The following is a 271,469-nucleotide window of genomic DNA, read 5'->3' on the forward strand; positions in this document are numbered from 1 at the left end:
ATGTCAGTCGGGGCGCGTGTTACTTTTGTGTTTTAAGTCAGAGTATCTACAGCTGTAAAGTACTAGTTAGTTAGCTACACATCTTTACATCGATTGCCCACATTGGTTATACTCTATATTACTTATCGCTAATGCGTGACACCGGAAGGGTCTGGGAGAAACTTTCTTTTTATTCTTGATAAGCAGTTACAAGAAGTCCTAGAATATTCTACATTCTTTCTCTTTTTGTGCTGTGTACTACTCCTGCAATAATAAGTTATCACGGTCTGTGGACTGATGTGAAGCTTCGGCTAGATCCTCAGCAATGGAAAGTTAGGGAAGGACATGGAGTCTTGCTTACGTTCAAGCAACAGAAAGTTCTGGAAAGAAGCACAACGTCTATATAAGGAGGGCAGCACACCAGCGCTTACGAGTGTAAGATTTTTATCCTTCAGTTTAGAATGCTCGTAGCAATAGTCTAGGTCAATGACATCAACCTTGTCTTAGACCCTTACAATAAAAAATGATGATAATATGAATGTGGGTGGTTAATCTTTCACATGGTGATGTCGTTCCCTCAGGCAGGGGCGTCAGCGTTGAATGCTGAGACCCAATACACCGTACGTCGTGTTCAATATAAGCAGACACCATTGCTGGACTCAAACTGATGGTGGCATGCCTGCTCTGTGAGTTGCCTGGGTACTCGGCTGGACGTGGGGTTGGCGGATTCAGCACGCACATTACTATGAGTTCCTGCCTCTGAGGACGCGCTGCGCTAGGCTGGGCATCTTTAACATCCCTAGCACAGGGCGCTATCCCATCGACTGCTGCATGACGTCGGTGTATCTGTCAGATAAGGCTATCCGAATATGGATATGTCAGGCACAACGATTGCATATCCAAGGTATGCATATAACACCTATATCTCCGAATATTCCGATGTCGGATTCCAGCGAGAACACACCGACTTTTCCTTCTTTTATCATCATCATCATTATCATCATGGATTGATCAATATACACGCTCATTCAATTATCCTCTATGTTGACTGCCTCATACACACTCTTGTGACAGTATCGATATGCGAAGAAAACTGGGTCTCCAGCCTATTCCGACCAGTCAAAAAATTCGAAAAGGGCGAATTGGGAGAAAATGCGGGTCATCTTGTACTGACATCATACAGCAGTTGATGGGATACACAGGCGAGTTGAGGGCGGCATGAGTATGTGCACTGTACCTTCTGATGGATGACTATGGCTGAAGTGGAAAAAAATCCCGAAGCTGATTATTCTGGTTTGGATATATGTAGAGTCTTTTCGCTTCGAGCGACCTTTTGTAGTGGGGTTGCGTATAAGCAAGATGATTGCAGTTTTGGCTGTTAGGCACTTTTGGGCTGCTACACCCCCATACCTTGGGCTGAGAGTCAGAAGTAAAGGTAGGTGGCTTTGCTACCTTCAAGAGCTATTTTAGGTGAAAAGCCAGTTCTGGCTTCTGCAGCTGATGTACTGTTTTCCATAGAGAAGTACCCCAGCCGTTTGGCAATGTGCCCCGTACGCGCCAAGACCGACTGGTCTGTGCTCAACTAAATTTTTAGACTTGCAAAACGGACACCGATTTTGCAAACCTCTGTAGCAAGGAGTCACAAAGTTGCTGCTTCCAATTTCGGTGACGGTGAATATCATTCAACATTATCGACTCGGTGTTCTGATTGCATGCAGAATTTCAGAGACACGATTTCCGCGTCCGTGTGGATCTGCTTCCGGCGAAGCAAATTCCATCGCCCGTTGTGATGGGGGGCCGGCCATTTTGGGTCCCGGGCTTTCCACTGTTCGCCAGACATGCATGACCACATGGTACTACAGGGGTTCCAGCGCTCACTCTTCCTATTGATTGACAACAAAGTATCTTGCAATATGCATTCTTTTCATGCCACGCGGCTCTTCTGGCAATGAGCCAAGCCGTTACCATCACTAGTTAAAGCCCTCGGGCCAGAAATCCTCGAGCCACTCATAAGGTTCTTCAGGCTCGTAAGCATTCAAGACCTCTCCATCATAATCCGTGATCGCGTCTCTGGTCTCATTATATAAGGCGTACTTGAGATCTGGACCATTGCCGATGGTGTAAGGAACTGTCTGGACATTGTTGGCAATTTCCTTGTCCACGATGACTTCCAGGTCTTGAAGCTGTGCATTCTTGAGACGGAACTCGTCGCCGTAGTTTGGATTGATCTTTGGTTTTGTTAGAAAAAAGCCTTCAAATGGCAATGACTCAGGAGTGCCACAGAATACGTACGATGCCCATCCTGATGCCATTCACGGCGACGACGTTTTGGATTGTCGCATTTCTCTTTGCTTGATTGAGACAGTTGCCACAGGACTGATAGAAAGTCTGACAAGAGGCATCATCAGTAAAGTCACGCTAGTATCATAGTCGATTTGCTCACCCCAAAATTCTCAGCGTAGAAGCCGGTGATGTTGTACTTGCCGCCCAGGGAGTTGTCTTTTGTTTGTTAGGTTAGGCTTGGCCCCTGGAACACGTTCGAAGCTGACTTGCCTTGGAAGATCTGGAAGAACAGTATGTCAGCAAACGGCCCGTATAATGTTTATCGAAGACAAAAAAGGCTTTCGAACAGCCCAAAGAGAATTTTTACCTTATCTGTTGCGTTCCGAGCTCCACCGCCGATGACTCGTAGTTGTGTGTTAAGGCCCTTGGATGTAAGTGCATCTTCGCAGACGTCTTCCCACCAAACTATAGGCAGGTCAGATGGATGCCATGCGCAGCATTTGGTGCCATACCATTCTCAACCCAAGCGTCACCCAGTGCATGGATGCCTTCAGCTTGATGCTTGCCGATGATGACGTTGCGAATGGTCGAGCCCGGCAGGAGGTTGAAGACAGCATCAGCATCCGTGCCCTCTGAAAGACCCAGTGTTCGTTAGCCTAGGGTTGACTCTTGTCAGGTGTTCATGTTGACTTGCCTGCTTGTTCGTTGCAGCTGCCCTCAACACGCTCATACCGTTTCATACCACCGTCAAAAACCTGACCGGGAAGAATGTACATTGTCTGTTCCAGGACAACGGTCTCCTTGGCTACAGGGAACTTGGTGACTGGGAATGGAAATCGCGGAGGAGGGCGTTCACCCAGGTCGCCTTGGGTGCTGTCGGCTGAGCCACCAGGTCCGTCCCCGGTTTGGCGTCGGTCAATGACCCCAGCCTGCACCAAAGCAGGCAAGAGTGAAAAGAGGGAGGTAGAAGCGATCTTCATTTCGAGGGTTCCTCAGTGTGGTGTGTGGGCTGGATGTAGACGCTGGTCAAAGAAACCACAGAAAGATGTTTGGGGTCAATTGGTACTTCTGAACAACATTAACAATGTCTCAGGCGGCTCCATGGCCATGGAAAGATTAAGCCTTTATATACTTGTAGATAGCATAAGTTGATCAGGCAAGCATCTGTGGGCATTGAGCTCGCGAAGCTATGTCATTTCTTGATTACGTAGCTAACGAAGCTCTCCAAATGGCGTCCAGGTCTTGACTGCTAGCTACACATGGCTAAATAGCTGTAAGCATGCAGCGGAAAATTGACTTTCTGGTTTCCGTGAATCAATGGTCGAGGATGAGCATGCAAGTCCCTTGGCAAGTGCTTGGCGCTGTCGCCCAAGGCCTAGCTCAAGCTGTTGGCCGAGTACACAACTTGCACATCTATCCCGACAGAGCGGCTCGACCCCAGGTTTTCACTGCATCGGCCGCGTTTGAAAAGATGAGAGAGGTGGAAATTTCCCCAGATGGCGAGAGCTTGGCTAGAGTAATGCCAAGGATTGTAGGATGGGGTTGGACAAATGAAGTGCTTTTTCCTATGGTGTTCTCCTCGAGTTATTTGACCTGAAAAGATTGTGACACTCAAAAATAGACAATGCGTGCGGGGAACAGAGAAAGCAGACATCGAACGCTGGGGATAGGGGAAGTTCAGGTCGTTCTGCTGTTCCTATGATGTTCTTTCGGTGTTACATTCCCCACACTATATCATCTTCAGGAAACGCAGCTCACATTGAGAATTGAAACACACTACCTGCAGTGTCTCAATACAAGCAAAGAATGTAAAAGTAATGATGCCCTTCGTCAAAATGGTGACCGAGTAACACAGCCGCTAGGATCTGTATTTAGGAGGATAGTATAGCCCTACCCGTGGGATTTGATCCCAGGTGAGATGATGTCCATCGATATCGTAGCGACCGTCGACTAGCTCCTCCATTCTAGCCATCCTACTTTCTGTAGCTCTTTTACCGCCAAGAGTAACGCGATCCAGTACTTGATTCAACCACTCCGCGACATCCGTATAGTCAGCAATAGTAGCCTCATCGGCGGCGGTGTGCCCAGCAGCGTTCTTTCTGGCAAGTAGAACAGTAGCCACCATGTAGTCAGGCACCCACAGAGGATCGACATCGGTTTCGAACTCGGGTAGATCGCGACCAATAGGGGCGTAGACTTCAGAGCCGGGCTTGTCAGGGACTTTGTCCCAGTCTATGACCTGCCAGAAGTGTTGCCAGGCCGCATTGATGATGTCAAGACGGCCCATGCGGGCTGCGACGTGGAAGATGGTATCTCCAGCCTTGTTGCGAAGGAAGAAGACGGCTCTGAAGCATGTCATGAACCAGCTGTTGCGACTCCATTCCCTCCCAAAGCTTTGTGCAGTGGCATCGAAGGCTTTGATATTTCCAACAGCGGCTGCGACGTGCATGGCGGTATCACCTGTGTCGGGATCGGTGACCCAGCGCATCTAGTCCTCGAAGTTGAAGTCGTGGGAAAGGTTATCAATGTAATAGGACGCGAGAGGAATATCCCGACCACTTTCCGTACGGAAAAGGTCAAGGAACTCACGCGAAGCGTCGGGATCAATTCCCTCTGCGGGAGGGGAAGTAAGAATACCATGTCCTCGCCTGGATTTGTCTCGATTGGTTCAGACATGGTTCTGGTTGTTCTAGTTATGATGCAGATGGGGAGGAATGACGAGAGAACAAAACGTCATTGAAAGGGCAGAATCGTATTGCAGTTTAAGGGAGCAGGTGTTTGTTTGAGGTTCACACTGTTACGCGAGAGGCAAAGGCGATCATGTGACTGATATACCGCGCAGAAATTAGGCATCAGTGACGGCTTATTGGCTAAAAGATACACGGGCTGAATGACAGCACCGAGGTATGTCAATTCTATATGTCATCCATGAATCACAGATGCTTCCTTTCCTGTGGCTCGTGGGAATACTAGATGATGCACTCCACGGCATTTGGAAGTCGGGAGGCTAAAATTTTGTTCATCAATTGAACTAAAGAAGAGATATATCTATAATTTCCAATAAGGCCTTGCGTCTATCGCAAGGCCGTTCCTGTGACTCAATGACCAGTCTTCCCCTTGACACTACTCCACTCTATACCCAAAGAAGGCACAACAGCAAAGCATGCTACCGCCAGCCCAACATAGAAGTAGTTTCTGAGCGCTGCGTTATATTCACCAAGGACAGCTTCCAGAATATCCGTGGGGATGATATCCCGCAAATGTGTGACACCCTGACCAGCAAGTCTGGAAACATCCAAGTCAGGAAACTGGCTGAGTCGAGAAGTTAATGACTCATTGAAGACAGCCTGACCAACGCACACCAGTACCGAGCCACCTAGTGACTGAGCAAAGAACATCAGCGAAACGCCTGTGGGCACGTCCTTCTGCTCCAGTGAGACCTGTGCCCCAAGACTTGCGAGTTGCATACCCTGGCCAATACCGAGACCAAGAATGATCTGGTATCCAATCCAGGTGTGCGTTGGTGTGTGAACACCAAATGTTGAGATTAGTCCTCCACCTACAGACATGAAGATGACCGAGGAGAAGAACACGGGGTTGAACCATCCAATTCCGTTGATCATAGCACCGGATACCATTGCCCCGAAGACGAGAGCAAGGACGAGAGGAAGGGTGTCGATGCCAGAGGTGACGGCGTCGGTGCCTCTGATGCCCTGGAACCAGATCGGCAAAGCGACCAAGAAAACAATGAGGACAGCTCCGAGGCAAAATGAGAAGACTGCTCCGAGCCAGATGTTGCGGATCGTGAAAAGACGAGGCGGCACTGTGGCATTCTCCCGCTGCCAGATCTGAACACTGACAAATATTATGAGGAGAACACCAGCAAGAACCAAGAGAGCGATGATGCGTCCGCTGTTCCAGGTGTATTTCTCTCCGCCCCATTGTAGTGCGAGAATCAAGCAAATGACGCCAGGCAGGAAGACAAGATTTCCAAGGGGATCAAGTTGTCTGATTTGTCGCTTGAGCGGAGCTGACTCTTTCGGAGAAAGTTTCGGGAAGAGAGCAAGGAGAGCAGTAACTGCGACGCCTCCAACAGGGAGACTGTCATGAAACTGTTAGCAGATTGACTTGATGTAATAGAGAGGGGTTACCATACTTAATAAGGAAGCACCACTTCCAAGTTACACGATCAGTGAAGGCACCTCCAGTGAGAGGTGCAATGACTGATGCAATGCCAAAAACACCGCCCATCATACCAACATACCCAGCTCGGCTGTGCAGAGGAGTGATACTCGTAATGAGAATAGTGCTTCCGGAGTAGATGCCTGCTGAGCCCGCACCAGCGATGGCACGGCCGATGATGAAGGCGACTGAGTTGGGGGCGACACCGCAGAGGAGCGAGCCCAGTTCGAAGAGAAAGATTGCGATGAGATAAATTGCTTTCGTTGAGTAGAAGGTGAAGATACGGCCCCAAAGGAGTTGCGTAGCGCAGCTAGTAATCAGATATGCGCTCGCATACCAGCTGACATCGTTCAGTGAATGGAAACCATCCGTAATGCGAGGAATCGCCGTGGTGATGATGGTTCGGTCCAAGGCAACAAGGAACATGGCTATCATGTTGGAAAGGATGATGACGGCTAGTTTCAGCCCTTGTGGGTATTGAGACTCGTCATTTCCTTCCTCATTCGCTTCAGATGGAGGTTCCATAGCAACCTTTTCGTCGGGGAGACCATTTCCCTCCTGGTCATGAATGTCCGACATGATGCGAGGTATCGAGCAGGGCTGTTAAGTATTAAGACAGCAGAAGATGTAGTAAATTCCTCTGTTTGTGCGTTGATGCGTTGAAATGCTTGATGGATGAATATTCTGAAAGAGGCACTTCAGGTGATTCTGTAGCATATTTATTCAAAGTCATCATACTTAACATGATTGAGGATTCTTGCAAAACGGTGCCGATGAAGACTTGACCGTCATCGCGGAACGGGACTCGGCGCCGGGCACGCAAGATTTCAGATGTGGGGCCGATAGAGCGGTCCCGCGCTGAAGGGACCGACACAGTCCTGCGTCCTTGAATTCTGGCTCGGAGGATGGAAACAACAAGCCACCGAGGGGCGCGGCACGCGTGCGCAATCTCCGCATGTGCTTGGACAGGCGCTACGCTAACCCTAGTTCAGAATTCCTTGGGTACCCGGGCTGTCATCCCGAGAAGAAAACGTAAGCGGCCGCGGACTTTGTGTTAGCTCGGGTACTAGTTCGGGACCGAAGCTCCTCTGTCGCCTCAATCACGCCGGCGTGCGGTCCCGCAAAGCACACCAACGGCACCACGCAGCATGCACTAATCGTTCGATCGACACCGTCCGCACTCCAACACTGATAAAATGTCTCGCTTGATCTTCGTACGCAATTCTGTGGCGCAGACGCAAAAGCCAACGGAAAGACCTTCGACGGGGATCCATATTTTACATCGACTTCTCGGCAAGCAAACGTATCCGGCGGAAAGAGAAGATCTGGCGAGCACCTGATTTCTTGAAAAGCATCCCTCTTTCATGTTTTCTGGGGCCGTCGTACTCACGCCGCCTTCGAATCATACGAGCTTTCTGCGAACCTCTCCCACCACGAAGCGGGCCGTCTTTCAAACCTCCGATATGGCCGAATTGAAGATCACCAGGGGGCACTCGTGCGTCCCATGCCAGAACCGCAAGATTAGATGCAATGGGCATACTCCATGCACATATTGTATTAAAACAGGCAAAGACTGCATCAAATCTTCTCGCGGAACCCAGAGCCGACCGAGACCAACATCTGGTGGTCCGTCCGGCAGCACCGGGCAAGTCGTTGCAAGCGGAGACGAGCGACGCTATGTTGAGGAGTGGGTTGACCGCAGTTATGATTTGTAGTGTATGGGCTGATGATTTTGTTCTAAAGCAACAAGCTGTGGACGAGCCTCGGCAGCGAGGTAAGCCAGTTTGAGTCCCCTTGGCGATGGTACTCGTTGCCCGACTAACGATGCATCATAGCTAGGGCCTAGAAGCGCAAGCTCAGAGGACGAGAGATCTTCAGCAAGACACTCGTCTCCACCCCAAATCAATCTCATTTTCGGCCACCAACAGATGCAGTCCCCAGAGCTACTACACCCATCGCCTATTCAGTCATTCAAGTTATGGCAGGTCTTCCTGAGCAACGTCCATCCTCTGACGAAGATCATCCATGGTCCGTCTATGCAGGAAGAGGTTCTTAGAATGCTCTCAAATCCCACAGCAACCGATCGCTCAACGGAAGCTCTCATATTCTCCATTTACCTTATCGCAGTTGTCTCTTTGACAGACGAAGAGTGTCGAAACCTTCTCGACGAGCCGAGAGAAAAGCACCTTGCGAGGTACCGGTATGCTACCGAGGCGGCATTGAGTAGAGTCGACTTCCTCAGGTCTACGAACCTCAGAGTGCTCCAAACATTCACAATTTACTTGGTAGGTCTGCGTTGAATTCCCTTTTCGATCTGTACACTTGACTGACCGGCTTGGTGAAGCTCGCTCTCCGGTATCTTTGCGACAACGATATACTCTGGCTCATGACTGGCCTAGCCACCCGGATGGGCCAGAGAATGGGCCTACACCGCGAAACGTCCCTAAAGGGTCTCTCCCCATTCGAAGCGGAGATGCGACGACGGGTTTGGTGGCAAATTATCATCCTGGATGGCCGAGCCGCTCAGGTGACTGGGGCTTCTATGAACCCGTCAGCCTACCTCCTTGGTGACACCAACAAGCCTGTGAACGTTAATGATGGAGATCTCGTGCCGTCTATGGGGCTGCCGCCCCCTCCATCGCCAATTACCACGGAGATGGCTTTCTGCTCCGTCCGAATTGAGATTGGAGCGTGGATGATACACCAAAAGACACTCCCTGGTTTCGGAACATCAAGTGACGGGAGAGCCAAGTTCCTGAAAGCTGTTGACGACCTTGAAAACACGATTGAGCACAGGTATCTGAGAAACATCGACAAAGGCATTCCCCTGAACCAACTAGCGCTGAGCATGGCTCGATCCGCTATATGCCAGCTCAGGATATCGACTTGCCATCCCATGCGGCGCCAGGACAAAGACACAGAATTGAGTCCAGACCAAATAGAGATGCTCCTGGAAAATAGCATGGAGGTCATTCAATACGACATTGTGGCCCATACAACACCTTCGCTTCAACACTTCTTATGGCACGTTTCCAACTTCTTTCCCTTCGAAACGTTTGTCTTACTGGTCGGAACCCTTCCCAGCTGCGCAAATGGTCAGCTCGCAGAGCGAGCATGGGATGTGATCAACCAAGTCTATGAGCACCACCCGTCATTCATTTCGAATCGAAATGAGCCTTTGTACCGAGCTCTTGGAAATCTCACATACAGGTCTTGGAAAAAGGCACAAGCCAATGGACAACAACGCGGCTTCCCACCGCTAGCAGAACCGCCCTTCATGTCAAGCCTCCGGAGGGAATCTAGTCCGGGTTTTCAAGAACAGAATCCCACATGCAATTCCACGACGGTGTCAGGTGACGGTGGCCCGCACACTCCGTACAGCCTCCCATCCAACGCTAGCATTGACGGCGACAACAACGCTGTGATGACCGATTGGCAGCAGCTACCACAAGATATCCATGATGGCTCATTTGCAATGGGACGTGAGAGTATGGATATGGATTGGGAGTTCTGGCAATATTTGCTAGTCGACAAGGTGCCAGGTGGGCAAGAACCATCGAAGGCAAATCCGTTATCGTTTATGGCCTATGATAATTGATGACCTCGACACTACCATTGGTAGATTTTGATCGAGGTGAAAGTCTATATACAAGAATCGGAAATGTGACGGCACTCGGCGTAGCATGTGCCTCGAAAGGACATCCAAATGATGACGCTTGTGATGACGTTGTCTCGCTGCGACCCCTGTATTCAGTAGTCGAAATGGAGAGGTCCGAATGGACTGATGTGATAAGTCCTAAGGGTTTGCTATCGAGCATTAGCTGGGCTGTAATGAGGCCTTCGAACATGTCCAGACGAAGCTTGCTTGACTGAGATCCCTAATATCGCCATGCTGACCACAGTCTAACGGGGGGTTGGCCGGCTTTTCTTTCCAGAGACATACTTGGCGGTCTGTTTGCGAGAGGTCCTAGGCTCCTTTTGAAACCGAGTTCATCATGCCACGGCCGACGGAGTTGACGCAGGAGGTTGTGGGAACAACACATATCAATTGATTGGATCGTGCCGTCGTCTTAGTACTCGGAGGAGTAGTAGGAGAAGTCGTCAAGGAATGTATCTAATCGGCTTCTGGTACCGTGATACGGCGGCGGAGAGTATGATGGATATGAAGGCAAGGAATATGGTGAATATGAAGGCGGAGAGTATGGCGACGGAGAGTACGGCGGCGGGGCATCAATGGTAATGACATCCGGGTTGGTTTGATAGCCAACCTCAGTCCGGCCGCACTCGACACAATGCCTGCGATGTCGTCGTGGGATTTTGCAGTTGAACAGAAAGAAGGCGGCGGTTTCGAAATCACTTTTGATACCTGCAATGGCATTACCGAGCACCGTTCGAAGGCCCATGTTGATAGAATAGGGCGTGTGGTATTTGCGATGGAGGCTGTGAGTGGTGACAATTGTATGCAACAGAGGACTGTGTGGGATAAATGGTCGGAAGAGAGAAAAGTGCATTTTCTCTTGAAGAGGAAAGAAATATATACCCAAGTCCCAATTAACACAATGGCTTGTAACAAGTTGTATCTTTTCTCCTTAACGTAGTTCAACGCACAAGGTGGACAAACTCTAGACAACCCTTCGTAGCCGCTTCCCTTTTCTGCTAACTTAAAATGTCCAAGCTAGTACCGTGATAGCCATTTACCAAAGCATCACGGAAATTTCTTCGTCCGACTACCATTAGAATTTCCTGACGCACAGCTTTCCGGATCAGCCTTAGAGCTTCGCAGAAGTCTCGCGTTTGACCAAAGCCCTCAAGTCCTTTCGCAGAATCTTGCCAGAAGGGCTTTTGGGGATAGCATCTATGAAAATGACCCCGCCCCGCAGCTTCTTGTAGCTGGCGACCTGTCCCTCGACCCATTTAGCAATATCCTCTGCTGAGATTTGCTTCTTGTCCGCCACCACATATGCCCTGAGGAAGCTGTTAGTAAGAATCTCTAAGCAGTCCAACCGCTACGCACCTTGGAAGCTCTGTCCCTTCCCCATCCACGCCAATGACTGCTGCGTCCTGGATCTTTGGGTGAGTCACTAGCAAGGCCTCTAGCTCCGCCGGAGCAACTTGGAATCCTTTGTACTTGATGAGTTCCTAAATTCACGTCGGTCAATTATCGATGACTGTGATATTTCTGGTATACTGTGTGAAGACGTACCTTCTTGCGATCAACAAAATAAAATTTGCCATCCTTGAAAGAGAGTCTGTCGCCAGTGCAGAACCAGCCGTCGACGAAGGCCTCCTTGTTCGCCTGCTCGTTCTTGTAATAGCCCTTCGTCACGATTGGTCCACGGCACCACATCTCGCCAGGTTCTCCAACCTCGACGTCTTTGCCTTCCTCGTCCACCAGCCGAGCCTCGCAGTTCGCGACAATCGGAGAAACGCTGCCGGTATCGTCAGTCATATGTCGAGGAAGAATAGTAAAGCCGCCTGTTGTTTCGCTGAGGCCCCAAGTTTGGCCGAGGATTCCCTTGCCCTTTCCAATCTTTTTCTGCGCTTCTATTTGCGTTTCCCTTCCGAGTGCTGCCGCTCCGGTGAGCGCAAATTCAACAGAATCAAATTGGTCTGTGACGAGAGGAGACTTGGCGATCATGAGGTAGATTGGGGGTACGCTGAAGAATGTTGTGACTTTGTACTTCTTCATGTAACCTAGAAACTCTGGAAAGTTGAACTTTTTCATCCAGTAGACGACGCCTCCCATGAATGTCTGGTTCACAATGTATGCCTGCAGGCCTGAGATATGGGCTGCCGGAAGATGAGCCAGGGTGATGTACTTCATTCCAGGACCGGGGCGTTTCTTGTAGTACTCGATCGTGGGCGTGGAGATGAACATTGTTTGGGCGATCATATTCGCGTGCGAAATCTTGACGGCCTTGGGGACGCCAGTGGTACCACTACTGTAGATGTAGCAACCGACAGTGTTCTCCAAGGGCGTCTGGTCCGTGACGCGTTCCCAATCCAACTCTTCCTTTGACAGTGGCACTTCCTTGTCCGTCTTAGCTTCAAAGAGCTTGAACTCGTGTGTGTCACCAATATAGAGAATGCGGTCTGCAGGCAGGCCGGCTGCCGTTCCTCCAGCGGCGGCTAGAGCTTTCAGATCAGGGCTGCAGATGACCATCTTGCTCTCGGTAAGATTGATCTGGCGGGCGACTTCAGGCGGAGACGAAGACGGAGTTGACGCTGCGACGGACCCGCCGGCGGCCATGATGCCGTAGAAGACGGCCGGAGCCATGTAGTGGCCGGTGAAGATGACTTGTACGACATCTCCTTTTTGAATGCCATATTTATGGCGCAGGGTGTGAGCAAGTTGTTTCAGGGTGGTCACCAAACGCCCCTTGGTGATAGACTTGCTGGGGTCTGCGGCCTCCGCGTGGAGGATGGTGTCGTCGTTGAGTCTCTCATTGGGATAATCTGAGGCCGCGTTAAGTATCAAAGGCTGAAATGTCTATAGTAAGGCACGTGGAGGCTGTGGATGGTTACACATACCAAACAAAAACGTTAGCAAATCGACTTTTGGGAGGTCAATTGTGTCGGGAGATCGGTAGATGGTCTGGCCACCCCGCTTCTCAACAATTGTTGCCATTGTGAAATATGCTGTGAATTTGTTTCCGTTTCTTGTTATTGTGGTCTCCACTATGAGCAAAGATGTATCATGTAAGCTGCGTTGCGTTCATGAACGAAGACTTGATGAGGAATCGTGGGGGGTGATGTTTTGACGAGGCCCAATCCGGCTGAATGGGAACAGTGGAAAGACAAAATAAAGTGAAGGCCCGCGCGGAACTGGCAATTGGCGGCGTTCGGAGAGGGGCCAGTGCACGCGGAATGAAGAGAGCTTGGGGATGTGACGTGAAGTAAGTTAAGTTGAAGGGGGTCTGACCGAGAAATGAGAGTGTTGGTGAATCGCAGCCTCCGACTCGCTTCCCCGCATTATTCTTATCAAGATTGGGGGCTGGCTGCGTTATGGGTCTCTTCACCCGCGAAGGCCGTGACAAGCCGGCGCCCTGCGCTCCCTTGCATCGACTCAGATCGTGTCTGCCGAGGTCATGGAGACGTGTCAGTGGTTACTTGTTGGGGTAACCCCTTCATTAGCGCGTTCCTATTTTGTGTTCCTTGGCTGCGGGGGAACTCCAGCATGTTGAGGGCCCGAGAACCCGAGCCAGCATTTTCGGCGGTGACTGGCCGGGGTGGATGTGCGGGGAAATTCCGTGGAGGTTAGGTACGATCCATGCTTGGGCGACAAATTCATGGTCCATTTCCTGCTCATTAGTGTTGGGAACGCAATGATCTGGTATCTAGCCGAAGGTTCAGAATTCTTTCAAGGGGTTCTGCTCGGGGCGACGAATGAGCCCAGGCTCGGCATTTTACAACTGACTTAAGTGAAGAGCCTACACTTGTCACAGTTGCCATAAGTACTGTCCTTCTAGGGGTCCACTTGCTGATCCCGGACGTTCTTGCTTATTCAGGAGAATGTGAATGATTGGGGGATATTCGGTGACTGAAGTCCCAATGCCCTTGCTGCGCCGCGTTCAAATTCGTGAGGATGGCTACTTGCTTAGTGGTCGGGTTTAATCGAATTAACCCCGGCTTGTTGCCGTCTTCAACTCATTCGCGCGTCAGCCTCTAGGCTTCTAAACTGACTGCCAGTCATCTTCACCCTCTCTCTCTTCTGCCTGCCTGTAGCCGAACCCCTCATGATTCGCACCGATAACGACGGGTAAAACAACTGTGGGCGTCGATCGGCTTATGCAGAGATGCAATTCCATTTCGTTGAAGCTGGAAATGATACCCGGAGCAGCCGAAAGGCTGCCAGAAGTCATGTTATGAAGGGGAAAAACGCCGGAAAAACTTTATCAAGACGTGTTCGAAAGAGCGTCCACGGCGCCAAGCAGACACAGAGATCGACAGTCGAACCTACGGGAGTGATAGGATCATTGCGACGCATGGTTGGAAACGACATCTCAAACTTCTCACCAGGGGCAGAATTACTACCACATACGCGGCTGTTGCTTCATCAGTGTACGTATGGACCGCGCTGGGACACGAAGCTTGGCTAATGGCATTATCACAGTCTTCAGTGTCGTCGGTGATGCTATCTATCCTCCAGAGATCTGCCACGCACCTGACCCCCTCAAGTCTGCATGGCTCCAATACATCATCAATGATAAAGCCTGTTCGTGCAATGAATTGCATTTTGAGACAAGTCTTCTGACACCAAATAGTTTTTCACGTTTCACTTGCTACGGTTGCAACATGCCTCGACTTCTTTCAACGGTCAGAGAAGGACTCAGAGCAAGCCATACTGCATACCAACCAAGCTTTCAACATGATCAACGAGAGGTTGTCTGGGGCTGAGGCTTTGTCGGACACAACCATAGGCCTTGCATGCATGTTTAGTGTCCAGGAATCTGTCAGGGGTGATCTCGAAAAGTACAACGTGCATCTCAGAGGGCTTTATCGAATGATTGAACTTCGTGGAGGTATCCGCGTTTTCGAAGACAATTTGGAGGTGTTGCAGAAGATATGCCGGTGAGTTGCGAACATGGCCAACGGCTGTGGAAAATTACTGACTTTGGTGTTAGGACTGATGTGCAATATGCTCTGCACACGAACTCCTGGCCGAGGTATCCCTACATGGAGATACCCAAACGCGTGGTGGAAGAATTGGCAACTACACAGGGGCGTATGCCCGGAACTCTATCTGTCATCTTTCAAGGTGTATCATCTGTGGTCTGTCAACTCGTCAGTGACATCGAAAGATGCTGTTTCATGTTCAACGATATCTGTGAGAAACGGAGACCGACACTTGCCTCGTATGACTTTCAGGGGACGCTGGTATCTCTCTGTCATCGACTGGTCCGAATACGGCTGGCAGATAATTCTACATTCAGCACGGTGCAGAAAGCATGTCTTTCAGGTTTGGCGTGTTACATCAGCAGCCTGATGCTTCAATTTGGTCGTCAACGGCACTTGCGCTGCGACCTGCTACGGGACGAACTCAAAGGTGTCATAGAAGAGATGCTAGGCGATGTCTCATGCTCCGGTCAAGTCAGACTTTGGCTTCTACTGCTCGGAAGCATATCTGTATTTGAACTGGAGGATGATTCGTGGCTCCTTCCTCTTCTGCATCTGGAAATCAAAATTTCGGGACTACAGGAATGGATGCAGATTGAAGCAGAGATGCGACGGTTTACTTGGATATGTTCTTTTCATTGCCCTCAAGGCAAAGCAATATGGACAAAGGTTCTGAATCTTCCAATTACCCGATCATAGAAATATTTAGGAATGCGGCTGAGCTTTCAGCAGCTGAATCAAACATTTGAAGATATCAACCGACCAGGTTCTTCGTACATCTTGGCTCGATCTTCTCTAGTCTGGTTGCCAATTGAGTCCAGACCATGTTCTGAAACTTTTGCCCGCTCTCATTCTTCACCCACTCGGGCACCCAATGGCTGTGTATGAGTTAGCTATATACCGATGGATGCTTCGTAGTCGATGGATGTAGACTTACTCTTTGATCTGGCAATCTGAGATATATTGCCCATGGCTTTCTGCCCCAGCAAACATGCTATGCAAGATTGTGCGGCTCCCCATCTCCGGGGTTCTTCCAATCGCCGCATTCATCATCCAAACCTGAAGCCGTAGGGCCATTCTGCCATATTTCGCCAGACCGGTGTTGCAAAGCCCGGGATTGAGGAGATTCAAGACGACACCGGTGCGAGATGCTGGTAGGATGGTCGCGAGTTGTCGGACGGCAAGTATCTGAACCAGCTTGGTGACGGAGTATCTGCAGTCATTTAGTCATCAAGCCGTTTGCATGGCACCTCTTATTTTGATGAGTGAAGAGTAGCTAGAAGAGTTGTGACATACCTTTTCTCCATGGGAGACTTTCCTTGGGTATTCAAGACATCAAAGACATCCTCGTCTCCGTATTTTAGGAAGTCCGGCTGCGTGAAACCAAGTCCAGATGTAACAACCACGATATGCGGTGGCGAGTCTGAAGTCTTGGCCGTCTTCATCAACTTTGGATGAAGAAGCAGTGCCAGCATGACTGTGCCGATGACGTTAACAGTGATGCTTGTCTCCATGCCTTCAGCTACTGTCCACTCATCCAGGGCTGCAGTGGCGTTCTCAACCAATCCGTCAAGACGGCTGAGCTCCGAAGAAGCTCTCTTCGCAAAAGCTCGGATGGAGTCATAAGATGACATGTCGAGCTGCCAAACCTCGGTGACATCCGGTCTGCCGGTGGAGGCATCGATGCGAGCCTTTGCATCTTGACCTCTCTCAATGGATCTGACGGCGATAATCACACGAGCTGATCCAAGGTTGACAAGGTGCTTGACAGCTTCGAAGCCAATGCCAGAGTTTGACCCTGTAATGATGAAGGTTTTGCCAGCACAGGTCTCCTTTGTTGGGACGATGGGAAGATTTTGTCGCTGAGCGCGAACGAAGCCTATGGTATCCATGGCGTCTTTGGAAAAGATTCAGGATAGATTTCAGGGCAGGAGTAATTGAAATGTAGGTTTGCAATGTCTGCCACTTTTACATCTCCAGCATCTCGAGCGAGTCTCATCCTTTTATGGCTGTTACTTGACTCTGGCAACCCTCCTCCGTCTCGGGGATACCATCATTTTCCTGTTTTTCGGACTCCGTACAGCATAATCTCCGGTGAATGCCTGGAACCTCAAGCTTCATGTGCACTCAAGTCTTTCACTTTTGGTACCAAGACGACGCATCTGACAGGAGGCTTCCAACACAATTCCCAACTTGACCAATCAGAGATTTGTTGCCTGATTGGGTATGGTGGCTGCGGAAGCCGTCCCACACCAGACGATCCACTGACGGCGATGAGCCGGCCGAGTTCACGCCGTGTCTCCGCTGTTCCTCGGGTGCGTGGTTTTCATAGCTTGTCCTTATCTCACTTCCGGATTAGGTCTCAAATGCTCTGTGCTCCCTTCGACATGGCCATGACACAAGAACCGCAGGCTTGTAGGTCGGCATCGATCGATGATCCGGCTATCATTGTCACTGAAAGAATTTGAGCGGCGCGCATTCGTTGGAATCGTAATAAACATGCGTTGTCTTCGACATGGTCCGATTAAATGAAGTTGGCATATCAATCATGAACTTTGGTCTTTCAGTTTTGGACGCAGCAATTGTCGGCGAAAAGCCGCCCGCGGGCTCAAATTGCATCCGTTCACCTGCCAGCTGGAGCCGGGTGGCTTCCTTTATTAACGGATGTTTGAAAACATGTGAGCAGTATCTCAAGATGCTTTCTCCCAAGATGGCCGCTCCAATTTGAGCCTTATCCCTGTCAGAAATTACGAAGACCACGTTCTCTGTAGATACTATCAAAAAGCAGTATGAGCCTTCGCGCAGGGGATGTGCATCGCGAAGGCCCCCATGTGCTTGGGGAGAGTACATGAGACTCATGCACATGGATGCAATTGTTGGTGCGGCTGGTGCGAGCTTATTCACCGCGAACATTCCAGAGCTATCGGGGACTAATTGACCCCCAAAAAGATCGCTGCAAACTCCGCAAGGATTTTGGTTTAGGCCTGAACAGGCTAATTTACCTCCGGCTCGGACTGCCATCGTACCCGAAAGGGCCGCAACCCGGCCAACAATGCCAAAATGCCCTGTAATTGGCAGGTCCAAGTAGTGGGCTTAGAAATCTTGCATTCCATTAGTCAGTGGGCCACCTGTGTCTTTTAGTGAAGTCCAGGGCAGAGTGGGAGGCCGAACCCCACGACGAAACCGCGCGCGTCCTCTTTGTTGGTTTGCAAGACGCCACAGGGTCAAGCCTGAACTGATCTGGATCCGCTGACGCATCTCGGAAGCAAATCCTCATACTAGCCATGGATTATCGATCTGTCAATGTCGACATTGAGATGGGGTTGAACTTGAAAGGCGTGATCGAATATTAAAGAGACCTCATTTCTTCCCCCCAAACCGGTTCACTACTCTGCATCAGTACTCAACAACATCAACATCCCCCTAAACCAACATACTTCAGCCGCCAAAGCTTAGCATTCCCTCACCCCAATCACCGCAAACGGACGAAGCAGTGTACTTAAATCCATCGCCTAACCGACGTCTTACATCAACCTCAACTATACAAACTATCAAACTTTTAGTCATTATAAAATGTCTGGACAACAGGGACGCAAGATCGCCATTGTCGGTGCCAGCGGCAACGTTGGCGGCGGCACCCTCAAGGCTCTCCTCGCCAAGGGCATCCACACTATTACCGCGGTCACCCGCACCGAATCAACTGCCACGTTCCCCGAGGGTGTGATCGTGAAGAAGGGAAGCTACGAAGACGAGTCCTTCCTCGTCTCCGCATTCCAAGGCCAGGATGTCGTCCAGCTCGCCCTCGGCTTCTCCAGCTACGCAACAGGCCAAGAGCCTCTGATTCGCGCCGCCGCCAAGGCCGGTGTGAAGTGGATCCTGCCCACCGAGTACGGCTCCGCCCCGGACCCTTCTAAGCTTCTTGATTCCAGCCCTATTCTCCAGGGCAAGATCCAGATCCGCAAGCTGATTGAGGAGCTCGGCTCCAGCTGGATCGCTATTGTCAACAACCCCTGGTACGATTGGTCCATGGTCGCAGGTTTCTGGGGCATCGACATTAAGAACCGCACCGCCAAGCTGTACGACGGTGGAAAGACCAAGTTTATCACGACCAACATTGGCGTCACCGGTAAGGGTACCGCTGGTGTTCTGAGCCTGCCCGACGCCGAGCTTGAGAAGTACCGCAACAAGCCTTTCTATCTTAAGTCTTTCTACATCAGCCAGCGCGACATGCTCGACAGCATTCAGCGTGCTACTGGTACCACGGACAAGGACTGGAAGATTGAGGAGCCTGACGCTGCCACTGTTGTTGCCCAGGCTGAGGAGGCTGCTAAGAAGGGTGACCACGTCGCTGGTCTGATTTCCTTCTATGTTAACCATATGAGAGCTGGCTGGGGAGGTGACTACAATGACAAGGTCACTGACCTGACCAAGATTGGTCTTGAAGCCGAGGATCTCGACGAGACCACCAAGAGAGTTGTCAAGGAGGTCGAGGGACAGTAGTTACATGTCAAACAAAAAGCTCCCGAAGGTTAAGAAATTTTAAAATTTTAATATAAATGTTGTTCACATATCGTCTCAGAATTTCAAGCGGACTACAACCCCCATGTATAAATATGATCACATAGTAGACGACGCTGTGAGGCTGTATTGTTGATAATGTATCTGAAGCCTAAATCACAAATAAAAAGTCTTCTTTAGCCTTTCTCATAACTTTGTTACTACATTAACCTCCCGCCCAGAATCAAAGGCCTAAGGGCTATAAGCCGTCGCGCAAAAATATCTTTCTGTTATGAAGAAACCACTTATAGTAGCAGCATCATCTGTGTGATTTCCCTCGGTTCATCTGCACTCCGTATGTTCTTACTTAGTTAATAGCAGCAGAAACAGCGGCTTATGATTCTTATTATCGGATTCAATATACATAACAACCTTGTAATAATGTGGGTATAAGAGTTTGCTAGAGTCTAGCGCATGGTATTGTGTTCTGCCTGTGCTATTTGTATTTCTCCTGGCTGGACAAGTTCCCAGACACCAAATATGCCCGTGTAGGTGTTCCTGGCGGCAGTCCTGTACATGGCCATGATCCCGGTGATTATACGGGCCAGAAACGTGAAGGTCCCGTAAACAGCCCCGGCCGAGCAGGCCGCATGATAATTACTGATGGGCATGCCTTAGATAAAAGATGTTAGCTCAGAATTAGGTTTGTGGTGAGAAATCCATGGCACTTGACCTTCGTTCGCTGCCAATTGCGCGAAGACGTATCCACCAAGCGTGTTGGAGCCGATGAGAAATATAGACCACATCTAAAACAGACTAAGCCGATGGTCATCGTATGTTTTCTTATCAGTAGTTCTTCTGAAATATTTCTTGTCCTACGGTTGACTAGAGCTCTATGTCTCATACGCGCCGAACCTGCGCTGTCGAACCGCCCCCAGGCATCAGAATGGACCGACTCTGCTCTGGATATGGACGCACCGTACTAATACAATACTAGTCGGAGCCCGCTCCTGAACCTTTAATTTGAGGACATGATTGAAGAAGCAGGAAACAAAATTTGGTTGTGGTACTGGCCGCGGAAGAATATCAAGAAAATAGACTTAGGGGTTATAATGACAAACGCTTTCTTGTGAGCGTCTACACACACCATTGAGTTGCCCTTGCTCTGTTTGCTGACTTCACGCAGCCAAACTTTCTTGGATTATCAAGAAACTGTTTCGAACTTTCGACACGCCAGCTGATCTTGGGGTCATTCGCTATCCGTTAGTTTGGAGATGGTCCACCGCTCAACTGCACCACATTCAAGTCGGTATACAAGCAAGGCGTCATCCGGGAACACTACTCGTGTCTTCCAAATACAAAGTCAGTCTCGTCAACATCTGCTAATGTTCCGAACCTCATGGACTTCGTGGTATTTGTTTCTGTGGCAGCGTTTCTTCTTCTGGGACTCTAATCTAGTTGATGGTTCCGACGGCACGCTCTTGGATAGGAAGGTACCCCGGACCTCGCAGCAAACACGCCTACACAGTCTCTTGATGTTGCAGTCCACATGTGCACGAAAGATGAAGGACTCAGTTTAAATAATTGAAACTCATTTGAACTATCACCGAGACTCCTGACCGAGAAACCATCGGTACCAATCCATGACATTGACTCATACATAGGATATCTTGTTACAACTGATGCCGCCTTCAACCACGATCTTGCAAATGTAAACCCGGTCATAGAATAAATCCCTCTCCTATCCGCCTCATTTGAACCTGACAGATACAACTATACTCATCGTCTAAAAGCGAGCAGTGGAGTTGGAGCTGCCGGCAGAGCCGCCAACGAGCTTGCTGTTGAAGGCATCAGCAGCAGCCTGGTCCTGAGTGGCCGCGGTAGCCGCAGTCTCAGCGGCCTTGCAGCTATCAATGGTAGCCTGGGGAGCCTTGCAGCTGTCCTGGAGACGCTGGCAGATGAAGCCGGCAATGATTCCAATCTTCTGGGCAGAGCCGTGGTTGAAGTCCTGCTGGTTGGTAGCGATGAAGCCAGGGCCCTGACGGTCCTTGAGGGCGTTGGAGAACTCGATGCTGGGGTCGCTGCAAGAGCCGAAGTCGGAGGCCTGGCGCATCCTGAGGGAGCGTCTGCGCTTGCCGATGGCAGCGTGGCACTGAGTGTTCTGGTCCTCACACTGCTGGACGCCACCGGTGAGCTTTCCGCTGTTGGCGGCGTTGGCGCAGGCGTTGTGCTGAACATCGCAAGAGCGGCCGAGAGCGGCGTTCTTACCGACGAAGGTGTCGCCGTTGACGGAGAAGGGACGAGTGCCGGAGGTCTGGATGACCGGGGGAGGGGCGGCGCCAAGAGAGCCGGTGAAGGTCTGGACGTTGGTGCCTCCGGCAGCGTTGCCAGTGTTGCCAGTGTTGCCAGTGTTGCCGTTGCCGGTAGAGTTGTTGGCAGAAGCCTGGGCATTACTGTTGGTGGAGCGAGCAGCGCAAGCAGCGGCGTTCTTGGCCTTGTTGTTGCCGGCGTTGTTGCTGGCCTTGTTGTTGCTGCCGCTGTTGCTGCTGCTTCCAGTTCCAGAGGTGGTGTTGGCAGCTCCGTTGGTAGCTCCAGTAGCAGTACCGCCGCCGGCAACCTTCAGGCCGTTGATGTCGATGTGGGTAGCCTTCAGCTCACCGGTGCCGCCGGTGATAGTGGACTTGATACCGGCAACAGCAGCGTTGATCTCGTCGGGAGTGGCGTCGAGGACAAGAGTCTTGGTAGTGAAGATGCATCCGGTGGGGTCGTTCTGGTCGTCGCAAGAGTTACCCTTGAAGGTCGTGTCGGTCTTCTGGCCAGGGGCGAAGGTACCGCTCTCGAGAGCAAGCATGGGGTCACCGCCGATGGAGGCGAGCTGCTTGGCGAGCTCCAGAGTGACGGCCTTGTTATCGGCAGCGGCGTTGTCGGTAGCGGGATCCTGGTGAGCCTTGATGGCAGCGATCTCAGGGTTGACGGCGGTGTCAGTGCAGGCGGCGGAAGCCACACCAATACCAGCGGTGTTGCGCTCGAGGGAAGCGTAGACAAGAGCGCCAGACATGCCACGGATATCCTTCTCAGCCTTGGCGTTGGTGAAGGCCTGGTCGGCAGTCTCCTGGTGTAGGCAGGCGAGGTTGGTAACCTGTCCAGCTCCGGCCTTGGCAGCGCCATCACCGAGAAGACCGAAGACGGGGTCGGCGATCGCCTTGGGGTTCTGCTTGTTGAGGAATTCGCGGGTGATGTTCAGGAAGATCTCGTGAGAGTGCTCCTGGGGAACCTCACGCTTGGCCATGCGGCGGACATGGTGGTGGCGGTGGTAAGACCCAGCCTCGGCGAGAGCCAGGAGGGAAGAAGCGGCGAATGCAACAGCTTGGTACTTCATATTGACCGAAATTGATGATTATCGACGTCGATTGAAGTTCGAACAGAAAAGACCGGCCTTCTGCCTACAGTTTTCGACTGAAGTAGTATTGAAAAAAGGGTGGTAAAGAGAATATGGTAAAACGTTAACGTAGAGCAATCAAAGCCGATGCAAAGAATGGAATGAGTTCTCAGAACTCGTGGTGAAAGAATGAATCGAAACGGCGAAGAGAATGTCGTACGAAGATGAGAAGCTATAGCCAAGAAGAACAGATCTGGTGCCGAGAAGGAGATCACTCAGGTTTATAAAGAAAAGATTGGATGGAAAAGATGATCAGAGCACATCCCTGGCACATCATCGAATTCAGACGGTCGAGAGCATGAGCCGCATCCTTGGCCAGCGTATGCCGGCAAAGCGGAGGGATGAGACTCAAGGAGGTCACTCAAATGGACCACCCCGGGGACGATATTGAAGGGTGTGATACGATACGAGACGAAGTGAGTCGGTTAGGACGGACCAGAAAAGATTGCCAGGTCCAGGAAGCTGTTGGGCCCGAAGCCTTGGTCTGGCATGTGCAGGGGAGGGTTACCTGGGGGTGGAGGAAGAGTGACAAGACGCAACAAACGTCAACGTCTGAGTGTCATGATGGCCAAGTCAACCGCGAATGAGGCAGCAGAGTGGGGATTTCACGACAAGGCCGCCATTGTGTCGACCGGGGACGAAACCGCTCACTGCAAAATTGGCTGTCGCTAAAGATACGCGTGTGTTGTTGTTGTGACCAGGCCGCTCAACTATTGTGACAAGGGTCGCGATATGGGCAGAGTTTTCGGATAGCGTTGCGACGGGTGGGAGGGGACAAACTGCAAGGCGGCAAAGAGTTCAGACTCAAGACAGCGATGTGTACGGCAAGATGAGGCGGAAGATCAGACAAACCGAGCCGCAGGATGTCATAGAGCGAGTTTCGACCGGGGTGTGGGCGGTAATGTTTTGGGTCGCTCGCTTCTCCCCCATGCGTCACATCGCTCGCCCACTGGGCCCCGCCCCCCACGGCAAAAATGCTTGATTCAGTCTTCCCGCCAATGATCGCGTCCCGCGAGGTCCGGATGGCGAAGTCGCCGGCGGTGGCTGGGGGGTAAGGGGTCTCTGCCGCAATCTGCTTAGGGCTTAGTGTAGGGGTCTGGTCCTCTCTGTTGAAGAAGCTGTGCCGTGCTTTCGTAGGCGAAATGCACCTCACCGTTGCCCTTTCTTGCTGAACTCGGTTGAAGTTCCTGGAGGCCGGTAAGCTGGCGGCTGACAAACCTGAAATGAAGACATCTAGACCCCTCGGGGGTGTGGACCGGGGCACCCTTTTCGGCATGTCGCACCGAACAAGATCTATGATTGAACGGGTCTTCTGGCCGGTTTACCTGGTCGGACGTGGCAACCAAAGAATTAACGTGGACGGTTAGATAGATTGCCCCCCATCAAAAATTGACGGGACGACTAAACTTCGTGGAGGCTAGCGCCTGAGCTTATTGAGGCTTGAACTGGGATGTTTACATCAGTCTTTGGAAACTAACGTTCACATTTGAGTGTCACGAAGTCAAAGTACCTACCATCCTTTGAGTTGATAGCACACCACCTCTCTCATTGAGGTTGTGTCCTCTCCTCAATGACAACCAACATCCGACATCCTTCGTCCATCAGCCCAGAACTCTGATCGAGTCTGCCGAGAAAGATGCTCGCCAGGCTCATGCGGCAGCGAAAGTGGGCCACGCTGCCGTCGACCGCCATAAGATCTACTGTTTCAGACGATCGCAGACTTCAGACGCATCAGTGCCAAGGGGCAATATCTCAGACGCTATCACCATGCGGCCCTAGCCACCCTCGTGCGTCATGTGCGACTGGCAGGCTGTCATCCCAGCCATCCATCCATCGTAGCGGGGTTGATTCACTTATTGACAGGCACTCGTCCGCCTCCATTCCTCTTCACTCGTGGTATGATCTGCCTCGCGCCTTCGGAATTCGGCCTGGGATGAATTATGATATGACTCGAGCTTTGTCATCCACCAGCGCGAACTATTCAATCGGACGAGCCGGCGACCAGACGATTCAGCGTCTGAACTCGGCCTCATAAGACGGTTGCGCGATTTGTTATGACCCTTAAGAGGTCCTGATAATCATCCTCAGTCTGAGATGAGATGCAGTTCATCACTTGTCATGCTGCACTGACTCGGCCAGACCATGCGCTCCAAGCACATTCTGGCGCGTGGGAACTGACCCTCATAATGTGGCTTCTTCCTTTCCCCAGAGCCACCGGCAGTACTGGGATGAAATCTCAGGGTAGAATCCAGAACCAGCTACTGATGGTGATCGCGGGCCGCGGGGTCAACGAGTGAGGTGTCCACTTTGGTCTGGGCTCATTCCACCTCCGCATTCATGATTGTTGCTTGAGAGATCACACACTCTGAGAAGCAGATCATCAGAGTTTGTCATCCGCCACATTACGATGCATGAGCAGCCCGTCTCATACTGACCCCATTTTTTCGAGTATTTCGTCTGCTTGAAAGCCTCCCACCGTTGACTGACAAAATGGCATTGGGTTCCGCCAAAATGTGCAACTTTGTTCCCCACTCATGAGAATGCCATCCTATTCGACGCCTTGTGAGCACACGAAACGCTGTTCTTCATCAACCGTGTGATGAACTGCCGTTCATGCCCCATGACGTGTATGATTCGTGAGAAACGCCAAGTGTTCGCCATCTGAAAATGGCAACTACTCCCTGCGCATTTCACTTCATATTAGCAACCTCTGACACTTGGCGGCACTGGGGATTCCCGCGTTCTCGAGTATGACCTGAATAGAAAGGTCTCGTGTACCAAGAAAGTCTAAAGTTGCTGGCTTCGTTCAACAAACGTGTGGGTATCATTGGTAAGCTACTACTACGATCAAGCCATATCTATACGAATATTGTAGTCGTCGCCTTCTTGTGCGACAACAGTTACGGTAACACCCCAATCCTCCACGGTGTATGCGCTCGCCCCGCCCCCATTAAAGGTCAACGGCGCGTTGTCAAGCTCGTCATTCGCGCAGCTAGCCGAGCCCCAGCCTTGGTTTCCATCCAGAACGCGAACCGGTCCCTCCCCCGTGGCAACGTCGGTCGCCACCGTGTATAACAACATGCCTGTAGCACAAGCGTTCTCGTCGTTGCCATTCTTCGACCGAACTTCGGCTACTAATGCTTCTCTTTCGTTCTGCTTAATGACGACAGCCTTCACGCCACCCTCGGTCTCCAGTGGAGACAGCTTATGGGTAGTCGACGCCGATGCATTCCCAGCGCTGCTCCCGGCCGCTGGGACTACGCACTCAATCTGGTCGTCTGCAAGCCAGCCCAACCTCCACTTGTTCCATGCGAAGTAATCCGGACTGTGACCACCAACATTGGCCATCATGTCCCAGTTTCCAGTGTACAGGCCAGTGTAGCCCGATGGTAGCGGGTATAGATCTGGAAGGCAGAAGGCGTGCCCCGTTTCATGGTTGAGAGCTTTGTAACCCCACACGTCGTAGGTGTCAAAGCCTATGGTGACAGCCTTCCTGGCGACGTAGTTGATATCGTAGGTATACACAGAAGAAGTAAGAGTGGCAGAGAAACTGATAGCCGTCGCGTTTCTCGTCGGGATGATGTAGAGCACATCCGTAATTGGGCCGTCGGTGCTGTTCACGCCTGGCACTGGTGTGTTGGTGATCTTCAGCCATTCGTCTAGGGCATCCTTGATGTAGACTTGGTGCATCTGCTGAGACAGGCCTCTCTCGAATTGGTAATCGGTCGCGTTTTTCGGCATGCGGTAGAATCGCGTCGTATCGGCGGTGACGTTCAATGACAGCTTGCCGTAAGAAGATTTTTCGAACCACTCTGCTGTCTGTGGGAAGAAGACATTGTAGGCTTCCTTGGGTGAGGCTTCGGATGCGGTCTGGTCGGGAAAGTCGATGAAGAGCATTAGTGCATTTAAAGTGCCTGTGCTAGGCGCGCAATCGTAGTTGTAGCCGAATCCCGAGCTAAAATACACGCTTTGGTTCGCTGCGAGTTTGCAGGATGAGCTGTCGGCCCTCCGGGCAATTGATGGCAGGCCCGCCGCGCATGCCGCGGCCGAGATGAGCGCTGCCCCGTAAAATGCAGATGCTATCGGGGTCTTCATGTTTTTGGTGGAACTCCGAACAGTCGTCTCGGACAAACAAAGGACAGTAGGAAGTTGGAAGCCGATTCCTTTGGTCTGGAGGACAACGCTTATTATTTATCCAAGATCTAACATCCTTTCAACGTCTATTCATGGCTTTGGGGCTGATCCGAGCCACAGTGCCAGGTTCTATGTATAGTGATTTAATCTCCCCATGTGGGAATACGAGATGAACTCTAGGCGTGGACCGGGATTCAACACGGGCTTGCCGACTCCACCTCGGGACCTTGGGATAAGCATAATGAGGATGCATCCACTCTAAGGATGTATTTTCAATCGCTGGGAAACATTTTCTAGGTCGAGTAAAATTTTGCGCCATGGATTTGAACATGAACTACCAGCTATTGCAAAGAAATGAGAATATTGCCCAGTGGTCAAGCGGCAGGCAATTCTCAGCATCATTCCGCACTCTCAGCAGGCTTTTGTCCACATACGATGTGCCTGAATACTTCTCGTCAGCTTTGGCATTTCATAGCTTTGTGAAGCCCACTTACACCTCGTAGTACGCATTGAAGCTGCGTTTGTCTTTCAGCTCCTTCCGGACCTCGGCGAGTTGCAGCATCGTTTCCTCCTTGGTAAACCCAAGTACGCCGCAAAATATTCTCAAGGTGAAGGCCTCCAGGCCGTCCAAGAGGTTTATCAAGTTCAAGAAACCCATTTCCTTGTAATAGGGGTCCTTTGGCCACACACCAAGCGGCACTTTGACCTTCTTGTAGGTTATGTTCTCAAATCCTGCATTCTCGACCCAACCTTTCAGCTTGGTACCGGGACGGCTATCACGACCTGTCGACGCAATGCCGTCGAAAAGAGTTTTGATCCACTTGTACGTGGCGTGGTCGTGGGTGAAGCTTCCGTCGTCTGAACTGTACTCCCCACCCATTTCGAGGAATTCTGCCCAGCCTCCTGGGTTCAAGTTCCTTCAGAAAGGATCAGTATGAGATGAGTCATTCACAAGGGGTTCTTTCATGAGACACGCACTTGTAACAGTTGCTGATCAGCTTTGGCCAATCTTGGATGGAACCCATCATCCAGTGGCAGTTGATGAAGTCATACGTCCTGTCAACCCAAGGGCTCTCGACGTCGTCAATCTCGAACTTGACATTGGGGGGAGCCCTGTTCGACAGTGTGACTCAACTTGCCAATTTCAATTTGAGAAGACCCACCATTCTGGCTGAATAGCGCTGAGATCAATACCGTGGACCTTGAACACCGGTTAGTCATAATTAAAACTGGCATCCTACACAAAATTTGTAATGAAAGGTGAAATATCAAAAGAAACTGGGAAAGTTCACCTCGGCGGCTGGGAAACGATCTGCAAAGTCGATTGCCCCTATCGAAGTTTAGCATCCTAGGCCCGTTTGAATCTAGAGGTGTTCTGGAAAAGAACTTACAGAGTCCAGTACCGGTACCAATGTCCAAAACTTGGTGGATGTTTTTCTCTTCGATGGGCGCAACATACAATTTGTCCCCGAGTATCTTCGTTGAGACAAGATGTGCGTAATCAAGTCGATCCATTTCGTTCTGTCAAAGTCAACATTTGAAGTCATAGAGTCAAACAAGAAACTCTCACTTGATCATTGGGCATGAAGTACGCTATGATGTGGCGTTAGCAGGGGACTTGAAATACAAAATTGCGCAAATAATGGTCAGAACATGACATACATCCCGCTCGATATGCGTGGTAGCGGCGACCATTCTCAATAGGGTAGTCAATGACGCTTGACATCAATGACGCAGTGTACGAGGAGCTGTTCAATTCGTCAGTGAAATGTTTCCCATCGTACACGGCATCCAAGGGGGCCTACAGCTGATCCTCATTTGCAGAATCATCGTCTGCGGGCTTTTGCTCATATTAGCAAAATCATCGTCTGCCGAATTTCGAAGAGGCAATGTTATACCACGGCCGCATCGTCGACTTCCAGAGGCGGTTGCTCGTCATGATCATTCCCATTCGGCGTAACCCGCGGGGGGCCTGTAGGCGGGGCTGTGGTCGTTCCAGCAGCGGAGGCAACGCTCGGTTGCAGCTCGGCTGTACCTCCGGTCAAGTCGGTCATGATATCAGACAATGCTATCTAGTTCGGACAGATGGTGATCAATCAAAGAGGAAGAAGGGTGTGAACAATTGATTGAGGACAAGTCTCTGAATTGTAGACATGAGGGGTTTATGGGTGTTTTGTCTGGAACGTCGGACCAGGCTGGCGTTGGTGCGAGGCGTTGGAAGAGGCCCAGCAATGCATGCAATCGACATGGATCTTGCTCTTTTCAACCAATGAGTACACACCGCGTGCCTATTCCCTGCTTCCGGCGTGGGAAAATCACATAAATCTCCACGTTGCCCAGAGATTCTTGCTGAGAAAGGCAAATGCTCCATGCTGTGGTCACATTTCTGCAGAAGGAGCACGGAGATCAACCCACTCTGATAGGAAGGAGTACGAAACAGACCTAAACCACCTGAACGATCTCTGGACACACACAAACGTGCCTTGGCGAATATGCGTCGAGTTTAACAACGCTGGCCAGCGTGATGAATGCATTTTCTTTCGCCCGGGCAATAGACTTTCCAACGCTGTTCGATTTGAATACCATCTCAATTGTGACAGAGATTCCCATCGAATAGTATCCAACGTGTTCGTTTCTGTGCTGCCAGATCCCATACAGACTTCGGCATCTCCGTCGCCGCATGAGTTGGACTTCGATGCGTCGATAACATGACAGATATCATTCTCAAACGGTGTCGCCGTGGGTGCCGCCCCTTTACACCCAACAGTAGCAGTCGCACTGTCCGTCAGATCGCCTATGGCCTAATTAGCCTCAGTCTACTGCGATTGAATCAGTGAACTTACACATATCCAATAGAGGCTACTGAAGGTTGTCTCTCGACGGGGCACTAATTAGTGTCAGTGAGCTCCAAAAGGCAACAACTGAGTTCGACCAACCTCCTTCTGACAGCGCGAGTAGCACGTCCAGTGATCGTCTTCAGAACAATTCGCAGGCTTGTTCACTGTTAGTTCAGCACATGAGTCTACTTTCGTGAAATACAACTCACTCCCCATTGGCTCAAAGGCGGCTTGTTGTTGCACAGCATTTGGGCGATCTTGGCTGAGGCAATGCCATGCAGCATGAATGTTGTGGCCACGAAAATCAGCTTCATTGTGGTGTCTTGCAATCGTATTCCAATGTTCCTGGGGCACGCATTATTCTATGAGTGTTCGAAATGGCCGGCCTTATATGTTCCAAAGTCGGGACCCCTTTCCTCATCTTGACCCGAGCTTTAGAATGACTCGAACCACGTAGCAGATTAATTCTCCTTGGCAAAATGAACTTTATACCCCATGGTTGAGGTCCTTGAGCTACCTTAACTCAACTCTCTCTAGTCTCGAGTGTCACCCAAACCGGTCATATTTCGAGTTATCTGGATAGATTGGAGTGAGACGATGCAAGTGGCATAACTCGGATTGAATTTGATGAGCCCATTTGAGTCTGATCTGCGGTGGGCCTCGTTAACACAACTGTACGTATGGCACTGCCTGTGCCCGACAGACGCTGTAGGCTTGACTCAAGAGTCAAGGTAGCTTCAACCGGCTACTGAAATTCTCTCAATAGTTCGGGAGCAGAGGCGAAGACAATCATAGTCAATGAGACCTACCTGCCGCCTCAAGCGCGATCCGAGCTATCGGTACTGATCGAGTTCTTCCTCAAGTGAGATGCATCCTGCTGGTTCATCCTGCGTGACTCGTCCGATACAAAAATTTCAAAGATGGTAATTAGGAAGAAAGATATTTGGAACAGGCATTCGCGATTCAGTTGTTAGAGGACTGACGTACCGCCATGGGTGTTTCGGGAGAGATTGAGTGCCGCGTGCGTGGGTAGTCAAATTAAGCTCGGCATCTGATTTCCAAAGGGAGGCTTTTATCGCCGAGGCAATGCATTTCTGAAGCGGCTGCTCGTGAAAGGTTTACTGGATGTAAGCTAGCGTCTTGTTCCAAGCAGGTCACAACTATAGTGCCAAGAACTTCAATCGAAAGCTTCAATGTTCAGATCTCACCGTCTCAACTTCTCTCTGAGGCATCCGCAGGCAGACCCACCCCAGTCAATCCGATGTGTTTTTACCGCCACGGGAGTTTATTGACGTTAAGTTACTGGTTGTAACTCGAGTCAAGCGTTGGGCATAGCGGCTCTATGCCGTGTCCAGACTCGCCTCCGGTACAGAAAATGCACCTATGACGCTCGGCTGTTTGTTAAGATGGGGTGGATGGTAGCGCGTCGTGTATAAAGACACATATCACCCAGACCATCTGACCTCAGTGAAAAAAAAAACGCTGAACTTCCATGACTGGATCGCCGCTTGACCAATTGGGGGGTGTCGCTTGAAGCTGCACATTCTGCAGTTCCATATCCAGCCTATCCGCGCATGAAGCATTTCTACACGCAAGCTCTGTCCGTTGATTTGGTCTTACCCTTCCATTTGAGACTTTCCTACGTTAACAAAACTTTTCTAGAGTCAATCAGACGGCTGAACAGAAATTACGAAGACAATATGTCTCCCCCCAGGTACATCGAAGGGCTGAACTGCTGCAATAGGGGCCCAGGGAAATCATTGCCCGGTTGCAAAGCATTATGGTATCCGGTATGATCATATACTTCTATCCATAATGTTTTAGCCTTTTACCAACTAATATCGATTGATCACTTATTCACAACGCGGACGCCTGCTTCTGTGCATCGATAACGTCAGTTTTTCGAGGCAAAAGAAGACACTCCAATCATCACATCAACACTCATACAGATCACACCCTTCACCGATAGACGACGCGGAGAACAATTATCGGGAATATCAGGCTCATTTCATTTGTCTATAATATTTGTATCTCACATAGATGTGCATTCCCAGCTTTCCAAACAATCATCACCCCTTTTTACAGAGGAAGCCCTCTCGAAATGAGGTCATTGCTCACGTACGGGAGCTCAAGGAGTAACGTGGAAACCAGCACAGGGTGTTCCGCTAGTGTTCTTGCAGGCCGAGTTGGCGCTGGCAATGGAGTAGGCGTTCGACCCAGTGCAAGAGAAGAAGGCCGAGCACTTGAAAGCCACGGAAAAGCCAGCAGCCCAATCCCCGTTGGACGCCTCCTCAGCGAAGTCAAGGAAGCAAGTGGATTCGAACTTCAAGGGGCCAGTGGCCGAGATCTCGCAGTTGCAGCCGACCACATTGGGCGTACCACCGCTTATTCCACCGATACGGGCAGTGCAGGTACCGGAGGGCTGGCCAGGGTTCTTGATAGGGTCGGTCCAGGTTCCGGAGATGTAGATCTCGCTGCCGACCTTGCCTCCAAGGGCGTAGTACTTGGCGTGGGCTTCCCATTTGCCAGCTGCACGCGCATCAAGTTCAGAACCTGCCGGGCTATATTCGCGTTTTTGATCAGAACTTGCTCATCAATCCTACTCAGTTGCAGACATACCTGCGTGGCTCCATGCTACCCATCTCAGTGGGAACGGCGCTCGCAAGAGCAGCCAGGAAAAGAATGTGAGTAGGGTTGAAGTGCATCTTTGCGGTCAAGTTGTGTGTTGGATCAAACGTAGAGCAGAGAGTGTGTCTTGTAGGAAGTGAACGAGTGTGGTGATTGAAGCGTGGAACTGCGGCTGAGGAGAGATTTCTTAGACGCCCAAATGAGGACGACAGTGCATGTTCTTATACGTCCCATGGTAGGCTATCTCTTGACCATGATCAGTGTGTCCTGGAGATCTTAGCATCGGCCGGATGTAGATAGTCTGCTGACCATCTTTTCTTCTGCCTAGGCAAATCTTGTTCACATCTCAATGTCGAGTCACTGTTTACTCAACTTCAAATGTCATTCTCATCTTCGGGTGCAGATAGTCTGCCAACTGGGGTTTCTTCTGCCTGGGCAAATCTCAGTGCTATGTCAACCTCGAGTCACGGTCTGCTGAACGTTCAGTGCTACTGTTCATGCCTCTCTGGCTTAAGCCCAATTGGTTTTGGAATGTCTGCCATGATTCACGGCGCTGCCGAACTTCCCAGCCACGTCGTTCGGAACTGATTACTGATGAAAACGTGCGCCGAAGACAAACATTATCGTCGCTTTCCAGAGCCGCTACTCTTCCATCAAGGTCGCACATAACAGCTCCAATGATTTTAAAACTAAAAGCTTCAAATATGTCAGATCATGCATCATGTCACCGTACGACTTTAACACTTTGAAAGTCAGTCAATTGTTCGGCCAACCATCATAACATCTGCATGACAATTGCCGTGTAGCTTATCCGTACAGTCGCGAACTTTGACTTGCGGGCTGAAAAATGAGCCAATCAAATAAACTTCTGATTTTTGACATGCAAACCGTCTAGGACAAATGGACGTTATGCCCCTGTTTGCTTGAATTGTCAGGTCTCCCATTTAGTGCGGAAAAAAGATGCGAATTCTAGATCAATCGATACTGCTGATAAGCATACATGCTCGCAAGCGGGTCGATCTTATTTCCAGGGCTTCTAGCGCCGGTTACAAGCTTTACGCTAGCGTCTACCCGCTGGTGCTCAGGGGATGTCCTCGGCCTTTGAGCGAGGCTGGCAACTTCAAAAGTGCCCTGGCGCCGAGCCGCCCGGCTGGGCTTGCTTGAGGGGATGATCCTGCCTTGCTGAAGGAATAGAGTTCCTGTCAGATTGACGCCTGTGTCTGGATGAACACTTCATCGCCCTCATCTTTATTCTGCCTCACTTCGGCAAAGCCGATTGATTTACTCTAGCCCCAGTGGAGATGCACAACAGGCGGCCGACTTTTGATGGCAAACTACGATCATTGATTCCTGGCATTGAGCGACTTGTTCGGAGCACCACCTGCTTAGCCGACCATAAGGGATCGCGCAGTGGACAGACGGCTACTGGCAACTCAGCTTGTCCCTACCGAGCGAGGATTCGTCAACGTCAACGATTACCGAAAGCGAGGCCGACATAGGCGAAGTCTAGAACGACAAAGACAGAAAGACGAAGCAGACACGAAATCAACTGGAGCGAATGAATCTATGCCTCGGTACGTGATAATGGAATTGGCGCCGTGTCAAGTTTTCGCGTGTAGCCCGGGCCTCTCAGGGCTTACTCCTCAGCCACCCCATGCTCCTCCGCCATGTACTCTTTACTTTCCCAAGCTCAGCCATGCGCTCTCGATGTTTCATGCCATGGACAACGATCTCTCTCATAAGGTGGTCAACTCCCGCTCCGGTCTTGGCTGAGCAGTCGACATAGCTGACTGCTCCAATCCTTTCTTGGATTTGAATTCCCTATTAAATAAGTGATTAGCTATCGAGGTGTAGATGAACACTTTGAATTGTCTTCACCTCTTGGTGATTACACGCCTGGTTCACTCCATGCGTTCCTCTGTTTGACCGACGATCCGTCTTCGTGCCTACCAGTATCATTGGTTTGTTTGGAAAGAGCGTCCAAAGTTGTGGTGCCCACTGCGAGAAGGTAGTCAACAAGGACGTTCATAATCAAGAGCTTCGTGACATGTGCGTGAGACAACAGCTCTCCGTCCATCTACTTACCATAGAGTCGATGTCTGAGACGAGATCGGGCTCGTCAACTGCAAAGCAAAGGACGACGCAATTTATACTGCCGGCTATGCTGTCGGCAATTTTGTGGATCGTGCCCGGAAACATTTCTTCGCTGATCGGTCCAGGACTATCCCATAGCACAAGCTCTACCGACACTGTTTTGGCTTCGAGCTCGATAGAACATGCTTTGGTTTGCGGGATAAGAGAACGAGTCAAGTCATTCTACGAAGTATAAGTCAGCTCACAGAAGCGAAACAAAAATGTACAATCTAGACACCTCGCAAGAGATGCAAAGAATATAGTTAATCATCTGCTTCTTACTATGTCGGCCAGAGTATCGCTACCAGATAAGTAACGACTTTAACAATTCTGTTAGCGACTTCCATGACAAAATAAATTTGGGTAGATCTGTCCAAATTTTCACGGCCAAGCAGACCATACGCACCTAATGAGAGAGGTCTTGCCGCTGTAAGTGCTCCCAACAAACATTGCTGTAACTCTTGGTGTCCATGCCGCTGATTGGTCTGTCCGGCTTAAACTGGAGCTTTCCCCAGAGCCATTGGCCAACTGAATATAGTCGCCCTTCAGGTTCGAACACGAGTTGCTTTTCAATCTCTGTGTTCCGGAACAATCCACAGCTGAACCCTCTTGGGGAGGCTCTACACGGAGTGTGATGCGCTCAGTGCTCTTTATTTGAGCTTCACTTATTGGCGTTGCATAATGCAAAGATGCCTCTGGGTTGGAAGCCTGCTGGCATATTAGTCTTAGAGTGCTGTCCTGAAGTCACCGTCAAGACTGACCGAACGATGGTGCGACTGGGTGAATTCTTCCCAAATCTTGAGGCGGGGGTGGTTCGGGGCTTCTAGTTGACTCGTGATGAAAGTATTCAAGTGGTCCGTTGAAGGGGTTATTTCTGAAGCTGCCAGGTAGGAATCCACATTTGTGTGATCGGACGGTACCGGACTTTTGGTTTGGGAGCAACGCTCATTTGAAGCGTTGATTACTGGATTCCGACTTGTGTGCATTATCCCACGTCCGGACTGTCCTTCTTCTTCTGCATTAGCAATCTTTCGATGCGACAGGAATCGCTTAGTCAGATTTTGAAAGAAGTCAGAAGGATTTGGATCCTCCGTTGTCGGTTCGGGAGAGGGACTAGAGTCACTTTGTATGCTTGTTCCTAACACAGTCTTGGACGAAGAGGACGAATCATCTACATCCAGCGACGGTGAAATGCTGGAGAGAAGAAGCCGATGCTCCTCTTCTCCATCGACATCGTCCTCGCGACAGCAGATTTCGATCATCATACTCAATGATTCCTTCAGTCCTTCGTGGCCTTTTGAACCAAGCTTTCGGTAGGCTTTGATGCAAGTCCTTGCGTGTAGACGAGCTTGTACCGGATCATCAAGCTTCATAAGCACATCGGCGAGAGCGAGCTTTTCCCTCAGAACCTCTGTTGAGTCGGCTGTTGCAGTCCTAGAGAGGAGCGCAAGCCTATCGATGATTGTGTCCTTGGTCTCTTCCCATCTTTCTTGTTCACGGTACAGGGTTACTAGATCCTCCAGTCCGTCTGCATGCGCAGAGAGATTCTGTCGCTGGCTTCTAGAGCTCCTTAGCCGTCGAACCCCTCTCTGGAGAAGTCGCTCAGCAGTCGCAAAGTTTCCCAACAGTAGCTCTTCACGTCCTCTCTTCATATGAAGGTTGACAATCTCGGCTTCTATCTCGTCGTCTGAGTCAGACTGATCTGCTGCTGAAACTGATATGATCGGAACAGAATGAATAGAAGGTGCTCGGATCAGGTTTATGTTTGACGTGCTGGTTACCCAGGCAAGTGTGCTGGGGTTAGGCTCCAGGGGCCAAATATCATGCAAATCCGAGGCTGCGACCGACTCGGAGGCATCTGTACAGAGAGACCATGAGGATGCGGTCGATGCGATTTTGTGTGAAGATTGCACACAATCTTTCATGTTATTGAGCGTCGACATTTCGCTTTCAATTTCACGAGAATCGGCGCGATTCTCCAGAGCCTTCATGCGCTCAGACACATCTTCTGCTAAGCGACGAATCGCCGTCGTAAGGTCCGAAAGACCGGGCAAGAACAGAGGCCCGCTGAAGACATTTTGATCTTTAGTCACGACCTGGTTCCATCTAAAAAACTAGTAAGAACATGCTCAACTTGGGGACAACTCGGTAAGTACTTACATCAGTACGACTTGAAGCGAGACAGATATCGTTTGCCGATAGGCTGATAGCTGGGTTTGAAAGACCGAGATATCTTCCCAAGATGACTTCAGTCTGAGAACCTTCCTCGTCGAATCCATGAAATCGACAGATTTATCAATTTTCTCCAACATGTCAGCAAATCCAGACATCATCTTCTCGCCATCTTGAATGCAAACTGATATGGTGTTCCAGTGGCTGGTCAAATCGCCCGTCGCATGGAGAGGAAGTGAGCGCACTTCTTTCGACTCCAGCATTCCCTTCATTGACTCTAGCATAGCCTTGAACATCTCCACGTCGCTGATCAGCATCTGCAATCGCCTATCAACACCCCGAGAAGAATCCACGACATCTTTCAGCGATGTTATGATCTTTGCGCTGGTGCCTATGAGGCTGATCACGCCAAGGGTGACGGAAAACGGATCCATCATGACGGCTTGATGGATCAGGCTGTGCTCTCCGCTGGCGCAAGCCGCATACTATCATGGGCGACGAAATAAGAACACGCTCACGGAAAGTGCTTGATTGTACTCCAATATCTAAGGCAAGGAGACATGTGCTTGAAGTTGCCAAACGGGAAGAGTGAGTGTGTCTGGGGATGTTTCGACAGTGGATGCAGTCGCCAACATAGCTGTGCATGCTCGGAAGAGGATGAGGGAAATATTTCCAAGCACACGTCAAGCTGGAAAGCATTGTGAGACAAAAGAGGCAACCAGAGGTCACGTTGGCTCAACTTTGTGGCGCGTCGCAGTTGCGGCAGGCTGGGCTGAAAAGTCTCACTAGTGGGTTGGTAGCTGCAGGCTATGAATGCCTTGAGGTCAGCCGCATGATCCTTCTAGGCCACGAAAGACGCCTAGCAATTGGTTCACTTGATAAGTTTCGCATTTGGTCGCCTACCTTTCTGCATGTACGGTTCTCGGTGTGCATCATCGGCATACTTCGGTTAACGAAATAGTGCAAAGTCCTTATCACTGGCCTCATCAACCCTAGTGGCTGAGTTCTGCTTACCCCACGCTAATGCTATAACGTAGAGACAAGCACATACAGTTGAAACATGTATTTGATGCATACGTTCCTCTGACACAGTAGTCAATTGCCATCAATGAGGTAAGGCATACTTGCTGCTTGGCAATGTTGGACTCGCTTTGGTGAAAAGTATTCATCCTTCAGCACTTATCGTCTCAGATAACCTATCTCGACCGCGCAGTTTAGTGCGATACGATGAGCACAACGTTGTACAAAAGTCCGATCGACAATTCTTCGTACCAAACAATAAATTCATCAAGATTTGTAAGATATCTCAACGCAAAATAAAGTCTATAATCTCTAACTTTGAACATCACCAAAAGCATCCACCAGCAACCTCTCCTCCTCCGCCTGATGCACCTTTTTCGACCCCGTCGCTGCCGCCGCCCCAGTTCCCCGCCCAGCGTACACGATCCGACTGAACTTGTGATTCTCCGACTCCGATGCCACCGTCTCCAGCCTATCGCGCATGTACTGCCAAGCACCCCCATTGTACGGTTCCTCCTGACACCACACGATCGTCTGCGCGTTCGGGTACGAGTCGAGGTTCTCCTTTACCTCAGCCCACGGGAAGGGATGCAGCTCCTCGATGCGCGTGATGGCTGTGTTCTTGATGCCCTTTGCGTCGCGGTGTTTGTGGAGCGAGGCGTAGACCTGGCCGCTGCAGAGGATCACACGATTGATTTCCTCTCGGGATAAGATACTGTTGCCGTGCTCTGGGTCGGAGAGGACTGGCTGGAAAGTTGATGTACCAGTAAGGTCGTGTACAGACGAGCGTGCTAGAGGGTGGCGCAGAAGGGACTTCGAGAAGAAAATTATCAGAGCTAGGTATGTTAGCACGCAGTATCCCCTAGAAAGTCTTGCAGTATCAACTTACGCTTCTTGTGAGGCGAGTAAACCTGCCGTCTCAACGCATGAAACAGATTCGCCGGCGTCGTCATGTACACAATCCTCTCATTACACTCCCTCCTCGCCCTCTCCAGATCCTCAGGCCACGCCCTAGGATCCTCACTCCCCAGCTCCAGAAACCTGCCCAGCCTCGCCGACGAATGTTCCGGTCCCTGCCCATCATACCCATGCGGCAACGACATCACAAGCCCGCTCTTCAACAACCACTTCGCCTCGCCCGAAGCGATGAACTGGTCAATCACAACCTGCGCATTATTCGCAAAGTCGCCAAACTGCGCCTCCCACATGACCAGCGAATCCCGCGCCGCGAGGGAATACCCGTAGTCGAAGCCGAGCACGCCGAACTCGCTCAGCGGCGAGTTGACGGCGGTGTACCGCGCGGGCTGGGGGTCTTGGAGATGGTTGAGCGGCGTGTACTTGGCGTGCGTGGTTTGGTCGTGCAGGACCGAGTGGCGCTGGGAGAAGGTCCCGCGCTCGACGTCTTGGCCGCTGATGCGCACTGGCTTGCCTTCCAGGACGAGGGAGCCGAAGGCCAGGGCTTCTGCGGTGGACCAGTCGACGGTTCCGGCGTCGAAGGCTTGCTTTTTGGCGGCGAGGATGCGTTGGAGGTTGCGGTGGAGGTTGAAGCCTTCTGGCACGCTGGTGATTGCCTCGGCGATGGTTGACAAAGCTGCCTCGCTCACTGCCGTCGATGTTGACGAAAGCTCAGAGGTGAGTTTATCTCCCGTCTTTAGATCTTCAACAGGCAGCTTGCTCCTCGCCAGCTTCTCCTCCAACTGCTCCCAAACCCACCTCTTCTGCTCCTCCACCACCTCCGCCTGCATTGTCCCCTCGCCAACCAGCTTCTCAATGTACTTTTCCAGCACCGCCGGCTGCTCTGCAATCCTCTTGTATATTTCCGGCTGCGTGAAGCTCGCCTGGTCGATCTCGTTGTGCCCGAAGCGCCGGTAGCCGTTGACGTCGATGACGATGTCGGACCGGAACTCGGCCCGCCAGTCGGCGGCAAGCTTGCACAGGAACACGACCGCCTCCGGGTCATCGGCGTTGACGTGGAAGATCGGCGCCTCGATGTACTTGGCCAGGTCGGAGCAGTACGGCGTCGATCGGGAGTCGGGAGAATCTGTGGTGAAGCCGATCTGGTTGTTCACCATGAGCCGCACCGTCCCGCCGACCTCGTACCCCTTTAAACCAGAGAGATTCAGCGTCTCGTACACCGGTCCCTGCCCGGAGAACGCCGCGTCCCCGTGTAGTGCCATGAACATGAGCTGGGACTGATTCACGTCCCCCTTGATCTCCTGCACGGCCTTCGCCTTGCCCTGCGCAACGGGATCAACGGCCTCGAGATGCGACGGGTTAGGCAGCATCTCTACCCCGACCACACCCCCACCCGCCGTCGTCCTCTCGCCCTCCATGCCGAAATGATACTTCACATCACCGGTCTGCCCGCCCTCTGTATCAAACTTCTCCGTCCCCGCAAATTGCCTGAACAGTGTCTCAAAGTCCTTGCCGTAGACAGTGCTCATCACGTTCATCCGCCCACGGTGGCAGCTCCCGATGACGATGTCCCGCACGCCGTGGACGTCGGCGCAGCGGTCTATCAGCGCCGCGAGGCCCGGGGCAAGACCCTCCGCGCCGTCGAGGCCGAAACGCTTCTCGTTGGGAAACTTGGTCGCGAGGAAGCGCTCGAGGGAGGTCGCCCAGATGAGGGTGTCGAGGATGCGCTGCTTCTCGGCAGGGGAGGGAGTGGAGGCGTGGTATGTCTCGACTCGTTGGCGGATCCAGTCGCGTTTAGCGGGGTCAGAGATGTGATGGTACTCAACGCCAAAGGAGCCACAGTAGAGCTTCTCGCAGGTGGCGATGATGTCGCGGAGAGGCATGGTTTTGGCGGTGCTGGCGAGGTGGGGGAAGAGGTCTGGTCCGAGAGGGATCTCGCGGTCGAGGTCTGCTGTGGTGAAGCCGTACTTGCTGAGGTTCGAGGAGCTGGGGAGGTCGGGGTGAGGGTGGATTGTGGAGTTGCCGACGTCTTCCAGGGGGTTGATCTTTGCTTTGGTGTGGCCGTATTCCTGGAACGCGCGTACGATGTTTTGGGCTTTGAGGTAGTTCACCGCATCGCTTGTTTCTGCTACGCTGATGACCGGCGCGTCTTCCGTGTACCGACTTGACATCAAGCCTGGCGGGGGTCTGAACGCTTGTGTGGACGGCACCGTGGGGTCCTCCATGTTGCGGAAGTAAGTCTGCCAGGAGACGTGGACATCTTTGGGGTTGGCCTTCCATGCTAGATACATCTCGTCGACGTAGTTTGCCGCCCCGCCTTGTAAGAAGGAGTCGATGGGACTCTAACAGACAGACTCTTGTCAACAAAGCCGGACGATACAATGAGATCAGGGTAAGATCTTACAGGAGGCGCTCTAAGATCAACCGCTTCCGCTGCCGTGGCATATGACCTGCCCTTTACAGGCGAAAAGGCTCTCGCTCCGCTGGAAAAGCATGCGTGCTGTAACTTGGGGACGAGGCTTATCTGCGACGGGTGATGGCGCCTCGCGCGGGCTGAGGTTGTACTTTGAGTCGCTGCGAGCGCCTTGACGGCCTCGCATCGCGAGGCCGCTCTGATTGACCGGAGCATGGTGACAGATGCTCAAAATGTGTAAGTTAGGAGACACGATGAGGTCCCCTGAGAATTTTGGGGTTTTCTTTCTCGTAATTCCAAGGAGGAATCATGGATCGATTTCCAAATCAACCAGGTAGCAAGAGCACGACAATTCCATAGATGAATATGAAAGCGTTCGAAAGCTTCAGTGGCGAGATTGGTAGACGCTGCTACTCGCCGGGAAAGATCTAGCTCCCAGGAATTGCCAGTGACATTTCGCAGGACGGACCGTAAGCAGACCGAGGTCGGCTACTTGAAATGTTAGTGACCGAGACTGAATGCGAATCTGCTAAGTTCCCCAATACTCTCCGGCTTTCATACTTACCCATACATTGATCGCTAGGCGTTATCTGATGTTGGTATAAGATGTGGTCCCCGGATGTTGTAGCCGAGAGTTGAGGTCCACCGGGACCAGTTGCCGCCACACCAGGACGATGCCCGGCGTCGAGGCGGAGGGGGCACGTCAATTTGAGGCGCAAAGCCTCCCCGCATTGAAGAATGACCCCAATCTTTATTTGGCATACATGTGGGGGTTTTGGAGTGGACAACAAATTCTTGAACAGCAGGTGCATGCGGATGGTGAAGTTTAGAAATCGAACTTTTACAACAGTTCAACGGTGCCAGTGTCTTCGGGAAACAGGGGGGGAAATGGGCTTGAACCAGGACAACGCTGGGCATTGGATTCTTCCAATTATCTACGACCAGACCTTCTATGATGCAGCAGTGTACGCCTCTCCGATGCCAATGCCAGGCAATGCTATCCCGCCCAGGTACAAAGAAAAGTTTACAAATATAACACGGACGCACAGCCTGGCTCTTACAGGCTGTTGTGCCATGTACCTAGTCCCCTCACTCTCTAAGCAGCAGCAGATCAGGCCAGGAGAAGTCTGGCGGGGTCCTCAATGTAGCTCTTGACGACGTTCAAGAAGGTGACGGCCTCGCGGCCGTCGATGAGGCGGTGGTCGTAGGTGACGGTGATGTACATCATGGGGCGGATCTCGAGCTTGCCGTTGACGACGACGGGGCGCTCCTTGATTCCGTTCATGTTAAAGACGGCGGCCTGGGGGTAGTTGATGACGGGGGTGCCGAAGAGGGAGCCGAAGATGCCGGGGTTGGAGATGGAGAAGTTTCCGCCCTCGAGGTCGGGCATGGTGAGCTTGCCGTCACGAGCCTGTAATCATGGTGTTAGCACCTTGTCATATTAATGAGTGTGAGTGCAGGGGGCTTACCTTGGCAGCGAGCTCAGCAACGCCGCGCTCAATGCCGATAATGTCGAGGCTCTCGACGTTGCGCAGCACGGGAGTGATCAGACCCTTGGGGGCAGACACGGCGATGCTGATGTCGACGTAGTCACGGTAGGTGATGACCTCCTTATCAGTGTCGATGGAGGCGTTGAGCTGGGGGACCTGCTGGGCAGCCAGGCAGGTGGCCTTGGTGAAGGCACCCATGTATCCCAGCCTGACGCCGTGGCGCTTCATGACGTCCTCCTTGTTGCGCGCACGCCACTCCATCAGGGCGGACATGTCGACCTCGTTGATGGTGGTAAGGGAGGCGGTCATGTTCTGGGACTGCTTGAGCTTGGCGGCGATGGTCTTGCGCATGCGCGTCATCTTCTCGACACGCTCGCCGCGGGAGAAGAGGCCAGCGGCGCCGAAGGGGGCAGCCTGGAGCGCGGGAGCAGACTCGGCGGGCTTCTTCTCCTGCTTGGGAGCGGGGGCAGGCTTGCTCTCCTCCTTCTTAGGAGCCTCGGGCTCCTTCTTCTGCTCCTGGGTGGGAGCGGCAGCGGCCTCGGAGGACTCGGCAGGCTTGCTGGCCTCGGGCTTGGGCTCCTCCTTCTTGGGCGCGGGCTTCTCGCCCTCAGGGGCGGCGCCGGTCTCGACGCGCGCGAGCTTCTGTCCAACCTCGACGGTGTCGCCCTCAGCGACGAAAAGCTCAACGATGGTTCCCTCCTCGGAGGCGTTGACAGCCACATCGATCTTGTCGGTCTCGATGCTAGCGACCTCCTCATCGACCTCGACACGGTCGCCGACCTGCTTCGACAGAGAGGCAATGGTGCCCTCTGTGATGGACTCGGCCATGGGAGGGACGACGATGGTCATCTCACCATGCTGGATGCGGGTGGAGGAGAAGGAGCGGTATTGCGACGAGGTCAGAGCAGGGTAGGAAGCTCGGGGTATCGTTCTCGTGGCGATGGATCGGAGGGCGGTCGTTTTTGAGGCGACGTTGGGGGAGATGTGAAGGCGGGCTGCGCCGGCGATTCTGGACGTCGTGGAGGGCCTGGCCAGGCGGCCGGCGGTCTGGAGCTGGGAGCGCATCATCTTGGAGGTTGAAGGTTGAATGAGCGACTCCTCAAGATCAGGGGTGCATCGAAGGGCGGGTTGGGAGAGGTGTTGAACGTGTTGGTGACTGTGTTGCGAACGAGAGGGTCCGGAAACGAAGCAAAATTGGCGAGGCAAAATTGGGCAAAGAGCTCTGCCGTGACGGGTGACAGAATGCGCCGCCGCTTTACTGGGGGTAGCTCCTTCCTACCTGAACTGTTTTGGGACCTTGTGACCCTGCTAAACATAGCAGTGCCAAGCTTAGAAGGTCCTTGTGATCACAAATGCAGCCTCTATCAATTCATGAACCAACTCTACATTTTCTACACCATTAAATACCATCATCCATAGATACCATTCCCATCTTTTACTCCTATTCTCTCTCTGTCTACTTCAAGAATGTCGATTTCCTTAAAGCAGCCCGCCGTTGTGGGAAGAAATCGGAAGCTCCGTGGCGCCGGCTGATCCCTGCTTTCAAAAGACGTTGCATCATTGGCCAATCGCCCTTTCGCTTCCGAGATTTTGACAGCGGCCGGAGGCAGGGTACGTACCGCCCCGTCTTCAAGCCCGCCGACCTGCAGGGGTTTTCGGCTTCTCTTACTCATCCCTTACCCGGCCAGACGGCTTCTTACCCTCCGACCCCTAAGCTGATCGCCCCTGTTGTTGTTTATCTTCGGTAAATCGTTTGTACGCGGTGGAGTTTTTGCATCTTAGTCATCAATCATCAGCGGGGCCTCAGCACGTTCTTGGTCAAAAATGGGTTTCGGCCGCAACATCCGACGCTTACTTTTTCGTGCCTGCATCGGATGGATCCGATTCGACGACTTGTTGTGATCAACACACTTGACCGCGACGCTGAAGATGTTCGTCACGTCTGCGCCAAGGCGTCATTGTTGTCCAGCCTGCAATTCGGATACATAAGGTAGTATCACTTGTTGAGTTCCCTTCATATAAAGCGTCAATAGCATATGTCCTGCCGCCTTGTCGATCAAATAAAACGCGAGAACATGCCTCCGCCGAGAACCACATTTAACAAAATTTGGAAAACACCAAAAGACTAGGAAAATAGCTTGATACAAAAGCTTGTATTTGTAAACGTCTCGCGGAATCATTGCTAGTCAGTCCCTCCCATAGAGAAACTGTCTTAACATGGGGTCGCCATATTCTTGCTCAAGGGTGCCTCAAGGAGTTTACAGGTTGTACCTGAACGCCTTGTCCTGCACGTCTGTCAAGTCCGAATCAACAGCGACGCCCATCTGCACCGCCTGTTCGCCTCCATCATGTCCGCCAACCATGTACTCATAACGGCCCTCACCCGCAAGTCTATCTCTCTTGGCATTCTCCTTCTTGATCGCGAACCCGTACACCGCATACGTCACGATTAACGCGACCCAGCTGGCGATACTGAGGATACAGCCCTTGGTGTACCTTGGCGCGTCGGACTCGGTCCACGCCTGCGGGGAGACGATGCATCCGATGCAGTACACGATGAAGAAGCCCGCACTAACCACGCTCTTCTTGGTGTTGCCCTTGACGTTCGACGCCATCATAGCCGCCGATGAGCTGAGGAGCGAGCTGCAGCAGGCGGCGAGCCAAGTGCTCGCCACGATGCCCCATTCGTAGCCTTTCGCCGGAAGCGCGAGCAGCATCGTAGAACCTAGCAAAGGGACCAGACACAGACCCATCGAGGTGTAGACTCGGGTGCCGGGAAAGAACCTTGGCACAAGAGCGGCCACCCAGATCGTGACGAAGCTGATGGCACCGCCAGGGAGGCCAACCAGCATGGTCTGGAAGGGCGAGTATCCAAATCCGTTGACGACAAGCGATGAGAACTAGACAAGTCAGCCCCAAGTCTTCCTGCAGATTTCACAAAGCGTACCTTCAAGATCGGCGTCGTCAACGTGATGCAAAGCGCCATCATAAAATACATCCACACCATCGGTTGCTTCAGCGCCTCCGTCATCTGTTTCGAATTAAACTCCGCCCGATCCCTCGTCCCACGATCCACCGCCAACCGCAACGTCGCCACCTTCCTCTCCCTCTCATTCAAAAACCACGCTGTCGTCGTATCCCTCGGCATCATCACGCAAAACACCACACCACACGCCGCCGTCAGCCCTCCACTAAGCAAAAACATCGCCCGCCACTTCTCAATAACCATCTCCTTCGCGCCGCCGATGCCGTACATCATCAGCGCGCCGAGGATCTGGCTCACGCCCGACATGGACACCCACGTCGCCACGCGGATCGGGTGCTCGCGGCGGCGGTACCAGTTGGACGTGATGATGATGAAGGCCGGGGAGACGGCGCCCTCCGCGAACCCGAGGAAGAAGCGCGCGGCGGCGAGGGTGTGGAAGTCGCGGGTTGCGCCGAGCGTCATTTCGACGCCGCCCCAGATGATGATTGTTACCCCGACGAATAGGGTGATGGGCAGCCGGGACATGAGGTAGGCGGCGGGGTACTCGGAGCAGAGCTGGCCGAAGTAGAAGAGGGAAATGACCCAGGAGAAATCTTGCCCTGTGAGGCGGAGGTCTTTGCGGAGGCCGAAGACAGAGGCGTAGTTGATGGATTGTTTGTCGAGGTCTGGTTTGAGTTGGGGTTAGCACATTTGATGCAGCAGGTGGTTGAAGATAGGGTTTGTACATTGGAAGAAATAGACGAAAGCCATGAGAGGCATCAGAACTCTATCGAGTTTGCGCACGAGAGCGCGTTCTTCCTCGGGGCTGATTTGCTTAAACGCAACGTGCTCTTCATCTTGTTTCTTCGTCATCTCGAGCTCCTCGGCCGTTGCGGCGAGCTGTGCATCGTCCAACTTGGCTGTCATAATTTGTTGGAGTTGAAGGTTTCAAGTTGTGTCGTTCTAAAACGTTGGTGGATTTGGATGGATACTCGGAACTTCAGGGTGCGCGGCTTCGGGAACTTATTAGCGACGTCCTCACCAACGAAACCTGGGAGATGTGACGACCAAAGCTTTGACGTTGAAAGAGCTGGACCTGTTATATACCTAATGGAGTTGTCGAGCGGGCCATAGACAAAACGGCAACTTGGTATGCTCAGAGACCCCTAAACCCCGGATCTGTACAACGCGCGGGGTTGCCCCAGGTCTCTCCGCACATCCGGGGAAGTAGCCGCGCCCACGGAACTAGCCAAGAGTTGCCATGAGTCTCAGTTGCTTGCTCATTCTGGGGTAAATGAGTAGGACGGTCTCAGAAGTGCGTCGCTTGCTGAAGCCGAAGCTAATCCCTGGCATGTGGTTGTTTTCGGTGATAACATCCGAGGGGGCAAGAGGTAAGCCAACAAGCCATGACTATTGGGAACAGAATGGTACCCCATAATTCATATTCTGTCTTCTGCAGAAATGAGAAAGAAAAATGGTAAAGAGCAACTCTCATTCATACTAACTGTTCAACGACTTGTTACAACCTTTGGTCTTGGCGAACGTCCTTTGGTGCGGGTTTGACTGGCCTTTCTCAAGTCCGCACGAATTTCGCAGTTCGTTGAAACACATTATGGACTCCTTGTGGAAGGTGAGAGCGTTTCAATGGATGAAATTTCACATCATAAATGTTTTGCGGTGTAGCTCGGAAGAAATGTGCGGGAAATCTCTATTAACAACATCAAATTAAAATCAGGTCGAAAGTGTCCTCATCTGCTCTCAATGTAGCAGAGACCGGAAAAACAACAGACCGTACCGCCAGATTATTTGGCGATTAGATTGCGTGTGGGATAAGAAGACCAACTGCCGCCACGGCCAATAGGGACCCCTGGTGAGTCGCCAGCCTCATTTCGTGTCAGACGTAAGATCAGGCTGCAAGCCAAGATAACCCCTCTCGCAAAACGTAGACTATCACAGAACATCTTCTTTCTCCCGTTCTCAACGCGTTTATCCGTCGAATCCACCGCGAAAGGCTTTCTACCGTGACGAGCTTGTGATTCATCATGGCTACGCCACCACGAGGTCTCAGACGTGAGGATTTCCAGATCGCAATCTTCTGCGCCGTCGGCTGCGAGTATGATGCCGTCACCTATGTCTTTGATGAGATTTGGGAAGGGGCTGAAGTCCAGCTTGGAAATGCGCCCGGGGACTTCAACAAGTACAAGGTCGGCCGAATCGCAAACCGAAACACTGTTCTGCTTCTTCTTGCTGGTATGGGGAAAGTCAATGCAGCAAGCGCAGCGGCGAGCCTCCGGTCGAGCTTCACTGAGATTAAGTTGGCTGTATTGGCTGGTATCTGTGGAGGAGTACCAGGAGTCGGAACCGACCAAGAGCTCATGCTTGGGGATGTGGTAATAAGTAAATGCATCGTGCAGTACGACCTGGGACGACGGTATGCGGACAGGTTCGCCATGAAAGACACCATCGAAGACAGTCTAGGAAGGCCCCACGAGAGTGTTCGATCACTCACAGTCATCTTCGACACAAATACTGAACGCGAGACTTTGCAGCAACGAACGAGCGAAATACTACAAAGTATCCAGCAGAGGGCGAGAAACGAAACGGAAATAGAAACATATCAGCGTCCTCCCATGACGGATGACTATTTATTCGAGCCAGATTATCTCCACAGGCACTATGATTCTCAACATTGTGAATGCAGTGATCTTGGAGCGTGCGAGGCAGCACGGCAGGCTTCATGCGACGAACTTCGGTGCGATTTCTCGCGTCTCGTATCGAGAGGTCGCCTTAAAAAGCGGAAATTTCAGGATATGGAATGCGACACCATGACGGCGCATGAACTTCGCGTTCTAGTTGGCCGTTTAGGGTCTGGCGATACGGTAATGAAGTCCGGCCTGGATCGCGACCGCATTGCTGAAGAGCACGACCTCATTGCTTTTGAGATGGAGGGAGCTGGCATATGGGATCAATTCCCGTGCATAGTTGTCAAGGCTGTGTGTGACTACGCAGACAGCCATAAGAACAAGAAATACCAGGCTTTCGCCGCGGCGAGAGCCGCCTCCGCAACCAAGGCAATTTTGGGAACCTTCCCATGCACAGAAATCTCAACTCAGTGTAAGTTTTTTTTATTTCAAGGATGTGGCACTTCCTGACTGGTTTTAGTTCAAGCTGAGCATGCTGAAAATTCGGACGGTTTACGACAACCTAGATTAACTAGGCCGATCATTCAACCGGTGACGACATATGCCCGAGAACATGACGATAATGACAGAAGATTGCTCCATTTGTTTGCTGTAGACCATGAAGCACACAAGAATTTCAACACCAAGAGAGTCCTTGGAACTTGCGAGTGGTTTCTCGGGGACAAAAGATATCGCCAATGGCTTGAGAGTACCACCTCAAACATCATTTGGGTGTCCGCCGGGCCTGGTTGTGGGAAATCTGTGCTGACGCGAGCGCTGATTGACGATGGAAAACTTTCGACAGGCTCTGTAGCCACCACGGTCTGCTACTTCTTTTTCAAAGAGGGTGACGAGCGTCGAATCAATAGCTATGACGCCTTGTCTGCTATCTTGCATCAGTTGTTCACCCAAAATGAAGCGCGGTGTCTGATTAACTATGCGAATACTGCTTTCAAAAATTACGGCGAAAAGCTGCGGAGTAGCTTTCACCAGCTTTGGAAGATCCTCGTAGATTGTGCTAGGAACACTGAAGCGGGGGAAATTGTGTGTGTGCTCGATGCTCTAGACGAGTGCAGTAAAGAAGGGCGTCACGACATTTTGCAAGCGCTCGAAACATTCTACTTCAGCGATGAGGCGCATGCCTCTTCATCAAAACTCAAGTTTCTCATCACAAGCCGGCCATATGACGACCCGGAGGTATCATTCAAAAGAATGGCGACTAATGAGTCTTATATTCGACTCGATGGCGATGAGAAGTCTGAAGAGATCCGTCACGAGATCGACCTTGTCATTGACCACAGGGTGAAAGACTTCGGAAAAGACTTCCGAAAGAGCACCGTGATGCCATTTCCGAACGACTGAAAACCATGGAGAATCGCACCTACCTTTGGCTTCATCTTACTTTCAGTCTTATTGACGAAAGAAGAAGCGCATACCATAAGCCCTCGACCGTACAGGCACTGCTTTCTAGTTTCCCTGCTTCTGTCTTTGATGCTTATGAGAAAATCCTGAGTCGCAGCCAAGATCAAGAGCAGGCAAGGAATCTTCTCAGCATTGTCCTCACTGCTACTGAGCCTATGACGCTAGACCAAGTCAACTACGCTCTGACATTACAAACGAGGAGCTATAAGACCCATGATGAAGTTGGCGATGACTTGTGGCCTCGCGAAAGCTTCCAAAGTACGGCAAGAAATCTTTGCGGCTTTTTCATCAGTCTTTGACGGGAAGGTTTTCTTCATCCATCAGACAGCCCGGGAGTTTCTGACTGCGAAACCTGATCCGTCAAATACATGGAAGGGGAGTTTTGACATGTGTTCCGCACACAGAAATAATACTCTCTCTTGTATTCGTGTCCTGTCATTACCGGATGTGGAAATGATCTTGGAGGGCGAGTTTCGTTGGAAGGAGGCACATTTCATGGCGTATGCGGCTTGCAACTGGACTGTACACTACAACTCCCAGGATTCCGCCGCCAGAGCCGAACTTTGTCAAGCTGCCCGCGACATCTGTCGCACAGCATGTGGACGAGGGCCTGCATGGGCTATACACTTCGAATCGCGGGATTTTCGTACTGATCATGAGTATGCTTCGCACTGTTCGGATTTGACGCTTGCAAGCTATTTCGGCCTACTCGACGTGGCTGAGCATATCATCAGGGAAGAAAATGTCGATGTCAACTCCGAAGGGGGTTATTTCGGCACAGCTATCAAGGCTGCAGCTGCGGGGGGTCAGCTCAGTCTCGTTCAAGCCCTGACTCAACATGATGCTGATTTTGAAACCGGAGGCGGCTGCTTTCCAACAGCTCTTGTAGCTGCTTTTGCTCAAGGACATTTAAATGTGGCGCAATACCTAATTGGCAGAGGGCACCGAATTACGCAAGAGGTTGTAGAGGCTGCTGTGAGTGAAGAAAATGACGTGCAACAAATCGCTCACCTGATAGAAAACTTCAAAGAGCATGTCACTATCACGGAGGAAGTCACCGAAGCTGCAGCTGCCAATCCCATTTGGGGGGCTGACATTTTGGCCTTTCTTTTGGATAGGTGCGGTGATCAAGTTGGAATTACACAGGAGATACTGAAAACTGCTACTGCGAATGAGGGCTGTGGTGACGAGATCATGTCTCTACTCATAGACACACGTGGGGATGCACTCGATATTACAGAGGAAACACTGAAGAGCGCAGCTGGTAATAGTGATTGTGGGGCAGAGATTATGCGCCTACTCATAGAAGAATACGGGGATGTGTTGGACATTACGTCGGCAGTTTTTCAGACGGCAGCAGGTACTATCGACGGCTTTGCGACGATGAAATTACTTATGCAGGAGGGTTGCACCAATTTTGAGATCACTCAAGAAGTGATCCTGGCTGCGGCCAAGCGCGGGTCGGAGGACATGATGAAGTTCTGTTTGGACGAATCTAGGGATATGTTCCAACTGACGCCTGAACTTATCCTAGCTGTAGCCGGAAATAGCTTTTATGGAGGGAAGATGATGACGTTGCTGTTGCAAACGTTTGGGAACAGGGTCATCATTACACAAGATGTCATCATGACTGCAGCGCAAGCATCGTATGGGGATGAAACTTTGGCAGTATTACTTAACCATCGTGGAAGCGACCTCAAGATCACGAACGAGATCGTTATAGCTGCAGCTATGAATACAGATGGAGAAGGCCCGATGGCCTATTTATTGGAGCAGCACCGTATGGAGGTTGAGATTACGCAGGAGCTTATTTCAGCTGTACAAGGAAATAGGATGCTGGGGAAAAGGATGATGGCCCTCCTCCGAGACAAGCGTGGGGATGAAGTCAAGCTGTATGAACGCGAACAGGTATGATGGCGGATATTCAATTGGACAATAATAAGATGATCTACTTGACTCATCGAGAAAAGTAACTAGACGACGGAAAATTGCAAACACCTGTACGTGTTGTGTCTGTATCACTTTGGAAGATACCACATGGCCCGGGGGGCCTTCAAGCACTGTTAGCAGGTTGAGCAATCGCTTCCACCTGTCCACGGGTTTTCTTTGCAATTGAAAGTCTTCAACCACAGGCACGTAATATTGGAAGAAAATATGGCAGCAACAAAGCATTTTCTGGCGAATCCCGCGACGCGTTTCGGTTTCTACAATATTTGACACGTCTTGGGAAGGTAGAACTTACTGTCAAGTTTGCTTGCCAGGTAATGGCTGGATATATGACGCTGAGGTCCTTAATACATGGGTCTACCCTACATGAAGATGTCTATTTTACCTTTCTCATTGTTGGTTCCCCCATGGAATCTGGTTTTCTAATGCCTCCCAATCCGTCTGCTCAACCCCTGTAAACGAGAATCCAGGTGTATGATAGATCCAGTATAAGCTGTTCTCCCCTTCCAACGGAATGCTGGCCAAGTCCGCGCCGCCGAATTCAAAGCTCTGCTGATCATCCTCACCACAGGCCTCCACCCCGCCCACATCTCTGGATCGCGACCGAGGCCTCTCCACGGCATTGAGTGAAGCTGTGGCCTGCTCCACGACCCCATAGCCGCTCTCAAATGAGAAAGGCTTTGCCAACATGTCCGCCAATGACTGCTGGGGTGTTTGCCCAGTCCCTTGCTGCACAGGTAACGCTAGGTGCACACACATTTGGTCCAGCTCAGCAAGCCGGTTCGCCGCTGCGCGGTTCCCCAGACCCACTAGGTATCTGAGGATAGATCTGGATCCGTCAATGCCTTTGAAACCTAGATTCTTTCCAGGGTTGATAGCCTCGACCAGCACAAAGATGTATCCCACTGAGAAGGTGGCATCCAGATCGTGGAAGGCGTTCTTTGCTAAAATTTCTTTCTTTCGGAGTTCCTGGAGGATGACGAGAGTCTTACTGGCTGTCTCGACACATATCTCAGCGAGTCGTATTAAAGCCGGACTGACTTCGTTTCGAGCGTCTTCGCGTTCTGGATCCCGGCTATTGCGGGCCATGTACAGCAGAATGGGTCTGACGGTATGTATGACAGCCTCGAAAAGTCAGTAAGGTAGATCGGAGATACATGTGACAAGGGTTCTTACCATGTAAACAGCTATGTACAGACTTGAACTAGTTCTTGAGGTCGTTGGCGTTGCATCCATGAAAGGACGCCCGGCGACAAGAATACCTGATGGTTTAATCTCCATGAAGTACTCCGATGGCATCGTCTTCTCGACTTCGTAGAGGGAGTGAAGAATATTCTGGACATTGTTGATAAATGTAGTCTCGTGGTCGTCCTTTTGGGAGTAGATAGCTGTCGGCTAATTAGCACTGAGGCCCCGATCCCTGCCTGGCTTTGGAGGCAAATACTTGATGTGATTTTTCCTGTCAGTCTCGCTGTCTTCACGTTGACACCCAACGCTGTTGCCGATGGAAAGCCGAGGACTTCATGCGGCGGAGCTGTGGCGATGGCGTAATCTTCAATGGACATGGGATATCCGCCAGCCGCACATAGTCTCCTGGGGCATTCTCAGTAACCAATACACTCGACTTACACATGGGACGTACCTTTCCTGCATATAGATAGACCACCAAAGCCTATTGCGGTGCACGCTATCCGACCGCCTTAAATTTGGCGTTGAATTTGCCCTGTGCATGCCATGGCTAATAGCGAGTCTCAGGGCCGTGTTAGACTGTGTAGACTAACCGTTAGTGATCGCATTCATGGAGCCCAAGAATCCATCAACTCACATGTAAATAAGCATCATCTTTTCGATCGACGATCTGAAGGTAGAGAGCGGTCAAAGCCATCACTTCAACGCCAACGATGCCATGCTTCCTCAAATCACTCAATAAAGGAGTCCGCTTGACTGCCTCTTGAAAGAACCTTGTCCCTGGAAGATCGCCATTCTCATCATCCTTGCTTTGGAGTAGCCTACCCACAGCAAATACCAAGAGAGCTTCCACGATCCAGATCTCAGTAAGTCTCACATTCGCGCTGGTCTCTTGATACAGCACGGAGAGGTTATCCGAGAACGCCCGGACATCAAATAACTGCTGCGAAATGCCGACGTTGAAGACCACAGTGTCCAACATAGCATGCGCGTCCTCTTCTGTGGGCCAAGGACCAATAGCCTCGAGTAGACCCCGGCGGTCAATGTGCGGAAGTGGAGTCACACCGGTGTTCGTCGACGGACTCGCAGTGGAGCCGGGGTTCGAGCGAGAAACAAGAAGCGTCTTGATTTCGGAGCCGAATGTCTCGGACGAGGACAGCGCTGATTCCGGAGCAATGGCTGTCGGAGTCAGTATCCGAGGGCAGACGAGCTGTGGAAAAGGATCATTGTGATGGGCCCACTTACCCCTTGCAGTTCGCACTGGTGAGGACGTAGACACGGGCAAGACCTCCACGGCGCGTATCCTCTCAAACGTGGGGGAGAACGTGGGCTGAGACATTGGAGGGCGGAGATCTTCTGGAGAAAGCAGGCTCACTGAGATGCAAGACTCGTCTTGCGGACCCCCACGCGGCACATGAGGCGTTTCCGCCGCTTCGTCTGGAGGCATATGCCACCCAGGCGATGCTGGCTGTGGTGATGCCGTTCCCGGGGCGGACTTTTCTCGGGTTTGTCGTTCATAGAAGGCGACTTTGTCTTCAAGCTCCCTGACTTGTCTAATTCATCCAAGTTTCAACTCAGCCAAGTTTCTTATCGAAGCGCCTCATATTTGGTCGGGTATGGGAGTAGGAGAAAGGGACCTACGAGACGGAATACAGCTTCCTCTTCTCCGACGCCGCAAACACACAATTCAGTCCGCGCTTGGCACAATACTTGCATGGCCGTTGCCCCGAGCACTTGACCTTCTTGTCGCGGCAAATTTGGCACGCATTGGACGTGCGAGCAGCCTCGGCTTGAGAAGCCGAACGAAAGCGTCTCGCGGCCGGGGCACTGGCGGGCGGGCTGGACGGTTTGCGGGTTCCTCGTCGGGGCGTCGGTTCCGAGTCGACGTCCATGTTTGGTAGGCTTTCTCAAGCTCCGCCGCGCCAAGGAGCGATTGCAGTTCAGATCAGTCTGGGGAAGCGGGTGTTGTGGTTTGGTTTTGTGTGAAAGGGAGACTCATCCGTGGGACTGTTGTCGATGGGACGATGTCGGAAAGTCGTGAGCGGTGGGGCGGAAGGCTTAGAGGCGCTAAAAATTGGGGCTGGTAGGGGCTACGAGCTTTGGGAAATTCCCCCTCTGGGAAGATGCGCGACGTCATGAGCCTTCGCTAGAGAGACTCACACAGCAAAGGATGCATATTTGCCATGAATCTCTAAGTTCTATTTTTTTTTGTTTTTCAAATCTGGTAACGCAAATAAGGAGCAATTGCGGACCACTCAAACTAATACTCCTACTCCGTATGCCAAATGTGGAGTGTTCATCCATCATTTCATCGTTCATTTTATCAACATCCAAGGAGTCGTCAAGCTTTGTGACTTCCGAAATAGTTGCTCGGATGCTTGTCTCGAGTCTCTCCAGGTCTATCACCTCAGTGTCGTATTCGAAATTTGTCCTGGTCATTCTGCCGACGTTCTTGATCTCTCTTCATTTTAGCCGCGATAACTCATTCCTCAAAGCAAAGCCCTCAATCATGGCCCTCTTTTGTTATTGTTCTGCTCCTTCTTCCTAAGGTGTACTGTCCTTGTTGTCTTGCTCATTTGTGTGCGGTTTCATCGGTCGATGCGCGTATCGCTTACATTCACTGTCGTTGCCTCGACTTTATCTGATGCTTATTGAGTCCATGGACATCCATCAGAATGCGCCCGTCGACATTGCGCTTCACCTCGTCCATGTCAGCAATCGCGTTGCCTTTGCATGTGCAGCACTCCACGCCGAGGCCCAGCCCCTTTTTGGCCCTCTCCAGCAAACGTCGGCGCACATTTTCGGGTCGTGGTGAAACTCGGTTGGATAGCATTCCAGTCCACGAATTGGCTTGTTCCCGGAGAACTCATGGATGGAAATCTCGTGGACCATCCAGACGAAGGACTCTCCATCGAATCTGAGCGCTTCACCGTAGATGACAAGGTCTGTGCCAGATTCCGACTTCTTGTACGAAGTACTCACAACCCTGAAGACCATTTTGGTGTTGCAGTCGCTGCTGCGTACCATGGTCCCGTTGGGGAAATAGGTCCATGCGAGATCGAAGTTGACTAGCCCTCTGGCTTTGAGTTGGTGTGATTGCTTCCTCGTCTCTCCTAGTATGTCGTTAAGCGTAGTAAGTAGGTTTTCCAGATACACCTTCAACGAGTCATCATTCGTACTTTCGCACAGCCCAACTATCTCCTCGTAGCAGAAGTACAATGAGCGGAAGGGTCAATAAAAAACAATAGGGCCATTGTCGTCAAGATGGAAGCCTTCGTTCTCCAGTATCAGTCCCAAGATCTCTATCAAGGCGGGATGCTGTATTGTAATCTTCTGACAAGTAAATGGAGCTTTTCCGTTAATCGCTGCCTTGTCTTTATCCTCGACCATTAAAACATCGACGGCGGGCTGAAATTTGCCTTGATCCCACCTCTTGCCCATTTTTATCGGAGTATGGCCGGCCAATGAATAGACGGTAGAGACATGACGATCCTCCGCATACTTGGTAGTCTTGACGATTGTATGAGCGGGATATCTCTGTGGTACGTCACTCGGAGGGTCGACATATCTATGCGTGGCCTTCGTTTCTGGAATGCTGCGGCGCCTCTCGTTCTTGGGCCTGATCTTGCGGATCAGCATCAGCGTCTTTATCGTTGCGAGTAAAACCATCTTTCCAAAAGACGACAGTGAGTTGGCGAGAAATACTCTGCGGCGCGAATACTATGCGGGTGAGCACAAATGATCCGATGGTATTTTGATGACGAGGAATGGATGGAGGGGGACGGACATCAGAAGTGGTTTTGTACGTAAGTGTAAGGTAGACAGACCTATAGAGGTTCTCACACCCTGCAAAAAGAATCAAAACTAAACCTTGAAACCTGCGGATGACCAAAGAGGTTCCTCCTGTAGGGTTAGGGCTGCAAACTGGTGTTCGTGAAATCTCGGTAGGACCAGGTAAGAGGCGGGCGATGGTCAATTGGAGACGCATTGGCATCTATTGCTATCGACTCGATCAGACTACGAGGGATAGCCATCGACATGTAGGTTGGAACACTTCCTTCAAGACAGAATTCAAATGGTGTACCGGAAACCTTTGTCCTGAACATCCGTCAAGTCGGAGTTCACGTCCACTCCAGCTTGGTCATTATTCCACGAAATATTCGCTGAATACTCAGACTGCCCTGCATCAGCCTTGGCATCTCGACTCTTGTTCTTCGCTCTCACAATGACAACGTATCCGGCAAACGACAAGATGAGACACACCATCGCCGCAGTGCTCAAAATACAACCCTTCCGGTATCGTGGCGCATCATCCTGCGTCCATGCTTGTGGGCTCACGATACAGCCCACACAGTACGGCACGAAAAATGCTGTTGACACAATGCTTTTCTTGGTATTCCCTTTGACGTTGCTTGCGATGATGCTGGCTCCAGTACTCAGCAGGGCTGAACTGCAACCACCAAGCCAAGTTGAGACGACAATGCCCCACTCAGCACCTTCGGCTGGCAGAGTCATCAGGAGAATTGCACCGAGCAAGGGCACGATGCACGACCCAATCCCAGTATATACCCTCATTCCTGGAAGCCAGCGTGGAATGAGGGCACTAGCCCACACTGTTGTGGCGTTTACTGCCCCCGCAGGCATGCCCACCAACATGGTCTGAAATTTCGAGTAGCCGAAGCCGTTAATGACCGTAGCATTGAACTAAGAAGAAACCTTTTGGTCAGTACGTGTCCTTGAATAGGCTTTGTTGGGGTGGCAAAAGGTCGTTCACACCTTGATGATTGGGGTTGTCAATGTGATGCATAGGGCAATCAAGCAGTAAATCCAAGTCATCGGCGACATGAGTGCCTCTCGAACTTGAGCTTTGTTGAATTCAGCGCGATCTCGTGTGGCTCTATCGATAGCCAGTCTCTGTGTTGCGATTTCTCGTTCGCGAGGGCTGAGAAACCACGCTGTCGTGGTGTCTCGAGGCATCATGAAGATGAAGAGGAGCCCCACAGCGGATGTCAGAGCACCGCAAATGAGAAAGAGAGCGCGCCAAGCAGCGAGATGTAGGTTCCCATGTCCAATACCATACATCAGGAGCGCGCCAACAATCTGCGAGACTCCTTTCATAGAGACCCAGGTCGCGACTCTAATGGGGTGCTCATTCCGCTTGTACCAGATGCTGGTGATTAACATGAAAGCTGGCGAAACAGTGCCTGCAACATGTCAGATGGATGTTGTCAAAGGCCGAAAAAATTATTATCTCACCTTCAGTGAAGCCCAAGAATAATCTTGTAGCTGCAAGCCCGGCGAAGTCGTGCACAGCTGCGAGGCACATGTTTACTCCACCCCAAATAACGATGGTGATGCCAACATAGAGAGCGATTGTCAGCCTTGATAGTAAGAAAGCTGCAGGATACTCCGAACACAGCTGGCCGAGATAGAACAGTGATACGGCCCAAGAAAACTGCTCTCCTGTGAGGCGGAGATCCTCCCGAAGCCCGAAAATGGCAGCCTGGTTGATCGACTGCTTATCGAGATCTGTCTGAAGAGATTAGTATCTGCTAAAGCGATTCAAGGACGATGGACTTTTTACACTGAAAGAAGTACACGACGGCCATCAGGGGCATGATGACGGCGTCGAGCTTTCGGACAACCTTTTTCTCTTCATCTGGGCCAATGCTGAAGATTTGTGGTCGGTTTTCAACCTCTTCAGCTCCGGGGTCAATTTCGTTTCCCATCTTTTCCAATGCCACATTGGAGGATCTTCTTGACATGGCGAAATCTGAAATGGTGAAGGCTGAGTTGTAAAGATCAATTAGAGAAACTGTTGATCGACCAGTATGGCAGCTATGGAGATAAGATATGCCTGGGGCTATTTAAATACCCTAACCTGCTGTCGCTCATGGCTTCAAGGCTTGGCTGCCAGTCTGTGAATTCAATACAATTGCCTGACCTCACACCCGTCCTGCACCCGGGGAAAAGGAAATATGGAATCGAAAGCCGAGATATTCAATATCCACGGGTCTCCTATGCGGCGGCTTTAGATGGGAATAATCATTTTCGGCTCTACATCCCGCTCTTTCGCAGGAGTATTCAAGCTCTGTGAGATTGCCGATAGTGCAATGATCTGCTTGTTGTGACGGTTACCGAATGGAGACTCCAATTGTGCGTAAGCTGAGAGGTCGTTGCCCGCGTATGTTGTCGTTGGGGAAATCAAACCCAATTCTTGGCTTGCATGTCAGTCCCGGATGAAAGATCCGTTGCAGCGGTTTCCCAAACCGAGCCTGAGGGGTTGGTTGGTTATCATGAGGTTCTGCCGAGTGTCCCCCGCATCACTCCGCAATTGACCCGGTCAGCCTCCGCATTCCGGCACCCTGACCCGTCCTAACAGCACTCCTTAAATGGACGACTACCAACAGAGTGAATACACCTGCTATCGCAAACAAATAACGCCGTTGAATTAATGCTGCAACTTAAGGGCCATGTCCTTGCTCAGGTCTTGCGTTCGACCCATCCCAAGACGGGCCCCGTACAACGGGTTCCTGACTACAAGGTTACTGAGTAACAATCCCTTCAGATTCAAACCCCATAAGACGGAGAGATCTAGCAGCGCGAACCATGACAACCGTGGCACAAGCTGGTTGAACCCAGCGTCTCTCTTGTTAGCCACAGCCACAGCGACTCTGGGATACGCGCTCGCGAACAGTGTCAACAAGTCACCAACATCAAACGCGATTTTACACGACGACAGGTTGCCTGCGGTTAACTATGCAACGTTCAACGACATGGACAAAGTAAGTATTTGTCCCTGAGTATCGTAGTACAGTCATACCTGACCCATACAAGGCCATTGATGAAATCCGACGGGAGCTGAGTGACACAGAAGACGTCATCTCAACTGATTCTGAAGACCTCCTCCCTCATTGTTAACTCAGAGTGTTCTTCTGTCAACCTCGACACTCTTCCAGTTGCTGTGGCTTACCCACGAAGCACGGAGCAAGTCAGTGCTATTGCTCGCATCTGCCACAAATGGCGGGTGCCCATCATCCCCTTCAGCGGTGGCAGCAGCGTCGAGGGTCATATCACAGCGCCCTTTGGCGGCGTAAGCATTGATTTTGCACACATGGACAAGATCGTGAAGTTCAACAAGGATGACATGGACATCGTAGTGCAACCGAGCGTTTGTTGGACGGACCTCAATCAACAGCTTGCCCAGCAACACAGCGGCCTGTTCTTCCCCATCGACCCCGGTAAGAGTCCATTCTCCAGGTAACGGTAACATCAATGGCGGCAATGCGACTGACACCTTGACTTTCCTCAGCCCCAAGTGCCAAGATCGGAGGCATGATAGGCACAAACTGCTCTGGCGCAAACGCTGTACGCTACGGCACGATGCGAGACTGGGTCATCAACCTGACGGTCGTCCTTGTAGATGGATCCGTCATCAAGACTCGGCGCCGCCCGAGAAAGTGCTCTGCGGGGTACAATCTTAATGGCATCTTCGTTGGCTCAGAGGTCACCCTTGGGATCGTCACGGAGGCAACTCTAAAGCTTGCCGTTGTCCCACACCACTTCTCCGTCGCAGTCGTTCCCTTCCCGACCATCAGACAGGCCGTCTCAGCTGCAGCAGACGTCATACGCGCCGGGGTGCCAGTCGCGGCTCTGGAGCTTATGGATGAAGCTCAGATGCGCATCGTCAACCAAGGCGGTGCCACGAGGCCACGGGTCTGGCAAGAAAAGCCAACCCTATTCTTCAAATTCTCCGGTACACAAACTTCCGTTAATGACAACATCAGCAGCGTTCAGCGAATCGTGGAGCCTTACAGCCCTGACGTCTTCGAGTTTGCCAAAGATGAGCGTGAGCAGAAGCTTCTGTGGTCGGCCAGGAAGGAGTCGCTCTACTCTCTGCTAGCTATGCGAAAGGAGGGTGAGGAGATGTGTAAGTGCCTCCCCCTGGCCCCCTTTCCGTGCTGCCCAAAACTTACTCCGCACACTCCACTTGCCATAATTGCACAGCATCAAAATCATCCAGAAACAAAAACTGTCGTGCATGCCGGTGGGGGCTAATAGCTGCCGCTCATGCTGCGTTGGCTGACACGAGAACAACATTGCAGGGAACACTGATGTTGCCGTCCCTCTCAGCCGGCTGGCCGACATCGTCGAGGCCAGCAAGGACGAAGCGCAAAAACTTGGCCTCAACGCCTGTATCAAAGGTCACATTGGCGACAGCAGTTTCCACGAAAATATCACCTACAACAAGACCATACCTGAAGAAGCCGCCAAGGCCAAACTCGCGGTCAAAAACATGGTCGCGCGCGCGTTGGAGATGGACGGCACCTCGACGGGCGAGCATGGAATAGGTTTGGGCAAGAAGGACGCCCTAATGTCCGAAGTAGGAAATGATACGATTACCGTGATGGTGTGTTGGACCCTGAAGGCGGGGGTTGCTGGGGACATCCCTCTCGGCGATCGGGCTGACCTTTGCTTTTCCCGCCATGCAGAAGCTGATCAAGGGCACCCTGGACCCCAACTGGATCTTGTAAGTGGCTAACCCGCACGAGTCGGCACAGATCCTGAGAGTGTGCCATGCGCTAACAGCGATTCATGTCCCAAGGAATCCAGGAAAGATATTCGACCGGTAGGTTTACGGGAGAAACCAGCAATGACGAAACCACGTTTTGTATGTCGCAAGCCCAAGCTTAAAGTCTCACAAAGCAATTCGGCTGGTGGTTCCACATCCAGCTCTGCATCAGAAGAGCCGTTGCAATTGATATGACCCCCCGAGTCAGAATGCGTAACACATGTTTTGTTTGTTGTACCAAGTGCGACTGCCAGCCTCACTGGGTAACGGTGGACAAGGGGCCTCGATGTTCCCCGTTCGTCAGGTCCGAACGGGCCCTGAATTTGTTCCCATTAATTTTTTTTCTGCCCTGCTTTCTTTTGTTATTCCGACCGCCGTTCCACCACGTTCCTTGTTTGGCTTTGTCCAAAAACCCGGATTCTTGAGGGGGGAAACATGAGATTTCCAAGGCCCAGGGTAGCACCCGGGCTGGATCACACCCCTCTCCGTTTGTAACGGTCGCTAGCCTTTCCCTCCCCCTTTGTACTCTGACAACCGGCGGGTTCCCGCGTTGTTGGGCACAAACGGCGGCAGTGCAATTGGGCGGCTTGAGACCAACAGGTATAACGCATAGTCTAAGACACAATACATCTCGTCCCAATCATCATGGTCCCCATTTTCCAAAGTTAGAAAGGGTCAGATTCCCGACAATGGACTAGTCATGTCATCGGGTCATCACGTTGTGATCTGCGGTCCCCTTTATGCCTCCTGCCGCAGAGGCAACATCCTGGCCCGCACGCCGCATTGCGCGACTGTCTGCGCGACGGCCATATTTACCCAACCGCGTGCGCCCCCAAGCCGGACGGCCCTCCGACGGGCAGAATTGAGACTTTAGGACGAACCTCAGATGAGATACGATATCTGGCGGTTCGGCTGCATCTAATACGCCTTGCTTGCTGATCTCGCTGATCACCTTGTCTCTTTTCTCCTCGGAAGCCCATCAACACTATCAAACCCTCAGACGACAGGTTCATCATGTCTACCTGCACTATGGTGCTTACCGAGCCCCTCACGGGGCTCATCTCTTCACCAACCATCTACCTTGACGATAAGGGCGATCTAAGGCTGCATGTCGGCAGCGAGATCGACGAGAGCCCTCAAGATTTTGTTGTATGCTCAAGGGCGCTCGGTCGGAGTTCCCCGGTTTTGAAGACAATGTTATTCGGTGGATTCATGGAGTCGCGCCCTGAAGAGAATGGTGGAGAATGGCGCGTTGAGCTTCCCGAAGATGCGACGGAAGCCATGGAAATTGTTCTGAACATCGTCCATGGCCGATTTAACCTGGTTCCTGAGAAGCTTACCCTAATGCGACTCTACGACGTCCTGACCATCACCGAGAAGTACGACATGACCGTGATCACGCGACCATGGGCACGTTCTTGGATGCAGGGTGTAAAGCACCAGAAAGATAATGCGCACCTGCTGTGTGTTGCATGGGAACTCGGCGACATGGAGACCTTCGAGGAGATGTACAAGAAGATCACCTTTGAGTCTATCGTTGACTTGAAGGGTCGGTTGGTCTTCGGACACTCTGGCCGGATTTGGAAGCAAGGAACGGAAGGCTACAACTTTCCTCTCGAGAGGATCGTGTATCTCAGGCCTCCTGAAGTCTTTGGTAAGTTACCATTGGATACCACAACTAATTAAATAACAAGGGCTAATTCATATCTGTTTGCAGAAAACATCATCAAGCACCGCCAGGCCTTGATTTCCGCCAACCTCGAACCGTTCGTCATCTTGTACAGATGCCTCAAGGAAGGCTGCCGATACATGAAGGGGTACTATCACAGTTCACCGGACGCCGAAGAGTGCAATAGCATGCTTCTGGGTTCTCTGGTGAGATGTCTCGCAAAGGGCAAGGTAGACATCACCGTGCCAGGCCCTTGCGAGGCCTACAGGGGGAATATTGAAGCGCTGGAGCGGGCAACGAGCACTGTCAAGCTGTTGACAGTCCACCGCCCCTCTCCGGCAAATCAGTGTCTGAAGCGCATAGAAGAGGAGTTGGCAAAGGGCGCGACGGCGGCGGCTATTGCGAAAACAGAGTTGGTGGTTCTTCAGCCGGAGCAACGAGAATACCTTCAAAAGCAAGCTTGCAAAACTGGAGTTGTCATGTCCGGGTAGAGTTTCTGGCGATCGGCATGGGAAAATCTTGGTTTCGTTCATTGCGTTTCGGGGTGCATCTGGAGTTTGGAGAGAAAAAGGCATACCAATGGAAAGCTTGTACGGAGTAATCATGAAGGTTAGATTGGCATGGTGGTTCGATTAATGGCTCGAGTAAGGATAATCAGATGAAAGAGATCAGTCAAAGCCTATCGTGCGTCTGAATGACGAAACGTGTTTCAACGGGATGCGATCTATCAGCCTATGGGAAGGGACGGTGACGTCTGTGTGGCAGGCATGCATGTCAGTCATAGCTCGTGGGTTAATCGTGCTCGAGCATCCCACTTCAATGCGAACGCGATCTGAACGACATAATCAAGATCCGACAACCGGATGAAAGCAAAATCTCATGATACGTAACGCTATATAGATACAAATAACTTTTTTTACCCCAAAACCCTTAGTCGTGAAGCTCCCACGCATGGCAAGATCTTATCCGCCTCGTTGCCCGCTGGCCCAGATGAGGAGAAGATCTTCAACGTTCAGTTGAAGCCAAGGTTGCCGATGGTGACGGACTTGATGTTTTGGTATTCGGCAAGCCCGTACTTGCTGCCCTCCCGGCCCAAACCGCTCTCCTTCACGCCACCGAAGGGGGCCTCAGCGGCGCTGATGAGGCCGGTGTTGACGCCCAGCATACCGCACTCCAGACGTCTGGCAACACGCATCACGCGGGAGATGTCCTTGCTGAAGAAGTATCCGGCAAGACCGTACTCCGTTGCGTTGGCCAGCTCAACAGCCTCAGCTTCCGTCTTGAAAGAGAAGATCGCTGCCAGGGGGCCGAAGGTCTCGTCGTGTGCAACTTCCATATCGGTTGTGACGTTGCTGATGACGGTGGGTTCGTAGAAGTAGCCCTTCAGGCCCTCGGGAGCCTTGCCACCCGTGTGAAGCTTGGCACCCTTCTTGAGAGCATCCTGAACGTGGGCATCGACCTTCTTTACAGCAGCAGCGTTCACGAGAGGACCTTGCGTGGTGCCGTCGTCGATGCCACGGCCGAGCTTGAATTGCTGCACTCTGGCAACGAGCTTGTTGATGAACTCCTCTTGAACTTTCTCATGGACAAGCAGTCTGTTGGCGCACTATGCCATTCAATTAGCATTGCCATGCGAGGATGAACCACTCAGAATGTCTTACCACGCAGGTCTGGCCCGAGCAACGGAACTTGCAAATCAAAGCACCCTCGACGGCCTGATCAATGTCTGCATCGTCAAAGACGATAAAGGGAGCGTTGCCTCCCAACTCCATGCTAACACGCTTCATGGTTCCCGCAGCAGCCTTGGTAAGCATCTTTCCGACTCCGGTAGAGCCGGTAAAGCTGAGCTTCTTCACGATGGGGTTGTTTGCAAGCTCCATCGAAGCCTCTCGGTCCTTCGTCGGGACCACGTGGAGGCAGTCTGACGGGATGCCAGCAGCCAGTGCCAGCTTGGCAAGCGCCAGGGCGCTGAAGGGCGTCTCACTTGGCGGCTTGATGATCACGGAGCATCCTGCTGCAAATGCAGGTGCAATCTTCCTGGTGATCATAGCGGCGGGGAAGTTCCACGGTGTGATGATGCCACAGACGCCGACGGGCTCCTTGAATGTCAGGACGGTAGTGTTGGCGTAGGAGGAGGGGATAGTATCGCCGTAAGACCGAGTCGCCTCCTCGGCAAACCAGGAGATGAAAGACGCGGCGTAGACAACCTCGCCTCTAGCCTCGGCAAAGGTCTTTCCGTTCTCAAGAGACAGGATCAAGGCCACTGAAGACAAGTCAGTCTCGCTTCATAGGCAGTGTCGACGACAACTTGCAGAAGCACTTACAGTCATCGGCATTGGCCATCACAAGATCGTACCATTTTCGCAGAAGGGCACCGCGCTCCTTTGCCGTGGTTGACTCGTAGAACTTCGCCGTTCCCGTCTTGGCGCTCTCAATGGCGTCAACAAAGTCTTGTCTGCCGAGGTTGGCGATCTCTTGAAGGACTGTCGCGCTGGATGGCTCGTAAACTGGGAAAGTCTTTCCATCCTGGCCGTTCTTCCAGTCACCGGCCACGAGACCAGATGAGATCAGGAGGGACTTCTCCTGAAGCTTAGCGAAGACGTCGGCCATCTTATTGAGTTGTTGTGGGGCTGTTTGGCTTTTGGATGTGGGGTATCAAGATGCGATGCAAGCAGGCTCAGCAAGTGTTCAAGTCTGACGACCACGATGTGCGAAGACTGCTCTCTTAAATATTGCTTCTAGACCTTTCGTCGTCTCCCGCATTTTCTCACAAAGTGACTACGTTGCGTTCAATTTCGCATCACCCGATTCTTGCAGGGACCTCAGCCGAGGCCCGGGGAAATGCGGGGACTAAGATCACCGGCAGCCGGGTGGCCCGGATCGTGAAACTTCTTGCCCGATTTGACATCTAAGCGAACGTAATAAGTAGGGTGACAACCCGCTCAAAAGGGTAGAAAATCAGGACACATTCAATTCTCTTTGGATATCCCACGGACCGACCCGATCTCTAGGAGGACGTGAGAAGCTGATTGGCCCCAAGCGGGATCCATAGGAACCTCGAGCTCAGCCAATATGGAGATCTAAACAATGATTGGTGAGTGTAACCACATCGTGCATGGCTTCCGTGACGAGTTGCGGGAATTTTCACGACTTTTCCCGGCCCGGCCTGCTATGATCACCCGGGCCGGTGTACAAAGTGGGGTTGCCGGACCGGACCCACCCGGCAGTCGGCCGGTGACTTTGATGCTCTGGCCCTCGGGGATTGAGCTCAGAGGTTCCGCTGGACCGCAATTCAAGTTCTGACAAATAAACCGAGCAAATATAAACTTCAAACAACATCAGAGAATTCAGCTGGACGCTTCTTCGCATGCATGGCGACCTCAAATGGATGTGTTCACGCAAGATGGCTGCGTATTTCCGATCACTGCGCATAGAGGATGAAGAACAGTCCCGCTGATATTAAAACTATTCCATGCTCAATATCTTCCAACGCTACTCTCAGTAAGAGAACTCCTGATGAACAAGCTTCTCGCTCAACTTCCACAGCTTGTCAGCCTCTACCTTGCTGGTAGCCCAAGGGTAGACTTCTTCCTTGTACGGATCAGCAATGCGACAATCGGTCAGATAGGCCCCGTTCTTAGCCGGTGCGCAGATAGTCGTGTTGAATGCGGCTAAGACATGGGTCGAAACTCCTTGGTCCAGATCCTTCCTTCTGACGCCGTCGAATCCCCACATAGTCTTGTTTCCATAGATTCTGTGGGCTTCCATGAGATCGCCGATGAACGCCGCCAGGTTGTCAGCTTCGTGACTTGCAAGGTTGGTGGTGATTTGGCCGGGGCAGAGAGAGAAAGCCAGAAGTCCTTTATGACCAAGTCTGTCTGCAAGGCCGAGGGCCATTAGAGCATTTGCCGTCTTGGACTGCCCGTATGCAAACCACTTGTTGTAGTTCTTTCCTTCGTTGAAGTTGTAGTCTGTCCAGCGAATGTGGCCAACACTGTGGCCCATACTACTGACACATATCACCCTGGGAGCACCCGAAGGCGAGGCCAAAAGCTTGTCCATGATGAGATTGGTGAAGAGGAAGTGGCTCAGGTGGTTGGTCTGGAATTGGCTTTCAAACCCGTCGTCGGTCAAGGCATAGGGGACCGCCATGATGCCGGCGTTGTTGACTAGTATGTCGATATGCGGGACATCGTCCCACGACTTGACGTTCTCGGCCGCTTTGCGAACGTCGGCGAACGAGAGAAGATTCAACGGAAGGGTTTTAACCTTGACTTCCGGATGAGAAGATTTGAGCTCATCTATCAAGTCTTGCATCTTGGCAACGGATCTCCCAGCCAGAATGAACATGGCCGGCTTTCCGGCTGCAACCTGACGAACGAAGCTGTCACCAAGGCTGCCGGGAGACGGGCCGGTAACGAGAATGGTTTTCCCAGCAACCTCTGAAGCATAATGTCGGACTAGGTCGCTGGCTCTGGTAGTGTTGTCGAGAGTGGGCTTCATGTTGGCTTCGAATGTAGTGCTGAACGCTAGCCGCAAAAGAAAGATAGATGCTTGATAGATGAGAGTTGAGGGCTTTCATGTCATGAACGTGGAACAAGGCGGGTTCAAATACTTCTTGCTCCCGAGCACATAGGTTCATAGCCCACATGCGCCATATTCCCATACTGCACATGGAACTTCTAGGGGTAAAGGTACCAAAATTTCCTTTATGGTCTCAGTGCATCAAAGCTGTAACGGATGTTGCGGATGATGAAGATGTACGGTGTACGATTACAATCCGTACTATCAACGAGGGTAGAATTGGCGCATTTCGCGCAGACGGACGGATTGATAACCGTTAAATCCGGGAAGCCTGATCTGTGATCGAAGTTCTAGATCAGAACATCAATCGTAGGCCTTTAAGCTTTTGCTATTCGCAAATAGCCGATTGCTCAGTAATCCAGAAAGTTGGTCCAGGCCTTAGCATAGCTCCAGCGAACTACGTAATATTGCGGACTGACTCAGGAAACCGAGGCGGACTTGCGAAGATCAACAACTCTTTAAAACCCTGTAGAATCCTGCCAATCACGGGGATAAAGGGTTCCTGCATTAACTCCGCTAATCCACCAAGACTGTAGGTGATGTCCATGATCGATTTTTCTCTATATTACTTCTCTCTACACGCCAGTAAGCAGACACGCCGCACTCACTGACTGAGAGGCAGATCGTATTGTTGTTGTCCTACATTCGACGACTAGTAAACAAACGAACTTGCTTTACGTTCCCACTATCTCATTCTCAAGCCATCATACATCTAACAGCACCTTAGCTCTAATCACTTGTGCAGAGGTTATGGAAGGCTGCAGCGCGCACAGCAAGCTCGCCTTGCTCCAGGTTTTGGCTGAAAGCAACCAATCAAGGGTAGCTAGCATATTGTACAATTATTGCCATGCTCCCTTGCCTCTAAAGTGAGATGAACAGCACAAAGCGGTACGTCTTGTCCAGGCAAAAGGTTTGCGTATGTGCGCTGGGGCACTCTATTACGAGGGACAGTTCCCACGTAGAATATTTCAGTCTATGATCTGACTATTTCATTTCTCCGCTAAGATGCCACAAAACGTCGTTCGTCTTCGCACATTAGCCGTGGCACCAGCAGTCGCAGCTGCCCTCAGGGTTGGCCATGGAAATGGAATTTGCTGTTTGACACTATGCATTGTTAGCGAGCAATGCAGACACGAATGACTTCTATCACTCACCGTTCCCTCGCAACGACTACTGCAAGCCGTTCTATCAGCTTCACCACAGTTGCTCTCCCACTGGTCCAACATTAGTTCCATTTCTTCTGGTAGGGAATCAGGGTCTTGTGTTCTTACTTCAGCTGGGTGTGACTTGAAGCAATGGACATCTCTGACAGCTGCAGCTGCCGTTGAGATGTGGATCGCAGCAACGATCCAAGCAAGGCTGCTTAACTTCATGATGAAAGAAATAATAGTTGTAGGTTGAGTCTGCAGAGGAAGCAAATGCTGTTTCCATCATGGATGAATTCGCGGCCTTTAATAACGAAGTGGCTGCGCGTGTTGCTCGGGTAGCTCGCTTACACCATGACTCGCCTGAAGCTGTTCATCGCCATTGAAGGATCTATTTCGGGGAAGACTCTCGCGGTCGTCCCACGACTTTGGCAGAGGGACATGCCGCTCTTTACAGTAACCCCGGGAAATGAGTCTTGGCGGGTTCGTCTCAACGTTAAAGACTGTGTTTCATGAGTCGGATTTCATCTAGATACAGTCACTAACAAAACCTTATTCCCTCGCCCATGATAATCGCACTTCCCCCACAACCGCGTGACCTTTACCTCAGTCTTGGCTTCAGCGTTACGTCAATCTTAGTTCACATCATCACTAGGACCACTGTTTCTCTATAGACGCAGAAATTTTCATCACCTTCACCGGGACGTGTGATTCTAAACACCACGAGTTGCTTGGCAACTTATCCTTTAATGGCATACAATCTATATTGGTATAACCGCCCTCATCCAGCAACTATTCAGGGGCGAAAAGTAAAGCCTTCCGTGACGTCTAGCACAAGAATTGACTTAGTATCCTTCGGGCAAGAGCTTGTTGAGACGTGCACCTCATGCTCACCCGCCTCTACTTCCCACAGTCTCCCAGCCTCGGACCAGAACGCAGCACCATCTCGTTTGAAACTCAATTGAATATCTTTCTGTGCACCTGGATTCAAATGAATCTTGTCGAACGCCACAAGAGCCTTCGGAGGTCTCTCGACTCCGGTCCGTGATTTCGGGGGCAACACGTAGACTTGCACCACCTCAGACCCTGCGACGTCGCTGGTGTTATGGACTGTGACAGCGACATTAATCTTGGCATTCTCATCATTTGCGTCCAGGGTGCCCGATAGCGCGCAGGCCGAGTGCTCAAATGTGGAGTAGCTCAGGCCATAACCGAATGGGAACAGGACTTCTTGCCCTGTGCCATACTGAGAATCGAAGTGCCTGTAGCCAACGTTGACACCTTCGACATACTCCACCTCTCTGCTGTCCCAACTGTCGAGGCCAAAGTGGCCGTAGCACGCTGTGTGTTCATTCTTTTTGGGCCAAGACATGGGAAGCCTCCCGCTCGGATTGACCTCGCCAAGAAGCACATCAAGGATTGAGTTTCCAGTCTCTTGCCCACCATACCAAGCCTGGACGACAGCTGCGACGTTGTCAAGCCATGGCAGCTCTACTGGCACTCCCGTGGTAATAACCACTATGGTGTTGGGGTTGACTTTGGCGACCTCAGCGATCAGCTTGTCTTGGGAGCCATCAGCTGGGAGGGTCATAGTGGCCATGTCCTGGCCTTCGGTTTCCCATTGCGGGGTGTTTCCGACAAAGATGAGGGCAACATCAGCGTCTGTTGCGAAGCTCACCGCTTCAGACAGTAGATCGGCTTCCATCTCCTGTTGACTGACGAATCCGAGATGCACCGCGATCTGGTCATCCGCAAGATACAGCTCTGCGTTCGGAACTGGCGAAATTGTTGATTCGATGACAATGCTGTACGTCTTTCCGACCACGAAGTCATACTGGAGATGTTGCTCCTCCTGCACGCCTAGAAGGAAGGACATTGCTTCTGCGGTTTCTTTGATCTCGCCTTGAAACTCGCCATTGATGAAAAGTCGGGCAGGCCCCATACCCGAGAAGCTGAGGTAGTGCTTTCCGCTTACGTCTGGACTGTACTCGGTGCTAAGTCTCGCGGACTTTGCGCTGACAACATTGTCATTCATGAGAGTCATGAAGCTTCCTCTAGGGTACTCCTCGGTACAAAACGGCTCTCCAGTGAGATCCAAATTCTCGTAGAAGTCCGCAGCAAAGCCAGGATTGCCCAATCGGTTTCGTGTTCCGGCAACGAAATCAGGGTATGCACGAAAGACGTGGGCTCCTACAGCAAAAATATTGATCAGCACTGTCCCGAGCATGAGCGTCAAATTAGCAACATACCCTTGGAGTATGACAGTTTACTATCATGGAGGCGTGACTTGATAGCATCAAAGGGGCTGATCTTGTAATGACAGTTCAATGATGCACTACCGCCTCCGTGGGCAGCTGCATGTTTTGCAAGAGGCCCAAGCACGGCGATATTTTCGAGATGAGATGGCTTAAGAGGGAGAGCGCCGTGAGAGTTCTTCAGCAGAACTACGCATTCTCCTCCAGCTTCACGAATAAGCTTCTCATGCTCCGGACGACTGATGGCGCGCTCCGGGACCGGTTCCCTTCTGTCGGTAAACTTGCCTGTCTGGCGTAGAAGCTTAAGAAGAGGTAGCACACGCTCGTCAATGTCTTTGACGTCAACCTTTCCATCCTCAATGAGCTTGTGTACCACAGCAGGCTGCCTCCGGTGCGGTGGTCCCGGCATTTCAAGATCGAGACTCGAGCATGTTAGTCGGGGGGGATGTAGATTTCGCAAGTTGCTACTCACCCATTTCGAATACCATTCGCTATAGCAGCCGACGCGGCACCCCAGTCGGTCATGACCAGCCCTTTGAATTTCCACTCATCGCGGAGGATGTCTTTCAGAAACGTGGTCTGGTCGTCGACGTAGGCACCGTTGACCTTGGGGTAGCTCGTCATGATACACCATGGATCAGCTTTTTTGATAACGATCTCAAAGGGGCGGAGATAAATCTCCCTGGTCTCAAGATTAGCCGTGGCAGTTCCACCGAGGCAGGAAAAAAGATATTTCACCTCATCGCTCGCTCTGATACCGTCTCGTTGACAGTGAATCGCCGAGTGTCTTGCTCATTGATGGCGAAGTGCTTCACAGTCGCCCCAATACGCTGACTTTGCAGCCCCAACACATACTCAGAGGCGAGTTCTCCAGTGAGAAACGGATCCTCGGAGAACGATTCGAAGTTGCGACCCCCTAAGGGTGACCGATGAGGGCAGACTGTCGGGCCAAGAAGGACATATGCGCCTTTGGTTTGGGTTTCCTGTCCTAGAGCGACGCCGATCTGTCTAGCAAGGCTACGGTTGAATGTAGCTGCCAAAGAGACACAAGCTGGGAAGCATGCTGCGGTGGTACCGTCCGTAAATTGGGCTCCTCTCGCGCCATTCGGGCCATCTGAAACCTGATAAATATTAGTACCAGGAAGTTGACGGTGCTGGTAGACTGTAACTTTGGATGATTACCTTAAGTGAAGGAACATGAAGACGCTCAATTTCAGGAGTCTCCCAGGTATTTTTTCCTGAAAGAAGTAACACTTTCTCCGCTGTTGTGAATTGGGACAGAAGAGCTAGGAGCTCCTTGTCGGAAGGTGCAGCAGTCATGATAGTGAATGTAAATCAAACCGATAATGACGAGTGAGGGAGAGGTCAGTGCATCGCCCTAGACTCAGATTTCAGGTGAGGATGGCAACCATATGTTCCTCATATCGCGGAACCCGGACGTGACAGTGGTTAAGATTGCCATTCGAAGGGTAAATCTTCGGCTCATCTATGGGCTTATGACGCCGAATTCATGCAAGTGGTCACAAAATCGAGTTCTATGCCTGTCATGCGGGGTCGGATTCACCAATCGGGCGTTGGAGTCGGCGTAATCCTCCGCTGCAGAACGCACACTATCATGCTCTTGGCTAGTCGCCGAGCTGCCCAGACAATAGAAGTATTGGAAGGATGAGACCACAACCCATCCCACTGGAGTCCTTAAGCCGAGGCTCTGCCGTGGTGGCTATGGCGATCCCATTTACGCCAGTTCGTGATCACGCTGAGACCCAGACGCGGCCATGGCCCGGGGGTGGGAGCATGCCGGAAAACCGGATCCGCGTTTTCGGGGTTACGGCGGTACCCCCTTCCCCATGGGGTTTCAAGATGGCATGGTGCAATGACTCGATCCTGGTAAATGGGAACGCCAAGGACTTCAACATGGCCATTATTGAGAACTATTGCAAGTTCAGACTACGAGACGGAAAATCATATCCCAAGATACGGGCATAGAAATGGAATCCGAAGTGACTGACGGGTTTACTTCGGCAGGAAGCTGATCGAGCAATAACTACACCAGTGTAGCTGAAAAGTAGGGCTCCGGCCGCTTTGTGTAAGACAAACTTCATGTCAGGATTTATGCTGGCATCCAGCTGTTGTGGTTGCACAGCTCAGTTTTAACAGCAAGCACTTTCAGCGTCGATTACTGTGCCAAGATAGTTTCCTACCTCGATTACACGTCACTTTCAAGATGTCAGAGGAGAAGGAGACCACCGCAACCCATGTCGAAGACGGGGCCGAAAATGAGCCGGCCGTTCTCGCAACTTCGTCATTGGCGGCTCGCTTCGAGCATCGGCAACATACGCTGACCAGGATAGAATCCATCAAAGAAAACATACGGCCACTTGTGTGGTGTAAGTTCCTGTGTGGAAGCGCCCCTTAAGCAACGTTTTTGTACTGAATGAGCAGGTCTTTACATGTTCTTCCTTTGCATCACATGGGGCTTCGACGGTCTAGCAGGCGGCATCGTTGTGTCGATCACCGAGTTCCGCAAAGACTTTGGCACGCCATACGGGGATGACTACGTTGTCAGCGCTACCTGGCAACTTGGCTTCCAAGCAGCCACTATCTTTGGTGAGGCACAGTGCCCTTCTAGATTTTGCCGATCTCAAACTTACAATATGTGTCATTAAGCCATGACACTTGGTGCATTCGTGGCTGGTTTTGCTATCAATCGGTACGGCCGCCAACCTGTTGTTCTTGCAGCATTCGTTCTCTCAATTGCGGGTACCTTTCTACAGTTCTTCAGCAAGAACCTTGCCGAATTTGTAGGAGGAAAGATCTTGACTGGTCTCGTATGTGTATTCTCGTCGTCCCTCGACTTCAAAAAGCTGACTTTACTGTTTGCGTAGCCTTTGGGAGTTTTTACGACAGCAGCTCCACCATATGCCTCTGAAATGGCACCCCTCACCATTCGTGGATCAGTTGCTGCGGGCATGAACTTCTCCATCGTTCTCGGTCAACTCATTGGCTACGGTGTCATGCGGGAAGCAAGTCATTATGGTGATGCACGAGCATACAAAGTGCTATTTGCAACACAATGGGGTTTTGCCGCGGTGGCTCTCGTCTTCCTGCCCTTTTTTCCAGAGTCTCCCTACTGGCTAGTTGCACACGGCCGAGCTGAAAAGGCGAGGAAGAATTTGGAGCGACTCCACAATTCTACGTACGATTATGATGGACATATGGCTGAGATTCAAGAGTCTCTCGCTCGACAAAACCAAGACAATGACTCTCAGGGGTCGTATTTGGAATGCTTTTCAAAGACTGCCCGAAAAAGAACCCTGGTCGCAATTGGCATGTTCTTCATTCAAAATGCCAGCGGCCCTGGATGGGTCGTGGGTTACATGAGCTGTAAGTTGTGGATGCCCCTCTTGGGGATTCTCTTCTAAATTGTTTCTGTGTACAGACTACTTCCAATTAGCTGGTATGGCGCCAGCTGCATCCTTCGATACTACGGTTGGCTTAGCCGGCTTGATGGCAATCGGTAACATTGTCGGATGGTTCTTTGTGGACTATTTCGGCCGCCGAGGAACAGCTCTCTATGGATCCATCATCCTCACCATTACGCTGTTTCTTATCGGTGCATCCTCGTTGGTTAAGACGCAAGGAGCGGTCTGGGCGCAGGTTGTGTTCATGGCCATTTGGTCTTTCTGTGAGTGATTCCGTCAGATGGAGTCGGCGAGCATGCAATCACAGTTCACTGATCAAAGTCAAGCCTATCAAGGAACACTCGGCGCTGTCGCATGGCCCATCGCTACCGAGGCAGCAACAAGCCGATTGAGAGCTCCAACTCAAGCCCTTGCAATCACTGCTAATGGGTTGTCAAGCTCAATTTGGACATTGAGTCTGCCCTATGCCATTAATCCCGATCAAGGTAATATCTTTTCCTTGTCCTCGACGATGAGCATTCGGATTAAAGTGAAACAGGTAATCTCGGTGGAAAGGTGGCGTTCATATTCGGTGCCACTCTAGCCGTATGCTGCGTCTTCATTTTCTTCATGGTTCCTGAGACCAAAGACCGCACTTACATCGAGATCGACGAGCTCTGGACGCGGAAGGTTCCTCCGCGAAAATTCAAGAGTACTAACCTTGTTACGCTTCCAAATGACAAATAGTTGTCAAATTGGGATGAAATTACAAACTTCTGTATAGTTGGAATCTATGAAGTTACTTCTTTGACTGCACTTTTGAGCTACCAAGGCATTGAAAATATCACATGCCCAACACGTGGGGAATTCCATTTGACCAAATTCTTGGCCTAGACTTCATGCGTGACAAACAGAGAATGAACAATATCGACTTCATGTATCAATTGGCCCATCTGGACCCATAAGCTTGACCTCGCGAAGCTTCATGAACTCCACTTCATTGCATCCTATTGAGAAGCCAATTATATCATGACAGCTCAGATTCCCGTCGTCGTTCTTCAAGGTTTTGTCTACCCATGATTGTCGATCAGTCTTCGGGTCAAAAGCATGGTCACATCGAACGACCTACTCAGATTTACAGTCGGCTCTGACCACTGCTTTGGATATTCTCCGTGGTGACACAAGCATGTCAATTCCGTCGTCAAGTCATTATACTCGCATCTCTGGCAGCTTTTGCGGAAGGCACCACTTGAGACACGAGACCGTTAGCTTGAGCTTGAGTTGAGACACCCTTTTGGTATGTAATATTTTCCTGTGGAGAGAGGGCCTTGCGACGAACGGATGCGGCAGATGGATGAAACGGCTTGAACTTACTGACTTCGAGCCACAAGTTGGCCATCGATGTTGGAATAGCACATTGTCAATGGCAGCCATGTGCAATAGTCATCGCCGTCACTGCTTGTGCACCTCGCGACCAGGTATGGCGAGGTTTTGTATTTGTTTCCCCAGATAGAATCTGGGTCCCAGAAACGAATCTCAGCGCAGGTGTCGATGAAGCCCCCGAGTGTGTGCGCTGTCTGTATTATGCAAATAAGAGACAAGATACAGGTGCTCAACGCCATGGTCCAACTACCCATTCCAAGGCACTGATTCGATGCAGAGAGGGCCGCGGGCGGTCTCTAGTCCAAATTGAAATAGCTCGAGTACTGGGCACAGAAACAAATCAATCAAAATTTGGAAAGAAGCCACCTGAGAGATTTTAGATGATATAGCAGTCGGTGCAGCTCCCGCCTCGTCGACAGTCTCGTGCGACATGAAATGGCAACAAGCCATCCAACTGCAAAGATGCAAACGGATGCTGCAACATTGTACGTGGCAAGCCCTGGCATACCCTAATTCCCTTTGGTGTCGCCCGAACCTCTTTTACGGTTTCTTACGCGATCTGATTGCGTTACCCTTTTCCTTTCCGAGTTTCTGTTTGCAGAATACCAATGCAACGGATGTTCAACAATGGTGGCATTTCTGCCCGAGGTATCGAATTGGGTGACAGACAGGCGGGATAAGATCTCACACGTGCTGACAATTAGTCGAGGTCCTGATCCCTCCTGGGATTGAAGTGGTCATCCCCAGAGCATGTAACTTGACTGCTTTATTGCAATCTCCCTAAGGTGCAGTTGTGGTAACTGAACCTCATTCGCCATAGTTCCTCATCAGTTAAGAACCTAAATGCGCTTGCGACGCGAGCCCGCATTTCATGCCGACGAGATCTTGAATCCACGTTGAGGACAATAAATCTAGATTGATCGCAAAAGTTGACCCGCGTCCGTAGTCTGCTTTGGGAAAAACGACAAGAAAGGAAAGTGGAAAGAAACACCCTGTGATTTCCCGATTGGTCCTGCCTGCAGCTTATGGCCAAGGATCAGTTGGAGATTAGCAGCCAATGATCCCCAGTACAGCCTGATTCTGCCTTGTCGCCGAGGTGGTTTCGTGCTGGACCAAGCATGCCGACTTGTTGGAAAGAGATCTGATGGGGAACACTCTGTCGCCTGCTGCGCTTCTACCTCCTCATTTCTTCGTTTGTTTCCCTCGGCGGCAGACATCGCGAGTCGCGACATACGATGCACCGAACTTCCGAACTCGCACTCACCCACGCCTCTGAACCTAAGCTTTGTTGAACTTGGTCAAGGCGACTGGCTTTCCGGGGTCAAATTGCCGGTGCTTCCTAAACGATCTCCGGCATGACTTGCAGGCGATCCCCTCCCGAGGATTTCTCTCGCGACCCCAAGCGGCAAAAGACATTTCAACATGTCCCTGGCATCGGCCACGAACCACCACGCAATGTGTCTCTCAGACCTCACGAGAAGTACACCGTTGCCTGGATCTGTGCGCTTCACATCGAGATGACAGCTGCACAGGCCATGCTGGATGAGATTCACGATACTCTCCCCACACACGTTGACGATGATGATACATACACCCTCGGACGCATCCACAAGCATGACGTCGTCATTTCATGTCTCCCGACGGGTTGTTATGGAACAATAAATGCCGCAATCGTGATATCGAACCTCAAGCGGTCCTTTCCGTCTATTCGTGCTGGTCTGATGGTCGGTATCGGCGGTGGCGTGCCCAGCAAGGCGGATTTGCGTCTCGGCGATGTTGTTGTCGGGACAAGGGTGATGCAATATGATATGGGGAAGATAGTCGAGGATGGACAACTTCAGCGCACGGCGATTGCCAGGATTCCACGCCAGCTCCTTTGTACGGCCGTGTCCGCATTACGCGCAAAACAGGAGCGTGACGGTACCTCCATCACGTCGATTGTGGCGCATAAATTGCCTGGACACTCTGGGTATCATCGCCCCGATCTTTCAGATGATCTATTCCCTCCAACGTACGATCATAAGCGCTCGGATTTGGACTGCAATCAATGCGATCGCACAAAGCTTGTACCGCGAAGACAACGAAATGAGCCAGCCGTCCATTACGGCGCTATTGCTTCCGGGAACCAAGTTATGAGGAGCGCTCTTCAGCGCGATATCATTGGCCAAGAGCTAGATGTTATCTGTTTCGAAATGGAAGCTGCCGGCTTGATGGATATCATGTCCTGCTTGCCAATCAGGGGAATCTGCGATTATTCTGACTCGCACAAAAACAAGTCGTGGCAGAGGTATGCGGCAGCCACGGCAGCGGCGTTCGCAACCGAGCTTCTTGCGGTACTGCCCACAAGTGAAAGTCGTGAAAGTCCGGCCTTACCTTCTCGTACTGGTAAGAACAACCCAATGATCAATTTTTTACCGCATGCTAAAACGATGCGAAGAATCAGCACCACCGGAAGATCGTTGCCAACAATTACTCGAGTTACTCAACTTCGAACAGAAAGACTCTCGCCAGTCTTCCATCAAAACTGCCCACGCAAAGACGTGCCGATGGCTTTTGACGCACGCCGACTATGAAACATGGTTGAATCCAGAGAGACTTATACAGCACCTCTGGATTCGCGGCAAGCCCGGCGCCGGCAAATCAACAATCATGAAATTCGTGTATGGAAACATGCGCAGAGCCCGTCGTAGGCATGGCATGACTGCAGCTTTCTTCTTCAACGCCAGAGGAGATTATATCGAAAGATCTGTTCCAGGGATGTACCGCTCACTACTTTTCCAACTACTCCAAGGTGTTCCAGAAGTTCAATGGATTGTGGACAATACCGATTTCGAGTACCAGGATCTGAACGAGTGTCTTCAATTGGACCATCTCAAGGAACTTTTCTGGGGTGCTGTGCTGGCGCTTGGGCAGCAACCTTTCACTTGTTTCATTGACGCACTTGACGAATGCGACGAACAACAGGTGATGGACATGGTCCGGTTCTTTGAAGACCTCGCAATACAAACAACGGAGAAAAACGTCAAGTTCAGAATTTGCTTTTCAAGCAGACACTACCCGTACATCTTCGTACCGGAGAGCATCAATCTTGTACTCGAACACCAACAGGGCCATGCTGAAGATTTGGCCGCGTTTGTAGACAGCCGTCTCAGAATAGACTCTGCTCTCCGTTCGCAGCTACAGCCAGACATCCTGCAGAAGGCCTCAGGCGTTTTCCTTTGGGTCTCGCTGGTCGTCGACATTCTCAATGACCAATATGCTCGGGGCGGAATGGATTTGAGAAAGCGGCTGAGAGAAATCCCGGAAGACCTACATGATCTGTTCAAGGACATGCTGCGCCGCGACGAACGCAACAAAGAAAGTCTTCTGTTGTGTGTCCTTTGGATACTCTGCGCCAAGAGACCATTGAATCCATTAGAATTCAGCCACGCGCTGTGGTCCGGGCTCTTGATGAAAGGTCAGGCCGATGACGAGCCTCCGAACCTGACAAGGGCGGATGGCTCCAGTACGGCAGACAGATTTGTGATCGGATCTTCCAAAGGGCTTGCAGAGGTGGCCAAGACCAAAGAGCCCAGGGTTCAATTCATTCATGAGTCTGTGCGAGATTTTCTGCTCAAATCTGGTGGCCTAAGAGAATTGTGGCCTGAACTTGGATATGACTGGCAGATTCAAGCTCATGAAAGGTTGAAAGAATGCTGCTCTTGCTATTTGGGTTATCATCCGGTGCAGACACTCGCAAGCCAATTGCTGGATAATCCCAATGTTATATCGAAAGACAACGCGCGAGAACTATATCCTTTCTTAGATTACGCAAGCCAGAATGTGCTATACCATGCTGACGTTGCTGAGGAAGCAATCTCGCAGAAAGGATTTCTCTCCAGATTTCCCATCCAGCCGTGGATTGCCATCTTGAATCACTATCAGAAACACGATACCCGACGTTTTAGAACGAATGCTAAATTTCTCTACATCCTTGCAGATAAAGGCTTTCCAAACCTGATTCGTCGATGGCTGAAAGACAATCCTCAGACAGACGTATTCGGGGAGAAAGAACGATTCCGATATCCACTCTTTGCGGCTTTGGCGAATGGCAATAAATCTTCAGTTGCTGCCCTTCTCGGCACTATAACTACAAAGAATGACGGTGTCGACATTACAGACGGCCTTGGCCATATCAAGGACTTGGTCGGGTTTGCAGGGAGGACTCCTTTATCTTGGGCTTGTCAGGAGGGCCGTATCGGCATAGCCAAGTTGCTTCTTGAAAACGGAGCAAGCGATTTAGAAGCGGACGGACACGAGGAAATAGGCTATTCGAGGGCATTGATGAATGGTCAAGAGGAGGTTTTGAAGCTTCTGGAGGCCTATCATGGAGCATTAAGTGAGTTGGATCAAAATGAGGTTCTTAACGTTATGAAGAAGTTCTGCGAGACGGGCAGTGACAGAATCATCGAATACTTGAGTGCCCATGGAGCAGACGTCAACGCCAGAATGGTTGACACCTACCAAAGCCCAATCTTCTGGGCTTCTAATGAGGCAACGGTGCGATGCCTTCTCAAGCATGGAGCAAATGCCATGGTCCGCGATAATGTGGGGACTACACCTCTCGGAGAAATGGCCAAGCAAGGGAATTTTGCGGCAATAAAAGCTCTGATCGAGAGTATCCCGGAAATTGACTGCAATGCTGTCAACGACAAGGGATTGACCCCGCTCGTATATGCCATGATGAGCCGTCATGAAAGAGTCGTGTACCTTCTCGTTGAAAACGGCGCGGATGTCAGGATCGGCCGGTTACCCACAGGAAACAACGTCTTGCACCTTGCTGTGCAGTATAAATTTCCCGATCTTGTAAAGTTTTTCGTACAGTTGGGTGTCAAGGGTGATGTTCCGAACGATGAGGGGCTGACGGCATTAGAAATAGCTCGTCGTCAAGGTGGACTGTCGATGGAGATGTTCCATACAATGGGGGGTTGACGGCATTGGAAATAGCCCGTCGTCAAGGTGGACTGTCGACGTTTGGGCGCCTGGCTCTGCATCTGAAAAAGTCTTCCGGATGACCTACAAGGCTTAATGAAAACACGAGGACGTAGAGGCTGAATAAGACGGACTCGTTGTCAATTCATTCTTGTTTTCGTTGCGGGTTCTATCAGAACAAACGAGTAGGTGAAACAACTTTGTGGTGGACTCGGCACGTTGGAAAATCAAGATTCACCGGCGGGGAAGCTGTCGAATTCTCTTTCCGTGCATGCGCGAATGATTTGCCTCCGATCTACTCTTTGCGTCTGGTCCATCATGATAATAGAGTTAGTGAAGATCAAAATATGCTGAGGAGACTCTACCATCTCATAGTTGTATTTCTTAGATATATAAGCAACCCTCATCTTGAGTAGGGTTAGAGGAACCCTAAGTGATGGAGATAGGGTCATCCCAAATGTCGACGCAAGAACGGTTGTGATGATATTTCCAGATTACAGCAACATTCGAAGTCCACTTCGGAGATGCCCTTGCATCCAGCCTCTCCTAGCAGCACTTTACAAGCCATTCACGTTGAACATCAACGTACTCCTAAGTTGACACCTTCTAGATGTCGTATAGCCTAATCTAGGATCTCCTCATACCTGTATGCTTGCTTCGCTGCACGAGCATCTGCTTCCGCCTTCCTCAGCTGTTCTTGCATAAAGGCGGTCGAAACCAACTCGAGAATCGCCTTCAAAAGCACACTGACATGGTATGAACTCATCTGTAATTGGCCCGTGCTGCTTACTGGGTCCGTTCAACATTCAAAATTTTCCAGAGCGGAAGACGAATCGCTCTCCTCGGAGCTCTGCTCGCTCTTTATCAAAACCGGTCAGGTTCCAGCAGGATTCGAGTCTCCGTCAATCAATAGAACCACGGTTGAAATCGGCCGCGAATCAGATATCCTGCGGGCTTATCACACTGGCACGACGTTTAGCTTTCGTCCTCTATTATCCTCATCAGAGGATCTAGATATGCCGTCTTTAGAGTGTGACCTTTAGATAGTGGGACCATGTACTAATACCGCAGATCGAGACCTTTGTTACTGATCCAGACATCTTCTTAGACCCAAGAATAACCAGCCATAAGAACCGGAAACATTTGGATATGTTTAAGCAGGTTTCAAAGCTTCCTCATTAGGCATCAGTTTTCCAGCTTCGTCATCTCGTACATCAATGCGGGCCCTTGGTAGACGCGTCTTCTCATTCCAATCTATAGGCTTCGAACCTGACAGGTTTGACGCTTCTCTTCACTGTTTTCAGTCCTCTTGCTTCCTCAACTTGACCTTCATCTTCATGTCATGCCTTGGTCTGGCCTCCATTCCAACCATCTGGAAGGCCAAATCACCAACTTTCTTGTCCAGATCCATGTACATAACTCTCTCGGACGTGCCGTTCACCAAAGTTTCAAAGTCGAACCAACGGACGGTCAAAAGAAGCATGATGCGCAGTTCGTCCATGGCCAGGTCCTGTGCGATGCACGCACGGGGTCCACGCTCGAAAGGTCTCCAGGCAAAGCGATGCATGTCCTTCGCGTCCTCGCCGAGGAACCGGTCTGGGTTGAAGCTCTTGGAGTCCTCGCCCCACACCTTGGGGTCCATGTGGGTAGAGTGAGCGCAGGGGATGACCATGAGGTTCTTGACGGGCCAGCGGCGGCCGTTCCAGTCGAGGTGGGTGACGCCCTTCGGTGCTTGGCGAATAGTGAAGCCGATAGGGAAGAAGCGGAGGGTTTCCTTGATGACAGCGTTGGTGAACTCCATATCGTTGGTCTTGGTCGGGTTGGCGACGAGCATCTCGACGGTCTTGTCCAAGTCGGGGTCGAAGTGCTGGTTGTGCTCATTGCGAAGGCGCTCGACGACGTCGGGGTAGATGGAGAGGAACATGGTAACCCAGGTGAAAGTGTCGGTTGTCGTGCCGTGACCGCCGAGGAGGAGGGCCTTGAGGCTGTGTGGCGTTAGTATCAATGTCTATTATACTGAAAATTGCATGTGATCATAGATATGAATGAGGGGGAACTCACTTAGTAACAGCGGTATCGATGAACGGGTCGTCAAGAGTAGCACCAGGGCCACTCTGAATTCTGTCGAGCACGATGCGGTCCAAGACGGACTTGACCTGTCGTCTGCTGGGCAATTCCTTCTCATCTTGTAGAATCCTGAGACGCTCGTGCATCTCATCGGCAAGAACCTTCCTGACGCGATCCTTGAGCTTTTGCAGACCCTGCTCGGCCTTGCGCTTCTTCCACGGGTTCTTCGTGCTGATGAAGGTTGTCGCGGGGTTGATGGATGCTCTGAGATCCTCCAGAAGTGGGGATCCAGTCCGTTGCGCCTCCAGAGAGAAACCGAAAACGACCTTTCCAATAACGTCGAAAATGGTCTTGGCGGCTTCCTCTTCCATGTTGAAAGACTCGTCCTTCTCGGCGAATGCGCGAAGGCGCTCGTGGAAGATCAGAACCTGCTCGGCGATCATGCCGGCCATCGGCTTCACGTAGGTCGGGGTAAAGCCGGAGCCGACCATGCGGTGGTTGTACTTCCACCTCTCTCCGTTGGAGGCGGCGATACTGTCGACGCCGGTGAAGGGGCGAAGGAACTTCTCAATTGATGGGTGCTTGGGGTACGGGGTGGTCGTCAGGACGAGCTGCGCGGCATCGGGATCGGTGATGACGACCTGCGAGTCGAAGAAGGGCCACATGTCGATGTAGAAGATGCCACCCAGGTTGTACTTTTGCGCCATGTAGGTGTAGACATGTTGAGGATGCGTGAACAGAGGCAATCTGACGTTTCTTAGCATTTGCAATGCGCGACAGAGGTGAAAGTACTCACTTTCCAGCTACCTCCTCCCAGATGGGGGTGTGCGCCCAGATCCATGAGTGCTTCGGCGGTTGAGGCTTGAGAGGGAGCGTGAGTTAGAGTCTGACGATGCCAAAACACCAGAGCCAATGACTGAGCACTTACGAGACCTCGGAACCTAAGGCGCATGTAGCAAGCCTTGAAGATCCAGTAGACGGCCGTGGCCAGAGCCACTGTGGCCGCGATGAGCCAGTTCGACACGCCAAACATGGTGAATCAGTTGCCTACGCAGTCCGACCGTACTGAACAACGACAAAGGAAAGGAGCAGAAAATGGAAAATTTCCGCCCTTGAGCAGAAGAAAACGACATGGTGCCAGAAAAGCATGGCGGGGTATTAGGGTAAGCAGAGGCACTGGATCGATCTACACACCTTCCCAAAACCAAAAGCTACGTAATGTCGCAATCGGCGTGAAGCGTGGGCGTGAAAAAAATACCTCTCAATTTTTTAGCCCTCCAGCCAGACAGGGTGGTATGTAAAGTTTTTCCAATGAAGAACGCGGTTTAAGCCGTGTGAGTGACAAGCGGGACATGGATGCGATCAAAGTCCCTCCGGCGAGCGTCATGCTAGCTGGGATCTTGGGGCGTGTGTAAGACGCTATGAACAGAACGGTGGGGTCTCGAGGGATCAGATTAGATGGGATTAGATGATCAGATAAGATGATTCTTGAGATCAGCGACCTCGGATTGGACGGAGTGATCCAGGGGGGGGCGTGGGAGATGAGTAACGGCATGTGCCAGTTCCCGGATTCATCCTGATGAAAGGGGTGGTCAGAAGCGCGCCAGCCCCTCCGGACGCGGCGTAGTGCAGCGCCGCCGGCGACAATGCGCCTCTTGAAGACGTCTTTAACGGTCCGGTCCGCCCACCGGTACTTGAAGTTCCCCGCCAAAGTGGGATGTCCCGGTTCTGAAGAGTTTTCTTGCTACCTCGTTGTTCGCACTTTTTTGGTGCTGACCATGGCGTTTGGGGTGCGGGGAGTTAGGACGGGATGTGGGTGGATGCTGGTCGGCCTGTGACCGAGGGGCGAGTGCGAGAAGACGGCATCATCATCCGGAAGCTCGTGAGGGGTTGCAGTGATTTATTCAAGAAGCGCGCTGTAGAACGCACCTGTTTCAGCAACTCAAAATGTCCGCGGAACTCTTGTTTTTCGCATGGTGCGGTGGTGCTTGACGGAATCCTCCGTCCTGAAGATGCGAAGCCGGAGCTTGTCTGCCCACTACACGGTCAGACGGGGGTGGATCGTGTTCTCGAAGTCGGGCATTTGGCGATCCCAATTCCACTTCACGGTCCACCTATCAGACCAGCTGCAATGCAGTACGTACGTAGCGTTGTAGTTAACAGGTTCGTGGGAGGCCTAACTGATGGGACCTCGGCGGTAGAGACTTCTTCGACCAGCAGCGCCTAGCAGCAGTGGACAGAGAAGAATACGAACAAAGTCGCGGGGAAAGTCGGCGATCGTTCGACCGAACATTGAAAACCGACAAAGTCTGGCGACATCCGTCGGCCAAACATACCTATTCGGATAAGTGGTGAAGGCAGGAGGATCGGAGTGCAGTCAACCATCAGATGAACCCCTGTTTCTTCAGTACGAACCAAGCTTTTCTGACCACAATCGACAGCTTGGCGGCAGGATTGGCAGCTCCAACGGCGGTACCGATCGGCTTAAGCTTATTACTGTGTGGCGACGCCTCCAACACGCAAAATTTGTAGCAAATTCACGGAAGAAATCGTGCGACTTGTTATGTTTCTAGGATGCTCTGTGAGCGGCTGATGTGTGTAGGTGACGAAGGTGCGACATATATATTGACGGCGCAAAAATAGCAAAAAGGAGGGCATCACGAATCCTTTTCTCCTCCCAACTTTTCATTTATGCTTCCGTATGGTAGGTCACCGCATGTGGGCACACATTCTTACCTAATGCAGAGAACCCTCTGTTACCTTTAGAGCACACAGTAACTACTAAAGCGTATCAGGCGGTAACCTGCTGTACGAGAGCAGAAAGAAAGTAAGAAGGGCAAAAGGATACTCAATTGTTCCGAAACCGAGAATCGAACTCGGGGCTATGCCTAACCTCGCAAGTTAATGAGAGGGCATCATGTTGGCCACTACACCATATCGGATTGAACTGTTGAAGGACGACGTAGATTTCTGGACCAGTACCCATTGTGCGTTTGCAGTGGATACCAGATTCTGGGCTGGCCCTCGGCGGCTAAGTGGAAACGGGACGGAGGTGACCCAAGACAGCGGCCTGGACGGTTTTGGTGGCCGTTGACAAAGTGATTGGCTCCGTGCCGGTGGGATGCTGCAGCTTCTCAAATTTTAGCTCGTAAGAATGGATGCAATATGCAGCCGGCCTGTTGAAGGCTGAGAATGCGGCATGCAGTCCAGCTGGCGAGTGCCGATCACCGATCGTAAATGCAGAAAGTCGGTCGGACTACGGACTCCGGCTGACAAAAGTCGGCGACTCGGCGCGCCGCTGTGGATATTTTACGAGATTTGCATTCACATTCAACGATGCGGGACTGCCAAGTCGTAAGAACAGGGAGAAGCCGGAGTTGTGCATCTCCGGTGGTGAAAGCTGGAAACCGTTGTCGCGAGTCTGCCCACCGGCCAGAATCTACTATCCTCAATTTCAATCAGCCGAGGTCTTGAATTTCACAATCAGGGTACTCAAATTGATCACAGAGTTTGGTGTCTAAACAGACATGTGCCCATCTGCGCATCAAGACACTATTTGCAGCAGCCGGTGAGATTATTCGTCTGCTTTCACGACCTTGTAGTTGGCGAAGCAGCGACTCAGACAAGCTGCAAAGAATAGAAGAAACTCAGTCTCGATTATTTACGACTGGGTTTATGGGTTTTTGTGTCTGTATATGTACATGTTTGATATAACTAGATACAGAAAGAAAGAGCCTTCTCTGTTTACTTTTGGCCAAGGACTCAAATGGCCGATCAAAGTCCAAAATAGAAACAGTACTGTCGTGAGGGTATCCAATGCCTTATACGCTGGGAATGCAGAGTGAAACAAGTGGCTCGAAGTACAGATGACGCGGCTGATAGTCGACAAGTGGCTTAGGATTTCCGCGCCACCGCAGACCGACGGACAGGAGCAGGGGGCTCCTCTGTCTCGTCGACTGTCAGTTGCAGTGCGAGGGAATCCGCGCCGTTGTAGGAACCCTTCTGCTTCCAGAAGTATTCTGCCCCGGCTTTCGTCTTAGCCCGAAACGTCGCCACGACGTCAACGTTCATCTTGAAGTTGGTATAAAAGGACGTGCCGACACAGTATTTGCCACCGGGGCACTTGAGATGGACGGTGGATGACTTGGTGATGGTTTCAGATTCTAGATCTTCTTCATTCTATAACGCGACATATCGTTAGATGACTTGGGTGCTAGGTTTAAGAAGGAGTGAACTTACGCTGGTACCGCCTACTTGCCAGTTGAACTCGGTCGAAACCTTGGACTTTCCGATGAAGGGAATTCCTGCCTCGGCCTCAAGGCCAACCTTGCCGCCTACGTACCATGTCTTGCCGACGTTGATAGAGTGAGACTTGGTGACAGCATCGGTTGTCATGAGAGTCGTCCACTGCTCAGTGCTCGAGTTGCGGGCATCGAGAATCTGGGAACCGACGGAAATTGTCTCTCCTTTACCGGCCGGCATAATATTATTCGTGAACCCGTTGAACTCGATCTTGGTGATGGAAACAGATTCGATGTCGTTGATAAAATCGACGCCCAAGCGGCCCACCATGCCGTTTTCACAGTAGTAGACGCGGATGCGGGCGAGGATTCCGGAGCCGACGGGGACATTCAGCCACGGCGGGTACATGCTCGGGTCGGAGGCTGCGTAGTTCGTGTCGTACTGGGTCCTGCCAGTATCCGTGACGATCTTAAAGCCGGCATAGAGGCCTTCACCTCTGTCTTGGAAGGCAAACTCTGTGACGCGCTCATTATTCCCGAAGACGACAGCATCCTTGCCGCGGAAGGCCCTCCAGTGATCACTGGTGTCTGTGCCAGACTAAAATAACTCAGTCAGTTTCGCCAATTTCTAGGTTAAACCCTTTGCAGTCATTGCTGAGTAGACGTACGTTGTGAAGCAAAGTGCGGTTTCCGCCAGCGGAAGTCAAGTTCATGACCCGAGCACCCTCAAACCCTGTCTGATACGACTGAATGCTCCCAAAAGGACCTTCAATCGTAATGAGTTCGCACGTAGAGTTCGTTAAGGTGATGTCGCCATAGTCGCCGGATGAAAAGGCGTCTGTCGTGTCGGTGACGAATCTGTTTGGAATAGGGTCGTCTTGTCTCTTGAGGTTTGATAGAGTGAGCGGTGTGGAGAGAGCGACGGCCGGCAGGAGGGCCAACCCGGAGAGCAAGCGTGTTAGGGAGATCGCGGAAACCATGGTATAAAGCTGAAAAGACTGACGAAACGAAACGCAAACAGGCTATCTCAAAGAGAATGGCTGGCTGGAACAAGTGAGTGTGGTGCTATGCAACTTCGGTACAAGCATTGGTGATGTTCTCCTCCAACAGATCTTATATGTAGATACGATCACGACTTACAGGACTCATATCAAGTGATTCGACTTCCACCTTCCTTAGTTGAGATAAAATAAATTACTTACATGCCAAGGCAGTCTCTGATAAATACATTCGACCGCGTGGTTCATGCTGCGGTCCCCCGTTGGTCCATTCGCTAGGAGGCCGTGGAGAACAGATGAACGGCTGGCAGGGATAGGGTAATCTGTAGTTGGATAAGCCAATCTCTACCCCATACGAGGCTGGGTAGGCTGCTACCCACAGTTCGCTCATGTTCAAGGTTCCAGTGAAGAGTTGTGGCGCTCGAAAGGGGCGCTGGGGTTCCCATTGGTCAACTGCCGCGGATGTGCGACAGGCGAGCCTATCATCGGAGTGACTGTCCGCCCGGCGATAGCCCGAATTCGCCGTTCTCCTTACCAGCTCAAGCCAGGATAGTTGCTTTACTCGCTCCAATATAGACTCCCTAAACAGGGCATTTGATTACCGACTCGTGACCTTGCAGCTAGGCACCTCCTTGAGAGGAAGAGAGGCAACCATTGTCTTCAAGGGTGATCCAGTGATAGTGGCTGTCATGGTGACCACAAGATGGCCAAAGCAGTGTTTATCATGAGCTTGAAATATCCCGAGGAATTGAAACGATACAAGCTCGGCCAGAGACATCTGCCGCTTACCTCTTTTCCCATCTTGAACGATCTTCATGAAGCAGAAGTAACTTCAAGCCCAGCGAACTGAATACATCTCGCCAAGGCACTAAGCTACTCAGTATACTCAGCACTCAAGTGAGGAGGCCCAGTAGAGTAGATACGCCCTGGTCATCGCACCTTGATGGAGGAGAAGCCTCATATTCAGCTGACAGCACTAAATCATCGCATGGGTGTCTGTCATCCAATGGATGAGGCAGGTGTAATCACGACTCGTCCATAGCCGATCAGCCAAGAGAAAGTGGTGCCGTCGATGCGTCCTTGCTTCTGTCTTAGCGAGTGAAATGGCCTCGTTCTCGTTCACGTACAACTCTAAAATAGAGCACAGCCCACTCTGGGCCCATGTTGCTCCCGGGACTGTCCAAAGGGACCACCGCCATGTGACAGACTGACGTGTGGCGATTCCCTGTCCGCCATAGGGCGCGCGGGGAGCTAGCGGAGCGTGGAATGCAGGGCATCCTTCTCGAAGGAACTCCCGTCCAGATAGCGGGATAGGGCTGTAAGCGGCTAAGGTACTGTCCCGCACGAATTGAGCCGACGAGAAGTGTATCACGATTATATTTCAGATCCATCAGCGTACTTCAAATCGTTTCCCAGCTCAGGTTTCTGCGCTCACGTTGTGCTCGTATCCGATCATTGTACAACTACGTTGGCGGTGCACATTTTGAAGCACAGATCAAATAGTTGTCTGGCTCTGAGCTTACCGCATGATTCCTGAATTCTAAAAGCTCCTTGGTATCCCACCGCATTTTGACCCGATGGGACGTTTAAGATTAACCAAGCCTAAGGTCTTGGACAATGTGCTGACCCAGGATTTGAGCCTAGAGGGGCAGGCAGGGTCATGTCGCGAGTCGTGTGGGGTTACAGGCAAGCCGAAGCATTCGTACAGCCGAAAGTGTTTCCCTCATAGGCTTAATCAGGAATCTTCAGCACGCGATGGGCGCTATTCTTGGCGTGCGAGTCAGGCGTCGCGTGCGTACAGCCAGCTAAAACCCAGCACTCCACGTTAAGTGCAGGTACTGGGGTTTTATTTAGAATGCCTCCTATTGCTCATGGCACAATAAGATAAGCCTAGACGCGTTCCTGTTTCGCGCCTTGGTGACTGTCGCTTACATCTGCTGAATACGGCACGCAAGTCTGCGATTGAGGCCTGCCGAGCCGGCATCTTCCACCGCCTGCCCAGAGCACATTACTCGCTGCTGGATAGCGATAGGGGATGAATTGGCGTGGGCAGAATAGTTAATGTGAAATACTACTTATCGTGTCACGTTCCCACTTGGCCAAGGCATCTGCGTTAGCGACTGACCCTGTACTTAATTGATCACCAAAAAGGACATCTTTCGCCGGGACAAAAGGATTTTATGACAAGAACGAGATTCGAACTCGCGCGTGTTTCCACACCAGCAGGACAGATCCAAACCTGAAGCTGGCGCCTTAGACCGCTCGGCCATCTTGCCGTGATGCTGAAGCCCTAGACGTTCCGGTGTTCGTGAGCGCTCCTGGGGCTCAGCGGGGTCAAGATCCGCCAGACCATCCGTTCGGCGGAGCCGAGTCCGTCGCCGAAAGACGGCGAGATACCGAGCGTATGTTGAACCGAGAACAGTTGCGTTGTCATGTCTTTGTGTCTTTGCGCCTTTCGCTGAAATAGAAATGCTCTGGTATTATGCTATTAAACTGTTCCGTTTCAGCCCATAACGCGATTGTGCTATCGTCCCTGGAAAGTCAAATCGCAGTCCCCTGCGTTCAGCCAGTTAATCCCATGCGCGTCATTCCCAGCACCCCTCCGAAGCTTGGTACCCTCCCTACCACCAAACACGTTCGTCTGATGATGCAAATGTTTAAGCCGTCTTCTTTCCAGCCGCAACCTGTCTTCCGTGTGTCGTGTACCTGGTGTAAGCGTAGCCGCCGCCCACGATGATGCCGATGATGACAATGTTGCCTGCAGAAATGATTGTGGTTAGCTTCAGGCGTATGTAGAGGCGCTATGTCGCTAACGGCGCCCCGGCGATCAGCGGGTAACCTACCCAAGACGAACTTGCCCACTCCGCCGACCACATCCACCACTCCGGAGAAGACGTCGGCGGTCAAGTTAACGATGCCGGTGAAGAAGTTGATGATCGCGTTGAGGAAGGCTTGGAGGATGTGGTAGAATGTCGAGAAGATGGAGGCGATGAGCTCGTAGAAGCTCTTGAAGAGGTCCTCGAAAGCTTTGGTGAACGACATTTTAGCGTGCTTACAGGGGCGTAGCGAACTAGACTGCTGATGTTTGTTTTTGGGTTGTTGCTTTTCGAGGGATTGACACCGCGACCGGGGAATTGTGATTTCGAGAGCTTTTGAGGTTGCTTCAACTTGAGAACCCCTCGGTCTTCCTTTTGGTTTTATGTGCACGCGGGCCAAAAGGCAGGTGACGCGATTGCCTGAGACCTGGCTAACCCAAGCGGCTGTTAGCTGTGAGAGCTGTACGGCTTGGACCGCCCGTGACGTCTTCATCGTGACGTCACTAGCCACACAAACGTGGTTCCAGCCACGCGCCCGCAGAGGTGCAAAAGAGATTTGGAGGGCCTGGATTGGATCGTTTAGGCGGGAGGATGTTGGGCTTGGGGTCGGAAGGGAGGATCTATCCCGATTGAGACATGATCATTGGAGCTTTCAAGCCACCGTTGGACACGTGCCTGTGTCTCGGAGCTTTTGTCCCTAAGCCAGACTGGGGGTAGCACAAGGGAGCTTGTTGATGAGGCAATCATGAGAAAAGTCGAGGCAGAAAGAGATGCCCTTATCATTTTGTCTATTTCCCTTGCCTTTATTCTAAGATAAACCAAACACCGAAAAAGTTCCATATGTGCAACATGGCAATTTGCTGCCTTTCACCACTTACTGGATTCCCATAAAGAGCCAAATATTGGGCTAGATCATCAGAATGCCGTTTTCATCGACGATTTCCTCCATGATTGATATTTCTTCTGTTGTCGACGTCCAATACCCACCAGGAGAGTAAGGAGGAGGAGCCGGTGCTCTGGGTAGGGGAGATGGCGAACTCGGTTCAGAGGAAGTCTCTCTTCTCAAATGCGCCCTGACAGCTACACGTCGCGTACGTCGCGGGGAGCGCTGAGGGCGCATGGGAGCGCCGGGAGGGGTGGATGGGTATGCATAGTAGGCGAGAGGTCTGATGGCTCCAGTGTCTATTATTTCAGTCAGGCTCACCTGCGAGCCGTCTGAATCTGATGTTGGGCTTGGGGGCTGCGCTTCTGGGTTCTGAGCAACAGGGCCAGGGTCGTTACTGGCTGGGGAGTTGGAGGTGATGACTACCTGACCATCCGCGTTCCGAAGAACTTCAATCGAGCCATCGGAAAGGAGCATTTCATAGTTGCTAACTCTGATGATTGCTGGCTTACTCTGAGCCCAAGAGTTTTCCTGGGAGTTGCCGACCGTCAATGTAAGAGAAAGACAGCCCGACGAACTGGACCATGATTGAAACACATCGGAAGAAATGGACGGCGGCCGGGCTGAAGACGCTGGCTGACTCCGGGGTGGTGGAACACCCGGAGCGGTTCGTCTAGGTGGTGGCATTATGAGTGGCATCTGTAGCAGATTGTTGAACTTCGCCCGGAAGTGTCTGAAGATATTCGTGAATGTGAACTTGGAAGGAGCTTGTGATGATTCGCGGCCCTTACGACGCATGCGAAGACTGAGCAAAGATGGACCAAGCGATGAAAACTGAACTCATCATATAGCCTCTGACACTAACCCAGCTGTTTCTAGACTATGCACAAAGTGTATTCACTGTAGCTTCGCGGTGAATTGTGTAGGTACACGACCTCTGAAGCATCGTCTGAGTCCATCCAAACGTATTTGTCTTTGGCTTTAGAACAGGAACAATGTCTGGATAAATCTGGTCGTTTGAGAGAACCCCTTTGAACATGAGGTTTCAAGGCGATCCATTTCGTTGTTACCATACATCACCCTTTCTTTATGCGCCTCTCAACGACTTGTCTTTGTGAACCATGTTCTCTGTCCAGTGCGATCGTGAACCTGCGGATCTTGAGCGGCATGGTGAACCCGTGTCAACAACTCGAAAGCGGGTCGGTTAGCTCAGTTGGTTAGAGCGTGGTACTAATACATCACCTGATGTGTTCAGTAATGCCAAGGCCGGGAGTTCAAGCCTCCCACTGATCATAGTCTTTTGCTCTTTAGCAGGATTAATCTTGTTCTCGTCCTCGATGTAGTAAATATGGGGAGCGAAGGCATTTTTGCTTCTGTCCTATGGTGGGATCAACACTTTTTGGGTTATGCATTCAGTAAAGGGTCTTGAGTGGGCCCCGAGGCCTCCGCCTGGATGCGAATAAGAAAGATTTCTCTTGAAGCCGAGCGATTATTATTGACGACAGCACGTATTTTCTGGCCAACAACAGTGGTTTGAATCTGAATAATGCTAGAGCGCAGACGCGAGACGTCTTCAGCATGTCACTTTGAGCAGACATCACCAGTCTCACTCTTCCACGATCTACGGCCGGTAGGAAGAGCGAGAAAAAAAGAAAACAAGACTGAAGAGGCCCACTCCTATCGGCCGAACACCCACATCCGGCAGCTGGTACATCGCAGCTAGTCTCCGTGGCCTCGAAGGCAGTGGTGTGCAACCTCCTCGGCGTCCCGGCAGCAAGTCTCGGCCAGCTACTGCAGTGCTACGTCGACGGCGTAGACAACAAGAGTTGTTTAGGCTAAAACCATCTTGCGGCCATTGGAGCATGTGTTGGAACCTGGAAGTCTGACAGATACCCAATACCGCGGAGCCCTGGCGTCTGGGTGCCGATACATTAAAACTCATTAAACCCAGCACCCCAAAAATCTAAAATGCAGTGCTCTAGCGCTGTGTTGACGGGTGGAAATACGCGCGACCCTGAGTCTCGGGTTTGCAACGTTCAAACAGACACGCGATGACGCGCCACCATCCTCAGTGTAACTTTCTTCTTCCTCTGCCTCCCTCGCACTCAAATCAAACTGCTTGCTAATGGCGCAAGCTTCGCAGATGGCGCGGGTCTTACCCACCGTGCCTGACGCGCTAATCCAGGCACAGAAATTCTCGGAAGACGCTCCGCGCGCCAAGTCAATTGGGGCCAGACTTGGCCACGGCGCGCGACGCTGTTTCTCCGCATGATCCCTGAGTTGCGAAGACTCGGGCAAGAGACACATGCAGAGATCTGGTGATGGCGCGTACCATGAAGCGGATCACCAAGCCGGATGAATGGGTAAAATAGCACTAGCGCAGATCTAGCCTGCAGAAGCGAAGCTGTCACGACAATCGTCCAGTGTGTCTTTGACTGACGGGAACTGATTCCACCGGCCCGTCGACGCATTCCCACGTGGGAGATTTGGAGATCTAGCTGACCAACCGGCTGGAGTGCTCATGGAAGCCGTCGAAAATGCGACCCTTCCCCCGCCTTTCTGAAAGGCTGCTCTTGGTGATGATCGTCTATAAGTTGAACTGCTTTCGCATGTGCCATTATCATCCCGGAACGATGCTGCAGCCAACAGCTCACCAGGCCGTCTTCTCTTGATCTCGACAACAGGCACAGTTGACATGTATGCCAAGACTCTTCTCGTGCTGGTGCTGGGCTCCGGCCTTGCCTCTGCTCAGCTGAACACTCTGGCTGTGAGAGCGGGCCTAAAGTATTTCGGAACGGCGGTCAACGAGCAACGAGTTACGGATACGACGTATATGGCCATCGTGAACAACACGGCTGAGTTCGGCTCCGTGGTACCCGAGAATGGACAGAAGTGGGCATACACCGAGCCTAGCCAGAACACATTCTCGTACACGTCGGGCGACATCGTGAGTTGAACAGGACTGCTGGGAAGACCAAAGAACCATTTCGCCTGACCCAAACGTCTTGACAGGTCCCGAATATTGCCAAGGCCAATGGCCAAATCCTGAGATGTCACACCCTTACTTGGTACGGTTCCCGAGCTATGTATGGCGTTGGTTGCTACTAACAACAGCTTTAGGCACTCTCAGCTCCCCAATTGGGTGTCAAGCGGATCATGGACGGCCGCAACTCTCACAGCAGTTATCCAGACGCACATCTCTAACGTCATGAAGCACTACCTGGGACAGTGCTACGCCTGGGATGTCGTCAACGAGGCAGCTGCAGATGATGGCACGTGGCGTGAGAGCGTCTTCTACAACACTCTGGGTACCGACTACCTCCCGATCTCTTTCAGAGCTGCCCGGGCTGCCGACCCCAACACCAAGTTGTGAGTACTTGTCTTGAGTGATGCGACATGTGAAGCCCTTCTGACCCGCAACAGGTACTTGAACGACTACAACCTCGAGTACAACGGCGCCAAGACGGACCGCGTCTACGAGGCGGCCACCATCGTCCAGAACGCCGGAGGTCCTATTGATGGCGTCGGATTCCAAGGTCATCTCATCGTCGGCAGCACTCCCGGCCGCTCCGCCCTCGCGACCGCGCTCCGCCGATTCACCGCCCTTGGCCTTGAGGTCGCATACACCGAGCTCGACATCCGCCACTCCAGCCTGCCGGCCTCCAGCGCCGCCCTCGTGACCCAGGGCAACGACTTTGCAAACGTTGTCGGCTCTTGCGTCGATGTCGATGGCTGTGTCGGAGTCACGATCTGGGGCTTCACGGACAAGTACAGCTGGATTCCCGACACCTTCAGCGGCCAGGGCGACGCTCTCCTTTGGGACGCCAACTACGCCAAGAAGCCCGCGTACACGTCCGTCTCTTCGGTCCTCGCTGCTGCTGCTACCGGCGGTGCCGGCACGACTGTGCCCCCGACCACGACGACCCGTACCTCGACCTTGGTCACCTCGACGACATCATCTCGCGCGACCACGACAACTGCGGCATCAGGCTCGGAGCAAGTCCGCTGGGGGCAGTGCGGAGGTAGCGGATGGACTGGGCCTACCAAGTGTGCCAGCCCCTATGTTTGCACCTTTGTGAACGACTGGTACTCTCAGTGCTTGTAAAATGATGACGGATGATGGATGAATACGGGCATCTGTTTAACCCAAATGGCAGGCCTGCTGGTCTCAATGGACAGGATGTTGCGGTCCCCAAAATTGTACATATCTAACCTTCTTGCACATAGCTTTCGTCCCGCTGGTAAATACTCCGGTCGGTGTTTCTCGACGTCGCAAAGTCTTCAATTGACTAAAAACTGCCGAGACGTGACGTCGTGGTTCCTGACAAATAGTCCGTTAGCTTCCAGCGGTTTGCCGATCAAGCGGTGATGGCACCGGAGCAAACTCCGTCAATGCTTCGCCGGACGGAGACGGTCCACGGCATTGGCGTTCTAGACCGCGATTCCCCGGACTCCAGTTCACCCAGTATTTGAGTCTCCAAGGAGACGAACCAAACAAAGGAGCGGATCCTCAGTCCGTCTGATAATTGTCATCAGGCGGAGCGGAGTTTTTGATTGTTTTTTATCTGAGTGCCTCGGCTGCGAGACGCAGATTTGCGAAGCCTATCTCCGGGGCCGCCAAGCCGTTTTGGGTGGGATAGTGCCAGGAGACAGAAGACTTTGGAATTTCTAGAGCGGTACCTGGCTCACCGCTGATTGAATGCGGATCAACAAAGTCATGCGGTCATATCCCCGAAGTCAGCCTTCGGCTTCGCCTATCGCCGATGCAAAAGAAGATTACTAACAATCACCGAAGCGAGGTAAGACAGTGAGGGGTTGGTTTCCTTTCGAAATGCTAAATGTGGCGATGAGATCGAATGACAAGTCGCGCCGTCACACGGGACGATCGGCAATAAGCACCTTACATGGACGCAACGAAGCCAGAAGCCCATCAGAAACATCGTCTTCCATGTCAGCAAGTCGCAGCAAGAGGCGCTGCAGCTCTCCCTCTACGTCCGTCTGCGCCGTATTCTTGCAGCTCGTCCCGCAGTAGCCAGCATGCCAGCTGAGTTATTCCAAGAAAAAAAAAAGCCGAACCTTATCTGACTCGTGCATACTGCAAGCTGGGGGAATGTTAAGCGGACTTTTGGAGCTAGGCCGGGGAAACAACAAGGGAGAAGCTTCCAATGGCAGCGCTGATAACAGCCCACACTCAATCTCTTTCTCCTTTGCGTCATCATATCCAATGAACGAAGCTAGCGGCGTCGCTGGCTCGGCGGGCCCCTAGCTTGAAGCTTGGATCATGATACTTTTCCCACCAGAACCGCGCACCAGAGTCAAGCTCGAACCCAACCTGCGGCATTGACGGCCGCCCCATGCGGCGGCAGTGTCCCCCGTAACCGTGCCGGCGCTGAAGCTGTGTCGAAGAGGCATAGTGCCGTCTTAAGTCCAGCTAGCAGCAATCCTAACTCCGGCCTTGCTGCCGTCTTGATGACATTATGAACAAAAATGGGGCACTGGCTCGCGGAAGCCGTGAAGATGCCGTCATTGAACCCAATTCCGGCCGAGAGCTCGAACTGTATATAGCTTGTCCCATGCTCGCTCCATTCGCTGTCTTGAATTCTTAATCCCAATCGCATCTACGAACCCACAAGCTCACAATACAGCATACGTCTCGAGCAAGAAGACAGCTTCACTACGCCAACTCCGCGAGTCAGAACAACCAGAGACAACAATCAACATGTCCGACATCAAGTTTGAGGGATGGCTGGGCCACAGCCCCGACAGCGTGAACGGAAAGATGGAATGGGGTGCTTTCGAGCCCAAGAAGTGGACTGAGGACGATGTCGATATCGAGATTTCCCACTGCGGTATCTGCGGTTCCGACCTTCACATGCTGCGCTCGGGCTGGGCCGAGACCCCTTATCGTGAGTTTCTCGTCGTGTTTTACCCCGCCTGCTCAAACCCCTCTCTCGAGAAAATGCCGCGTACTAACCTTGTCGCCAAACAGCCTGCTGTGTCGGCCACGAGATCGTCGGCAAGGCTGTCCGCGTCGGCAAGAATGTCAAGGACATCTCTATCGGCGACCGCGTCGGTGTCGGTGCCCAGGCTCGCTCCTGCATGAAGTCCGACTGTCCCGAGTGCTCGATTGGACGCGAGAACTACTGTGGTCGTGCCAACGTTAGCACCTACGGCTCCGTGTACCCCGACGGCGAGGGCAAGTCCTACGGAGGCTATGCTGACTACAACCGAACGAACGGTCACTTTGTGATCAAGATCCCTGAGGGATTGCCCTCTGAGGATGCCGCGCCTATGCTGTGCGGTGGTATCACCGTCTTTTCCCCGCTGAAGAACAATGGTTGCGGACCTGGCAAGACGGTTGGTATTGTCGGTGTTGGTGGCCTGGGTCACTTCGGTGTTCTCTTCGCCAAGGCTTTGGGTGCGGACAAGGTTGTTGGCATCTCCAGAAAGGCGTCTAAGAAGGACGAGGTCCTCAAGCTTGGCGCCGATGAGTACATTGCCACCGACGATGGCGCCGACTGGTCGAAGAAGTACGCCCGCAGCCTCGACCTGATTGTCTGCACGGTTTCCAGCGACAAGATGCCCCTCCAGCAGTACTTGAGACTGCTCAAGGTTTACGGCACCTTCATCCAGGTTGGGTAAGTGACGCATGTTTGCGCCCCCCATGTCGGACGAATGCTAATTGCCGTCTTAGCGCCCCTGATGGAGGCAATCTTCCCGCTATCAACGCTTTCACCCTGCTTGCCAGCGGTATCAAGGTTGGTGGCAGCGGTATCGGATCGCCTTCCGATATCCGTGAGATGTTGGATCTCGCCGTCGAGAAGAAGGTCAAGCCCTGGGTCCAGAAGCGCCAGCTCAAGGACGCAAACCAGGCTATTGTTGATATGGAGGCTGGTCACGCTCGTTACAGATACGTTCTCGTCAACGAGAAGCACGCCAAGTTGTAAAGTACTATGTACAAGAAGATTGATGAAGTAGACGATGAAAAGCGAATGATGAATATGTTTTGAACATACTTGGCTGCGTTTGTCCCTTAATCTAATGCAAACAGGCACTTTTATTTGCCGTCCTTTTTCGAGCCGCAAATGGTGCTGTTCCATCTCACCTCACCCCACCAACCCAACTGGCAATATTTGATGGATTCCGATGGGGTTGGCACACGTTGACATTGGATATTGACGATGCTTGACACAAACCCAATCAAGATGGGGTAATTCCCACTATATGGGGTATATACAGCGCTACAAGCGGCAATTGGACTTTGATGACGGTTCCGCCTCGTGTTTTCTGTCACAAACCTCCACTATCCATGAGTTCAATTCAAACACTGCGCCAGGTGGCTGGTAATGGATTTTCGACGATGACTTTAGATAACTGAATGCTTGCTTGTTTCACAAACGCATCTCATTTCTTTGTTCTCAATTGATTTGATTGCAACATCTTGAGTCTGCATGTCGTTTGTGATCAAGTTTGTACTCTCACTTTGATAAGGGCACCGTGATAGACAGGGGTGGACAGACAAACTGTTGGTCAGTGATTGCAGCCTACTAATGCATGACAGACTCCCATCTCAACTGCAAGATTGTTGGCTAAAGTCCGTGCGAGTCTGTAATATCGCGCCCCTTGTGTCGGTCCTGATACGAGCAGTCCACTCCCTGAAGCCCAGAGAACAAGACCAGGAAGTGGTCGAATGATCTGCTGTGCATCATCTTCAAAGACCAACGGGGTGAAATGGAATCTCGCGCCGAGCCGAAATATGGTGCACATGACCTGAATCTCCTGATTTGTTTCTAAGACACAATGCCGCCTCGACGAAGATTGACTGCAGCGCTATGCTTGGTTTCCGATTTGAACAAGTATCAGGCAGGCTCTTTGCCCGTCACGTGCAGCCGTGCTTACCAGATGCCGGCCGTAAGGACGCATCGCGTATTGATCTGGAAAGTGGACAAACCATGGCGTCAACAAAATTGCAATTGAGCAGTCGAAATGTAGCTGCACGTCCCCATAGAGCTCAACTGTGATGTTGTTGGTTTGGCTTCATTTGTTTGTCGCCATCGTATTTCGATGGACCTGTGCTACCACACAAACCCGTCGGCCGGTTACTCGTGATGGAATGTTTGTTTCTCCACAATGTTGCCCTTCCCCATCGTATCTGCAGTCTGGTCATGGTCTGACAGTTCATGGCAACGGAACGGCTGCTTCCAAGAAACTTCCTGATAGTGGACTCGACAATCAGGCAGAGATCGGGTAATGAACTCAAGCACGTGGCGCGCTTGAGATGGACTGCCCCTGCTCACGATCAGGTGTCAACGAACTGTTTCTTGGATACACAATGAAATATAAATGAGAAGCCTCTCCTCCATCTACTCTATGACCTTCACATCTTCATCTTCATCTTCATCAGAGTCTAACATTCTTTCTACCACACTGAAAGTACTGAAATCGCTTCGCACAATCAATTCACTTTCAACATGCGCATTGCCAACTTCATCGCTCTTTCCGCCCCCTTGGCGTTCATGGTAGGAATACCTGTGTGTGCGGCGTGTGAATCCAAACTGATCATTCACAGGCTCAAGCCCTCAAGGCTCCCATTGAAGGATACAATGTCTGGGAGCCTGAATGGGAAATTGATGGCGAACACTTCAATGGCTCCGTCCAAGAAGTTGTTCGCCAGCTTGAGGCCATGAGGCCTGAGATGGTGCACGCTTTGCACCTTGAGGCAAACTATTCCTCCGTGCTAGCCAACGATCCGACGGATCCGTTGCCTTTGGGAGACTTCGACGTCCAGTGTCAGAAACTCAAAGAAGGAAGTGTCTCAGCATGGTGGGATGGCATCAAGTACTTGCGCAGGGTCCCCGGCAAACCTGTGGGAGGTCAAGGCCCTGGAAGCTGGTAAGTCTGTCTCATCTAAGACGGCGTTCAACGTTACTAACTCCTATTGATAGTGGCCGTGTCAGTTGCTCCTGGGTAAGTAATGATTGTGACCGTTAAGGATGTTCGTGCACTAAAGCCTTCTTAGAACATGGGTATCTGGTTCTGCAACGATGATGTAAGAATCAAAAATACCCCCTCGGTCTGATGTTATAGGTAGAAGCCCTAACACCTGTGCCACAGACAAAGCAGAAGATTCTTGACACCTATCGCCACATTGCCGATGGCGCGGAAGCTGCCTACAGGAAGTGTACTGGGCCGCCGTACTTCGAATACTTGGCCAGTGGGCAAGCCTTTCACAAAACCGACAACTGGAATGTTATGGTCCAAGCTGTCGACTACAGGGATGACAGTCAACGGTGCTGAGCGCTAACACGGGCGTTTTCAACTCTGATTTGTCCTGTGTCGGCGATCGAGGAGGCTTGGTTGGAATAGACGACCAGGAATTGCGGTGAGCGATGACCGCACTATGAAACGCTGATAGGTGGCTTTAATTTCCCAGCCCCTTGTTCTCCGCCTTCGGTCTGAGCAACAAGGCATCTTTTTAACGTATCTTTGTGTTGAGAAATGTATTTAGATTGCATAAAACTTACAAATAAGCTGGTTTCGAAATGGGGTCCTGCGATGAGTCCGGCGATACTCATCAATTTGAATAGACTGTAGACACGACACTAATACAATGACTGCTTATATCCTTGGTGTGTTCTGGCAGCCTAGGATTTCAGGTATACGGTGGTAGCTTCATCGAGACTAGTAAATAATGCGGCACCTAACTGCAAGATTTTATCATTGAAACATGATTTATTCTTACCACTATTTCCGTCTTTGTTGCTTGATGCTCCTAACAAAGTCTCAGAACCATTAAATGGAGTCAAAAACATACAAGTGCCAGAGTCAAAGAGTTTTAGCCAGGTTTGAGGCTGTTGAGAATTAGATAATTAAGAATACAAGTGGCAAGTCGGCGCTCCATCATTATTTGTGGTATCAGTCCGTCTCTCCGTCTCACTCCCGCATCGTGAAACCACAGGTATCAGCTCTGAATCAGCAGTGACACTGCGTGCATCTTCTGAAAATCAGAGTACGTTTCCTGAGAGCTTAGCACCAGGGTACTGATCCTTGATGCCATCCTCGAAGCTCTTTCCACCAACCATCATGTCCTTGAAAGCGGGGCAGGCAAGGTTCAACACTGCCGCACCAACAGCGTCCGTCACAAGCTTGAGGGGAGCTTCGATGATAGAGAACAGAGTAGACAGGGAGTTGGGCGATGCGGTCTTGAGAATTTCGAAGACGAAACACAGGAGGTTGTTGTTCTCCAGGAGCTTCGTGAGGTTGAGCACTCCGCCTGTCAGGTCTCCAAGGTTGACTCCAGCAAAGCTGTTGACTTCACCCATGTTGCCGCCGATGCTGTAGTACTCACGTTAGCAGATGACTTCAAGACATGTGTGTACGTCTGTCAAGTTTGTATACCTTCCGAGCTCGGGGTACTTCAGAACCCAAGAAACGAGGTCAAGGTTAAGTTGAACCAGACCGTAGTCAACAGGCGTACGATACCAGTTATCGGGAATTCTCTCCCAGCCCTTGTTGTACGTCAGGTTGCCCTCTTCGCCCTGAACAGCGAAGAAGCTCTTCAGAGTTTCCTTGTCTGAACAACATCAGCATTGTTGGATTGTATACTTCGTGAACTCCCGCGTTACTTACTCAACAAACCAGTGGGGTTCTCAGCTGAATGGTTGGCAAACATGCGGCATGCAAAGAGATAACCGGCATTACGTGCAATCATGCCGGTAAAAGGGCCGTAGTAGAAGTTCGGGTTGGTCGCAATAGTCTCGTTGAAGCGAGCAGCAGCACGAGCACCGAAGACGTCGAAGTTGTAGTCGCCCTCGCCTGAAGACATATCGTAGAAAGTCTGGAACTGGTCCATGACCATTGTCGTGGCATCGCCAGTCATGTACAAGTCGCCTCTGGTAAGAGACGAGTCTCCCTCGATGATGTTGTGAGAGCCGTTGAGACCTCTGGGCGTGCCGAGAAGTCCAAGAACGTTGCCCAGAATGTTTTGAGAACCACTAGACTCGTATCCGATGGAGAAGCCCGGGTTCAGGGACAGAGGGTTTCCAACAAAGACAGTGCCCATCACTGCCAAGATGGAGGCGATATCGATACCCATACCGAAAATTGTGTTGATCCCCGCGGTAACCTCCACCAAACTCGTAACACCATTGCGTGCGATGTAGCCGTGGTTCGCCAAGGCGTTCAGACCCGGACACGGTCCTCGTTGGTCGCCATTCTCGAAATCGGGAGCAATGAACTCGTGGTCGCCAGTAACGTCGATCGGAGCTGTCAAAGGGTCGAACAATAATCTCTTCTTGTGAACTTCGTGGAATGCGCCGGCCAACTTGTCGGATAGCCTGGAAGCAACGGCATCTGAGATGGGCCCGTTCATGTAAGCCGGGAAAGCTTGGACGCCGCTGCTAAGGCAGGGCAAAAGAGAAAGGAAGTAATGCGACTTCATGGTGTCGTGGCTATGAAAGGAACGTGAGAAGCGAAAGTGTTGGTTTGTTAACGAGTGACGTATGATAATGATGGCATCCGCAAGATGTCATAACCCTCCGGAAAGGTAAAAAGATTGGAAATCGAAACAATCTTCTTGGTCGTTCCTTTTAGAAACGGCATCGACGGCTCAGGTGCCGAGGTTCCCGGTAAGTGCAGAATCTGTGAACCTAGGTTTCTCCTAGGATAGGAAAAGAGCGACACACAGTGACGAGGAATGAGGCCGTGTTTCCCACTCTCATTCTCGTGGGAAGTAAAGATCGCCAGCACAAGAGATCCTCAAATCGCAGGCCTCTTGATTGGTCATTTCCAAGCCCATGGCACAAGTCATTGTTCAGTCTGTGCAAAAGATGCACTAGGCCTGTTGCTCAGACGGACCCCGGTACAAAACCCCAGGACCCTAGAGAGCTGTCAGCCTGTCAACGTAACCTTGCAATAACCTAACGAACCTCCTTTTTCCTATCGGGCAATGCCAATGTCACAATCTTGGCTCAGCGTCGATCTGCAATCAAATTCCCCGATGACCCCATTTTCGAACTCTGTAGCCCCCAAAGTTCGACGGTGTCACCGGTGGTGCAGTCAGAAAGTTTCGCAAGCCGTTGTGAAAGGATAAAAGCAAGTTCGTTATGAAGCTGTCGATCAACCTGCAGAAGCGCTGATCCAAGGGCGGAAGCGGCGTCTTCCTCCCGGCCGTCCTGGTCGTTCCCCAAAACAGGGCACATGCCTGCAGCCCCTGCAGGATGCAGCCTCTCCAACCAACCTGGTCCCAGTACCATGGCACGGAACACGAAAAGCTCGAGCAAACAACATGGAATGGTTCATGAACTGTGAACATCGGGGCTGAAACTTCCGCATGGCGAATAACCTTTGGGTTTGATAAAAAGGCTCGGAGTTTATGCGACTTAATTTCTGTCAACGTTCAATTAATACGGCGTGTTATTTCTTTCAACCCTGAGACCGCCGTACGCGACAGTCGCCCAAGAAAAGCGGCGATTCGTTCGGCAAGGGGTATTCAGATGAGGTGGGTCTCGACGACATCCACAGCTCTGGGGCTCGCGACATCGCCCATTTTCATTGAGCACAACCCACAATCCGGACAGCCCTCTGTGGACTTTTTCGACTCTTTGAGATACGAGGCTCCTGACCAGTTGCCGGCTCCAGTACCCAAAGCGGGCACGTGGCTAGGCGGCAGGGCTCCGAAACACTACCTGGTCAATCTGACTGATGATGAGCTCGCTAGTCTGGTGCCCCTTGGCTGCTCATGTTGCAATGCTGTTCGATTTGGGAAACTTGCTCTCATGGAATACAATTCTGGCGAGATCCATTCCTTCTTTTGAAATTCGTTCGAGATTTCCAAAGAGTTGCATTCTCAGAAAACCCACTAGGGCGCATATAGGCGACTTACAGGGAGTTGCATGGATAAGACAGGCCGGAATTGTGATTTTCGACAGAGAATCGCAGAGGGGCCGATTCCACCGCCTTTTCCGCCCACTGAGGAGGCCTGCCGAACCAACGATTTGGATGAACATGCAATTGCCTTGATCAAACCCTGTTCCCTACCAACGTACTGGAACCAGCCTGGGCCAATCTTCGTCGAAACGGGAAGCCTTTGGGGGCTAGGATGGCTTGGCCTTACGCCTCTCGCCTCGTCGGCAGATAGAAAGGATGCCCCGGATGGGGATTTCCTTCCGGGAAGAGCGAAGTTGAATAAACAACTGACATCGCCTGGTATCCAACACATGGTTTTTTGATCACCATTCCCTCCTTTCATTTTCTTCTTGTTCTTCGTATTCTTGTCTGTTCTTATCTTTTGGTGAAGAAGTGAAGATGAGGTTCCTCACATTTGCTGCGTTGGTTTCATTCGGCGTCCAGGTGGTAGTGGGGGCGACCACCACCACCACCTCGGCTGCAGCGTCCACGGAGACACCTCCCTTATGCGGTGTATGTTTCCTTCGCGAAAGATGTCGATCGTGCGCTGACTGATATGCCTTAGCTGAAATGCATCCAACAAGAAACACTGCAGTCGACTTGCTCACTCACAAATGCTACCTGTATCTGTACCAACGTTGAGTTGAATGCGAAGATCTCGCTCTGCGTGCATGAGAGCTGTACGGTACGAGAGGCACTGCGTAAGTCATTTTTCCAGTCTTTTTTATCAAGATCATTCATCACTAACATCTTTCAGTTGTGCAAAGTTACTCAAAACACACATGTAATGCGCCATCAAGAGACCGAACGAAAGAAGTATGGGTCATTGGTGTCGTGTTCCTCGTACTCGGGCTTTTGGGTTTCGGTTTGAGAGTGATGGCCAGACTATGCCTCGGTGCCCAGACATGGGGACCTGATGACTGGGTCATGTTGATTGCTGTGGGCATGATGATACCCCTCAACGCATTGTCCATTCCCAGTAAGTCGCGAACAGCAAACAGCCGCGGTTGAAGCAAACACTAACAGCCACTTAGTTTCACAAGTCGCTCTTGGAAAAGACATGTGGAATGTCAGTCCTGATGACGTCACGAAGTTCCTCTACGTGAGTATCTCTCCTGTTTGGTTTGCAATCTTATGACTGACATGGAATTCAGCTGTTTTACTGGGACGAGTTGCTTTACCTGGGAGCATTGCCAGTCACCAAGATCTCGATCTTGCTATTCTATCTCAAGATCTTTCCCCGCAGGGAGATCAGAATTGCGACATACGTTATGATCGGTCTCAATGTGGCGTACTTTATTGTCTTCGAGCTGATTTCGATCTTCCAATGCCGGCCTATCGATGGCGCGTGGAGGGCATGGGACGGAGAGTACCAGGCCAAGTGCAACAACATCAACATCCAGGGATGGGCAGCGGCAGTCTTCAACATCCTCCTTGATCTCGGCACCATGATCCTTCCTCTGGGCGAACTTTACAAGCTCTCCATGTCGATGAAGAAGAAAATCCAGATCATGCTCATGTTCAGCGTTGGCTTCTTGTAAGTTCTTTCTCTCATAACTTCGCCTTTTCCAGGCCTAACATTCAGCAGTGTCACCATTGTCAGTGTTGTCAGACTCCAATCTCTGGCCAGCTATGCCACCACCAGCAACGTCACCCAGGATTATGTGGAGGTCGGGTACTGGAGTACCATCGAGGTCCCAGTCGGCATCATCTGCGCATGCATGCCCGCCATTCGCTCGTTGTTCAGTCTGGTCTTCCCCAAGGTGTTCGGTACTACGCAGCAAAAGTCCAACTACGCCAATCTCTCGGGTTCAAACCAGAAGCCTCTGTCAAGTTCGAACAAACTTTCTTCGAAAGCCTCCTCTCTCAAGGCGATCCGAGTCAAGAAGGAGTTCACCATCAGGTCAAAACGTGGAGACGACGCGTCATTCATCGAGCTCAACCACACGCCATTCACGAACGAACACTCATCATCACGCCCATCATCTGACAGAAAGTTGGCCACACCACATGAATCTGTGTAGATGGTTCGATTCTTATTCATCTGTTTTTTGGCCACATATCATTACGGCTCCAGGCTGGAAGGAGAGAGCCCACGAAAAAAAAAGTACTTCCGTTAATGTAATTATAGACATCATGAGCGTTCTTTTGAGATACCACATAGTAGACTAGTAATCAGTCGTTATCGACATCATCCACGCTTCCAGTGCAGTACATTATCGGAGCCTCCCCCGTCACCGAATCCGTACCCCTTGCTCTCTCTTGCAAGCCAAACCTGTCTAGATCGGTATCCCACATCGTCATCTGCAGGTCCGATGAGGCCCGCGGACGCCAGGTTCCTCAAAGAGATGCAAGGCAGGTAACATCCGACAGGATCGGGTTCTTCGAGATTTGATGTCGTCCAGTGAGGCCTCGTTGGAAGGATGCCCACCAAGTGGGGACCTGTCAACTGAGCCAGCGGGGGAAAAGCCGTTGCATCAGCCTAGCAAGGATGCTGTCAGGGGTCTCCTCAACAAGTGCCGATCTTAACTGTCTTAGAAGCTTGGGCTCTCAGACTCTTCACCACTTTTTATCAACCCTGGCCAAAGCTGAGTGAGACCCTCTATCTCTTACCTTTTGCAGCGTTGCGATTATTTCTCGAAGGTTCAACTGGCCTGTCGTGGGGGCCACGTCCAGTGCTACTACATCTTTCAAGCCCTGTCTGTGTCATTTTCTCTGTCATTACGATCGGCTCCAACGCCATCCGCTCGCATGCAGACTGGAGTGAAGTTCTGCCCAAGTCGGCATGAGTCAACCTCCCTGTATCGTCGAGCAAGCGGCACTTCGCAGCCCCTGATGGATGTGAATGGACTGACTTATGCCGATTATCGTGAGACAAAGTCCTTAGATAATCGGCTTGGCTTCAGTTTTCGGGCTAAACGGGTTGTTGGACGCGTCCGAAAGTCAGTATCAGACCACGCTGTTGGCTGTCAAAGGTTAGCGCATAATATTATCCGATGATAACTCATAATACAGCAACTGGGGTGCCGAACAGAATTGTTTCTCAGGATCCCGTCTGTTTTAGCGCAAGCCGCTTTCGTCGGCGACGACGAAACGCTCATCTCGCCTTTCACAAACCCCTGTGTCATTATGAAAGGGTCCACCAAAATGAGGGAAGGGGGGAGGCGGCCTCGTGGCGAGACGCAATCTCGACCTCAGAGAATGCCGCAATCCCGCAGACCAGAGATGGCGGTGGAGAACCCTGTCCACGCAACAGCCGCAACTCAGGAAAGATCGACTTGCACTCCTGGCAGGAAAAATGGAACTCGCGGCCACTACCCCTTTTGAATTGTCGTATCGGCCTGTTGCAACGACCACCAACACGCCTAGCGCAACAGGACATCTTAGGGGCAAGGCTGAAGGGACCTCGGCATGCCGCTTGGCAGATTCCTTTAAGCTTCGAGGAGTTTGCTTCGTTTTCTCTTCGGATCGTCTCGAAGCAGTCTTGAAGTAGCTGTCGGTCTAGTTTCCTCGAGTCATCGATCGTCAGTCAAGCTGCAGATGACTTGTTGAGAGTCATTCATTCTTTTTCCAAGGCCCACCTATTGTCACTCATTTATACCCGCAACTCACGATGCGCGCCACACTCGCTCTCACATTCGTTTCATTACTGGCCGATTCGGCCTCTGCTTTGTAAGGCAGTGCTATACTGGCGTTGATGATATTTCATAGCTGACTTCTTGTGACGCAGTGCGGTTCCTTGGAGGGCACCCAAGAACCAGGCTCGCCATGATCCCTTCATCGGTAGGCGTGCTGACAACGGCACTCTCGGTGACTACGACTATGTCGTCGTTGGATCTGGCCCTGGTGGTGGCCCGGTGGCTGCTAACCTCGCCATTGCTGGCTACAAGGTGCTCTTGATCGATGCCGGTGGTGACTCTGGCGATAGCTGGACGGAGAAGGTCCCAGCCATGCATCTCATGTCGACCGAATTTGAGGACACCAGGTGGAACTACTTCGTCAACCACTACCCCGATCTCGAGCAGCAGAAGCGCGATTCGAAGATGACGTATCAGATGCCTGATGGCAGCTTCTACGTTGGTCTCGAGCCCCCCGCTGAGGCTGACCCTCTCGGTGTCTGGTATCCTCGCACAGGAACCTTGGGCGGGTAAGTTGAAAGGAGATCTTTGAGAGGGAAAACGAAAACGGCTAACGAGCTCCAGCTGCTCTCGTCACAACGCTCTCATCAGTATCGCAGCCCACGACTCTGACTGGGACAACATCGCTACTCTCACCGGTGACGATTCCTGGAGCGCAACGAACATGAGAGAGCACTTCAAGAAGATCGAGAATGCTCAGTACCTGCCTAACAGCGTTGTCGGCCACGGCTTCTCTGGCTGGCTCGGTCTTTCTCTGACCTCGCTGTCCCTTGTCGTTGAGGATCAGAAGCTCTTGTCCTTGATTATTGCCGCCGGAACCGCCATGGGCAAGTCCATCCTCACCGCTCTCGTCAGCACCGTTGTTGGACTTGGTCAGGTGTTGCTTCGTGATATCAACGCTCCCGGCCAGGCTAGCCAGACTGGTCTCTACCAAGTTCCTCTGGCCATGACCGACTCTATTCGTGGCGGTCCTCGCGATCTTATCCTGAACACTGCCAACGCCGTGAACTCTGATGGTTCTCGCAAGTATCATCTTGACGTCAAGCTCAACACCCTGGTTAGTAACTTGCCATGACCGGGCCTCTGCTTGGGCCATACTAAAAATCGATTAGGTTACCAAGATCAACTTCGACCAGAGTGGCAACAAGCCCCGCGCTACTGGTGTTGACTTCATGGAGGGCGCGAGCCTGTACCGTGCTGACCCCCGTTCCGGATCGGCCACCTCAACTGGTACCGGTAGTGTCAGTGCTAAGAAGGAGGTCATCATCTCTGCGGGGGCCTTTAACACCCCTCAGCTTCTGAAGCTCAGCGGTGTTGGTCCCAAGAAGGAGCTTGAGTCTTTCAACATCACCACTATCGTCGACCTTCCCGGTGTCGGAACCAACATGCAGGATCGCTATGAGGCTACCGTGATCGGCAAGACCACCAGCGACTTCGTCATCACTTCTAAGTGCACCTTTGGAGAGACCTCTCCTGATCCTTGCCTCGAGCAGTACCAGAAGGGTCTCGAGCCCATCAGCAAGGGAGTCTACGCCACCAACGGTATCGCCATCGCCATCATTCTCAAGTCTTCCGTCGCCGAGGATGAGCCCGATCTGCTCGTGTCTGGTGCCCCCGCGAAGTTCAAGGGCTACTTCCCCGGCTATGCCTCCGATTCTCTCGCCGACGCCCAGCACTGGGCTTGGATCGTCTTGAAGGCCCACAGCCGCAACAACGCCGGAACCGTCACTCTCAAGTCGACTGATCCCCGTGACATGCCCCTCATCAACTTCAACTACTACGACTCGGGAGTCAACAGCGCTGGTGAGGCCGACAAGGATCTTCAGGCCACCTATGAGGGCTTCGAATTCGGTCGCCGCGCGTTCTCTGACTTGATTCCCCTTGATGGAAGCTTTCCTGAGGTCTGGCCCGGAACCAACGTCACCAGCGAGGATGCCACCAAGCAGTTCCTCAAGGATGAGACATGGGGACACCACGCTTCGTGCACCTGCCCCATCGGACCCGACAGTGATCCCAACGCCGTTCTTGACTCCGAGTTCAAGGTTCGCGGCACTGAGGGACTTAGGGTTGTCGATGCCAGTGTCTTCCCCAAGATCCCTGGTTTCTACATTGCCTTGCCCCTGTACATCGTCTCTGAGAAGGCCAGCGAGGTCATCATCAAGGCCGCTCAGAGCTCCGCCTGAAGGGCCACCACATAGTCCAGTCCAGCGATCCAGCGTGTTTGTACTCGAGCGTTTACATAGTAATATTTTGCCGAAAGTGCATATTAATTCATGTCAAATATTTAAGGTCTTCGACCTTAGCCAATATTTTCTGATGACAATGAGGTCAACACCAGCCGTGAAACACTTTTTGCTTCAATATTGTATTGAAGGGTCGTTCAGTTTCTTCGTAGATAAATTGAAGGATTCGGAATATTGGGCCGCGTTGTTCTTTGCTATTGATATTTCGAGAGACACGTTCTTCAACGTTCAAAGTGTGTGTATCAAGACCTCTATCATTGCGGTCTTGATATCATTTAGAATCAAAAAGTAGATTACGTTAGCAGAATGTTTACTCTTCGTTCACACGCAAACGATCGATCAGTTTTAATGTAGAGCTATTGAATCAACAACGTAGCACTCCAACCAGCCGCCCCTGGTTCTGATACCCTGAACAAGCAATCCCGGCTCCCTTTGATCACACATGGAGTGTGAAATCTCGCCAATCTGGTTCAATATGACAGTACTTCACCTACTTAGTCATGGGTTGTTGTCGACAGGAAGTGGTCCTTCGGATATTCTGCACAGGTCCCCAACTTCTATGAGTCGGGGGGTCCCCGCGAACGTGACACTCAGGAATCACGTGTGAGGACAACAATTACAAAGGCCCTAAAGCAAAGGCATTGCCATTACAATAAGACAATTGCTAATGACATATGTCTGACGCCGTCAGGCTATTCGTTGATTTGTGGCCAGATGATCAGACATGCACCCGCTATGCAGCTAAACACGGGAACCTACAGGACACGATGTTAATTGGCTCTCCTTACCATCTTTGCAGATCCAGATCCTAGAGATCTGAGATCGCACCGTTCGTCAGACCAATGACAAGAAGAATCAATGTTTCAATGGCCAACCAAGTATATGGACCTGTGTTGAATGCTAGATGGATGTTGGCTATTATGTCTGAGACACGTCAAGCTTAAAAAGCGGAGTTGATCGAATCTGCACTCCTACTGTAACGATGGGAAACTGTCTGTGCTGTGCATCGAGCCCCAATCATCAGATCGGAATACAACCGTACAGTTTCCTCAGAGATCCGAATCAACCACTCCAGTTCGAATGAACCATGCTAGATCCAATTCAAAAAAGAACATTTGCGACAACAGAAAGCTGAACGTGTGAGAGCATCCATTCCATGGTAATAAGCCAGACTCTATTGCCGAGGTTGTAACCGGCATCGCGATGTGGGGGAAACATCCAGGGCTAGCGTCTGGTACGAAAATTGCGCAACATTGAGCAAGGCGAGAATGAAGTCCGAATGAAGAACTGTTTTTGATCGTTTGGCTCGATATCTGGGGAATCAACTAGTACATCATAGCACTATGCATCATGAATGTAGTACTTGATGATAATCCCAAGGCAACTTGAAGCGCAACTTCGACGTCTGCACCTCACCTGCCATGCCGCCGAGTTTAGGCCGGCTGAAAAGCGGGAAGTCATGATCAAACCGGGAAAGCAATCAGGCTTGAATTGTCGGGCCTATTCCAAAGTCCGGGAATAAACAGACGATTGATCACGAACAGCTTAGAGAGCCGTTGTGGTGGAAATGGCAAATCCACAATTCCATCATGCGACCAGCGCCCAATACCCGAGGTTAACAGGCCCCGGCCGAATTTTCACAGCGCCGAAAACTTCCATTTCCACAACGTGAGCCCTCACCTCATGTTTTGCTCACGAGCTCAAGAAAAACTTCAAAGGGCTGACAAACCCTCTCCGCTAAAAAGAAAATGGGGTTCTCCAAGGCTCTCCAATTGTTGCATGGGTCAACTCCACAAAACTCAACTACTTCCCCATGGGAGTGGTCTGCTTGAACTGCTCGATGGGGGCCTAATAACCCACAAATTCCTCTTTACGGTTCTAATTGCCGGTATTCTCTCCGCGTGGTATTAACATGACGTATCCTCGTCACGAGACCTGCCACACCGCGAAAGCATTACCCTTCTCAACCTGTCCCCGTCACGCGTTCCCCGATTTCCCGATTCCTGGAAACAGGCAAGGAGGGAGGGACAAGAGCACCCAAGGCCGCTCCCTGCGCCAATCGGACGATCCGTTGCCCAAAGTGCCGGTGTTCTGCCGCCGGCAGGCTGTTTGTAGGCGCAGTCCAGCTTTTCCATTACATATCAGATGCGGAAATGCACTCCGCAGGTCATAAACATTGGGGTAGTAGCATGACGGGTGGCCCAAGGACGACAGAACAGGGCCGATTACATGTGCGGGGAAAACTGGGGAGGGCATATTGTTTTCCTCCGGTTTGGGTCGACCAGTTCCACGGCTTTGGCCCCGGACACCGTCTTGTTCCCCAAAACATGCTACTCCAACCGCCATCACGAGAAATTTTCTGTGAAGAGTCCTGCACTCCGGTCCTGCTAGTGCCGGCGCAATGTCGGACCTCCACACGAAGCCTTGCCCACTTCAATTTTCTTCGACGGCGGGGGCGGGGAGGGGAGGCTGGGTTTAAGGTCGGGACCCGGTCGATGGCCACACGCACGAAAAACAAGCTTGCTGAATTCTCCAGGTTTCCAAGCTGTCACCCGATCCGCCTTCCCCACAGCAACGGCTCGTCTTCCTTGTCACTCGCAGCGGCAGTTCTCCGGAATTTTCAACTTCTAGTGCTGCGACGGAAGCCCCGACATGACAGCGCCAAGCACCGATACGGTCTTTGCTACTACTCGGACAACATGTCAAACCACTGCGACTGCGCGGGTTTAGGCGTGGAACGCAGTTCTGAAGCCCGATTGTTGGCCACAGCCTCGAGCGGTGCATGCCTAGTAAAGCCCTCTTGAGCAGATCTCTTTCTAGAAGGACCAATGACTCAACATTGTCTCGTTACGGCTGAGGCTACGCCTTGATCACTAGTCATGGCCGGTATTGGATCTCCACACCCCATATGACGATGTGTGGTCACCAGCATCGAGAACCAGGGGCTCGGCAGCATTCCGCCTCCCCCACGTGTGGGAAGGCTGGCCGGTCTGTTCCGTTTCTCTGGCTACTGGGTAATCTACGGGTAGTAACACTCTCCGAACTTCATCTAGAATCCCACCTTGGCCCTTAGGGTGACGACCGGTGTGGGGCCGACTTCCGTGCCATGACGACTTGGATTACCAATGAGGCCTCGATCACGCTGCTTTCACCGACCTTTGCAGTCCCCCGCGCGGGGCCCGGTGATGTGGGAAGGAAGGTCCATGTCGTCGGCCTTGTCCTCGGAGGGGCCATATTCAACTCGGATGATGGATAGTGCGAGGGCAGGCAAAAGTAGGGTGGTATGGTTCGGATCCCTGCCCCCCGCGGGTCGCGGGTCTGATGGAAAATTGGGAAATCACGATGAACTGACGTTGGGAGCCGTGGGAGCAGACGAGGATGTATAAAGAGAGTCATGTAACCCCGTGAGATGAGGCTCTTGGATCTTCAGCACAAGCGCCAGACCTCAACTCAAAGGGTTCTCAAGATGACCGCCGCTCTGTCTCTCATCCTTTCCGGCCTTCTGTTGGCTCCGGCCGTCAATGGCCAGGCCTACGACGCCGGCGAACGCGGCGAAGACGCCTTCGAATACGTTCAGCCTCTTAACACCACCATTCTCGGTCCCTATGGCCACTCTCCGGCCGTATACCCCTCTCGTGAGTATCTCTCAGACTCTCATCGCAAGAGCGTCTGCTAACATAATGTTTAGCCAACACCACCGGTAACGGTTGGGAGGATGCTTTGGCCAAGGCCAAGGCTTTCGTCAACGAGTTGACCATCGAGGAGAAGGCCGACATGGTCACCGGTCAGCCTGGACCTTGCGTCGGTAACATCGTCGCTGTCCCCCGCCTCGGCTTCAACGGTCTCTGCCTTCAGGATGGACCCCTTTCCATCCGTGTAGCCGACTACGCCAGTGTCTTCTCCGCAGGTGTCTCTGCCGCAGCCACCTGGGACAAGGACATTCTCTACGAGAGAGGTTACGCCATGGGCAAGGAGTTCAAGGCCAAGGGTGCTCACGTCGCCCTTTCCCCCGTCGCCGGACCTCTCGGCCGCTCCGCCTACTCTGGCAGAAACTGGGAGGGCTTCTCCCCCGACCCTTACCTCACCGGTATCGCCATGTACCAGACCATCACTGGTCACCAGGACGCCGGAGTCCAGGCTACTGCTAAGCACTGGATCGGAAACGAGCAGGAGACCATGAGAAACCCCACCTTCGACCCCAACGGCACCGACACCGACATCACCGTCCAGGCTCTGTCTTCCAACATTGACGACCGCACCATCCACGAGCTCTACATGTGGCCCTTTGCTAACGCCGTCAAGGCCAAGGCTGCCTCCTTCATGTGCTCTTACCAGCGCATCAACGGCTCCTACGGCTGCCAGAACTCCAAGTCCCTGAACGGTCTCCTGAAGACCGAGCTCGGCTTCGAGGGATACGTCATGAGTGATTGGGGTGCTACCCACACTGGTGTTGCTGCCATTGAGGCCGGTTTGGACATGGACATGCCCGGTGGTCTCGGATCTTACGGCCAGGCCTGGGCTTCCGGCTCTTTCTTCGGCGGAAATGTTACCCTCGCTGTCAACAACGGCACCCTTGACGTTGCCCGCGTCGACGACATGATCCTTCGTATCATGACCCCCTACTTCTGGCTCGGCCAGGACAAGGACTTCCCCTCCATCGACCCCTCCAGCGGTGACCTCAACACCTTCTCGCCCAAGTCCACCTGGGTCCGCGAGTTCAACCTGACCGGCGAGCGCAGCCGTGACGTCCGTGACAACCACGGCGAGATCATCCGCAAGCACGGTGCCGCCGCCTCCATTCTTCTCAAGAACGAGAACAAGGCCCTCCCCCTCAAGGCTCCCAAGTCCATTGCCGTCTTCGGAAACGACGCCGGTGAGGACACCCAGGGTTTCTACAACCAGAAGGACTTCGAGTACGGCACCCTCGTCGCCGGCGGTGGTTCCGGAACCGGTCGTCTTACCTACCTCGTCTCCCCTCTCGAGGCCATTAAGGCTCGCGCGGCTCAGGATGGTGCTCTCGTCCAGCAGTGGCTCAACAACACCCTCATCATCAACTCCAACATGAGCGATCTCTGGATCCCCAAGACCCCCGAGGTCTGCCTTGTCTTCCTCAAGACCTGGGCTGAGGAGGCTGCCGACCGCCAGCACCTTGACGTTGACTGGAACGGTAACGACGTCGTTGAGGCTGTCGCTAAGGACTGCAACAACACCATTGTCATCACCCACTCTTCCGGTATCAACACCCTTCCCTGGGCCGACCACCCCAACGTCACTGCTATCCTCGCCAACCACTACCCCGGCCAGGAGAGCGGCAACTCTCTCATCGATGTTCTCTACGGCGACGTCAACCCCTCTGGTCGTCTTCCTTACACCATCGCCCTGAAAGGCACCGACTACAACGCGCCCCCCACCACTGCCATCAACACCACCGGCGAGTACGACTGGCAGAGCTGGTACGACGAGAAGCTCGAGATCGACTACCGCTACTTCGACGCCAAGAACATCACCGTCCGCTACGAGTTCGGCTTCGGTCTCAGCTACACCACCTTCGAGCTCGCCGACTTCGCCGCCGAGGCCGTCGCCGACAACATCACCTCCGCCCCCGAGGAGCGTCCAGTCGAGCCCGGTGGCAACCCCGCCCTCTGGGACACCATCTTCAACGCCACCGTCACTGTCTCCAACTCCGGCGACGTCGAGGGCGCCGCTGTGCCCCAGCTCTACGTCAGCTTCCCCGCCGATACCACCCCCGCCGGCACTCCTCCCAAGCAGCTCCGCGGCTTCGAGAAGGTGCCCCTTGCCGTCGGCGCGAGCAAGACCATCGGCTTCGAGCTGATGCGCCGTGACCTCAGCTACTGGGACGTCGTCTCCCAGCAGTGGGTCATCCCCGCTGGCGAGTTCACCCTCAGCGTTGGCTGGAGCAGCAGAAACCTGAAGGCTTCCACCACCATCACTCCTGTGCAAGCGTAAGAATTCCGTAATGTATTGTGTGGAGGGAATCACGACGCATGATTTACGACTCTGAATAGTATTAGTAATGTCTGGATAGCAGTGAAATAAACACCTTTTCAGTTACAGTGTTCTCTGATGATGATGACTATATGGCTCGTGCGAGCGGGCCGGTTGTGGTTGAGTTGATGTAGTCTGAGAGACGGGGAGCGCCGGGTGCGCCGGCCGGCACTCATGGGCAGAAATTATCCATGACCGAGACAACTGGCATTTGGGGCTCCGTTGAATCTTATGTGCGGTAGCTTGCCGAATATCAATAGAGATATTGTCTATCACAGTTCAAGCTAGACAGTCCCAAAGTCTAGACCATGCAAGCAAATATGATGTCGTCCGTAATACTTGGGTTGGGCCTTCCAATCAGTCATGACCTCTCGGAAGTTCGAAAGAGGTAACCAAAAAGTGCCTTTCTATCATTCGCAAGCTCAGCACGAAGAAGAAGGCCGGTAATCTAGACTTTCCCTTAGGGTTTCGGGTCCGCTCCAGATGACCGGCTGAGAACCAAAGTCCGTCCTCCACATTCCGCTTTTGAACTCCGAACGATGCGGCTCAGTAAGCTTGAAAGTTCAGACGATGTCGTCACAACTTCCATATCAGTCTCTTTGGCCGATGTCGTTCATAGCTTCAATGCGGACTTCCCCAAACCCTCGGTAGGAAGGCTTAAATCATAAATACTCATAATGCGACCCGGGCCACACATCGAAGTGTCGGTAAACGCTGTGAAATCGATGCAACTTGACTGACCATCTTCCTCTTTGCGCATTCTTGTTGATTTCAGTCAATATGTCGACTAAGGAGGATCGTGCGCTGCTGGAAAAGCCGTTGGACCAGTCTGTGCCAATGTCAGAATCGTCGGATTCATCCACGTGCGGGTGTCGGGTAAGATCCTTCCCGTGAATGAACTAGCGGCTGGAACTAACGCTATGAAGGGCCGACGCGCAGGATTCCATCTGAAAACACTATACCTATTCACCAGAAGCGATATCAAAACTGTTTTAGTACCTCAAATCATCTTTCTCGTGGCCGCAGTCCTCGGCCATGAAACACTCACGACGGTTCAAAGGCCGACTGCCTATGAGGCGTTACAGAGGTTGCCCCTCTCGGTGTTCTGGATATGGGTGAACCTCATCGTCTGCGGCGTCTCGAACCAGCGCCTCCCGGAATCCGTCCTCGAGGACGAACTCAACAAACCATGGCGGCCCATCGCGGCGAAGAGACTGACGCCGGACCAAGCACAGAAGCTGCTGCTTACCATCATCCCCTTGGTGATGGGTATGAGTCTGTTCATCGGTGGCTTCGCGCCCTCGGTGACAATGATGGCCTTATTATGGACGTACAACGACCTTGACGGCAGTAGTATCAACATTTGGTCGCGAAACTTGATCAACACTGGAGGAATCATGTGCTTCAGCGCGGGATCGTTGGAGGTTATCTCGGGTGGCCAACTCCTACCCAAGGCTTGGATTTGGATTGGGTTGACAGGAGCCGCCATCGCAACCACGGTACAGGCGCTCGACTTTCCTGACATGCAAGGCGACTGGGCTAGAGGACGACAGACCATCCCACTAGTCTACGGGGAGAAGGCGTCCCGCACAGGACTGGCCGTTGCGGTGCTGATGTGGTCGGCGGTGTCTCCGTACTTTTGGAATCTCAGTCTGGTTGGATGGGCGGTGCCGATGGGGTTTGGGTCTGTCATGGCGGTTCTGACGGTCGCGAGAAGAGACGAGAAGTGTGACAAGATTGTGGCGAAGTTGTGGTGTTTGTGGATGTCTACGTTGTATGTCCTACCTCTTTTTGTTGCATGAAGCGGGAATATCTCATGGTTTGGAGCAAGCGTTGCATGGGGGTTCGAGACCGACTTTGAAGGCCTCAAGTGCGGCATACAGGAAGCACATGGGCTTGCGTTCGTTTATGGTTTGATGTCGGGTATACCCAATAGATTTCTCGTTCTTTCTCTCGATCGAAATGTTAGCATTACAGTGAGGCGCGAGCAGGCAACACCTTTGAGGATTTAGCAGATGGATAAATTTCATGCAGTTCTTGCGGCTCTTAGGCTTGAAACGTTTGTCATCTAAGGTACAGGACCTCATCGTCAGTGTGATGGTCATCAGTTTCGTCATCAACGTCTGCTCAGAGTTTACCACTGATCGAGTATGAGGACCATCGTGCGGCATACGCCAACCAGATATTAAGAATTGAATCCGGACGTCAGTTTCTAAAATGAGTGCGAATTGAATTCGTCATGTTTTGCGTTCTTTCGAGCCGTCGTGATAGTCAAACTTTTCGCGGTAGCTGATTGCAGGTAAGCTCGACTGTGCCGTTCTGCCGCGGCGATGTCCAAAGAGGAAGGTCAAACAGGCTCGCCGAATCATGGCTCAGGGCCGCCCGTTATCTCCCCGCAATTTGCTCGTTCTCGGAATCCTTCAGGACGTGTGCGAAACGCGTCACATCATACGTACCAGGAAGCCATACATACCTTCATAAAGTCTGACCAAGAAACACCATTGGGACCTGTTACCCATCACCTCGGCCATCTTGGCATTCAATCGCTCAATCGGCGGACATGATTCCCGCCTCATTATTGCTCGGTGGCATTATCGGCCTTGCCGGGGCCCAATTCCCACCGAAGCCGGAGGGTGTCACCGTGCTGAAGTCTAAATTTCACGAAAATGTGACCATCTCGTACAAGGAGGTAAGATAAGTTGTTCCGAATCGATTGCCCCGACGCCCTAGGGATGAGCGGGATTGACGTTGCGCCCATAGCCAGGAATCTGCGAGACGACACCTGGCGTCCGAAGCTACGCGGGCTACGTCCACCTGCCGCCCAGAACTCTGGACGATGTGAACGGAGAGGCGCAGGACTACCCAATCAACACGTGAGTTTCCCGCGCATTGCGATCAGACGATGGGGGGCTTACCACCAACGCGCAGGTTCTTCTGGTTCTTCGAGGCCCGAAAGGCGCCCGAGAATGCGCCGCTGGCCATCTGGCTGAATGGTGGGCCCGGCGCGTCGTCCATCATGGGACTGCTTGAGGAGAACGGCCCATGCTTCGTCAACGAGGACTCCAAGACGACGCGACTCAACCCGTTGAGCTGGAATAATGAGGTGAACCTTCTTTACATCGATCAGCCGAACCAAGTGGGCTTCTCTTACGATGTTCTCACCAATCTCACCGCGCATATGAACGAAGAGGGGTACATGGAGTCGTTCCCTGCTGACTTCAGCGACGGGATCCCGGAGTCTGGCAACTGGACTTATCGATACGGTACTGCGTCGAGCCAGAACATATCTCAAACTGCCCACACCACGGCGCATGCTGCTCATTCGCTGTGGCACTTTGCCCAGACGTGGTTCTTTGAGTTCCCGTTCTACAAGCCCATCGATGACAAAGTGAGTCTCTGGGCTGAGTCGTATGGCGGGCACTATGGGCCTGGTATCCTGAAGCACTTCCAAAATCAGAATGAGCTGATCCAGAACGGAAGCTCGCCCGAGAAGGATGCTCACTACATCCATCTCGATACTCTGGGTATCGTCAACGGCCTCATTGACTTTGTCATCCAGGCTGAGACATGGATCACGTTCCCATACAATAATGTGAGTGAAGTTTGCCGCGGGATCGTGCGTCTTAAGATTGAGTGAATGCTAAGTGGTGAGCCGAAAGACATACGACATCCAAGTCTTCAACCAGTCCATCTACGATGAGCTGATATACAACTGGACCCGCCCCAACGGTTGCCGTCAACAGATGGCCGATTGCCAAGACGCCCTGAAAGAGCACGGCCCGTTGCTCGCAAGCGGCAAGAAGAATTACACAGAGATTTGTGGCGGTTTTACCAGCGAATGCGAAAATAAAGCTGTTGGACTTTACCAGTCAATCGGTAACGGGTGGTACGACATCGGCCATCCCAAGCACGACCCCTTCCCGGCCCCGCATCTGTACGGATACCTCATCGACGAAGAGGTGCTTTCTTCTCTCGGAGTTCCGGTGAACTACTCGGAATCTTCAAGCGCCGTGGGCAGGGCTTTCAATGAGAACTTTGGTGTGCAGCCTCACCTTCCACCCTGAGGTGGCCACTTTGGATGAACGTAGAGCTGATACAATGTGTAGACATCATCCTGGGCGGATTCAGCGAGTCGATTGGGTATCTCCTCGACAGCGGAGTCAAGGTTCACATGATGTGTGAGTTACCGTCCCACTCCCGGGGCGCATTAGTGTACGACATACGAATGGGTCTCTGACATATTTGTAGACGGTGATCGCGATTATGCATGCAACTGGGTTGGCGGGGAGAGGGTGAGCCTGACGATCCCCTACAAGCGCTCCGAGGACTTCGCCAAGGCCGGGTACGCCCCGCTCGTGACGCCGGACGGCATCACGGGCATGACGCGGCAGTTCGGCAACTACAGTTTCTCGCGGGTGTTCCAGGCCGGCCACGAGGTGCCGTCATACCAGCCCGTGACGGCGTACGAGATCTTCATGCGGGCGACCTTCAACCGCGACATTGCAACCGGGCTGATCCCGGTGACTGATGAGCTGGCGACCGTTGGCCCTCTGGACATTTGGCACATCAAGAACGTGCCGCCTGCACAGCCAGACCCCGCCTGCTATGTGCTGAAGCCTGACACTTGCGCGCCCGAGGTGTGGGAGATGGTGAAGAACGGTACTGCGTTGGTGAGAGATTACTACGTTGTTGGGACCATCGAAGAAGATGGCGATGAACAAGTTACGCAGACGATTCAGGGTCCGGAGAAGGGCGAACAGCAGGTTGCCGAGGAGCTGTAAGCGCGAACCCTCCTGAGAAGGCTAGTGTTTAGTCGCTGCACGCTGCCACGGTGATTCCTAGCTCCAGCAGCCGGGAGAGCAAGATCAAGCCCGTCGGCCAAGTGTGTTTCAGTGATTGGACGCATGAGGGGGAAACCGTCAGAAAACATGCAGCGCTGGTCGCAGCCCTATGCCCTAGCGCCGGCGTGTTGGAATGGTTTGGTATAGCAGCGGACCGCGCGTTTTTTAAGCTTAGCTAGGGCTATGAAAAGAAACATTCAGTGCGGTGCCATTTTCATTCCAAGTTGTCTCGATTAAATGGGGTGGACGGGAAACAAAAGGGACGGAAAATGTGTGCTAAAAGAAGCGACCCCCAGCCGGATATGGTGCCGTGTGGCTCGCAGACCCAAGAAACAAACCGGGCCCGGTATGCGAATCAATGAATCATCCGAAGGCGCTGGCCAACCGGGGATCGTCGGCGAGACTCACGATGCCGCTTGGCGGTGCATTTCATCCGATCCGATGACCTGGACTGCCCTGGCGGGAGGATATTGCGCCGGCGGCAAGCCGTCACGCAACAGCAGCAGCAACTCTCATCTCGTTCGACCCCTCCACCCCGGGAGGCGCAGCAGTCCGCGCCCGGGTGGTGGCCCAGCCGGCGTTTCTTGGTGAGCTGGGAGCTGAACAAGCCAACAGCGGCTACAGCAGGTTGCAGGGGGCAAGCCTTGAGGCCGCGTTTTCAGACGGAGTCGAGTCTTGTCTGGCGTCGTGTCCAGAGTCTCTTGTGTCATTGGGTGGTCAACGCTTCTTCGCAGCGCGATATTGGGAGCGGGTTGCGACCGGTGCTTTTCTGAAGGGCGACCCTTAGCATGCACTGCAGCAACAGACAGCAGACATGTACCACGACGCGCGCTGTGCTGTTGTCGTGCGTCTTTCACATGCCAGCTGATGAGACAGGGGAATGATATCAGGACGCAGCAACCCAGCCCATCTCTTGCACTTCAAGAATGATTAGGGTCCCCTTTTTGCAGTCCCATCTATTTGGCGTGTTTACTATCGAACTCTCATAGCTACTACTGTCCAGCCGAGGTCACAAAGGTGCAACAGCCCATTTATATATCCGTACTGCTGCTGGAGCACGATTCATCTCCACTGATTTGCAGAACAATTGCGTTTTGGACGACGCCCAGTTGCTGGCTGAAACAGAGCTGAAACCCCAGTCACAGGCCGCACGACAGCTCCCTGGAAGAGGGCGTTTGACCCTTATTTCTTGCTACTGTTATCAACACAGCTTATCATCAGATTGACCAACCTGCGACTCTATTCGGGAAGAGGACATCACTTTATAGAACACGAATCTTGGATGGAATCTTGATTGGGAAGAAGAATACGGATACGACAACTTCAATCGGTCAGAGACACAAGTCACAATCATGGATACGAAGTCATTTTCGTCTCGCATCAGCGACCTCGTCAAGGTAAGCTACTCAGCGACCGCAATCGCTGACGGGTCTCCCAGCGGGGCCTGGCCTGAATGATTAAAGCATCGCCGCTGACATTTCCACCACAGTTCCTCTCATCAGTACAGGGCGATCTCTCCAATGTCACCGCACCGCCGTCTTTCCTGGCGCCCTCGTCAGTTGTCGAGGTCGGCCACTGCTGGTCGCAGAGGCCAGGCGTCTTCGTCGCCCCGGCCCTCGAACAGGACCCGGAGAAGCGTTCGTTGAAGGTGCTGCGCATGATCCTCATCGCGATGCGCAGCCAATTCTACGTCGCCGGCGCCCCCAACGTCAGCATCAAGAAGCCTCTTAATGCATTTCTTGGCGAGCTTTTCCTGGCGTCCTGGAACGAGGGCAAGGCGTCGACGAAGCTGGTGGCTGAGCAGGTCAGCCACCACCCGCCCATCACGGCGATGCACATCGCCAGCAAGGAGCACGGCATCAGGGCGGATGGGTACGCGCGCGTCGAGATGACTTTCTCGAGCAGCGTCAACATTCGCCAGATCGGGCATGCGGTGGTGCACATTGACAGGTACGACGAGGACTATTTGGTGCCGCTTCCCGATGTAAAGGTTCGGGGTTTCCTGAACGCTTGCTTGTACCCCGAGGTGATTGGCACATACTACATCGTCTCGAGCACGGGGTACGTATCGGAGATCAAATTCTCGGGGACGGGTGTGTTCAGCGGAAAGAAGAACTTCTTCCAGGCGAGGATTTACCACAAGAACGACAAGAAGGCGACAATTTACTCATTGGAGGGTGTCTGGAGCGAGGGCTGGACTGTGAAGGACGGCAGGACAGGCGACATTATCGAGAAGTACGAGGTCGATGCGTTGGAGAACTTGCCTGCGCCGATGGAGATCGAGCCGATTGCCAGTCAAGATCCTTGGGAGTCGCGCAAGGCGTGGGCTGGCGTCATCGAAGGCCTTGGGAAGAACGACTTCCGGCAGACGGTGAACGCGAAGAGCGAGGTAGAGCAGGCGCAAAGACGCATGAGAGCGGAAGAGAAGAAGAAGGGAGAGACCTGGGAGCCGTTATTTTTCAAGAGCATTCCTGGGTCGGAACACGACATTTTCCACCAGCTGGCCAAGCCTGTCAACTGGCAGCTTCATGATAAACATACTAAGGGTGTTTGGAAGGTTGATGAGGACAAGCGGGATACGGTTCAAAGACCATTTAGGGGGGAACTGACGCCTTTGGGATAGGCGCGGCAGTGCTCACCTACTAGATTTCCTGTATCATGTTCACGACTGGCGTTTGGATTACAGAATGGGAATGGTATAGGCGCTTCGGAATTGGCTTAGGACTATAGGATGTCAATACACTATTTACTACTTATTTACGCTATAAGATTCTGTATCCCAGTATCAACCACAAAGAGTTGAAGCGATACTTCGTTCACAACCACTTGACAGTCCAGCATGTGTCTTCCTATCTCACATCGCAGCGCCATCGTCGCCACCAACTGCGATAACCAGCTTTCCAGCTGCTTTTCCGCTCTTGATCCTCGCATAAGCCTCGCCAGCATCCTCTAAGCCAAAGACATCCTCGATCACTGGCTTGAGTTTGCCTTCCTCAATCCATCTGGCAACTTGTAGGGAGTGCTCCGGGTTTGCGAATACTGAATGGAATTTGAACCTTCTCTTTCCGCCGCCAAAGAGCCTTGGGAGCAAATGAATCGAAATCAAAGTCTTGAATGTATGGGCTGTCAAAGGCAAACCAATCGCCACGTAGGTCCCGTTGGGAACGAGATAATGGCGACTTTGCCAATACAGCTCCGTATTCAGAAACACCGTATCCAGTATGTAATCAAACTGTTCCCCTCGTTTCCTGAGCGTGTCTACCACATCTCCCTTCCTGTAGTCATTCACATCATCAGCTCCAAGACTCCGACAAAAGTCGGCATTCCGCCCCGAACAGACGGCAACAACTCGGGCGCAGCCTAGAGCCTTAGCAACTTGAATAGCGAACATCCCGGTGCCACCGCTGCCTGCGTTGATCAAGACCGTGTCTCCCTCTTTCACGAAGGGAGCAAGTGCTTGTAGCGCCGTGACACCACATATACCGACACACGCCGCATCCTTCAACGATACGTCGGCGGGGACCGGTACGATGCCTGATTTTCCTACCACAACGTACTCGGCCAGCGTGCCACACTTGTGCATCTCTGTCCTCCCAAAGACACGCTGGTCAGGTTGCAGCGTGGTGAGAGTTGTTACGACAACGGTGCCCGAGTAGTCCACTCCGGGGATCGCTGGGTTGGGGAAGATGCGGTTGACGAGGGGAAATTCGGCGAGCTTGTAGTCGTGGTTGATGGAGGCGTAGGCCACTTTCACGAGCGTGCAGCCCTTGGGAAGTGAAGAGGCAGTTTTGGGGAGTGGTGCGTTGGTGACGAGCTTGAGGCTTTTCTCGATACTGCCGGTGGTGGTGCGCCATTGCGCTGCGCGCATCGTCGCAGGAATCTGGGTAGACGATGGCATGGTGGTGTTTTCTATAGAATACCAGAAAGATTCCGATTTCGAGATAACGTCCATACACTCATTGGAATTTTGAACACTGTCAGATGCAGCATAATGATTCGAGGTCGTTGTATGATCATCTTGAAACTGAAAGTGGCGCGACAAAGCGGACGTAAGGATCAAGTACCAAAGCCGCCGGAGCGCTGGAATTCACCGCGCTGACGACATGTCTGATGGCTAGTGCGATAGCTCAGGAAGCTTCCTGTAGTTGGCGGTGGCCTGAGGGTGAGAAACCAATCATATTGTTGGGCGTTGACGCTGTGCCGCGATTGAGCTTCCCACGGCGCCGATATTGGAGTGATTTATCTCTGGATTGAAGCATCAGGAGACTTCATATTATTGGCTCATGGTGTCGTCAAATAATCCTTCAAACAATCGGAACTTCTGCCACAAATAGAGCCATCGGAATGTTCACGAGCATCACCTATGGCAGTCTCGGAATTGAATCACTCCACATTCGGGTTCAGTGTCCTCCATGCGTCCGGCCTGCTCCGGGCTTGCGTGACCCCACGTTCGCCGAACAGCGGTGCAATGCCCGATGGGCAGAAAGCATTTGTAGTCCGCTAAGGTATCTAGCTGTGGGTTTTTGCATGACTTGTTTTCACCTACAACAGCCATTGGCCACCCATGACAAATTCTCCGGTCGTACCACATCAGCCACTCGGCGACTAATACTGCGGCAAAGCCGTTCATCATTCACCTTCGCTTCATTTCCCTATCCTAGAGATCAGCCGTTTGGTATGTCACTACGTGACAACGTATCCTAGTTTGTGACAGCTGAGCTGAATCGGAAGGATGCATATCCAAGCCAGTCTAGTTCGTAGAGGGCCATCATTGCCTCATTGAACTTGGATGTCCCATCGATTGTAACACAGCGCATGCATTGAAGGTAACGAGCCAATCTGCAAGCTACCATCGAGGACATCTGCAGGGAAACATTTGTCATCTATTTGTCGGCACCAATACGATTCAAGAAGGCTCCTGGCGGATCTGAGCTTGACTTCAATTATTGCTGCCAAAGTAGGGCAAGATCTGCCTTTGCAGTAAAGCGCATGGAGGAATGAATCCCTGATATTGAGGCCCTGTCTTCAGCTCCTAACCTCTTTATGTAGAGGAAGTTTCGAGCCCACCCAGGAGGGGTTTTCACAGTAGACTTCAACCTCTTTATATCTCAATCCTACAAGCATCATTTGGCATCAGTCGAGTAACCTACCACTTTTCATCGTCGGTTATGCCGGTCACGGTTCCTCCATATTCACTACTCAATAGTCTCAAAGCTTTGCGTATCACCTAGACTATGTGCGACCGAATGTGGCAGCTCATGACCGATATTTCAAAATCGATGGTCCATTTTCTTGACTCTATATGGAGAAACAATTACGCCCCGATTCAAAGGTTTCTGAATGAGCGAGACTCCAGTCTACGCAACCAGCTGACGATCGCCTGGAGAGACTACACGCTTTCGCAATTGAACGTAACTCTGATCACAGTAACTTCCTCCAATATTTTGCGCTCCAATTAGACACTAAGGAGATACAGGCAGCCCTGATAAGCAGTGTCACTTCAAGCTCCTTGACTTGGAATCAGTTCACGAACCCAGCTGCCGAAACGTCTGCTGTAAAGGTAGCCAGGGTTCTCTGGTACAGTGCACTTTTCGTGTCATTGTGCTCGGTTGGAGCATCCTCACAACAACTGGTTGGTTTGCATCGGCTGAGCACCTACGCCGACGGGCCATTCAAGCTACGACAACTCCTGAGTCAAATGTCAGATCCTGATGGGCATCTCGAGCGTTGCAAGACCAACGAAAACCCAATAACTCTGGGTCTCGTGCAAGCTTACATATGGCATATTCCTCCATTTCTTCTGCTGGGCAGTTTATACCTCTTGGCTATTGGCCTATGTGTTCTTGTATACGATTACATTGGCTCTTCGTTTGGAACTCCTCATTTTGGCCCCTTTGTAAGTCAACCACTGCCCTGAGGTTGCGGTGTGACCGGATAACTAACATTTTCTTAGCTTGCTCTATATACCGTGATTTTTGTGCTGTCGATCAGCAACTTTTTGCTTGGTTATGTGGTCTTGTATCATTACATGGACGATCAAAAGTCAAGGGAGACATCGATCTAGGTATTCTTCTACACATCCCGTCGCTAGAAAGACTTTGGAAAAGAGGGGCCGAATTTCCACACAATGTAGACTCCAATGAGGTCATACGCATCTGTTGTGATGACTTTTTAACAAGCCTCCACGTAGCTCATCGAGGGTTTCCTAAGAGTTTCCTGGCCGTAGTCATTTTAAGCCAGACATGGAGCTCAGCAAGACTAGTTAGATCCTTTTCTGTCCCCATGCCATTAGTCTAATCAAGCCTCGGTCCTTTGTATCTCCTATTCGCATAACCAAACCAGTTACCGATGGCGAAAAGTCCCATCACTCCGATGACGACACTTGCGTAGTCTTCTCAAATCAGTTAAAAGCATTGAGAAGCTGGCTCGCAACGTACTTACTCATATTTGAAGCAGTAACGGGCATTACCACGGGGAAATCGTAGAATATCAATGCAATGAGACCCAGCGCGATTGTCAAAACATTGGCAACAACTCCGACAGGCTGTGGCAGTTGGAACTTGCACCTTGGTAGAACCCTCTCAAATGCTGCGGCCCCTTTGAATCTGTGATAGAGAGCCAAAGCCGCTGGGAAACTGAAACTGACTTGTTGAAGAATCAGACCTGTGGCAACCAGCGCATTGAAGGCTGTCGAGGAACCAAGGAAAACGCAGCCCAGGATGAAGATAAGAGCCGAATTGACCACGAGTGCGTTGACAGGCACGCCGAATCGAGGGCTAATTTTGCCGAGAAATGATGAAAACACTATCGCATCGTCTCGAGCGAAGGACCATGTAAGTCGGCTGGCTGTTTGTAAAGCACCCGTACAAGCGAAGCAGCCGCATACGGCAATAGTCACCACGAAGGTTGTGGCCGCAGCAGACGACCCTGTGGCTTGCGACCAAATCTCTAATATCGGATACCTGTGTTCATGGCAGATATTGTTATCACACATGCCATCCAAATTTCAGACGATCCGAATTCGATGCATCACTTACGGAGACTGGAGAACAGGTTCAATGTCGCGGAAGCTGTACAACACCGCGACGCTGAACACGAAACTTGACACAAATCCAATTGTGACAGTAGAAATCAGAGCTTTGGGGATGCTGGAGGCTGCATGATTGCATTCTTCGGCCAAGTGAATGGCTCCATCCAAACCGGAATAGATGAAGTTAGGGTTGAGCAAGCCGGTGAAGAAGACAACGCCTTTTGAGGACCACCCGCTGTCATTGATAAATGTTGTCCACACAAAAGTGCTGTCTTGCTTAGGAGTCGAACGTGCCAAGCAAGTGACAGTAATGACAAAGAAGGCTGTTAGCGAGATGAAAACTACGAAGCAGATCAGGCTAAGACCGAGTCAAGTGTGGTGGATGTTCGCAAGGAAGCTTACACCCCAAATCATGAATCCAGGCTGTGCGTTTCATTAAGAAAATGTTGTAGACGGTGAATGTAAAGTTGAAGGCCTGGAAAAGAAGGAAGATATGCCACGTTTCTGGGACGTATCGAGGATCGAGGTAAGACGCCAGTGAAAGTACCATGACCGGCATCTGTATGACGAAGCCTGCTCCGTTGGCGATCCAGCCCAGGAAGTTGACTGATCCACAGCAGTAACTCTTTGGCATCCACCGTCAGCATTGCTGTCGCGATTATGGACGTACGCATGGACCTTACTAGTACACGACTAGAACGTTCTGGTGCGAGAATGCTGGTCCAGTGATACTGGCCTCCGGCTGTCGGATAGACGGAGGCAATCTCAGCCATACTAAGAGCACAGGCACCCCCAAGAACGAAGATGAGAATGATGCCGTACAACAAAGTGACCGGACCGCCCGACGCAATTGAGATTGATAGCGTAACTGCAATAGCTGACCAGCTATTGCAGATGTTCCATCCGAGGCCAATAATCTCAAGAAGTCCAATGTCCCGCTTTGGAGGAGATTGGAGACCGAGGCGTTTCAAGTCGGCATCTTCGTCGCTGCTCACTCCAACCGACTCATCTGAAGACTCTAGCATCAGCCCATGATGCCAGGATAAATTCTTGCGGTGTGGGTGACGTACAACTTTCGGTCATTGCCGCATCTTGGGCGTACGATGAGGGCTTACCCCGGCTATCCGCGGCGTCGAACACCATACCTGTGATGAGAAAGAGAGGACAAATGCGACAGCGTAGATAATGAGCCTTTCAGAGGATTTTCGATTGAATTTAAGCATAACAAAATGCATGCTCAGCATTACATTCTGCATTTCAAGATCAGACCACTCGGGCGACGGAATCTGCATGCCTGCATCGCTGATCTGTACCGAGCTGCAGTCATCCGCAGGGTAACGCTGCGATGTGCCAATTGCGAGCCCTCATTCGTGGCCAAAAATCGAAGTTTCACCATGAGAAGCAATCTTCATCTTAGTACGATGCAACGTATGCAGACTCATCGCGTACAATACCTAACCTTTGGGCAAAAGTCAGCTTGAAGGCAAGGTTCCGGCTAACCGAGATGCTCGTTTATGCAGGGAGGTGCCATCGCTTCGCTTTTGCGGTACAAAGTGTTCCTCTTCTGCTTGGCTACATAAGCATCCAGGATCGCTTCTATCAGAACCGAATGTCTTACCGGTGTGCAAAATGTCCAATACCAGCCCTCTCCACCTAACTGGCAGCACAGTCATGAAGTGACTCTTACAGGCCACCCTCGAAGGCGTTGCACGTAAAGGCCAGAAAATCATCTGTCTTGCGCCGGATTAACATGTTCTGACAGCAAAGCGATGGAAAACACGTACGCAAGAGCTTAATTGAATCGACAGCATAAGTGCCCTCTAAGCTTTGATCCCTACACACAATACAACAAAGATTCATCTACGCCATTGAGCGCCTGGTATTTGAAATGAAAGACAGGGAAAAAAGCATAAACATAAGAAGTTTCAAAACACAGAAGAGATCCCCAATGAAATGCCTAATCCCAGAGCCATCGTAGAGACGGACCATTCGAGAGTTCCTGCCATGTTGGGCCTATCACCAAAGCCGTCGGGCTCACGACTCCCCTGCACGACGTTGTTTGCTCGGACGCATCGAAAAACTTGATAGTCCGTCTGGTTTTCGCCGTCGTCATAGTTAAACGACAAAACGACAGGCCAGACTCTGGTCAGTGCTTCGTCGTAGGAGTCGTTGGTTTCCTTTTCATCAGAAGCGTTGAAAATTCCAGCCACCCATGAGTACAGGCTGTAAATCGGACCGGTGTCGCTGTTTGCTGTTGCCTCTGTCTGGTTCGTCAAGTTCCCTGCACTTGGTGTTAGATAGTAGCTCATACGAGAACAGGGCAACTGTCTTACTTATGAGGTATGATAGGGGGTCTATCTTCTTGCCACAGCTATCCGGTTTGTGGATCAGGTCACCGCTGGTTGAGTTGCATCGCGCTGTTCTGGCTGCTTGCTTCAAATCCTCAATGCACATATTCGAGATCCAGCCGTTGCAAGAGCCATCCGTGTCTTCGTCCAGTGTCTCCAAGTCTTTCTTAGTATACGGGTCGCTGATTCCATTCCAGACATACGAGCAAAAGGAGTAGTTGCTGCTGACGTTGCCTGCTTCGAATGCGTTCTCGGGCCCTTCGAGGTCGATGGTAACAGGGTTGATGTTCCACACGGCGTTTCTCTCGGGTTCCTCTTTGGGAGTATCGCCATTGGTTCTATTGGTTGCAACTTTTACCTCGATGCTCCAACCATTACCTCGGCCATATAGAGTCGAGTCCGGTGGATTCACTAATGGTTTGGAAAGGTCAATGCCGACGATTGGCCAGCTTCCGGTTGCATTTGGTTCCTTTACGGCATTTGGGATAATGGTGGAGTCGTTCCATATATCTCGATGGTAGAGTGCTCCACGGTTCGCGAGCGGGTACAATTCTGCGTTGGAGGCATAAACTCCTGAGGTGGAGCTAAGCCCTACTAACAAGCCGGTAGTCCGCCACAATATACCCATGTCTACGTTCAAAGTGAAGTAAAATAATGTGATAGTATGGGGAGACCCGGAAAATACGAGTCAGAAGTGACGCCGAGGCTGGGAATCTGCTGGTGAATGCTTCGGTAATATCAGACTTATGCTGTGAGTGAACAGCTGAGTGACTACTGAGTTGCTGGTGTGCTTTTATCATGTCTATTCAGGAGAATTTGATCTATCCCTTCTGCCTGATGCGTAGAGATATGACGTGGAGGCCTTACCATAGCTAGGTAAGATTGCTTAAAAATAAGCTTGCTTTCCCTGCAGGATTCGCGATCGGCATGGCACAGAGGGCTGGTTGAGGTACTTTGGTATGTGCTGACAGGGAGCTAAGGTGACAGCTGCGCTACCGCTCTTCACTATTTGAGCTTGCCAAGACGCGATTTCAGTCATGTTTCAATTGAAGGAACGCCTTTTGTGTCGCATCGTACGTCATTCTTGAGGCGATGCGAGATGGCGGAGACGCTTCTTACGACACCAAGGTTGAATACAAGGCGAATTGCAAATGGATATTTCATTATCTTTTTATCTCTGCGGATATACTTAATCCTTTCATTCTCGTGACCTAGTGTCTAGCATCAGGTGCTGGTGGGCAAGCGGCGGTATTTGGCAACACATTCGTCGCGCCGCTTCCATCGAAGTAGCAGGTGCCCAAACTATTTTCACACGGCGAGTCAGGACCAGGACAGCACCATCCATACGATTTCCACTCGTAGTTCTGCATCGATTGAGTTAGCTCTTGCGTTTAATATGAGGGCTCGGTGTAGGATACTCACATAACAAGGCACGGGGGCAGCAACGGTGGTTGTCGATGCGGCAGGCTCGGTAACCACCTCAACGATTGACGTCGTTGTCGTTGGCTCGAAAGTGATGACCACCAACGGCGACGAGGTTGTATCAATCGCTGCAACTGTGCTAGATGGCTCCTGGCTGGACGAAGGGGAAGCCGACGTAGGAGGGGCGCTTGAGGGAGCAGCTGAAGGCTCATTGAGAGGGGTGCTGGAAGGTAAGTTTGAGGTGGTCGTGGTATCGTCGGCTCCTCCCCCTCCGGCTCCGCCACCTCCGCCCCCACCTCCTCCACCAACGGGAGGCACAACGGCGCCGCCCCCTGCGGCCGGGACTGCTACAGGAACGACAGGCTCATACTGGTTGCCGTTGGCATCTGTCATGGGTGGCGCTGTGCTGTAGGAGATGGAGTAGGAGACGCCAGAAGAGAACGTGATCGAGAAAGAGGTCTGAGTCGATCTACGAATGCTCCGCGTGCTACTCTCGGCTTCACTAGTTTGTGACGGGGCGGAGGTAGTAGCTGATCTCGATGGTGTATTGCTGGACGATGGCTGGGCGGAACTGCTTGCCGAAGGGGTGCTCGAACTCGTCGAGGACGCCGAAGCTGACGTCGATGAAGGGGAGGACGACGATGACGAATAGGTGGAGGAAAAGTGGGTGGAGCTTGAGGGTGATGATGATGATGCGGTAGAACTGCTGAAGCTGGATGTTGTCGTCGTGGTACTCGCAGTGCTGCTGCTAGACGAAAATGAGGATGAAGATGAAGACGAGCGAGTACTCGAAGACTTGCTCGAAGAGCTTTTCTTGCTTGAGGTACGCGAGCTTGAGGACGTGGACGACCTGGACGTAGTAGTGTTTCGGTGTGTTGTCGTATTAGTGAAAATATGCGTGGAAAACGTCGTCGGTATCCCCGTCGAGTTGAACGTCGGGGGCGGCGTGATAGTGGGCGTGACTGGACCAGCTGCCTGGCGGTTCACGACATTGTAGTGAGCTGCTTGATGCTCGTAATGCTCAGCTCTCTGAAGCAAGTGATTGGCCTGTTCATCACGATGTTGGAGCCCCTGAGTTACCCCTGCTACCGCAGTGAGGGCTACCAAAACAGCTGAAAGGTGCATTCTTGAAAAGAATGGACTCGGCAGAAAGAGTGGCTGCCTGTGTGGATTGAAAGAGTGACTGGAATTTGGGCATCGAAGAGCACACCGCAAACTTGCAACATAGGAGAAACATGATCACATTTTGTACGGACGACCCCTCTGGCGCACCACTTCGTCGCTTCCTGTCTTGCACCGCCGAGAGCCCCATCACCAAGGCCGCTTGGCGAGCTAATGCATCTTGACTATCGCATTAGGAAGTTGGTATCCATTTGAATGCCACGCGAAGTCTCGGCACCGATGGGATGTTGTTGGCGTGCTTGAGCGGAGTCGGCAAGGTCGGCAGAGCCCCTTAGGACCCGACGTGCCCCATCGGCGAAGGGGACTCGGCCGCAAAGTCCGTCCGAATCCGGACCCCCGGGAGCGCGGGTAGGGAGTACCACGCCTCAAAAGCAGGATGCTATGCCAGTCGACGCAGGCTAACGAGACGAACGGTGGAGAAGAGATGCCCATTTGGTTGGCTGTGAGAGCTGCGTAGGGCTGGTGCCCGAGTCAGTTGTTGATGCTCCTGAAACTTCGTGTTAATCTGCTGGCTGGAAAATAGAGTGAAGACCCATCAACCCCTGTCTGGCAGAGAGCTCGGCGGAGGTCATGGCGTCGATGGGCGCGTTCACGATAACCACGAGGCATCAAGCGGTGCGGTGCCAACAACATCACCGGATTGCTCGGTGTAGGGCTGAGGTGAAGCGCGTGGCATTGCTGTACTAAGTGGGCAAATTGTGGGATCTAAAGAGATAGTCTGGTCATGCAATCACGGCAATGAGGAAGGAGGACGGCAGGATTATTGATCAGGTTTAAAATGAAATCGCAGAGGAGATCCATCCTGCTGCTGTCTTCATGCACGTCAATAGATCTCCACTATTTCCATTCATAGAACCAAAATTGGGGCTTCTCAGTTTGGCAGGTCTGATTTCAGTCGGCGAAAGTCCGTTTTTCTGCTTCGGGAGAATATTACTCAGAAAGGCAAACGGAATTATATGGGAAACATGGAGAGCAGGGGCGATAATGGCGATGGAGGGCATTTCTCGGCCCAAACATTAAATCCCCGAGGTTCGGGATATGTGACTATTCTACTACCTCAACCAGTGAGGTATCAGCTGGTAAGGGTAAACTTCTATCTACATTCATCAAAAGGCAAAAGTTCGCTTTATCGACCAAGATATCCAGGTGCTTGTAACCATCTCCAAACTTCTGCCCTGCTATCCTCACCGTCTCCATTAAGATATCAATAGGCCCAACATCCATGACTGACGTGATAATAGTGGGTGGGTTCAAAGATAAAAGATCTGCCAATGAACATCCGACATCAAACACCTTTTCCAAGATGCCGACACCATTGGCTTCAAATGCTGTGGTGGGCAAGAGCCTGGAGACGAGCACGGTATCTCGTGCGATGGTAGTCGGATAGCTGAGCGACATGCTGTCCTCACTATCGGTCCCCGATAGCAGTGTCCTCGACACACAGAGCTTCCATACAATGACCTTTAGCCATTCACGTGTGATGAGAAGATCAGCCTGCTGCATCGGAGAAAAGTTAGACACGTTGGCGAGTGCATTTGATAGAGTGTTTTGCAGCCGCGCCAGCTGTTCAGGCTCTGCCGATTTTGATGTTGACGATGGCGTAGATGAGTTCCACGTGGCGATGAAATCCGTGTCAAAAGGCCGGAATAGAGAAATGAGCTCCAGGAAGCCGGGCAGAATTTTGGCATCGGGGCTGAGCGGGTCGATCTGGGGAAGATCCAGCATAGGCTGCAGCGTCAATGGTCGGTGCCGTTGCATTGCATATGCTCGCTCTGTGATGAACAGCACCCAAAAGATGCGCCGTGCGTATTTTTTGGTGGAAGCGTCGGAGATTTCGTTGTATGTTGCTTCTTCATGATATCGTAGCGTCTGCAGAATGGTCATGGCTTCACGGATGTAAAACCATGCTGCATTGTCGTTGTTGAGACAGAAGTAAATGCAGTAAAGGAAGAATGAGGTTTGGACTTGTGCAAGTGACTGGGTATCGGCGACATTGTGGTATCTTCTTGATCGCAGAGCTTCTGAGAGGAAGAAGTCAACCGGGGGAAGATTGATCCCAGCCGGACTGCATTGTTGCAGGTTGGATAAATCCGCCGGGGTTGATAGTATGTCGGGATCCAAAGCGATATTGGCACAACACGACATGAGAAGTCCATAACTTTCGGGACATCTTGGATATACGCGCACGCATTCTTCCATGCGTTGCTGGTCCAGCATTGGTGTGATGGGGTATTTGTGTTTGAAATAAGCGTCGAGACATCGTCTGAACATATCAGCCGATACTTGAGGCGACGGTTGGAAGCCGTTATCTACCCCAAATGCACTCCGAGGCAAGACCGGCGCCGTCGGTTTTGCTCGTGAAGCGTGCCCCGTCTCATTGCATCCAACTCCAGGTTCTGGATGACCCGGTTGAGGAACTGGAGCCGGTGCCGCCTGTCGTCGATAGTCTGGTCTTCGCCCATATCTTGGTCCCTTTGGTCCGGTCTTCTTCGGGATTGCGCAGTACGTGCAGTCGACCTTGGCGATGCGACAGTTCATGCACGGACGCCGCCCATCGCACCGGATCTTGCGCGTGTGGCATGTATCGCACGCTTGTCGGACCTTGGCCGCCGCCTTTCTCATGCCCAAGAACGCGGTTTCTGGCGACATTTTCCCTCGAGCACACACAAACAGAAGATATCAAGAAGACGTTGAAGGAGACTGCGAATACGAGTGACGCGCAAAGAATAATCTGGGGTTGGTGGGCTCGGTCCCCCTTTAAAGTCTAGACCGTCTTGGGTCTAGATTTAGACTTGGCGCATCGGTTTCCGATTGGAGAGAGGTTACCCCACGAGTCAAATTTGGATTCAATATTCAGCGAAAATGAGGGCGAGTTCTGCCCATCGACAATGAGGATCAAAAGCTTCCCATTAACATGTGGCTACCAATAATACCAGACCTAACCCGAGAGCGATGTTTCGGAGCACACTCCGCCGTATGCTGCACCGTGGCGGCTTCATACACACACTCAAGCACGTGCCTTCTCAAGAAGAACACCGTCCGCGACGACGTAATTCGCGAACTTTCGGGGAGGAACGCGATTCGCGTAGAGGAAGTCGATGTCCTGGTAGGTTCTGTTCTTCGTCTCTGGCTGGAACCAGAACAGCAAGGCGAGGATGAATACTTCGGCGCCGACGAAGAGGAACATGACTTTGCCGCCCCAGTTGAGCTGATCCGGGTTGATAAAGAAGGGAAAGACCGAAGATAGCAAGAGGGCTGTGAGCTGTTGGCATACGAGCGTGAAGGCGATCGTCTTGGGCCTCGTCGCTTGAGACGCAGTCTCTTGAGCGACTGCCCAACCGAAGCATCCGACTGTCGCAGTGTAGAGCATGGACCATGTAATCATGAAAGCGAGCAGAGCCATGTTTGCTGCCTTGTTGGCCGTCCCAGCGAGGGAAGTGCCACCGATGATGATCGACCAGCAGCATAGCAGTGCGCCACCACCAACGAGGGATTTTCGACGAGGAAGGACATCGGAGACAGAGACGGCGAAACAATTAGAAAGGAATTGCAGTGTCGAAGAGATCGCAGTTAGTCCGAAGGGGTCTGATTGGCCGATGAGTTCGAAGTAGTACGTCTGGTATGTGTTCTGCACCCAGTTAGCCTCATCACCACCACATCACCACATCGCCACCACAACTTCAAAAACCCATGAAATAGAGGAGTTAAACTTGCCGCGAAGTACCCGCCAGATAGGTTTTGACTTTGCAAACCGAGCACAGCAACGAGAGTTCTGTATCGATGTTCCTTCGTGAAGATAGCTTTCCAGCTGGTTTGGCTGGCGGCGGTGTTTTCGCCCGCTTCGGTCTCCAACTCGGACTTGATAAAGTGGAGCCGCTCTTCTACGTCGATATTCTTGCCGTAAAGCTTTATAATTGCCTTTCTGGCGTCGTCGTCCTTGCCCTTCTTGACGTACCACACTGGCGACTCTGGTAGGAACGGCAATCCGATGGCGAATAATGTGGGGACGAGGAAAGTCATAACGAACGCCAGGCGATAACTCCAGGGTCCGTCAATCTTCGACGAGCCCCACCCAGTTATGGAAGACAGAAAAAACCCAAGAACAATGACTACGTTGGTCAGTGAACTGAGTGTACTTCGGAGGGCGGCTGGGGCGTTTTCGGTAACGTATAGGGGCGGCGTGGCTGTCGACAAGCCGACGGACAGTCCCAAGAGGAGCTTCGAGACGAAAAGGATAGGGAGACTAGGGGCGAAGACGAGGGCGAAGGACGCCGCCCAGGATAGGATAACGGCGGTCCAGAGGACGGCCTTTCGGCCGGTATAGTCGGCGAACTGACCGGTGAGGAAGGCGCCAAGCACTTGACCGATCGTACTTGCCGCGTTCCAGAGCGACTGCCAAAGGGCAGGAATGACGAACTGGTCTCCTGCCGCATAGTAGTTGCCATAGGCCTCGCGGAACTCAGGGAAGGCGATAGCTACGCCTGACAGACCAGAATCATACCCCCATCCGAAGACGAGGGACATGATGTACAAAGCCCAGAACACATAACGCTTATCTTTATTGAGGTTGGCCCAGAGACGTTGGTACTGTTGCTTGGGTGTGAGGTCTGGTTGATCGGCAGTGACCTTGAGTGCCTCGTCAACTTCGGCACCAGACTTTTCGACGTGGTTGGCAGAAGGAGACTTGGCTATCGCCAACTCAGTTGATTTGGTGGCCATGAAGGGCTACTTAAAGCTGGAGGGTATAAGGAATAATTAGGGTTTGTTGAGATGTTTCGGGCGCATGAAGAGGGTGTCATTGAAAAGAGACGAGAAATGGCGACGATTTATATCAACTCCATTGAGCCTCTTACACAGACACTGCCTCTGGGTGCTCGGCCTCCGATCCACCTCCGGAGACACGAGGTATGGTGCCAGTCCCCACGGGGAACAGGAGATTTCGTGGAGAGACATCGCTAGCGTCTCCAAGAATTCGGGACTTCTCGCAATGGAAAGAGAAAAAGGTTGGTTTTCTCTGTGGAAAGAAGATATATCGTCCGTGTAAGTCGGCGATGCTGTACCCATAGCATACCCATAGCATTCCCGATGGAGTGGCTTCGGCTGGAATGGTTGAATTTCGATTGGTTGAGATCCCTGCAAAGTGGCTGCGGAAGAAATTGGTGAATTATAATTGGCTAAAATAATCGCTGAATTGCTGAGCACGGCTGAACTGTCATTGGCTGCTTCACATTTAGAAGCACTTCTACATTCTCGAAAACTCTCCCATTGTGACATGATCGAAGGAGTGCTCCGACGAGATGCGTAGAAGCGAGGCCCTAGAATGGTTCATCTGATTTCATTCTTCTTCAAATACTTGCCCCCGGCTTTTGCGGTGGGAAAATAAGCAGTCGCAACAGTTACGCAGTTTCATCAAGGAATAAGTGCATATTGAGTGCGAGATATATGAATTCTGAACAGCTTCTGATATTCGCACGTGGTTGTATACTCTTTGTAACTTGATGGCCCATCTTGCCTTTACTTCGCTATTATTCTTGTTGTTGCCCCTCTTGCTGTCGTCCCTGTCGTCCCTGTCGTCCCTGTCGTCCCTGTCGTCCCTGTCGTCCCTGTCGTCCCTGTCGTCGCCGTCGTCGCCGTCGTCGTCGTCGTCGTCGTCCTTGTCTTCACAGCCGCTCTTGTCTTTGTCGTCGTCCTTGTCGTTATCGCTGTCATCGTTCTCATCGTTTTCATTATCGTCCTTGTAATCGTGGTTTCGGTGATATGAATTCAGAATTAAGAGATAAGGGCAATAGAAATCAGTGTTGGCCTAGAAGCCATATAAGTGCCCGTTCAGACGAGAATCATGGTCACTTGCTAACAACGCCCTGCATGAGTTCTCCACGGGTGTTATACCAGAGAAACCATCAGCAACGATCATCAACCAAAGGACAGCTTTATCATGGAGCATGATAACTTTGCGCTTTGTGACTTTTCCGCTGATACCTTCGAATTGATTCCCAAGTGTCGACCATGAAAGTTGACTGTCGATCATGGTCATGCGAAAATGTTGAGACAACTCTAATCTATGAAGAATGTTCGTCTCAAAGAGGCTATCGGCGATGCCCCGAACGCCACACTTTCTCAGGTGACAACTTAGTGATCTGCATCTTGGCCTCTGTGAGCGAATATTTCAGCGAGGGGCTTTTGGAGTCTGAGTGGAGGAATTTGGATGTGCACTATTGCGGATATTCCAACGAATGATCGATCTCCGTAATCACGTAAGTCGAAATTCACCCACGGCTGAACTGTTTGGCGTTGTTTCTGGAGAAATTCGTGATCATGTTAAAGGCCATGGCGCTAGTCTTCGCGAAGTGGCGTTGCCCAACGAATCATAATTCACCCTTCTGAGCCTCAAAATTTCACCCGAGCAACCCCCATCGTCCGTGTCTACCCCGCCGGGATCCGGACCGCATGTTGGTACCTAGGTATTAGACGTCCCGGCTAAGAGCCTCAATGTGAACATAAGAGCCGTTGCTACGTCCACTTATTCCCGTATTCCATGGTTCGAATCCCAGTTCCTCAACTTCTTCCTTCTTTCTTTTTGCCATCGCAGCAGTCATGCCGGCAACGCACAGTCCCCCTGATCGCGAGTGGTGGAAGGAGGCTGTCGTTTATCAGATATACCCAGCCAGCTTCCTGGACTCTGATGGAGATGGTCTAGGTGATCTCCCTGGCATTATCTCGAAGCTGGACTACATCAAGTCGGTCGGGGCCGACACCATTTGGCTTTCACCCATCTTCAAGAGCCCTCAGAATGACATGGGCTACGATATCTCAGATTACAGGGAAATTCACCAACCCTATGGCTCGATCAAAGATGCGGAGACATTGATCCAAGGTTGCCACGAGAGGGGTATTAAAGTTCTCCTCGACTTGGTTGTCAACCACACCAGTGGCGAGCACGAATGGTTCCGCGAATCTAGATCATCTCGAACATCCCCCAAGAGAGACTACTACTTCTGGAGAGATCCTAAGTTCGACTCGGATGGAAATCGGAAACCACCCAACAACTGGGCCTCCCTGTTCGGCGGCAGTGCCTGGACCTGGGACGAGCACACAGGGCAATACTACCTTTCGCTCTTCCTGCCCTCCCAGCCGGACCTCAACTGGGCTAACGAGGACATGCGCCGCGCCACGTACGCAGACATGGAGTTTTGGCTGGAGAAGGGCGCCGATGGTTTCCGAATCGACTCCATGAACCTCATGTCGAAACATCCCGACCTCCCCGACGCCCCAGTCGCGTTCCCGGACAGGGAGTACCAGCCCGGAGCGCTGTACTATGCCAGCGGCCCGCGCATGCACGAGTACATCCGCGAGATGCGGGAGAAGGTGTTCGACAAGTATAACTGCATGACGGTCGGGGAGCTGGGCTTCACCAAGGACGAAGCCAGCGTGGCCTCGTACGTAGCTAGGGACAGGCACGAGCTGAACATGCTGTTTACAGGCGACATCGTCGACATGGACTTTGGGCCGAACCACAAGTACGAGCGCGACGACTTCCGTCTTTCGAAGCTCAAGCATATTGTTGGTATGTGGCAAAAGGCGATGATTAGGTGTGATGGGTGGAACGCGATTTATATGGACAACCACGACTCTGGCCGCTCGCTTTCACGGTACGCGTCCGACTTGCCCCAACACAGAAAGACTGCGGCGAAGATGCTGGCGACGCACCTCGGCACTTTGTGCGGCACGCTGTTCCTTCTCCAGGGGCAGGAGATCGGCATGGCGAACGCGCCCGAGTCGTGGACCGTCGACGACTACATCGATGTCGAGGGGAAGAACTACTACGACAGTGTGCGACAGAAGCGCGGCCTAGACGCGGATATGAGCGACGTAATGAGGGAGATGAGGCTAAAGGCGAGAGACCACGGAAGACTGCCCATGCAGTGGACGGCAGAGAAGCATGGTGGGTTTACCAAGGGCTCCAAGCCGTGGATGCGCGTCAACGACGACTTCGACGAGTGGAATGTTGAGCAACAAGAACATGACGAGGACAGTGTATTGGCATACTGGAGACAGTTGCTGGACATGCGGCGTCAGGAGAAGGATGTGTTTGTTTACGGTCGGTTCGACACGGTTGATCAGTTTGACGACAGCGAGGATGTATACGTATATACCATGACGAGCTATGATGGGAGGACAGCGGTGGTCTTGCTCAACTTTTCCAATCGAGAGCAGGTGTTGAAGTTGGGACCTGGCTTTGATGGATGGAAAAGGTTGCTTGGGAGCACCTCGAAGAGCATCAACAGAGATGGTGTCAGTCTAAGACCATACGAGGGTACAGTTTATGCCAACTGGTAGGCAAAGGACTTGTTTGATCACTGCCGCTGTTTCATGAACGCTCTAGAAAAGAATCACAAAGGAAGAGTGCCCAAGTTATCAATGGCAGGGAACATGGCAGTGTTGATTCCATGTTTATTCCAGTTCATATGTCAGCTTGTAATTCTTTAACAGCATGTCTTTAAGACATGCCAGTGTTGCTATGTTTTGTCATAATTACTGTGCCGGCAAAGGAAGCACACGTGAACCCTGCCTCTGGCAGGCGTCGATGATTTTCCAAAATGCGACAATCCGGGTTTCGCTTGGCGATCTAAGTCCATCAGCTCATCCAGTCGTAATTTTCATTATTCAAGGCAAATCTTCTGCATGATATGAAGCGATTCCTCGGGTCCTCAGCCAAATATGCTGCCCTCTACGGCACGTCTCTGGAAAGCGGAAGCCTGTTTTTCGTATCTTCGTCTCACACTGCCAGCCAAATGAGGTATGATCAGTTCTTTTCCAAATTGCACCTGCCACTCGTCTTCCATTGGGGAATTGCCAGTCCCGTAGTCGATCCAAGCTCGGCATATCAGTCTGCCTGGCTCCACCAGGATGCTGTAGTCCGTCAGGCAGATATGACACTGACCTTGGAACTCCTGTCCCGGTTCTTCAAAAGCTTTGTCGATCGTTTCCATCAAATCGGTGCCTTGGGAATCCGGCGAGCGAGTTTCAACCCGGTGACACAAACGGCCGTTGATGTATGTTACGTGCCTCCTCAAATCGACGTTGTCCACAAGCTGCTCAAAATATTTGTTATCGGCACTCAAACCGAAGAGAAGTGGTTTCTTTCCATAGTGGCTAGCCTCACTAGGATTCGTTCTCACTTGAGTACAGTATGGAATCTGGCAAGCATCTGTTTCCAGGTGAGCACAGAATGGATAATGGCACTGGAGAATGTCTGTCAGTGCCGATGCTTCCTGACGACTGTTCCACACGAAGTTGAACTCGACGAAGAGGAGAAACCTGCCATCCACAACCTTCGGCACCGCCTTCAGAAGCGGTTCAAGTTCGAGGCGAGGCGACCGGATTTGGGGCAACGACCAGGGCTTCAGCAGGGCTTCCGGCCGGAGCTCACTGGCGAGCAGGTGCTGGAGTCGAACAGCCTTCGTCGCCAGCTGAATGTGGGCATGGGTCATATGTCCTTTTCTCTGCTTATTTAGGCAGCGCAGCTCGGGATGGAAATTTTCTTCAATGTCTCTGAAGTCCCGGGCAGTGTGGCGGCTCAAACAAACCGTGCACAACCAGCGGTTCGGCTGGGTAGAGGTGAGATCTGCCAAGAACTCCACCTGCATCTCTTGCGAAAACTTGGCATATGTTGCGTTCCAGTCTTTATGTGTGAGATACCGAAGGTCTCTGCAAGTTTGAGACAAAGCGAAGCGACCATACAGACGGAGGTCTCCGAGTATCTGAAGGAGAATCTCCATTGGTAGGTTTGCAAAGAGGGAATTTTGGAGACCATTAGATTTGACAGAATCTCGAGCCTTGGCCATGTCGTCCCAGTGTTTGATGGGTGCGTCCATGGTTGAAATGATCGAAGTTCCTGTTGATCCACCGTTCACCACCGTAGGTCGAATGACTGGGTCGATCGTGCTAAAAACGATGCTGATCAATGAGCTAATCGGAGTACACTCGTAGACCTTTAAAAGTAAGATATTACCGAGATCCGTCTGAGATGCAACAAGGGTGATGTTCAGGTGGTGGTTGTCAAGATATGCTGCTTCTTGTGGATGGAATTGTAATATAGATTGTAAGCATGGACTGGAATGAGAGTTGACGGGGGTGACGGATTTTGATATTAAGAAAAAGAACCCTCTTTCTCCGGATCACCTTTGTGTGACGGTTTCTCAAGGTACAGGTCCAAACTCAATGTTATGGGTATATCATAACGCAAACGCTACTTATCATGACCGTCCGGGTTTTCGACTCAAAGTGCCTTGTCGAGGGTACCCTTCTTCACAAAATCCTTGCCCGCGAATTCCCTCTCGCCTCCCGTGGCGATGTTCTTGTTCTTGGCCTGCCCAGCCGTGTCGCCAGCTGCAGTGTCAACCGCTGAGTTGAACTTGCCCCTCAGCACCTCGCCAACGCCCTGTCTGCAGTTAGCAACACAAGTCTCGACAATTTGCCACAGATTACTGACATGTCCTTGGGCGAGTGCGCCCTTGATTTGTCCTCCGATACCCCCGGAACGCGTCGTCGGGGCATCTCCGCCGCCAACTGTCGCGTGGGTGCCAGCGTGCGTCGCGGGGTTGCCGGCAACGTGGTTTCCGCTGCCTACCGCGCTTCCGACGCCGGTTCCAGTGGTTACGGTCGTCTTGGTGTAGGCTGCATCATTTGTCTGGGGAACCGTAGGGCTCTGGTAGGCGTTCTCGGCATCGAGAGTCGCGGTGTTGGTGTTGGCGGCCATGTTGAGTGATGTTTCGGGTATACTTTGATTCTACAGAGGGGTCAAAGGAGACGTATTTGTGTTTCAAATGTCTTTTCAATCAATATGTGAGAAATATAAATATTTGGCAAGACGCACATTTGATGCGATGTCATCGCTCCTAAACCTGGTCCGGTGATGCGCCAAGGGGTGACGTCACGATAGCGCAAACCCGCCTCGTGGAGGACGATCTGTGGACCATCTGCCGCGTTCCGGATTGCCGAGTTGATGTCAGACGATCAGCCTCAAATTTGAGCCTTATTTCCGTTGTGTGAGGTCAATTCGACTTTTGTGTCTGTAAGTCTCTTTCTACCTTACTTCATGGTCGTTTCCCAAAAATTTACTTGCTGAGCCACTGACAGACTGTCACAGTGCATTCTCGACTAGCACATCCTAACTCACCAAAATAGTTCTACTCTTTTTACACGATGTTCACTGGAAAGAGCACCTTATTGCTATCAGGGCTCAAAACCGTGCTTCTGACTTCATGATGGTCCTTCCGTGGTAGCCGGAGGCAATCGCATCAACGACATGGACCTAATGCGAGGTAGCTTGTGTCTGGCACTCAAGTGTTCACAATTCTGACAGTTCGGCTTATATCTGTATGAAATTGCTGACTCTATGAATGCTACAAATGAGACGACGTCGATTGACAATGACTTTGCTTTGAAAACAAAAGAAACGATACCGTTCAGGCTGACCAGCGAACGTCTATGTGTTACTCCCGCCTTCCAAGACCAAGTCATAGTCTCCTTCACCCCTAAAATGCAACTATTCAGACATCACGAATCCTCAACTCCTCACCAGAACCCCAAAGCAACAACACCAACAACCAGCGCATAAACCCACTTGTCAACCGTCAAATTCGCTCCAGCACCATAATAACACCCATTACTATTACACCGCCCGCCGCTCCCACTGCCCCATCCGCTGCCGCTGCCAAACCCCCACGCCGCGCTGCACTCCCCCGCGAACTCGACCAGATCCGTCCTCCCCAGCGGCGAGCACGTCGTCGTCGTCGTCGTGTCCCTGCTGTCAAGCGTGCCCTCGTCGGCGCTGCACGACAGCGCTGCGGTCCACTTGCCGGCCGTGCAGCGCTGGAACTTGTCGGCGAGGCAGTTCCACTGGCCCTCGTAGCCGACGCAGGTGGCGTCGGCGGACTGGTAGAGCGCGGAGATGTCGAGGGTTGTGTTGAGGGGGGATGGGTCTGGGGCGGCGGCGGTGAGGCGTAGGAGGAGGGTGAAGAAGAGGAGCAGGGTTAGGAGGGCGCTTTTGCGGCCGCAGTGCGGCTGGGGGGACATTTTTGTAAGAGTCAGGTGTGGTGTACACTCCTTTGCGTTTTGGTGGGTGTGATTGTTGAGATGAACCACGAAGTCGGGTCTCCAGGACTCGGTGCGAGAAAAGAGGAAGGGTGGGTGGTTCGTCTCATGCTGCGGACCAGCCCTACGAAACCTTTACAAGTCCTATATATTTTCCCGACGAGCTGCTTAGCTTGGCAGACCAGCTTCCGAACCAACGGGACCAGGCAAGACTATGATGGCATGATAGCTGAGACATGACATGAGTCTGCCATGTGCATGCGCCGTCCTCACTTAGACATGTGCTTTTCAAAAGTTTGCAGCTCATCAGTATTTCCTCGCGCCTGCCTCGATAAACCTCTCTTGGGATGAAGTTGTTCGGACGGGATATCCCAGCTGCTGCGCTGTCAGCTGTTACATATTGTCATGAACGTGTAGCCTTGTCATTGGGTCGTGAGGCGTAGCTCGCTCACCGAGGAGAGAGCGAATTCTGCAGCCGCGTGTGGCTAAGGTGGCAGGCGCAGGAAACACCATGCACGAGAGAAAATAAGCCGTAGTCGATTGCTAATAGCCTAGGTGCTTGTCCGACTTTGCGGTGTTAGCGGGTAGCCTAGCTTACAGAGACTGTTGTGAAAAAGCTATTCCTTGTGGCACGGATGGTCGGCACCATGGACTGAAGATTGCAGAACTCCATGATCCTGCAGGAACCCGACTAAGAGCACGATTGTGGATGGAAAGTGAATGAAACCTGGCAAGCAAATTGTTTTCTTTTGGTCATTTCAGGATGAACACATGTCAAGTCCCCCACGAACCGGTTCGTGAGTTGCGTGAGTTGGTTGAGTCGCCCAAGTCTCTAGCTGCGTTAGCCTCAACGCTACCAGCCCCCTTCGAACCTATCACAACTCCAATATCGCGAGTTGCAACAAGTAGACTTGACAACAAACAATTTATGCATATTCAAGGCTTGTCGAAAGAAATGAGCCTAAAGACTTGGCCGGATATATACGGAAGCAAATCCCTCGCGATCCACCGTCATCCCCCATTTTTCAGGCAAACACCGCGATATCCCCAACTTGCTACCAACCATGACATCAAGCTCGTGATTCCCAGCACCGCAACGCGTTCCCATGTGCCTGAGCCAGCGATATCGGGGACGTCCCTACTGGCTGAGTTGTCAGTCTGACCCCCTTCACATGCCTACCAAGACTCACCATCACACAGCACCCCCAAACTGCCCCCTCGCCGTCCTATCCACGCCATGTACCTGTTGGCGGGTCCACCCCGGCGGGGTTTTCGGCGTCTGCGGAGCGCGGCGCCGCTGCAGCCAGCGGGAGAGGAAGTAGCACCCGAAGCCGAAGAGGACGAAGGCGGCACAGATGGCGAGGGAGCCGGCGACGACGCCGGGCGGCGGGTCGGGCTTGGTGTTGGTGTTGGTGGTGGTGGTGGTGGTGGTGGGAGATGTGAGGTTGTCGTCGCGGCTGTGGGAGCTGTGTGGAAGGTTGTTGGTGTTGTCGTTGGGTTCCATGTCTGAAGGTGCGGTGTTGCTCGATGTGTGGAAGGATGAGGACGGCCCAGATGATTGAGACGGTACTGGTGGGCGGTGTTCTGGAAGAAGGACGTGACGGGAGACAAGGCTTTTATGGGCTTCCGTCGCTCGTGAGGTGCACGTTTTGGCCATGTGTTGGATGGCAGCCACTGTCGCGGGTTCGGGATGAGATTGCTTTGACGGGGATGAGTTGCCGTCTGGGTGAATCTCGCTTACATGTCGCGGGAGCGAAAGAGTGGTCTTTCATAGCGGGATGTTTTCAATGTCTCAATTCCATGGACTCGGAGGCGATAGCTCACTGACAGGCCTGAGTGAACAAATTGACGATCTGGGGAGGCGACTACATGCGGCGCACACTGGTATCGGGAAAGCGAGGTGTAAGTAATGATTTGTGATGTTTTATTTACATTCTATGTGATTAAACATTAGGAAACCCAATGATGACGGCGCGTTCCCAGCTCTTGGTCGGTGCTGATAAATTCCCTTTCATCACAGCACACGCATAGAAGGCGGCTTCGCCCTGGATATAACCATCATTTCTCAGGTCTCGTTAGTAGGTACGTGTGTCCCATAAAGACGTGTAATCTTTTCTCCATTTCGCGTCAAAATCAGTTACGCCGTGGCGCATGCATGCAGAAACATGGGGGCCGTCTGATGACCAGTCGTCGTCTATAATAAAAAAGGAAAATGGGGAAGAGGGCTTCATGATTGAAGCGCGGGAGTCGGTGTGGGCTCTCCGTCGGGGTACTTGCTGGTTGACCAGTAGCCGTCGTCGTAGCTGTGAGTCCAGTACCCGTCGTTGTAGGTGGTGGTGGATGCTGGGACGGGAGAAGGGGAGGTGGTTACGCTGACGATGCTGGTGAGCAAGGTTGACGGGAGGAGAGGCGTGGTCGTCTCTTGGGCCCAGGTGGTTGGGGCAGCAGTGTCATCGGGCTGGGTAGTAGTTACGATGCTCGTGCTGGTGGACGGGCTGGGTGTCCACGCAGGGGAGGATGAGGTGGTAGATGTTGATTCTGATGATGTCGAGTTGATGGACGGTGTTGGAGCAGGGGGTGGGATTTCCGCTGCCGATGTCGCGGGGGCTGACGTTGGGACGACCTGGGTCTCTGTCCACGGGGGAGGGGCAACAACGACGGGCGTGGAAGATGCAACTGGCGACGAAGAAACCTCGAGAGCGCTGCTGCTGGGGATGCTCGGTTGAGCGAAGGACGTCGTGGGTGAAGACGACGCAGGGGCCTCAGATGTGTAAGTGGACGGTGCAGCGGGAGGCGTAGAAGAGTCGACGGATGTAATCGGTGCCGGACTAGAGCTTGGTTCCACGGTGCTCGACAGTTCATAAGTTGTCGAGAAAGATGACGGTGATGGCTCAGGGGTGCTTGAGGTCGGCACGGATGGCTGGGGCGTACTTGTCGCCAAGTAAGATGACTGAGAGACCTCCGATGTTTGCGAGGGCGAGGGCTGAGAAGTGCTCGGCAAGACAGACGACGGCTGAGGGGTCTCTGATGAAAACGAGGGCTCGGCAGACGGCGAGGGAGCAGGTTCAGGAGTGCTGGATGAAGCTGACGATGGCTGAGGAGCTTCTGATGAAGGCAAAGGCTGGGAATCGTCTGATGACGAGACTGGTGGCTCGGAGGCAGCGGTGCTTGACGGGGGAGCAGCTGGTGGTGGTGTTGTTGGTGGTATTGATGTTGGCTCAGGGGCAGGCTTCTGGGTCGGGGTGATGGTCACAGTCGTCGGGGCGTCTGTCCCATCAACATTGACCACGATGATGGACGTGGTCGTTGTCGTCTGTACTGCAGACGAGATCTGAGTGGCGGGATCGCTGACACGCTCGGTGACGGTCACCTGGGCCGGTTCCCTGGTGACGGTGACCACATCAGGAGAGCCGGTACTGGGACTTCCCTCGACGTTGACGACGGAATATGACTTTGCTGGCTTATCTCGGGGATGAAGCAGGAAGTCGAGGACGGGGAAGGCGTTTGCTGTCGTGGATAGGGACAGGAGTAGGGTGAGGGAGGCAGGAGGATGCATCTTGATGAGGGATCAAGAGGCAGCAAACAGCCACTGCTGCTGCTGATCGCTGTTTGGAGTGCTGCTGCTGCTGCTCTGCTGGTTGAAGCTCTCAATTGGCAGATGCAGACAGACGGGAGGACGGGAACAGACAGATAGACAGGACGCACGGTGGATGGAGAAGCGGCTGCCGATCGATCACGGAAGAGGATCTGGCGTCAATGTATGACAGAAAACTGGAGAAGCAGAAGGGAAGGGGACAGGGCGGGAGAAGAAGCAAACATGGGAGCGGGAGCCATTGTGGTTTTACTGCGGTGCACTAGCAAACGCAGATGGCTGGAGACACTTGTCGGATGGTTGCTCACAGGGCCAGGGGCAAGAAAAAGGGACCACAAGCCAGGCGGGAAAAAAAAAGCTGGCGATGGAAATGTTGGTGGTTGGGAAGCAACTTTGGTGGTGGTGGTGGTGGTGGTGGTTTCTTGTTCCAAGGCGGTTTGGAGCGAATCCAGGGTCACCAGGGGTCATTCCACCAGTGCTGCTGGTTGGCCAGGGGTCTTTGTCCACTGTAGGCGGGGGTGGCCCGTGAAGCCACGCGCTGGCTGGGACGGAAGGTGGGAAGAGAGGCGCCACAGAGCCAGGCACAGGCTTGAGAAGATGGCGGCCACGGGGGGACATACAGGGGGCGAGCACGCAAGACAGCGCTGGCTGGATCGGTTAGTCTGCCGAGGCGGATGCGGGCTGGCCAATGAGAGGCGGCGGGAGACGGTTTCCCAGCCACCGCGTTCTCGAGGGATGCTGCTGCTCGGCTGAACAGGAGCGTCTAGGCCTTGGAAGAAGGCGGAATAACGTCCCACAAGTCAGGGGACGGCGTACGCAAGAGTGAAACGCGAACCTAGTGACGGCAGATGTGTAGTTGCAGTGGACTGGACTGACATTGCGAGCCTTGACATTTGAGAATGAAATTGGTGGATTCTCGAGGTGTTCCTGGATGATGACATAAACATCTCGATGTGGAGTGGGTGACATAAGCAGGACTTTGATTACATAAAGTATTGGTTTTAACTCGGGAATGACTCTCCTCCGACATTCAGGAACCGGCGGCGATGACCGGTGGCTGTGCTCAGAGCACCGCCGCAGCCAGCTGTGGCTTGCCCGTGCCCAGCGTCGCTTTCCAAACGAACATGTCGCCTCTCTGCTCTCTCATTCTCCTCGCTGCAATATTCTGGCCCACTCTCAGAACATCTGCAAGAAATCCTCCGTGCATTGACTGGCCCAAGCTTGCATCAGCGCATCGTTGAACGGTTCGTTGATCGTGCCTGACTTGCAACGTCGGTGCAGCACCTCGCAAGGCAGATTCAGCAACGGATGTGTTTGTCTTCTTCAGTCCTCCTCTAGTCTGTTCGCACCTGAAGATCGCCAAATAGCACAGCGCATCGCATCACTGCCATGATGATTCAACAACCATGCCTCACAGAGTCACAAACACGCGTATTCCACCACCAAAAACCAACCCGAAAGAAACGACAACGTTCTGGCTGTGCAACGCCTCTCCGCCAGATTACGCACGTCTGTGGCGCTTCAGCAGCTCGGCAGGGTTCGACAAGGGCGGGGTGGCTCGTGCGAGGAAACAATTGGTGATGTTTGTGGAGCGGGAGCTGCAGCCCAAGGCCGCGCCGAGAGCTCGGTTTGGTTTTCTCAATGACGTTGGGCCCTTTCACTGCTTTTTTGTTAGGCGCGTGCCTACTAAGCCACCCTCCACCACCACTGGGCGCTACCAAGCTACCTCGTCATCCATGTCTCTCTCTAAAATGGCCCAATAATGCTGCCTGATGAAGCTTACTCGACGGACCCTCACCTCATCGTCTAATCCCCGTAAGGCGCTGCTTCCTTTCGAGCCGTTTCCTTCCTCGTCGAGTTTTGATTCAGGGCCGGACCAACAGGAGAGAGCGGACCCCGTCTCGTGGAAGGAGTGGAAGCGGGAAGGAAGCCTTTCCAAGTCCCAACATCCCAACACGCAATTACTATTACCATTTAGGCACGGGTAGCTTACCTGACCATACCTTACTTTACCTTATTCACAGCCACGCCGGGTCCGTCGCCTTCGCCTTCGCCTCGCATCCTGCAGACGGACGGCCCAAGACCTTAAATAAAGCCGCCCAGCATCCCAAGAGCTTGCCAAAGCCGTGTTTCCGATTCCTTTACACACCTCACATATCCTCCGCCTACGAACACTCGCAGCTTTTCTGTGCCCCGCAGTCATCACCACTACCCCGCCCTACGTGACGCAACTTTCCCGCATTCCAGCAGCATTCCACCTGCCGATTCTCCCGACATCGCCAATTCGGCTCTCGTGAACTCTACGCGTCGCATCGAAATATCCATGTCCTATCCAGGCCAGCACGGCTACGGCGCCCGTAAGTTCCATCCTTCCGCCATTTTCCTCAGCGATTGCCTAACCACCAGACCAGAGCCGCACGGCGGGGGCTACGGCCAGTACCCTCCCCAGGGAGGTTACGGCGGCTACCCTCCTCAGGGCGGCCAATATCCTCCCCCTCAGCAGGGCGGCTACTACCAACAACCACCTCCCGGCCAATATCCTCCTCAAGGTGGCCACTACCCCCCTCAGGGCCCTCCGCCGGGCCAGTATCCTCCACAGGGCGGATACCCGCCTCAAGGCGGCGGCTACGGCGCACCGCCCCCGATCCCCCCGTCACCCTACGGCGCACCCCCCGGCCCGCCCCCGAACCAGTCCTACGGCGCTCCCCCGCCTCAGAACTACGGGCCCCCGACGCCCGCCTCCATCGGCTACGGCCCGCCGCAGATCATCAACTGGGACGCTACGCCCGACGCGACGGCCGCCCGCAACGCCATGAAGGGCTTCGGCACCGACGAGAAGACGCTCATCCGCTGCCTCGCCACCAAGGACCCCCTGCAGATCCTGGCCATCAGGGACGCCTTCCAGCGGAACTTCCGGCGCGACCTCGAGACGGACATCAAGAAGGAGACGAGCAGCTGGTTCCAGAAGGGCATGGTGTCCGTCGCGCGCGGCCCGCTGCGCTCCGACGTCTACAACCTGTTCGAGGCCATGGACGGGCTCGGCACCAAGGAGAGCGTGCTCAACGACGTGCTGCTCGGCCGCTCAAACGCCGACATGCAGGCCATCAAGAGCGCGTACCAGCAGACCTTCAAGCGCCGCCTCGAGGACGACGTCAAGGGCGACCTGAGCATGAAGACGGAGAGGCATTTCCTCATTGTACTCGGTGCCAACCGCGCGGAGGACTCTGCGCCGGTGATTCCCCAGCAGGTCGACCAGGACGTCATGGACCTGTACCGCGCCACCGAGGGCAAGATCGGCACGGACGAGATGCTGGTGTGCAGCATCCTCAGCACGCGCAACGATAACCAGATCCGCGCCATCAACCAGGCGTACGAGCAAAAGTTCAGGAGGAAACTGGAGGACGTCATCAAGAAGGTAAGTCCACACAACCCCCACCCCAGTTTGTGTTTTTTATCAGCGAAATCCTAATGCTGACCAGGACGAACAGGAGTTTTCGGGCCATATGGAGGACGCGCTCCTCTTCCAGCTCCGCCACGCCGTCGACAAGTACATGCACGCGGCCAAGCTCCTCGAGGACTCGATGGCCGGCCTCGGCACCAAGGACCACCTGCTCGTCGCGCGCGTCGTCCGTTTTCACTGGGACAAGAACTTCCTGGCCAATGTCAAGGGGGCGTACCAGGCCAAGTACAACCGCAGCCTGGCGAGCAGGATCAAGGGCGAGACGAGCGGCGACTACCAGCGCCTCATGCTGGCGTGTATTGGCGAGCAGATCTAAGTGCGTGCGTGGCGTGTGTGACGACTGGATACGGCTGATACCCCCGGGAATGTATGGATGAAATGACCTGGCATGAGACTGGGATTGGATAGGATTATTAGGGAACGCCTGTACAGACGGTCGTTTGATGAATGGGCTTGGTTTATGGCTTTACGGGACGTCTGGGTATGGCCAGTATGTTTACAATAGCTATTTCCGTAATGACGATGCTGGACTTGGTCCAGAACAATTCTTCGCATTTACTGTGAGCCATGAACTTCTGTTTCTCCGGTGCAGCGACAAGATCCCAAAGACAGGAGGGTCAATGTGAAAGCAGTGCTAAGCAGCCAGGTCACTGACGCGCAACCGGAGAAGGCTAATTTTGCCTGGATGGCATGTACGACACTTCGAATAGCACACCAAATTGTGGTCTTTATTAAGCTCTGCGAATATACGTCTAAAAATACAGACTTTGAAGGCGTGACCATTTCTGGAGACATTGACGTGGGAAACCATTTTGATTGGGTGCATTGCTCGCTTCTTCCACAGGTCTCCCTGCACTTCTCCAATAGAGCCATCTGTGGATTACATAAATGATAAAAGGTTTATATATGCAGGCCCGTGCAGCCTTAGGCCCGCGCCTGCCGACTTGCTTATAGCGCCTGCCCTTTGCTGGACGCTCTATAACGCCCCGCTTTTCTATAACATTTGACGCTAATAAGTTTTTTCTAATTAGCAAGAGCCCCCCCCCTCTTGTAGCGCTCCTAACTTGGCCTTCTTCACCACTTCGACTGGACCCCCCCCTTCCTTGCCCGCGCCACCCACTCAACGCGACGTGCTTCTCACGACGATCTTCTTCGCAGTGGCAGACGTTGATTGATACCGCGTACAACGTCAATTGCGACGCGTCAACTCGTGATAATTCTTTTGCTGCGTCTGCACAATCAAGTGCAATCAGTCCTCGACCTGTGATCATCCCGCAGCGAGTACTTCAGTTCGGACATCAAACGCACCTCGATCTCGTGTCAGTCACGTGGTACCACCACCAGGACCTACATCACCAGCTTCACCTCCAACTCAGAAGACAACCAGCCTTGGCCAGTCCACCGCCAATGGCCTCGACCATGGCGCAGAGCCCGCAGCTCACCGCCGGGGGGCAGCTGCCTCAATACGCCCCGCAACAGAACGGCTCTCGTCCTGGGAGCGCAGCATCACACACCCAGAACCGTGCCGGCGCATCCTCAAATTCACCACCCGCCTTCCCGTATGCGCCGCAGCAGCAGCCGTCTGCTCCAACACCACCGCCGCCTGCGCCAAAGCAAACGCCGGTCCCTGTCCCGGTGCCTGGACAGCCGGCGGTGAATGGGACTCCGGCGGCGGCTGGAGAGCCGCCCAAGATCTCGTCTGACGTGCCCAAACCTGTGCCGGCGTCGGCCTCTCCTGCCTTGAGCAACGGCCAGACGCCATCCTCGGAGGAGATTGCAAAGTCGCAGAAGTTCTCGGAGGACTACACGAAGCTGTGCACGCTGATTGCCGAGTGTGACGAAGATGCAGTCCGCCGAGCGGTTAGAGACAACTTTGAGAAGTGTCTCCTGGGCTCCCACTACCACATGGCATTCATCGTATGTATACCATCGATCCTTCGATCCCTTCTACTTTTTTGGCAACATGCTGACAATACCCAGATGAACGTCGCCATGCACCGTGCAGACGGTGGCATCTTGAAAAGAGCAATCAGAGACTTCGGCCAACGCATAGTCTCAGAAGGAAAGGCCGACCTGGTCGGCTGGTTGAAGCCGGCAGATTTGGACGAGCTGGCGGACAACATCCTCAGCAAGGCCAGCGACCAGTTCCTCGACAAGGCCCTCGTTACGCGGCTGCCCAAGATCGAAGCCCGGCGCCTCGTTAATGCCCTGGCCCGGGCGAATCGCCTGGGGTACGACGCCAACGACATTGTCGAGAACGAGCACGTTATCCCTACCGCTGCTGCCCAGAGCTCGATGCAAAGACCACCCGCACCAGGCCCGCCTCTGCCTCCACCGCCGGCGGCGGCAGCGGCTCGGCCGGTTGGTTTCCATCAGCCCATGACGCCGGCATCCATTCAAGCGGAGGCACCACCCCCACACAGGCTGAATCCCATGAATGTGGTTGTACCCAAGGCGCCCCAGAATATGGACAGGCCGGAGTGTACCTTCTGCCATCGCATCTTTGGCAACGTTGAATCATGGACTCATGTACGTTCCCTGCTCAGTTGATATCCCAGAGCATCGCTAACTGTCTACAGCATGTCAAGAAGAGGCTGTGTCTGAGACCACTTGTTGCCCTCGGCAACAGCGACCACCTTCTCCTCTGCCCTCATTGCGGCCAGTCGTTCAACGGACACGCTGGATTGCAGTATCATATGATGAACAAGGTCTGCGGCGACTTTGGCCCGGTGTCCAAGGAGATGGTCCAGAATGTCAAGACCATCCCTGGAGCTGCTGCCTCGTCCTACTCCGCTCCCGGGGCTCCAGGAATGGTCTCGAAGAAGCGCCCACGTGTTGAATACTACACCGCCTCCCAAAGTCAAAGTCCAGCACCTAGTCAAGTTCCCCAGGTGCAGGTGCAGACTCCCCAGCACCAGTCCATGTCCCAAGTCCCGACACCGACGCCCCAGTCATCGTTCCCCAACAACAACCAACCGGCTCCTCTCGGGACCCCCCGTGCGAAAGATATGGCCCATCTCACGGGGCCCCAGATCGAAGCTCTTCTCTCGGAGCTGAGGCGAGCTGAAGAGGACTTCAAGTTCAAGATCGCCGATGCGAAGAAGCTCGGCCTGACGGAGGAGGACACCACCAAGAAGCTCACAAGCTTGCGCAACTCCTTCGCTTGCAAGCAGAGCACCATCCGCAAGAAGTACGGCATCAAGCTTCGGGAGCGTCGCGGCCGCGCCGAGATGGAAGCCGAGCGGGACATGATGGGGTACGGCTCAACTCCCCGCATGGGAACCCCGGCATCCTCCGACAAACACGCGGACAAGCGCGCGCGCGTCAACGGCGCTGGAGACGCGAGCGTCACACAGTCGCAGGAGCCGCCCTCGCAGAGCACGCCGATCAAGCAGGTTGCCGTGGCCGATATAGGCGGCGGGCTGACGGGCTCGAACGCGACGGCGGCGACAGAGGATCCGACGATGGCGTCGCAGCCGCCGCGGTCATCGCAGCCGACGTCGTCGTTCCAGCAGGGGGGTTATCGCGTGCAGACGTACGAGCCCGCCAAGAAGACATCGCCGACGAAGGTACCAGGCGGGTCTATGACGGCGCAGGAGCTCCTGCGGCAGATGAACGGTCCTATTGAGATCGATAGCAGCAGCAGTAGCTCTAAGAGTGAGTCATCAGATTCGGACTCGGACTCTGGCACGGAAGAGGATGGGGACGGCCCGGGGCTCAAGGCTGAGCAGCGATGATTTGATTCCAAGCACGGCGTGCGGTGATGCGAGGGGTTGGGTTATTCACATGATGGAGCAGGGGCGTTTTTATTTTTCCAACCGAGCTGTTGGCGTCGGGATGCATCTGTTTTCTTGCCGGGTTGGCGGCGGCGTTTATGCATTCGACAAAGCATTGAGCATTGGGAGGATCAGTTATCAGGGGTTTCTTTTTCGATTTTTTATTATCATCCATCATCCATCTTGCAGGTTTGCAGGTTTGCACTTTTTACCCGGACGTCCCCAACAGAAGGAGGTCCCTGCGAGTTGCGCGGCGGTGGTCTGGACCCTTAGCATAGCGATATACTTTTTGCAGAGCAGGACAAAAACAAGATTAGAAGAGGCCTATTGTTTGCGCATGCGAGGGTGATGTGTGATCGTCAGTGATGCAGGGTCGGCATGTTTATGGGGGTGGGTTGGAGTTGCATGAGCTCTGATCGCCCCTCCTTCGCCGGACGTCGGAGGTAGCCTTGCGTTTGACATGCCGAAATGATGGGAGTTGACATGTGGTTCTTTTTATCCTCCGATGATCCAGAGCCGATTGGAAGCTGTTTTGAGGGAATGGAATTTATCTTTCTGGAATCATCGTCGGCGAGCGTTGGGAAATTGGAATCCTTGAGCCTAAATCTGAGCCTAAGATCGGAGAATTCTTTTTGATTTGATCTGATGGACGGAGCAATGACACATACAGCAGAGAGAGAGAGAGCGGGAGGCACGGATAAGGAATAACACAAAAGCACGGATAGAGAGAGGAGTAAGATGGTTTGGATGTGTAAATGTCAGTTAGCTGGGTCTGCGCACGATCGGACGGTGCTGAGCAGGGGTGGTTTCAGTGTCAGTTCAACCGCGCGGAGGGTGGTGGTGGCTTGTGCCCGGCCAGCAAAGCCTGTGTGCTATTTGCATTGTCTAGTCCGGCGGATAGGAGGGAGGGAGATTTGATATGTGGCACTGGCATTGGCAGTGGCACTGGCGGGTGACAGAGGTGCATTAACTTGAGTGGACGGACGTTGAAGTTGAGAGCATGAGTGAACGGTGATGTTTTCATGTCGGAGGGGATCAATGGCCGTAAGTTCCAGGCTTTGGAATGTATGGAACGGGGGGGTTTTGGCAGGCAGAATGTAGGACAATCAAGAACGATGCCGTGGATCAGGGAGCTTGGGGAGATTTTGTGCAGAGGGGGAGGTGATGTGATGTGATGCTTATGTGAACCCCGCGCCAGAGGGAACATCCCGGGGAGGGTGTCCCGCGTGCCGTGCGTGCGTGCTTGACGGGGGGTCTGAGTGGTTGGTGCCCCTGGCGGGGAGCGAGCCGTGCATTTTGGGCACCTAATACTCTCTGGCGGCAGCAGGCAGAGCTTGGTCGTGTGGCTTGATCTGATGGAAAGGTAAAATATGGCGAGGGGGTCTGATCATGAGGGAATAACTCAATGGGACTGGTTGGTTGTGGTGGATGTGACATTGAGAAAGGAGATAATAGGACCGGGAAAAGAAGAAGAAGAAGAAGCTTTCGAGCAGAAGAGTTGGTGGCGTTTTGGCGTTTAGTGTTCTGGCGGGAGCAGTCAATGTGAAACGGAGGAACCGGTCCCTGGGTCATTTTACATCGCACTGCTTTCGATGCCGTGATGGCGGGATTAGAGGGGCTGAGGACGGTTCGAGGTTTGTTGAAAATTTGTGGAGAGCCGGCGGTGTTGAGATGGTTGGGTGTCCTGGCTCGTGGAACGATGAAACATATTTGGGCATATTCATTTCATTCAGTAGTTTTGAGTGGTGGAACATGAGATGTGTATTCTCACAGGAGCTGTTTGTTTGGCCATGAATGACTTTTGAGCAGTGAAGCGAGAGGGAGAAACGCCGCAGAGAACAAGATTGACTGGATGAGAGTGAGAGAGAGGCGCACAGAGGGGCCTAGGTCCCGGGTGTCTAGACCCAACGTCCGCCGGAGCGGTCGTGGGCCAATGAAGCATCCGGGTGGAGTGGCGTCGCGTCCGGGCTACGGGCGGGAGATTTGCAATGGTACGGTACCTTACCTACCGTTCCTTGGAGCTGCGTGTGTGCGTGTGTGTGTGTCTTGACCCTGCAGGTTGCAGGTTTGAATGTATGCTGTCTGTCTGTCACCTGGACTTGTTTGCTGCAGTTCAGTTCGCACTCTCTTAGGGCCTGGCCTGTTGTTGGTGCAGTGTGACTGGTGAATTGTTTGACTGCGGCATGCAGTATGCAGTCCAGTCTGCAGCGCGTAGGCAGGACAAGTTAGGTAGCTTCCCTCCTGCAGGTCCGTAGATGCCAAGAACAGGGCATCATGTTCAAGGGGCGGGCGGGCTGTCAATGAAGCGATGGCGTCGTCTGAAGCTGAGACCTCACTCACTCACTCGCTCGCCCATTCTGAAGTATCTGTCTCTCTCTCGCTCTTCCGCCCCCACGGACCCTATCATCCTGCCCTCCTGCAGTGGGCAGCCGTCTTGCCCTGTGTCTCGACTGTCAACAGGACCGCGGATGTTGCAGCAGGAACCACGGCAGGACGCGAACCCATTGGCTGCGGAGGAAATGTGGGAGGAGAGGTAAAATCCTGATGCAGCGGTACCCAGAACCCGCCACCCCTTCCCCTCTCGTCTCCGGGGGGCGGGCGGGCGGTAGTTTCCATGGTTTTTGTTCCTGGTGATCTCGGCCGTCGATGTTTAGTGTTGCAGACGAAGGGCACATGTGGATATTGGATTGCACCCTTAGCACCGATCTAATAAGCCTGTGGTGTTGCTTTTGCTGGCGCCCCCCCTCTCCCCTTCGAGTCTGAGAGCCCTTGAGGAATTTTGTTTCTTTTTTTTTTCCTGTTTCTTCTTGTTCTTTTGAAGAAGTGTTCTCTTTTTGGGGGGGAAGTTTGTCTTCCTTCATTCTCTTCTTTGGTGGTGTTGCTCGTTTTCCGACATCGCGAGCCTTTGGGGATCTTGTAAGTCGCAGCCAGCCTGTGCTTATCCACCCGTCCATCCACGAAACACACACGCGAACCGAACCTGTGACGTATTACACGGTTCAAAAAAGACACGACGTCCCGATATAGAGCCAGCCTCAGAATATCGGTTATATTTCTTCAAAGCATATCATCACACCGAGGGTTGGCAAGGTTATCATACCTTGTGTGATCCATACGCCGGACGGCACCCAACCGTCGCCGAACGCGAACACGACCGCATATCTATATCCCACGAAGACGGAAAGCCAGAGACTGTGGCGGATCAGTCGATATAGCATCAAGCTTTTTCGACATTTCCGAAATCGACAGACAAGCGCGCATGTCAGGCAAGGGTCTTCCCGTCGAGCCAACTATCACAATCCCCCGAACCGAGAATCCGCGCCCAACCGGCGTCCGTCACGAGGCACGGCGGTCCTTCAGTCGAGAGGGAAAAGAACACGCGACAAGTTGCGACGAAACGGACCCCGTAAGACGAATCTCGACAGATTCATGCACGCGCGTGTGGAGTCCTTTGTCTACTCACAAGAGGGAAAGAAGAATACGGAAGGCATCGGGGGCCGCTAGAACACACGTGCGAAGGGCGATAAGCATATCCCGTCTTCCAACCAACCAACCCAACCCCGCCCAGGGAGATCCCCCTCGGGAGAAGATCCGAAACATCAGACTGAACAACTTGTAACCGCGTTTCTCAAGCAAAAAAAAGAGGCGCGCCCAAACAGCAGAGCAGACAAAGCTGGTACGGGCAGGGCCCCCCGAAGGCGTGTCAGAGGCGAAGAAGGGACGAGCGGACGGCGGGCTGTCATTTGATTTTGAAGTGTGCCGTGGCCCGAGGGTAGGTGTTTCCCGTGTGTCTGAGGGTCTTTTCTGGCTTCTTTGATCTGATGTTTGCTCTGTGAGGGATAGGGAAGGCATTTATTTAGTTCGGCCTGCGCCGGTGCTTTTTTGCTTTGTGTGTTTCTTTCGAAGACGACTCGGGGAGGGTTGGTCGACATCCCGTCACGACAATCACGACAACGATCCAACGCGACGCAACGCAACGCAAGGAGTCGCATTCATCAAAGCCACGCCACATCCCCTTCGTTATCGGCCTCGGAAGCGCAAATCAGCGAGAAAAGAGACAGGCAGAGAGTCAGTTGGCTAATTACCGGGACGGTGATATCGGGCAGGGAAATTAAGAGGTGGTTTTAGCGAGACGGAGCAGGCAAATCATCTGCCTGATCGACGGGTCGCTTGTCGAGGGTTCCGGGTGCTTGTTGCTGTTCAGGCACTATAGAGTACCTGAGAGGTGGGCAATGTGGGACCGTTATCCGGCGAGGCCAGCAACGGTCGGGGTTGGCGGTGGTGTTGGCGCCACGGGACAGGGGTCCAGGGGCGCGCGGTCAGGTCACAGTGGAGGGGCGGCGGCGACGGGGGCGGGGCAGGGTGCTATAACGGGCCTGCAATTAGTGGAAGGAGCTGCGATGGGGCCTGGGACGAGTTCGGGTTCGACACCTTCCATGAGCAGCCGCCGCAACACGGGGACCACCACCACCACCAGCCATGGATACGGACCAGGGAGTGGAAGGCCTGGCTCGTCTTCTCAAAAGAAGTTGACGCCGCCGCCGCAGTTGCACGAGAGGGTTCTGCTCAAAGGACAGCACTACCGCCAGTCCCAGCTGCAACCTCAGCTTCAGCCTCAATCACTGTCTGGTGATCGTGTAGCATCATCGTCACTGCCTTCGTCTCGAGAGGCACAAGCACACGCTGCGCCACACCACGACAGCAACCTGCAGCAGCACCTCAATAATCAACGCCACCAACCGCAACAGACGCAGCATCTCCGGGTGCATCTGCGAGGGGGACAGGAAGGACAAGGCGGCGTCAGCACCGAAAGAGGAGGCGCCGGAGGAAATAGAGGAGGACCTCGAGGAGCTCCGCCGAGGAACTTTCCCTACAACAACTCGAACCGCGACCCGGCCCTTGGTGGCTTCAACTCGTCGACGAACCAGCAAAAGTTCTGGCCCGAAGACCTGCGCAACCCCCGAGGCGGACTAGGCATCGACCACAACCTGCCCTCGCCGCCGACTCCCAAGTTCGAGGTGAAGCGTGGATTTGGACAGAGGACCGACACCCCATCTGGAGAGTGAGTGCTTTTTCTTTTCTGCGATTTGTGTTGCGTGTCGTGATGTTGTAGGAGTATGAAATCCATGGTGGTGAAAGAGTGTCCAAGAGGAGAAATCGAGACGCGACGTCAAGCAACACGCGAAATGCAAAAGAGGAAGCAGCAACGGCAACCACATCGACCGGGTCGCTCCTTCTCGATTGCAAGACAGAGGTCCCCACCTTCCACGTCTTCGCCCAAGTTCAAGCTCAAGCTCCAAACCCGGAAGCATTCACCAGACAGCAACAGAGTATCGGCCTCTGCAGCTTCCGGCGCGTCACGTCTCCAATCTCCAACGCGAAAACGACGGCGACGACGAGAATGGCGACCGCAACCTCGTCGTCGCGTCTCCTTCTCGCCCATCGCGACTTCTCCCGCAATCTCGACACCATTTCCTCTTCCTTCTCCTGCGGCAGCTTCTCCTCTCTACAAGCAGCACTGGCTAACGTTCCTCGCTCCCGCAGCAATCTCGACGAACTGCTTCCTCCCCCGAGTCTCGCTCGCATCGAAAACGACGGCAGCGACCCCTCCGGCTCCTGGCGACCTGCTTCATCCATCTACTCGCTCAACCGCGACTCCTACGCCTCCCCCGTCACGCCCAACTTCGCAAACGTGGCTGCCCGTAATACCTATTCCTCCGCCGTCGCGGACATTTCTCCCCCGAGCTCTCCTGACTTGGACGCTCGTGGTGACGAGTGAGTCTAATCTTCGTCCGACACAATCCTTGACTCTAGCTTTTCTTGTTTCTCCCCCACGTGGGTTTTGGATAGTGAATCAGCACCAGCCCGGGACTAACCATGTGTCTCTACTTCAGAACCTCCGCCCAGGACCGAAGTGTCTCTCCCATAGATGACTCGCCCAACATGTCGCAACTCGCTCTCGAAGACCAGCATACGGGCCAGCAGCCCACGCCCCCAAAGAGCAACATCCCCATGATGCGTCGCGAGCGCAGAAAGAACCAGGACGCCGCAGCCCACACCCTGCGGGAGACCAAATCCCAGCAGCGCCTGCGGATCCAGCGCGAGACCAAGTGGGATGACATGACGGGCGAACCCACGTACCTCGACACGGGCCGTGCGGGCCAGGTCAGACCACAGGAGTACGCCCAGGGACTCACCCATCCGACGCCCTTTGGCAAGTCACCCGCCGCCATGAGGGCCATGCAGAATGCCCCCCAGGCACAGCAGACCTTCACCGATCGCCTGCGCAGGCTGCGGCCCGTCGGCGCCGGGAACCCAAAGGACCATCCAAAGGACCAGCAGCAGCAGCAGCAGCAGCAGCAGCAGCAGCCAGACGAACGTCCATCTGCTACTGCAACTGCGCCCGTGTCCATCGACGAGCGTCCGCCCTGGCGCGGCGCTCATCAAAGCGGACGAACTGCAATCGTCAACCCAGTTCGCGACACGGAGCCCAAGGAGCCTCTCAGCATCCCGCGCAGGAGCAGCAGGCGCATCGCCGTTGGGCCTCGGCTGCCCATCGCCGGCGTCTCTTCACCACTCTCCCCTGTCAGCCCCTCTGGATCTGAAACGTCGCCGCGGTCGAGGACGCCCACCGTCAGAACTGTGCTCAACGCCCCCCGCCAGCTTACTGCAGGCACCAACGCGCCCTCCCCCTCGGCCACTCGAACCCCTCCGCCCGCTCAGTCCTCCTATCCCAGCCCGCCCAACTCGGCCAGTGCTGGCGTCCAGTCACCCGTACTTGCGACGCCCGAAGCCACTAGCAGTCCGCCTGTCACGACCCGAAAGCCTGCACCCCTGCCGGGCCTGCCCGCTGCCCCTAATGCACATCTCGGCCAAGACAAGGCCATTCGACGGAAGCCTCCTCCTGCCAACTCGCAAGCGCTTCACGCACCGCAGCCGTCATACTCCTCGAGCGTCTACTCTGAGGCCACCACCGTCCCGCCCGTCAGCACCCACGAGCGATCGCCGCCTCGCGCACCGAGATCACCCGGTGAAGCCCTCAAGGCCAACGAGCCTTGGGACCAGCCCCCGTCGCGGTTCAGCGTCACCACCTATGCCACTTCCGCGGCGGACCAAACCCCTCGTCAGTCGACAGATACCGCGCCTCCGCCGGTCCCCGCGCTCCCTTCGCCCCAGCAGCAGAACGGTGTCATGAACCGCAAGCGTCCGGCTGTTCTTGGATCCACGAGCAACGCCATCAACGCCGACAAGCCTTTCGTTATTTCCATGTCCTCGCCTTACATGTCCAGCGCCTTCCCCGATAACGACCTGCCCGCTCCTGCACGATCAGAACTCCCCAGCCAGAAGCAGCCGATACCGCGCGCTAGCAACGCAAGTATGTACAGCACGTCCAGTCGACCCGACTCGGTTTGGTCCACGAGCAAGGCCCTTCCGCCGCCGCCAACCGAGACCTCCATGGTCAACGATCGTGTAGGCTACCTCAACGCCCGTCTCGAGTCACTCGGCAACCGCCGCATCAACATCAACCAAGCCATCAAGCAGATGACGGAGCTGATGCCGACCGACAGCATCCTGGCCAGCGAAGCCGTGCTACGCAAGCGCGAGGCGGAGAAGCGCAAGGTCGAGGCCCTCAAGGTTGAGCTGGCAGAGGTCCAGCGTGAGGAGTACGAAATAGGCCTCAAGCTTCATCGCGCCTACAAGAGGATGGATCGTAATGCGGAGTACGAGCCGACGACGCTCTGGGTGAGGAGGGTTACTGGCTGATCCTAGCCCGTCAGGGTGCGCTGCGATTTGGGCAGTGTTGCTGTCATCATAATGGCCGTTCGGATGAGGAGAGGGACTTGTTGCGGTTCGGGTTGCGAAAGCAGACGCGGAAGCGTTTCAGAGAAGTTTGCGCCGGCGACAGCTGGTTATTTGGCTTGAGCACGGAGTTTACGGACCCCTACCCTGAGCTTTTTACTCTGGGCAGGTTGAGATGAGTCAAGGTTGGTATGAATTGGGTTTGCGCGAACCCCTTTTTCTGAGGGCGTGTGCTTTTTTTGCTTGTTGCTGTGTTTGATACCTAACTTTTCTTTTTTCCACGTCTTTTGCCTTGCTACCGACAAGACTCACACTTGTAGAAACAGAAATTCTAGAAGAATTTTATTCCCAGTGATTTGTTGGTCCTTTTCAGTGAGGATTCCTTCCCCGGTTTTTTATAATGGCCCGATGTTTTGAAACAGTGACATGTCCCGGGTAGCGTGTTCCGCATGAAGCTTGCCGAGGAAAAAAAACATTGGGGCTCAAAGAGGTTGGGATGCTATTTTGGTGCCAAGGTGTTTTGCCGCGTGGGGTTTGGGGGAGTGAGGCTGGGATGAACTACGGAGATGGGCAGGCTTTGGAGAGTCAAAGATTGTTTATGATGACGAGAGTTTGTGGTTTACTTTTTGAGGCTGAGGGTAGGTTGCATTCGGCTGGTGACGTGACCTCGCGGCGCTGTGGGAATTGTGCATGAATGAGTAACCGGTGAGATGAATTGGAGATGAATGGGAAGGGTTTTCTGGGTACAGAGGATTACTATGGTGCATGGCTTCCGAGGTCTCGGTGAGGGAGACATCGTACGACTCGGGTACTGAACCCAACCGTCTGGAGTTAAGTAGAATTGAGGCATAGGCAATTGGTCCTTGTAGACCACCTTTTGCCGCCTAAGTAAGACGCCTTGGAATGTTAGTGTTCCCACCGGCAAAACCTAAGAGGAGAGGACGTCGACATTTAGATTTGTGGCGGGGGCAACGTGACTTGACAAGCTGGTTTGAGATATTAGGCAAATGGCTGGGATGCCAACATGATGGCCACAAGAGCAGGTGTTGTATTGCCAAACTGTAATTCATTTGGTATTATACAGAGAAAAGGGAAGCAATTTGGCGGACTGTTTTATTACAGAAACATATGAATTTGGCGAGAAAGCCTGAGTTGTTGTTGGCCATCAAGGTGAACCCGCCGTGCCTTCAACAGATTCTAAGTGGTCGTGGAAACGCCACGATGTGAACGATCCATGAACTTAAACCCGGCTGGTCTTAAAAGGGATGAACCTCATTTCTTTACTAGAGTTGAAAAGTCTAACTCTTGTTTCCCTGGGTCGACAACCACTTTGCGAATACTTTACAGCATTTCAAAGTCAGAATGAATCAACTTCACGATATTCACACAGAACCAGCCATGGCAGATGTCCAACTCCCCGACACGGAACCCACATGCCTCATGAGCCTCCCTCCCGAGATGCTCAACGAGATCGCGGACCACATGGAGCTGCACGATCGCTACCTCTTCTCCGAAACCTGCAGACGCGCTCGGTGGCTGTTCGGAATGGACAAGGCCGCCTGGGCCCGCGTCTTTCACGCGCCAGACCTGCGCGATAGACCTCGGATCGAGGCCTTCCTCGCCGGCGTCGCCTTCGTGCGGCCGCACCACTGGCTCTGCATAGGCTGCGGCCGGCTGCACCGCGTGGCCGGAGATCCGCCGCCGCGCCGGAGGACCCGGCGCTGCGACCGGTCCGTGCCGCTCTACCCGCGCCGGCCGGGGCTGGGGTTGAAGATTTCGCACGTCGAGAGCGCGCTGAAGATGGCGCGGATGCTACAGGTTGGAGCGGCGGGCGCGGACGAGGTGGGCGAGCGCCTGGGCAACCTTTTGACGGGCGTCGAGGAGAAGCCTGTAGTGGACAGTACGAAGGAGCTGCAGTACCGCAAGGTCGGGGTGGAGTCGACGCCCAAGATCGTGTCGGGGATGTTCATTCTGCACACCAGGATGGAGTTCATAGGGCCTCGGGGTCGGGGGGCAGCGAAGTTGGCACACTTTAAACCCTTCCGGCTCTGCGAGCACCTGTGCAGTATTAGCAACGGCGGGAATGACTTGGCCACTGGCCTCAAGAACGCGTTCGGGAGGAGACGCACCGAGAAGACGGGCAGCTGCGGCCGCTGCGGGATCGATTATGCGATCATTGCGAACCACGGGGGCTTTGTGGTTCAGTCGTGGCAGAATCTGGGACGCTATGACTGTCCGGACGATGCGGTGCCCAAATCTTTTTTTGAATTTCCACTATACGTAGCTGTGAACGACCGGATTTGGAACTCTCCGATGAAGGGCGTCGGGCTCCAGGCAGGCCAGCGGCAATATATTCACGTGGCTGGTGACGTACGGGAGGCGTATAAGACAGGGTAGAGAGGAGATTGTTGAGGGGTTGCTTCTCTTGTAACCGTAGGCCCCCTAGTGTCGAGGGAGTAGAGATTCTGTAATGTGACTGACTCTTTGTCAAGACCTGCACAGCCTGTGGTTGGCTTTCACTGTCCCTTCAGGCCCTGTTGCATGGAATTCTCGCTTGAATGGGAGTCCCTGGCGATGGGGTCTAGTGTCTAGGTTGCTGTCGTAGCAGAACCTCAGATAATCATACAGAGTGATATGCGCAAAGGTCCTAATCTATCAAAAGAGACCTAACGGGTTCTATGGCCTGGAGGGATGTCTTGATCTCTGATCGAGCGTTCTTTTGTATCGTCAGTTGAGGTGCAACAGAGTTATATCTCATGATCAAACATCAGGCATGGTCAGTCGGCAGACTTTTAGACGTATATAGCCTGACGTATCTAGCCTTTATGAATTCGAGAACTGTTACGTCTGACTCTCTTGAAGTCGTTCGGTTAATTCCTCATCATTGATGCCCCCCTCACTTGGTCTCCAGACTCAAAAATAACTTCTAAAATTGTTGTCTACAATGAAGCTATGACAGCTAACTCACGCGCGAAAGCCCCAAGACGACCTCACGAAACTCAGAAACAACGTTAGCTATGGATCGTGTATCGATCAAGAATTCACGGCACATATTTCCCAAATCATTTGTATAGGTATGCACTGCGCTTGACTCTTGCTGCAGAACCATGTCTACAAAGCTTTAATTGTTCCGAGTTATAGTTGCCGGTGGCCGGACACTCAACATCACAGGGACTTTGACTTAGCGGTTGAAATGTGATCACCCACTTATGACGCGCAGAATCATGAGGTGGCTTGGTGACCTGGAGAAGTTTGGAGCTGAAAATAGTGAAGGCCTGAAGGAGACGTAAATGATAGAAATCAGTAAGCTAATGTATCATTTGTATTCCAGCTTGAGGCATTGCGGCCTCGGTTTCGGTACATGGGATTCACTGTGTAAAAAGGCGAGAATCATGCAACATGTCTATCCACCCTTATTTGAAGCGCCGGCAACTCACTAGCTTTGGGCTACGCGCGACTTTACCTGTATAAGTAAAATCAAATATGGGCACGACGTGCGACCTGTAGTCTGCCTCTGAATGTCGGACTGATCACTGCCGAATGCTCGTGAATTTCATCATTGCACGACTACAGACAGCAACTTGATTGAGACATTTGGAATCGGCCGCTGTTGGGCAGTCTCGCGTCAGGCTAGAACCAAAGGACCCTTGGGTGGGCCCCCATGCGGTCAAAACCAGATTCGGTCAAAGATTGCGAAAGTGAGGCGAGCGGAAATGCATACATGCGGCTGTTTCTGGTAAGTAATCAGTTTTACTTGGTATTGCAGCTGCAGTACCATATTGTATTGATATCAAATCCCAATCACGTCGGAAAGCATGGTGTCAAACGTTTCCCAGGCGACACCGGGCTCATGCGCGCTGCTCTTGGCAACTTCAATATTGCGCCATCACCTGCAGCGTGACATCGCAACTAGGTCGTGAGTAACACAGCAGTTCAGCTTCTGCACAAGGATGCGGGCCAGAATACGTAAATCAGTTTTCCAACGAGGAAAGAGTCACGGAAAAGTGGTTTGTCCAAAGCGAGTAGTTTCCGACCCCATGGCTTGACAGGTCTTGCCCCCCTCCCCCCCAAAAAGTTCCCAACTTATCTTCACCAAGCATTACTCTCTTTGCCACCCAACATCGACCTTTAACCCATTTTCCCTTCAAATTTGACTTCAATACGATCACTATTACGTCCAAAATGAGCCTGGGAATCGATGCTGATATCGAGCTATCTTCCCAGACGAATCTGCTGGCCGTCGACAAATCTGACTCGGAGAAGCCTTCCTCCTCCGATGATTCTTCTGACGCTGAAGAGAGCGTATATGGTACGCTAGATGTTGAAGAGTCGCCATTGGGACGACTTTACTCGGAAATTGCAGGCGGTCAAGGCCCCGCTAGCGAGACCAACCTTACCAAACTCCACGAATTGCTTCTCAAGCACAGCTCGGGAGTTCACACTCGATATACCAATTGTGAAACGGCCCTCCACATTGCAGCTCGTTACGGATTTCACGATGCCGCGCAGAACCTTATCAAGGATGGGGCGAACGTCTCGGCGAAAGATAAAGACAAGCGACAGCCTTTACACAGAGCCTGTCTCGAGGGGCATACCGAAGTAGTAGAAACGCTCATAGAGCACGGAGCAGACATTGAGGCCAAGCAGCAGTCCAAGGCTACCCCTCTCGATGAAGCTTGCTGGCAAGGCCATTTCAATATCGTAAACATACTTCTCAGCAAAAGCGCCAATCCCCTAGTCACTGACAAGGACGGATGGTCTCCTCTGTACTCGGCAAGCCGGTACGGCCACTGGGAGATAGTAGACCGCCTTCTCCGCGAGGACAAGTCAAACGTAGATGGTTTGAGAGCGATGGTGGACGGACTGCGCTGCATGCAGCCATCGGACATGAACACGCAGAGGTTGTTTCCATCCTGATCAAGCATGGAGCGAACCTTGACATCAAGGACAAGAACGGACGCACCCCTCTCCATTTGGCAAGCATAGACGGTTTCTCAGAGGGTGCGAAGCGGCTGATTGCTGGGGGTGCAGACTGCAACATTCAAACGGACAACTCCAAATCGACAGCTCTCAGAGCTGCTAGTAATTGGGGTCATCAAGAAATAGTCCAAGCTCTCCTTGATCCCAAAAACCCCAATGGCCAGGCAGACGTCAACATTCAAGATAAGGACGATTCAACTCCTTTGCATGCAGCTATTCTTGGAAAACACCTCAACGTTGTCAAGTTGCTGCTGAAGGCGAACGCGAAGGTATACCTGGAAGACAGTGATAAACAAACGGCTTTGCACTTAGCCAGCGAAAGGGGTGCCGAGAGCGTTGTCAGATTGCTGCTGGAGACGAAGCATAATGTGGATGCGAAAGACGATGGAAGAACGGCTTTGCTCCTCGCCAGCGAACAGGGCAACGAGAGCGTTGACAGGTTGCTGCTGAAGACGAAGGCGTATGTGGATTTGAAAGACAGTAATGGACGAACGGCGTTGCATCTCGCCAGCGAACAGGGTGACAAGAACATTGCCGAGTTGCTGCTGGATAAGAAGGCGAGTGTTGATCCGGAAGATGAGGAAAAGCAAACGCCTTTGCATCTTGCCAGTGGCGCCCCAGACCCAGATCGATCAGAACCTAGTGATGCGACCCCCAACGACGATTTCGGCGAAGAGTCCCAGTCTGGCCAGTATTGTGCCGTCATTGAACATCTGCTGAGCAACGGGGCCAATCCAGGGGCCCGAAACAAAAAGGGGGAGACGGCCGTACATCTTGCTGCAGCATACGGCAAACCCGACAGGCTTGAATCACTCTTGAAAGGGTGTAAGGAGGGGGATCTGTTGGTCCGAAACAACGAGGGCCAAACGGCCCTCTACTCAGCCTTCAAAGGAGAGCAGCCGGAGACTGCCATGGCAATACTTCTGAAATCGGCCAAGCTAAAGACTGTTGTGTTTAAAGATGAGGCGACGAAAGATGAGGGGACGAAAGATGAAGCGCTCGTTTGGGCTGCTGTAAATTCGAAAAATCACGACATTGCGAAGTGGCTTCTCCAGAAAGGATCGAAAAGAAAGGGGGCGATACCTACGGTTGCGTCCAAAAAATGGGGTGCAATCGGCTGGGCGGCATATGAACAGCATCCACGAGCGCTCTCGCTGCTTATCTCCAAAGCTGCCAGGACCGACGAAACCAAGATCGAGCTTGAATCAGCCCTGAAATCCACGTTGGAGGATCTGGCCCCAAACCTAAAAGAGGGGGCAGCGTGCGAAAAGCTTCAGCAAGTGCTTTGGTTGCTCATTACCGCCTCCCAGTCGACTGAACCGATTGTTTACGCGATGAAATCGGCATTGAACTCAGTACAGCAACTTCAGAACCAGCCGACAAGTTTACTACAGCCACAGAAACAACCAAATCTGGGTACGTCGAATGCTGCCCTCAATGAACGTCAAGGGCGGGACAGCAACAAGAAGAAAGGCGGCAGCGACTTCCAGATCAGCCATATTGCGAACCAAAACGAACCGAGCCATAAAGACGTAAAAGGTCTTCAATCGAAACACTTGGAAGCTATTGAAGACATACTCAGTCAGCCCCCCTTTGGCGTAGCGCTATTCAGCGATAGCACAGAGTACCAAGCATATGATCCGCCCGAGGAAGACAGCGAGATCGGAAAAGTACTACCAAACTTCGAGGCCACTATTGTTCAATTCTACAAGAGCAAGGGGGTTTCTGCAACAGTCCAACTGCGCCATCCACTACAAAAGGTGATTTACAAACCAGGACCTACAGAACTTATGCAAACGGCCACGAAGATGCAAAATGCTATCGCCAGTCTAAGCAGCAGCGTTTGTGAAACGGGGCCTGCTTTCACGTGGATTCATCTGCCCTCAACCAACGTCAGTAACACACTTGTGTACGCTAAGATGATGTTGCTGACTTCGGCCAGATGGACTGGATGAATGTGAGCTTCTCAGCATCGACCCTTAGTGTCGAAAAATACAGAGAAGTCAGACAATAGAATTTCATGCTGACTAGCATCGCAGATTCTCTTGACGAAGATTATGAAGGATGCCGATTGCAAGACCCCCAGGTATAACCAATTGCGGTCCTTTTTCCGGGACAGCTGGACAGAGGTACCTGACAGAGAAACTCCATCAAGGATCATGAGGCCACGAACTGTTTTTATGAAGCAGGAGAGTGGAACTGGCGAAAGTTTTGACAAAGAGGGGAAAGCTCAAGAGAAAAGGGCCAGGAAATTTGACAAAAATGCGAATAAGAAAGAGGAGAGAGATATTGGGGAAAAGGATAACAAGCCAGATTCCGGGAAACCTCGATCCAAGACAATCGCTCCAGATGCATCAGCTATTTATGTGAGTCACAAGAGACCTCTTTGGTCTCTAGATGCTGATTTATGATTCTAGATGCCTTACCTCTGCTTCTCAACTTACTACCAGGGTGAGCATCACGCAAAGAAGAACTACGAGAGTTTATTGGAAGCCTACACGGTGAATGGCTCCAAGAATTCGGGCGCTCACCAATCGCCGACCCTTGACGAGTGGTACTACCACTTCGAATCTGACCATAAATCCACCAGAGACAAGGATCATCGCAACAGCAGCCAGATTGTCACCAAGTTTCAGGCAAAAGCCAAGCTTCACACTAGAGAGCCCAAGCCTGACAAATGGGTGTTATTGCGGGTCAATCAACTCTGGGTCTGGACAATTGATAACAGTACGTCGTCTAATGCGACGCCTTCCCTGTACCCTGCTAATAATAGCGCTCTTCAGAATGGCTCATAACTGCCACGTCCTGTCTTTTGGACGATGAGCCTCGTACGCTAGTGGACGAAATCCTCGAGCAGCTCAAGAAACAGTCAGAGTATGGAGGGAGTTTGTCCCAGCCACAATCAGTATCCGATATGAGAGAATTGCTGGTCGAATACTGTATTGACTCTTACGAGAGAAAGCCCAAGTTCAATTGTCGAATGTCTATTGCCCAGACGTTTTCCAATTACATCAATGAGATTGTATGCAGAGACCCCTTGAGCGTAGATGTTAGACAACTAACAAGGCAACAGGGAAGGAAAGAAACAACCTTGTTATCCGATTTTAGTCACCGCACGCAAGATAGATTGGAACGGCCTGACAGCCAAGGAGAAAGAAAGGCCACAAGGACCTCTTTGCAAGAGGAAACCTCAGAAAAGGCCGCGCTCAAGAGCTCATCAAACGACGGTATCAAGAAAGCTATCAAGAAAGCAGAGGAACTGTATTGCAATATCAAGGATGTCCGTGACGAGCTAAACATCCTCAAATCAGTTGCTGATCACCAAAAGATCGTCCAAAGGGGGCTATTTGGCCAAAGCGTAAAGGATGCAGACCTCACAGCAGCTTACGTGGCGAACGAGCTTAAAGAGTTGGACATTGTTGCCGACAGGATACAGTCGTCTGCAAGTTTGATCCTCATACTTATTTTAGTTGCTTAGCTGCTAACGGTTGGGGCAAAAAGATCAACACCACTCTTTCACTACAGCAAAGCGATCTGGCGGCGAAGCAAGGAAAAATCCTCATGGTCTTCACTTTTGCCACTCTGCTCTTCGTAAGTCTGTTAAAGTATCGAAGCACACATATTACTAGGTTGAATACTAATGGATTCATTAGCTTCCCTTATCATTTCTCTCATCCCTATTTGCTTTGGATGTCGCCTCCTTCCTGCAGACTCCTAACTGGGCCTTTCTTGTACTATGTAAGCTATACCCGTGCGGATCGTTTGAAAAGAGCACAGACACTAACGATATGTGCTTTAGTCCTAGTGTCTATTGCAGTTTCTGTACTCGTGGCATTGGTTGCTATTTACTCTGAACCCATTTCAAAATTTGGAAAGAGCTATTTGAAGTGGGCCAAACGTCTCTGGGATAATGTCAAAGCTCCTGCCAGGGTCAAGCCTAGAAAGATTCCCGACCCAGAACAGGCCACTTGAAATAAGGGACATCTTCAGGCACCCCGCCAGCAGTCGACTAACAATCCCCTGCGGACACTGTGCGATCTTCGAGAGGTCGTGTGTCGAGAAGAGCATCGCAACAGTGAGGTTTATCATTAATCGAAGAGTTCGAAGACGTCGTCAGAAGACGGGAGGTTTCGGAGAGAATGGCGATGTCGAAAGAAGTGATCATTGTCTCGTTCCAGGCGTCAAAAAGCTGAGTTGGAGAGCCTTCAACGTGAGGATCATATACTGGAGAGTGTTGTCCGCATCAAGCTTGGAAGTGATAATCAGCGTGTTGGTAGAGACTTCGGCTCGTGAAGGCGGGGATGCAATCGGAGTCAATTATTGCCTCATTTCAAGGATGGCTAGAATACTTTTCGAAGAAAATGTTTTGTACCATGCATGATCATCTCATTTCCAGAAGGAGCATTGCAAGGTGGGAGAACGCAGCTGATGGGCAGATGTTTCGGTAGTACCTGTTTTCAGGTGCCTCCCATTCATAAATGTTCTTACTAGGGCAAGCCTCGGTCACCAAAGTCCCAGCAGACAATAGGTTTTGTAAACTTCTACTTTTCTACTTTTCTGTTCTTCGTCTTTTGCTTTCTCCCTGATGTCAGTCGTCTAACATACATGGGCCATCAACGGTCTCAATGGGGGCTGAGACAATCACGACGGGTGGATGAAGTTAACCCCTCCCTCCAAGACATTCTTGAGAGGCTTTCGTAGCAGCAGAGCGAATGCTGGGTCTTAAGTCAGAGAGAGCAGAATCATTCTTTCAATGCTGATAACATATGTTTCCAGCTTAAAGCTAGGAGCAAATTTCTTTCTTCCGCTTTTGCTTCCACGCTGTTGGATAGTCGTGTGTTGAGCAAGCATCAAGCCATCGCAGGTTGGCCTTCAGACGTCTGTGATAAACGTCAGAGCCTGATCACCTACTGAGAAGGTTTCTGTTCCTCGAAGCTTGCCGTATTTTGTCCATGAGACTTTCGTTCACCAGAAATTCAGTCTGTCAGGAGACAAAAGTTGGCCGTAGAGAAGGGTTGGATTGAAGCCGCTTCAACTCGGAATCGTCGAGAGCAGAGATCATCAGGCTCAACCTGGGTTTGCGACTGAAGGTTTGGACTTTTTGGCATAGTGTGACAACCAAAATGTAGTATTTGCACAGATTCTTTTGTAAAGCGTGTGACTTTAAGTGGATAGGTTTTATAGTAAAGTGATAAGAAGCGCAGCGTCTAGCCTGTATAGACAGTCAAAAAGTTTACTTTAAATTAAAGTAAAGAAATAGAAACATTCTTATATTCCTTTCAAACAAACACTTATGAAAGAATTCTTAATATGATTAAAGATAGCTTTAGAAATATTATTTAGAGTTCCTCGATATTTCTAGCTGCTTAAGTTGACTTAAAGTATCATGCTGAATGCTGCGCATACGCCGCAAGTAATCAAATTCTGAGAATCTCCTACAATAACATCTCCTAAAGCGGCGTTTTGTTGTGCAAATTCAAGCATAAATGAAGATGTATGTTAGTGAAACTAGGACCGATTGACATAGATTCTTTGTGCTTTTTATATGCGTCCTGGTACAGTCTAGCAGTGACTTGTTCTTTGCATCCTTCAACCTGGTGGTCTCATTCGAGCCATTGTCCGAGTGTTCCTGAACTCCAACCTCTTCTGAGTGCAGAGATGGAGACTGCGTACGCTAGACGGACCTCCGTCTTTAGAGGAAATGCACGGCGCAGGGCAAGGGACATGGCCGTAAATGATGAGTCTTCCATCTATGTTATGCTCATCACGAACGGAAGACAAAGAATGCTTGATCGAAGTTCGATTCTCAAGTCACGTCAGAGCCTTGCCCTGCTGACATGTCAGCCGTCGAGACGCGGTCTTCCGATGTAGTCATTGGATAAGCCGCGCATTAATAAAGCCCTGATCGGGAGTGTATCGATGAGAAGCCACAATCACCTACGGTCTGAAGCCACTAAACCCGAGTTGAAATTCCTTAAATTACCTTTGCAGATTTTGCGATGTGCACATGTTGAGATTGTCCACTCGATTGGCGGAAATGCTTGAAAGGTTAGTACGCGCCAAGCTCCGTGACAGAAATGACTGGAGTGAAGGGAATGGCACAAAACCATGATGAGAAGTATTTTATCCCTAATTGAAGTCTCAGCTGCCAGAAATGGCGTTCCACGGCTTGCTCGTGCCTCGTTGTTGAGCTAGGACGTCAGTCAATTGAATTTCATTACATGAATCTATGAAATCAATGAAAAGGACCGGATAATTCCCTCAACACCTCAATTACACAAGTATGCCGATAATATTAGCCCTGTTAATCCTTAATTCAAATCGGAACAGGGTCTGTCTTTGGGGTTCGAATTCTCTTCAGCGTTTCCCCATCCGATTCCTGCCACGGGTACTTATGTGCAAGAGCACGAATCATCTTCTCGTGGTGAGGAGACCGTGCCTCCACGCACGTCTCGTATGGCGCCAAATGACTGATTGCACCGGGAAGACTCTTCATTTGTGGCTCGACCACATGGCCGTCAACCGACTTCTTTCGAATGTTGAATACAGCCAAAGACTGCACAAAGTCGAGGAACAAAGTGTTCTCGGCGAAAGTCTTGCCTGCGCAAATTCGTCGACCAAAGCCAAACACGAATTTACGAGGGTCGGTTCCAGGCTCGTGCCCAGGACTTTCCAAATATCTTTCGGGTCGAAACTCATTTGGCTCTGGGTAAATGCTGGGATCATGGGTAAACCACCTACGATTGGGAGATTAGCGTTAGTCTATGATCAGGCCGCCAGGCATGCCGTTCCAGAAACAACTCACCAAACATTGGGCATGATCATTGTGTCCTTTGGAATGCGGTATCCGGCATAGATAGTATCCTCGTCGGCAGTGTGGGGAAGAGCTGTGGGAACTACCGAGTGCCATCGCAGGGTCTCCTTCATGATAGCTTCAACATACGGCAGAGAATCCCGGTCGTCCAGGGTAGGCAGCCTCTCAGTGCCCACCACCCGATCAATCTCCGCCTGGGCCTTGGCTTGAACTTCGGGGAACATCGTCATAGCCAAGAAGAAGCATGCTACAGTTGACACAGTCTTCAATGAATCAGCCAGCTGCTATATCCCAGAAAGAGGAAGACAGTGTCTTACCGTATCGGCACCTCCACTGTAAAGAGAAGATGAACCCCATTTGATCTCGCGCGCGTCCTCGGCAGTGTTTTCGCTGTTTTTGAGCAGATTCGCCACGAATGAGTTGTTTTCCCTTCCTTCAGCTAGCTGACGCTGCACGAATGCGAAGGGCGTCTCGATTGCAAGGTTTAGCTCATATGCCCACTTCCGAGCTAGTTTCTTCCAGCCTGTTCCGGGAACCCAATCTGGAACATAGCGGACTTAAAGACGTCAGAATCTCCTTCAAATGCAGTATATACAAAGAAATTGGATATTGCTGAGATTGTGGATTGATAACTCACGACTTGGGATGATGTCGACCAGAAAGGCGCCCGGAACACCCGAGCTGGATAAATCCTCGGTACATTGTTGGATCATGTCAATGAGCGGATCTCTCTTCTCTTGCTCGGCGTTGTAGCCATAGACAACCTTCAGGATAATAGAGCCGGCTTGTCTGTCGTTAGAAATATCAGTAAGCTGCGTCTAGTGGGGTTTGTCGGCGGATTGGTCAACACACCTCTTGATGTGGTCTCTCAGACTTTCGGGGTTGTCAAGAACGTGCTGAAGGAAATAGGCAACTTCAGCTTCCTGCAAGCTGTGATACTGTGAAGCAAGTGCCTTTGTACCCATGATACGTGCGAAGTTCTTGCGATGCGCACGCAATGTGTTGTTGTACTTCAATGCCGCGGTCGTTTTGCTCCAGCCAATGCTGACGACGTGTCAGTCAGCAACCCATGCTTGGAAACGAGTTTGAATGAACGCACATATCGCCAGCGAAATTGAATACCGCCCTTGACGAATATGTTGCCCGCTTGTCCAACATGTCAATCGCCATCTGAGCATCATTGACGAAAATGAGGGTATTGCCCATGATAGTAATCGAACTGATAGGACCTATCCATAGCCATCTAATCTTAGCAAGAGTCCGTTCAGCTACTGCGCGCAAACTTTGCATATGCGCAGCAATCGGAAGTACGCAAGCTTACCATACTCGGCAAGCTTCGCCCAATGTTCCGCCTCCAGAACGCCAGGTTCAGGCAAGTCACGTAAGTTCCCTACCAACGGAAGTCCCTTGGGCCCAGGAGGAAGGGGAGCAAGATTTGCATTTCGTCTCCATTGAACCAGCCTATCTGCCACATAAATGACGCAGAGAATGGCTAGGAAGCCAACAACAAGCATTGGGTCTTGCATACTTGCTCCTGTTGATTCGAGATAGGTATTCAACACCCGAGATCTATATCCAAAAATGACAGCAGCCCCCATTTATGTACATTTTCTTCTTGATCACGCTAAATGACCCCTCACCATCACTGGGCAAAGGTGACACCTATCCAATCACGAAAGAACCTTTTTCTGCATGACGATCTCGAATGAAGTGGGCATTCGCACAAGTACCACGACTTTCTTGCGATTTGGGGAAGGTACGCCCGCAAGCCCCCTGTTGCGACATGGCTGTTGGTCCAACGACCACGAGTTCATGCATGGCCGAGGACCACAAAATTGTGAGAAAGAGGAGAAGGGGCCGTTTTGCAGTGGTCCGCACAAATCAGGGTGGCCGGATACCCGCTTACCCACGCATGCCTCGTAATTATGCTTCTTTGCCGCAACTGATCGGCATCGACCAGCCGTCCCGTTGCTGCGAGTGAGGGTTTTCTCGACGAAATCGTTGTCGAACCATCGATCGGATCAATCAAAATTCTCAAAAATCACATTTCATCGCCAAGCATGCAGTCAAGCCAAGATAATTGTGGCAAGGTGTGCGGCTTGATCAGTGACACAAGTGGTAGTGTCTACCTTTGGGCAAAGTACGGGATGATGTCGTCGAAAACCAAACGCTTGGGAAGCCCGATACGCTCTGAGTCTGAGATGATAGTAAATGAGTTTAAAGATAGGTTGGATAAAAATCTTAAAGGTTTTACAGAGAAGCATTATGTTTATGTATTAACTAGGTTACGTCTTGCTACTAAAACTCTTAAGCGCGGCACATCCTGCCGTCAGAACCAACAGTCCATGCCTCACTGCCGACGCCCTTCAGGACGTAGAACAGCGACTCAGGATCATACTTCTTCTTGATAGAGAGAAGCTTGCTGTAGTTCTCGCCAAAGAAGGCGTTTTGCCAGTCCGGTTGTCTGAAGTCTGCCTCGTTCATGTACGACGCGCTTCCGGGAGTCACAGAGGTAATCAGTGGCATAAACTCCTCCGTCATGCGTCTTTGTGAAGCCTCCATGTCAGCCCAAGGCGCAGCGTTGTCCCAGTTGGTGATGAGCTGCAGCTGCATGACGGCTTTGCGCCACGCAGGGTGCACAGCGTTGCTAGCGGCACCCGCAGGCTTATCGTAGTGGCCGACGCTACCTGCGAGAAGAACGCCGTTGGCCGTGAGGTTGTTGACGACTTTCTGGTACTCGACGTTGTTGGTCTCAAGCACTGTACGCGGGATGAGTCGGCCGCCAAACTGGTACCTCGTCACCTCGAGGTTGCCCTGAGGGAGAGGACCCATGTACCGGTCGTAGTGATCACGGTAGGATAGCTCGCTGTAGGCCACCGCCAGAGTGACACCGATTTCCTCCATGGCTTTGGTAAACGGCGCCAGAACGACATCGCGAACGTAGGCAGCAGTGGAGTTCCAAACGGTCAGTGGTCGCAGGACGAGGAACTGAGAGTTGTGAAGGAACACAACGAAAGCGCCGTTGTCCGTCATGTTGGGCAGCAGCTCGTGGAACTTGGAGACAGCGGCGTTGAACTTCTCCGGAGTGGTTGTAGCAGCAAGAAGCTGGAAAGCGGCGCCTCCAACAGTCTCTGCCTGGTAAGCGCGGACGGTGAGGCCAGTCACAACACCAAAGGTGCCGCCGCCGCCTCCACTGAGAGCCCAGTACAGATCGGTGTTTTGAGTCGCGGACGCAACGACCGTCTTGCCGTCAGCCGTGACAACCTGGAAAGCAAGAGTCTGGTCCGCACCCAAGCCAAACTGGGTGCTCAACGCAGAGTGTCCGCCACCTTGAATGAAGCCACCAGCAAGACCGACTGTGGCACACTCACCGGACACGACAGTGAGGCCCTTGGCGTGGGCAGCCTCGAGCATCTCGTATCCGAGAACACCGGCTCCGACGTTGACAGCGGGACCCGAGTAGTACTTGTCGGACCAAGTCGTGAAGTCAATGGTCTTGAGGTGGTTGGTCCAGATGGCCAGGGCTCCGGCACCAGTAGAGCGGCCAAGGAAGCTTTGGAGATAATCAGCCGCTGTTGCAAGGTCACAGCATACGAATTTGTAAGAATGTTGCTTACTCATGCCCAGTGTTGCGGACAACGACGCGAAGGTTGTTCGCCTTGGCAAACTTGAGAGCATAGCTCACATCCGCCGTGCACTTCACATCAACAGCATAGCTGACATAGTTGCCCAGAGTGCAAGGAATGGACCTGTCTGTGAAGGGATCACAGGACTGGTTGGCGAAGTAAGATTGCATCACGGATGACGAAGAAGGAATACTGTTGATGAATCAGCATATTGTCTGACAGTGATCGCGGTTTCTCGGACACTCACTGCGTCAAGGGGTTAGTCCACCCTGCCTGGAGAGCGGCACAGGCGTCAGCATCATAGGTAGGGTCGTGGCACGGCGATCCAATTGGCTCGGTAGCAACAAGACGTCCACCGACGGTGTCGTTCAGCCTGTTCCAAGACGAAACCGAAGGCCAGCATGCATCCCCGGGCAGGCAGTGACATTGCTGCTTGGGGGCCACGGCTGCAGCAGTAAGGGTAGCCAAGGTGGTGGCTACGGCCAGGTAAGAGAGCCTCATGTTGATGACTTGAGTTGGGCAAGTAGTCAACGGAGGTAAGGAAAGGTGAGTGAGAGAGGGGTGGGTGGCTAAGAGGTGAGCTGCACGACAGATGTGATTATCTTCCCAAGCTCATATATCCCTCGCAGTGCTGGTCCCTATTTCATCTCGAATTCCATCCTCCCTGCAACGACGAGTGCGCAACCTCGGCCTGGGGCGGAGCGAGACCCCATCTGGTCTGCTACATTGTTGGCGGCGACGTTGGAGAGTCTCTCATGCGCCATATTCACCTGTTGGTTCTGAAATTCGAACATCGATAGCCTGCGGCCGGATGCCCGAAACTGGATCGGCCGAGTACGCGGTCGCGGGCATCCTTGCAAGCACACGCATACTTATCGACGAGCCCATTACAGAACTTCCTATTGTAGATAGTGACACCCGATGGACCCATGAATTCCATGCATGAGCCCCTGATTCGGCCTTACCCGGGGAATACGGATGAGACACCGGGTGGCCCGAACGGCGGCGATGGGTGTCAAGAATGATTGCTCCCGCGGGGGCGGGAAGGGATAATCTTCTCCAGTCTTCAGCCCAGCGCGCACAGATCTAGAGTTAATTAAAAAGAGGCTAAAACGACAACGATGGGATGGACCAGATCGACCCTCGAACGATGAATGAATCCTGCCGTCCGCGCCGCTCGTAGAATTGCTTCTGTGCCGCCCACGGGATTGAAGATGTTGAGTGCATTACTGTTCTTCAGTGGCGTCGAACCCGAGATCTGGTAGGGTATTAATTTCCGGGCAGCAGGATTCTGAGCTGCTGTGCCGCTGGTGGCTTCGATTTGTTAATGCATTTTCTGCTGCAGGGGCTCTTGGCCAGAACGCGAGGACGGGACTCGCTTCCGTTTGAGGGAGCCAAGAAGCGGCATGGGGGCGGAGTCTCTCACAACCAACGGTTCATTCGGCCCTCATCTGGCTGGAACATGTGCTAGGCTGAATGAAGTGATGCAGATGCCTCCGGGAATGGCCTTGCAAACTGGCAATGTGATGCCAATCCTTCGACCACATGTGCAGCGTATCATCAGCCGAAGCGAGGGAGACTAGTGTTCATCCCTAGAATTCCTGACCAAATCGCCAACAGTTCTGGGACGTGGCGGCCGCACATTTTGAACCCTGCTTTGCCACATGGACTCCAGGGGACTTTCTTCGTGAAGGGAATTGCTTTCATTTATTCTTAAGCAAAGATCATCCGAGTCATTGCCAGCAGCAGTCCTGCTGCCGGCCAAGAAACATGGCATCCTTTCATCGACTCGTGTTGGTGTTGGTCCTGGCCGTCTTGTCCATCGCGACGGCACAGCAGACATCCGCCAATAAACCCAGCTATCCGGTTTGCGCCGTACGTCCTCCCTTGTCCGCTCGTCAAACGCTGACTCGGACTTCATCATCATCGGCCTCAAGATTGGCATTGGCTAACCTGCTTTGAATACAGAAAAAATGCATAGCTCAAGCCTTCCAAGGCGGCCTGTGTGCTCCTACAAACCAGACTTGCATATGTACAAACGCAGCGTTTCAGTATAACGTCACGCTGTGTGTTACGGGAAGTTGCACGATTCCCGAGGCTCTTGGTATGTTTTCCCCAGCTTCTTGCCTTCTGACTGACATCTAACGCTGCCAATATTTCAGCTACCAAAAATGCGAGCCTCACGAATTGCGGCGCTCCGGTGCGCGATCGATCCCAGGAATACGTGATACTCTCGAACGTCATGGCCATTTTGGGTGCGGTCTTCGTCTTGGCTCGATTCTCCTACAAGATCTTCTTCGCAGGCCTCGATATTGGCTGGGACGACTGGTTCGTCTTGGCCACATTGATTGCTGCCATGCCGAGCGCTATCATCACTGTCTACGGAACGACGAAGAATGGTCTCGGCCGAGATATCTACACGCTGACGCCGCAGATGATCACCAACGTCTTGTTCTACTTCTACATCATGGCTTGGCTGTACTTTTTGCAGGTGACGCTCGTCAAGTTGGCCATCATTTTCTTCTACATGCGAATCTTCCCTGCCCGAGAAGTGCAGCGGATGCTTTGGGGAACAACGATATTCATCATTGTGTGGGGCCTGGCGTTCATTATCACCGCCGTCTTCCAGTGCAAGCCTATCCACTACTTCTGGACCAAGTGGGACGGGCTACACGAAGGCAGTTGTGCGAACGCCAATGCCATCAGCTGGTCAAATGCCGCTATCAGCATTGCCTTGGATTTGTGGATGCTGGCAATCCCGTTATGGCAACTGCGGGCTCTAAGGCTGCACTGGAAGAAGAAGATCGGCGTCGCGATGATGTTCATCGTGGGGACCTTGTAAGCACCCTTGCAAAGACCCTGATTGACTCGTGGCTAACCTTGCAACAGTGTGACCGTCGTGAGCATCATCCGCTTACAATCTCTCGTCGATTTCGCCAAAGGCTCTAACCCAACGATGGACTTCATGGAGGTCAGCATCTGGAGCACCATCGAGATCATCGTCGGAATCATGTGCGCCTGTCTACCATCTATCCGCATGATTCTGGTCAAGTTGTTCCCGTCTATTTCCGGATCGACAATCAGGAGCAAGGGTCGTCAGTACTATCAACAGTACGGGAGCGATAATAGGTCCAAGGCCGCTCGCAGCCAGCCCCGAACAGTCGGCGTGGTTACTGTCGATAGAACGAGCCCGGATGTCGATTCTCAGGACCGCCATATCAAGTTTCAGAAGACATTCACAGTCTCATACAGTGATAGCGATGAAGCCAGCCTTGTGCAGATGACGGACCTGCAGAGGCCAAGACAAGCACATCATTAGCGGAGGTGGATTATTTGAGCTTCTTAGTTATTAAATAGAAATCATTTCCGATCACAATTTGGCAGTTGTAAACCCCACCGCTTTCTTCAGCAGCAAGTCCCAGCCGACCAACAATGATAGCAGGGGTTTCGATATTCTTCGTTAATCCTCGTGTTCAACCCGTGCCATACAGGGGGCCGTTCTTCAGGCCGGCGTGGTCAATGCAAGGCAATCAGGCTGCATGCTGACTGCATGGAAGTCGTATTATCAACCGTCTTCTAGCGCATCCATGAGTAGAGACAGATTCTTGTTGGCTGATTGATGGGCCGTCTGTACGCGGTCCCCTGGCCAGCATGCGGTGGCAATACAAAGTACAGGTGATCAACCTGTCTGCAGTGGAGTGTCACACCGCGTGATAAATAGCAAGCAGTCTATTCTCCTTCGCTCTCGCATCATCATGGGCATTATCAAGGTGCATTCAATCTACCAACGAAATGTTGGAATCCATCTTTGGGCCCTCGGTCCCAGCAGCGGTCTCGACTGACTCTGTCACTCCGCTTCACTATTTTGACGACACACCAATATGGCGATCCTTCATTCTCTACTCCCTCTTGGTGTTTGACGAAGTCCTGGACGCTGACACCCTTCGATCAAGCCTCGAGCGTCTTACTTGTCGGGAAGGATGGCGAAAACTCTCAGCCCGTTTGCGAAAGAATTCAACGGGTGCTCTGGAATATCACTTCCCCCAAATCAATGATTTGGAACGTGGCACAAGACCTGCTCTGTCATTTTCAAGAATCGACAACACCCACATGTCAATTAGAGAGCACTCAGTAGCCTCGAAATTGCCACATTTACAACCGAAGGATGACAAGCGCCCAGCTGTGATGGGAGACACGGATAGTTACCTCTCACTTATGCGACGCCCAGACAATCCGCCCTTGAGTCTCAACGATTATCTTACTAGTGATGCGCCTCAGCTGGGACTGCACATCATTTCGTTCTCGGATGCAACGCTGGTCACGCTGTACTGGCCTCATACGCTGTTTGACGCATTTGGAAAGAAGGCTCTTCTGGACGCTTGGGTGTTGATGCTGCAAGGAAGAGATGGCGAAATCGCATCCCCGTATGGAGGTGACGCGCCAGGGGTTGACTTTGATCCTCTTGCCAAGTTTGGCTGCCACTCAACAGAACCGTACAAACTCAGGTCGCAGTTGATGTCGAGCCTGAGTCTCGGTGCCTGGGCGATTGGTAATCTGTTCGAATTCGTGGGTAAACAAGAGACTCGCGTTGTTCGCGTGCCGAGACTATTCCTGGATAAGCTTGTCAACGACTCGATGTCCGAGCTGCAAGATGGACCTAATCCATCTAATGCCACATCATTCCTGAGCGAGGGTGATGTGCTGTGCGCATGGTGGACCAAGATCGCGACTGCTCATCTACCCGAAAATGCATCGACTCGGAGGCGCACTCTCGTCCTGAATAACGCCTACTCTCTTCGCAAGGCCCTTGGTGGCGATACCGGGCCGCTCCCCCTGAAGTCTACAGACTCCAACAAGATGGATGCACCTTACCTCTCAAACGCAGTCGGGTTCATCAACGTGGTTGGCACTATGGCTGATGTTTTCGACAAGCCAGTGGGCTACATGGCGTCTCGGATTCGAAATGCTATCAAAGAGCTGGGAACAACACCACAAGTTGAAGCCGCTGCAGCCTTGGTGCGTTCGACTAAGATGAAGCTGCCTCCTTTCTTTGGAGACAAATCCATGCACATGATCACATACTCCAACTGGACCAAGACCGACCTTTTCAACGTTGACTTTTCCAGCGCTGTTAAGGCGAAAGACTCTGGCAACAAACACCATCGTGGAAGGCCGGTGTACATCCAAAACAATCAGGCGGGCTTCGGGCTACCCAATGCCTTTGTGATCATTGGTCGGGACTTAGATGGCAATTATTGGCTATCCGGATACATGAGCCAAGGGCTGTGGGCAAAGATGGAAGCGGCGTTTGAGGCTTGGTGATGCGAGCCAAGGGCAGAATAGTGCGGCGCAGAACGTGGGCGGCTATCGGTCCCTTGTGTCGGACTTGGTTATTCAGGGATGAATCATGTTCGACAATCTTAGGTCTTAGGCTCTCACAACATATGCCTCTACTGAAACCTAGCTTAAGCTCACGTAATCGGAAGACACGGAGGCACCAGCTCCGCTTAGTCATTATGCATTTTTCACTGATGAAGCTTTAGCAGCGTCAGTTTGACTTGGTCCACAACCTGCCATCAACAAGCGGCCTCCGTGCCCTCCGATGAGCCAACTTTCTGTCTATCATTCTGCTAGGACTCAGCATGTCGCCGAAACGAGCCTGCGACATCTGTTATCGACGAAAAGTAAGAAATCCAACTTGTCGTATTTTCAAACAGTGCTGACTGGAAGTTGGATTGCAGATTCAGTGCTTGATACCTGAAGCAGGGGTTCCTTGCGATTGGTGCCGACACCACGACTCTGAATGTACTTTCAACAGAGAAGCTCCGCGTAAATCCAAGCAGAACAGGTAAATTAAACCGGTTTACTGAGGAATTTCGCCTGTTTTCATAGCGCTAATTCTTCAAACAGGCTTAAATTGACCGACGTCCATGATTTGTATCAGCGCATTCAACACCTGGAGTCGGCACTGGCACAGGCAACTGCGCAGCCGCTGGGGCGTGATGATGCGCTGAACTTCGTCACCCCCACAAGCTGCTCCGTAGAGACGCCGGCTTCTTCAGCGACCCCAGCAGCGACTGAACTCACGCCCGCGTCTCATTCAGTCCGAGAAACAGAATTTCCAGGCTTGCGACAATCTCCAAGTTCTGTGACCTCTATCCCAACTTCCGATTTTCCCTGCTTTGCCTCTCATATCGGGCCGAACTGGTTCTTCAGAGGCATACATGCTTTCTCTGAAGAGGGTCGCCAATGGATTTCTTCCAGAACGGGCCAGACCGTCGACTTGAGGAAGCTGCGACTGTTCACATCCAACTATGCGCCATCAACGAGTTTCTCTTCCGCGTTTCCCGGAGTATCAAGCTTGCCTGACAAACAAGTCCTGCGTGAGCTTGCGTCATCATTCTTCCTGTCCTCATTGTGGCTCTCATTTCCAGTAATTGATCGCTGCTCTTTCGACGAGACACTCGACATCGCATATGGCATGTCAAACGATAGGCCTAGTTCACCTACCCAGCTCGCGGCTTTGGCGTCTGTTTTGGGCATCTTGAGTCTAATGAGCCACTGCAAAGATTTGGGCAATGGCTACTCTGGTATTGATGTGAATGGTTGTGCCAACAAAGCTCGTCAGTTGTTGATAAGTCTTACCGGACATTACAGCGTAACAATTCTTGAATGTTTACTGGCTTTAGTAAGTCTTCCTTGTTGCGCCTCTACTTCTTAATTAATGACGAAGCTTACTGAAGACCATGTCAGTATACCCATTCGACGCTAGATGGCCATTGGCAAGAAGCTGGCTTCTATCTCCCTCTCGCCTGCAGCACGGTGTCTGCCTTAGGGGGACACACCTCTGCTTCGAACAATACACCAGACGATGGGACCACTCTATCTGCGAAGAAGAGACTTCACCTTCGGAATCTCTTCTGGATATGCTATATTGCAGACAAGGACTTGGCGCTGCGCACTGGAAGACCGCCCCTCTTGTCAGCTGTTTTCTGTGACGTGTCTATTCCAAAAGATTATGACCAACACTACGCCTACCTTCGATCCTTCGATGAGCGAGTAGACCGCCTGATTTCGGTTGGCGATGGGCCAGTTCCGCATTTCTCGGGCGATCTCGTCCTTAGTCAAACTAAAGAGAAGGTTTACAGGCTTCTGTACTCCCCGGCGGTCAGCGAAGCTAAGGACACGACTCTACTTCTACATATCCGGGAATTAGATGAAGAGATTGAACGCTGGAGACTGTCGATACCGCTAGACTTTCGACCGGCATTATCAGCCTCTCCTCAAACCCTTCTCGCAACATCTCAAGCAAACCCTCGGCAATACACCAAGTGTTTCGCCTTGCAATTGGAGTATCTCCATATGATGACTTTTGTACATACCACTGTAAGGAAGTACGACGCCGACGACAGCCAGATTGATGGTCCACTTGACCTACATAGCGTGATTCACTCGAGCTACGATCTGTCTCTTGAGGCTGGCCGATCTGTCCTTCGGTGTCTGAGTTTATTTCTCTCAAAAATGCCATCATGGAGTCTATGGTTCGTGAACCTGATCGTGTGACTTATGGCCTTGCTGACCAGAAATCCAGGTCGTGTATACACCACGCCACGAACGCTGCCATATCACTCTTCTTGGATATGGTCATACATCCGTACAGCCCAAACGGATCTCTTGATCTTGAGCTTCTCATATCTGCCGCTAATACCATCAAGTCCCTCGCAAACAGGGTTCGGACTTCCGTTGAAGCTGACCGAGTTCAAGAAATGGGCGACTTTTTCATGTGGCTAATGTGGCTGGGGTCATGCGCAATAGCAAAAGCAAAGGAATCATCTCTTAATCTAGCATCGGAGCTATGATTTATGGAAATATCAACCCCCGCTTGCATCGCAACTTGACTGAAGACGATAAAGTCTACGCCCTGGAAACTAAGCTGTCTAGCCAATGTCTCGTGTACAAGTTTACCGATACATCCAAACTTGAAGTAAAATTACACAGTCCTCCAAAATGGTTCCAAGTGACCCAAAAAGCCACGGCAAACTCGTCAGGAGGTATTCCCTCTCTTGATTGTATGCGATCACACTGAGACCATACATCAAATTGCCCAGAATGGACAGAAAGAGGAAAAGAGGTGCCAGGCCTGGGAATATGTGAGCACATGTGTGATATCAGTTGCCCATAGTTTTGGGAGACTTACCTGCACAGGACCTGCCCCTGTAGTTTTTGATGATCTGAGGCACCCGAGCACTTCATCAATTAGCGATATCTTCAGCGATAGGCCTCATTCAACATACCACAAATAGCAGAGGGCCCCGAAATACCCCAGCACCGAACCAAACACTTCAATCGCCGACTTTGAGTCATCTGCCTTTGCTCTGAAAGCGTACAGGCTGTTCGTTAAAATACCAGCTTTGTACAGCAAAGCCCAGCCAGCTACTCCAGCCAGCTGCACCAGCACGATGCATACAACACTGTAACGCCAATGGAAAATGCTCGCGTTCACGTCTCTTTCGCCATCGTGGCTGCTGGGTAAGGCCTCGATGCCTGATGCCGAGGCGTGGTGGGGCGCCACACCCTCTGTGTCGTTAATGTCGGTTGATATTAGTGGCTGTCTTTCTTGACTCATCGTCGCAGTCTCTTGAACGCGTTTTCGACTCAAATGGTTATAATACAAGCATTGACAGATGAGTGTTGAATCAGAAACGCAAAGATAGGCGGATACGGCCAGACTTGCAGGTGCGATATGGTTGACGATACCTCCTGCATATTACACTCGCATGTCAGATCTTGCTCGGGAGATGTCGGAAGGGTTGCCTACCCAGTAGATTCGACACATCTCCCAGTAACCACACAAATAGAAATGCCATGGATAAGCTGTCTGCACTTTGACGCTGGTAGTTGGTGATGAGTTGGGGAAACTGGTGGAGCTCAGCACGCGGATCGGTAATGGTGGGAAGGAATCTGTCAGTCATTTACCAAGAGACATAGAAATGCAGCCATGCTAATACTGCCCAGTATCTCGGACGCATCTTTGCCGGTTATCTGACCTGGCGAGAGGCCCCAAAGTGGCGCGGAGGAGTCCATGATTGGAGATGGACGTGTAGATGAAAAGTTCAAGTTTCGGTAGGGTGGCTGCATGACTCCGAGATAAGAGAGACAATCATCCGATCAAGAGGGGACCAATTGGGTTGACTTATCGATGACGCTCAACGGTGAGTTGGCTGACTCATCAAAAGATGTCTCTACTGGCTCGCCAACTAAGAAAATCCCAGCTCATCTCTGTAACTATTTTAGGCTACGCCAGCGCCTCAGGTGAGCGAAACAAAGCTAGCTCTCAACCGCCCGTTGCAAACGCCTTTATATCCAAGCCACTTGCAACGAGTCGAACCCGACCGGAGTCGGCCACGAAACAAGCCAGCCTAGTGCCGTATGAAAGGACATGTGACCATGGTTTTTCCTATTTCCGGTACCATATGCGGGCCTTTCTCCCGTGTCGCATCTTTCTTTGCAACTGCATCATTCCGTACAGTAGTGCCTCTGCCGTAGGAGGACATCCAGGCACATAAATATCAACAGGGACAATGCGATCAGCTCCTCGCACAACAGAGTAACTGTAATGGTAATATCCTCCTCCATTGGCGCAGCTGCCCATACTGATGACCCATCTGGGCTCGGGCATTTGATCGTAAACCTGGCGAAATGCCGGCGCCATCTTGTTGGTGAGCGTGCCGGCTACAATAAGGACATCCGCCTGCCGGGGTGAAGCTCGAAACATGTATCCGAATCGATCTTGATCGTATCGCGGGCCTGCAATATGCATCATTTCAACGGCGCAGCAGGCAAGGCCAAACGTCATAGGCCACATTGAGCCCTGGCGGCCCCAGTCGGCGATGATGTCGAGCGAAGTGCTGAAGCGAAGACCTTGGTCAGCTTGTAGTATCGGTAAAAGGAGGAAAGGGCAGTGACTGACACTAGATATTCGACAAGCGATTTGGGCTTCGCTTGGGAAGGGAGCGCGACTTCTCGCCGGCCTGCTCGCGGCGAGACGCATGGCGGAGCGGAAGAATTGGTGACATGTCGGCCCAAGACTAATGGGAAATCGCCGGTTTTTATCAATTTCAATGGACGCATACGACGCAAAGAAAGAAATTTGGACATGTTTCACGGCTCTTGTTGGAAAGAGCGAAAACAAGTGAACAGAGAATTCAACATGGACGGAAGAGCTCACACGGGCGCTCGCTTTCATTAAAGAGGTTGCCCATCTCTAGAAGGGCCTGGGCCGGCAACACAGCGGTGCACAAGAATCCCTGACGGCCCCAAACTCTTTATGATATTGATCAAGCATATCTTGCCAGAATCATCGAAAACCTGATTGGCGTGCCGGTCTCCGTCAATCTCCCGTCCCTCTGAGATGTCATCCGAGGATGGCCGTAAGACCCCGCGGGGTCCACTTCGGACTCGTCGCGAGAACGAAGTGGGGCTTTCCGAGGTTGGATGGCAGAGCTTGGGCTGCTGGGCGACTGAAGCACTCGGACCCGAAGTCTCGGCGGACTCATTCATCCACATCAGCGCCGCAGATTTCGACTGATCGAATTGAGCACATTGCAATCGGTCAGTATCATCTACCTGGTTATTGGTCGGCTCTTGGTACCAGCCTGGGGTTGAAACAAGTTGAACAATCACTTCATTTGTAGCGCCGTTGCCTCGGCCATGACCACATGCCTTCAAGTCAACTCCCGAACATGGAAGACCTACCTACACTGCGTCGCGGGCCCAAAAAGAGTCACCGGAAGGTCCGCACAGGATGTACAACATGCAAAAGGAGGAAGGTCAAGGTAAGTAGCTGTGTCTTTCTACTCCTAACTGAGTATCTAAGAGTGAATCCAACAGTGCGATGAAGAGCAACCGATATGCAATCAGTGTGTCAAGCAGAAAGCAGATTGCGACATTAACTCCAATTCAACCAGCAACTTTCGCCAATATGAGCTTCTGGACGGGCCCACCCTCACCCCCAGTCAAGCACCAGACCTCAACATGCTGGACCTAGAGCTGATCTATCACTGGACACTCTGGACCCACGACTCACTCACACTCAGCCCCCTACTTCGGACTTTCTGGCTCAGGAATACCACCAAGGCAGGATTCCGCTGCGATTATGTCATGCGGAGCATTCTTGCTCTCTCGGCTGTTCACCTAGGTCATGTTAACCCTGTCAGAAGCGAAACGCTGGTTCGGTATGCCCTTACTCAGCACAACCTGGCTGCCGCAACTGTTAGGGGGTTGATACACCACAATGATGATTCAAAAAGTACGGAAACGGCGGAGAACCTATTCCTGTATTCCGTTCTCATCAACTTCTATGGTAAGCTGCGGTCATGGCTGGACTTGAGGACACTGCAGCCATCTCTAACATTCTTGTAGTCATCTCTCAGACCGACGACCCCCACGCCGCCTTCTTCGGTCGCAGCGGAAAGACAGAAAACGACACTCCTGACTGGATGGCGTTCTTCAAAGGTTCTAGGAATCTCTCGCTGGTCTCGTCGTTACTAGTCAGCCGCAGCCTCACCCATCCTCTCATTGAGCATATGGTGCAAATGTACTCCTACCGGGATCTCGTCGCCCACGGCCCTTACCTCAACTCGCTTCTTCGGCACATAAACACCGTCAAAGATGGCCGTTTCAAGCCGGAGATATCCACTTACTTGCATGCAGCTCAAGAACTAGAAGCCACTTTCGGGGTGCTGCGCGAGTATCCCGAAACTCGAGAAATAATCCATGCCTTTCTCTTGATAAGCAATGTGTCAGACCACAGGGGAGACTTCATTGCCTTGCTCCAACAGCCTGAACCATCTCAAGAAGCCCTGGTGATCTTCACGTACTTTTGCATGATCCCACGACGGCTTCCATCGCGCTGGTGGTCAGAGAAGTGGGTCAAGGGGCTTGGAGACGGTGCTTTCAGTTTGCTTGACGATGAGCATAAGGCTTGGATCGTTGAGCCACCACCTTGGGACAGCTGAATATGCGCATACTGAAAGGCAGAATACAAATGATTGAAGAAGGCCATGCGAACGAAGTGAAATCGATTCATGGGAACTCTGTGAATCCTGTCTATGTCTATGTCTACGTCTACTGACCTCAAGCGCACTCAATTTGTTCGACTGTCAGCCACCAAAAGCTCCAACAGAGGCCCTCTCACAGCTTCCTCGCAGGGAAAGCTGAGTAGCTCACCGACCTTGACCGCGGACGGTTTGTCTGACGTTAGGATAGCAAATACCGGGTCTTTCAGAGCGAACTCGATCTGGAAGTCTAACACCAGATCTCGGAATTGCTCCGTAAAGTCAACACGACTTATTCGAGGAGGTTGAGCGAACCGGATCATCATTTTGCTATGTCCCGTATAAAACGCAGCGACCGGTATCTGCACCAGAAGCCCAGCAGATAGGTGATCTCGAGCAGACAGGCTGACGCTTGCCTGGTCTGTCTCAGAGTCCCCGATCAACACCTTGACTCCAGACCCGATCTCGCTCTCAAGAACACCCATGAATCTGACTGTCCATTCTCGACCGCCTGGCTTGTCGATGGTCAGTTGACCTGACTCTTGACTCCATTGAATGTTGATAGACCGCTCCAAGCCCGCGCCGCTGTCTTCAGAGCAGTCATCCCTAGGATCCTCAATAATCGTGAACATGCCATCTTGGCCGACAACCACCAGAATTTCGAATGATGTGGGGTTCTTTCCGCCATTCATCGGGATTTGCGCAGCGTCCAGGGGGATGATGGAGCCCTCAGGTGCAAGCACTGGCATGTTCGTCAGAGTGCGCCATAGTTGGATCTCTCTGTTGCTATCATAGACGGTTCCAGTGAAAATGTCGATATAGCGAGCTGCTGTTGGTGGGAGCCAGACTTTGACAGGCGCGTGAAGCGTCTTTAAGTTGGCTGGGTCGACGATAGGGGCCGCAACGAGGGATGGACCAAAGAAGTATTGATTGGGGTATATAAAGGCCTCCTTCCTCGACGGAAACTTCCAGTAGAGAGGCTGAACGAGTGGCTCGGCATCTTCAGCGAACTTGGTGTTCAGAGTGTGGAGGTAGGGGATCAGCCTGTGACGGAGCTGCATGAAGTAAGTGATCACGCGCTCCGCGGCTGGCCTATAGTTCCAGGGCTCCTTGGATCCCCACGGAGTATCGCAAGAGTGCAGGCGCATGATGGGTGAAAAGATACCTAGCTGTACCCATCTGGCAACCAGCTCATCGTCTCGACAGCCATGCATGTGGCCACCAATATCGTGCGACCACCAACCGTAGCCGACGTTCGAAGCGGTGGCCGTGAACTCAGGCTGGAAGCGCAACGAGTCCCAAGTGACAATGGAATCTCCAGAGAAGCCGACGGGGTACCTCTGGCTACCGGGGCCAGCGTAGCGGGAGAAAACAAGAGCTCGGTTCTCTCCATCAGTTTGCTTCTGGTCGAGGAACTGGAAGTGGTTGAGGAGCCAGAGAGGGTCTAAACCAGGGACACTGGAGTAGGGGCCTTGCTGCCAGTCAATCCACCAGAAATCGCAACCCTTTTTCTCCAGGCTGCGGTGAAGGATGCTGAAGAAGGCTTCCATGAATTTGGGGTCTGTTGGGTCGAAGAGAATTGTTGTCTTCTCAGATGTATCATGCCCGAGGAAGGCGGCCATCTCTTCATACTGCTCCTCGTGATGTGCGATACCGACATGCGGGTGGTCGTTCAACGTCATTTTGAGGTTCCGTTGATGCAGTGCATCGGCGAATGCCTTCGGGTCAGGGAAAAGCTCCTTGTTCCAGGTGTAGCCGGTCCAGCCCGAATGAGGCACCTCATTCCCATCAACCAAATGCCAGTCCATATCCATGACGGCAACGGATAGCGGAATGCCCTTGTCGCGGAACTTGTCCATCAGTTCGATATATGAATCAGCCGTGTACTTGTGGAATCGACTCCACCAGTTCCCGAGTGACCATCGAGGAAGTCGTGGAGTGCGTCCGGAGATGTCGAAGAAGGCCTTCATGGCGCCCTTGAAATCGCTTCCAAATGAGAATAGATATCCGTCCATGCGATCGCCCGGTCTCCTCGGGGCGACAAACCCTTCTCCGTCGAACAGCATGCTGTTGCTATCGTCAATGACTGAGAAGCCCGCCCGAGAAAGGACTCCAGAGCCCATATCGCATCGGCCGTCAACACCATCGAGAGTGCGTGCCGTCCCTCCAAGGTTGAAACCTGGTTCTGTTCCAAATCGCCATGTAGTCTCCCACATGGTTGTCTGATGTGTAACTTCAATGGTGAGGCCATTGGGGCTGAAGCGCTTCTTATCGTACGAGACGTGGATAGTCGGCGTGACGATCTCGAGTCGGTGCTCTGTTTCTTTGATGAGAGGTTTGTGCTTTCGGAAGAAGCGTCGGTTGATAGCAAACGTGGAGGCTCTATCTTCGAAAACGTTGTCTTCGGCCCATTCGTAGCGAAGAACGAAGTCGTTGATGACTGTGAAGCGGTAATTTAGCCCGATTATGATCGCGTCGCTGTCCGCGACAGGGTCCGTCTCAAACTTGAACTGTGCCATTTCTATGGGTATTCAAGTCGTAATCGAGCACCTCACGATCAGAAGAATGTCGACAGAGGAATGCGCGGGGGTCATGATGGCGGTGATAAAAAAAAAGACCTCGTTAAGAATTTGAAAGCGACTAGTTTTGATCATTACTCTGTGCCATCCTCTAATGCCGTGGGAGCCATTTCAGCACCCCGCCCTTATCCGCAACGATCTGGAAATGTTCGCCGGGATTTCGCTTGAATTTTTCGCCAGAACTTTTCGCTTTGATCACCTTTATGATGCTCGCTGAGACCTTCTCCACAATGATTTCAGGGGTAGTCATGATATTATCGACGGCAGACTTGGCCTGTAGGAGCAACCTAGTAGTGACGAAGAATTGACGATAAATATAAGGAGGGTAGTGGGGGCGAGATGGGATTTGACGGGGTATATCACAGACGCAAAGAAGGATGCATTGAGGTTGGGAATCAAAAGCACGACCTCTGGTCCTGTACATTTTGTACTATGATCGAAGAGCTCCCGATGCTTCGCCGTATGCATGATCGCTAACATGATTGTTTCTCCATGGTGGCCCATATGATGAGGCTCAGCCCTTTGCTGCTGGTAAATCTCTAAATATAATATCGAGGGAACAATTGATTTTCCCCAACAGTCCTTTCATTCTCGCCATCATCTGTAGGGACTTCTGGCTCTGCAAGCCCTATGGGTCGAACACTAGGCACTGGAAGCTGTACCTCGGCCATGAAAAGTTGGAGTTTCTTATGGAACAAAGATTCCTCGCCTCCTATAAGAATCAAGGCGCTCTGAAGGGCGTGTAGGGTGTCTCTCGCCCCAAGAAGCATGCCGGAGCCAGTGGGCCTGGGACCACCCGGGAGTCTCCTGTTGCAAGCCAGCAAGTCCACTAAGGAGTCGGCGATGCGGAAGATCTTCAGCTCCTGTGTCTCCGGAAGAGGACGATTAGCCGATGCGTACATGTCAACACAAATGCCGGGGTAACACCAACCATTCCGTACCCATGGGTCTGGATCGCCTGTTTGGAGACAGACGAGAAAAGCTGTACAGTCTCGTGAGCAACCGAGGCGGGTCTAAGCATGCTCAGCATGGCGTCATCCATGTTACTTGACATCTGATAGTGTCTAAGAGCGTATTGCCACCAGAGGATATGAATCCAGTTCCAAGTGACCATGACGTTGACTCGCTGAATTTCAGGGAGTGTCGGTCCAATCGCTGAAACACTGCATTCAGCCATGGCTGACACCCCACGGTAGAGGTTGTCTTTGGTGCGTGGGTCCGATTTTGCGGTGAGCCTTTCTCTTGTCATCAGGAGGGTGTCATCGAGCAACGTGAAGAGCTGAGCAAGCATCTGAAATGATGGGTCCAGCCCGCCTATTCCTGGTATGAGGCAATCCATCGACGGCCAATCTTGAATAGGTGAGAGGCAGGTCGGAAACCCATTTTGAACACAGAAAGTTCTGAAAGAGGAGTCAGCTATGTTGGCCTCGCCTAACTCGCTTTCAGGGGGGTTGTTGCTGGATTTGGGGGGTATTCATACCGCTCAGTGACAAACACCAGCCAAAAGATCCGCAACATGAGCTCCCTCTGCTCATTTGGGAGCTGATTGAATGTTTCGGGACGATGTAGGTTCTGGAGAGAAAGTTGGGCAATGGCTTCATGCAAGTACATTGCCCCAGCTCGGATTCTTTCCGTGTTGGCAAAGTAGATGTGCAAGAAGAATGCGGTCAGCAGGGAGTCGATCGACTCGCTCTCACGGTAACTGTGTTGGTCACGCAAATGTTGCGCGTGACGGGCAAAGCTTTCAGCAATGTCGTTTAGGTCAGACATGGACCCATTTTGCTTCGAAAATCGCAGTTGAGAAAGCCGAAGTTGCGCGATGACGGTGGCGCAGACCGCTCCAGCCAGTGCGTAGGCTTCATAGTCATCGGGGGAGTTGCTGACGAGTCGGGATACTAAGGAGTCGATATCCACAATCGGCCAGACCCAGATGAGACAGTCCTTAAATTTGGTCAAGTATTTGATGTAAAGCCGAAGTGGCAACTTGGCATTGCCGTGACCTTGAGTCCCCAGAGGAGATAGTTGTGGGCTATCCAAAGAACTGCTCTGCGGTCTCGAAAATTGTCTTTGACGTTGTCGAACTTGCCAATCCTCGCCAGTTGAAAGAGGCGACTCCAAAGGTGTTTGTGGGGTTTTCGGGCTCTCGGTGCTTGGTTGAAATTCTTGATCATTCCGAATCTGTTCCTGGTACTGCACTATTTTGTTGGAAGTACTCATCCGAGGTCCTTTCGGACCTCTCTTGCGAGGAACTCGAAGGAACGTGCATTCCAAGGAGCGCTTCCGGCACTCGGTGCATGGTGGCCCTCCATTGCATCGTACTCTCCGCAAAGAGCATCCGTCGCAGGGGTTGCTCACGCGTGTCTTTCGCTTTTCCATGGTTCGGTTTCTGGTGATCACCTGTCAGGATAGAAGATATTCCGACGAGATATTCAAGAGTGAATACATGATAGTTGAAGACAGTTGCATGTCAAAGGGGATTTCAACCGAATAAATCAACCGAACTGCGGAGGTGGGGAAGCTGGGTGCGTGCGCTGATCTGCTGGCCGGCGAGACGCTGTTGACATTCTGCCCAGCTGTTAGACTTGAAGTCAATGGGGAGTTTCAACGAGAAATAATGCGACGGCATAGTTCCGACCTTTTCGCTTGAATTTGTCGCCTAAAATTCCCCAGACCTGCCCGCATATCCACATAGAACAGTAGGCTAGAGCCATGCAGGCTAGTATGCCCGTGGCTTGCGTTGTTAGTCACCTGATTTTTTCCAGACGGACGGAATACCAAAGACACCAACAGCATCTTGGCAGTTGTCACTGACAAGTGCTTCCAAAGAAGATTCTATTCCCAAATTCTATCCTGACATATATATAGCATGCGTTCGGGAATGAAACGTTCAGACGGTTCACCGAGATTTCCCCAGACTTCCCCAGTTTCTCCAGATTTCCTTCGACAGCCAACGCCATGAACCATTCCAGCCAAGGCGACTCCAAGTCGGCAGACGCAGTTACTGATGCAAAAGCCTTGGATAACCAGAACTCAGACTGTCTGAGCAAGATGGGTTATGTCTCTCAGGACGCCCAAGCGGCCACTGAAGATCAAAAGAACATGTCTGTTTTCGAATCATTCAAGGCATACCCGAAGGCGGTGGGATTTTCGATGGTTCTTTCACTTTGCATTGTTATGGAAGCATACGACACTTCGTTGATCGGCAACTTTTACGGTCTCCCTCAATTTAACAGGCGGTTCGGCGACCGATTGGCCAATGGCGACTACCAATTGACTTCGACTTGGCAGTCAGGCTTGCAAAACGGCACTCAAGTTGGCCAGATGATTGGCCTTTTCTTCGGCGGTATTCTTGCGGAGCGGTTTGGTTACAAGAAGACGTTTCTTGGTGCTCTGATTCTCAATATCGCTTTCATCTTTCTTTTCTTCTTTGCGCAGAATATCGGATTTCTGCTGGCTGGAGGAATGCTGTGCGGTTTGCCTTGGGGAGCATTTCAGACTCTTACCACTACGTACGCTGCAGATGTAACACCAATGGCGCTACGACCGATGTCCGTAACCCCATCCTTTTCCCTTTTTCTGTTTGGTTCCTAAATCATCTGTCCTCTGTTTACAGCCCCATCAAGAGATCTAACAGCTAATCACCTGTCTACTTTAGCATGACCACGTACACCAACCTCTGTTGGGTTATCGGGCAATTCATTAGCACAGGAGTCCTTCGAGCTGTGCTATCGCGAACTGATGACTGGGCTTGGCGTATTCCTTATGCCATTCAATGGGTGTTCCCGATCCCCATCATCGTTGGTGTTCTCTTCGCCCCGGAGAGTCCTACTTGGCTTGTTCGCAAAGGTCGTCTGACAGAGGCTCGTAAGGCACTGCGTCGCCTGGCCAACTCTTCTGTCTCAGATGCTCAACTTGACGTCAATATCGCGATGATTGCGCACACCAACGAGATGGAAAGACAAAATGAGGAAGGAACATCGTACATCGACTGCTTCAAAGGGACCAATCGGCGTCGCACCATGATTGCCTGCGGTACCTGGATAGGTCAAGTCGCCTCTGGTGTTTGGTTTGGAAGTAACGTCATCTACTTCCTCCAACAAGCCGGTTTCGACTCTGACAACTCCTTCAACTTCGGACTCGGTGTCAGCGCCATGGCTATCGTCGGAACCATTCTTTCTTGGTTTATGCTGCCCCACATCGGACGTCGCACACTCTACGTCGTTGGTCTCAGCATCCTATTCACCATTCTCCTTACCGTTGGCTGCATGGGCATTCCTGCCCCAACGGCAGGTTTGGGTTGGGCTTCTGGTGCTCTACTGATGCTGTTCGTAATCACGTACGACATGACTGTTGGGCCGGTATGCTACTGTCTGGTGGCCGAAATCCCCTCGACACGTCTCCGCATCAAGACCGTTGCTCTCGCGCGAAACTCGTACCTCCTTGTCAGTATCGGCGCAAACTTTCTTAACCCGCCGATTCTCAATCCGAGCGCCTGGAATCTTCGCGGGAAAGGAGGCTTCATCTGGGCGGGTATTTGTTTCTGCGAACTGGTTTGGGCTTATTTCTACCTCCCCGAACCTATGGGACGCTCCCCTGCAGAGCTGGAGATGCTCTTTGAGCAAGGTGTCAGCGCGCGCAAGTTCTCATCTACGAAGGTGGACGTTTTCTCCAATGTTAGTTCGGAGAAGAGCGACGCCACTGTGGATATGGTTGAACATCGATAAATGACGGTGATGGGCAGCTTGATTTGAGTCCTGGCTGGTTATGCCATGACGTAGACACAGTTGAAATTGACAATGAGGTACCTTAAGCCTCTTTACCGATAAAGATTCAATCCTTTTCCGTCGCAAATTTCATCTAGACGTTTCCGTTTACACATATGCACTGCACATCGGATATGTCTACAGGCGACGCCAATGCTGCCGTCTTCGCGACTTGCCATATTGGGCCCTGACCCGCCCATAATCCCACCACTTAGATGTTAATACGTCCTGCTCTTTGCTGCAAGTAACGAGAAAACTGGATATGTTCTCGCATTTCAATTCCGCAACCTCGTATTTTGTCAAAAGTTGATGTAAGTCTCGGCGCGTTCTCTGGCCATTTTCCACATTGCCAACATTAAGTGAGGGGTTGTCGCTGCTTCACTGCCGATCGCGGCACAACATCAACCCGGACGTGATTGCACATCGTTCTTGGAAACACCCGAAGTTCACAACGGCTCTTCGCAGTACTAGGTAGTCGTGACCCAGTTAGAAGACAATGAGTATAAATGCAGAGGCTGCCTCCACGAATCGAAGGTTGCGCAGATGTTGCAATCTCAACCCGCATTCTCTTATTTGTATCTGAACGCAAAGCCATTTCCTGCATACTGCTCAACAACATGAAGTTCGTTTCTCTACTTACAACTCTGGGCTTCGTGTCAGCTTTTGCTGTCGCTGCTCCTGCCACCAATGGCAACGCTGTAGAAATGCGCCAGACCCGCGACGGCTTCTATTGTCAGGAATGTGTGAACGGCAAGAAGGACTGTGTTGCCTGTACCGACGGCACTTGCTTGGGATGGACATACGACTGCTAGATGGTAAGCAATGCAGTTCCGACTGTTTGTCGTTTCAGCAAGTCCTATGAATCGAATTCGCTGACAGCCGGTTGTTCATAGCGAGATCTAGTTGACAGCGGCCGGCTGTAACCCCCGGACTCTGTTTGCAGCGTCCGAGAGCACTTCCGGGACGAGGCAAGAGCCTCAAGAGTGTCCAATTGCAAATCGTCAAACAGATCAAAGAAAACAGATAGTCATTTCCAGCTACTTAGCTACTAGCTCGAGTCTTTGATAGTCAATACAGTATGGAGATGATGAATTATGTCTATAAGTGAAGCTTGGTCTAATAACACATTAACGCTATGTGAGAACCGTTCATACCCGGCACAGGCGACCATTCTGCGTCGGCAGCCCATCAAGCTGGCGTGTGACGTACCAATCATCACTTCCAACACCCAAGTTGGCATAGAACACTCCGCTGGGATCAATCTTCTGCTTAAACTCAAGAAGACGAGCGTACTTTTCCGTTCCATAGAAAGACTGTTTGAAGTCGGGCTCGGTGACATCACCTTCGCTGGCATAACCGCCACCTCCAGGCGTGACATCCCGCCAGGGCTGCATCCACTCGTTCGTCAGGAGCTTGGATCTCTCGGCAGCTACTTCCATGGAAGAACCAACGGGCCATCCGATGACTGAGATGGCGAACATGGCGGCTCCACGCCAAGCCGGGTTGACGGCGTTATCGGGGTAGGGACCGGGGCCACCGGTGATTCCGAAGCCGATAATCTCGCCGCCCTTGTCACTCAAGCCCTTGATTGCTTCGAAAGTGGCATTGAACTTTGTGGCATCGGCAAAGTTCTCGGTAGGGAAGAGACGGCAGGCAGTCTTAGCAGCCGTGCCACCAACGAGCTCCTTGGGGAAGCCGGCCTTCCAGGCAGGCAGGAAACTCTTGTGTTCGGAGTAGACAGGGGAAACATTGACGCCGAGGGCGGCCCACTTTGCGAAGAGAGGGGCGGTGAGGTCCTTGAGCTCCTGCAAAGTCATGTTGGGGGCAAACCAGGGAAGCATGGTGAAGGTGAGTGTTTCCGGTCCAGTGTGGAAAATGTTCCAGTACTCATAGTTGCCAGCAGCATTCCAGTTAGGCAGGCCCTCCCAGTAGGCCTTGACAGCGGCCCAAAAGGCATCGTTGGTGATGTTTGCGCCGGTGCTGAAGCTGAAGGTCATCACGGCAACATTGTCGAGCTTGGGGTAAGCCTCGACAACGTATGAGGTCACGACGCCGAAAGTATCTGGAAATGATCAGCTAGGGTGTCTCAATGTTGTGTGATAAGATAGGCTCACTGCCACCACCACCACGCAGGGCCCAGAAGAGCTCAGTGTTTTGGTTCTCGTTGGCGGTCACGAAACGGCCATCAGGGGTGACAACATCAATGCTCAGGACCTAGAAACATGATTAGAGATGTTATGTTGCATGCAGAATTGTTAAGTTATTCTTACCGAGTCAGCAGCGATGCCATACTTGGGTGACATTGGCGAGTGTCCACCGCCGGCAAGGTAGCCTCCGGCGTAACCAACAGTCATGCCTTCTCCGCCGACTGCGGTCACGCCATATTTCTCGGCGGCCTCATACAGCTCGAATCCTTGTACACCAGCGCCAACCTTGAGGGCCGGGCCAGAGTAGGATCCTGTCTTGTAGTTGTTGTAGAAGTTGATACTCTTGAGGAAGTGAGTCCAGACGGACAGAGCACCTGACCCGGAAGAGCGACCGTTGAAGTCGTGGCCAGTGTTCTTGACAACCAAGCGAAGGTTGAGGTTACGAGCGAAGTTGACGGCAAGTTGGATTTGGGCCACGTTGGTAGCCTTGACGACGTACGAAGGGTAGCCACCAACGGTGCAAGTACCAGCAGAGATGTTGTTCACGCCGGAAGGCATGCAAGTGAGACCTTGGTACAAGGGACTCATCACCGACGTCGGGTCCTCCGTGCTTTAGAATGATCAGTCAAGTTCACATAGGTGATGTAAGCATCTTACTGGATTGTTGAGTTCGTCCACTCGTTGGTGATGTACTCGCAGCGAGCAGCATCGTAGTTCCCAAAGTCGTCGTAGCAAGAAGCACCAATAGGTACTGTCTCACTCACAGCAAATCCACTGAGAAGGTTGAAGACACTCCAGATAGGCTTACTTGGCCACAGAAGGTCGCCAGGGTATGTCTTGCACTTGTTGAAGGTGCGGGCCGAGCCAGAGCGCTTCTCGCCTGTCGATGTAGTGTCAAAGTCAAACAGAGACACATTAGATAGGGAGAGGTCCGTGAGGTTGGCCAGCACGGCATCAGTCAGCTGTACTGTCTCCTCTTTCAAGAGATCGCCAGTCAATGCTTCCGCAGCCGGGGCGACGGTCGATTCGTTGGCCTCTGCGGGATGTTAGTCATGATGCCAGTCACCCACACTACACTGTCCCTCAGGGGTTCATGCAGACTGCAGAGGTGAAACCAACATACCGAGAATGGCATCATCAACAGTGATCGTCTGAGCGCCCGCTAAGTTGGCTAGAGGCACGGCGGCTGCCAGGAAGAGGACCTGGCTGAGGCGAGACATTGTGCGTGCCAAGAACGATGGGTGGTTACAGAGAGCTGAAAAAGATTGGACAGAGGGCGCGACAAGGTGGGCGTGAGCGTGCCTGTCAGACAAAACCTCCAATTGTGATCGCCTGATTGTGGCTGGCGGTGCGGGAGAAAAAAAGGCGAGCAGACATAGCGAGCTGCACACTTGGATTTATAACATCCACGTGGGAGCGTTGCATCAGTTCATCGGACCTCACATAATGCCGTTGGGTTGATAACATGAGAGAAAAAGAGATCATTCTGGTGCCGACTGGTCAATAGCATCTTGTCGGCTAACTCACATCCTGGACAATGCATGCGGAGATGGGGAACAGGAATCGATAGCGGGACGGCCACGACATCAGCCAGATTGCGAGGACTTGGAAGAAGGCGACGTTAGGACGAGAAAAGGCCTCGGGCCCGCCCCCGGGAGGCAATGCACCGGGGGCCGGGTCAGTTTACTTGGATCTAGTATTCTTGTCTCTTTGGGCCAGGCTGTGGCCAAGTCTCAGCTAGGAGAGCAACATCAGTGGCGAGTCGAAAAACCCCGCGCCAGGAGGTTGCAGCGGCACAACATTGCCAACATCGGCATTGACAAACGGCGCAGGGTTTGGTTCTCCAAGACCATGGATGCAGGTCTTCTTCTAGATCTTCTGCCGCAGCCGTTGAACGCAGCGCACATCCACTAGCAACTAAGCGCGAAGTCTGTGGGCAAAACCTGCCACAGCCGGGCCGGCGCGAGGTTCGTCTCTGGATTTGACATCTCTGCGGCGGCTGAAGCGCTTTCAGACTTTTGCGAATCTTGTAGGTTGAACATGCAGTCCAGACCTGAAGAAAGAGTGGCGCAGAGAGTGTCGGGAGAGGGAGATCATTCATCTCGGGCAAGGTCCCCGGTGAACCTTCTGCACGCTTTGTCCCCCTTCAGGCTCCGCATCTCCGCATCGCTCCCCCGTCTCTGCTGCCTTTCCGGCTGTCCGCGTCAGTCAATCTCCACTGCAGAAATCAGGGGACCCCGAAGGAAAAGATGGGATTCTGGGCGCGAGAATGAGGGATTTGCGCAGTCCTTATCCACATAATAAGGGATGTGGATAGCTCCGCGGGAAGCATACGAGTTTATTTTGTGATCTGCTATCGTCCAGGAAGCTGTCCCGCAACCACAGATCTCATTGTGTGAGCGCTGACAACCTCCATCTCAGCCAAGATCAATCCCACGGCCATCGCGAAGCCTCAATCACATTCCAATTGACCGCTCCTGATGACATGATTGACTAGTTTGCAGGCTAGAAGAGGCGAAGAAAACATTTGCCGTGATAAGGGGCGTTTTGTGCTGCATGATTGCCTGCAATTTCAACTGCATCTCTGCGGCGTAGCAAACTCTCTTTCCTTGGACCCTGTCGCCACGTCGGTGGAAGAGGTAACACTCGGAAATCAGCAATACCGCTAAGTCAAAAGGTCGTGAGCCGAGTCGTCAGCATCTTGGTGCGATTCATGTCTGCGGGCTTGGCCAGGGTTAGTTTCCACCTCGCTAATCCCCCCGGCTTGCCCTCTTCACCAACAGAAAGTGCCTCGGTTGGCTTGAAAAACGAGGAGAATGTCGTATTGATGCAGAGAACATCCGCCCTCAGTCGCATTTTTTGATCTCACATCCCGGCCCCATTTCCCGGGTGCAGTGACGCCTTACTGAAATTGTGCTTCACTGCGAACTTAGCTAATCGACGACGACGTCGTATTCGCGGCGTAGCGAACAGGTACGTAGCCAACGAAATATGCTAGAGATTCATCGTTACGCTAGTTTTTGGGTTCGCATATGCAGAGGTTCAATCCTGTTTCGTACAGCGTGGGGTTCTTCAGCAACGACGCTACGCCACGGGTTGACTAGCTCCGCATGAGGACAACAGTATCCATCTAGACGTGAAGATTCTATCGCGTTGGCACCGTCCGAACGATATCGTCCTATAATGAATAAATGTTCGATTTTATGCCTGTGCGCTCGTCGGCTTGTTCCATTTCGACTTCATGTTTCCTGGGAAGCCGAGAGGCACTGACCGGAACAATCATGGGATGAATATTGTCAATCCGAGGAATACGAGCTGATGAACCTCTCCCGGTTCCATCCAAATAGAGTTTGGCATTATATGAAATCGCACGATTGATCCTTGTCAAGAGACAGGACACAGCTGCAGGAACTTGATATCAAGAGAGCCCTTCATGTTCGAGAACGCATCATCCCTGGCCAGCCCCTGGCACTCCTCGGCCGCTATCCCGCGGCTGACCACTCACAACTTTGGGAATTCCGTCTCCTGAAGCCAAGTCTCGGATATGCAGAGCCCTAGTCCTTCCAGACAGATCCTCTGTGGGAGGCCGGAGGCAGAAGTTCCCTCTTGGTGGCGGCGGAGAGGCCCTGAATCAGTTTACTAACGCCTTATGTTCCGGCTAGGGATTCAGCAATACCACCCAAGGAGCGGAGATTTGAAGAACTCCAACCAGTTTCTGAAGTGCTAGGCTTGATTCTGCCCTGTTCTCAAAGGCTTCTTTGACCGGGAGCTTGCGAGACGAGGTAGTACCATGAAACTAGGCTGTGTGGTCTGCACGTCTGTCACGATTAGGGTACCAACAGACAGGATCGAAATCTGGGTTTCTTTCCTCCACGCGACGCACGGTAAGCTTTCATTCAAGCCTACCCGACGGACGACTGAGGTCAGCCACACAGGCTTCTCCTTTTGTGAGCGTACGGGATAGCGAGTGATCATACATGCCATCAAAGAGGTTGAAGCCCAAGCCAGCGAACGATCTCACCATCGGCGACAGACAGTACGGAGTGTAACCTTACAGCAGAAAATTTTCTACGTCCAAGAGGTCGATAAAGATCTATCGATCTGTATATATCTCACGAACCATCCCACGGGCCCCATCGCGGCCACCCGAGCTCCCTGTTCGTCTTCTCCCCTGGCCTGCTCACCCCACTGATAAACATTTTAACTTCAGTGCCCAGGCTGCGGGAGTTCAAAGTTTACGTTTACATACTCTTTCCCGGAGTTTCTGATGTTATCCCAGGTCATGGAGTCTCTGTGGCAGCGAGGCATCGAAGCCGAGTGGAAAGATGTCCGAGATATCCCGTCAACGCCTCTTCAGCAGGTGGCGATGGCGATACTGTTCCTATTCACCTTGACAGCATTACTGAGCTACGTTTTGAGAATGTACAGCAAGTTCACCACAAAGCAGATTGGCCTCGGTATGAAATCTCATTGCATGTACTTTGAACAACCATTGACCAAATATTCAGACGACTACTTCATGACCGGTGCAATGGTAAGGATCATTCGGCAGGGTGCCGATGACGGACAAAGTCTTGGCTAACACCAGTCGATGATAGCTCTTCTCTCTCGCGCTGCTCGTTCCGACGTACATGTTCTTCAAGTACTACTACATCGGCTTTCCAACGTCGTCGCTGCCCGCCGACTGGGACCCGGCGCCGATGCTGTTCTGGAATTGGATTCTGCAGGTTCTCTATAACCCAATTCTGGCCCTCGTCAAGTCGTCTGTGCTCGTCTTTCTCTTGAGACTGGGCGGCCACCAGCGCGGAGTAAGATGGACCATTTACGTCCTGAATACGATTAACCTGCTCACGATGGTTGCTATCTTTCTGACGGTCCTGTTCCAAACCATACCCATCAACGCTTTTTGGGATATGAGCGTCAAGAAACAGAGAGAGATCGACGGGCCCTTGTTCTACATCGTCAGCGCCATCATCACCATCATCACCGATTTCTTCGTCCTCGCCATACCGTTTTGGATCTTCCTGGGATTGAAGATGCGTATGGCCGCCAAAATTGGCTTGGTTGTGGTGTTCCTAGCGGGTGGAGTGTAAGTCGCTGGCCATGAGCTCACTGACTTTCGCTGTGCATTTTACTGACAATCGCCAAGGTCCATCGTCGTGGCGATCATGCGAGTACACGAATTGCGAAAGAAGTTCTACAACTTAGACCCAGGTTACGATGCTAGAGACGGAGTCGGGGACACCTACAGCGCCATCGAAGTCAACCTTTCCATCATCGCCGCGTGCGTCCCTGCTCTACGACCCCTTTTCCGCAAATGGATGCCGGGCATGTTCTCCAACAAAAGCAGCAACGACAACGGCGTCTACAACAACAGCCAGTATGCGCGCTACGGCACCGGGTACGGCACTGGAACCGGCAACGGCACAACGTCGAAGCACCACCGCAACACCGTCGGCAACGGATTTCCGCTGAAGGACATGCGCAGCACGCACACCGAGATCAGGGGTCACTCTCCAGACGGCAGCGAGGAGGAGATCATGACGTACAACGGCATTATGAGAACGACCAATGTAAGACAAAAGACGAAGAACGATATGATGGTTTGATGAGGATGCTAAAGGCTTTTTTTCTTTCAAGGTCCAGGTTACGTACAATGATTCGAATTCTGTTATGATGGATAAGGATGGGGAATCGGGGCAGGAGCGTTTGGAGTCTGAGAAGCCGGTGAGACGGAACAGCAAGTTCGGCGTGGGTTCTGGCGTATGACAGGAATTTTGAGTGGCTTAAACAAGGGTGCGTGGATTGGTTCAGCATTTCCTTTGTCTTTCTGTAATGATATCAGGACGCAGCAGTTAGCGATATGGATAGCTGGTTGGATGTCTGCCTCAGAGGCCTGGTTGCGCAATGAGGTGTCTTTCCTGTGCCGCCATGAAATTAACTTCATCGTCTGACACATACTTTGGCGGCCTTGGTTGTTCTTTTACTTCCTTACGTCAGTTCACCAGCACAATTCCACATCTTTTGGGGTGCTGCCGCAAACTTTCAAGAAAGATTAAAAACACAGTACTCGTTGTAATGCTTTTTGACGAACTCTACGACGAAAGTTCGGTTTATCTTGTCGATTGCGACTCTGCGGGTGTAGTGCAGTACACGACTTTACGGGGTCTCAGCCACGCAAGTGTGATTTAAAAACTCCCATAGTAGGTTCTGCTGCTGATCGCTCTTCTAGGACAAAATGATGCAGCTCGCCCATCGTTAGACACCTACTTTGCTGGCTTTTAGTCTTACGTAACTATCCTTGTGACAATTCTCAGTCATCGCTTCAGAGCTCTTCAATATTTCCAGCAGGACTAGAAGAATGATAAAAACGTGGCGCGCCGGTATCAAAGTCATAAGCCTGACCTGCACCCGGGGTTGGTCCACCGGGGGTCAAGCCTCACAGCCTACTTCTTAAATCAACTTACGGTAATGAGAGCTTTGTCACGGAATCTGGCCGCTCGATGCCAGACCTGAAAGTATGAAGGAGTCATCTAGATGTTGGGTGATTCTGCCCCTGTGTCTTACTCTCGGGGCACCCTGTCTTTCACATTGGATAAAACGTTGGCGCCGACTAAAAGCTTTGGTCGTGTTTCTGTGAAAGCCAGACTTTCTCAAGCTGAGAGACCACCGGTTTGAGACATCTGGTTCTCTTGCGCCCATCAGCCAAGCGTCATCTCACCTAGGTTCACCGGATAGGGAGATTTTGTTTGATGGCATCTAGACTTGGTCACAGAGAACAGTTCTGCCAGCCGAACCTGCAATGGTTGAATATTCAAGCATTCAGACCTGTTATCTCGAGCGGCTGTGATGTGGCTAGGCGCGTTTAAATAGGAGAACCCTGAAGGTCTAGATCTACTCACCGAGCAGATGAGTGGACCTCCACCGACACACCGAGACAACTTACATGGCGTGCTTCCTTATTCCCACTCTAAATCCTCTTTCCTTAGCTGCATCGTAGCTCACCCTGCAATCTTCCCGAGACTTTGACCCTGGCTTTACACGTTCGTTGAACTTTCTACCACACAAAAGAGAATCTATCAGGTCAAGAGGTCATCCGAGAAAGTGCACGACTTGACAAGTGTGCAGTTTTCTGGTAGGCTCGTCAAAGTTTTCTCATAATATACGGGAGCTGGCTCCCCCATGTTGACATCTGCATGCAAGAGGCTCACCACTATTGTTAACTTTTATTGTTCTTCGATCACGCCGACTCTCCTGAATTCATCTCTATCCCGTCTTTAAGCTTTGCCAACCTTCAGGATAATCCTTGGCTGGAAAGCTTAAGACCACCTTGAGACGTCGCATTGGAACGAATCGCGCCAATCATGACGCAGCATTCGTCGGATAAGACGGCGAGTTCATCTGATCTCAGTCGCGGTCACCTGGCGACCGGGACAATGCTCAACATAATGGCCCTGGAGCTATCCGAGGTGTAGCTCAAATGCCGGCAGGCCGTCTGGGTAATCTCCCGCAGCAAATGACATCCTGCAAGGACTGACAAGAGGGCGAAAAGACGGCGGTCTTGGGTCCGCGAACCCCAACCTCGCGTGCCTTTATCCCGTCGCCTGACCATTTCTTCACAAAACATGGAAATCCTCCGTTTCGTTTCGCACCAAACCCAAAGGGATATCCGACCTAGAGACAGGCAATAGGGTCTCGCTGCTGAATGTTCCCCTTGTTACGTATTACCCGATGCCCCTCCCTAGTCACTCCCCCTCGCGTCTCCGGCACTCATGTTGCATTGCCGTCCCAAAAAGGCAAACTACCGCTGGGGCATCCCGGCCGAGACTCTTCCACTGGCGGCTTTTTCTCCAAGAGCGCACGATTGGCGGAGATTCCTGTTCGCCGCAGGCCAGAAAAACGTGTCAACCAAATAGGGCCCCCTTTTTTTTCTTCCCAAAGCCAGATTGATTGCGCGATTGTCTTACCTTAAGAAGTGGGGATGCGAAGGGGTCACCGCGGCAAACTTCTTCCCATTCGAGAGTGAGAAGGCCGACCAGCCGGGCCCGAACAAACTGCAAAGCGCAGCGAGGAACGGAGATTCAAGGCACGCCACGCGCCCAGGTGTTCTGTTCGAAACGAGCAGAGCTACTGCGTGGTACGCTGCGTGTGGGGTTTCCTAGCCTCTCCCTCCCTCACTCCTCTCCGCCCAGCGGCGCCCTCGATGCGACCTCAGTCCGCTCACCTGATTGCTGGCTTGCGTTCAGCCGTTCCGCTCTGGGTGAACACTCGCACTTTACATGGCACACACTGTCCAGGCCCGCGCCCGCTTTGGGATGTCTTTCACGATGGTTCTCGCCCAATGATGGGCCGAGCAGCCACCCCGGACGAGTGGAATCGGCACGTTTGTTGCCTTTCGATATTGAGGAGGTCGATGGTGAGAAGCAAGCGACGGTTGGCCCATGACTGTGACTAGGGACAAGGTTTACTTACGGTCGTGATCTTTATTTGGGAGCGTGGGATTTCCCACAAATCCCGGCTCATGCGGAAAGCTTCATTAAGAAGCCCTGACATCCCAACATCCCATCCCGTCTTAAGAAGTGAACTTTGTTTCTTCTTCCTTTTGAGGCTGTCATCCACTTCTTAACGACACCTTTCTCTCTCTTTCTCTCGTTCGCTTGGCCGAATCATCACTTTCTTTCACTTCCAACTTGATCCATCTCAAACCAACAACATGCGTGCGACTCTTTCCGTAGTAGCCGGCCTTCTCGGCCTGGCCTCCGCCCTGCCCGCCGGCGACGTCGCCGACTCCTCCGTCCTCGAGAAGCGCGCCACCCCGACCGTCTGGATGTGCGGCGACAGCACCATGGCCAAGGGTGGCGGCGGCTCCGGCACCGAGGGCTGGGGCCAGTACCTGCAGTACTCGTTCGACACCAGCAAGGCCAAGGTCGACAACCGGGCCATCGGCGGCCGCAGCGCGCGCTCGTACACGCGCGAGGGCCGCTTCGACACCGTCGCCGGGCTTGTCCAGTCCGGCGACTGGGTCATCATGGAGTTCGGCCACAACGACGGCGGCTCGCTGAGCACCACCGACAACGGCCGCACCGACTGCTTCGGTGATGGTACGCAGACGTGCCAGACGACCTACAAGTGAGTTGTTGTGTGAGATGTGTGAGTGCAACAGAGACTAACGATGGATGCAGCGGCGTCGCGGAGACCGTCCTTACTTTCCCTGCGTACTTGAAGAACGCCGCAACCAAGATGAGCGCCAAGGTGAGGCTCAACGATCGCCAAGTCCATCACACGCAGGAAGCTAACCCCGACCCAGGGCGCCAAGGTCATCATCTCCGCCGCCACTCCCAACAACGTCTGGGAGTCCGGCAGCTTCTCCTGGTCCGCCGACCGCTTCTACTACTACTGCTGGTAAGTTCACACCAACAACAACTCGACATGGCACGACATGGTACTGACACAGTCGACCCCAGGCTCGCCGTCCAGCAGCTCGGCGGCCCGTCCAAGGGCTTCTACTTCGTCCCCCACGGCGAATACGCCGCGCAGGCGATGAAGAACCTCGGCGCGACGACCATCAACGCCAACTACCCCAACGACCACACGCACACGGCCCCGTACCTCGCCGACGTGATGCACAAGGCCTTCGTCCTCGGTCTCGAGTGCGGCACCAGCGCGCTCGCCAAGCTGGCCAAGAACACGACTGCCTCGCTCACCTCGACCTACCTCGGCGCCTGCATCGACAACTACAACTCCACCGTCCACGCCCTCCTGCGATAAGCAGCCTCGTGGCTTTTTCCAATTGTCTATATTACAAGCGTACATAAGCTTGGATTTCATGCACATACTTTAGGATCTCGGGCGGGCTAGGACACTGTCAGTGGTCTAGTTGCCTTGAGCGTATATACAATGCATAGCATATTGCCTTTCATACCTTGCTTACACCCCGAGTGTCTGAATACTCATACTGAAAATCATGAAGTGATGAGGTTTTACGTGCGGCCGCAGCGATGCAGAACTCACCTCCCGGACGCAGTGGCGTCTTTCGACCGAAGATTGGATGAAATTCCGACATGAATGTCCGGTCTTCGTCAGCGTTTCACGACCAACAGCTGCACGACGATATTTTCGTGAGACCGAAACCAAGGATCCGGAGCCGCAGGGGTTGGAAGCGGAGTGCCGGTGGCGAAGCTAGCTATTCTAAGCAGGACGACAGACATCGCGACCCGCATCATTGGCCGAGATACGACAGCCGCATTCCTCCGACGCTGCAGACCACCTGCAGGCCGCAGGGCATAGTACGACATGAAAATGCTTGAAAAAGCGGTTCCAGCCTTGTTTATCTGCCAAACAATTGAGCTTTTCTAGTCTGCCCCATCACTGCTTCGTGCCGTCTCTTACCAGACTTCAAGAGGTCTAGTACCATCTTCTCTCCCTCGCTTAGACATCCCGGCATCAAATCGCCGACCATGGCCTCCTCCGACATGGTCTCCGTAGAATTCCTTCCGACCGGCACATGCTGGATGCGCGAGCCGATGAGCGGGCAGCCCATCACCAACGCCTTCGTGCCCTTCCGCATGCTCCGCTCCTTCACCGGCCCCTGGCTCGGGCCCCTCCCGGTGGGCGCGTTCCTCATCCGGCACCCCGCGGGCCCGATCCTCTTCGACACGGGCATCTCGACCAAGTGTAACGACCCCGGCTACTTCCCCTGCTGGAACCCCATCCCCGGCATCCTCAACAAGTTCGACGTGACCCCCGAAGACGCCATCATCAACCGCCTGGCCGAGCGCGGGGTGAAGCCGGCGGAGCTGCAGGCGATCATCGTGAGCCATCTGCACCACGACCACGCGGGCGGGCTGAAGGAGCTGGCGGCGGCGGCGCCGGAGGTGCCAATCTACGTCGGGGGCGAGCACTGGGACGCGTTCGGGAAGCACACGATCTACGCGGCGATGCAGGGAGCCATCCCGTCGGACTGGCCGCCGGGATTTGAGCCGCGGATTTTGGACTTTGACGAGAAGAGGGCGCTTGGGCCGTGGGGGCGCTCGTGTGCCATCACGGCGAACGGGACGGTGGTCGCGGTGGACACGCCGGGGCATGTGCCGGGGCACATTTCATTGGTTGTTGTCGGTGATAATGATGACGGGACGAAGACGACGTACCTTCTGGCTGGAGATGCGACGTACGGCATTCATTTGCTGGATGCGGAGGCACCGGATGGGGCGAACAGTGACCCGTTCACGGCGTTTGAGAGTCTGAAGAAGATTAAGGAGTACGCGAGGCAGACGGACATTGTTGTCTTGCCTACTCATGATCCGGATACGCCACGCCTGCTGAAGGAAAGAGTGGTGTATCGGCCGAAAGATGAGACCAAGGAGTGAGCGGCTTATGTCAATTGGGAAACGCGGCGTTTGTGACACTTTGGATAGGCATAGAAAATAGAGTCAGTTCATGTACAGGCAGGCTTGTGAAGAAACCCTCGTCGATATTTGGTTAGATTTGAAGTCGATTAGGAACATACCGCCTTGTTCTCGTCGTAGATATTGTCGAGTGTGACGGGCCAGCCTTAGCCTAGGTTTCAAGTTGTCAACATGGCGAATGTGGTTCCAGTGTTAAAACACAAACCGCCGGTTCATCCTGTCCTCGCCATCTCAACGCGTACAACAGATCTATCAGAAACAAACCACCGGAGAGAAACACATGGCTCCGAAACGGGGGTCCGCAGTGGATGCATCCGCAGCGGGACGAGAGCTCGGGCTGTAGATCCACGTGTGATCGGCAAGTGGGGGAGAGGCGCGGGATGATGGGCAGATGGTCGCGTTGGCTCGACCTTTTTTGCCCAAATGATGCTTCGGGATGTTGATCTGGACAGTACGTTACTAAACCGCGAACCATTGTCACGGAGCCCATCGACAGAAACCAGGTCATCTCGGTAAGTCTGGTGGGCTGCTGTTTTGGGGAAATGATTCTAGTAGACGTCGAAGCAGACTACGCGCTTAGCACGATGGAAGCGTGGTCCGCCGACCGACCGACCGACCGATGCATCGACCTTGTGAGAATGACAAGATGAAGTGGCCAGGCCTTGGGATGAGGAAAGAATAAGCACAAAGCACTTATCTGGCAAGCTCAAGCATTGGCTCAAGGACAGTAGACACAATGCTGTGTGTTTGGAAATCCAGGCAACCTTGACGTCTTGTTCAAAGTCAACACACTTTCAGTACGACCGTCCACCCATCTTCGCATCCTCGAGACGTCCGACATGCTGACGCCAAGCTCACGCAGCTTCACCCCCGCCTCCAATCCAAACGAGCTACTGTCAGACGAACACTACGTCAATCTCGCCTAGCCGAGCCATGCTTACCCTCGCCAAAGTCCCCTCGAGATAGACCCTCAACCGCATCCCACCTCGACCAAACATCACAATCTGGCCCAGATCAAACAACCCACCGACAAAATGGCCTCCGCAAACCTCCCGGAGACGATGAAAGCAGTCCAGGTCGTCGCCTACAACGCGCCCTACAAGCTCACATCCATTCCCGTCCCCTCCGCCCTCGAACCCCACGACATCCTCGTCAAAGTCGCCGTCGCGTCCTACTGCCACACCGACAGCCTGTTCCACGCCGGCGCCCTCCCGCTGCCTCTCCCCATCACGGCCTCCCACGAGGGCGCCGGCACCGTCGTCGCGCTCGGCGCCGCGGTCGCGAACTTCACAATCGGCGACCGCGTCATGTGCGGCGTCCCGCTGGGGCTATGCGGGAGTTGCGCCGAGTGTACCGGCCCGGAGCGGTACACGCACTACTGCACCAATCAGAAGGGTATTCTCGGGATGCAAGTGGACGGGTGTATGGCGGAGTATGTCCGCGCCGACGCGAGGACGAGCGTGAGGATTCCCGAGTGCGTCTCGCTGATCAGCGCCGCGCCGCTCGCGTGTGCCGGGAGGACGGCCTGGCGCGGGGTGCTGCAGGCTGGGTTGGAGGCTGGGCAGTGGCTTGCCATCGTCGGGGCGGGCGGCGGGCTGGGGCACTTGGGCGTGCAGATGGCGAAGGCTTTGGGACTGCGCGTGATCGGGATCGATGCGCGGGATGAAGGGTTGGAGCTGGCGCGGCGGAGTGGCGCGGAGGTTGTGCTTGATGCGAGGAAGGGGAACGCGGAGGTCGTGGCGGAGGTGCAGATGGCGACGGGGGGAGTGCTGGCGGACGCGACGGTGAATCTTGCGGATGCGGAGTCTGCTGCTGGGCTTGCGTGCGCGGTTACGAAGATGCATGGCACGATGCACCAGCTTGCGCAGCCGATGGAGGTGAAGATTCCGTTCTTGGAGTTGATAGTGCGTGATATCACGGTGAAGGGCACTCTGACGTGCTCAAGGGGAGAGACGGAGACGATGCTGGAACATATTGCGGAATGTGGCATCAAGCTGGAGAACAATGTCTTCCACGGACTGGACAATTTCTTCGAGGCATTGGAGCTTGTGAATAGCGGTAAGATCAGCGGAAAAGCCGTTATCATAGTGGACGAGGAGCAAGTGAAGGAGGATGAGAAGATGGGTGCCAAGTATTAATGGTTTACTCTTTTCTCTAGTTTACAGTTACAAAGGACTCACTCATCATCTTATGACTGGTTAGACGCAGCCGCTGCCGTAACATCCTTACGATGCTTATCCCACGGGCTTCCTCCACGGTTCGTCGGGGTATCAGCCATGTGGCTCGCAACCTTGGTATCAACCGGCCGCTGATGCCTCTCCTTCCCTTGGCTGCCGCCTCCCGTGCCAAACATACTCCCCAGCTTCTGCGAGATGCCTCCCTCGGTGTTACTCGCACCCGCGCTCGACCCAGGGCCATGCGTCTCAATCGCCCTGCTATTCGCATTCCCGCGTCCCTGTCCACCGCCGATGGCCCCCGCGTCCGACGGGAACTTGTCCTTCGGGCCCTTGGGCGTGTCGCGGTTCGGGTTATCCGTGTTGCCGCTCTTGAGACCGGAACCAATGTCGGTGCCGCCGGTCGTCTGGTTCATGCCCACGCCGGCGCCGCCCATGCCGAGGTCGCGTTTCGCGTCGGCCTGCTGCTTCTTGTTGGCGACCTCGTCGGCTGTCGGGCGGGGCTTGTTTGTGTCAAATACTTGTTGGGCCGGGTCGCCGGCTGGGTTTTCCGGTTTGACGTGTCTGTTGAAGGCGTAGAGGCCGCCGCCGAGGAGGACTGCGCCCGCGGCGATGGGTGTTGCGAAATGACGGGCAGCCATATTGAGGGTTTCTCTGATGGATGTGTTTTGGTCGAATTGTTTGTCTCAATAAGCTTTGCGGTTTCAATTCTTGGTGGCTGTGTGATGTAACTGTAGTGCAGAGTGGTGAACGAAGTATCAAGAGGAATAACAAATGAAGAAAGAGACATTACATTCGGAGCCCAGCTTCACTTTAACAGGCCCTCCTCCTGACGAACTATGGCATCATCCCTCCCGCACTAGGTTGCCCACTGCAAACGCGCTCATACCTCATCCGATGCGAGGGGCGGGCGCAGAATCGATGACAGCTTGTCGCAGGAGCGATGACATCAGGATTGTGGTGGTGCGATGCGCATGTTCAACGCCATGGCGTTTTAGCGGAGAAACCCCTTCTTTTTGCGGAATGCGGTTCTTCTTCCTGTCCACCCTTATGCAGGGCCGATCGGCAGGAACCGCAATCGATGACGATTTCGTTGATTCGCCAATCGAGCTACGTAGGTCGTGAAACGAGGGGCAGTGCCCGCGGATCTGAGATTTGTGGTATCATTTGGTGGGACGGTTTGCTACCTATGTAGGTAAGGTAGGAAGGCAAATGGGCATTTTCATCTACATGCTGAATTCCATCACAGCGTTGCATCGCAGCAGTGGACTTCATGTGCGCCTGAGCGGCTGCTCTTCATCATCCTCCTCCTCCTTCTCGCCAGCGTGTTCTCGGTCGCAATTTGAACCATAAGGGTCCGATGAGAGGGGCATGTCCGGTTCGGCATCAGTGAACCCCCTCGACAGAAGACCAACGGTCGCAGTTTTGGTTTCTTCATCAGCAACACCGCCCTGCTGCTCCATCCAGTTCACCTTCTTCCCCAACGACGCCCTCACATACACACACACCACCGCCAGACACGCAGCCCCGATCGCAGTAGCCTCCACCACGACAAACCCCTCCCCAAACCGCGCATCCACCTCCCCCGCCCCCGGCCGGCTCACGTAGCTCTTGAGCAGCAGCCCCTTCATCACCAGTCCGAACGCCGGAAGAAACACAAACGCCGGCAGGGTGAACCAAACCCACGCGCGGTACCTGTCCCAAAACCCCGGCGACAGGGCCTCGATCTGGGCGCGCGAGCCGCGCGGGCAGGGACACACGCGCTTCAGGGCGGCGAAGTAGCACTGGCACCGCAGCCAGCTCGGGCGCGCGGCAATGAGGGCTTCGGTGAGGAAGAGGACGGCGATGTAGGCGATGGCGAGGATATGCGAGGCGTACTCCAGCGTGCGGCTCATTTCGAAGCTGTCGCGGCTGAATGTGTTGAAGAATGGTGATGTGCACTGGTCTGCGCTGCGGAGGCAGGCCCATGAGGAGGGGTCAACGCCGAGGTGCTCGCCGATCTGGATGAAGTCATATGGTAAGTTGGACTCGGCGGTAGCGAAGGCCGCGGTTGAGGCGTTTGGGTACTCGTAGCCAAATGAGGAGAGGAAGAGGTGCATCGTGAGATCGTATGAGCCGGGCTTCGAGGGTGAGGGGACGATGCCGTCAAACTGTGCGACGGTCAGCCAAATTTTGAGCGATGCGCAGCCACCAAAGGTTGCAGACGCACTTTTAGTATTGACAGGCTTGACAGTCCCAATCGCTGGACGCCATCGCAGCCCCGTGTGACCCATGTGCCGGCGATCAGGGTCAAGATCTGTACGACGCCGGCGTAGAGTGCGAGGGCACATGCCACGATAAGAAGCGCTGTGCGACTGCGCTGTCGCAAGCCCGATTTGGGCTTCTGGCCCATCTTCATATCGAAATATGCTGTCTAAAACGGGTTCAAATGCGCAGCCAAGATCTCCAAACGCGACCGCTGTCCCGGGAGGTTGGGAGAGTTTCGCGGGAGCGCAGATTCAGATGAACGGAGGACGCGGAACGTGATGGAGGGGAAGGGGGGGCGATGAACAAGCTTAAAAGGCGATAAGAGGGGGATCGGCTTTCAGGCTTATGCCGCCAGGTCCAGGGGTTGGTTGGTTTGCTCGTGTCTAAAAATGCTTCCCTTCGCTTTCGTAAGCCACACGCGCGGGGTCTTGGCGTTGGCGGCATGGATGGTTATGTGTGAAGTTGATCAATCATTTGTTATCCCACGCATGGAAGTGCTTGCCAGCGAGAGAGAAAGTTACCATTCCCGAGGAAATCGTTGAATTCTGGCACAAAATGGAATTCATCTGTTCAATCGCGCCTTGAACTCTGGCAATCTGCAGGGCCGTTACTCATCCCCGGCACCATCCCCGAACCCGAACCAACGGCGGAACTCCGTGTGCCCGTATCCCATATCAATACGCGTATCACGGATACCATTACCCCAATTCCATGCGCCGCTTTTTCGGAACCCTCGACCTCAATTGTTCCTCATCCGTGGGCGACATCACTGCTTGATCTCCTGTTTGTGAAAGACGCCTATTCCCACCTTCAGCACTCACCCCAACAGCACACACAATAATACTGACCGTCAATCTCCGGCAGCGACTGTCTGTTCCGCAACCACCATTCTCGACTAGACGAGAAAAGATGGCGCTATTGAGTCAACGATGGTATCTTTATATATACAGACATTTACGTGTACAGGTCCTCCTTTGAGTCGAGCGAGCAGCAAAGTCATTGTTTCTGCCATTTCTCAAACGACTTCAACACCGTCAAACTCCACGTGCCCGACTTCCGCCAGCTGTCTCTCTCCATGGGCACAGTTGGCCCGACATAGACCTGCCGAGGATGAATATCTGCCATCCTCGCCAGGTCCGATAGACGGAAAGCGTGGCGGAATAGGGATGCCCAGAGGTCGTCGAAGAGGACTGATCCGAGCACTCTTAGAATGCCGTTGAAACCATCCGCTTCCTCTGCCACTTCCTCGCCCTCTTCTCTCCCACTTCCCCTTCTCCGCCTCTCACTATCCGCGCTTCCCACGGCGAGGATGAAACTTCCAAGATCGCCCACCGGAATGACGGGTCCGGCATTGTCCTGGATCGGATGCAGATAAGACTCGATGGACGCCTTGTCCGCAGCCAAGAAGACCGAGTCTGGACCTGTTGGGAGAAACATCGCCATCGCTGGCGACTTGCTATACTCCTGGTAATGTCTGTGGATGTCAGAGGTGCCTCCAAGTAGCCTGGCATCAGAGCACTCACCGTTTCGCTGCCTCAACATCACCTTCGGGAATGCCATGCTCCCGGCCATCGAGCCACCGCACCTTGCACAACGGCTTCACGTCACCAGCACCATGCACCCCGTCCCCCCAAGCCGTCACGTCGCTCTTGAACTTCTCCAGGAACGTCTTCCACTCCTCGTCAGAGTGTTCGTAACAGATGCGGTACCCGACGAACCCCCACGTCCGGAGGGACCGGTTGCCCAGGTTCATCATGTTCTTCACCTCACATATCCAAGGCTCGTCGCCGGAAATTGCCTGCGACGGCCCGCGCAACTCCCGCCTGGCCGTCACATACGCATGCGCTTGCAGCCGGCTGGTCTCCTCGCTCCGCACCGGATGCCCGCGCTGCCTCACGTCTGCGCCCTTCCGCATGGTGTAGAGCACCATCGCCTGGTTCGTGAGCCACTTGCACCGCAAGGCGTACACTTTCGAGCGGAACCGCATGTTGTACGGGAAGGCCGTCATGGGCGTCCCGCCCTGGTACCCCTCCCAGTTGTCGCGTATCCGCGGGATAGCCGCTGTGAGCGTCTGCAGCCGGAACCCGGGCAGTGTCAGCATGATCCGCGTGTCGACCTTGTTCGTGAGTTCCGTGAGATCGTGCACCTTGTCCAGGATCTCCAACTGCATGGGCATCAACGTCTGTATGGGCATCGACACCGTACCCTGCAGTCTCTCCCACTGCACCTCCCTGAGCTCATCCAACCGCGCCAGCGTCCAAGCATGCGCCCTCTCCGCGACCGTGGTCAAGTAATCCACCAGAAACTCCTCCCACATCGCCGTCACCGAGATCGAATCCCGGCCGCGCTCGCTACGGTAGGCGTTCAGCGCCCTCTCGAAATCGCTGCACGTGTCCCACACCCCGTTGGCCGCCTTGCGCATACGGTCCTGCGTCTGCGGCAGATTGATATACTCGAACGCGTCGACGACCTGGCTCAGATGCTCGCACGCTCGCTCAAAGTTGGCGAGCTCGTGAAGCCCCTTCTGGCGCCATCGCGTGAGCGACATGGGCGGCAGGCCGTGCAGCACCCGCGTCTTCATGTGATGCAGGTCGCGGTCGCACTCGGTGCTCGTGGTCATGACGATGCTGAGGAGATCCCCCATGCCCCCAATGATGCTGATCGTGCGGGATAGGGCGTTGTCGACCCGGATCCGGGGGTTGTTGTACGGCGCCGGCGCCCATTCTCTGTAGGGCTGGCAGAAGAGGGCCTGCTCATCTTCGTCGGACGGACGGGGCTGGGTTGGGTTCTTGCCGCTGAAGAGCTTCCCTTTCATGAAGAGGGAGACAAATTGGGTGGCCAAGGTGTTGGGAAGTACAAAGGCATCGTCTTGAGTGAGATATGTCAATAACAAATCCGGGCTGACAAGGGGCTCTTGCATAGGGGTTCTACTCACTGACAATCACCAGCTGAGGGTGCTTGTACTCAGGGTTGACCACGTCAACCCCTTGAGTGATGTGCTTCATGTCATCAAGACTTCGCCACGACATTTTGGCCTTCTTTACCGTCGAATGAGTGAAGTTTCATCAACAGTCTCGTAAAATTTAGTCAGACTCAAGGCAATGCTTATATCTATTTCTCTATTGCTGTTGGTACGGACGGAATCCCCATTAGCACCCTTCTGCCTATCATAACCATGTTCGGTGTGGCCAATAGGGGTAGTCTGTTGGAACCAGGGCAGTGAACAAGAACGGTTCTAGTGGCCCGGCAGCCTGGAACACCGGGCTAGAGCGCCCAAAACGGCCGTCGTTGCCTGGGCAGACGCTCGAGTGCGGCGCGATGGATTCCAATGCGGCGAACATCCGAAAAATGTCTGCACGCTTAAATTGCCTGCTTGGCGACGTTGGTTTTCACGAGTCCGAAGGTTGGACTGAAATATCGGATCCGAAAAGGTTGCCTTGTGAATTGATGAAGTAGATGCAGACCTAAGCTCCACATCCCTTCGTTCACCTACAGGTTGATCAACCACAAGTTAGTTACAATGGAACTTTAAGGTGGCACTAAAGGATGAGGTGCCAATGAGTCTCCAGGCCTCGGGAAACTACTGGGTATTTTTTTCTCCCTTTCTCGCCTCTGGCATGACAGTGTTGCCAGCTTCAACATGTGATTTTGTTCTCATCTAGTGAGGTTGCGCAGCAGGCCATGGCATCGCTCAATTCAATGCCATTGGCCCCTCCTCCTGCAGTTTGCTGTCTCTCACGCCTCTTGCTGACGCATTGCATCGACCAGCTGATCAAAACCAGCCCAGGTGAGGAAGCCTTGCCCTCTCATAAAAACGCGCGTTGCCCGCTCATGCGATCTCGAGGCTTGCGTGGGAACCTCTCCTGTCATCAGCGTCCCCTAGTCGATCAATCAAGCAACCCGCAAGCCTCACGCACCACGTTGAATCCTCTATTAGCGACAGAGGATCACCAATCGTCATAGATGATGTCTACCCTTTATACCCAACTACAGTTCTCCCATCCCGACAAGCAGATTAGACTGCTTGGCCTGGAGCCGTCCCCAACAGGGGCCGACGAGTATGTGTTCAGCATGGAGGTCCATGACTTTCAAGGGCATACCCGCCCATCCTACATTACTATATCCTACACTTGGGGCTTGCCTGATCCAAAGCTGTCTGTTGTAGTCAATAGCTTCAGGATGAGAGTCCAGTTCAATTGTTGGTACGCGCTTTGGCAGATGCGACACCACGAACACATGAGCAACACCAAGTTTTGGATCGACTCACTCTGCATAAATCAAAGCGACGACGAGGAGAAAGGTAACCAGGTCGCTATAATGGGAGAGATTTTCTCCTCTGCCTCATCGGTTGCTGCGAGCCTTGGAATTGGCGAAAGTCTGGGAAATGTGCGAGGAGTCCTCGCATCCGCCGACGATCGAGAGATTGGCAAGCTTCGGCTCAAGTTTGATCAACTTCCCTGCTTTGATAGGGTGTGGGTCAAACAGGAGATCATCCTCGCAAAGGAAATCACAATTTTCTACGGACTCGAGAGCCTGTCGTGGAGTGAATTTGATCATGCTGTCAAGAACAGTAACCCGAATATCATCAATTCCCAAAGCGATAATTCAGATTCCAGTTCCGACTCAGGCAAATTTCGCCATTTCAATTATGACCGCATGGTACGCGAAAGACTGGAGAGAAATTCTATCAGCGCACAGCTCTGCAACCACCGGTCTGACTCCACATGCATGCCATCAGCGTTCATGGACCTGATACCGAGATATAGCACGGCAAAGGCGTCGGTGGCAGTAGACAAGATTTACGCTCTCCTCTCTCTTCTTCCTCAAAACGACCCTATACGACAGAATCTCCTGGTCGAATACGGATAATCAACATGGTTTCCTCTATTCCGAGATCTGATCAAGCTCTTGTATAGTCACTACAAGAATGAGCGTGTGGAAGACAAACACAAAACTCTGCGTTTGATTCGCGATGTACTTGAAACTCGCGATCTTGATGAGGAGTTAATCAACTTCTTCAAGTCCCAAAAGCGGAATTCCTCTAATGCTACATTATTCCATCAAGAATCTGCGACCGTTCAAATCTTTGCCGTGGCGGTGTTGAAAGATAAAGCTTCCAAACACCTGCACGATGACGAGCTCAGAGTCGAAACAAACCAAGCAGAGCCACTGGAGATTGTTCCAGCCCATACTCGAAAGGAGAGGTTCTTGGTCAATTCTGATGTTCGACCTGGAGACCGCCTTGGCTACTTGATTTGGGATGCAGATGAGTACGACACGGTGGGCAAAGGGGCTATCGCCCATGTCATACTCCGCCCAATCACCATCGCAGATGGGAACAAGGATGAAGACTGTGATGTGCCTCTTGAAGATGAGACAAGCCGAGGCCGGACACAGTTCTTTCTCCATAGCTGGGCTGTACCTGTCAGTCGCAGGCTTACAGTCCTTTCTCGACGACCTAGTCGAGGTGGGGTCTCGTCAACAGGAATAATGCGAAAGGGAGGTAGAACATCCCGTTTGAGTTTGCACCATGAGGATGCTTTGATTCCCCTGCTTCTCAATTATCCCTTCCAATCATTATTGTACGTCAACAGCACGCCTAATTCGAGAGCAATCAATTTATTGTCCCGAGTTGAGGATCCTGAGGCTCTCGTGGAAATGTCGGAGAAATACTTGGAAGAATTGAAACACGGATATCCCGAGAATCCGCCGGACTTGCTGAGGGGGATCTATGAACAAATGTACAAATGGGAAGAATGGATGCATCGATTAGATCCTGGAGATTATTCTGACAGTCTCACGGTAGAATCGGACTTGTAGCACTACCTAAAGAAGCCGGCGCACCGTATTAATCCATAGGCGCTTCATCCCATGACTTTTTAGTAACAATTTAAGACTCAATGGTTCAGCTATTCAGAAGAAGTTACAAGAACACAAGATAGTCCCTGGCTTGATTATCTATTGCAAGGAATATCAGCAGCAGACTCACTTATCCCTTGGGCATATAAAGACAGCGCAAGCTAGTTTGTCGGTTCTTAAAGGTTCACCCAGGCAGCTATGGAGATATTTCCCAAGCTTAGTAATTTCAACTCTTCCTCATCTAATAAAGAAAGAGTTTCTTCAAGCTCTCTTGTGATTGCGCTCTGTCGAGGCCTAGCAACTTGAGGTTTGATGTAGCCTCTCTGGAACAGGCAGAGCCACAATTGACAGCAAGACACGAGAGGACCTACCCGTGCATCCGTCTCCGTTTCCCGAAACGATCCTCAACTCCAGCATACACTCCCTCGTGTTGGTCGTAGCGCCGCCCCCCTGCATGATAATGCATGCTTTACTCGGTTATCGGCTCACGACTCAGAACCACCACGCGGAAGCCGGCTAGCTCCCAGCAGGCTTCGGATACCTCGGATCACAGGCAATTTATCTCAGGAACGAAGGCAGCCAATCTCCCTCTGATAATCTGACCATGAACGGCAGCGGCAGGGACTCGCCAACTCTAATTCTCTCGCCAGGTGCCGTGCCGGTTGAGGTTCGCCCACGTGTGGGGACTCTCTCCCACTCAATGGTGGGAAATTGGCAAAGGACAGGAAGGGCGGCCTGAGATAGCGATGGCTACATCGGTCATGGCACGGTTGATTGGACGGGAAAACATCGCGGTGTCTACAACAGAGAAGGGCCCCAAAATCTTCCGTCGGAAGCAATTCGTTTTCTCACGAGGTTGAGGAGTTCGCTGGTCCCTTTCATCAGCGTAAACAGCATGGGAATGGGGAGGGTTGCATATAAGGATCCTTCGAAGTCTTGGCATCTGGGGTAGAAACAACAGTTGACGTGCATCTTGTTGCTTTTCTTTCCGAGATCCTCGCTGGCTTGATTTAGCTTGTTCGCCATGGCTGCCAAGACGCTTATCTCCATGCTTGCCGCCGTCAGCTCCGCCGCGGCTCTGACGTGCCAAGTTGCTGGTTCGTAACCTTAAAGCTCCATGGTCCTTGTCTCCAAGCGATAAGCTGATAAAACCAAATAGGCGGCACCTCTGATGATTCCCCTGCTATCCTGGCTGCGTTGAAGCAGTGTAACAATGGCGGAACCGTGCGTGGGATTGCGAATACTCAGCGCGCGGTGATTAGGATGTTGACTTGTTGCGTTCCCAGGTTGTCCTTGACAAGACATACACCATCGGCTCCGTGCTTCAGACGGAGGACCTGTCCAACATCGCCATCCAGCTCTCCGGCACTGTCAGCTTGAGCACGGATCTCAGCTACTGGCAGAAGAACTCCATCCAGCTGACCTACCAAGATGCTTACACCGCGTGGGCCATCGGTGGTAGCAACATCCACGTAGGTCCTCCCTCCCCTGGAACGGCAATCATTCCTGACAAGCTCTCAAGATCTACGGCGGCGGTTCTTACAATGGAGGAGGTGACGGTACGTGGCTCCCACTTACCTTCTGGCAATAGCGAGTGTTCGTTGACTTCTGCTGCAGCATGGTACGCGGCCGGCAAGACGGGTCCCATCATGTTGACCCTGCTCAACGCCAAGAATGTCCTTGTTGAGCACATCACCATGAACAAGAGCCCCTTCTGGCACAACCTCGTCGAGGGCTGCACCAATGTGACGTACAGCCACGTGAACATGAACTCTGTTCAGACGAGTGGAAAGCAGGCCCAGAACACCGATGGGTAAGCCGTTGCCCACTGCGCCAACGCTCTTCGATATAGACACTGACCGTCACAGCTGGGACACCTACCGCAGCTCCCAGGTCACGATCACCGACTGCACCGTCATCAACGGCGACGACTGCGTCTCCTTCAAGCCCAACTCCACCGACATCACCGTCAAGAACCTGTGAGTCCCCAATGTGGAGATGACACCCACGTCTGCCCGAGTATCAAGACTGACAGCCCCTCAGCTACTGCCAAGGCTCCCACGGCATCTCCGTCGGCTCCCTGGGCCAGTACGCCGGCCAGGTCGACATCGTGCGCAACATCTACGCCAAGAACATCACCATGGTCAACGCGTCCAACGGCGCCCGCATCAAGGCCTGGGGCGGCAGCGCCTCCCCCACGTCCACATCAGGCGGCGGCACCGGCGTGGTCCAGAACGTCACCTTCGACACCTTCACCATGAAGAACGTCGACCTCCCCATCGTCATCGACCAGTGCTACATGACCTCCGCCGCCGCCTGCGCGCAGCACCCCTCGGGCGTCACCATCAGCGACGTGCACTACATCGACGTGACGGGCACCGGCGGCAAGGCGGCTGAGGTCGTGAGCATGGTGTGCAGCGACGTCTGCCAGGATATCACCGCCACGGGCACGAAGCTCGTGGGCACGAAGGGCGGCGCGGAGTACATCTGCAAGAACGTCGCGTCTACGGATAAGTTGGACTTCCCCTGCAGCGCCACGGGCGTGACGGTCGGCGGCGGCACGACCAAGACTTCCAAGACTGCCAAGGCGACGGCTACCAAGAGTTTAGGTTGACAGGGCTAAACCGTCGGGCGCGTGAAGATGTAGGGAATGGATGCGACCCTCTGAAGAAGGGGGAGAAGAAGGAAAAAGAAGGCTTGGCGTAGCTGGACACACGTTTTTACTTTCAGTACATATCTTTTCACCATCCATAGACAGCTCAAAAGAAAGTTCCTTCGGTCAAATCATCCGCAATCTCATTCCTTCAACGGGGAGTAAACTCACTCAGGAGATCGACTCGTAAAGGCAAATAAACTCCAAAACGCCATAAACTAGCTCGTCACCCTCGGGGAGTCGGTAAACAGACTTCCCGAGCGTGTGACCGTGTAGCGCAAGCGCTAGCAAGCAAGCCATGAGTTCAGGGTCCCAGGCTGAACAACGATGAGAGAGGGAGGCTTTCCACCGGCCCTCGAGCTGTCCTCAGCTTCACCAACACAACCTGGCCTCTTTTCTTTCTTTCTTCCTCCCTCATTTGCATCGAACTTTGTCACAGAGCATAGCTTCCCGCCCGTGACAAGACGCTATTGGCATCCGTGCGCGTGAATGGCGGCAGACCAAGGCCAAGACACCCAATTGACAATTGACATCTTGGCCAGCCAGCGTCCGCGTTGCCGCCCGGCCCCGTTCAGATGAAAAGGGCTGTCGAGCACGTGAGGCCAAGCCGATCCGTCCATCCATCAATCGAGGTGGGAGGGCACGCGACACACCACCCACGACGCCGGGGCGATGGGGGATTCAGACGAAGACGACGGCGATGTGTTGGAGGACGGGACGGGCGATGACGCGGGTGAGCCATGCCATAACCCGATGCTGTACTTTGTAGGTCGAGGATTGAGGCCACACAGTCACACACATCGAGGGCGCAGCCGTGCACTCATTACCTAGGTACGACCTAGAGAAAACAATTGGTCTGCAACAACAAGACCAGCAGCAATTGTTATTTACCAGGGCGGAACCCGAGGGGCTCGGTTGATGGGCGGTGGCCGCATTCGGGCGGGGGCTTACATTAAGGATGAACATGGTTCAATCCAAAGGGAGCCCGTTTGATTCGTCGCCCGGACAAAGAGCAAGCGAGAAGAGAATGAACGTGTCTCCTCTTCTTCCTTTCTGTTCTACAGCCCCAGCAAGGCTCCAAGTACCAATCCGTAGCTCAGCTCAGCTCTGCCCCGTCCCGACTTTTTACATAATTAGGATGAGTTTAAGCCAGGCAGATGCGAATCCTTCGAGGCGGTACGGCTGATCTTTTTCATTTGATCTCTCTGTCTTTTTTTTCTCCGCGGACGCGCCCATCCATCCCACCGAGCGCATATGCCAGCAAGCAAGCACTTCAGTCCTCGGCCGAATTATTCCCTCAGCCCCAAACGGGGCATGCATCCGGGAGTCTAGAAGACTGGAGATTGGATTTCCCCAGCTGCACGGTACTCCGTTCTCATTACGATGTTTCCGCCTCCCGCGCGTTCCATCTTTACCAGCAGGGTCAACCTCAGCTGCACCGCGTATTTAAAGAAAAGCACAGCGTAACGGCTCTGGTCTCACGCGTGACATGGGCTGGGTTGCAGCTCTCTGGGAGGGGTGGGAACGCCCCTAGGCAGAAAGCTTGTTTCGGGCAGGTTTCCTAACAAGGAGTCAGCCACAACTTGATACACACCAAAAGATGAAATTTCTCCATGGACACCGTTCAATCCACACGGCGCCGTTACGTTTTCGCAGAGTCATGATTGGCAGTTCCCCCCCTTCCTTGGGCCGCCCCTAAGGTAAGGTGCAATGTGAGGCTTTTCCGCCCGGTTCTGCGGGTTCTGGGCCCTTGTTCCCGTCTGTCTGCTAGAGTCTAAGCATGTACAAGTAAGGTCGGTATGCATCCGCCCATTTCCAGGTACCTACCACATGTAGGATCTGATCCAATGACATACGCCCCCTCCAAGCTGTAACCGTACCAGAAGTAGGCTACGGCTGGCTGCCTGAAGGATTTTCATTGGCGGGAGTCGTCTGACATAAGGATGACCCCTGTTTCTTGACATTTCTGGTCGCCTGCTCGTATTCCTAACTGGTGACTGGTGCACTTGGGTAGCAAGGTTGGTAAGAAGGTACATACTAACTGTCTAACGTAGGGGGGCGGAGAAGACGACCGGGGCGTTTTTTTAACGACACTCTCGCTTAAACAGAACCAGGGAATGGGAAGCAAGCAGAAGCAAAAGCTAAGGCGGCATGGCAGACCCGCGCAAAAGGGCGGCATCGTCGTGGCTGCGGGGGAGATCTCCTTTTCGTTTGTTCCACATCCTTCAAATTTGCTGGCTGAACAGGCTCCAGCTGAGCCTGGAGGTACTTACTTACTTTACATGCAGAGAAAGAGAAAGACGCCATTTTCTGTGGCCATTGTCACACGGTGCCGCAAACCCGGGCGTGTTGCCAACGGAGGAGCCCTTGGTCGTAGCTTTAACCTGATGTATCCCGTACCATGGCCTAGGCAGGCATTTCCATCCATTCAATTGCGCCGTCCACCATCCCATCCACCTATTCGTACCCCAGTCTCGAGTAAGAGTGAATGGTCCATGGGTCCCGTCGGCAAACAACCCCGAAGGCTGAAGCAAACGGCCCCCAGGAGAGTCAGGAACGGCGGCGGGCCAAACAAGCAAAGCAAAGCACGAAGCAAAGCAGAAAGCAGGCAGACCAGGCACATAAGCATAAGCTCTCTCGACCGGGACTCCTCGATCTCCTTTTTCCTCTCCTTCCCTCCCCTTCCCCTTCCTTGATGTTTTGCTAGTTCTTACCGTCCCTTCTCCCTGTTGCTGCTGCCGTTGCATCATCATCCGTTTCGATACCCTTTTTTTTTTTTTTTTTTCTTTTTTTTTTTTTAGTTTTCTCTGCTGTTTCCTCTCGCTTGATTCACATCCCATTCACCCCCATCTCCACAACATCAACGTAGAGAGACGTGCAAAACTGGGGAAAGGGAAAAGAAGATATGAGTGCAAACTTCTGCATCCTCGCCCTCTGAACATATACCTAACTCACCTCCACTCCTTCTACTCCCCGTAACAAATATACACGCGAGACGGCTGTGGCCGACTCGTACCCAGAAGCATGCACCATGACTCTTCACCAGGCCCCTCCTCGCTACGCCATGGGTTTCTCACCTCGCCCCGACGACTGTTGATGGGCATGGGCTCGCGCTTCTCCAACCAGCGCTTCGTCTTCAGCCTGGCCGCCCTCGACGTCCTCGGTGCCAAGTTCGTCCACATCAAGAGCCACCTCTCCGCCCTGCCGACGGTCCATCTCGTGAACTGGGGCTACTCCTTCTTCGCGCAGGACTTTGTCCTGCTCATCATCCTGCGGCTGCTGCTCGGAGGATGGCTGTCCTCGAACCGCAACAACGACGGCGGGCTTCTTCGCCGCGCTGCCGCCTTCGCCAGCTGGCTCTTCATCGGGTTCGTCATCGGGCTCAACCTCGTCGGCATCTGCTTCTTCGCCATGTCCGGCTCCGAGATCCACTGGTCCAACATCGGGCTCGCGGGCGACGCCGCCGGCCGCGCGCTGCTGCTCACGGGGCTCTTCACCTTCGCCCTCGTCTGCGCTGTGCTCGCCGTGCTCGCCTGGGCCCTGAAGGACGTGCTGTTCGTCGCCGTGGGCCTGGCCGCGGATATCGTGTGCTGGCCCGTCGCGTGCATCGCCCGCCGCCGCCGGCCCCACTGGGCGACATACTCGGAGGTCCCGCAGCAGGATGTCGAGCACGGCGGCAGCACGAAGGAAACGACAGACTACGCATCCCCGCGGCGCAGCTTCGACCTCTCGCACGGGTGGGACGGCGTCAAGACGTGGCCGTGGGCGTGGATGTTCTGGATCGCGGCGTACACGCTCGCGGGCGTGGCGCTGCTGGCGCAGGTCATCATGTGCGCGCTGCGGCCGCACGAGAGCTCGCTGACGTTCATGTCGTGGACGCCGACGCTGCTGCCCTTCATCGACTTCAAGAACTCGTCGCCGAACCTGGAGAAGCTGGTCCCGCACTACAACTCGGGCATCAACCGCGACTGGGACAACCGGACGGCGCTGGCCGACGCGGTGCCCTTTGCCTGGCTGCCCAAGGATGTGGCACCCGAGGGCTTCGAGGACTGGTACGGCGGCAAGAAGCACTACAATGCGACGATGGACCCGCTGAGGATTTCTAACCTGGACGACAAGTTGTTGCCTGAGCTGAAGAAGAAGCTCAAGGACGTGCCGATCCGGCATGTGATGACGATTGTGCTGGAGAGCACGAGGAAGGACATGTTCCCGTTCAAGCGGTTCGGTATTAGTGAAGGGCGGTTGCGTGATACGTGGGTGCACGCGGGATACGACGGGATCCCGCCGGATGCGCTTGAGCGGCTGAGGACCTTGACCCCGGTAGCCAAGTTCCTCACCGGAGACCACGAGGATGGATTTGAGACGGAGGAGAAGAAGAAGAACAAGAAGGAAAAGAGCCGTGGCGGACTCAACTTTAACGACGCCTACACGACATCGACGTACACCCTGAAGAGTCTCGCGGGCAGCCTCTGTGGCATTGCGCCCCTGATTGCCGACTTCAACCTGGAGTACCTCCACCACTTTTACCAGCCGTGTCTCCCGCACATCTTCGGAGCCCTCAACACCCTCGAGAAGGACAGCAGCGGAGACAAGAAGAAGCCCTTCGGGTCGTACAAGTGGAAGTCGTCTTTCATGCAGTCCGTGACACTCGACTACGACAACTTCGGCGCCCTCATGAAGAAGATGGGCTTCCCGCAAGAAGGGCTCATCGACAGCGTGTACCTCCGCAGCGACGACGCAAAGTTCGGGAAAGTCGACTTGCCCAACGTCAACTACTTCGGCATGGAGGAGACGCCGCTCGAGGACTACATCCGCGACCAGTTCGAGAGCGCCAAGAAGGCCGACGAGCGCGTGTTCCTCACACACGTCACCAGCACCAGCCACCACCCGTACAACATGCCCAAGAACGAGACCTACGTCCCGCTCGCGCGCGGGCTCGACGACCTCTCGCACTACATCAACGCCATCGGCTACGACGACCGCTGGCTCGGCAAGATCCTCAACATGCTCGACGAGATGGGCGTCGCGGACGAGACGCTGGTCATTCTGGTGGGCGACCACGGGCTGTCGATCCCCGAGAACGATATTCTGGCGTCGTACTACAACCCCAACGTCGGCAGTAACCACGTCCCGCTCGTCTTCTCGCACCCGAAGCTGCCGCCCATCACGATCAACGACGCCGTCTCGGCGCAGCAGATCCTGCCGACGGTGCTGGACCTGCTCATCGAGACGGGCTCGCTGTCCAAGGACCGCACCGAGGCTGTGACGGATCTGTTGAGGAACTACGAGGGCCAGTCACTGCTGCGCCCCGTGTGCCAATCCAAGCAGGCCGAGAACAAGGGCGAGGTCGCAAACTGGCAGTTCACCGTGATCAACCCGGGGCGGGCGATGGTCGGCGTCCGCGACGGGCGGCACAAGTACTGGCGGATGGTGGTGCCGGTGGTGGACAACATCGAGTGGCACTTCACGGACGTGGCCAAGGACCCGGCGGAGAAGCAGCCGGTGCTCGGGTTCGACTTCACGGGCTTCCTGGCCAAGATCGAGGAGACGCACGGGGTCGAGGCGGCGCGGTGGGCCGAGGAGGCGGCGTTCGTGGCGCGGTGGTGGGTTGAGGAGAACAGCAAGCGGTGGCGTTTCGGACCTTATGCGGCATACTAGGATCATTGGAGATTTGCATCTTCCGGCGTTTGATTGATGATTGGCGTTTATCTTGAACTGGGATGGGGTGGTGGGTTGTAGCATAATTAGAAGACGAGGAACACAAAATTACAAGCTCCTGTTGAAACTTTCAATGTCCTTTTGTCTGTGGGTCATGACGACTCTTTGCCGTACGAATGTCTCGCATATTCGCTTTCTGTATGACTGGGCGGTATGCCCCATCATTGAAGCGCCCTGTCAACAGGTTCTGCGGAGATAGTTGTCAGCGACTCTGGCGGAAGAGTGTTCGCAAATCAAGGGCGCGAGTTCGTCTGATCTGATGTCGCGGTGAACCTTGAGCGACGGGCCGCACCCGATGTCGTGGGTATGAACGTCGTAAACTCTTGCAACCAGCACCTGCTCAAAAACGAATGCAAAATGTAAATAGTGAGGCTGGAATCAACAACTGACGTCGAAACATAGTTGTCGACGGTCTTGGCATTCTCGCGGGGTGTGCCGTGGATTCCGATGACGCGGCCAAGCTGCGGCCGGCTCGGAGCTCGGAGCCTTGCCGAGCCGGCTACATAGGTTGTCAAAGTTTCGGATCCTACGTTGCCTTGTTGGCTAAGTGGTATAGCGCCTCACTAGTAATGAGGAGATCGGGTGTTCGATTCACCCACGAGGCATTCGCCCGAGCATCTCCGTCGGCCGACGCTCATTTCCTTTTTCGCAATTTTCCACTCTTTGCTTGTCTTTTGCTGATTGATCAGTCCCCGTTGCGGTAAACTGCAACCTTCGCCTCCCAATTCAATAGTTTCACCTCATGCTCCAATGCTGCCCCATCACGCCCATCAGTAAGTAATCTCCCCATTTCCAACATTCCACCATCTCTCCGCGGACATTCGCGAACCGTGTAAACAAAAGCCGTCGGACTGATGCCGCCGTCGGCCCAGTAGGGCTGCCTCTTCCCAGAAGCTCTCAATCTGGGCCGGCATGTCGTGACCAGGTCCCCCCAATCTCGTCCCTGTCCCGGCTTCAGTCACGCACCGCAGCAGAAACTCCTCCGAGTCCCCAGCGGGCTGGGATGGCCGACCGACCGCGTCCGCGGAGTCGGACGAGGCGGTGCTGCCAGGGATTCCACGCGCTGCGCCCCCGCGGCGGCTCTGGGACCACACGGCGCTCAACAAGCCTCAATGATCAGTTCCTGCGCATTCACGTATCCCGATTGAATTCCTGCATCCCATCAATTGAGTTGCGGCAATCCCCCCCTCCCCCAAGACCGCCACCATCGCTCTGGTTGTCAAAACTGTCAAAGTTGTCAAGAAAATCAGACGGTCCCCACCACACACCTCATGCCTTTGGTCAAACGCCACGTGAACCTTTCCACGCGATGCTTTGCCTCTGCATGGCCCTTGATTTGCCCTTCCCGCGATGCGACAGGCGCAGTTACATTGATATCATATAAGACGAATGCAGTAAGCCCCTTAATACAACCAGCATATAACACATCTGCCAGCCAAGGCCACATCGCTTATCCAGCATCGTGGGATCTTCTCAGGAAGGATGTATCATCTTCCCATCGTCTGGGCAAAATCTTTAATTCATCATGAAACCGCACTCTCGAAAATGCTCAATGTCACCCTGAGAAACTGGGTCTGCAGCACCACGCAGCGGCCACATGGCACCGCACCGTGGGGTCTTGTCCATCTGCCCAAGTAGGCAGGCGGCTTGTTTCCGAATGCGCAGCAAGTTTTTTTTGCCTGAGTCCCGCCGGATAGTCGGCGATTATGAGTGATCATGAAATTCCGATCAGGATAAGTGACTGGAACAATATATTGGAACGGGCAGCCCGGCACGCCGGCGCAGGGAGGGAGGGACCACCAAGGGGCGGTGTCGGCACCAAGCTCACCTGTTCCCCCAATTTGTTAGCGTTTTATTAACGTTACATTGGCCGCAGATGGGTAAATCGGACTGCTCCCTCTCTGCGGTGTGCCGTTGGTATCGTGATCCGCGGCTTGTCTAGGCGAAGGCTGCTGCCCTCAGAAGCGCGTCCGTCCCTCGGGCCTTGGCCTCTGCGCGTCTTCTTTCACAATACCAAATGTTCGATATCCGTCAACGGCGCTAGCATCTTGTCAAAAAAACGCCACTTGACGTCAACAGCACACCAAGCGAAGCTCGTTCGCTCGCAAAGCTCGTATTCACAGCCGATCTTCACTGCTTTGCTGTTCAAACTGCCTTTAGTACGCCATCATCACCCGCTAAAAGGGCAGGTCATCAAGCGCGAAAACTGGACAGAGAACAAGAAACTAGGCGGCTAGCGGCAACACCGTTAGTTCACCTCACATCTCTAGCCGAGCTCGCCAGAAATGTTGCAGAACTTGTGAAAGGTGCTGGATAAAGCAGCCAAGCGACCTTGCTGGGAACACCCTCTGCATTATTACGACACTTATGACGGGCCACGGTGGAGCGTTCCCCTGATCGCCTGATACTGACTCGCGCTCTGCCTTTCCTTGTGCAGCCAGCCAAACCACAAATTTGATGCCCTTTGCAGCGCTTGTCCCATTCTGAGCAGAGAGTTCTGCCCACTGTTAACGTGCTAGACCAGGACTAGGAATCGAGCGGCGCGGCGGCGAAGGGCAGCGAAGAGGGAAAAAAGTAGAGACAAGAACCCAGGCGAAAAAAGGGACCCAGAGAAGTTCAACGCAGGCCTCCAATGTGGGAAGCAGAGTTCAGCGCAACTGGCACCGTCCGAAACCCTTGGCTCCCCGGTCCGCGGACAATTGTCAGACTTCCAGACTCATCCCATCCCGTCCAGTCCACATCCACATCCATCTTTTCCCACTCTGCTTTGCTCTGCCTCTTTCTCTGCGTGGAAACCCTGGACTGTGCTTTTTTCCCTTCTCCGATCACTTCGCCCTTCCCACTTCCTCTTTTCGGGCACAACATTCGAAAAGCGTTCGAAGATCGAAATCTTACGAAATTGTCGATTTGGGGAAGATCTCCCGCTCGAAGCCAACACATTCTCGCCAAATTCCCAATATCAATCACTGCGTCCCGGCCGCCCACGTTGCCCGCGGCCCACTGCAGAGAACAGTCCAGACGCCCAAAACCGCCCACCGGAGACCGGCAATCCAGGGATCCATCTCTTGGGTGGACAACAAAAGCAGAAAATCGCCTTGGCGATTTCAACTCCATTCTTCCACATTGATTCCTGTTGACTGTTATTGATATCGTCGACGAAGAGAAAGAGAGATTGGTTCTTTTGGGATATGGAGTGAATTTGGGCTTTGGGGGAAGCAAGACGTTACGCCGAAGCGACACATCGATACCCATATTGTCCTTTTATTGTTTGCCTTGTCTGCGGGGAACGAGATCTCGCGAGATCATAGCGACGCCGGAAATCAGAATCGCGCCTACCTTTGCCTTACCCATATAATATCCATCGAAAGGATTCGCCCATCATGACGACAACATCAGACCCCAATCCCCTCACAACACAACGCGGCGCCGCGCCGCTGACGACCGTCTTCACGACGCCCGACTTCTGCAAGTCGCTCTACTGGACCAACACCGAGACCCCGCCACTCTCCAGCATCGTATGCATGCCCACGTCATGGAAACAAGCGTACGACTATAGCTGGGGCTACTATTCTCCCGGCATTTGTCCAATGGGATACACCGAAGGCTGCGCGTTCCCGACGTCCCTGGCGTCGTCAAAGGACGGGAATGTCAGGCTAGGAGGCAGCGTGGTGAGCGGGGAGACGGCGCGGTTGTGTTGTCCGACGGGACATACTTGCTACACGGGGACGGACTATCCGTATAGCAAGTGTCTGTCAACAGTACCGACGACATCGTATTACGACTTGAATAACCAGCAAACGTCCCGTTTGGCGTTGGTGTATGCGATACAGGTTAGATGGCGAGCTTCGGATCTGAGTATTTTGGAGACAGATCCGACGGTTCCGGGGGCGACATACACGGGGCCGAGGTCGACGGGCGGGGTAAGCGGCGCGACGGCGTCCGCTACGGGAACCGCGGAATCGGGGAGCGGAGGATCGATTGCGACAGCAACGGCGACAACGACAGCGGAAGGATCGAATACTGGCGACTCAGGCGACGGCGGTGGGGGTATTTCGGTCGGAACAACGATAGCGATCGCCGTAGGGTCTGTGGCGGGCACGTTGGCGATTGCATTGGTTGCGTTTATGCTGTGCTGGCGGAGAAGAAAGAGGAAGCTTAGGAGAGTCAACACCGACCCGAACATGCGTGCGGACTCATCCTCGCCTGCGTTGGTGGCGGCTCACAAAGCTGAGACGTCTGGCAAAACGAGCTTGGAACTCATGTCCCCTAGTACGGCTACGACGGGTAGCGCGACTATGGTGGCGCCGCATTCGCCCAACCCAAACGCCGCCCAACTGGATTCGACGACTGTCGTGGAGATGGAGACAATGGAGCGGCCGGTAGAGCTGCAGGAGGATTGTATCGTGGAACTCGAAGGCGATATGCCAGGTCCACCGTTGTACCGGGAGAAGGAGGGGTGGCCTTTGAGATGAAGAGGCCGATTCTTGAATCTCAAAGGCCGAATCGCCTCAACGAATTCCTTTTGTCGACGTCTTATTTGGCACGCAATGTGTCTTGTGTATTATGCAGCGCCGGAGTTCAGCAGGATGGATTAAAGTAGCTCTAGCCGTGTCAGTCGGCATCTCGGCCAGGAGGGCGAGGCTTTGAGATATCAGCCGCATAGCCGCATAGATAGGATAAACCTAATCAACATTGAAATGATCATCAACCCGAAGTGCCGCTGAGCCTGTTTGCTGAGGTAGTGATGATGTTGCGACATATCCACCGAAGGGAGTTGCGGTACTCTTGGCTCGCATGAGCAGGATACAAGCTGTTTAATTAAGTACCTGAGCAATTAGGTCAGCCTTGTGGGCTTTCACTGTCGTTGATAAAAGGTTCCTCTAGTGCGAGGCCAAGATGCCAAGTGAGGATAGGCGATCAGACTGTGTGTTCCTGCGGTTGGTCCAAACCGGCCATAAGAAGGGGGGTTGGTAAGCTTATGCAGGTCTCGACCGGGATTGCGGAAGCTCCTCTGGAGCACTCTCACGCGCCGCATGTGTGGCTTACGTTAATAGCTTATTCTCAGAGTGTTGGAGAGAAGACAATCCCTACTCAGGAACCAGAGCTGAGAAAGAAGAATGCTGCTTGCATGCTGCTTGACTTCGTACGTCGTTTCTGTTGCTCATAACGGAGGCGTTGCCTCAATGCTGGCCGATCGAGCAGTTATGCTAGGCCGGACAAGCTTCTCAGATGCTTAAATTGCTCTTGGCTCAGCTTGCGGCCAAGTTCCGGAGGCTGTGCCTGATTTGATCAACGGCAGCCGATGCCGCCTTTCCTTCCAGTGTGAAGGACATCCTTCCGGATGTGGTACCAATTATCCTCTGCAAGATGATTAGTGAAGGCCAAAGATCGAAGCTCATAGCCGGCTGTGATGATGAGGCTTCTTGCCTTTGGGATTGACTCGACTCGATGCTTCCGGTTGACCGACCTCGAGGTGATAACCGCGGCAGAGCCTTCATGGGAGATCCACACTCCGTATGACGACCGGGTTGATTGCAACAAAAAACCAAACAATCGAACGATGAGCTTGAATCATGGCAGTTGATCGCCATCCAGCTAGAAACTGGTGGTAGGTCCACGGTGAGTCGTATTGGATTGCGTTGTTTCTCATGCACAATATCACCGATGTCCCCTAGCCGCTCCAATGCCGACCTGGCGTGCAATCTCGTGCCTTTTGATATCGTATGTTGGTCACATATAATTTAGCAAGCAAGATTAAAATGATTCAATGCTTGTTGCCCAGTGACATTGTTCGTCGTTTATCTCTGGCCGATCTGCTGCCTCTGCATGTGAGACCTGCATGGATCTCGGCATCCAGCACACGCATGCTACGAGAAATTTCAAGATAAGCGCAGGGCGTCGGGTGAGATTGGATCTTCACCAGTGAGAAAGCCAGGCTGACACAAGTGCTGAGGTGATTACCGCCTTGGTATCATCTGACTTGCGAAAACGGCCGGAGGGTATCGGACCCTTGGAGGCTGAGTGTGGAGGCGGAGAAGCGTCCGGGCGCCCCCGTTATTGACCAGTGTGGAGCCCCGGACGCGTGCCGTCCGGAGCGCGGGCAGCGAATGAAGACTGAGCTGGTCAGGCTGAGGTGGGCTAGGCCGTTGTGGGTGAGAAAGTTGGACCGTTAAGCGTCCACGATAGACGCTAAGGGGAGCGTGGTTCTGGGGCTGCTTATCCGCGCCCTTGTTAGCAGTAAGCCGTAATCACAGGCAGGCGCTTCTGGTGGAGCTGCGTCTGCTCAAGCAAGACAGATCCCCGAGTGACTCAGTTGTTTGTTCTGGTGCAAGTCGAGCGTGTTACTTTTGTTGGTTGGCACTTTTGTAGTAGCGTATGATTTGCACGTCTCCAACCGTGAGTCGAAGGCAGGGAGGTGGACCCAGGACCAGGGACCTTGAAGGCCAAGGTCGGGAACTCGAGCATGTTGCATGCGGCACAGTCGTTGGCCGATATGCGACAGGGTGCAGAGGATGAAAGAAAGCAAAGTTGTTATTGGCCCAAGGGGCGTTTGCGCCGTTCGAATTCGCGCTGATTTGGATCTGCTGCGGTGGCTCTGCAGTCGGGACACCGGTCTCTCAGCCAAGAGGCAGCATCAGCACCTTGATGGATCCTGTCGGAACGCGTGTTACACTCAATTCGGAAAGGAAGGTCGCAGGGGAAAAGATGCCATAAGACCAGCTGATGGCTCCTAGCCAGCGCCTGCCGGGCTATCCCTCGTTTTCTGTCCCTCATCTTCGAGCCTTTTATGCTTTCCGTTATCGCTGTTTTGCAGTTTGAGGATTCTCCAATTCGTTCCTCCGAGTCAAAGGTTGTGAACGTCAGCCTCAACACCAATCACGACATGGACGAAGAACAGTCTTTGCTGATGCGGATTCCCGCCGAGATTCGCATGATGATTTACGAGCACCTTCTGGACGACGGAGGCGAAAAGAAACTTGCGATCCGCAACAAAGCCATGCACCAGCTATTCGCAGCCAATCTGGGCACGTATAACCGGTCGAAATACCGAGTAATGCAGAGATCCTTTCAACGGACCTGCTTCGAGACGACGTACCACCTGGCGGCGAAGACGAAGATGCATACCGCAATCATGGCCGTCAACCAGCAGGTCCACCGCGAGACGAGCCATATGCTGTTCGGCCTCCATAATTTCGACTTTGACGGCGACATCGAGGCGGTTGTGCCGTTTCTCCAAGACCTGACACCGCGGTCGCGGGCCATGATTGGAGAGGTGACAATCCGCAAGGCGAGCCCATTGCATTTCACGGATAGCGACCGGTCGGATTGGTCCAACATGTGCAAATACCTGCGGAGGCTGGACAAGATCATTCCCAAGCTGCGGGTGGTTGTGGACGGCGGCAAGCCTGCCGAGAATGCGTGGGAAGGCGGGCGGCAGCTTGAGGTGTCAGACCTCAGGCTGTTGAGTCTCATCAAGCACGAGAGCATGGAGTGGATTGCGGATCTGAAAACAGTCGAAGGCCTCACGGAGCTGGAGGTCGTCCCCCACATGCGCTACCTCGGGGCGCCAACGACGTCGACAGCGTTGCTGTTCGCGGCCTTCTCCGCGTCCATCGACACAGCGCTGGTCGATTTCCTGCGGGAAGACTGCAATCTTCCCGCGAAGGCAGCTGCCTCGGCTTGAAGATCCAAACTGCCCGGTCGACCACCCGGGGAATTGCATTTGCATTTGGCATTGAGGGTGTTGGCGTTGGGACAAGGAAAGCGATGGGGGGCGAGTTGCATTTTGGGCGTGCTTTGGCCACTTCGGGGATTCGGTGGAAACGAACCCATCCCACTGACTGCGGGGATGGTGGGCTGGGGGGAGAATAATTGGAGAGAACGCGGAGAAGAACGAATGAATCTGGCTGGCGTTTGTGGGCGTTTGGTCTTGGGTAGCTGCAGGCAGAGCAACAGCGCAGTGCAATGCGACGAGTAACGAAACCCAAGGTGTTCCGTTCCGAGGGCATTCGGAACCTAGGTAGGCAGTTAGCGCAGGGTAGCTTGCGTGTTAGATTTTGAATGACTCCGTCACGAGGTTTGAAATATCTCGTGTCTCCCAGCGAGACCCTTGGACCGTGAAGCAGCTGCTGAGTGAGTGAGACCAGACGAGGCTAATAAAGCAGACCGGAGGAGACGCTGGAGCTGGGGCGGCTGCGTGGGCTGCAGTTGGAGAGGCGGTTGGAGAGGGATGGGATGGGATGGATTGACATGGATGTCGAGCCGGGGACTCGAGTGTGGACCTTGATAGCGCAGGTCCACGTCTGTCACAGCTCCTCCTTCCGGCGAGTGCCCCGCCTTGGCAGCATGCCGATCACGTGCAGACGTGATAATCTTATGTAAGGCACCGAGGGGGATCTCCTTACGTAAGGCCTTCTCCTGTTGGTGGATCCCGTCATTACATAATCTCGCATCTAGGCAGCCCGATAATCCGACACACTAGCCACCCGACAGCGCTGGCACCGAGCTGGACAGAGCTATGTGCCACAGTCACAGGCCATAGCAGGCACAGCATAGGTACCTATCCGTACCTACTACCTACCTAGGTACCCAAGCAACAGCAGCACGAGCAGCGCCGCAGCACCTGCACAGCCCGACCTTACCTCATCTGCCTCTCCCAGGCAAGCACCTCAGCCAGCAGCCAAGCACAAGCAGCCAACTCTCGCGATAACCGTCGTCACCTCTGCCCTTCAATCCGCCGACGTCCTCCACCATCCCCAGCCGCGCCAAACGACGCACCATCAGCTTGCGCCACCCAATCCCAGCCGCGCAATTGCCTCGATCCCCATTGCTGTCGCCTACCGTACCTCCGAGGCCCTCGTTGCTTCTTCCTCCATGAACTAATTCCAAACCCCCTACGTCGCCTCGATAGCTACCCCGCCGGTTCGACCTCGACATGTCTGCGACTCCCGTTCCGCCTGAGGACCAGGCACGCCTCCTCGAGGATGCCCTGGTCGCAGTGCGCCAGCAGACCGCCCTCATGCGAAAGTGCCTCGACACTCCAAGCAAGCTGATGGATGCTTTGAAGTGCTGGTACGTCATCCCCAATCACCGGATCCCCGGGAGCTCGACCGGAGCTCTGCTCCCACTCGCGATACCCTTGAATGGCCAATGCTGATCATCTCTTTCCTTGCGCATAGCTCGACTCTCGTTTCCGAGTTGCGCACCAGCAGTCTGGGTCCGAAGCAGTACTACGAACTATACATGGCCGTCTTCGATGCCCTGCGCTACCTGTCAGTCCACCTCCGCGAGAACCACCCCGTCAACCACCTCGCCGACCTCTACGAGCTCGTCCAGTATGCTGGAAACATCATCCCGCGCATGTATCTCATGATCACCGTCGGTACCGCCTATATGTCCATCCCCGATGCGCCCGTCAAGGAATTGATGAAGGACATGATGGACATGAGCCGAGGTGTCCAACACCCGATCCGCGGCCTCTTCTTGAGGTATTATCTGTCTGGCCAGGCCAGAGACTACCTCCCCTCGGGCGATGGTGATGGCCCAGAGGGAAACCTGTCCGATTCAATCAACTTCGTTCTCACCAACTTTGTCGAGATGAACAAGCTCTGGGTGCGCTTGCAGCATCAGGGCCACTCCCGCGAACGCGAGCAACGGACGAGAGAAAGAAAGGAATTGCAGCTGCTGGTGGGAAGCAACATCGTGCGACTCAGCCAGCTGGTAGACCTCGAGACTTACAAGTCTGGCATTCTGGCGCCCCTGTTGGAGCAGGTGGTGCAGTGCCGCGATGTTTTGGCCCAGGAATATCTGCTCGAGGTCATTACCCAGGTCTTCCCCGACGATTTCCACCTCCACACCCTTGATCAATTCCTAGGGGCCGTGTCACGCCTCAACCCCCACGTCAACGTCAAGGCCATCGTCATTGGCCTGATGGACCGCCTGTCAGACTACGCCGAGCGCGAATCCAAGGATGAGACGGAGGATGACAGAGCCAAGGTGGAGGAGGAGGCTCTTGTGAAGTTGCTTGAGAAGACGAGTTTAAAGAAGGAGAGCCAGTCGGCCGCGGCTAGCACGCTTGCGCCATCAGAAGCCGGAGACGAAGTCAGGAAACTGGATGACCTCGACGAAAATGGAGCCCATACGAACCCGCAGACCAGCGAGAACGAGGCGCGTGCTCAAGAAGATCTTCCTCCGCCAGAGCCCACACCGTCCATCGCCGATACCGAGAGCACGGCCGTTAATGGGGACGGCAGCGCGCCAGAGAAGGGCATTCCGGAGCACGTCCAGCTCTACGAGATCTTCTTCAGCCAAGTCAAGAACCTCGTTGAGGCGCAACATTTGCCTATTCAGGACACGATAGCCCTGCTCTGCTCCTTGACAAACCTGGCCCTCAACATTTACCCCGAGAGGCTAGACTTTGTCAACCAAATCCTCGACTACGCCACCATCAAGGTCAGGGAGAACGCGAACAACGCAGACTTGCACTCTCCCCAGGCCCAGCAGAGCCTCCTGGCCCTGCTCCAAGCCCCCCTCAACCGATACCTCTCTATTTTCACCGCCCTCTCCCTCCCTACCTACGTTCCTCTGTTCCAATCGCAATCATACCCGACTCGACGAGCGGTGGCTGGCGAAGTGGCTAGGACCCTTCTCCAACATCAGACGCGCATCGCGACACCCAGCCAGCTGGAGAACGTCTTAGAAGTGCTAAAGGTGCTCATCAAGGAGGGCTCTCAGCCGCCAAACAACTACCCCGGCGTGGCACAGCGCCGTAATGTCGAGACCGACGAGACGTTGGAGGAGCAAGGCTGGCTGGCCAGAATTGTCCATCTCATCAACGGCGAGGATAATGACACACAGTTCCGCTTGTTGCAGATGACGCGCAAGGCGTACTCTGAAGGCAACGAGAGAATCCGCACAACAACACCTCCCCTCATCACAGCTTGCATGAAACTGGCGCGGCGCTTCAAGCTGCGCGAGCACTATGAAGACAACTGGGAGACTCAGAGCAACGCCCTCTTCAAGTTTATGCACTCTGCCCTGAGCACTCTGTACACCCGCGTGAACGGTGCCGGCGCGGCCGAACTGGCTCTCCGCCTGTTCTGCGCGTCCGGCCAGACAGCCGACATGACTGGGTTCCAAGAGGTCGCATACGAGTTCTTCGCCCAGGCTTTCACCGTGTATGAAGAGGCCATCACAGACTCCAAGGCGCAGTTCCAGGCGGTCTGCGTTATTGCCACGGCGCTGCACCAGACAAGAAACTTTGACAAGGAGAACTACGACACCCTCATCACCAAGTGCGCTCAGCACGGTAGCAAGCTCCTCAGGAAGCCTGACCAGTGCCGCGCCGTCTACCTTGCCAGTCACCTATGGTGGGCCACGCCCATGGCTGCCAACGGCGAGGCAGACGAGACTGGCGTAAGTGCACCTGCCCTGCATCTCATGACATTGACTGACACATTCCAGCTGTACCGCGATGGCAAGAGAGTCCTCGAGTGCCTCCAACGAGCCCTCCGCGTCGCTGACTCCTGCATGGAGACCGCCACCTCCATCGAACTCTTCGTCGAGATCCTCGACCGATATGTCTACTACTTTGACCAGCAAAACGAGTCGGTAAGTCGCATCCCTCTAACCCCCAAAACGGCGGCGGACCCCGATCTGACATCGATGCAGGTCACAACCAAGTACCTCAACGGCCTCATCGAGCTCATCCACTCGAACCTCGCCGGCAACCAGCAGGACTCGGCCTCGATTGAGAACAGCAAGCGTCACTTCTACCACATCCTCGAGAGCATCAAGAGCAGGCAGTACGAAGGCCTGGTTCTCTACCCCAAATGAGATGACCCGCCATCCATCTTTTTTGATTAGTCACAGTCGTCATCACGTTTTCACCCTCTCATCATATTCACATTTAACGACACTGTTACGGATTGGGCGCGAATGAGAGGGGAAGGAGAATGCAACGAGGAGATGAAGGATCAGGGTCGGAGGAGAGTAGGAGGCAGGCAGTGTCGTTGTCGTAATCAGTAGTGGTGGAAGCAAATAGTGTTGGAGTAAAGGAAGTTGTCGCGAGCAAGAAAAAAAGAGACGTCGTGTTCATACGATAAGCGCATGCAATCCCAAGTATTTTGTTGGAAAAAAAAAGTCCTCTGATGTACTGCATGATTTATAAAATTCCAGCGCTCAAGTAACTCCCAGGTTTTCTCCTTGTCGAGCTTCTAGGTCCCGGATGCGTCTCAAGAATCGCGGTGACCTCCGAGACGTCGACAGAACCCAACATACTTCACTTCAAAGCGCTGCACCACACATCTCTCACCACACTCTCCAATCATTTTTCAATATGAGTTGGGTAGTATATTCAAGAAAGAACTGCATACCAACCCAATGGGGCGCAAAAGCGTACTACCTTCCTCATTTAGCAAGCACAAACGACGAATGAAGCTGAATTTCGAGAAGCCCCCCCGTCACCGTAAACTCCATGCAATGCCAAACGAAGCAGACGGCCCGCAGGACGGTCCTCAATCCGTGCCGCGCGACTCGAGCTTCAGTATAAGATTTCCGAATAAGAACACAAGGGGAAAATAAGAGGTCACCGGCCTTGCCTCAAGGGGACAGGGCTGTTGCGGTGACAGTGGTGACAGTGGGCGAGTCGCCCCTTAATCTGGGACGAGACTTTTTTCTTCTTACAAAAAAAAAAACCGATGCGCGTGAGGGGGCTTGAGTTTAAAAAGAATTGAGATAAAAACGACAACAATGGAACGACAAGAGGTTCGTGGTGATATTGCTAAAACGGGGATCAGTCGCCCTTCTCCTTGGCCTCCTTCTCCCACGTCTGGAGCATGGCGGTCGCGTTCTGGAGGATCTGCGCCGTCTTGTCGACGAGTTTGCTCGCGAGGGCCCAGTCGCGCGCCTCGACGGCGTCGCGGATGGCGGGGAAGGTCACGGGGTGGTTGCCGGACCATGCCTGGGGGCCGTAGACGACGTGTTTGAACTGGGCGCGGTTCGGGATCTTGAATGTTCTTGTTAGCCTGTTTGGTGTGAGAGTATCGGGAATGAATTTTGACTTACGCCGCCGCCCTGGTCGAGGTCTAGTAGCGCCGTCTCGAAATCGGCCATGTGCGTGTTGAACTCGATGCGCAAATCGCCCATTTTGCTCGATTCCCAGCCACCGCCGCCCATGACGTTGGACTCCCACGACATCTCCCACATGGCGAAGCTCTTGAGGCCGATCTTGACGATGTCGACAACCTTCTTCAAGGGGTCGATGGAGAACTTGGCCTTGTCGATGTTGCTGCGGTCACAGAAGTTGGAGAGGTCGTTGACGTAGCGCTCGATGCGGTCGCCGTAGCCCACCATGTCGAATGGTAGGACGGGCTTGTCCGCCAGCTCGAGAACCAAAAGGCCGACGATCTGACCCATCATAGCGTGGTAGGTGAACTCTGGGTCGCCGATACGCTGAACCCATTCGTAGTTGTCGTAGCTGGATTGTTTAGGGTAGCGAGCACCTCGGAAGCCCAGATCGAGAGAGCTCGTGCCGGCAATGGTCTGGAAGGGGACGTAGTCACCACTCATATCCAGCTCTTCGAGATCGGCCTGGCGCTGGTCCCAGAGACCGCGCAGGGTGTTGTTGAGGTTCTCGTCAAAGACGCGGTCAATCACGCGGAGCACCGATTGCTTGAAGACGGGAGAGCCTGCGGCGTGAAACTCGGTGCCTGCGACAGCAGCGTCTAAGTTCACGTAGGCGAAGGCGTTCTTTCTGAGCGACTCGTCGTTGTGCTCGACAAATTCGGTGGAACCAATCATGTTGTACTCCTCGGCGTCCCAGGACATGAACTCAATGCTCCGAAGTGGGCGCCAGCCCTTGCTGACGAGCGATCCGAAAATGCGCGCCATCTCGATGAGGACAGCTGTGCCAGAGTGAGGCTCGGTAGCGCCAAACGCCCAGGCATCGCGGTGGTTGCCGATGATGATGGACTTGGCGTCCTGCTCGATACCCTCAATCTTTCCGTAGATGTTCCAGATAGCCTTCTCCTGAACGACGTCATTGTCGTTCTTGAGACGGACGATGGGTGATGAGAGATTGCCCGTCCACCACTCGGCGACATCAGGGACACCACCTGCCCATTCCTTCGGCACCTGCTCTCCAAATCCCTTGATGTGTTGCAGCAGAATCTGAGCATCACGCCACGCGAGGGGCAAGCTCGGAATCTTCTGCAGGCCTGGCGTCTCGTCCGGCTTCATGCGCGGCAGGTTCTTCTTGCTCTCCCAGCCAGGGGTAAGGGGGTCGCCAATCACCCAGTTGGACAATGCGACGGATCCTCTCTGGACACCATCCGCAGGCATGAAGCGGCCGTTGGGCGCAACATCTCCCATCCTGAAGCCGTCGTCCGCCGGGTCGCTGTAGACGATGCACCCCGCAAAGCCGGCCTCTTCCGCCGCCTTGACCTTCAGCGCCAGGTTCGCCTGCGGGCCGTAGTATCGAACTAGCGCAATCGCGCCTTTGGTGTCGATCCCGCTGTCGGCCAATTTCTTGAAATCCGATCGTGCGCCGTAGTTGGCGTAAATGAGGGGCCCCTTGACGTCGCCGGACTTGGACAGACCGTGGAAGACCAGAGTCTGGTGCCCCGCGGCCTCTCCGCCCACTTCCTCCTCTTCCAGCTTCGCAGTCCACTTCGCCTTGCCGTCGTCGCCCAGTATCTCGACCGCTCGTCCGCCGGCCTTCGGGTAGTTCATATATACGTAGTACTCGTCGATGTTGACGTAATCCAGCCCGGCCCTGGTGAACATGGACTCGACGTCCATGGCCAGGGCGTAGTCGCCCTCGGTTCCTGCCATGTGGGCGTACTTTGTGTAATGGGCCACGGAGGCGCGCAGCCTGCGGGCCTCGACGTTGCCCTGGACAAACTGGCGCACGTCTTCGGGGTTGAAGCGCAGGCCACCATTCATCCTCCTCGCCATGCTCGTAAACAGATCGCTCATAAACAGGGCGTACAGAATTCCCATGACAAACAGGATGGCAAAGACTCGTATGAATATTATAATGGCCGCCCGCGCCTTGTCCTTGTCCCAGTTTGGCAAAGCCTCCCGCAGCCTCCTTCTCGCTGACGTCGTGGTCGTGTTCGCATCGTTACCGTCGTTGGAATTGTCGTTGGAACCAGATGGTAGCCGGATCGTAGGGCGCTGTATCCTTGGCAGCCGCCATCGCCAAGACCACTTCCAGCGGGACAGGGAGAGGGCGAAAGGTATCCTCTTGCCCCATATTGAGGAGCGCGACCTGTCGTCGGGCTCGCCAATCTCCAGCTCCTGCATTTCCCTGCGCACGTACGCCGTCTCGTCGCCATCGTCGTCGCTCCAGGAGCTGTCCTCGTCGTCTGTCTCGACCGTTGGTTGGCGGTAGCCGCCGGGGCGGCGGGAGGAGGTTGCGGCGCCATTGCGGTGCAGCAGGGACTGCGACTCGGTCTCGGTCTGTGAGCGGTCGTCTATCGGGGAGCGCGGGGGGTTCCAATCGGACGGGTTTGCCGGGCCGCCGACGGCGAGGGCTTCGTCGTACGAGGGGATTGGTGGTACGGACTCGTACCGGTGGTCGCGATCCGACGGCATCGTGGCGTGTGTGTGTGTGTGTGTTCGGTGGCCCCGGAATCAGGGGTTCTGCGATGACGAAAGGGTGCTTGGTTGGTTATAGAGGGCGGCTGATGGCAGGCATCAAGAGATGCAGCGGCGAAAGAGCGAGATTGGTTGTCGAAGCCGGAGATGCAGTCCGGGCAGTGAAGGAGTGTATGTGTTCTTTGTGTGAGGATCGTGGGTGCAGGCGCAGATGAGATGCAACGCAACGCAATGCAGTCGAGTACTATCGAAGAACAGGCGCGCCCATGGATGCCGCTGCGGTACGCGCAGACATTGACCGGGTCTAGAGTCTATCGGGGCGGCGAGGAGGAGGACGGGTCGAGTGTCGTTGTCACGATACCATCCCGGCAGGCGGCAGCAGGTGAAGGGGTCGATGAGGGAGGTCTGGTCGTGTCGAAAGCACGGAGCTGGCGATCTGTGATTTGGTAATTGATTATTCGAGGTTCACTTTGTTGGAGGCGTTGCCGTCGGGTCCCGTCCCAGTAGTCTGTTCCAAAGTGGCAGTCGGGTCCTGGTCTGGTCCGGTACCATCTCAGCAGGCCGTCGTCCCGTCCGTGCTGCACTGCAGTCGCTGAATTAAACTGCACCCGCTGAAAAGGACCTCATTACAGTGCTGTGGCAGCCGCATTAGTGTCCGTCCAGGGACTCGAACTCCCGAGTGCCTGCTGAAGCTGCGTGGCTGCCCACTGTCCTTTCTGTCTGCTCACTGAAGAAGGGACCCTGTAGCTGTCCCACTAAGCGAGAGACTAAAGCCAATCAACGACCTTCAACAGATCTGGGCGATTACGCAGGCCTGTTCACCTCTGCCAATGAGAACCGTGGATACGGAGGGAGCCCCCCCCACTCTGGACTCGGAGAGAAAGAGGCAGCCGCGTATCGGCCTTTGTCGCCTTATGTAATCACTTCCATTGTATCAGCACGTTATCCAAAGGGACAGGGGGCTGAAATTATGTCATCAGCACCGCCACCCTTGGCCGTCTCCCACGACGCAGTTGGCCAATGACCCCTGACATGCTCCTCGGCAAAGTTCCCCTCCTTTCTCCATCCCTTGCCTTCCCTTCCAAGCCGTCTGCGCAATCAGCTGTGGTTGTGCAATCGCAGACCACACCAAATCCCTGACACTCTCTCTCCTTTTCGACTGGCGAATCTCGTTGCTCCACCGTTCTCCACCGTCCGCCACCTGTAACAAGAAAGGGCCTCCTTGCTTCCACTCTCAAACGTGCCTCCGGAGGTTCGCACTGGTTTCATGTCCCCCCATGGAAAGGAATGCTGGAAACTCCCCCGGGGCCCTCCGTGCCGGCCCTGAAAATCCGGTACGGAGATGCTGCTTTTGGCCCAGACCCTTATTCCCCGGTGCACCGTATCCGGGCCCTTGCGGGCGTGCCGTGCTTCTTTTGATGTCGTCCGAATGTAAGGCTGTGATGGATACTGACTATATCTCTTATCCAAAAGCACATACAGGTTGTATTTCCCTTTCTAGCGCTTCTATCGACGATACCCTCAAACGCCGTGCTGCCCTGTTCATTCCGACACGAATTCCGCGCCGATTCCGACATTTCCGCCCGAGAAACAATTCCCATCAAACAAACAAACATCGCTCACCAACGCCGATTCCCTCACGATCGAAAACATGATAATCATACCCGGATACCCTTTACAATCGCCATCTGGACCGTGTCGTGGCTCATAAGGCACGCCAGCTCCAGCGTAATCGCGTGGTGGAAGTACGCCGCCATCGTCCCGGGGCAACAACCAGCTTCGTTTCGCGCAGCCTCCGCCACGAGCTCGGCCATCGGGTACCCTTCCGAAAGACGTCCGATGATTAACTGGTTGGCTTGGATCACGAGGGGCACATCCGGATACCAATCTGCGGCGGTTGTGGTTAGCAAGCCCTCTTTGTTCGCGCCGCAATCGCAGGCTACAAACCTCGGTCAAAGATGAAGTGCTTCCTACAGAGCGTCAGCAACCAGTCAACGACCTCGATCGGTGGGAAAATCATCGCTTACGATGGCAATTCCAATGTCGCCGTCGTATTAGACGCGCTCGAGCGGCTTGAGCCGCTGCAGATGCTTTGTGCCCTCCCGCGCATGCTGTTTCCTTTGTTTCGTCCGTTCTCGGCCACTTCGTGCATTTCCCGACCGGCGATTGTTTCTGCCCTTTGTGATTCGGTTCAGAGCGTTCCAAGAGGCATGGAATGTACATTTCTACACTTGCAGAAGATTCGTACACACGCGCATATTATACGCGCAGCGTCGTACATTTTGCGTCGCCCATGAGCGTGTTTGAGCACATTTTAATCAGCAATGCGCGCCACAATCCATCCAACCAACAAAACCAACTCTTGGTAGTGGGCATACTTGCTCAGAGGAAAACCACTTCTTTCGCAACTCAACAGCCCAATTAACTCAGTAACCTTCCATTGTAGAATCGTCAAATTGCGACACTAGTAATCGTGGGGGCATAACGCTGCCACCTTTCGAACCTGCGCAGTTTGCCTCACGTCCAAATAGCAGGTGGGATATTCCAGCCTTTACGAATTGCCAGCGATTGGAACCTGTTGCTTTTAACCTGCTCAGAGAAAAGCCACCTCTTTCGCACTTGGCTTGTAAGAACCCAATCGACCTAATCGCCCTTGTAGAGTCGCCAAGTTGGGCCGAACGACGCGCCCACCTTTCGAACCTGCACGACTTGCCTCAGGTCCAAAGAGCAGGTGGCATGATCCAGCCCCTACGAATTACCAGCAAAATCATCATTGCTCAGAGAAAAGCCATCTCTTCCCCAATTGCCTTACAATAACACAATTGAGTTGATTGTCCTTGCATTGCCCTTGTAGAGTGGCCAAGTTGTGGCACTAGTAACCATAGAGGCCGAACGACGCTCCCACCTTTTGAACCTCCGCGATTGCCATTAAAGCGACCGAGGATGTCCAAAGAGCAGAATGCGATCGAACACCCCATACGAATTACCAGCAATTGAATTACAATTTTTTTTTCGCCACATCTTGGGGTATTGCATCGGTACCGTCCTGCAGGCTCGCGGAGCCTTCCGTTTCGTAGGTAACAAACCCCCCCAGAATCGGGACTAGGCCCGGCGGGGGGTGATCGATCGCGTTCGAGAACTTTGGGGGAGAAAAAGGCAGTTTTGGCCAATCCGACCAACGAACTTCGCGTTTTCGTTGCATCTCCGCGGCGAAATGGGCAAGGAACACTCGTCTGGGTAGCGCTCGCACGTGTTCCTATAATTTTCCGTCCGCTACAGTCCCAATTGGGAACTACTGGTATTTGGAAAACAATCAGCCAACCGTGATCTGGCAACCGTCCGAAAAACGAACTTGTGGGGGAAAGGGGAGGAGTTGTTGGAACCTGTCAGAAGTCTGAGCAACACCGTTCTTGAAACTTGACGGATTGCCAGTTGTACAGTCCTCGCACATAGGCGGAAACTTGTATAGTCTGAGTCGCATTTGCTTATTTCTTTCGTATTCGTAGCTGTAGTTGCGTTTCGACGTGAGACATTTGCCTGCCCACGCGGCGACCTGCAACTGTAGAAATTGAGCTCCAGCTGGCAGAACGCAATTTCCCATCATTGAGACCTATTTTTCTGCAAATCGAAAACCATAAGCGAATGTCCCGAAATCGTTGTTTGCGGATTCAATTACTTACAGCGTGTCCATTTCGACGCTGCTTCACATCTAGCAGGCCAGATACCGTGCTACAGTCGTCTACAGGCCACGAGCCAGTTGAATTATGACGAAGCCGGTCGATTCTGGCGGGTTATCGAGAATTGAAAAAGGTCGTCCTAATTCAATTTCGTTCAACCCGTCACGTTTCACCCGTCCTGTACACTCGGGGAGCCGCCCGACATTGTCATCTGCCAAGTTTCGTGTTTGTCATGCGGCTCCAACGAGGGAACGATGCCTAAGTCCGATCTCCTAGACGAGGGACTGGCTTGTTTGCCAAAACAAAAAGGTTCAAACAGATTCGAGAGAAGATCGCGTTGTCAGCCTAGTACACGCCGTCAACACCTAGGCTTGGCAGATTGACTGTTCCTATCAGCAAGACTTGCGTTAGCCAATGTTGAACCCGCTTCAAGCTCTCTTTCCGTCCAACATTTTCCCGGAAACAGTTGAACAAGGGACTGTTCACTTACCGTGCGGAGGTTATAGAATCATTGGGGTTTTCCTTCTAGGCCCTCATAATGCTCCAACGAACGGCCGCAATTAGGTTCAGTCTTAGACGCACAACTGGAAATGCTGTATCGCAAGGAATTGAGCCGAGAATAACAGCGACAAAAGCTTCAATTACATAGCCACCTACACGGCGTTTGCGACCCAGCTTCAGCAACGTTTGACGTTCCTGTCCCACAGATCTCGAGTTAGCCACTGTCTAATCCGTTGCAATTCTCTTCATTCCCAACACTTTCTGGGTTAAAATTGAAAATGTACTCTTCACTTACTGCGCTGGGTTGCGAAGTCCTTTGGTGCCCTTCCGATCCCTTATGCCTGTCTCCCTTATTCCATTGAAACTGAGGCCGATTACATGGCTGGCATCCGCTCTTGCAGAATCTCGCTCGTTCAAATAGCTTGCAAATAATCCATGCGCCGAGCGCACTCGAGATAAAATAGCTTCTATTTCCTAAGTGAGTTTCAGTCTCGTAACTAGAAGCGATGTTGTTCCCGTACCATATTGAAGGCGCCCAGCCGCGTCTTCACCATTTGAAGAGTAGGCGTTCCGATTCTAATCAAACTTTTCGATTCTTAGCGATTCTTTCGATTCTAGGCGGATGTGTCGATTGCGAAGCTTGCATATTGTTAGCAACTACTTCTTGTCGTCGCATCAGCAACTCGGGTTTCCTCGAAAAACCCGAACAATTCAAAGAGCGTGCGTACCTTTGCGAATTTGCGAGCGTTTCCACGCAAGCTTCAGCCCATTATCCAAATGCGCCGCAAATGCGCTCATCAGTGCATGAAGTCCTGTACGCTCTGTAGATCTCGCATTAGCCCCTCTACTTGTAACCAGCGCTTTCTTATTCGTCACCTACCACGGGGACAAACGGACTTACCCAAAAAAAAACGCATCTTTTGGAAACCATCCATCCGAAAACTTCTGTTCGAATCACCTATTGTTATCCGACATCGCCTTGTCAAAGTTGTTATTTCGTCATTAGGGGACAGTTTGCTGTATTCACGAATCGTTCGACTAAATTCTCCCACCGGTTCCGTAAGGATGGGAAAGTCTACACTTCGAGTCATTCAAGTTGTATTGTGTTGTATTGTGGTGTACAACCGGCTCAGGCCGTTGATCGACTAAACCATCGAACTGGATCTATCAAACTCTGCAAATCTCGTATTAGCCAACTATTCTCCACGCTGTGGCATGTTGTTTGTGACTTGTCGTAGAGCAGGCCAAGAAGGAAAAAGAAAAGAAAAGTCAACTTACACCTCTACGAATAGCCGTTGATGGACAACTCCGTTACACCGCTCTCCCCCACGTCAACGAACCCTTTCCTTCCAGATCCAGAAGAAACGTTCTACAGGCTCACTGCGTCTGCATACTGACCGCTGTCTCAAAAGCCTTACCGCTGAACCCTCCCTACATAGATGTATCAGCAAAACTCGGTTTCGGAAAACAGCGGAAAAGACGGGAGTTGGGGGACAATTCGGTCTCTGGGAATTTAAGCCTAAAATGTCTCAGAGAAGTCCGCGTCTCTCGTATCGGCTTATGTTTCGCTAAAAAGACCCGTGTCGGCAAAGTTGATGATTCTGCAAGTTCTGCATTAGCGAAGTCGACGAAGAGCCTCAGCTGGTACGATTAGAGGCTCGCTCTTTTCTTCTTCCAAACCCCAGAAGGAAGTCATTACACTTTGCCGCGATCGATCTCTGTGTCTCGGATTCCTCGCAGTTTTCGGCCAGCTCCGCCCCTGCTTAGCCGTGCCAAGTTCAGCCTCCGGTCGGCAGTAGACGGGCCATGCGTCTCTTCTGTCTCATGTTTCTCTGCGGTTCTCTTCTGTGTCCGTTCTGTCTGCCCACGGCACGGCAAGGGAAAAAGCAAGCATGGAGCTGCCGGCGAGAAGATCACGACGTAGTAGCCGATGATTGGGCCGCTGCGGTCGTCTCGCTGCCAGATCGTAGCGCCGCTAGTTGCCCTAACGTCCTTCTTTTGCTCGATACTCGCATTAGTGTACCATTCGATCTAGGAAGTGTAGTCCGGTGCAACTCTGACAGCTTGTAAATTTCATTTACCTAAGTTTTCCTAGGAGGACGGTCTCACCCCCCCATCGGCAATACTTGCTCCCTTTTGCGTGGTTTGTCTCGTCGTTCCACGTTTCGCACAGGTTGCTATTCCCCCTTTCGATGCTGTCTCCGGAGGAGGGAGGGGGTGTGTGAAGCTCGGCGGCATCTCTACTCCAGCTTCTCCCCCAGGATTCCCGTTGGACTCCGCCTTTGGGCAGGGAGGCTATTCAGGAATGAGCTGATATGCGGAGTCGTCCCGCGTATGACTTCGTCGCTCGCTATAATTCGATATTGTGTGGCGCTTCCGTCTTGTTGCGAGTCCAGTCTGTTGTCTTTCGCTGTTTCTGTCGCTCTAGGGGGAAAGACGTTTCGGTCTGCCCAGGCGGACAACAGCAACAACAACATACCTTTTCTCTAGTTGCCTGGTCTGCTGTTCTGATTTTTCTCCCCCGGGTGAAGGGAGATAGGGGCAGGCAGCGAATAGGGAATGGCAACGTCACATTCGTCTGGTAGGCTTCTCCTTGGTTGTTGATGGCGCCAGTGGGCCTTGGCGAGAGCCGTGATCGTAGCCGGGTTGTAGTGTCGCGGATGCTGATACTGGATCGATCTTTGTGTAACGGGTTCACGCCTCACCGGATCTTGCCCTGGGTGGATCAATCATTGCTTCTTCTTCTCATTCAACTAAGATACAGAGCTAGTAGCCATCAGGCCTCTCCGATGATCTTCGTTTCGTTTACCTGGGCGAAGTATCTAGTTGAGAGGGGCTGACTTCAGGTGGTTGTTGGTGTCAGCCTGGCCGCGGGAACCGCGCTTGTGCTCGCTTGCTAGAGGTGTGGTTCCGCGTCACAGGACCCCTGGCCAACCTGAACCAGAAGACAACAGCAATCAACGATTGACAGTCTCAGGCATTGGAAAGACGCGATGTCTGCGTCTGTTTGAGCACCGGATACTTGGTGTCACTTCGTACACATCGTAAAGAAATTGGAAAAAAAGTCTGCTCCGAACGGGGGTTTGAGAGACGAGGATGCCTCCTGGATATTATTAGCTCAGGGCAACGGGCAGATTTGACAATCGGGAAGCCCAAGCGTCCACCGAGTTGTCATCCGAAAGCCTCGCAATGCAAAAGAAACGTCGTTTGTTTGATGGGCAAAAGACGGCATGATAAGAACCGTAGGCTATTCAATGACGGATGAAGGACGAATCACAACCACGATAATCCGCGGTTTGGGCCAACAAAGTAGAAAGGGCAACATTGAGGGATCGGGGTGCGTTCGATAGTGATGAGCAGGGGGGCTCAGACAGCTTGAAGAACCTTTTCTGAGGAGTGTTAGTGCCCGACGGGCGTCTCCGCCGAGATTCGTAGGCGGGATCCTCAGCACCACTATCGCTACACGAGAGTCCGCAGCCCACACATAGACTTGTTCGCAGGCAGGTAGGTGTGTCTGACTGACTGTGTGTATGACTGTGGGTGTGGTGAGACGCGGCTATGCTTTTCGGCAACTCCTTTTCGTCCTCGTCATCGCAAACAATCTGGAATCAACTCGGAGTTCAAACGCGCTAGGCGACAGAGCCCTCATGAACGGACTGAAGCCCATACCAAGTCATAGCGGTGCGAAGCTGGCAGAGTCTTGCCCATCAGCCCGTCTTTCTGGAAAGGTGGAAGCATGTCAAGAAGCAAGAAGGCCGCCCCAAAGTTAACAGAGGGGACCATGGGACGCCAAGACCCAAACACAGCTGGGTCAGCCAGAGTTCGGCGGGAGTTCGGTACGGTTCGAGCTGCCCAAAGATGGTGCTGGAATTTTGGTGACAAAAAGCTACTGCCCAGCCCCAGTCTCTGCAGTAGCCTGAGACGACGAAGCAAGTCACCAGACCTTTTGTCGGTCGGGGGAGGGACCAGCAACAGAACAATCTGCGTCTGACACCGCCAGTCCACGCCCGTGAGCGGGAACTCTTCTGCTCTGCATGTTGAGAGATTGTAGCGGTTTCCCTCTCCCACAATCCGTTTGGAAAACTGTCAAACTTCGGGATGGATGATGGTCTAAGTCCTGGCGTGGGCAACCGGTTCGGACTAAGGTGAAGCTAGGCATCGCGTAAGGGGAGAACAACACGAGGAGCCGTCCGTCCGTCTCCCGAGGCACACGAGATGGCGATACCGGTTGCTGCTTAGCTCGATCACGACGCACTTTGACTCTATCCGACAATGCGCGCGGGGGGCAGTCGAAAGATCCCTCGGTTGTGTTACTGTGCCTATGTCGTTATTCTTGGGGGCCATCAGCACCGGACCCCCTGACTGACTGGCGCGCCCCTGGGGCCGCCGAGATGAGGCCACCGTTGCGGAGATTATAATCAGAAACAACACCAGAAACAGAAATTCTGCTTAATCGAGACGATTTGTCAGTTGTGATGACAAAAAAACTCTTCCTAGATCTGAATTTTCTCACTCTTTGCACCACCGGTTCGTGAATCGTGGACGGCCCCCATATGGTGCCAGACCTGACGAGGAGACCGTGCCGGATTACTAGACAGTCCCGCAAAGAGGCTAAAGGAGGCTAAAAACAGCGCGCCCCCGGAAGAACGGCCGGCTTCGAACCTATGTGTGTCCCACACCCATTTCGCTATCGCATACACCCGCTAAGGTTTTCGGGAGCGAGGGATTCCAAGGGGGGAAATGTTCGGGGAAAACACCGTGTACAGAGTCCAAGACAGCACACACACACACATTGGACACACCTGCCGCGGAGTCTATGTCCTGAAGAAGTGAAGCTTCCATCATCATCATCGTCCCGGGGGACCGTGAGTCTCTCGTTGTGCGCCGCTGAAGCTTATCAACGAAAATGTGGCTGGGGCGGGATGCGCCAGATGGCGACATGTCATCTCCCACTTCACGGCGATCGTTCAAGAAACAATCGCCTGGGGGGGGACCCAAGACAGGGCTTTCAGACCCTGAACCCGAGACACTGGCTAATATGACACTGGGCAGCACACAGCGGCGCGCACCACAGTGACCACATAAGCAACAACGGACACACGCCCTATTGCGTACTGGTGCTGGTGCTATTTTGCGTGTCTGAAGGCAACTGGAACCCAATGTTCCCACGAGGACGGGGCACAGAAGAGGAGGAGCAGCAAGGAAGAAACGGGTCAGCCCGCCAGCCACGGTCTACCCCCCCTCTAGGCTGTGTTCTAGCAAAGTGTAAATGGGTTGAGTATGACAGCACCAGGAGAAGATCAGAGGAGATCAGAGTGACGGAGGCCGGGGATGGGCGGACCGAGCTAAGGTCGTTGGAGCAATTCAAGGGGCGTTTTAACCGCTCTAGCGTAGGCGTTGGCACGAACCTGGAACCCACTAAATGACACGAACACCGCAATACAGCTGACACGGACTGGCGATAAATGCCAGCAAACTTTTTCATCTACCGACAGGCTGCTCCTGGGCTTACCCTCGCTCGCAACTTCGTTCAAGGAAAGACACTTCGCGGATGCTCTGTGCATTTTCAAGGGGAAAAAGGTGTCGGGTCGGGTAAGGCGGCGACATCGGACGGATTTTGGCTCTCTGCAGGCAGCTCCAGAAAGAGGAAACTCTTGCCATGGACTGCCTGAAGCGGCGGTGCCTCTGCTGTCTGTTCGCCAGGAGCTGTCCCTTTGTGGCTTGTTATCTAGTCTTCTTTGAGCTCTTTGTCTCCGTGCCCGAGACACGGGATTTCGCAGGACGGGATACGGGTTTTGCATATTGGTTCAGTCATCATGAAATGCGAAAATGGAATGTTCGTTCAATGGGCTGGAGTCCTGGACTAGTCCCAAAGTCGCAAAACGTCGGTAGTTGAAAATGGAATTTTTTTCTTATTTTTCGTCATCCCTTATTCCCTTGCCGCGTGGCTAACGCTGTTCCGCCGACTGCGCTTCTTCTGACTCCGATCCTGACTCTTCTCTTCTTTACGCTCCCTTCGCTGCTCCTGCTTCCATGTCATGTCTTATGATAAAACGTAGTGTGACCTCATCTCGCCAGCAACTCGCGGTTATTCCTGTAGCGGCAACATGCCTCCCCACAGAGACACTCTTTGTCCAAACCGCGCCAGTAGCTCCCAGAATAGTCCACCGTGACCTCCTGTCCCGCCTCGATGCCCTTGCTGACCAAGATGATGCGTTGCGTGCTCATCCAGACAAACTGTTGAAACTGCGCGTTCGACTTGCAGCTGTGGTTGACGAACCTCGTAAAATTTCCCTGCCGGCCCTGCCAGATCTGGTAGGCCCGGACGCCCGTCGAGCTGTCCATGACGTCCATATCTCTCAGGTCCTTTGTGATGAGGCCGATAAACTCGCCAATCGCTGCGCCGCGCTCAAAAGGGCAGAGCGCCGTCAGTCCGTTGTTGCGCCCGTCTGGCGTCCGGAACACTTGCACCGGGCAGGGGCTCCGACGCCCGGATCCGAACAGAGTCGGGAAGCAGTAGCACGAGTTGATCTTGGGGTCCTCTGACTGCTCCTGGCCGCACGAGTGACACGTGTGCATGCCTTGGACGCAAGCCACCGCGTTGATCGGGGGCACCCACCGCGGGTCGTCTGTTCCCCACGCGCTCATGTCCATCACCGAGTGCTCGAGCTGTTCGAAGCTGAAATACGGGTCGTACTCGAGATATGTCGAACGTAAGGGCACCGGATCCGAGCCGTCCTGTCGAACAACCCAGTCGTGTGGGTGGCCGCAGAACCGTCTTTGTGCCGTCTCGCCGACGATCATGAGCAGTTGGCGCCAGGTTGGGTGTAGAGTGTCCGCCGCAACTTCGATTCGGGGCCGAAGGCAACGGAGCCGCTGCATGCTGTCCGGGTTGAAGCCGACGCGGTACTTGCAGAAGCGGTAAAGACCCATTCCGGCGAAAACAAGCGCAGCCCAGCCGCCGGCGTCCTTGATTTCCTTGTAACCGCGCCAGATGGCCATCTTGTTGCGCAGTTCCTTCTCTGACCATCCAAAGTCGTTGCACGCCTCGATCAGAGCCGCCTTCCGGCGCTTCGTGGGAGACATACCCGGGTTCGTGATGGCGAGGAGATCCACGTACGAGTCAAAGTGCTCGATCCATCGCGCTTGGACGATGACCTCGATCGAGCGGCACGCGCGGCTGGCCTGCGTGACTTTTCGGCAAAAGATGTTGCTGCGGTTGAAGGTTCCCTCCATGTCCACCTCGGCCATCGTGCCGTCAATCACGGTAGGCGGCTGCAAGAGACCCAGCTCGAGCTGTTCGGGAACGTGAATCTTACCAGCATTGTTGATGGTTGCCGTTGCCGCCGTCGCCGTCAACTGCCACTGCTCGAGTAGACTCTGCGGGTCCAGGCTGATGCCGCCGTGAATCTGTTCCCAGATGCTTACCACGAATTTGTCGATAGAAGACTGCTGGGGGATAAAGACTACGTCCGCTTGGATCTTTGCGCGCTTTGGAAAACTGTTGGCGACCTGCATCTGACGCTGGGTGTCAGGCTCCTCCTCGATAACACGACCAACTCCTCTGATAGGCCGTAGAGATCCTGTTCCTTTCCTCCGAGAAGATGACGGTCCCGCTCCTCCGTCGTCGATGGGTGGCGCGAGTTGGGTTGGCGGGCGTCGCGCCGGTAAATGTACCAACGCCTGGTTGCTGCTCGATGCGCCGGGATCCTCCATCACCGGATGGCCATGCCCGGCGAGAATGGGCGGTGTGGCTACATCGTTTGATTCTCTTCCGAGATTACTCGTATTCGGACTCTGTGTCGCGCTCTGTGATATAATGCCGGATAAATCGACCATTTTCTATATGTTTGTGGCGGGTTAGCTGTCAAAACCCCTCGTAATCAACCAACTCTGACTATGGCTGATACGATAACAAACCACAACCCCGGGAGGAAAACAACGCTGGCAATTCGACCTGATCATCTTCATCGAATCGGAAAAATTGGCTTCCATCTTTCCAAGGTTTTAATGTGCAACAGAGTCTTTTTATCAACTGCAGGGAACGTGTTTTCGCGCGCGCGCAGCAGCCGCAGTAAAGCAGCTCTCCAGCCCGCGAGATCCGAGGAGTTGCAACTTACCGAGACGACTGGAGAGCGGGGTGATCGCCCCTGTGTCTCCGTCTCGCCATCCTGAATGAAGGCTTCAAATCGGAGGACCGGGTTCGATAGGCTGCCGGACGGATAATCCCGCAGCGTTTCCGCAAGTTGGTCTAGAATTACGCGGCTAAGGTTCTCTCGCAGCGAGTCCATCTGTTGTTCAGGGGATGCCATGATCTGTTGTTTCCCTTGGCGGTAAGGATTGATTTTTTGGTGTTTGCAGGTGTTAAAAAAAATAGCCAGACACTTGACGGAAAAGAGTCTGGTCTGGTCCGATATAGGGTAATAGCAACTAGTCGACAGTCAACGGTTTACCGCAGTGACATGGCAGGTCGACCACGGAAGACGACCCGAGAAAAAGACGGTTGGGGAAAAGGGACAAGAGACTGTGCCCAAGAAGGAACGGATCGAAGCTTGTTCCTTTGGTTGTCAAACGGTTGATTACTGGGTATCATGACTGGACTGCTACGGGCGGGCAGCAGCAGCACCAGGCATCAACTTCCAGTGTCACCGCAAAGTGTGGGAGGAGCCAGCACAGTTTTAATGGCGGAGAAGGAGAACAGAATGCAGTGAGAGATATTCAGGGTCCACTTCTTGTTCGTTCAGGTCACTCTTGGGAGGTGGGGTCGAATGTGCCAAAGCAAGGCAAGCCGAGCCTGTCTTAGTGTCTCTCTGTTCCTCTGGAGCGTGTGTGTGTGTGTCTGTGTGTGGCAGGTAGGTGTGTGTATGTGTGTATTCCACGGCTGAAGCCTGTGTGAGAGGGAGTGCGTGGGTGGTGTGCGTCTCTGGCGGTGCGTGTGGCATCAGTCGAGCGAGCGAAGCAGCCGTCGCCCAGAGTCTAGCCCATCAAACGCCAGCCTAACCTGGTAGAGCAGGGATCGCCGATGGGCAGACAGAACCATTTTGCTGCGTGGGCAGAATTTCCGACGCGGAAGGGGTGGGACTGGGCAGAACGATCCGCCTCGGCATCACGCACCTTGCCGTTGTAGGACTGTTAGCAACGCCATCACCGCCACACTTGCAAACGGCTTGTACGACTACGTCTCTCACGTGTTTTTGAGTACTTAAAAACGTGTCGGCGCCCGCAGGTTTCTCGCGGTCCGCTCGACGAGTCTGACTAGTTGCCTATCAACCGCGATGGAGCCCATGTCTGGTCAAATATGACTGAAGCTAGGGACCGAGTAACAAACAGGGGCTCAGCGAGCTTAGCCAAGAAGAAACCGAGAAATACAGCCGAAAAAAAAAGGGCGTCATATGAATAGAGTTTCCGTGGCGTCGGCTAGCCGACGTCATCCCCGACCCGGTAAGGTTCCATGGAAACAGCCAGTCTGAGCCACAAATCTCTGTTAGGGCTGCTCTTTTATCCGCCGTTTCTCTCTCTCACACTCTCTCTACTCACCCCTTGCCTTGTTGTTTGCGGGCCTTCTCTCTCTGTCTTCCTTCGAAGGATTCGGCCGGCTGCCCGGCCGCCCCCTTGAACTCGACTGGAAACCCGCCCGAAGAAGCCGCCGGTGGGCAGTCTATCGAGGGGCTGCAATTGCCGTCAAACGCCCTCGGGGACGCCTCAAACCTTAATATTACCACCTGAGCCGCTGCCGTTCAGTCCTCCCCGACGTCCTTTCCCTCGTACAACTTCGTTTTTCGTAGGCTGCTATGCCCTGTTCCGGGCAGGCATTGTTTCACGTGTCTCCTTTGGGCATCCACGGGATCAGGCCTCGACCCCGAACTCAGCCTTGGCACAAGGAGAAGAGCGCGCTCGCGCGCTTCAGTCCTTGAACCTATGTGAGTAACCGCGGCTGACGAGCAGAGCGAGCGAGCAAACTCCCCTTCAGACATGACCTCGACGTTGCAGGTTCAACCCTCCGAATCCCTTGTCGGACCGCTCCGCGACAAAGAAGGCTTTTTTAAAGTTCAACCATAGAAAAACGACCTGCTTCTTGCGGAGCCTGCCCCGACTCTAGAAGGAGTTTGTCATGGCATCCACAAGGGCCTAAATGTTCTCTGACCGTTGCTAGCGTACCTGCATTGCCGGAACCTACCGCCGCTGGGAAGCTTTCAGGGATGTGGGAGGGCAACGGGATCGTGTGCTGGTGAGATCCGTGAGCCGGGCAGGCAGAGTTGGACAACCACCTACCTTCGACTACCTCGTTGTCGGGTCCGTTTGACAGCTGCTGCTTGGTCCTTCCTTGATTTGCATAGAGGAACCCCGAGTTTGCTCCTCGCCCTGCTACACATTAAACGGATCAGCTTGCGGTCCCCGTTTCAACATCCAATCCTTTTTGACTTTCTGTCCGCTTCCAAGTTCGTTCCAGGTAAAGCTCAGCTCAACCAGTCTCTGTGCGTTGATTGAAGCTTAGTAAACCCAGCTCTTCCGCGGCGTCATTTGCCGGTTACGTGTGAGAAAGTCAACTTGTCGGCATTTCAGTGATAGGGCTACGGCATACAACGGACGAATCGCGACAAGGCTATACATTTCCAAGACAATGGTTATGGTGGCAGTTCATGCAGAGACAAACACTCATCAACCCGAGGAGCAGCTTGCGAAATTCAGCCTCGAGCCTCATGCTGCCCTGCTCTCCTCCATCTGGACTATCTTTTGACCAAGTTTAGCTTGAGTCGGCAACACTTGCCCTGCGCAGGGCAAGAAGCACACTGCTGCCGCGCATGACTCTCTCTCAATGAGGACTAATGTGGGCGTTGACGCCGTTGGTCTTCGTGTTGTAGTGCTGCGTAAAGTCATAGCCCAGTGCTTGAGCGCCCTATCCCAAGATCAGTAAGTCGGCGGAAAAAATCAGCAAACCCTAATGCTGGGTGGCCTGTCATCCAAACTCACCTTGGTCATCTCCCTCGCTTTCTCCTGATCTGATTCGGCCTCTTTGCACAGCCTTAGGAACTCATCGGTCTCAAGTACCTTGTCACCAGGCACTGCAAACATTCGTCGGAAGTTATCGCTGGATACGGGGTCGATTATCTCTCTGTACTTTTGGCGGCGTACGTCGTCGTAGACGTCCAGGATGCTTTCGTCCGCCTTGCCAGTAAGGACTCCAGAGAGGCATTCATAGAGCCCTCCGATATCGACGATGCCGCCGGTCAGGCCGAGGCCCCCACTACCGGACGCCGGTCCGTCAGTATCAATGCGCGATGAAAGGCTTACTTAGATAGGTAAGACGTACAACGGGTTACAAAGATGCGCTGCGTCTTCAGCAAGCAGGAACCGGCCGACACGCATTTTCTCGGCGCAGCGTTGATGGACTTTGTACGGCCCAATGCTAACGAGCTTGTACTGGTTGGGCTCAGGCTGCCCTGGGAGTATCTTCTTGAACCTTTCGGGTTGCCGGGCGATGACTTCCTCCGTCGACAGCCCGGAGACGTCTCCGTATGTCACGCGCCACAAACCGTCTTTGGTGATTTTCGCCGCCATGAACCAGTCTTCTGCATCCAAAATGAAGTTTGAGTCGGTGTATCCGAACTGATCAAAGTCGTAGTATACCTAGTAGATGCGGCGCGGTGGTTAGTCCCGATGATACTTTGAGCCAGCGAAGAATGTGTCACTGGAAACTTACATTTGTCGCCACAATCTGCTCGTCCCATGTTTTACCTGGAAAATTCGTGTCCCCAAATAAACGCCGCCGAACAATGCTATTAGCTCCGTCGCATCCGACAATGTACTCGGCGAATAGTTCCCGAGTTTCCTCGGTTCTGCAGTTCTCTACATCAACCCAGGCCCTCTTCTCATCCTGCCCAATGCCCGTCACACGATGATCAAAAAGGTAAGTGACTGTTGGCAGATCCTTCGATTCGTCGTATATGAGCTGCGCCAGATCGCACAAGGGCAGTGCAAGCAGCCGATCTGGATCGTCCCCATGGATCTTGTTGCTGAGACTGGCGATTGATGTCCCGTCTGGCTTGCGCCATGCCACCCTATCGGGCAGCAAACCGAGCTCACGCGCGCGATGACCAAGCCCGGCGCGATTCAGAACCTTCATTGCTGGGGGAGCATAGTGCGTGGCCCGAGGTTTGTCGTCAAGCTTTGAGCTCTGTTCGATGATCGTGACAGGAATGCCATCTTTCCCCAACATCAGCCCTAATAGCTGTCCGGCAGGGCCTGCCCCGACGATGATAACCTATACTTTCATGTCAGTCAAAGCTTAGATATTGAAAGCCGATTAGCTTTCTTACATTTTTCGGCCCTACAGACATGACTAAGGTGTCTTTCACGCCCTAAACTAGTGTATGTATCGGCCTGCCGAGATGCAGGATGTAGGTCGATGAGTCGCGGATACGATGTTGTTGTCTTCTTGCAGATGCGGCTACGAGTCTTCGGCATGCCGATTATGTGTTTTTAGACAGAAGAGTTGTTACAGATTGTCCTGTTGGACGAGGTATTCACTTACTCGTCCAATGTCTCAACTATACTCGCATGATCCCCGTCCCCCGCGTCCTCATCGGCCACCACTCTCACCCTCCACATTGGGCAATGGGCGTCGGAGTTAACCTCCACCAACACCCCCCACAAGCAGCGATGTCACCTTCCCGTTCTTTCCCCCACATAGCGCAACGTCTAATTGATTAGATTAGATCTATCACCACATTCGTCTTGAAGCTCAACTGTTGTTGGTGGTTTGCTTGTAGTGGGGGTGACAGGGTGTCAACTGCGGTGGCAAATTCTTAGAACTCTGGGCCAGTATTCTTTGAGTCTGTCTAGAAAGTAAAGACTAATTCAACGCAGCACACAAAGCTCGTGTGGGGTGACTATGATGCCAGCAAAGGCCACTAGAATGTTCAAAGCCGCAAAGCAGCCGGTGGGAGTGCATCATCAATTGCCAATGAAGGCAATAGGCGTTTGCGCAGTTGAGACAGAAGATCCGAGCGAATTCCAATTCGGGCAATCCTTGATTCCTTGGCGGCTGCCTTGCCTTAATTCAGAAGACTGATTCTTCCTGCAGCTAGAGCCAAAAACACTTTGTCCAGCGCCTGCGATCCAACGCTTTGCAAGTATTTCGCCTGATCTATGCGCCTTCGCGATCTTACTTCGGTGTCATCGAGCTCCTGAAACATGCCAAAGGGCCCAAAGGCAGCGGTTGAGATCGGAGACCAAGGCTCCTGCGAATGGATGAACCGAATCCACGATCTGCGCATCTCTTCGCCAGTCGCCTTGGCGGCTGGAGATAATGACGAGTCGAAACCGCCAAACAGGAGGATCAGATCGATCGCGTGATGCGCTCCATTCGATGGCTGCCAAGGGTTGGCCTCATCAATGAGACTTCGGTACACGGGCGTCTCGGCGCGTTTACAGAGCTGAACCATCTCCTGGATAGGGAGCAAGAACTTGTAATCGTTAATGAAGTCCAGCGCCCCAAGCTTACACGAGGACGGCCTATTCGGGTAAATGTTGTACGCTTGCTTGAGCTTGTCGCGATGTTCTCCTGCGATGTCAAACGCGCTGACAATGTCACTGACCCCCATTGACCAAATGCCATCGCGCCAGAGGACAGACTTATACACAGGTCAATACTTGATTGGGGGTTTTCTTTCGAGCCCACTGACCTCGTTCTGAACATCACTGATCATCAGCCGGTTTGCCTCGCCCAAGCTCTCCTGCCATCCGTCAAGTGATGACTCCATCAGAAGGAACCCAGACTGGATCTCGGATCTCTTCAATGCTTCTACAACAACATCAGCAGGAGCTGTGCGCAAATCCACCTTGCCCAAATCGCGTAAGTGATGCTTGAGATTAGAGCGAAATGCAGCGGCCCTTTCTTGCGGTTGAGGGGGTGAAAGATGCAGAGACCCGGATGCCAGAATGCATTGATTCAACGGCGCCTTGCTCACCATGTGTGCGTGGCAGTAAACTGCTCCTGCACTCTCCCCCGCAAGAGTAACGGCTCTCTGTGCGTAACTTTCAGCGCGGCTCTTAATTGAATCACATCCAACACGGTGGCATCACTTACAGGATCGCCGCCGAAGGCAGCAACATGCCTTTGGACCCATTGCAACGCCAGCGCTTGGTCCTTCAAAGCAAGGTTCACTGAGCTGTCATCATCACCGAATGCAAAGATGTTGAGTCTGTACTGGATGGCTACGGCGATGATGGGCAGTCCCATGCGTACAGAGTCTTCAACAATCTTCGTCGTGTCTGTACGCCTCGTGAGTCGAGGTGCATGAGCTGAGACAAAGTAAGCGCTTACCACAGAGGCCCGAGGCGGCGCTGCCGAAAGTCACGGCCTGCGAGCCACCTTTACGAAAATACGGTCAGCAAACCTACGACGATGATGCCCTCGTATCGGGAGTTCTACCGTGAATCCAGACTAGCACAGGTAACCTCTCGCCGGCAGTCGTCCCGAGTCGCGCTTTGGGTACCGTGACATCCAAGTTGAGACAATTGAACTCGTCTTCAGCTTCTACGGGAAGCACGTGGTGCGGTGGTATGCGTAAGAGATGCCCAACATCGATGGGAACTTGAGGACATCGTGGTCTGGTGAGATTGTTGGTCAGACTGCGGGTCCCGAGTCAAGAGCCGGTTCGGCGGGGAAAGTGTGACAACCCGAAATGCGTGCAATCCAGCTCTTGTGGCAGGCTCTTGACGGGCTCGGGTGCCGCGAATCTCGACGGAATACGGCCATATGGTATGCCCCGAAAGTGCGCAACCAACGGGCGTTCAATCCCGACGAGGGTTGCGCCGAGACTAGAGTGATTATGTCGCAGCAGAGTCATGGCCAATTCAGCAATTCTGCCTTGTGCCTCGGCAGAGAGATGATTTGATAATTGGGCGGAATATTGTTCTAAGCAACAGACTTTTGTTCGTGTTTGAAAATCCGATGTTCAAGAAAGGGTGTCAACATGGCAAACCGGCATCGAAGAAGAAATCAAGCCGAGCAATCTACCCGGTTTTATGCGTCTGAATTGCCGCTCCCGACCCCGACCCCGCATGCAAAGCCCCCCAACTCCGCCTGCTCCGGTCGTCGCCGGCAGGCAATTCTGCCCTACGACGGAGCTTCCCCCACAAATCACACACGGCGACCCCCGAGTTCTAGAACATCAAACGAATGAATCATTTGAACACCCTGTGGAAATGCCTATGCAAGATTGTCTTTCAAAGCGGTTCAAGTAGATACACTTCTGCCAGTTAAGAGAATAAAAAAAACTTCGTCCAAGCGCCCAACACGAAATCCAAACCGACGGTTTGGCTCACCTCCATTAGCACTTGATACTGTTCCGAGATAACTCCAGGGCCTTCTTCGTAAGTTCTAACGCCGTTTCGATATACGCCCAGGCCGCCTCCATCTTGATACTTCTTCCACGGCGCTTTGCCGTGCGCAAAAGTGATGATGTCTGCAGCAAAAGCTTCTGCAGAGGCTTGTTGCTTCGCGTCCAGATGCTCTCTATAGTTCTGGAACAGGAGTGCAACATCTAGCACATGGGTGGCATAGCCTTTGAAAGGACCTTCCCAAGGGTTTGCCTCGGCCAGCTCAAAGAGGTACGAGTCGCCAGGAAAGCTGGCAGCCCACGAACGGGCCGGTGCCTGGAAGCCAATGTCTGATGCGAACCTTATGACACCTTTGAAGCCATCTTCATCGTTGGTATCTTCGCTAATTCCATAGGCTTTCAGCAATCTAGTAGCTTTGTCGGGGTGATCCGAGAAGGATGACTCAATTGACTTCTGGAACGAAGCACCAATACCAGGCTTCCGCTGGATTAGTCCGGCGAGGCCGAAGATGCTCGCCTGTTCATCGCTGGTTAGATAGCTTTTCGCGCTTCATGACTTGGTCTACGTACATCATCAGGAAGATAGCCAACAAAGATGGCCTTGCAAGGGGTGTTGTCGGGGATGGAGGTTTTTGTTTCTACTGCCTTGAAAGTCGGCACGAAAGGTACAGTAGCTGCATCCAGCACGGGCAAAAATTGAAGACTCTTGTCGAGTTTCTCAAGAAGCTCTTCAGGTGAAAGTCTGCTCAGAGCCTCAACTCGCTGGCTCGGAGTAAGGTCTTCGGCGCCGAGGGATTTGAGTGCTCCACGATAAGCTTCCTCGGCGGCTGAGAGATCCATGGGAGGGAGCGACGGGGGTGCACCGCTTAGCACAGCCAACTGAGACGGTGCATCATCATTCGAGTAAAGCAAACGACTAGTTGAAACTAGGAAAAGACATGTTAGATGCTTGGCTCTTCGCTGCAGCCTGTCTGCTTCAAGAAGGCGATGCCATTGGGGGTAAACTCACTTCCGCCGGCGCTCTCACCAATCACTGTAATCTTGTGAGGATCACCGCCAAAGCCGGAGATGTACCTCTTGACGTATTGAAGAGCAACTCTTTGGTCATGATGACCTTGATTGATCTTGAAACCCTCCTTTCGAAGTTCGTCTGAAGTCAAGAATCCCGGAGCTCCCAGACGGTAGCTATGATGATGAACCGTCAGTGCTGCGTCAGAAGACAGTGATGAGATCATACGTACTTGATACTGACTGCGATCAGAGGTTGGCCTTGCTTGATGGAAAGCTGAACGATCCGCTTCAAGTCGTACTGCGGCCACCAGTTTGACCCTGTGATAAAAGCACCACCGTGGATGAAAACGATCACCGGAAGCGACTGGCCCTTGGAAGAGTTTGTGGGTGCAGCAATATTCAAGTTGAGGCATTCTGTCCCAGAGATGCCTGGATGGCCACTGACTGGGAGGGTCTTCTGAATGATGAAGTGTTCTTTATGAACGCCCTCGGGATCAGATATCACTTGCGGCCTGATGTTCTCAGTTAGCTCCGGTGGCCTCATCCCATCAGGCTGCTGGCTCACCCACCCATGGCGAATTGCACTTAGGCCTTTTCCGTCGTACTCCACAAGCTTTGCGTTGTCAAACCAGTGATTGAGGCTCGCATACTTGATACCTAAGAATTGGATCACATCTTCCGTGGAGCTTGCCTTGATATCTCCGATGAGAGGATGCTGGAAGATTGTAGTAGAAGCCATCTGATCTTCGAAGTGTGCGGTCGGATTAAGGATAAAGTCAGACGGCAAAGTTGGTTGCGGCTTAAACGATTCAGACACAAGAGTCACCCAAGTTGACGGAAGGGCTTGAGGTTCTATCCGGATTGGTGCGGTTCAGACCTTTGCATAGGTCCCTCAAACACTTTGTTTCAGCCACAAGCACAACGTTGAAAGCGCTTGGAACTCTCTCCTAGATAGAAACTGTAAAGACCGTAGCCAGGAGCTTCAGCGGGTGTTCCGGAACCTCTGGCAGCCTTCCGACCCCGCATGTCGAATTGCCGAAGAAACTCCCGGAGAAGCAACCGGACATTACCCCACATTACCCCACATCGGAAACCCGGGCGTGCAGCTTCGCTTTACCCCCACTTCCAATCTCGGGAGCCGCCCCGGGCCGTGGTGTTCCTGCGGCCTGATCCGGTTCCCGCTATGTACCCCACATTGCCCAAATTACTTAGGCAAGTCGAACCGCAGTTACCAGTACCCGATTGCTCTCCTTTTATCATCAAAAACTCATAATATGGGCAGGATAATTTCAGTCAAAGCCTCTGAAAACGAGCTGGGTTGGTTTCAAGAGGGGAGGTTAGCTATTAATAGGAGCTAGGCTGCAGATTAGTATTCCCAATTGGTTTTTCGAGGTCTGCTTAGGAGCACAAGGTTTTGCCACTGATTATTGAACGGGGGAATACAGCTGAAGAGCGAAGACTTGGTTCTAAGACCAAGGAATCGAGCCCTTGAGTAAGACGAACCATTTGAGCATGGTCAGTCGTCCACGTCGCCAGTTGCAACCAAATTAGTCTCTGAAAAGGGTTTCCAACGCTGCGTGAAAGCTTGCATATCGATGAGGACGCAATATTGTGTCATTTCTGCCTTTGTGCTTCATTATGGTTTTCATACGCAGTTGCCAGGTGTTCCAAAACCTTTCCCATGCGCACAGTGATGCCCCAAACCCATACCTATCCCGAGACCTGTTAGCCATGGTTATTGCCTTAAAGGAGAAATTCCAGACCTCGCGAGACTTACATCTTGCAAGAAAAGACTCCAGGTCCGAGCAAGCCCCGCCGAAAACGATCTGTCCTCCTCTGTATCATAGTCCGCCTCTTCGAGAACTTCTTTCATTGCCGTAAGCAGATCAGTTTCCGCCCTGGTTGGTTCGATGCCATTTATAGCATCAATCTCAACCGAGTGCACCCATTTGGTGACGAATAGTCCTGTTTATAAAGCTTAGCCCAAAGCCTAAGGAAGTAAGGAAGGATCTCATGAGTATTACCGGCATCCCAAGCTGCGACTGCGTGTTCAATACTCCATCGGAACGCGGCAGTCTTGCGCATCACCATGTGTCCCATTCTGAAGGGAATTTGGAACCCCTCCAGCGTTTTCTCTACGGCATCTAGAAGAAAACGGTCTCTTTCGAGTGGCGCTTCTGCCAAAATCGCGACCGATGTTTCAATGACTTTGGGATCCTCGGCCATCAAAGTGAGCCGGTCGAACCCTGTAGTGATGTCAAACAGTCGGATGTACGCGGCTCTCAGGATGCCATAAGATGAGAAACGTAGGGAGACAATCTCCTTGTCATCCAGGTCTTCGAGTCGGTCTTGGTGAGGCATTTGGAGTAAGTTGTAACACCTTGAAAGAGATTCCAAGCCCGTTTTCAGTAGAGACTGGCCTAGAAATGACTGATTGGAGAACGCGCAGAGAGCAGACGTCTGGGAGATCTGGTAGAGCTGACGCATATGTACCATGACGGCGTGTGTGAGTATGAGCAATGAGAAATGAGAGACTCGAGCGATATCAAGTCTGCTGCGTTTCTGGTCATCTGATAGAACGCCTTCCACCAGGTCCCTCATAGTGCCGACCTCCTGGTGCTCATGCTTTGGCCGTAGACTTAGCCACTCGCTAGATGATTGTGCGTTCCATAGGGTTTCCTCATGGAAGCATTCAACTTCCAAATCGTTAGATGCGTTGAATATGGGGTTGATGCCGTAGATAACCATTCTCAGAGTGCCTGCAACATATATGCCCCCAAGAACTCGTTTCCATGATTCGCGTTCAACCCAGCGTGACCACTCCATTGTGGAGATTTTGGCTTTATCGCTGTTGAGCTTATTGCGTGCTTGATTGTATATCTAGGCGGAAAGTCAGCCTGTCAACAGGGTTCATGAAAAAAGCTTGAAAATCTTACCAGGTTGTAAAATCCACTTTCATCCGTGGAAGTTGAAACCAAGTCCTGGTCACCGCTGAAGGTAGCATAAAAGGTCAAGAGAAATCTAGTTTGCGTGAACCATAGCGGGAAGTCCTTTATGACGACCTGGTACAAATTAGTAAGGCTGCGTGGTTTCAACTTAGGCTGCAAGAGACATTTACCGGTTCGACCAATATTCTAGCCAAGTCATACAGACGACGTGCCCGGCGCCGATCTAGTCGATACAACGCGCCAATGCTGCACATCGCTAGAATCAGAGCACTGGGAACCTTCCCCAGAGCGAGACTTTGCAAATGAAGGATAGGCAAATGGCAGTGAAAGCTTCCCATATAGCTTGCGAGGAAGTTTTGACACGTTTTCAGAGTGGGCAAGTCTTTCGACCCTCGACTTTTCGCAGCTTGGCTCGAAAGCTCGTCACAGATGGAAGCATATGCAGCCTTATCTATTAGAGCTGCCGATGCCTTTTTGCCATATGGTGAACAGCATGAGGTCTGCTGCCCCATAGCTGTACTCACTTGCTCGGGTTCGGCCATGGAGAGATCGGAGTCGCATGCTGTTGAGTTTGGCGATACTTCGTTCACCGCCGTTCTCGTAGCAGTATCGAGACAGTTGTTCAGTTGCACATCATACATAGAATGATGATCATCTGGCAGACCAAATGCGAGCCAGCTTGGAGAGTTCAGAAACCCTAAGTCTTGGGAGAAATCGAGGGTCCCATCCGGTAGAGGTAATACCGAAGGCGGGATCGGATAAGGGAACGATGTGTCTAGGAACGATGCAGCGATGTCTTCGGTCGCGATGCCCATAGAGCCCAATGGTCTTGGATCTGTTTGTTGTTCGGTCCGAGGCTCTGACAGACTTGGTACTCCGTGGGGTACCGACTCGTTTCCTTCAGCCAGGTCTAGCCCAATCGTTGCGATAGTTTCAGTGTCAGTTGCGACAGTAATACTCCCGGCATCCCTTGTTGTTGGAAGGGGACTCTTCTTGCAGCGCTTCTCTGGTGAAAATAGACTTTGTCTTCTTGGAGATCGGTTTTGAGCATTCGAAGGGTGTTCGTCTTCCGGCTCGCTCGATGTATCTTCCGACTGAGAC

General features: G+C 52.8%; 67 protein-coding genes and 4 non-coding genes across 71 annotated transcripts; 31 read left to right on the forward strand and 40 right to left on the reverse strand.

The window, feature by feature from the left end:
• Nucleotides 1-1,949: 1,949 nt before the first annotated feature.
• On the reverse strand, nucleotides 1,950-3,242 carry COL26b_007158 (uncharacterized protein; the record flags this gene model as incomplete). Its single annotated transcript, XM_053179960.1, has 4 exons — nucleotides 1,950-2,207; nucleotides 2,423-2,478; nucleotides 2,775-2,894; nucleotides 3,005-3,242. The coding sequence occupies 4 exons, from the start codon at nucleotides 3,240-3,242 to the stop codon at nucleotides 1,950-1,952; spliced, it is 672 nt and encodes a 223-aa protein (XP_053036022.1).
• Nucleotides 3,243-4,120: 878 nt separating this feature from the next.
• COL26b_007159 (uncharacterized protein) lies at nucleotides 4,121-4,938 on the reverse strand (the record flags this gene model as incomplete). The annotated part of the gene is made up of 2 exons (XM_053179961.1): nucleotides 4,121-4,750; nucleotides 4,900-4,938. The coding sequence occupies 2 exons, from the start codon at nucleotides 4,936-4,938 to the stop codon at nucleotides 4,121-4,123; spliced, it is 669 nt and encodes a 222-aa protein (XP_053036023.1).
• Nucleotides 4,939-5,360: 422 nt separating this feature from the next.
• Nucleotides 5,361-7,023, reverse strand: COL26b_007160 (uncharacterized protein; the record flags this gene model as incomplete). The annotated part of the gene is made up of 2 exons (XM_053179962.1): nucleotides 5,361-6,363; nucleotides 6,527-7,023. The coding sequence occupies 2 exons, from the start codon at nucleotides 7,021-7,023 to the stop codon at nucleotides 5,361-5,363; spliced, it is 1,500 nt and encodes a 499-aa protein (XP_053036024.1).
• A 4,190-nt stretch (nucleotides 7,024-11,213) lies between these two features.
• On the reverse strand, nucleotides 11,214-13,072 carry COL26b_007161 (uncharacterized protein; the record flags this gene model as incomplete). The annotated part of the gene is made up of 4 exons (XM_053179963.1): nucleotides 11,214-11,409; nucleotides 11,459-11,583; nucleotides 11,648-12,900; nucleotides 12,976-13,072. 4 exons carry the CDS (start codon nucleotides 13,070-13,072, stop codon nucleotides 11,214-11,216), a joined length of 1,671 nt encoding a protein of 556 aa, XP_053036025.1.
• A 2,742-nt stretch (nucleotides 13,073-15,814) lies between these two features.
• On the reverse strand, nucleotides 15,815-16,952 carry COL26b_007162 (uncharacterized protein; the record flags this gene model as incomplete). Its single annotated transcript, XM_053179964.1, has 3 exons — nucleotides 15,815-15,938; nucleotides 15,998-16,273; nucleotides 16,357-16,952. The coding sequence occupies 3 exons, from the start codon at nucleotides 16,950-16,952 to the stop codon at nucleotides 15,815-15,817; spliced, it is 996 nt and encodes a 331-aa protein (XP_053036026.1).
• A 1,681-nt stretch (nucleotides 16,953-18,633) lies between these two features.
• COL26b_007163 (uncharacterized protein) lies at nucleotides 18,634-19,560 on the forward strand (the record flags this gene model as incomplete). Its single annotated transcript, XM_053179965.1, has 1 exon — nucleotides 18,634-19,560. The coding sequence occupies one exon, from the start codon at nucleotides 18,634-18,636 to the stop codon at nucleotides 19,558-19,560; it is 927 nt and encodes a 308-aa protein (XP_053036027.1).
• A 1,783-nt stretch (nucleotides 19,561-21,343) lies between these two features.
• On the reverse strand, nucleotides 21,344-22,936 carry COL26b_007164 (uncharacterized protein; the record flags this gene model as incomplete). Its single annotated transcript, XM_053179966.1, has 1 exon — nucleotides 21,344-22,936. The coding sequence occupies one exon, from the start codon at nucleotides 22,934-22,936 to the stop codon at nucleotides 21,344-21,346; it is 1,593 nt and encodes a 530-aa protein (XP_053036028.1).
• A 2,907-nt stretch (nucleotides 22,937-25,843) lies between these two features.
• Nucleotides 25,844-26,893, reverse strand: COL26b_007165 (uncharacterized protein; the record flags this gene model as incomplete). Its single annotated transcript, XM_053179967.1, has 1 exon — nucleotides 25,844-26,893. The coding sequence occupies one exon, from the start codon at nucleotides 26,891-26,893 to the stop codon at nucleotides 25,844-25,846; it is 1,050 nt and encodes a 349-aa protein (XP_053036029.1).
• Nucleotides 26,894-27,620: 727 nt separating this feature from the next.
• COL26b_007166 (uncharacterized protein) lies at nucleotides 27,621-28,825 on the reverse strand (the record flags this gene model as incomplete). Its single annotated transcript, XM_053179968.1, has 4 exons — nucleotides 27,621-28,047; nucleotides 28,109-28,243; nucleotides 28,294-28,331; nucleotides 28,793-28,825. The coding sequence occupies 4 exons, from the start codon at nucleotides 28,823-28,825 to the stop codon at nucleotides 27,621-27,623; spliced, it is 633 nt and encodes a 210-aa protein (XP_053036030.1).
• Nucleotides 28,826-32,095: 3,270 nt separating this feature from the next.
• COL26b_007167 (uncharacterized protein) lies at nucleotides 32,096-32,672 on the reverse strand (the record flags this gene model as incomplete). Its single annotated transcript, XM_053179969.1, has 2 exons — nucleotides 32,096-32,528; nucleotides 32,587-32,672. The coding sequence occupies 2 exons, from the start codon at nucleotides 32,670-32,672 to the stop codon at nucleotides 32,096-32,098; spliced, it is 519 nt and encodes a 172-aa protein (XP_053036031.1).
• Nucleotides 32,673-38,232: 5,560 nt separating this feature from the next.
• COL26b_007168 (uncharacterized protein) lies at nucleotides 38,233-41,126 on the reverse strand (the record flags this gene model as incomplete). Its single annotated transcript, XM_053179970.1, has 2 exons — nucleotides 38,233-38,711; nucleotides 38,810-41,126. The coding sequence occupies 2 exons, from the start codon at nucleotides 41,124-41,126 to the stop codon at nucleotides 38,233-38,235; spliced, it is 2,796 nt and encodes a 931-aa protein (XP_053036032.1).
• Nucleotides 41,127-42,359: 1,233 nt separating this feature from the next.
• Nucleotides 42,360-43,806, reverse strand: COL26b_007169 (uncharacterized protein; the record flags this gene model as incomplete). The annotated part of the gene is made up of 2 exons (XM_053179971.1): nucleotides 42,360-42,659; nucleotides 42,718-43,806. 2 exons carry the CDS (start codon nucleotides 43,804-43,806, stop codon nucleotides 42,360-42,362), a joined length of 1,389 nt encoding a protein of 462 aa, XP_053036033.1.
• A 1,190-nt stretch (nucleotides 43,807-44,996) lies between these two features.
• Nucleotides 44,997-46,630, reverse strand: COL26b_007170 (uncharacterized protein; the record flags this gene model as incomplete). The annotated part of the gene is made up of 3 exons (XM_053179972.1): nucleotides 44,997-45,638; nucleotides 45,686-46,389; nucleotides 46,450-46,630. The coding sequence occupies 3 exons, from the start codon at nucleotides 46,628-46,630 to the stop codon at nucleotides 44,997-44,999; spliced, it is 1,527 nt and encodes a 508-aa protein (XP_053036034.1).
• A 1,898-nt stretch (nucleotides 46,631-48,528) lies between these two features.
• On the forward strand, nucleotides 48,529-48,940 carry COL26b_007171 (uncharacterized protein; the record flags this gene model as incomplete). The annotated part of the gene is made up of 2 exons (XM_053179973.1): nucleotides 48,529-48,817; nucleotides 48,921-48,940. The coding sequence occupies 2 exons, from the start codon at nucleotides 48,529-48,531 to the stop codon at nucleotides 48,938-48,940; spliced, it is 309 nt and encodes a 102-aa protein (XP_053036035.1).
• Nucleotides 48,941-53,440: 4,500 nt separating this feature from the next.
• On the reverse strand, nucleotides 53,441-54,280 carry COL26b_007172 (uncharacterized protein; the record flags this gene model as incomplete). Its single annotated transcript, XM_053179974.1, has 3 exons — nucleotides 53,441-53,476; nucleotides 53,579-54,120; nucleotides 54,187-54,280. The coding sequence occupies 3 exons, from the start codon at nucleotides 54,278-54,280 to the stop codon at nucleotides 53,441-53,443; spliced, it is 672 nt and encodes a 223-aa protein (XP_053036036.1).
• Nucleotides 54,281-59,717: 5,437 nt separating this feature from the next.
• COL26b_007173 (uncharacterized protein) lies at nucleotides 59,718-61,574 on the forward strand (the record flags this gene model as incomplete). The annotated part of the gene is made up of 6 exons (XM_053179975.1): nucleotides 59,718-59,726; nucleotides 59,816-60,182; nucleotides 60,254-60,871; nucleotides 61,047-61,351; nucleotides 61,434-61,471; nucleotides 61,547-61,574. The coding sequence occupies 6 exons, from the start codon at nucleotides 59,718-59,720 to the stop codon at nucleotides 61,572-61,574; spliced, it is 1,365 nt and encodes a 454-aa protein (XP_053036037.1).
• A 968-nt stretch (nucleotides 61,575-62,542) lies between these two features.
• On the forward strand, nucleotides 62,543-63,673 carry COL26b_007174 (uncharacterized protein; the record flags this gene model as incomplete). Its single annotated transcript, XM_053179976.1, has 2 exons — nucleotides 62,543-63,167; nucleotides 63,231-63,673. The coding sequence occupies 2 exons, from the start codon at nucleotides 62,543-62,545 to the stop codon at nucleotides 63,671-63,673; spliced, it is 1,068 nt and encodes a 355-aa protein (XP_053036038.1).
• Nucleotides 63,674-64,194: 521 nt separating this feature from the next.
• COL26b_007175 (uncharacterized protein) lies at nucleotides 64,195-65,792 on the reverse strand (the record flags this gene model as incomplete). The annotated part of the gene is made up of 3 exons (XM_053179977.1): nucleotides 64,195-64,788; nucleotides 64,844-65,445; nucleotides 65,507-65,792. 3 exons carry the CDS (start codon nucleotides 65,790-65,792, stop codon nucleotides 64,195-64,197), a joined length of 1,482 nt encoding a protein of 493 aa, XP_053036039.1.
• Nucleotides 65,793-66,680: 888 nt separating this feature from the next.
• COL26b_007176 (uncharacterized protein) lies at nucleotides 66,681-67,685 on the reverse strand (the record flags this gene model as incomplete). Its single annotated transcript, XM_053179978.1, has 1 exon — nucleotides 66,681-67,685. The coding sequence occupies one exon, from the start codon at nucleotides 67,683-67,685 to the stop codon at nucleotides 66,681-66,683; it is 1,005 nt and encodes a 334-aa protein (XP_053036040.1).
• Nucleotides 67,686-69,707: 2,022 nt separating this feature from the next.
• Nucleotides 69,708-71,790, reverse strand: COL26b_007177 (uncharacterized protein; the record flags this gene model as incomplete). Its single annotated transcript, XM_053179979.1, has 3 exons — nucleotides 69,708-71,101; nucleotides 71,161-71,552; nucleotides 71,639-71,790. 3 exons carry the CDS (start codon nucleotides 71,788-71,790, stop codon nucleotides 69,708-69,710), a joined length of 1,938 nt encoding a protein of 645 aa, XP_053036041.1.
• Nucleotides 71,791-82,221: 10,431 nt separating this feature from the next.
• Nucleotides 82,222-84,021, reverse strand: COL26b_007178 (uncharacterized protein; the record flags this gene model as incomplete). Its single annotated transcript, XM_053179980.1, has 4 exons — nucleotides 82,222-82,906; nucleotides 82,983-83,735; nucleotides 83,785-83,849; nucleotides 83,917-84,021. The coding sequence occupies 4 exons, from the start codon at nucleotides 84,019-84,021 to the stop codon at nucleotides 82,222-82,224; spliced, it is 1,608 nt and encodes a 535-aa protein (XP_053036042.1).
• A 1,822-nt stretch (nucleotides 84,022-85,843) lies between these two features.
• Nucleotides 85,844-85,930, reverse strand: COL26b_007179. Its single transcript has one exon. It is a non-coding gene; the product is annotated as a tRNA-Glu (tRNA).
• A 952-nt stretch (nucleotides 85,931-86,882) lies between these two features.
• Nucleotides 86,883-88,209, reverse strand: COL26b_007180 (uncharacterized protein; the record flags this gene model as incomplete). The annotated part of the gene is made up of 3 exons (XM_053179981.1): nucleotides 86,883-87,167; nucleotides 87,228-87,827; nucleotides 87,898-88,209. The coding sequence occupies 3 exons, from the start codon at nucleotides 88,207-88,209 to the stop codon at nucleotides 86,883-86,885; spliced, it is 1,197 nt and encodes a 398-aa protein (XP_053036043.1).
• A 2,199-nt stretch (nucleotides 88,210-90,408) lies between these two features.
• COL26b_007181 lies at nucleotides 90,409-90,503 on the reverse strand. The gene has a single exon. It is a non-coding gene; the product is annotated as a tRNA-Leu (tRNA).
• A 381-nt stretch (nucleotides 90,504-90,884) lies between these two features.
• Nucleotides 90,885-91,269, reverse strand: COL26b_007182 (uncharacterized protein; the record flags this gene model as incomplete). The annotated part of the gene is made up of 2 exons (XM_053179982.1): nucleotides 90,885-90,985; nucleotides 91,071-91,269. 2 exons carry the CDS (start codon nucleotides 91,267-91,269, stop codon nucleotides 90,885-90,887), a joined length of 300 nt encoding a protein of 99 aa, XP_053036044.1.
• Nucleotides 91,270-93,124: 1,855 nt separating this feature from the next.
• COL26b_007183 lies at nucleotides 93,125-93,219 on the forward strand. Its single transcript has one exon. It is a non-coding gene; the product is annotated as a tRNA-Ile (tRNA).
• A 1,402-nt stretch (nucleotides 93,220-94,621) lies between these two features.
• On the forward strand, nucleotides 94,622-96,031 carry XYN1 (Glycoside hydrolase, 10; the record flags this gene model as incomplete). The annotated part of the gene is made up of 4 exons (XM_053179983.1): nucleotides 94,622-94,873; nucleotides 94,939-94,994; nucleotides 95,047-95,295; nucleotides 95,350-96,031. The coding sequence occupies 4 exons, from the start codon at nucleotides 94,622-94,624 to the stop codon at nucleotides 96,029-96,031; spliced, it is 1,239 nt and encodes a 412-aa protein (XP_053036045.1).
• A 1,614-nt stretch (nucleotides 96,032-97,645) lies between these two features.
• Nucleotides 97,646-98,873, forward strand: COL26b_007185 (uncharacterized protein; the record flags this gene model as incomplete). Its single annotated transcript, XM_053179984.1, has 3 exons — nucleotides 97,646-97,832; nucleotides 97,916-98,564; nucleotides 98,621-98,873. 3 exons carry the CDS (start codon nucleotides 97,646-97,648, stop codon nucleotides 98,871-98,873), a joined length of 1,089 nt encoding a protein of 362 aa, XP_053036046.1.
• A 1,524-nt stretch (nucleotides 98,874-100,397) lies between these two features.
• COL26b_007186 (uncharacterized protein) lies at nucleotides 100,398-101,223 on the forward strand (the record flags this gene model as incomplete). Its single annotated transcript, XM_053179985.1, has 5 exons — nucleotides 100,398-100,445; nucleotides 100,496-100,818; nucleotides 100,872-100,893; nucleotides 100,946-100,975; nucleotides 101,041-101,223. The coding sequence occupies 5 exons, from the start codon at nucleotides 100,398-100,400 to the stop codon at nucleotides 101,221-101,223; spliced, it is 606 nt and encodes a 201-aa protein (XP_053036047.1).
• Nucleotides 101,224-101,930: 707 nt separating this feature from the next.
• On the reverse strand, nucleotides 101,931-103,366 carry COL26b_007187 (uncharacterized protein; the record flags this gene model as incomplete). The annotated part of the gene is made up of 3 exons (XM_053179986.1): nucleotides 101,931-102,261; nucleotides 102,325-102,499; nucleotides 102,556-103,366. The coding sequence occupies 3 exons, from the start codon at nucleotides 103,364-103,366 to the stop codon at nucleotides 101,931-101,933; spliced, it is 1,317 nt and encodes a 438-aa protein (XP_053036048.1).
• Nucleotides 103,367-105,708: 2,342 nt separating this feature from the next.
• COL26b_007188 (uncharacterized protein) lies at nucleotides 105,709-106,856 on the forward strand (the record flags this gene model as incomplete). The annotated part of the gene is made up of 4 exons (XM_053179987.1): nucleotides 105,709-105,811; nucleotides 105,867-105,934; nucleotides 105,987-106,369; nucleotides 106,421-106,856. 4 exons carry the CDS (start codon nucleotides 105,709-105,711, stop codon nucleotides 106,854-106,856), a joined length of 990 nt encoding a protein of 329 aa, XP_053036049.1.
• A 1,589-nt stretch (nucleotides 106,857-108,445) lies between these two features.
• Nucleotides 108,446-110,653, forward strand: COL26b_007189 (uncharacterized protein; the record flags this gene model as incomplete). Its single annotated transcript, XM_053179988.1, has 4 exons — nucleotides 108,446-108,504; nucleotides 108,563-108,979; nucleotides 109,035-109,527; nucleotides 109,583-110,653. 4 exons carry the CDS (start codon nucleotides 108,446-108,448, stop codon nucleotides 110,651-110,653), a joined length of 2,040 nt encoding a protein of 679 aa, XP_053036050.1.
• A 3,526-nt stretch (nucleotides 110,654-114,179) lies between these two features.
• On the forward strand, nucleotides 114,180-116,680 carry COL26b_007190 (uncharacterized protein; the record flags this gene model as incomplete). Its single annotated transcript, XM_053179989.1, has 2 exons — nucleotides 114,180-114,348; nucleotides 114,402-116,680. 2 exons carry the CDS (start codon nucleotides 114,180-114,182, stop codon nucleotides 116,678-116,680), a joined length of 2,448 nt encoding a protein of 815 aa, XP_053036051.1.
• An 819-nt stretch (nucleotides 116,681-117,499) lies between these two features.
• COL26b_007191 (uncharacterized protein) lies at nucleotides 117,500-121,500 on the forward strand (the record flags this gene model as incomplete). The annotated part of the gene is made up of 6 exons (XM_053179990.1): nucleotides 117,500-117,595; nucleotides 117,805-118,493; nucleotides 119,648-120,311; nucleotides 120,379-120,757; nucleotides 120,826-120,897; nucleotides 120,968-121,500. The coding sequence occupies 6 exons, from the start codon at nucleotides 117,500-117,502 to the stop codon at nucleotides 121,498-121,500; spliced, it is 2,433 nt and encodes an 810-aa protein (XP_053036052.1).
• Nucleotides 121,501-122,912: 1,412 nt separating this feature from the next.
• Nucleotides 122,913-124,183, forward strand: COL26b_007192 (uncharacterized protein; the record flags this gene model as incomplete). Its single annotated transcript, XM_053179991.1, has 2 exons — nucleotides 122,913-122,957; nucleotides 123,050-124,183. The coding sequence occupies 2 exons, from the start codon at nucleotides 122,913-122,915 to the stop codon at nucleotides 124,181-124,183; spliced, it is 1,179 nt and encodes a 392-aa protein (XP_053036053.1).
• Nucleotides 124,184-124,414: 231 nt separating this feature from the next.
• On the reverse strand, nucleotides 124,415-125,458 carry COL26b_007193 (uncharacterized protein; the record flags this gene model as incomplete). The annotated part of the gene is made up of 2 exons (XM_053179992.1): nucleotides 124,415-124,599; nucleotides 124,699-125,458. The coding sequence occupies 2 exons, from the start codon at nucleotides 125,456-125,458 to the stop codon at nucleotides 124,415-124,417; spliced, it is 945 nt and encodes a 314-aa protein (XP_053036054.1).
• A 7,404-nt stretch (nucleotides 125,459-132,862) lies between these two features.
• On the reverse strand, nucleotides 132,863-133,485 carry COL26b_007194 (uncharacterized protein; the record flags this gene model as incomplete). The annotated part of the gene is made up of 2 exons (XM_053179993.1): nucleotides 132,863-133,108; nucleotides 133,441-133,485. The coding sequence occupies 2 exons, from the start codon at nucleotides 133,483-133,485 to the stop codon at nucleotides 132,863-132,865; spliced, it is 291 nt and encodes a 96-aa protein (XP_053036055.1).
• Nucleotides 133,486-136,549: 3,064 nt separating this feature from the next.
• On the reverse strand, nucleotides 136,550-138,261 carry COL26b_007195 (uncharacterized protein; the record flags this gene model as incomplete). Its single annotated transcript, XM_053179994.1, has 2 exons — nucleotides 136,550-137,170; nucleotides 137,302-138,261. 2 exons carry the CDS (start codon nucleotides 138,259-138,261, stop codon nucleotides 136,550-136,552), a joined length of 1,581 nt encoding a protein of 526 aa, XP_053036056.1.
• Nucleotides 138,262-138,867: 606 nt separating this feature from the next.
• Nucleotides 138,868-139,383, reverse strand: COL26b_007196 (uncharacterized protein; the record flags this gene model as incomplete). The annotated part of the gene is made up of 3 exons (XM_053179995.1): nucleotides 138,868-138,894; nucleotides 139,016-139,276; nucleotides 139,375-139,383. 3 exons carry the CDS (start codon nucleotides 139,381-139,383, stop codon nucleotides 138,868-138,870), a joined length of 297 nt encoding a protein of 98 aa, XP_053036057.1.
• A 753-nt stretch (nucleotides 139,384-140,136) lies between these two features.
• COL26b_007197 (uncharacterized protein) lies at nucleotides 140,137-141,879 on the forward strand (the record flags this gene model as incomplete). Its single annotated transcript, XM_053179996.1, has 1 exon — nucleotides 140,137-141,879. The coding sequence occupies one exon, from the start codon at nucleotides 140,137-140,139 to the stop codon at nucleotides 141,877-141,879; it is 1,743 nt and encodes a 580-aa protein (XP_053036058.1).
• A 1,942-nt stretch (nucleotides 141,880-143,821) lies between these two features.
• COL26b_007198 (uncharacterized protein) lies at nucleotides 143,822-144,301 on the reverse strand (the record flags this gene model as incomplete). Its single annotated transcript, XM_053179997.1, has 2 exons — nucleotides 143,822-143,983; nucleotides 144,035-144,301. 2 exons carry the CDS (start codon nucleotides 144,299-144,301, stop codon nucleotides 143,822-143,824), a joined length of 429 nt encoding a protein of 142 aa, XP_053036059.1.
• A 1,053-nt stretch (nucleotides 144,302-145,354) lies between these two features.
• Nucleotides 145,355-145,620, reverse strand: COL26b_007199 (uncharacterized protein; the record flags this gene model as incomplete). Its single annotated transcript, XM_053179998.1, is given in 2 exon segments — nucleotides 145,355-145,388; nucleotides 145,400-145,620. The coding sequence occupies 2 exon segments, from the start codon at nucleotides 145,618-145,620 to the stop codon at nucleotides 145,355-145,357; spliced, it is 255 nt and encodes an 84-aa protein (XP_053036060.1).
• Nucleotides 145,621-151,553: 5,933 nt separating this feature from the next.
• COL26b_007200 (uncharacterized protein) lies at nucleotides 151,554-153,006 on the forward strand (the record flags this gene model as incomplete). The annotated part of the gene is made up of 3 exons (XM_053179999.1): nucleotides 151,554-151,587; nucleotides 151,642-152,645; nucleotides 152,710-153,006. The coding sequence occupies 3 exons, from the start codon at nucleotides 151,554-151,556 to the stop codon at nucleotides 153,004-153,006; spliced, it is 1,335 nt and encodes a 444-aa protein (XP_053036061.1).
• A 1,091-nt stretch (nucleotides 153,007-154,097) lies between these two features.
• On the forward strand, nucleotides 154,098-156,427 carry COL26b_007201 (uncharacterized protein; the record flags this gene model as incomplete). The annotated part of the gene is made up of 3 exons (XM_053180000.1): nucleotides 154,098-154,607; nucleotides 154,671-155,219; nucleotides 155,270-156,427. The coding sequence occupies 3 exons, from the start codon at nucleotides 154,098-154,100 to the stop codon at nucleotides 156,425-156,427; spliced, it is 2,217 nt and encodes a 738-aa protein (XP_053036062.1).
• A 5,440-nt stretch (nucleotides 156,428-161,867) lies between these two features.
• On the forward strand, nucleotides 161,868-164,230 carry COL26b_007202 (uncharacterized protein; the record flags this gene model as incomplete). The annotated part of the gene is made up of 2 exons (XM_053180001.1): nucleotides 161,868-162,241; nucleotides 162,361-164,230. The coding sequence occupies 2 exons, from the start codon at nucleotides 161,868-161,870 to the stop codon at nucleotides 164,228-164,230; spliced, it is 2,244 nt and encodes a 747-aa protein (XP_053036063.1).
• Nucleotides 164,231-165,664: 1,434 nt separating this feature from the next.
• COL26b_007203 (uncharacterized protein) lies at nucleotides 165,665-166,556 on the forward strand (the record flags this gene model as incomplete). The annotated part of the gene is made up of 2 exons (XM_053180002.1): nucleotides 165,665-166,513; nucleotides 166,551-166,556. The coding sequence occupies 2 exons, from the start codon at nucleotides 165,665-165,667 to the stop codon at nucleotides 166,554-166,556; spliced, it is 855 nt and encodes a 284-aa protein (XP_053036064.1).
• A 1,892-nt stretch (nucleotides 166,557-168,448) lies between these two features.
• COL26b_007204 (uncharacterized protein) lies at nucleotides 168,449-170,263 on the forward strand (the record flags this gene model as incomplete). The annotated part of the gene is made up of 3 exons (XM_053180003.1): nucleotides 168,449-169,106; nucleotides 169,166-170,193; nucleotides 170,237-170,263. The coding sequence occupies 3 exons, from the start codon at nucleotides 168,449-168,451 to the stop codon at nucleotides 170,261-170,263; spliced, it is 1,713 nt and encodes a 570-aa protein (XP_053036065.1).
• Nucleotides 170,264-175,562: 5,299 nt separating this feature from the next.
• Nucleotides 175,563-177,266, reverse strand: COL26b_007205 (uncharacterized protein; the record flags this gene model as incomplete). The annotated part of the gene is made up of 6 exons (XM_053180004.1): nucleotides 175,563-175,983; nucleotides 176,052-176,323; nucleotides 176,378-176,601; nucleotides 176,698-176,849; nucleotides 176,913-177,104; nucleotides 177,160-177,266. 6 exons carry the CDS (start codon nucleotides 177,264-177,266, stop codon nucleotides 175,563-175,565), a joined length of 1,368 nt encoding a protein of 455 aa, XP_053036066.1.
• Nucleotides 177,267-178,367: 1,101 nt separating this feature from the next.
• Nucleotides 178,368-179,856, reverse strand: COL26b_007206 (uncharacterized protein; the record flags this gene model as incomplete). The annotated part of the gene is made up of 2 exons (XM_053180005.1): nucleotides 178,368-179,613; nucleotides 179,678-179,856. 2 exons carry the CDS (start codon nucleotides 179,854-179,856, stop codon nucleotides 178,368-178,370), a joined length of 1,425 nt encoding a protein of 474 aa, XP_053036067.1.
• A 2,072-nt stretch (nucleotides 179,857-181,928) lies between these two features.
• On the forward strand, nucleotides 181,929-183,005 carry COL26b_007207 (uncharacterized protein; the record flags this gene model as incomplete). Its single annotated transcript, XM_053180006.1, has 2 exons — nucleotides 181,929-182,524; nucleotides 182,576-183,005. The coding sequence occupies 2 exons, from the start codon at nucleotides 181,929-181,931 to the stop codon at nucleotides 183,003-183,005; spliced, it is 1,026 nt and encodes a 341-aa protein (XP_053036068.1).
• Nucleotides 183,006-183,871: 866 nt separating this feature from the next.
• COL26b_007208 (uncharacterized protein) lies at nucleotides 183,872-185,008 on the forward strand (the record flags this gene model as incomplete). The annotated part of the gene is given in 2 exon segments (XM_053180007.1): nucleotides 183,872-184,179; nucleotides 184,192-185,008. 2 exon segments carry the CDS (start codon nucleotides 183,872-183,874, stop codon nucleotides 185,006-185,008), a joined length of 1,125 nt encoding a protein of 374 aa, XP_053036069.1.
• A 6,823-nt stretch (nucleotides 185,009-191,831) lies between these two features.
• Nucleotides 191,832-194,261, reverse strand: COL26b_007209 (uncharacterized protein; the record flags this gene model as incomplete). Its single annotated transcript, XM_053180008.1, has 1 exon — nucleotides 191,832-194,261. The coding sequence occupies one exon, from the start codon at nucleotides 194,259-194,261 to the stop codon at nucleotides 191,832-191,834; it is 2,430 nt and encodes an 809-aa protein (XP_053036070.1).
• Nucleotides 194,262-197,276: 3,015 nt separating this feature from the next.
• Nucleotides 197,277-199,045, forward strand: COL26b_007210 (uncharacterized protein; the record flags this gene model as incomplete). Its single annotated transcript, XM_053180009.1, has 2 exons — nucleotides 197,277-197,830; nucleotides 197,977-199,045. The coding sequence occupies 2 exons, from the start codon at nucleotides 197,277-197,279 to the stop codon at nucleotides 199,043-199,045; spliced, it is 1,623 nt and encodes a 540-aa protein (XP_053036071.1).
• Nucleotides 199,046-200,232: 1,187 nt separating this feature from the next.
• On the reverse strand, nucleotides 200,233-202,451 carry COL26b_007211 (uncharacterized protein; the record flags this gene model as incomplete). Its single annotated transcript, XM_053180010.1, has 5 exons — nucleotides 200,233-201,146; nucleotides 201,199-201,298; nucleotides 201,355-201,841; nucleotides 201,889-202,267; nucleotides 202,355-202,451. The coding sequence occupies 5 exons, from the start codon at nucleotides 202,449-202,451 to the stop codon at nucleotides 200,233-200,235; spliced, it is 1,977 nt and encodes a 658-aa protein (XP_053036072.1).
• A 3,062-nt stretch (nucleotides 202,452-205,513) lies between these two features.
• On the forward strand, nucleotides 205,514-207,000 carry COL26b_007212 (uncharacterized protein; the record flags this gene model as incomplete). The annotated part of the gene is made up of 5 exons (XM_053180011.1): nucleotides 205,514-205,688; nucleotides 205,740-205,765; nucleotides 205,830-206,320; nucleotides 206,381-206,804; nucleotides 206,878-207,000. 5 exons carry the CDS (start codon nucleotides 205,514-205,516, stop codon nucleotides 206,998-207,000), a joined length of 1,239 nt encoding a protein of 412 aa, XP_053036073.1.
• A 2,944-nt stretch (nucleotides 207,001-209,944) lies between these two features.
• Nucleotides 209,945-210,999, forward strand: COL26b_007213 (uncharacterized protein; the record flags this gene model as incomplete). The annotated part of the gene is made up of 4 exons (XM_053180012.1): nucleotides 209,945-210,360; nucleotides 210,414-210,483; nucleotides 210,539-210,633; nucleotides 210,696-210,999. 4 exons carry the CDS (start codon nucleotides 209,945-209,947, stop codon nucleotides 210,997-210,999), a joined length of 885 nt encoding a protein of 294 aa, XP_053036074.1.
• A 689-nt stretch (nucleotides 211,000-211,688) lies between these two features.
• Nucleotides 211,689-212,597, forward strand: COL26b_007214 (uncharacterized protein; the record flags this gene model as incomplete). The annotated part of the gene is made up of 1 exon (XM_053180013.1): nucleotides 211,689-212,597. One exon carries the CDS (start codon nucleotides 211,689-211,691, stop codon nucleotides 212,595-212,597), a length of 909 nt encoding a protein of 302 aa, XP_053036075.1.
• A 1,073-nt stretch (nucleotides 212,598-213,670) lies between these two features.
• Nucleotides 213,671-214,774, forward strand: COL26b_007215 (uncharacterized protein; the record flags this gene model as incomplete). The annotated part of the gene is made up of 1 exon (XM_053180014.1): nucleotides 213,671-214,774. One exon carries the CDS (start codon nucleotides 213,671-213,673, stop codon nucleotides 214,772-214,774), a length of 1,104 nt encoding a protein of 367 aa, XP_053036076.1.
• A 50-nt stretch (nucleotides 214,775-214,824) lies between these two features.
• Nucleotides 214,825-215,451, reverse strand: COL26b_007216 (uncharacterized protein; the record flags this gene model as incomplete). The annotated part of the gene is made up of 1 exon (XM_053180015.1): nucleotides 214,825-215,451. One exon carries the CDS (start codon nucleotides 215,449-215,451, stop codon nucleotides 214,825-214,827), a length of 627 nt encoding a protein of 208 aa, XP_053036077.1.
• A 630-nt stretch (nucleotides 215,452-216,081) lies between these two features.
• On the reverse strand, nucleotides 216,082-217,208 carry COL26b_007217 (uncharacterized protein; the record flags this gene model as incomplete). Its single annotated transcript, XM_053180016.1, has 2 exons — nucleotides 216,082-216,960; nucleotides 217,020-217,208. 2 exons carry the CDS (start codon nucleotides 217,206-217,208, stop codon nucleotides 216,082-216,084), a joined length of 1,068 nt encoding a protein of 355 aa, XP_053036078.1.
• An 845-nt stretch (nucleotides 217,209-218,053) lies between these two features.
• COL26b_007218 (uncharacterized protein) lies at nucleotides 218,054-220,086 on the reverse strand (the record flags this gene model as incomplete). The annotated part of the gene is made up of 3 exons (XM_053180017.1): nucleotides 218,054-218,531; nucleotides 218,581-219,925; nucleotides 219,993-220,086. The coding sequence occupies 3 exons, from the start codon at nucleotides 220,084-220,086 to the stop codon at nucleotides 218,054-218,056; spliced, it is 1,917 nt and encodes a 638-aa protein (XP_053036079.1).
• A 3,854-nt stretch (nucleotides 220,087-223,940) lies between these two features.
• COL26b_007219 (uncharacterized protein) lies at nucleotides 223,941-225,530 on the forward strand (the record flags this gene model as incomplete). The annotated part of the gene is made up of 7 exons (XM_053180018.1): nucleotides 223,941-224,013; nucleotides 224,076-224,140; nucleotides 224,203-224,388; nucleotides 224,439-224,475; nucleotides 224,534-224,729; nucleotides 224,785-224,895; nucleotides 224,960-225,530. The coding sequence occupies 7 exons, from the start codon at nucleotides 223,941-223,943 to the stop codon at nucleotides 225,528-225,530; spliced, it is 1,239 nt and encodes a 412-aa protein (XP_053036080.1).
• A 3,135-nt stretch (nucleotides 225,531-228,665) lies between these two features.
• Nucleotides 228,666-231,227, forward strand: COL26b_007220 (uncharacterized protein; the record flags this gene model as incomplete). Its single annotated transcript, XM_053180019.1, has 1 exon — nucleotides 228,666-231,227. The coding sequence occupies one exon, from the start codon at nucleotides 228,666-228,668 to the stop codon at nucleotides 231,225-231,227; it is 2,562 nt and encodes an 853-aa protein (XP_053036081.1).
• Nucleotides 231,228-231,820: 593 nt separating this feature from the next.
• COL26b_007221 lies at nucleotides 231,821-231,892 on the forward strand. Its single transcript has one exon. It is a non-coding gene; the product is annotated as a tRNA-Thr (tRNA).
• Nucleotides 231,893-238,170: 6,278 nt separating this feature from the next.
• On the forward strand, nucleotides 238,171-238,971 carry COL26b_007222 (uncharacterized protein; the record flags this gene model as incomplete). The annotated part of the gene is made up of 1 exon (XM_053180020.1): nucleotides 238,171-238,971. One exon carries the CDS (start codon nucleotides 238,171-238,173, stop codon nucleotides 238,969-238,971), a length of 801 nt encoding a protein of 266 aa, XP_053036082.1.
• Nucleotides 238,972-240,222: 1,251 nt separating this feature from the next.
• Nucleotides 240,223-243,122, forward strand: COL26b_007223 (uncharacterized protein; the record flags this gene model as incomplete). Its single annotated transcript, XM_053180021.1, has 4 exons — nucleotides 240,223-240,359; nucleotides 240,467-242,702; nucleotides 242,751-242,897; nucleotides 242,958-243,122. The coding sequence occupies 4 exons, from the start codon at nucleotides 240,223-240,225 to the stop codon at nucleotides 243,120-243,122; spliced, it is 2,685 nt and encodes an 894-aa protein (XP_053036083.1).
• Nucleotides 243,123-244,080: 958 nt separating this feature from the next.
• COL26b_007224 (uncharacterized protein) lies at nucleotides 244,081-246,884 on the reverse strand (the record flags this gene model as incomplete). Its single annotated transcript, XM_053180022.1, has 2 exons — nucleotides 244,081-244,293; nucleotides 244,353-246,884. The coding sequence occupies 2 exons, from the start codon at nucleotides 246,882-246,884 to the stop codon at nucleotides 244,081-244,083; spliced, it is 2,745 nt and encodes a 914-aa protein (XP_053036084.1).
• A 10,247-nt stretch (nucleotides 246,885-257,131) lies between these two features.
• Nucleotides 257,132-258,781, reverse strand: COL26b_007225 (uncharacterized protein; the record flags this gene model as incomplete). The annotated part of the gene is given in 2 exon segments (XM_053180023.1): nucleotides 257,132-258,475; nucleotides 258,494-258,781. The coding sequence occupies 2 exon segments, from the start codon at nucleotides 258,779-258,781 to the stop codon at nucleotides 257,132-257,134; spliced, it is 1,632 nt and encodes a 543-aa protein (XP_053036085.1).
• Nucleotides 258,782-261,878: 3,097 nt separating this feature from the next.
• COL26b_007226 (uncharacterized protein) lies at nucleotides 261,879-263,189 on the reverse strand (the record flags this gene model as incomplete). The annotated part of the gene is made up of 4 exons (XM_053180024.1): nucleotides 261,879-261,962; nucleotides 262,037-262,310; nucleotides 262,377-262,693; nucleotides 262,767-263,189. 4 exons carry the CDS (start codon nucleotides 263,187-263,189, stop codon nucleotides 261,879-261,881), a joined length of 1,098 nt encoding a protein of 365 aa, XP_053036086.1.
• Nucleotides 263,190-264,120: 931 nt separating this feature from the next.
• COL26b_007227 (uncharacterized protein) lies at nucleotides 264,121-265,038 on the reverse strand (the record flags this gene model as incomplete). The annotated part of the gene is made up of 2 exons (XM_053180025.1): nucleotides 264,121-264,699; nucleotides 264,751-265,038. 2 exons carry the CDS (start codon nucleotides 265,036-265,038, stop codon nucleotides 264,121-264,123), a joined length of 867 nt encoding a protein of 288 aa, XP_053036087.1.
• Nucleotides 265,039-266,329: 1,291 nt separating this feature from the next.
• On the reverse strand, nucleotides 266,330-268,159 carry COL26b_007228 (uncharacterized protein; the record flags this gene model as incomplete). The annotated part of the gene is made up of 4 exons (XM_053180026.1): nucleotides 266,330-266,926; nucleotides 266,980-267,335; nucleotides 267,419-267,594; nucleotides 267,651-268,159. The coding sequence occupies 4 exons, from the start codon at nucleotides 268,157-268,159 to the stop codon at nucleotides 266,330-266,332; spliced, it is 1,638 nt and encodes a 545-aa protein (XP_053036088.1).
• Between the last annotated feature and the right edge of the window lie 3,310 nt (nucleotides 268,160-271,469).

Source organism: Colletotrichum chrysophilum (assembly GCF_026319265.1).
Source record: "Colletotrichum chrysophilum strain AFK26 chromosome Unknown scaffold_57, whole genome shotgun sequence".
Classification (NCBI taxonomy): Eukaryota; Fungi; Ascomycota; class Sordariomycetes; order Glomerellales; family Glomerellaceae; genus Colletotrichum; species Colletotrichum chrysophilum.